Raw genomic sequence first — 262,772 nt, 5'->3', positions numbered from 1 at the left:
CACCTCCCCCTTTAGTAAAGATTTAAGTTACCATTGTATAATCATATATTGATTTGTTGTGCTTTCATTAATAAAATGTGTTTGATTAACTTCCATATTATTAGATGTAAAAACAAGGATGACAAGAATCATAAGCAGCGAAGGAAAAAAATTCATTGTATGAACTAACGTCTTTACGTCTAATGGAGCATGACAGATATACAGAAACAAGGATGATAACATCTTCAATAGCGAACTCTTGTATTGAGTGAACTTAACGTATGACGTGGATTTGTCAAAAAATGGGCGGCCAACCGCCAAAATTTTGTTTCACGTTTTCTTGCCAAATTAGACAATTCGTTTTTTTCACAGTAGCTTTTCTCCTATTTCCAGCCCCTGCGGGGGGCTCTAACCCTGCAAGATCAATTACCTAACCCTGTGGGGCAAACACCTAACCAAATATAACCTAACCTAACTAAAATAACCATTGTAAAAGCCATTTTAAAAATACGACGAATCGCCCCTTAAGGGGCGTTGCCACGAAAGGGACTATAACCAACATTTTTGAATCATTTGAGACAAACTTAAAACCACAAGAGTCTAGAGCAAATAAAAGGTCAACTTTATTAGAAAATAAATAGATATTTTGCAAAATTGCGTAAATCCTTATACTAAAGTAACAGTATGTCTGTGTGTTTGTTTGTCTGTGTGTTTGTTTGTCTGTGTGTTTGTGTGTTTGTACCGAAGGATCTCACTTACCGCTGAACCGATCGGGTTCTCTTTAATAGGGTAGCTTCTCATAAGTCCCGGGAAGGTTTATAACTATTTTGGGGGAGGGTACCACCACCCTATCAGGAGAAATCGCCCCTAGAAAAAAATTACCCCTCTCGAAAAAGAGACTCCAACGAAACATAAACCAATTATTTCTGTAATTAGATATTTCAAATAAAAAAAAACATTCAAAGTGCCACTAGAGGCCTCTAGGGGCGTAGCCGCTAGTCCTATTATATAGTAGTAAGGTTTTGTATTCTGTAGCAAGGCATCTCTCTAACCGCTGAACCGATTTTGTTTCCATTTACAATAAAGCTTCTGTATATCATGGCTAGGCTTACAACTATTTTGGAGGAGTGTACTACCACCCACCCAAGATAAATCGATTCCTAGAAAAAAATGACAACCTTTCAAAATTTTTTTTAACTTTCATGAAAATGAATGGAGGTTGTTGACTAATCCCAACCCAACTCAAAGACCTCAGAAGGCCTCTAGGGGCGTACAGGACATACTTTGACTTTAAGGATTTGATCAGAGATTCCTTGCTTATAATATTATACCTTGTTGTCTTAAAAATCATTATTAAAAAAATCAGATAAATATAATTATTGCATCAAAAAAAAAGTCAAAAAGCTGAAAAACATCATATTTTAAATGGACATATGGATTTTTTTTTGTAATGATTAAAAAGTTGCTACGCTTTCTAAATCATACCTAATTGTTCTAAGAATCATCATCTATATTTTTAAATCAATAGGACAATTCTGACATCTCCAAATCAATAAAATGAGCTAACCATTATGGACGAACGGATAGAACAGCCCTTATTATAGAAAAGCTTCGTTTAAAAAAACTGTATGAAGTAGCTGCACATGTCATAGGAATCTTCACTGAAAATTCAATAGCAGCCAAGAAAATCACATTTCCCCAATAGCATTACAGACTGACTTTTCTGACGAATTGAATAAATAATTCATAGAGTAGCTTTGCTACTACTAAAATCGAATACTAATATCTTACACATTCAGAAGGCTTTAAAAAGGTAAAACTTAATATAATAAAATTGGTGTTTTTTGGGTCTTCTGAAAAAGGTTACAAGAGTTGCTTAACTTTAAATAATATTTAAGAGGATCTTTTCGATAATTTAAGTCTCTTCACCCGTAATGGTTAGGTCCTTTTTTATGGTTTTATCATTTTAGAATTGTCCTATCGATTTCAAACTATAGATGATGATTTCTATTACAACAATTTTTTGTATGATATTATCATCTTAGTCTGATTTTTAGAACGATGTTTTTCAGATCAACAAGGTACAATGTTTTAAGCTAAGCATGACTATAAATAAGTTCATCAAACTAAATCCTATATTTAAGCAATTTAACAATAAGTTTATAGACAATTTTATATACTTTAATATTAATATTAACACTTGTTGAGTGTCAGAACTGAATAATTAGAATTTAAATGTATAAAATTCGTAACAAATAAAAATTGTAAGTAAATTTGTTTAAAAACCTACTGAAATACAGGATAATGGTTACGGAAATACTCACATTTTTAGGTTTTGATTACAGAGATGCTTTGCTTATAAGCTTGTACTTTGTTGGCCCAGGAATCAGTAGTACAAAAATCAGATTAATCTGATAATAAAATCAAAAAAAAATTTGTTGTTACAAAGTTAAAAATCAGTATTTCTAAAATGGGCGTACAAACATTCTGGTAATGATAGAGTTGCTAAATTAACGCAAGAAGCTGAACGTTCCACAACACTATTACGGACAGACAGACCGACCGACCCTAATTATAAGCATTGCTTTTAAAAATATGCTTACTAAGTTTTGACACTATTATTTGTAGATGTTCGTCAAAAAATAGATCACTTTTCTTTACTTGATCATAAGTACTTCAAAATAGAGAAAAAACAAAAAAAGCAAACATAATTAAGACAAATTGATATCTATAAATCAAAACAAAAGGGTTAATTCCACGAAAGTCATTTTAATGTGTATTATCTTTTAAAAATCCTTATCTTGTATTTACGAGAGGGATGTAATAATGTTAGACTTTTATCTAGTCCCTTAAATAAATGGATAATTTAAATCATAGAGTAGCTTTGCTGCAAAAATGTTATACATCGTATACAGTAAAAATCATAAAAACAAGTTATTCTATTAAAAATATTTTATATTTTAAATTCAACTAGAACAACACATAGAAAAAACATTTACATTTTTATTTTTGAACATTAAAAAAAAATAACATTACAGTTATTTCTCGTATCATATTATAAACAGCAGTTTTAATCTTATAATTGTACATTTTTTTTATTTGTAGAAAACTGGATATAATACGATTTTTTATTGATTTAATTTGTTATTTCTTGAGATTTCAACGTAAAGTAGGTGGGAAACTTCTCAAACCTGAAACAATAATAATAAAGAACATTTATATATATGTCTGTTTGAAAAGATCTTGCTAACCGATAAAATTGAAACTTATAAAAAGCCCGGATAAGTTCTTGAGCATTTTAATGAAATAAAAACCCAAACAAGCCACACATACAACAAACTACTATTCACAAACATAATTATACATTCAATAACTGCCTAGAATAGCATGAAATTATTTTATAAATCCAAACTCTATCCATTTATCTTAAATTTTGAAGATAAAAATCTTTAACTATTAACCTTCCAAGAGAAATTGTAAGTAATAATTTTATGTCATTTTACTTTTTCTTTTTAAAACTAAATTGAAAAGCTAAGAGGTTGAATTCCCCCACCTAGCTTAAATCCTCCTAGAGGCCTATAAGGTGGTAGCCGCCAGTTTTGATTTAATTTTAAATTTTTGTGGCAATATTTTGTAAGTATATTCTTATAAAAAGTAACAGAATGAATATCTGTCTGTGTGTAGTGAAGGATCTCACGAACCACTGAACCGATATGATTCTCCTAAAAAATGTAGCTTCTCATGGGTCAAGTTTTATAACTATTTTGTGGGGAGGGGGAGGTACCACCATCATACAAAGAGAAATCACCACTAGAAAAAAATTACCCTCCCCAAAAACTTTTTTAAAATTTTCTTTTAAAATCTAAAATTAGAACAACAATTGAAAAGGGGGGGGGGGTAATAGAATTATTACTTATAAACTAAAATTTGAAGAGAATGATATACCCTCTTTCCCATTGCATATATAGTTTGTTCTGTATTTTAAAACCATAAATTTTACCTGTTTTTATAATTTTAGAAATTTTAGGTCCTTGCTCTCTGTCAGGTGTGTCGGGGCAGAAATTTTTCTAACTAAAAAATAATCAAATAAAGTTTAGAATCATTTAAAATGAATTTCTCATTAATGATCTTTATTATTAGACATAAAAAGGTATAGGTAAAATGATTTATTTTGGAAAATAATGTAATTGTAGCATTAACCCTTAACAGTCGGGCCCATTGCCGCACCTTAATCGGTCGGGGGGGGGGGGCGTTGAACACCCCCCCCCCCCCTATTATCTCAGTTCCTATTAGAGCTAGAGGGCTAATTTTTTTGTGTGCAAGTCTCCTGTTTGATAATGAATTTCCGACCAAAAGTAAGTCAAAGTAAAGGGGTAGTTTCACGAAATGCATTTGAACTTAATTTAGTGAACCTCATATTTTTTCTTAGTTAATGGGGTAAACTACATTTAAATAGCATATATTTGAAATAAATTCAATTTTCTAACACGTAGTTTTTAAAATATCAAGACCTGAAAATTGTCTTTTTGTGATATATGCAATTTAAAAAGACGATTTTCAAGTCTTGATATTTGAAAAACTATGTGGTAGAAAATTGAAATTTTTTCAAATATATGCCATATAAATGTAGTTTAACCATTTAACCAGGATAAAATATGCGGTTCACTAAGTTAAGTTCAAATGCATTTCGTGAAACTACCCCTTTTTGTTTCCTTCACCCATATTACTTAACAACCTTTGTTTTTAGGTCCTTTTTTAGTTAAAATTTCAAACGGCTGTAATTTTCTAATTTTTGAAGCTAGAAAAATTTTAAAATAAAAATTTTAGCGGCCGCAGCTGTACTTGGCAGCTGCCAGCCGCCACAGTCGGCGGTCGGCCGGAAAACGGCGGCGGATCTTTGTGAAATTTTAATACGTTATGAAGACATGTAAGAAAAGATTAAGTCTAAAATTTGAAGTCTCTAAGTCAAAAAATGAGGCAACAGGAGTATTTCAAAGATTTCTGGAGACCTGGAGGATCAGGACCTGGAGGATCATACCTGGAACATGAAATTGACTTGAACACCTGTATTTAATATGAGGATGTACTACTAGAGGATATTTTAGTATTTTGGTAAGATGAAATGCTTTGTTTAAGTCAAAAAAATAGTATTGCTCTTTACCTGGATGACCCTGCCAAGTATGCATCCTTTGCCTGCCAGGATGGTTATATTCAAAATATTCCAACTCTCAGTTATGTGTCATACCCATACTTAAAAAGTCACGCAGTTTGGCCTCTTTTTCTTTCACACACAGAAAATGAGATAGAAAAAAACCGGAGGGGGGGCGTCCAATTTACTAACATTTTTGTTTGACTTTTTTTATTAAGCTTATTCAGTTATTAATGTTCGTTTGGCCACCAGTTTCAAAGCTTCGTTTTTTTGGATGTTGCCATCCTTGATTTCAACTCAAATTACCTGTAAGAAACGAATCATGCAAAATATAGAAGTAAAGGAACACCCACATCAAACAATTCATACCTAAACAAAAAAAAACATAATACATTTATAGATAGACATTTTGCGTGATCAGTGAGGAATTAGAATTTAAGTTTAAATTTTTTTTTGCAGAAATTATCATTGGGATTCTTTTATTAGTTGCAAGCGAAGATAGGCACAAGTTACTATTTTGGTAATTTCCTTCAACAAATTTGATGATTACCCCACCCTCCTCCCCTATATATTTTTACTCCTACGTTAATTTCTTCCTAGCCCCTGCAGAGCTAATCTATTCTTTACTTTACGAAATTTAATATACTTAATGCTATTTCACGTTTTTTAGTAGCGAAGCTACTCTATAATTCACTTTGTCCGTCCGTCAGTCCGTCCGTCAGTCCGTCAGTCCGTAACGCTATGGGGGAAATGGGATTTACTCAGCTCCTATAAAAGGTAGAATGCTGAAATTTTTTGACAACGTTCCCATTATTAAGGAGCACAATTAATTATAAAACATCGATGGCGATAGGACCGCTTTTTAACAGGTTTTAGGCTATTTTTGTATTTTTCACATTTTTCTCCATATCTTCAGTGTTTATGGTGCGATTTTCAAAATTTTTTCAGTTACAGATATCAAAATTAAATTTCCAGTTGTTTAAAGAAAACAACTATGAAGGTTAGACTGCCTTTAAGCAGGTTTTAGGCTATTTTTGTATTTTTTACATTTTTCTCCATATCTTTAGTGTTTATGGTCCGATTTCCAAATTTTTTTTAGTTATAGATATCAAAATTAAATTTCCTGTCCTTTAAAGAAAACAACTATGACAGCCAGACTGCCTTTCAGCAGGTTTTAGGCTATTTTTGTATTTTTTACATTTTTCTCGCGGGTAAATCATACAGTTGGTAAGTATTTTAAAAGTCGTAATCCTTGTTATTTACACAATTTTTTAAAATTATGTTTTAAACAGAAATTAGATAATATGATGTAGATTAATATTTTTGTTATTACGTAACTATGAAAGCTTTAATGAAAATAAAAGTACTCTAAACCAAAAAAATGAATTAAAATATTATTTTTCGAATTAGAAGTGAAGCTACATTATATAAAGGACCTGATTGTTATACGTCCGTTCCATGAAAATAAGTTAAGACTTTTAATTTTTGAATTAATTATTTCTGGTGCTGTCATTTATTTTAAAATAACTGCTTAAAAAATGGGGGGGATTTTTTTTGTTTTTGGGGGGGGGGTTGTGGATGTCCCATCCCCCAAGAAAATAACCTAAAACCACCACAGGACCAGTAGATATATTCCTTGAAGAGTAGAATCCAATCGGTTCCGTGATTACCGAGATATCAAGGGACGGACGGACGGACAGACATCATTCTGCTTTGTATTATAGATGGATATTTTTAGCTTGTTATTGCTGAGCTACTTATGGATATAATTGTCAATATTTTAATTGAAGAAAAAATACAATTTTTGCCATTTTTAAAAGTTATACTGACATTAAACCCTAGATCTTAAGGGATTAGGCAATGAACGACAAATTAATTTAGATTTTCACGATTGTAATAAACAAAATTACCCTTCTGGTTGATGAGAAAAGATTCAATCAAAATTAAATAAAAGGTACCCACAGGGCTCGGCTGATGAATGAGAAAGTATGTTTATAAAACTTTGGGTACCAGTATAATTTACAGACAGGTTTAAATATCAATTTGGTACTTTCCAAACAAAGACAATTATAAAACCGGTAGATTTTTTTTTGCATAATATCAAAAGTACGTTTATGAAAAAAGAATACTTTTAAAAGTTAAGTAATACTTATTAATCCTATGTCAATACAGACAGCTTTCCACAGATAGTAAAAAAAATAATAATAGCTTTAAAGGCCAAGACCAACAAACTTGCATTTATTTTATATTTCTATTTATCTTATTATTCGTGGAAAATTACCTAAAAACTCTTGAATTATATATTCACGGGCTAATTTTGAGCTTTGCTTTTATTGATGTTGTCATCCTTGTTTAAGTTCTAAATCATTATTGAATACCTATGATATTCATTTATCATTATCAGGTAAGAAGGGGATATTAGACTGCAAAGTAAATTATACTAGTAACAAGGATGACAACATCAATAAAAGCGAAGCCATGAAAAAGTAGGACAAACGGACAATAACACTTGTATAGTGTCTAAACTGAATAATCAGAATATAAAAGTATAAGAGTCGAAGCAAAATAGTAAGTAAATTTGTTAAAAAACTGCTTGATACAGGATAATGTTTATGGACAAACTTACATTTTTAGGACTTGATTATAGAGTTGCTTTGCTTTTAATATTGTTTTTTGTTGTCCCAGGAATCAATATACCAAAAATCAGATCAAACGGATAATTAAATCACATAAAAATGTGTTGTTAACAAGGATGACAACATCCATAAAAGCGAAGCACTGAAATGGTAGGACAAACGGACATTAACACTTGTATAGTATCTGAACTGAAAAATCGGAACATAAATGTATAAATGTCGAATCAAAATTGTAGGTAAATTTGTTGAAAAACTGCTTAAAAACAGGATAATGTTTATGGACATACTTACATTTTTGGACTTGATTATAGAGTTGCTTCGCTTATAATATTGTTCTTTGTTGTCCCAGGAATCAATATACCAAAAATCAGATCAAACGGATAATTAAAACACTTGAAAATTTGTTGTTAAAAAAGTAGAAAAATCAACATGTTTAAAATGGACGTACGGACATTCTGGTAATGATTATAGAGTTGCTACGCTTTCTAAACCGTACCCAACTACTACAGGAATCATCATGCAAAGTTTGAAATCGATAGGACAATTCTAACATGCCTAAATTAACGAATAAAAGCTATCTATCTCGGACGGACGTACGGACGTACGGACGGACGGACGGACGGACGGACGGACGGACGGACCGACCCTAATTATAGAAAAGCTTCGCTTTTAAAAAAGTAGAAAAATGAACATGTTTAAAATGGACATACGGACATTCTGGTAATGATTATAGAGTTGCTACGCTTTCTAAATTGTACCTAACTACTTCAGGAATCATCATGCAAAGTTTGAAATCGATAGGACAATTTTAACATGCCTAAATTAACGACTAAAAGCTATCTATCTCGGACGGACGTACGGACGGACGGACGGACGTACTGACCGACCCTAATTATAGAAAAGCTTCGCTTTTAAAAAGATTCCTATACTACAGATACTACAGATTATACGCAAGAAAAATTTTGGCAGAAATCTTTCAATTAGATTGATTTTGTTCAATAAAAAATACCTTTCATGGGTCGCTCTGCTGGTGGCGTGCCCTCGCTGCGGGGTTGTTTGATTGGTCATTTTTAAAGATAATCAAGATAAGAAGGCTTAAACTCTAAATCGTGTTAATCTGAAATGAATAATAATCATGAGAATTTTTCATAATAATGTATATAAAATTGAGAATATATTTGTAAAAAATTGGGCAAACATTAAAGTTCAAATGAATAGTCAACAAATAATAAGGTAACGAAATATATGGCTTACAAAAATAGTTTACAAATTCCTATTAGGAATTAGATCTCAAAACAACAGAAACAATTTAAATCAGTAGGTTTAATAAAACATAAAAAAATACGTCCCCAATGGACATAAAAATATATCAAAATATTCAGTCCTTAAATTAAATTAATTAAATTTTGAAATAATGTACCCAAAATCAACAAACCGAAAACGATCTTGTACCAAAGAAGGAAAGATCTTAATAAGTTTTTACTTAATATTTTATTTTTTACTTTGTATAACAGGATGGGATTGTTTTTTTAGAAAGCTAAAACTTAGTTATAGATAGATGGGCCGACCTTTCATGTATAAAAGCCTTGCTTTTAAGTAATAATAATAAGCACATAACTTGCATTTGCATTATAAAAAACATATAAATATTATTTCAACCAACTCCCAACAAACAGACGGGTTACACATTACAGCTGTAGCCTGTGTCACTGTGTTTGTTTTGTTTTGTCGCCCACTTTAATGCTTTCCTACCCCCTTTCTCATTCAAGAATGTTGCCGAGATTTCACTTTTTTAAGTGAGCTTTCAATATATTTTAAAATTGCCTATATTTATCTTTTTAGTTATATTACATTGTATCATATATATACAAAGCAAATAACTGATTTTTAATGATTTTTAACATCATATGTTTATAGATATTTAGATATTTAAATTGATTTTAAAATAAATGAAAAAATGAAATTCCAGGGTCCATAATCAGAAATGGTTTTTTCCTTATATGGATGTATTTTTTCGATCATCGGGAGAATTTTTAATCACTCCTAGAAAGCTATATACAACCTATTTTGGTTAGTTTAATATGTATGTATCAAAACCTTACATATTTTACTATGTATCCACAAGTAAACTTCAAGAAAAATAAGTGTTAATTGTAAATTTGATAGGTTTTAAGATATGTATAATAAAAAACACAAAAAACATAAATGTTTTAATGTGTGAAAATTAATTTTTTTAAAGTTTGATAAATTTTTAAATGCGAAGTATATAAGACTTAATTCTTTTAAAAATATTCTTAAAAAACATTAATCTGTAACATATATCAACTATTTTCCAGCTTCGTGATCACTTTAAGCCGAGAATGGTATGATATCTGCTAAGTTGAAAGTCTAGTCAAAAGCAGTGCGTCTAATTATGAATAAATTGAGAGACATGTATTCCTTTTGGAGACATGATAGAGAATGACTCATTCTTTCTATTAATCTCTTTCTCTCTCTCTTTCTCTCTCTCTGTCTATCTCTCTCTCTCCCTACATGAGCCTTCCACTTTTCTCTATGATTATAGCTTCCCACTGTGTTTGGAGCATTTAAGAGTTCGTATAAGAAATGTTTCGAGTCGCCGTCGAGATCTCAATTGACGCATTTTAATTTATGCTACTATTGTGCGACTTCGCCCCATACTCTGCCACGATATCGATGGCGAACTCGCATGCTACCTTTTGTTTGAAAGGACGATTTTCCAACGTTGTTCGCCAAAAAATTAGGTGTTAATTCATGGCGAATGGGATTCGAGGTAGCATAGGACTCGGTACATATATTGCACGAGCTCGTAGGCGACTCTATGGAGAAATGTCTCGCTGGGAAGGGGATGTATTAAGAGTTCATTTGCGTTATACCAGGCGGTCAGCTTTGGGACAGTTATCTTTGCGAATTCGATCAATTCCGCTAATGAATTCCTTTCCAGGAAGGTTAGGGCATCATCTGACCTACTATTGGTCAACTAAAATGTAAACTGGCTGCCATTTGTAATTTAGTCTGTGTATTAGCCTAATATGAACACAGTAATAGTGTCTGACTGATTATGACGTAACAAAAAAAAATAGCCAATGAGAGGCCACTATAAATTTTACCATTGGTCAATAACGGCCTCTCATTGGCTAATTTTTTTGTTACGTCATAATCAGTCAGACACTATTACTGTGTTCGCCTAATATTGGTCATTTATTAGTATGACGTAATTTTTGTATAGGCACTGTAAAGACCTTCATGTGCACGCCCCTATGGGAAAATGTGTTTGTGAAAATACTGCATTGCTGGTTTACATTACGCACCAACACATTTATATTCTTTCCATTTATGGAATTTTTTTATAGCCTTTGCATCTTATAGTTCTTGTATTACCTGTATTTACATATTGCCAAGGTCTCAGTACTGGGGCACTACATAACTTTTTGTCATAGGCTTCGTCAAAAACCTGAGGTGGCTTTGAACCAAGAGATAGCAAATAGCTTTTAACATATTCAAAGGGGGGGGGGGTGGCATATCTGTAGGGCGGTTACCGAGATCTTAAAAGAAAGACACGATTCGTTCTACAGTTTTATTTGTTGTTGATAACTTTAGACAATTAGCTTATTTCATTGTGGTTAATACAAAAACCTTTTCAAAAAAATTTGAATTTGAACTTTATTTAATACTAAAAGGGATTTTTCTCGTTAAAAAATTGAAGGAAAAAACTAAAAGTTTGATTAATTTCAATAAAACAGGACTACTCAATTAATGATTTACTTCTGAAAATTGTGAAGTTTGTTTGAAAAAAATTTCTTATAGAAAGCTTTGCTGAAAACAATTAAAAAGAACAAAAGTAAAAAATACAAAGATTGGGGGGAAGGAGGGGGAGGGGAAACAGCCATAAATTATCTCCGTCCATTACACACGTAATTTTCAATTTTATGGACCTGCAATACGAACTTACTAAATCATTTTTTACCTTTTAGTTGTTGCAATGGACTATTACTTGGATCTTTCACCATATTATCACATACTCTAATAAAGTAAATCCTAGCTGGCTGAAATTACGATCCCCTCCCTCCTCATCCATTGTTGTTGTTTTACACATCGTCATTTACAAAGTTATTGACCCTGCAATATAAAAATTGTTTTAGAACTACTTACATACGTACTTTAAATAGTTACGTAAGTTTTTAAAGTTGACTGTAACTTTGGTTAATTTTCCCCTGTTTTATTATATTAATATTAATTGTGTTATACCACATGCAGTTTGATCAAGTGTGAAATCCGCAGTATCTTGTTAAACAATAAATTCCATTTGAAATTCCCGAAAATTAAATATTTTGTAGGCGTATAGTTGGCGTAAACTTGTTTTTGATGTAGCTGAAGGAAAGTCGGCAAGAAGGGGAAGAAATAAGGGAAGGGGGTTGTGGGAAAATTTTCACTTAGAATTGTTTGTCTTATTCACATTCCTTACTCCCTGACTACTTAGAAACTACAACCCCAACACTTATTTTCAATTTATTTAAGAAATAAGGGGGTGCGGGGGGGGCAGTATGTGCTTAACCGGCTTGTACATCCTTGAGTGGGTGACCCGTGCTTTTTTTTAGTAGGTAGCATTATTATGTAGTAGGTTTCAATGGGAGAAATATTAGCTGTGCAGATAGTCATTTGGTTATTAGCTGCTTTTAGTTAAAAAGAAATATTGCGAGTTGGGATACAGCGGGCGTGATCCTTATGAAGTTGTTTATAATGTACTTTATTTATTCTCTTGAGCATAATAAATTACAATAGTTAATTCTTCTCTATGGAGCATTTTACTATATTTTTTTCATAAAAGAAAAAATAGATATTTATTACTTTATTATACCTCTGTAAATTTATGTTAGTAAACAAATCATCTAATTTTGTAACGTTTTTTAAATAGGTATCTTAGAGTTTTTTTTATCGTACAGTCTTACTTATATTATAGAGTAGCCACGCAATAACAAAGTGTTTCTTTTACACAAGTATAAATATACAATTAATTTTAAAGAAGTAAAATTATAACTTTTTTTACTTTATTCTCTACTTTAAATACAGTTAGACTAAAGTAAAGCATTTGATAACATTTTAAAAAAATGCTTATGCATTAATTGAAGGGATATCAACTTATAACTCGTTTAAAAAAAAATTCAATTTTGACTGGGATAGCAATATTGAACTTATCATATGCTGACTCAGAACTCAGAAATTATTCAATCTCTTCTTATACTTTGCTACTACATTTATTTCAACTGGAATTTAAAAAAAAATTAAGCAAGCCCAGACATAAGATTTTACAAAATACTAAAATAACGAAGTTTTAAAAAGGTAATGTTTACAAACTAGGGGTCAGAATTTTAAGAATCTGATTTTTTACATAAAAATTCCATCTGATGTATAAATTTAAAAATTGCACAGAACTTGTAAACATGAAATCCTCTATTTAGCGTCATAGTCAGCCTTTCGGATAAAGTGGGTCTATGTGGGTATATGTTTAATGGTCAGAGTAATCTCTACAAAAAGTTCTTATCGAATCCCATTTTAATCCATTACAATACATAATGTTTACACTTTTTATATGTTTTAAAAATCATTTGAGGCCTGTTACCCAATGTGTACACGATTTTAAAAGAGAAGCTTTTTTATAATGAGGGTCGGCCAGGCCGTCCGTCCGTCCTAAACGGTTAGCCATTTTAGTGTATCGTTTTCTTTTTTCCCCGTTATTTAGACATCTTAGAATTGTCCTATCGATTTCAAACTTTGCATGATGACTCCTATAAGAGTTAGGTACGGTTTAGATAGCGTAGCCACTCTATAATCTTTACCAGAGGGTCTGTACGTCCATTTAAAACATGTTTATTTTTTACCTTTTCAACCAAAAATTTTTTAAGTGTTATAATCATCCTAATCATCTGATTTTTGGAATTATTATTCCTATTACATCAATGTATAATGTAATAAGCAAGCATCTATATAATAAAGTCCTAAAAATGTAAAATGTAAATGTTCTTAAACAATATCCTTTATCTAAGTAGTTTTGCAAGAAAAATTCTTAAAATTTTGTTTAGACTCATATATAAAATTCTGCTTATTTAGTTCTGATACTCTTCAAGCGTAAATGCTCGTTTGTTCTACCATTCCAGAGCTTTGCTTTTACTGGATATTGACATTCTTGTTTTTATTATTCATATTACTGGTGTAACTGATGGTCAATGCAATATCATAAAAAAACTTCAAAAGAAGTGTGTTAGGATTATTACCAATAGCTCCAGCACTGCCAACAGTAGTCCTTTGTTCAAACAACTAAGAATTTTACCTTTTAAGGAGCTCAGGGATTTTCATATCATGCTTTTTATGCACAAATACTTACATGGTCAGCAACCTGACATTTTTGATGGAACATGGCAATATAGACATCAGTTGCACCAGTACAATACCCGTAATAGGGAGGATCTTAATGTGGATGTTACAACTAAAAATTATATCTTTAAATTACCCTTAATTCAATTTCCTTTAATTTTTAATTCCCTACCTGAGGAACTTAAATCAATTCAAGATTTTAAATTGTTTAAAAAAAGAACATTCAACTACTTGTTGAATAATATTGAGTAATTTTTGGTTGTGACATGCTAGCTCTGTTATACTATAATCTTAATATTTTTAACTTCTTAGTATTGACGCGTAGGGATCTGATTTGATTAGATTTGATTTCTAGACTTAATTCTGAGCTTATACTGTTGTGACTAGTCTTATACTAACTATGACTTCTTTATTAATCCTTTTTTTATTAATCTTTATTAATCTTTGTTTTTTACAGGATTTCGAGAATGATACTTAGTATGTTGAGGACGAAATGAGAAATGTTGGTATGTAGATTCTGTCCCGTTCTGCTCTATGTACAAATCCTCCCTGGAGGGATAGAGTGAGCTTGTGTTAATACACCAATCACACACTAAAATTCATCCTGAGAAGACAACCTATGTATGTCCTCCGTGGAAGGATAAAATTATTGTTTGTGTATTAATATTAGTCATACTTAAATTCATCCAGAGAAGACACCTTATTAAGGGCATGACGGGGCGGGGCTGCGGCCACGGCTACTCAATTCGTTGCCTTAATTGTCAAATTTTTTATTAAGTACCTAATTAACTTAACTTAACTTAACTTAATCAAGATAGCTTATGCATAGGTACTTAGCTAGATTAATTTTATTAGCCTCTTAGCAGGAACCATTTATTGACAATTAAGTATTTATTATTATTTTGATTGAGAAAATTTTAGAGTGAGTTTTTTAATCTTTCCTCGTAAAATTCTTCTTCCTCGAAAACTCCTTCTCCACGCAAACTTTATCCTCGGAAATCTTAAACTTAAACTAAAAATTATTTTCTCCTCGGGGAAATTAATCTCTGCTCTTCGAAGAAACTTATTCTTGTCGCAAACACTTTATACATTAAGTTTTAGTTTTGCTAACTTGTTTTAAGAAATTTAGACTGAGTTTTTTTTAATCCTTCCTCGCAAACATTATCCTCGAAAAAACTTAAACTCTTTCTCCTCGAAAAACTTAATCTCTGCTCCCCGAAGAAACTTATTCTCGTCGCAAACATTCCTTACATTAAGTTTTTAGTTTTGCTTGCTTGTTCTAAGATGTTTTACTTAAGTTGTTTTACTTAAGTTATTTTATTTTCTTAATTGTTGAGCTCCTCGGGTAAGCTCTTAATGGGTTTTTTAACGCTCCTAAACTTCATTAAGTTCTAATATGGTTCTCGGAATGAATGTCTTAGTGTAGAGAATTTTCTTAAGATATTTATTCTAGAACAATTTTCCGTAATGTATAATATCATAATAATGGGACTCATTCATCCAAGCGATCGTTCTTTCTTCTGATAACCTTTATTTATTGGTCCTAGGACCTTTAAATTGTATTAACCTGTTTTTAGTATGCATCTGATGACGTTCCATGGCGGTAGGGGGATACCCAATGACGGCGGTTGACCCGAGAAAGCTGGGGGTATAGGGATCACTCTTGAACACAATAGCGGATTTTTATTGATTTATTTATAACAGCGCACGATCAAATCAATTCAAAGTCGGGATAATCGGCCAGCGATAGCGCCCTAATTCCATCAAGGGCGTGCACCAGCCTCAGGGCTACGATTCTGCACCTGATTATTTCGACAGGGCAACATCCGCAAATTGATCATTTATATTTCATGTTATTTTAACCATTATTAAATATATGATGAATCGATGGGTAATAAATAATAAACCATCATGTTTTATTTAAATGTAATTGATATATGTACTATATATCTTGTATAATAATATATATTATTTATGCCCTGATGGCGGAGAATTGTCCAAGATCAGGGGTTTGTTGGATCTTATGGTAAATAAAATTGAATTGAATTGAATTGAAATATAAAATATTATATTGTATTATTATGAGAATGATATTATTAGGTATAAAGTTTTCATGATAGTTAATCATCTTCTCGAGATTGGCATTGGGAATCGTTTACAACCAACCAGAGGTCATGCAATCGGTGTCAACACAAAAAATAAAAATTTTTTGTTTACAAGGTAATAGCATTAATAAGAGAAGCTCTGAAACGTTAGAACAAACGAACATTATCACTTGTAGAGTGTCAGAACTGAATAAGCAGAATAAAAATGTTAAGTCTAAACAAAATAGTAAGTAATTTGTTGCATAACTGATACAGATTACTGTTTAAGGACATACTTACATTTTTAAGACTTGATTATAGAGAGGCTTTACTTATAACATTTTACCTTGTATTAATAGGAATTTTTTTTTAAAAATCAGATTAATTTGATGATGTTATCCTTTAAAAAAAAGTATCGAAGCAATAGCAAAATAACAATATTTTTAGCTTAGTACACACATTTTCTAACTTTATAACGGTTAAATAAATCATTTCTTTCATTTGTTTACTAAAATCGTTGGGATCTTTTAATTCAAGATTGTAAAAAAAACAGCAGTTTCTAAACTCTTTTATCAAATTTTGTCTATCATATTCTGGTGTCATCAATTTATCGTCGATTGTCTTATCCCCTAAGACCCCTGATAAGATTATAATATAAATAAATTTTTACTATTATATTTCCAAAAGGTAATTTTTTTGACGAGTTTGTTTTAGCACCATTGTATCAGATCCTTTAATATATGGAGATTTTAAATATCTCTTAATATTTACTAAACAATTGTAAGGTATCTAAATTATTAGTTATATTGGTAAATAGGAGTGGGGGGGGGGGGGGGTGAATTTTTACAAAGGAAAATTTCATGGAGGCAGTTTTTTCAAAGTGGCGATTTCTCTTCGGAGGTATCCATCCCCAGAAAAAAATATTTATTAACCTTTCCTGGGACTATACAAAAATGCGGCTGAAAGTGATGCTGCCAATCTCTGATATTTTTATAAAAAGATCTTCAGGGGTTGAATATAAAAAATAAATTATAAAAATAAGTGTTTTTTACAAAGTCCCACGTAACTTTTTTAGTAAAGAAAAATAATAGGTTTATGATTGAAAAAGGTAGCTGTCTATAGTGACCTAGCAAAATGGGGAAAGATGTCACTTCTTTTGGCCTATCTATTCTATCAGGGTTTCGGATTCGCATTGATTTTTTGCGGATCCGGATCCGGATCCTCCAAATTTGGTCAGTGCGGATCCGGATCCGGATCCTTGACAATAAAAATAAAATCACCAAATTTTTCAAAAATATTTATTCTTTAATTCGAAGTCAAAAATACTTTTAATTTTCAAGTCTGACCCTAAACCTTAAAGATTGGCTCTAATCAAGAGAATGTCTGAGAATTTATATAAATTTAGGTAGATTTTTCCATTTTTTCCGCATTTTTTTGAGTCCAAGAATCCGGATCCGCATTTTTTTGCGGATCCGGATCCTTGGACTAAAAAATATGCGGATCCTTGCGGATCCGGATCCGAAACCTTGTATTCTATTAACGTCAGGAAATACTCTATAACCCATACCTTTTCTAAGGGGCTTCTTTCCCCCTTCCCTTTCTCTTTCCCTCTACTATGGCATCAATAGAATAGGTAGGCCAAAAGCGGTGACATCTATCCCCCTTTTCCAAGGGGACTAAAAACAGCTACCTGGAAAAGACATTCCTTATACTGGTAGAAGGAAAATATAATAAAATGCGGCAGAAAAGTGAAAATTATTGTTTGCATGTGTGTCAGGTATCTAATGGATATGTCAGCTGAAGAGAAAAAAAACACATTTTATATTTTAAGATTTTGCCTTGAGAAAATTATGGGAATGTAATCTTTACTTTTTCTTCTATTTTAAAAATGGCACAATTTTGATAATCTTAGTAAGTAAAATATTTTATACTATACTGGGTAGGTTGTTTCATATGATAATCGAAATTGTCAAATAAACAAGTATAAAAGGTAAGCTTATTCTAGGCAGGTTTAAGGCTAATAGTTAAATATCTGAAATAAATAATTTAAAACTCCTGTCTCCATTACTCATATATTTGTTGAATTCATGTAGTATTTAATGTTATTACCAGATGATACCAAAGAATAATGGTTCAAATGTCCTCAGAATATCTAACCTCGTAAGCAGAACTCGGCAGCCGCGAAATTAGCCGATTATTAAACCCGTCAATGTGCTGTGGTAACAATAGAATTGTTATATTTATTGGGAACAGAGCTGGATCTTTAAATCATTTCAATAGTGCGCCAAATCGGGGTGAGCCAACTTTCCACCAATGAGAGCACAGCATCTTACGAAATGCCGCGCTGTGATTGGCTGAAATTCAGCGCACCCCGATTTGGCGCACCATTGAAATGATTTAAAGATCCAGCTCAGGTTAAGGCATTTTTGTGATATAGTTTATTTAAAACAATGATGACAATGATCCATAAGTAGCGAAGCACAAAAATTATGAATGTGCAAAAAAAGAGAATTATAATAAGTCCTTAATCAAGATTATTTTTCTATGAAAATAATCAGGAAACTTTTCACATTTATCTTAAAGATGCTCATTGGTATAGGGTATCTTCATCCAAACAATTTTAAAAAGTCCTCATGTTTAAAATTGACTGTCGAGCTCTGAAACTCAACGGCCCCTATCTTATTTTTCAAAATTAATAAAAAAAAAATAAGGTCGTGGGTATTTTTTCCCCTTTGTTTAGCCCCTGCGGGGTTCCAAACCCTCCGAGCGTATACATGCAATGCCCAAACCCAGCGGGGCTACCCAGTACCTAATATAACCTAACATGACCTGACAGAATTACCCCCCCCCCCCCTACTTATTTCATATGCTCAACAGGGAACTTTGAGGGAAAAGGTCAATTAATCATAGTCTATTTATTTTACAATCAAATTGTATTTTTGTTAATGTTACATTTATAAGGATATTATCTACTAATGTAACCTTTAATCTAAGTAAAAGTTTATCCAAAAATTCAGGGACAAAACATGGGTCATAAAATTGTTGTGTCACAGTTTCCTATTGTATTTTGTACTATACAACTCCAGGTTGAAAAGATACTGTATTAAATTCTGCAAGAATGACTCTAGAAACCATCTTAAATTGCATTTTTATCTTATCTAGCATCCAGGATAAATGTGAATAGTACAAAGTAGAAGCATTCATCTTATTTTATTACAAATAATAACTAGTGCATCTATTCCTAAGTGGGAGTTAATCTTTTTGATTAAAACAAAAACAAACGTATTTTAAAAGCTCATGGTTGCATCCCTAGCTTTTTGTTCCGTAAAGACTGAGATATAAGGCTGGCTTCTTTCACCCCAAAAAATAAAAATATAAAAATTCACAGAATAATTGCGGCGGAGAGGGGCTTAGGGCAGTTGCAGCCTAGGGTGGCTTAAGGTAGCTGTGGCTACTTGAGGATGTTGCTACGGCTTGGATAAGCTGAGGCTGAATATAGCTGAGTGTGACTGCGGTTTAGAGTTGCCTATTCTTGCTCTAAGCTGTGCTAGTTGCGACTTATTGGATGGCCTTTTTAAGCCATGCAGCTAACAGCAAGGCTTCTACAGGAAAATTCTTTAAATACCCCAATGGGGCCCATTTAGTATTTACAATATTTTTCAAAAAAGTACTTTTATCCTATTGTATTTTTTATCCATGTATAACCAATAGGATTAACATTTTTTTACGTAGCATGCCAAACATTGATTTCTTTTAATCCTTTTGGCAAAGCTTGTTAATTTAGATGGCTTAGACATACGTACTATGATACAAGCATAAAAATATACAAATAAAACTTAATAATATAGATTATTATTGAATTATCTAAAGCGAAAGTTTTCTACAATAAGGGTAACTAGAATAAATTAAAATAAATATAAAGTTTATAATCTAAAAGCATATCAATTCTATAATCATTATTAATCGGTATGCATGGTCTTAAAATTCTTATAAGAAATAGAATTTTACACATTAGGAACATTAAGGTAATAATTACAAGAATTAAGAAAAAAATCGTCGAACTTGGATACATAAAAAAATCCTCCAATGAAAACATACATAAAGTGTAATTGTTCATCATATTTAAAATACAAGTCCGTTTATTTGTTTTATTGAATGTTTATTAATGAATGATGACATCCATGTACAGTTAATCTTTTACAGTTAAAATTCCATAAAAGCGTATCATGTCGAGATTCAATATACTTTTAGAAGTACTGATATACATCCTCCATATAATGAAAAACTTTTTGTTTGTAAAAAGATGCAGTGAATACGCATCAGACATTTTATTGTTGCAGCAACTCTATAATTAACTTTTATTATTTGTTATAAACAATCAGCCTTTTTGTTTGTTTGTTTTAAAGCGTTATAAAAAAAATAATTAAGTGCCATTCATAAAGTAGTTTTTTTTTACTTCAACAATAATTGAATTAGCCCTCTTTTTACTCAACATTTTATGGTTAACCTAAACCAAGGCGAAGAAATGAGACGACTCAACATAACCTGATTCAATATGTTAGAGCAAAAATTTTAATCTATATGAGGAGTAATTTGGTTTATTATAATTCGGGGACATTGCAATTGTCCATTATCCCAATATAAGTGGATAATTATTGTATTTTAGACCTAAACAAAGAGTTTGACTTTTAACAAAATTCAGTTTAACTACATATTTTTATGGTATGTAAATTATTACACTTTTGATATTTATATTTTTTTCATTTTTAAAACTTGTTGCATATGAACACAATAAATGTTTTAAAACTTTGCAGGTCCGGTTTGTTTGTTATGGTTTAAGGTTATGTTGCGCTAAGCGTAGTAAGTCGAATTAGCCCATAAGGGGCTTGAATCCGACAAAACTCTTGGACAATATGATATGGTTGCAAGCTACATTCAACTTTTATATGTCTGTATAATATAAACCAAGTTCCAGGTTTGAAGAGAGTTCCTTCAAAACTTGTACTTCTATAAGCAAATCTATGTCAAAATTCAAGCTTCATGAATATTATCACAATATTCTGTTTTACTTATATTCCACTTTTTATTAAAAGCGAAGCTTTTCTATAATTAGGATCGGTCCGTCCGTCCGTCCGTCCGTCCGTAGCGGATACCTTTTTTTTTGTTAATTTAGGCATGTTAGAATTGTCCTATCGATTTCAAACTTTGCATGGTGATTCCTGTAGAAGTTAGATACGAGTTAGAAAGCGTAGCAACTCTATAATCATTACCAGAATGTCCGTACTTCCATTTTAAACATGTTGATTTTTTTACATTTTTAACAACAAATTTGTATATAATCCAATTATCCGATTGATCTAATTTTTGGTATACTGATTCCTGGGACAACAAAGCAACTCTATAATCAAGTCCTAAAAATGTAAGTATGTCCATAAACATTATCCTGTATCAAGCAGTTTTTCAACAAATTTATTTACAATTTTGCTTTAAATCTTATACATTTACATTCTGATTATTCAGTTCTGACATTATACAAGCGTTAATGTCCGCTTGTCCTACCATTTCAGAGCTTCACTTTTATGGATGTTGTCATCCTTGTTACCATTATACTTACATAGTAAAGGTTGCATCTGTTTAAGGGCACAAGTATTTCTCTTCCTCTAACTTTAGATGCCACAATAGATGCAATAATTGAAGTCTTTAGTATAGAAGATGATTAAAGTCACTCTACATATTATGACGTCATACGATAGAATAACCAATAAGAGAACAACATAAATATTACCATTGGTCAATTACAGTGTATACTGGCCTTTCATTTGGCTATTCTATCGTATGACGGCATAATTTGTGGAGAAACTTTTATCATCTTAGTATGAGGCGGTGTGGAACCAGACTTAACTTGCATGCATTATTAATTCTATCAAGGTTTGGAAATAAATGTTTCAGACCCATTGCAGATTTTGCTTTGTATCTCCCAAGAGAAAAAAGTTTTCCAAAATGTTGGTTTGAATCACTGCAAACACTATGCGGTACTTACACTCAAACTTAATATTGAACCACGGCCACCCCCCCCCCCCCCCCTCACGTCCTCTTTGATTTTAGAATATCAATATATTTTAAGGCCCTGCTGAGATTTATCACTACGGATTACTATCACTGCAAGGCTTTTAAAAACTATATTTGAACCTTAACTAAAATGGCAAAACAAATAAACTTTTTACTTTGCAAAAAGTTTCCCTGTGGTCCAAATGCGCTATGAGGGAAACTTACTTATATTTATAATGCATATCCTACACAAAAATTCCATTAAACATATTTAATACATAATTCTTGCAAAACCCAAAAATTTTGCGTAATATGCAACTGCTCTGACAAGCTCTTACTTAGACATTAATGTGTGATTTTAGCAGAAAAAGTTGAAGAATAAATAGTGCAATAAATAATCTATGATACAAAGTAGAACGATGTCTGTCTGTCTGTTTGTTTGTAACGAAGAATCTCGCTAACCTCTGAACCGATCTGGTTCTCCTTAACAGGGTAGCTTCTCATAGGTCCCTAGAAGGGTTATAACTATTTTAGGGGAGGGTACCACCACCCTACCAAGATAAATCGTCTCTAGAAAAAAATCCCCCCCCGCGAAAATTTTTTTTTTAACCAAAACTAAAAATCGGAGAAGAAGGGCACCCTCTCCCCCACCCAAAAAAATTTCCCCTCCAAAATTTTTTTTCTCACTTTTCTTTTAAAATTTAAAATAAGAAATTGGGTTGACAAGTTCGACTCCCCCCTCCTCAAGTGTCCCTTGAGGCCTCTAGGGGCGTAGCTGCAAGTATTACATATTTTAACTCTTATGTAATGGTCGTGTAATCAATCAATAAATGAAAATATTATTCTTTTAGAATGTATTGCTTACCTAAGCTGTTTTATATCAGATTTTGATGTGAAATAAGAATATTACTTAGCCAGTCATGGACAGTGTTGACCTTGTTGGCCTATTTTTCTTCAATATAAAATTCTCGAAGTAGATTATGTGAATTGTATTAAGATTTAAATTCAGTGTTGGGTAAATGTCCAATTTAATTTGAATAATACAACAAACTACTCACATAAATACACAGTACATACCACATGCACACAATTACACACATTTACCCAAATAAATAAATCTTATACTGAAAAAAAACAGGATGTCTGACTGTACTGAAGGATCTTGCAAACAACTGAACCGATATGGTTCTACTTTATAATGTAGCTTCTTATAGATCATGGGAAGGTTTATGATTATTTTGGAAGAGAGCACCACCACCCTCCCGAGAGAAAACTCCCTAGAAAAAATTACCCCACCCTAAATTTTTTACGTTTTTTTTATTAAAACTAAAACTGAAAGTGGAGAGGAGACCATTTGACCCCACCCTAACCTTCAAGTACCCCTAAAGGCTTCTAGGGGTTATTTTTAAGATATAAAAGAAAAGGTCTTATCTTTAAAAAATCGAATATTAAGTTTAGGTTATTTGAACAAGATGTCAGTCCCTGATGTCAGGTAAAAGCTGCTAGTCTAAAGAAGAAGACAAGAAAATCAAATTTATTACAAGATGAAAATAATGATTACAAATTGTTAGTTGAACATAATACATTCAGAAAAATTTAATTCCCACAAATGTAGCCATCTACCCCCTTACCCCTCCCCCCCCCCCCCCCATCAATTTAAAAACCCAATTAATAATATTTTTAAAAAAATTTAATCTATTTAAACGTCAATTTAATGAATAATATGTTGGGTTTTTATCAATATCGTAGTTGTTGTGAGAATTAAATTTTTCTAATTTGTTAAATATTCAAAATATAAATAATAAAATTTATAATAATAATTACAATAATATATTTATGCATTTTGAAAGATTTTTAGTATTGAACATGGCAATTTCATGTATTAATAACATTTTCATTATAATATTTAAAAAAAATACTTGTGAAAGCTCAACCCTAAAACTTCTCATTCGTCCAATTCATTATTGTATGCACTTGATTTTTATCTGCGTTGCGCCGAGCAACAAACAATTATTCATCGCATCGTATCATAGACAGATTTTCGCAGATAGTAAATTAAATATATTGAAATGAAAAACAGTTTTGTTAGACCCGTTTTATGAATTTAATATTCTTTGAATATAGTCTGTAACAGATGCTATACATGATTTTTCGGTATGGTTGAGAACCGGTTCTATTCCAGCGGATATTAATCGGTTGCGATTCCATACTGGAAATTATTTTACGACCTAACACCAAAAATTTGAAGGTTCTAAAATTATTTGTTGCTGAGTGTATAACACAGAAAAACAAAAATTGAGATGATTAAGTCTAAAACAAAGTGGTATAGCTCAGTTTACAGATATTTATAGGCAAAATATCATTGTTTAGGTCAATTCATGATATGCATAGATTTTAATTTCATAATTATTCAATTTATAGTTCAATATTACTTTTTTTTAAAGGGATTTTATTCTGTTTGGACAAAACAAAATCACTTGGTATATTATAGGGTAATATTTAAACAAATATTATATAAAAAAAAATAAGAAATGAATTTTATTCTAAAAAAAAACAATTAATAGAGCCTCCTTTTTTAATGACATACATTTCTGAGCAAAATGTCTAATACACATGACATGAAATATGTTTTTAATATTTATAGTTTATAACAAGAATGACACAAATCATGAAAAGCACAGAAAATAATGTCAAATCATAAATAAAATAAGTTTAAACTAATTTTTTATTTATTTATGACATTAAAAATATTTTGTCTGTGTTTATTTATACATTTGATTTAAATTATGATCATTTTGACTGGCGAAATAGTTCCTTAAATTGTTTTAATTATTTAATATCAATATTCTAATTTTAGGTACTGAAGTCACAAACAAAGATGACTTATAGAGCAACTTCACTCAAAAAAATTTAATTTGACTATAGTACCTACCTAACGAAGATGATCTTAATTCCTCCACAGATTATGACGGCATACGATAGAATAACCAATGAGAGGCTAGCCAAATTTTTACCATTAGTCAATTACAGTGTATACTGGCCTCTCATTGGCTATTTTATCGCATGACGTCATAATCTGTGAAGGGACTTTAATCATCTTCCTACTTAACCATTGAATGAATTGTCCTATGAGTGTGAAATGTAAAATGTAAAAACTTGTGTTTAGGTACTGAGTACAATATAATCAGATTAGTACATAATATTATGATAATAATAGCACACTTGTTAGTTTTTATACATATTTACTAGATTTATTCATACATTTAGCACTAGTAATAGCAAAAAGAATGATTGTTTTTTTATATATAGAAAATATAACAGTTTTGCTTAAATTTTGTGGCAGAAATAGAATTACTTTGGATAGAATACTAATCCTATATATGTACTATACATTGCACTTGTTTTGACATGTTTAACATTGATATATAATATCATTGCTATATGTAGATCCTTCATCACTCATTATAACTTCACCTTTTACAGCACCACCATTTATATTATTGACATTATTAGTATTGTTAACACCACCTGGCGGTGGCATGTTAAACTGTTTAGCAGGCGCGCTAGTTGCTGCTGGTGACGGCGTGCTGCACGGTTCACCGCCAACACCAGCGCCCATGTGACCGCTTGCAGAAGTGTTTAGAGGTTTGCACTCCTCTGCGCTTGCTGAGCTTCCCACGCTGCCCAGCTGGCTAGGAAGGCTGAACTGCTTAGTTGGTGTGCACTGATCTACCGAGCTTGGCGAAGCAGCCGCGAGAACAGCACCTGTCACCGAGGTGAGAACAGCTGTGGTCAGGCTGGAGGTGTAGTCGTTGTTGTTACTGCTAATAATACTCGCCTTTTTCTGAACTGCTGATGACGGCAGTTGTGGCATTGCCGACTGAGGTTGATTGCTGTGGCCATTCAACTGCTGTTGTGGAGCAGCAGAAGTGGGCTGATTGTTTGTTGCATCTTGGGCTGCATTTGGGCAGGCAGCTACAGCTGCCGTACTCATGGGTAAACCTTGACAAAAAAAAAATATTTTTTAATTTGTGTTTATATATGAATAGAGATGAAATTATTTGTAAAATTACAATAGAGGTTACCAAAAGAAAACTTAGTGTAAATTTAGAGAAAATAGAAATGGGTGTTGTCAAGGCGTAGTGATAGGTAAAGACTGTATATCCATTGCTCTTGGTAAATACATAATATGTTACCTGTATAGCCATAAGAGTTAGGACCAGCTACCATGCTGAATATTCTAGCTCCAGGTACATAATATGTTACCTGTACAGCCATAGGAGTTAGGACCAGCTACCATGCTGAATATTCTAGCTCTAGGTATATAATATGTTGCCTGTATAGCCATAGGAGTAAGGACCAGCTACCATGCTGAATATTCTAGCTCTAGGTACATTATATGTTACCTGTATAGCCATAAGAGTTAGGACCAGCTACCATGCTGATAATTCCAGCTCCAGGAACTCCAGGTAGGGGTGCCAGGGACGCAACCCCCAACCCAGCTGAAAAATATAAAATGTTAGCAAATATTCAAATATATTGAACTGTATTGAAAATCTTTACAGCATTCATTATTACCTATTAAATATTGTCACTTAAGTAAAGGGTCTATACATAGTAATTGTGATAAGATAAAAATGCCAAAGAGAGAAATGCATAAATGGCATAAAACTTGACCTAAACCCTAATTTTATACAGAGTTTTATTTCTAAATATCTTGTAAAATTTAGTGAATATTTTTTGTTCTATATTTCTATTATACTTTAACAAGGTAATAAATATATCAAAAATTTTCTACATTCTGGTGGAAAATATCTTTTATTTTATCTTATAACAATTACTTTTCATCTACAAACTATTAATAAAATCATTATACAAATTTTTCTATTAAAAAATAAGTCCATTACACAAATGTTATAAAACTATTGTTGCAACTACATGAAAATCTCTAAAACTATTTACATCTCTTATCCTAAATTGACACAATCGTTTGAAATCAAACTATCAGTTAATCAAATATATTATCCACATGTGTTGCTTTTCGACTTATAAAATTTTTTACAAGTTTATATTTTTATCAGTTTACAATCAAACTGTTGGATTCAGTATTTTGTAAGTGGAGTACCAAATCCTGCCACATAAACTTATTTTCACTTTAGATTTATCACCTAAAGAGAGCACCAATTCTTACTTACCTAACCTAACTTTTAAAAAGATAAATGGCATTGTCTTCCGTAAAATATTTTATGATTTGAGAGAAGAGTTATGGGTAGACCACTAACAGAATAATGATTTTTTCCCACCAAACCTTTTATTCAAGCATCTCACCAAATACAAATGTTTCTGAAAATCTGTAAAAATGTTTTTCTAAATATTTTTATATAAACGATAATTGAATTAATTAAAATTGAAAATTTGCTTCAATCTTGTAATACCTTTTCTATTTAAGTTTTTATAAATACCTAGGCATATGTTTCTTATATAAAAATATAATTTTGAACAAAGTAAAATACAAGATCCGAATATACTTTTGAAATATTTCATGTAAAAATAAAATTGAACAGAACCAATTGAATATAAATAGTTCACTTAAACTTTACTATCTAAAGTTCGTAATATTCTTGAAAAGGGTATAAGGTAAACGTAATTCTATTAAGTTGGAAAAGGATGGCAGGCAAATATTTTTTTAAAGAAACTTTTAACCTTCATTTTATATTAATGTATTTTTTGGCGCAATTTGTTTATTAAAATTTTAGAATTGGGTTCCCAGTAAAATGTAAATGACATTAGTGTGGTAGAACAATGAGAACTTGTATGCAAAACCTTCTCAGAATTCATACTAAACTCAAGTACTCTAGTATGCAGACAATTTATATAGAATACATGGATATATTGACAACAGAAAACTAATGACCAGTTTAGATTGCTAATATAGACTAAATTTATTGGTCTCTTCGTTCATCCAGTAAAGAGGAGGTATTGGGGTAAAGGGGGTCTATGAGGGGAATTGCTATTTTAGCCAGCTATTAGTATCACCTCATTAGAGTAGATGAAAATCTGGTTGGTGCAACATCCAAGTAATTATATATCGATTATGCAGTGGATATTTCATAGTATTGTACAATAGAGGTGAGGATTAAAATATAAGATAAATCGATTTTATTTACCTAAACATAATGAAGAACGATGTCTGTCCGTCTATCTGTGTGTCTGTCTGCCCGGTTGAAGCTTAAGATATCAATGGACAGATAATGCTAAGCTTTTTAGGGAATGTACCTTTGTTTTTATTACTTATTTATAGGCGACACTCTCCACCCATGAAAAAAATAATCTTTCTACCTCCAACATTTAAAAAAAAGAACTTTTGATAATATTATTTTATTATTTACAAGACGGGAGGGTGGGGGGACACACCCCTTTACCCTTGCACGTCCCTGGTTACAGGGATGGAATATTCTGTTACCTAGACTTTTAACCCTTACTAGGATCAACTTTTTAAATAATTCATGTCATCTAAATTTGATTTTAATTGAAAATATGATGCTTTAATTATTTTCAATTGCTTCAAAAAGAACATCAAACTCGAACAATATTTAGAGTATAACAAATAAATTTCAAATATCCCATTTATGATATTTCACTATTTGTAAATATGAATACTCTTATGCACTTTAAAGCTCTCAAGTGCATTGTACATGTTATACGATTAGATCTGTTAAATCTTCGTACTTACACCTAAAGCTTATGTGGACTGGACAAAATCGTCATTGTTTTATTTTTATCATTTTTAAAGTCACAATTTTAATAATATCATAATTAAAACTTTTTAAAATACCAAAACAGTTTGTATTGATTAATAAAAGTGTATTTTTTTTGGCCCATAACAGAAATAATGTAGAGGTTAGTATGAATTTTATAAATATAAATCATGTTTGCCAGAAATATTTAATTTTGGTTTACCACACGCGCTCAAAATACAAATTCTAATTTCAATTTCTTGTATAATAAATGATTTTAGTTATATTTTTCTTAAAATTAGAAAAAAATTAATTGTCCATCAATGCATTTTGTAAAAATAGCTTTTTTGTTACATGACTCTTTCATATTATAATTAAAATTACCACCTCGTTTGCTAAACGCATTTACTTAAAATCCAAAAAATAAAAAATGATTTTTTTCCATTTATAATTTTTCATTTTTAATGGCATCTAATTAATAATTAATAAATGTTGGGGAAAAGTGGAGGGAGATAAAAAAGATTTGTAAATTGATTTATTGCAATTGTCACCTCTTCCTGAATTTGTATGAAAATTCAAGAAAAATGTACACGTCAATGGCAAATTTTTTAATTTGAAAAAGGACTAAATTCTATCTTTAGAAGCTGAAAAAAATCTGGGTCATGTAATTTTTAACACCAACAAACTTGGCTTGTATTTTGTTTAGTATGTTACATTTTAAAGTATTAAAACTGAGAATAAAATAATTGAAATTAAAGCAATAAACAGAATATTAATTAATACTTTAATAATATCTTTTCGAAAGATATTTCATTTAGTAGGTATTCATAAAGCTTGAAGTCAAATTAAACTTATGAATATTACGCCTGTTTTTCTAAACTTTTGGGATACAGCCACAGGCCTAAGAAAATGACGCTTAACTTAATCTTTTTCCCCAATTTTTTTTCTATTTGTAAATTATTGACTTAGAAAACTTGTAAAAATGGGGTACGTATAGTTTTTAGATTAATTTAAGCGCCATTGTCTCATCCCTCCTGTAAAAATTATCATTCTAAATTAGAACTACGATAATTTAAATATTTGACTAATTGTTTTAATTTCACCAAACATTGATTTCTTTACAAAATAGAAACTATACATTTGTTATTGTGGTGGAGATTAAATGGATATTTTTTATTTTATTTTGTAAGGGATATACTATTCATTATGAAAAACTATTTCACCTATTTCATTTAACAATAAATATAATAAAGGGGTCACTTTTTTCGCGTATTTTCCGAAAAGTTACGTGATACTGTTTAGTCAAATCCTCTTATTAAGTCAAATTGTTCATAATTATATAACCAAATGTATATATATGAAATGGCCTCATTAAAAATAGTTTGACCTAATAAGCGCATTTAGCTTAACGCTAACACACAACTCTACGGAAAATACGCAAAAAATGACCCTCTTTCTATTAATGATATTGATTGTTTATTATAGGTAAAATTAATATTCTTCAATTGTTTTATATCCAAATACTCTCCATTTATTATGGTTGTTTAAGTGCTATATATATGATTTTACTGGTGCTATAAATATTTTTTCTATATTTTTGTTGATTCTATTGAACTATTATAGAAATTCTATTACTATTTTACATTAAATTATTATTAAAATTATTATCTTAAGCATCAAATCTGAATTCTTTTTTTTGAGATAAACTGAGAAGTAATTCTTTTTAAACTAATAAAACAAATTTTCTGATTTTCTTTCTAAACATCAGTTTCAAGTTTTAAAAAGAAAATTGATAAAACTTTATTTTCAAATTTGATGCTTCGCTTGATGCAAACAGTTCTAATGTGTAGTCTATGCAGAATATCTCCTCTATTTATATATTAAAAAATCATCGTTATTAGTTGGTGCTGAAAAATTGTGCGCTATAAAAAAAAGAAATCCACTAAAAACTTGTGCATTCTGTAAGGTATACGTGAGTGAGCGAGTGGGTTGTGTGTGTAATTAACAGAATATGAGAGGTCAGGGGCAGGGAAGTGGGAAGTTCATTAATACGCATCCAGCATTGCCGTCACCATCACCATCTTTACCTTCCAGCTGCCCGCTGGGGCCTGACTCAACCTTTTTTCCAGCAACGGCAACCGCGGACGACGGCTGCATGACTGCTGTTGGTTTGGGGCTAGACAGGGCGACAGGGGCCGCAGAGCGATTTCCGGATAGGCCGACAGCGGATGCGTGGTGGCGGGGTCCACTACGTGCACCCGCTGCCGCCGCTGGTAACAACGGAGCCGTCACTTCCACGGGCCGTTCAATATCTTGTTCTAAATACATTTAGCATCTACCAGATCATCCAAAATAAAAATGGCATTTCCACCACTAAAAGGGGGGAGAAATATTTTTATTTAAAATAAACAATATACATTAAAATGTTATCATCCTGTTGAGATTTTGAATATATTTGTGTTTGCGAGAAAAACAGTGACACATCTATGTTTCTTTTCCATTTAAATGTCAATATTCATAGAATTCCTTCAAGAAAAAGTAAATCAGTAGCTTTTTGTTTTTTTTTAAACATGCATATTGAAAGATGCCATTTTCAAAATCATAGCAGAAAATTAAGCTTTAAATTATGATAAAAATTACAGTAAATTTTAAGTTAGATAAAAAGCAACCATTCATTTATAAGCTGAAATGTTTTTTCGTTCTAAAATTTAATTAATATAAAAATAGTTTTAGACAAAGTAATTTAAAATATTTTTGTATAGCTCGGTATACTTAAAATTGTATAATAAATTAGGAATATTTAGAACTCTATAAGAGAAATATTGATATACCTACAATATTTATCCTGTATTGTTTTCTTAAATATAACATTTTGTAAAAAAAAGTTTACAAAACTTCATTAAATTTAAAAAATACGTATTTTATCATCCAAACACAATTTTTTAAGCAAAATAATTTTGCGATTCCCTCAACAATTTTACCAATTCTACAATTAAATTTTCAGGAATTGTATTTCAAGTATAGATGCAGTGGCATAGTTTAGTTTGCCAATATTGAACCCGCATACCTTCCTTCCAAGTTTCTTCAAATACAAATAAAATTCTTTTTAATTCTTTAACTTTGAAAAAAAGAAAATTCTTTGAAAGGCTTAAAAGTTAACAATAAGATAGATGTACAAAATTTTACATGGCATTTTTGCCCCAAGAGGTTTAATCAAACCAATTTTAAAATTTAAAAGAAAAAAAAATAACAATTTTTTTGGGAGGGGGCAATTTTTTTTTGGGGGGCGGGGGGTTGTAGTCGACCCCACTATTTTAATTTTAGTTTTAAAAAGAATTTTTTTTGGGGGGGGGGGATTTTTCATTTTTGGGGGGGTTACCAACCGTTGGGGGTGTCCAACCTGCCAAGAAAATAGCTTAAAACCATCACAGGACCAGTAGGTATAATCCCTGAAAAGTAGAGCCAATCGGTTCAGCGGTTACTGAAATCTTAAGCTTCAGACGGACAGACAGACATCGTTCTACTTTGTATTATAGATATCTGCTTAAAATAAATTAAAGATATTGATCTTTCGTTATTGCTGCGCTACTTTTATCCTAAAGTCCTTGATATCATTAAAAAAAAGACTGGTTCTAAACATAAGCTAAACCATATTTCTTTTTCTTTCATATTGTTTTTAGATTCTTTTTCTATTAGGTTTGCTTAAAAGCAGGGAAAATATTAGATCAAAGAGATTTAGAAACTAAATAATTTAGTTGGTTTTTGCCCCCTCTTGAAAAAAATACTCTACAAGTTTAAACCTACAATACAAATTCTGTAAACTTTTAAAATTTAATCTTTTCAAGTTAAGAATTTAAAACTAGTTAAATAAAACTTAAATTTTCAAACTTTGATTAATTGTTAAGCCTGTGTTGTATCAAAAAGCTAAATGTCCATGGCGGTTTTATTTTTTAACTGAGTATATACATTGATATGTATTTTGCTCTGTCTATTCTATATTATGTTTATGAGCAGCATATAAACTAATTGAAAAATATGTTCCAAAATTAATGAATACCTAAATATTGGAATTCTAAAAGAACTGTACTTGTAAATATTAATATCAATATTCTTAAGATTTGTTATGACTATAATTTGATTAGAAAAAAATTGTATTTTGATACTCAGTTTTTTGTTACACTTAAATCTTATAATCATTAACAAAAACAAAAAGAATAAAATTGATACTAATTTAGTAATTATATGTAAACTTTGAATGAAAGCAACTAATAATGTGAAGGACAAAAGCGCAACTTCTAAATTGCATAGCGAGTCTTGGCAATGCAAAAATTATTGAAACAGGAATTAGTTAGAAAAATATTGTGAATTTTTTTTTCATCATGGCTTTAGGTTGAATTATTTTTTAGGGGTAAAAAGAATTATACATTTGGATGTTTTAGTTGAATTCAAATTAAACTAATTTTTATGGTATATTTTAAAAAGTAAACTTAGAATGACGCAGTCCAAACTGTGATATGTAATTTATTTCATCGTTTCTTTGAAAAATTCTTTGTCTAAAAAAACATCAAATGTAATATTCTTTTTTATCCCTGTTCATATTAAGCCAATATTATTCCATAATTGGAAAATAATAAAGTAGAATGAAATCTGAACACACATAAAAGTCTAAATATAAAAGATGCGCGCACACAAAAATTCAAGAATAATAAGCAAAAGATAGAAAGAAATATTTTTAAAGAACAAATTGAAAAATGATCATAATTTTAAATGATTTTGAAAAATTTACAATTATTTTTTCAAATTCAAATCAAATTGACCATAAAGCTTAAAGCTAAGAGACTTATTTAAATATATATGTATATAATGATTAGATAAGCCTCTTATTATAAAGAAATAATGAAATTTTGAGAAAGAAACAAGAAATGAAGAAATATTATACATACCTATTCGATTTGAAAGTGCTGCGGATTTTATACCGTTACCCGGACCTCCACCTAAAATAAAAATAATCTTTAGCAACTAGTTTAAGCAAGGTATAGTCCTTTTTATTTTAATTACAATGAAAATTGTTTGAATATGGAATGTTGGGTAACAATTTTTTGATGGCTTTTTCTCGAGGGAGTTTGGTTGATTTACTTTCCCAAATCCTGAACAATAATGTAAAACTAGATGAGAACTTATACAAAGCTTTCCTAACAATTTTAACATTAAGATTTGAAATAGTGCCTGAAAAATATAGGGGCATGCATGCTTGTTAATTTGGAGGGGAGAAAAGACAAAGCCCCGCACAGGTATTTTTAAAACCCCCTTAATCAACATAAAATATAAAAAAAAATCTGCTAGAGGAGGATTTGGAACACATTCCCCTTCTCTTACAGAAACGTCTTTGTTTGAATATATACATCAGAGTTTTAAATATAGAATTCAATTTTACAAATTCAATTGAAACTCTCATAAGTCTGTGTTTGGAATTTTATTTTATTAAATTTGCATTGTGTGTATCAGTTGACAGGGAGGAGATGCCAGGGACAGGGATACATTAACAGCAAAAAAATTTAGGAATGTAAAATAATTTTTTGTGTGTATCAGTTGACATATAGAATTACCCACGGATAGGGATACAGAGATAAGATAAGATAAGATAAGATAAGATAAGATAAGATAAGATAAGATAAGATAAGATAAGATAAGATAAGATAAGATAAGATAAGATAAGATAAGATAAGATAAGATAAGATAAGATAAGATAAGATAAGATAAGATAAGATAAGATAAGATAAGATAAGATAAGATAAGATAAGATAAGATAAGATAAGATAAGATAAGATAAGATAAGATAAGATAAGATAAGATAAGATAAGATAAGATAAGATAAGATAAGATAAGATAAGATAAGATAAGATAAGATAAGATAAGATAAGATAAGATAAGATAAGATAAGATAAGATAAGAATATACCATTTACTTTTTGTAATCTTTCATAATTTTTAAAAAGCAATGCTGGCTTATTTGGAAATAAGTAATTAATATTCCATAAGTGTTCATTCATCTTTCGGTCACACTGATTTCAAGTTGAGCTATCACACCATTATTTATTTAATTTTAGTCTTGTGCAAGAAATATTGAAAATAAAATTGGTTTATTTCATTTCTCAATCAAAATCTTGTTATGATTTTTAGCTATTTTTCCAAACCCTCCCTCAATGTACGATTATAAGTATCCTTTGCAGATAGTAGGGGTGAAGCTGCTCATAAAATTATAATGTTAAGAGTATTTGTACTTTATGTACTCCATGAAGCTCGACATAATCCTTACATCGCATACATTTAAAATATTGGATATAGTGAGGAATTTAAGTAGACTACTCTCTTAATGTGCGGCTATTTAAAAATGTTCTTTTTACCCTCTTTCAAAATCAAATTTAATGAAAATTATCCGTTGTAGAAAGATTATCCTGGTGCTTTTCATCTAAGTGTCTATCGAGCACTGAAAACCCTCCCCACTTATTTAAATAATGAAAATTAAAAAGGGGGGGGGGTATCCCTCTCCAATTCCTGTGGAGCCTATTCTCCATACCTGCGGTATCCTAACTCCCGTACCAAATCTAACCTAACCTAACCTGACCGAGGGTAATAAACAAACAAACAAAAAACTTCCTCCCCCCCCCCACCCCTGTTATTTTCAATTTGTTTCAATAAGGGGGAATGGGTTTCATTGCTCGACAAGGCACTTTAAGGGAAAATGCCAACATACTTTATACAATAAACTACTCTAAAAGAGAAAACTTAAATATCCGAATAATAAATAAACTGGAGCCAATATAAATCCTAAAATGTAATAAGTTTATTATAAAATGAGATGTAAGATCTGTCTCTTCTCATTTTCATATTTTACTTTTAGTTTTATTTCATTATTCTCGATGTAACAAGATTCAATACTGAAAATCTTAAACAAGAATAGTTAAAGAAATATAAAGTGAGAGGTACATATTCTTGAAGATAAAAGATTGTTTAGTATTACACAAAAACTCTATAAATACTTGATCTGTTACAAACCCAGATTAAAAAGGTTAAAATAGTTTTTTAGGTATTACAGACAACTTTCAAATTGTGGGAAAAATATATTTGACTTACATATTCATGTATTATTTTATTATATATGTAGAAAGGTTTTTTTAGTTGTCCGTTTAGATCTCGATAATCATTGACCCTATTCATTTTAGGGAAGCTTCACATAGCTCCCTGGATGGTTTATTCTTCTCCATGTTTATTTTTAAATTGTTTTAGGCAATTTTTCTGAAACCTTCCTCCTATTCTGGAGAAAAGATCATCAGAAGCTAGGGGCGATTTCACTAGTTAAAAATAGTGTAGGTACAGGTAGGGCGAGGAAGGTAGGAAATAAAAGACAAATCTTGCCTCTTACCCAAATATTACAGGACTGACAATGGGTTGGGTTTCACACAAGGAAAAGAGACAAGGTTTCTGATGAACAATTCGAAGTAAAAATTTTCAAATAATCCATTTCCTTCTTACCCCTTCCCCGTTTTTATCCACTTCCCTTTAGTCACAGAATAAAAAAGTTTTACGCCAACCTTACGACACTAAAATATCCAACTTTTCAGCAAGGGGTAGTTTCACGAAATGCATTTGAACTTAATTTAGTGAACCGCATATTTTTTCCTGTTTAATTGGTTAAACTACATTTATATGGCATATATTTGAAAGAATTTCAATCACAAAAAGACGATTTTCAAGTCTTGATATTTTCAAAACTACGTGGTAGAAAATTGAAATTCTTTCATATATATGCCATATAAATATAGTTAAACCTATTAACTAGCAAAAAATATGCGGTTCATTAAATTAGGTTCAAATGCATTTCGTGAAACTACCCCTTTCAATTGGAATTAATTTGCTAAATCACGGCTCTGGTTTCACACCTTAGCATATTGTCTGAATTCTATAAAAATATGTTTTCTTTATTTCCTCCAACAGGTATATCTACATTGATAACTCTATTGTCTAAATTCTATTACCTTAATTTCTACCAACAGGTATATCTACATTGATAACTCTATTGTCTAAATTCTATTACCTTTATTTCTACCAACAGGTATATCTACATTGATAACTCTATTGTCTAAATTCTATTACCTTTATTTCTACCAACAGGTATATCTACATTGATAACTCTATTGTCTAAATTCTATTACCTTTATTTCTACCAACAGGTATATCTACATTGATAACTCTATTGTCTAAATTCTATTACCTTTATTTCTACCAACAGGTATTTCTACATTGATAACTCTATTGTCTAAATTCTATTACCTTTATTTCTACCAACAGGTATATCTACATTGATAACTCTATTGTCTAAATTCTATTACCTTTATTTCTACCAACAGGTATATCTACATTGATAACTCTATTGTCTAAATTCTATTACCTTTATTTCTACCAACAGGTATATCTACATTGATAACTCTATTGTCTAAATTCTATTACCTTTATTTCTACCAACAGGTATATCTACATTGATAACTCTATTGACTGAATTCTATTACCTTTATTTCTACCAACAGGTATATCTACATTGATAACTCTTCTTCTCTTCTTAGGTAGCTTTGCACGCGCCTAAATAAAAGCATTGCATTGTAAATATTTCTTTTTCATAACAATACTAAACCTCCCTCCCCTAAAAAATACTGCTAAAGCCAGGGATCGAAAAGGACCAGACTGTGGCCTATAAATTAATGTACATCCCCAATGACGATCACAAATTTGCCTGTTCTCAAGAATTCAATTAGTGGTCGAAACGTTTGGACATTTAACTTAATTCTTAATTGTTGAGCAAACGAATAAAAAACGATATTATCAAATTTTTGGGACTTGTGTAATAAACAACCTAATATCCCCTCCATCCCTGGCAAAGACATACTTAATCTTTTCCTTTTAATATTTGATAAGTTTGTAATGAAGAGATGGATAATCCCTCATTTTTATGACGTCACGTGCTGATTTTTGAGCGACTTTCTTCCTGTACTTAAATTCTATAATTGTTTTTTTTTATACCTGAGTGTGTGAATAATACATAGCAAAGTTTGAAACAATAACAGGGACGGGTAGGGCCACAACCAGCACACCTCCCATAGCACACAGAGCACCAACTATCATGCCCAGGTACGTCTTGGGTACCATGTCCCCGTATCCCACGGTGGTCATGGTCACCAGGGCCCACCACAGGCCCAGAGGAATTGAGCTGAAGTCGTTCCCTGGATTAGCCTGAAATAATTCATTTTATGAGACTTGTAAGATACTCTTCTTGATTTTTCCCCTTTCTTAAAATAAATTAAAACACTGAGTATAATATTTTATTCTGCATATAAATAATAATGCTCAGTTGTTTAAAAATTAAAATATGTAGATGTTACTGTAGTTCTCTTATGCACAAATACTTAATTTATCTTTTCACTTGTTAAAAACTAGATGCAAATTGCATTTTTCACACGCATAGAGTTTTCTACAAGTCTAATACCATGTACTGTGTACTTAGAACTAATTGATCATCACAATACTACTTTTAAAAATCCTCTTTAACCTTCTATACTATAGAATGTGAGTATGTATTCAGGTATAAGGTATAACCAACAAGTGAAATAAATCCTAAATAATATTTGGGGGGCAAATGGAGAGTTCGTCAATTTTGCTACAATTATGTTGCCCCCCCCCCCCCGACAGCTGTAAACCACGTATAGGTTTCGTTAATTCGAATTAATTCATTTATTGGTATAAGTTAGAATGCAATATATAAGCAACTATCGGCTACGTCCCTAGAAGCCTCTAGGGTGGTAAGGGGGGAAGGTGACTCCCCCAATTTTCAATTTAAGTTTAAAAAGAAAAAGTAAAATAAACCCTCCTCACAAAGAGCTATAAACCTCTTCTAGACCTATAATAAACTTCACTTTAGAGAAGAACCAGCGGTTAACGAGATCTTTCGCTACAGACAAAAAAGCTTTCTACTTTATTTAGGATATAAGAAAGATATATAAAAGAAAAAAATGGAATGTTTAAAATGATAAGGCTTTATAGAAAAGCCTCGCAATTTGTCTTCCTTGTTTTTGATTATTCATGAGAACAAGAATAACCAAATTACTGAAAACAGAGTTAATTTTTTAAATAAGAACCAATATGTCCAATAGAAGTGAAACTGTTTGAAATCATAAGCAATATATATATGTAGGTCAACTATTTAGACAGACAGATGTAGAGACATCATTTTACTTTGTATTATAGGTGATGGAATATTCTCTTGATTATATCAGTATGTCAACCATAGGCTACACTAAAATTGTTGAATATTAGTTGTTGTGTTCGCTCTGACAAAAGGAAATTGAATATTTCTGGTTTCTCAATATCCTGAGCCAAGCTAGACTTTCACATTATTACAGTTTTCATAATTCTCTAAGTAAAATATTGTTTTTTTTTTTTAAGTTTAGAAGAAATGCGCTTACTCTTTTACACATTAGTTGGCATTATTTAGATTTATTAACTAATTCTAATAAAACTAATTTTTATAAATTGTAGTGAAAATTGATAAAAAAATCTTTAAGCACTTAAAACACTTTTAAAAAATGTATTAGAAGTAGTTCAGTTTTTCAAGAGAAGAAAAATTCAAACCATTGGAAATAAATTCAGAACTATTATTTTTGTTGTTGGTCTGAACAAAAACCTATATTTATCTTTGTCTAACTGTGTGCCCTGCTAGGTTTATAATATCTCTCCAAAAAAGAATATTTTTGTGACATTTCCATACAGGCAAAATTTAAACAGGGTTACTTATATTGTCTTAAAAGGATCATAAAATTAATATCCTGAAAGGCGAGTAATATTAATATCATTAATAGTTAGATAAGGAGCAACCCCTTAGCAAGACCAACTTATTTCAATGCACAATAAGGACTTGCAGACAAAAGGTCTTACAATCAAAGTTTTGGTTATCTGTTAGATGTTATTACACTACCCGGGTGTTGACAGAATGAAAGCATTGCTCCCCATAGTTATCCTTGGTTGTTGGACCTGACGTTATGGTGTCATCATGAACATTAGGGTCAACGTATGAGATAATATATAAGATATCCTGAAGTAGTAAGTTTTTTTTGTCTGTAGCTTAAGATTTCTATAACTAATGAACCGATTGAGTTTTCCATTTTAGGTAAGCTTCACATAGGTCCTGGGATGGTTTAAGGCTAATTTGTATTTCAGATTTAAGTCTTGAATTGGTTTTAGGCTATTTTTCTACCCTTCCCTTCTATATGCTAGATGCGAAACCGCTATTGGCATATATAATAGTAATTCTAAAAATAATCATTCCAACGGTTTCTTTTTGCTTTAAAATGAACAGAATTTCAAGTAAATTGTAACATAGTTAGAATAATAAATATTTGTTTCTTACCTGAATACGTTCAGCATAGTAGACTAAACTGGCAAATATAACAATACCAAGAACAAGGAAGAATACGAGCAGCATCAACTCTTTAGCGGATGCTCTGAAATAAACAAAATTAAATCAAATCAAAAAGAACAAAATAATTGAAAAAAGGACTTTTCCTGCTAGTTTCTCAATTAAAATTAAGTTTAACTTTTCCTGCTAATTCCTCAATTAAAATTAAGTTAATCCCAAATTATTTTTAAAGTTATTAACTTAATATATTTTTCGGCGTTTAAAAATGAAAATCTCATTTTTAAAAAAAAATCTATGATTATATCTCCAATTATCTAATTCGTTTTTTAAAGATTGGCGTCTGTCCAGTGCTTTATTTATTTTTAATACGAAATTTATTATTTTTATTTAAACAATTGTACAATACAATTTAGAAGGTAAAGACTAAACTAAATCGCACCCCCACTCACGTACTCAAACACACACACACAAAGAAAACTACACAAATTAAAAATTATTTTAAACTTTGTCAAACTTTTTGAATTCCAAATATTAATTCTATTCAATAAAATAGATTGACTTTTGTTTATATAAAGTTTGGAGTAAAGGTTAAACATTTGTTTAATTTCAGATGCAATATTATGATTTTTCTAATCTTAAAATAGTATCAAGTGGAAAATTAGAAGAATATCTTTTTTTAAAAGCGAAGCTTTTCTATAATTAGGGTCGGTCCGTCCGTCCGTCCGTACGTCCGTAACGGATAGCTTTTTTCGTTAATTTAGACATGTTAGAATTGTCCTATCGATTTCAAATTTTGCATGGTGATTCTTTAAGTAGTTAGGTACTATTTAGAAAGCGTAGCAACTCTAATCATTACCAAAATGTCAGTACGTCCATTTTAAACATGTTGATTTTTAAAAACTTTTTTTAATAGCTTTTTTCGTTAATTTAGGCATGTTAGAATTGTCCTATCGATTTAAAATTTTGCATGGTGATTCCTGTAATAGTTAGGTACGATTTAGAAAGCGTAGCAACTCTATAATCATTACCAGAATATCCGTACGTCCATTTTAAACATGTTGATTTTTTTACATTTTTAACAACAAATTTGTATGTGACCTAATTATCCGAATGGTCTGATTTTTGGTATACTGATTCATAGGACAACAAAGTACACTATTATAAGCGAAGCAACTCTATAATCAAGTCCTAAAAATGTAAGTATGTCCATAATCATTATCCTGTATAAAGCAGTTTTTCAACAAATTTACTTACAATTTTGCTTTTTCTCTTATACTTTCGCATTCTGATTATTCAGTTCTGACATTATACAAGTGTTAATGTCCGTTTGTCCTTCCATTTCAGAGCTTCGCTTTTATGGATGTTGTCATCCTTGTTCCATAGCAGTGGCGTGCACAGTGATACCCCCAGGCAGTTGTGAAGTGGGAAGATAGTTTTCGGGGGGGGGGGGGGAGGAGATGACACCCCCTACACTCCCCTCCAGCACACCATAGATCCAAAGATAAATGGCCATAATGGTTATATCGTCTATTATATCGTATTATAGACACAAGACAAGTTTCCGCGGATATCAAAATGAAATGTTATAAGATTAAAACCAGTTTTGTTAACCCCGAGGGACCGAAGTCTTGGGCTAACAAAACTGGTATTTGAATTTACGTAGAAAATTGTCTGTAATATGATCCTATACATAATTTTTCAGAATGGCTGAGAACCAGTTCTAATACTGTGGATATTAATCGGTTCTCGAAGCGATACGGAAAATTCTATTCCAGTAGTTTTAATTGGACAGGACGACATGGGAAATTATAGTCATATTGGTATTGGTCTTATTTTTTTATTTCATAAGATACAAAACAGTAAGCAATGTATCTAATTACCCAACAAGGATATTTATGTCCCTAAATAGTGCAGCAATAACAAAATTAAAATAATTTTTGGAAACAGAAGAACATTTATTGTCTTTAAATTTTAAATATACCATTATCTAAACAATCATTTTAAAAAATTAATGCTGGAAAATAAAGTAAATTAATTAGTAACTTAGTGGGATAGACCGTAGTTTAATAGCAGCCGAGCTACTGAAAAGACAGAGCACTTAACTATAAACTAATTATCCTCTTAATTTATCTGTATATCTTTGTTTGTGTACACTCATATATTTTCCTTTCTCCTTTTCATTTCTAATTAAAAGCGAAGCTGCTTTAGAACATTGGGTTTTCCTACTAAATATCTAGTGTGTTGGATCAATAAAGAATTTACTCAAAGGAAAGATGATTTTGATTAAATTTATAACAAATTGATATTCGAAATATGCATTACAAAAAGATCAACCCAATAAAATCAGTCGGCTTGATATTGCAATCGATACTAATTTTTATTTTTGTAGTTGTGTATTTACAAGGGAGGGAGGGGACAGTTGGGCTGATTATTACACAAAGTCTCGAAAGTTTTATGATAACGTTTTATATTCGTTGGCTTAACAACTTTGGGCTTTTATTGAATTTTGATTGATTGGTTCATTTAGTTAAGTGTCTAAACTTTTCAACCACCAATTGTAATCTACAGAAGAGGTGAATTTGTGTATATTGATTAAGAATGTAAAAACATCAATTTATCTGCCATTGTCTTATCCCTTCAGATCCCCAGTAATTTACACTGTATGTGTGTGTGTGTGTGTGTGTATGTGTGTGGGTCGGTTGGTGTGTTTGCTGTTTTTGATAAGATAAAGCCTAATCCAAAATGCATACTTGGTCTATACCCCTCCCCCCTCCCTCACTCCCCCGTCCAACTCTAAACTACGTACATCGTACCTACTCTATAACTAAGAATTCGAATATCTCAAAAGCCTGCCTTTTATATTCTGTATTATCTTATTAATAATACTAAAATTTCCCATTCATTGTTTGTTTGTCAATTTTGTTCAGGTTAAAATATCAAAATTTTACTGCTGCCCCATTGTTCTTGATAAAGGTAAATAATATATCAATAAAAACAGATTTTCTATTTTCATTTTAGATAAACCATTTGTATGTTTCTGCATTTTATTACTTTTTTTTGTAAAAAAAGGTTTATTTCTTATAACCTACACCAATTTTGATGTTCTGTTTTTTTTTGCAAAAACACGTATCCTGCATTTAAAGCATTAGACATTGACCTAGTTTACAAAAGGTTTAGGAAAGTACTTTTGTCGTTGTACAAATTTAAAAAAAGTTTAAATACTTATTTCAAAGTTACAGGGAACCAGATTCTGACAAACAATGTTTTATTTTCTTTGTCTTCTCCCATTCATACCACTTCTCTTTCCCTTAACGCACTGCGAGTGCACGGCTAGAAAAAACGTGCATGAAACTTCGTTTTTTATTATGTTTTAGTGAGGTTTCAAAAGTTGTGCTATATAAAATCTTTATTTTTATTGGCCTTAATATGAATAAAATGGTATGGTTTATTAAAAATTACTTTTCTTGTGTGATGATTGGAAATAAGGATGACAAAACATTTAAAATTAGCGATAGACCGGACAAACGAAAAAGTGTGTTTTGGTGCAGGTGTTCAGTTATCATAAATCAATTTTTTAAAATCTCGAAACATCTTGATGTTTAATATATGTCTTCATATTTTTTTTGTAGCGTGTCTGATAAACTAACTGAACAAATAATTTATATGCTGGATGATCATTGTTATAGGGAATCTTCACTAAAAAAACCTCAGCTGTTTGTCTTGTTTTTGTCTGACGAACGGACATAAAACGTGAATTATAGAGTAGATTTGCAATAAACACCCTACAGAATAAGTTTAGAATTAATATTTACCTGAAAGTCTGAAGTAGAATTTTTAATCCGGAAGAATGTCTTGTGAGCTTGAACAGTCTTAATATCCTGATGATGCTAAAGAACTCGAACACGTCAGCGTTCTTGATGTGTGACAAGAGCCTCTGCAGCACCAGGTCTGTGTAGAAGCTGAGGGTGGCTACGTAGTCGATCACATTCACCGAGGACTTGAGAAACTCCCACTTGTTGGGACATGAAATAAACCTGAAAATTTATAAACATTATTTGAAGATTAAACATATTATCACAATTAAACACAAAGGGTTGAATAAAAAGGCTATAGTACATATATCAAACAACTCTCATCCTGTTAACCGTAAATGTAATACCCCTAGCAAATAAGCAATAGATATTTTTTATTATCGTCTTATAATAAGATGCAGTAAAAGTAATTTTTCTTTTCTTTATTATGAAGTGGGTTCAATATTTGTCTTTTTGAAAATTAAAAATATTAAGATAAAAAGAAATTGTACAACTTATCATTCTTTACAAATCTGCATTCTTGGTATGAATAAAATCAAATGCAAAACTTTTTTAACAGTGAAGCTTTTTTAAAATTAGGGTTATATCAGTCTGGCATTCTGAAACGGATGATTTCCTGTGCAAATTTTGTCATGTAAGAATCATTCTGTCAATTTTAAATTTTGTTTCCTTGAGCAAAGGCAATAATATAATTAACAAAAAAACACAAGAACTAGATTTTTAAGCTGTTTTGTCAACAAATTCTTATGTGACATTTTTGGTAAACTTTTAAAATGTTGATTCCTAGAACAATAAGGTTTGAAGAATCATTTCATTATTACATTTTATTTGTCTATTTTAAAAGCTCTGCAATTGTATTTTACTTAACAATCGTCCTCATATTTGTCCCTATTGTTCAGTTTCGTTCTTTTTGGATGTTGTCAGCCTTGTTTTTAATGTGTTTAACTTGCATAAAGCCATTGAAAATAAACAAAGGCTGCACTTATTCTCTACATTGTCCTTTTAAAAAGAGTGTTTGAGAATGTGTGTGTAAGAAATATTAGGATTAATAAGAAATACTGCGCAGCTATCCTTAACAAAATGTGTCCGTTTGTTTGTCCATCTGTATTTCCGACTCAGATCTCGGATTGATTGAAATGCAATTCCTGCTGAAATTGGCAAAGTAAAATATTGGGTATAGTCCCTTTCGTGGCAACAACGCCCCTTAAGGGGCGATTCGTCGTATTTTTAAAATGGCTTTTAATAGGTTAGGTAAGGTTAGTTTAACTTGAGTTAGGTGATTGCCCCGCAGGGTTAGAGCCCCCCACAGGGGCTAGAAATAGGAGAAAAGCTACTGTGAAAGTGCGAAGAATCGACCCTTAAGGAGCGTTGCTACGAAAGGGACTAAACCCAAAATATTAAATGTTATTCTTAAGTCAATTTGACTGTAATATAACATATCAGCTGAGACAATTTACACAAGCTACAGTCTGCTTTATTTTCATCACTTTTTGTAAGATAGACACATAGAATTCAAGCCTAAATGAAAAACAGGGATTTAAAGATGTTAAAAGGACTCTCCACAGAAAAATCAACTTTGGATTTTTGAAAATCTAACCTGAAACTATTATTCTCTGTTCAATTTTAGGCATTTTTTATTTTTGTGGCATCGCGATCGAAGCCCTTTGAAAATTTTGTCCGCCGCCTATTTGTACTGCCACTATAACAATATATACTACACTTTCCTCCACTCAATATATGTTTGCCGCTAAAGAACATTTGCTCCATTGCAACCGGCCGCTCTACGATTTATCCTCTTCCTTGACTGGACAATCCTGCCGCCTCCATTTTGTGTTCGCCTCCGCCAAATATAACCATCTTTTGCCGCAGTTGCCGCATTCATCGCCCTTCTCCGCCGCTACTCCGCTATACATTGCGTACGTCGCTATACACAACACCCCCAGCCTCCATTTAATTTCTGAACAAGGGAGAGGGGAGCATGTATTAAAAAGCGACGTACAGCAATGAATAGCGGAGTAGCGGCGGAGAAGGGCGATGAATGCGGCAACGGCGGCAAAAATAGAAGCTAAAAATCACTAAAGCAGCACAAATTAAATGACGGGAGGATTCACTTAAAGGAGGTAAAAAATTTCAAAGGGCTTCGATCGCGATGCCACAAAAACAAAAAATGCCTAAAATTGAACAGAGAATAATAATTTCAGGTTAGATTTTCAAAAATCCAAAGTTGATTTTTCTGTGGAGAGTCCTTTTAAGTTACAAAAAGTAAATATCTAGTATATATAATTTCCCCGTTACTCTAGGACTAATTTGAAAACGGTGTTTGTGTCCTGCCAGTTTCCCGCCGTTGGAAACTTTAAATCTGGTTAAACGCAACCTCCCTCCACCGGAAGAGGATTAAGTATTTAATTTTTATTGAAACTGCTTTGATCTGAAATAATAGAGAGAGAGAGAATAAGAAATTAAATTGACAGTATGGGATTTTTTAAATTAGGCTGTTGGGGCCTCTTTTTTAACCCATATCTAACTTTCCCTTTCTTATTTTTTTTTGCAAATTTAAGTTTTCTACCTAATATTTTTATCAATATATTTAGGCATTTGTTTTATTCCTCCCTATGTTCCTGCGTTTAGAAGTCTTGATGAACACAAAAACCGCCCAAACTCGTGAAATTAAGATAAATATACAGATTCGTCTTAATCTGTTTTCATAACCCTTTATTTATTTACACCTCAGAGAAAAAGTTTATTTTCCGCTGGTTAGTTTGTTTTAATTTGTAAAAGAAAAAGATTATTGATTCAATAGTTAATGATTGTAAATTAAAGATACTTAATGTTTTTAAAGATCATTTTTATAGATTGTATGTTTTAATTTTTATTTTTTTATCGCTCTAGAATCAAAGCCAACCGCAAACAAACTGCTTTACCAACTTCTTAATATGTATAAAATGGGGTAAAAACACAAAAAAGTATTAAAGTTAATAAAATTTCCAATATGGCTTAGAAACCGATCAATATCCGCTGGATTAGAACCGGTTCTAGGGCATAGTGAAAAATCACGAATCGTATCGTATTATATCCATTTTCCCACGAATGTAAAAATGTACAATCAAAAGAAGGAACCGGCTAACAAAACTGGTTTTAATCTTAAAATTGTACATTTTCATATAAGCGGAAAGCTGTTTATAATAGGATGTAATAAATAACCATTCTGAAACAAACAGTGAAGACATAGAGAAAATATATTAAGCTACTTACCTAACTATAATTTCTATGGTAAACCAGGCATTGCATATACACTCGATGTAGAAGAAAGCATCGTGCGCGTTCGTACTGTGCTTATCCAGGGTCCACGTGGTCACGTTCGCGCTCGTTCGCACCGTGATGTTCCTGATCATGGGGACCCGCATGTCTGGGTGCGTCTTCAGGCAGAAAGAGAGGATGGATATGCAGATGTAGAACACAGATATTACTCCTATAACCTAAAATATAATTATTCTTTAAAGCAATGTTTTAATGGCAGACAATTAATTCATTAAAAATCATTTAGACCCAAATTATGTTTTTTGAATCATGAAAAAAAATTAAGATGATTTGACAGATATGTATTCCTAAACTGGAGAAGACAAAGTAATATATTCTTTATTTATTAAACGAAACCTTTATATTCATTTACAAGAAATAAGGAGTTGGAGCTAAGAGTGCTCAACAAGTTACTCTCTGTGTTTTAGCACTGAATATTTCCTTCCTAATATGTTATTAATATCCTACCATTTTTATAATCAGTCTAAGCCGTACTTAAAAGTTGTGACTGGTCACATGCATAAAGAGATGAGACAATTATGTATATAAAATTATAGGAAAGCATTTTTTTATCGTTCTACAACCTAAGTAGTTCATTAAAATAAAACATTGATAATTATTATTATTTTAACTGACAATAAATAACAAAACATTTTCTATTTTGGAGCTAAATCTTTTTTTTCATCATTATCTATCCTCCCCTCCCTGAATTGATCTATATTATGAAACACATATGCTGTAATCTTCTTATTAAGTTTGTAAGCAATCAAGATTACAGAGACAGGACAACCCAAAGCAAGGGTAGCGTAGCATACTTGGGATTAGTGTAAAAGAAAGTAATAGACAGATAAGAACACATTGAGATGGTTATAAAGAATTAAAAAGTTTTTTTTTATAAATAACAAAGCTTTTTATCTATACCCTACAACATCGTTACGGCAATGTGAACGAATTTTCTGATGATTTTGAAGCTTTGCATATATGATATGCCTTAATTTTACATGATTTAGAAGAAAATGTATCTTTAAATGTAACCTAAATCTAAATTGAGCTATATAAAGCAACTATGTTACTTTTGAATTATCCTAATTTTCTTAACATCTAAATTCTAGTTTTTTTAATACTAAAATTGAGGAACTTGCTGCTTTTCTAAAGTTAATTTTTTGGTGAAGCAAATAGCAATTACAGACAAAGTAATTGATTGAGTGTCTGCCTAACTAATGATCTTATTCTAAGAATGATCAACCTATACAACTTTATTCTCTATTATATAACTGTGTATAAACAAAGGGTAAATTGATACATATTAGAAACAATTTAATATCCTAACAGCGGAATAACTTTATGTTTCTATATGTGCGTCCGTCAGAAACATGATTTCCATTTGCATGTATGCCTTTTTAGATAGATGTAAGATTTTTATAGTGATTAAAGCAATCTAATTGACTGCTTAATGGGATAGAGATGGAAAATACTTTTAAATATATCACATTAATGGAAAGCTATTTTTTTTCGATCCTTAACTAATGCTTTTGGGTAAATAAATTTTTTTCTAAAGCGAAGCTTTTCTATTATTAGGATCTGTCCGTCCGTCCGGAACGGGTGGATTTTTTCGTTAATTTAGGCATGTTGGAATTGTCCAATCAATTTCAAACTTTGCATGGTGATTCCTGTAGATGGTAGGTACGATTTAGAAAGCGTAGCAACTCTATAATCATCACCTGAATGTCCGTACGGTTATTTTAAACATGTTGTTTTTTTACTTTTTATGTGATTAATTATGCGATTGATCTGATTTTTGGTATACTGATTCATGGGACAAAAAATTACAATATTGTAAGCGAAGCAACTCTGCAATCAAGTCCTAAAAATGTAGGTGTGTCCATAACATTATCCTGTAAAAAGCAGTTTTTCAACAAATTTACCTACAATTTTGCTTAAACTCTTATACATTTATTCTGATTATTCAGTTCTGAGACTATACAAGTGTTAATGTCCGTTTGTCCTACCGTTTCAGCGCTTCGCTTTTATGGATGTTGTAATCCAAGTTCTTGAAAATTACTTGATATAATTAATTAAATTTGCATTAAACTGTTTTATAATTATATATTTTTTCATTAAACTAGTTAAAGTTATTTCCTTCAAAATTTAGAGGATACTTATCTCACCCTTAATCTCTGTAGTATGTATGGTATACCATACTTTCTGATTTCTAATCTATCTGCTGGCAAATTGATATATCTATCAAATTATGTTTATACATTTTAACCTAGAAAAGTATGGAATTTGTTAAACAAAAAAGGTCGTGAGATACAAAAATTAAATTATGCACATTATTAATAAACAAACTTTTTCAAATATTTTATAATAACTTCTTAATATTCGAAGTATTTTTGGACAGCTTAAAGGTTTTAAATTATTAGGTAGGTCTGATCAATAGCAAAGCCCTTTCTGGAATCTTTTACATGTGGAACATCTCCCTCTCAACATAACTAAAAATTTAAAATTTCGAAACCTCCATCTCCGCTCCAAATATTTCAAGGAGGGAGGGGACATTGGGCTGTTAATTACAATTGTCCACAAATTTTTATGATAACACTATCTTATTCGTTGACTTAAAGACTATGGGGACTTTTGTTGAATTTTGTTTGGTTGGTTCAATAAGTTGAGTGTGCAAACTAATTATAGTCTACAGAAGAGGTAATATTGTGTATCATCATTGGGTGTGTATATTAATTTATCGGCCATTGTCTTATCCCTTTAGATACCTAGAATATTTTTAATGGTAGAAGATATGCATGCAAATGGATTAAAGTTTGAAGAAATATAAAAAATGCTTCATCGTAGGAACGCTTCAACAACCCTATTATGTATGTTATAGAACAAATCAAAGATGATCTTATTCTACTTCTCATAATTTACCTCTGCATTATGTAAAACAATAATCATAATATCCATGATTGCGAACTTTACTACAAATGCTTAAATGACTTAACAGTCAGCTGTTGAAATTCGGGCTGTGAGATTGTAGATTTTTGATGTTATATTAAAAATTTTGTCAAATACAAAGCATTGATCGAGCATCTTCAGTTATGATGTGTCCTAGATAATTGGATTGCGATTTAATTGTTTTAAAAAAAATTTATTTTCTTCATTTGATTGCTGCCATTATTTGATAGCAATTAGCGAAGCGAAGAAAAACAAAACAAAATAAGAAAAATGGTGAAGCCAATAAATAGATACTTCCATTCCTGATCGAAGTCCCTATTGGCTAGGGGCAAATCGACTAGTATTCAAAAAAGGTTTAATATTGATTCATTCTTGGTAGACGTCATCATCTGTAATACTGTATGTATGTATATTGTATGTGTAGTTACTGTATATAGAATCTGCAGTAGAGATACAGTTGCTTGCTGCATTTTTAAACAAGTACAATAAGGAAAACAAAAGTTGTATGCTGATACAGTATGAAACAGATAAAAGTTTCTTGTATTTTTACAAATCATATCAAATAAAAAAAATCATTTAGAGTAATAATTTTTATAAAATCTTTTTATATAAAATTTCTGTTTTTAAAAGCGAAGCTTTTCTATAATTAGGGTCGGACCTTCCTTTAATTCCTTTAGTAATTAGGTACGATTTAGAAAGCGTAGCAACTCTATAATCATTACCAAAATGTCCGTACGTTCATTTTAAACATTTTATAATTTTACTTTTTTTAACAACAAATTTTTATGTGATCTAGTCATCCAATTGATCTGATTTTTGGTATATTGATTCCTGGGACAACAAAGTATAATGTTATTAGCGAAGCAACTCTATAATCAAGTCCTGAAAATGTAAGTATGTCCATAAACATAATCCTGTATAAAGCAGTTTTTCAACAAATTTACTAACAATTTTGCTTCGACTCTTATACATTTATATTCTGATTATCCAGTTCTGACAACAAGTATACAAAATACCAAAAATCCTTCGTAAAAATAAATGATTTAAAAAATCTACAAACTCTATAACAGATTTTTTATGGTCATACTGTATCTTTACTCATACATCAAAAATATAAAAATGTATCACATGAATAATGGTATCAAATATATAGAATGTTATATTCTGATTCTTTATGCTCTAATCTGTCTAAAGGATTTAAAAACGAATAAGATTTATCCATTTATACGAATATGTGTGTAGGGCTGTATGTGTATGTGTGTGTATGTGTGTGTGTGTGTGTGTGTGTGTGTGTGTGTGTGTGTGTGTGTAAATGTGACAAAGCTCAGACTGACAGAGCATCAAAGATAAAACTAAGGAAAATGCATTAACTGGTAGCTAGGATAATTCAAAACAATACAAAGAATAACATTTTATCTCAATATTTATTAAGACTTTTGTGGATTTTTAACTTTTTTTACAAATTTTTTTTTGTAAGATATAACTTTATATACTATTTTAAGAATAATAATTCCAAGGACAACAAGGTATAATATCATAAGCGAAGCATCTTTACAATGCTTTCATAATAATGCAATAATGTCCTTAAACCGTATCCCATATTTAAGCAATTTTACAACTTATAAATTAATACTCTGCTTATTAATATCTGACATAAAAGTATAAATGTTCTTTTGTCTTACCATATTATTTTATTCGCTTTTATGGATGTTGTCATCCTTGAACATTTTACTTTCGGTGGAAAAATGTCTATAATACGAAGCAATGATTTACTATATTGGGTAATTGAGAATCTTTCTCTCCATGGTGCTCCAGATGTTATATTCTAATTTATTCAACTTTTCAGTTTTTAGATAATAAGGAAAAGGAATAGATGATGAAAATTATTGGGTCAAACATTTATGTCTGTATTCCAACGAAGAAGATGGGGCAGGAAAATAGCCTAAAACCATCTTAAAAATGGAGAACTCAATAGGTTAAATAAATAGCAAGATCGTAATGGACAATAAAACATTTTATGTTTATGTTATAGAAAACCCAATAAATTATAGAATAATAAAAAAAAAAAAAAAAAAAAAATATCTAACATTATAGAATTACATAATTTAAATTAGATGCATATAGTGATAACTGTAAAAAAAATTTAGTCTATGATCTTGAAAATTTAAAACCTAATTGATTATTTAGTATTAATTCTAATAATGTAAGTTGGTTCGCTGTTATGTTGATGGTAGTTAATATTTTGTTTAAGAAAGGCTTCAATAATTACAAAAAAAAAGATTTACTTCTACCATAAAAACCATTTGGTAGTTAAGCTTTGAATGAAAGAAATACTGTTTAAACTGTATACAAATAACATAAATGATGAGAAATCTTTTTTCAAAAAAAAACTTTAATGTAATTTTTAAAAAATATCCCTAATCCTTGGTGGAAGATAGATTTCAATTTTGTTGGAACAAGAACTAGATAAGTTGAGAAACCTGCGCGGAATAACTTATCTCTTCTAATAAACAGACAAATTTAGGGAAAAAGTATTTGATAAATTACTCACAGAATAAGATAGAATAGAACACTAAATTTTTATCAATTTGAAAAGGGGTGTGACATTACATTAAACATACAATAAATGAAGTTTCAAAATCTGTAAAAAAAAATTACAAGTATAATACTCAAGAAAAACTAATAAAAGCGGAGTGTTTTATTTAAATTAGCATTTGTACGGTCCTAGTTGACTTTGTAATTCATTACTTTTGTACTACTATTTTTCTATTTTTATTGAATGTATTTAACCATGCTAAAGTTAAATAAATGTTATAAATGCTTTTTCAAAATATGCTAGTACAGTTGTTGTTACATAAAATAAAAATTATTCAGCCATCCATAGTAATTTGTTAAAAATTTTAGACATTTAGTATTTAGGAAGTCTGATAAATCATATAAGAAGGTCATTTATTATTTTCAGAAAATCTGAAAGTCATACAAGTATTTTCAACTGTATTCCAGGTACAGTATACATAAAGGTCGAATCTTCTACCTGGATTCTTTTCTATATTTTTTCTATCTTTGGAATTATCGTTCATCATGCCAAATCTATAGGCAAGACTGTTTTCTTTATTCAATTATTATTTTTTCTTGTGCATTTTCTATTTCAAAATTATAGAAGTAATTAGACTTGAAAAATAAAAAGAGTTATATACAATTACTATCAAGCATTTTTAAAAGAGACAACAAGAAAATCTAGTTCAAGGTCGTCAGACAAACTTGTTGTAGGATATCTTCCCTTCGAAAAAAAACACAAGAACAGTTATTTCTCGCATCGTATTATAATCAGCTTTCCGCGGATATAGAATGTACAATTATAAGATTAAAACCAGTTTTTTTAGCCCCGAGGTGCCGAAGGCACGGATTCAAAAAAATGGTTTTAATCTTATGATTGTAGATTTTTATATTCGTAGAAAGCTGGATATAATACGATGCTAACCATAGTTTTTTTTCGTATGGATGAGAACCGGTTCCTATTCACCGGATTTGAATGAATACGAGAAAGAAATTTCTTTTCTTTTTTAGGGAAAATAATTTTATTATATAGCGTAAATTAAAATTGTTTTAGAAAAATAGAATATATATATTATATATGTATATTACTGAAATAGATAATAAAACACACACAGATAGATTGGGGCTGGGATCTTAAGTCAGATAGAAATAGGGAAAGGTAATTGAGAAATGGATTGAGTAAAGAAATTACCAAGACAATTCAGGTTGTTGGTGGAACTGGAGTCTCTCCCTGGGGACATATTAGAATGAGATCTAGATTTTGCAACCCATTTACAACATACTTATACACATTCTATAAGTGGAAGTATAATTAGAATTAAGATTATTTTCTAAATTCAAATATAAATCTTAACCTATTGAAAAAGAAAATTTTTTTGTACGAATTTTTAAAGTTAGGCTTTTAAAAGATATGGTACATATGTTTTGATGATATTCATTTAATTATTCTATTCTTTTCTAAAGAAAAGGCCTAAACAGTAAAAATAAGCATTTGAAAATCATATTATGTAGAAACTTTTAAATTGTCTGGAAGTATAAATTTGTTCCTTCTCTCCTCAAATTATACTTCGGAGCCTGATAACTAGTGTAATGTACCTTAAAGTGAGAATGGATGAAATACAAATCAACCAAGAGGATCATAGGGATCATTTGCTAACAGGCATAATAGAAATTCAAGAAAGGATAAATCGCTCTAAGGTAGGCACTTAGGGGATAGCTGTACGTATTTAAACATAAAACAAAACTCTAACTATCCACAGCAGCAAGAAAGCCAACAAATGCCAGTACAAACAAACTTATTAGAGAAATGGAGGTACAGCCGCTAAAAATGGAAGCCGAGATGAAAAAAAAAATAGATTTATAAGCCGAATCTTATAAATATATAACAGAGACGCCTTTTAAATCATCTTATTTCGTTCGACACTTACGTTAATTGATGTAGATTTTAACAACTTAAAAAATTTTAAAATCCATTTTATATTTCATTTTTTTTATGAAATTTATTAGCTTATCTCTGATTTGCTACTTTTGGACATAGTTGTCCTTGGTGTATTTTGTGCAACATGATGAAAACACCGTGTCGTAAGGATTAATATTTAATTAGTTAAGTAGTTTTCCTTTTCACTATTAACATAGATTAGAAAGTATAGAATTAAAAATAGAATTTCATAGAATAGATAAGTATAGAAAAGATTTAATTTACTCATGGCTACTCTTTAAAAAAATGCCTAAAGAGTTTAGTTCCCTATGAATGAAACAACCGATTAATATAATACGTAAAACTAAAGGCAGAATTTAACACTCAATAATTGTAAAAATTTAAAATTATTGTTCTATGGCCAATCTCTGTGTTGATTCAAAGTAAAATAAAATACAATTTATAGATAAATGGAGGAATGGTACACAACTATTTTTTTTGTAAAATTGAAATAACATAATAAGTTGTCGCACTCCAAGAACTGAATGATATTCTACAGAAAATTATTCTCTGACTATTCCCTAGGTTTTATATTACTAATTACCTACATACTCTCAAAAGAAAGTGTGTGTCCTAATTTCTATAAAGCTTATGATTATTTTTAGCAAAAAGGATTATATTTTGCATATCTTTTTTTTTTTTTGGGGGGGGGGGGGAATGAAAAAATTTATATTAGTACTTTTTAGTATTTTTAGGTTAAAACCTAAAAGATATTCAACCATCAATACAAAATTTTCTATATCTTTAAAATGAGCCTACACTTTTTAACCTTTCTTAGTCAGGGATCTTAAGAGGACCTGGACAATGGACGATAAATTAATGTACATCCCTAATAATGATAAACAAGAACAACCCTTCTATAATTATTGGTTCAAAAGTTTTGAAACCGCCAGTTTGGAAACAACCAATCAAATTCCCACAGGTTTAGACCCAACAGAAAACGTGGATATAAAACTTTGGTTCTCAGTGTCATTTCCAGTCCAATGTCTGCTCCCTACCTGTATTTTGTGTATAGGTTTAATTTTAATTATATGATGAAAGTGACACATATGTAGCTCAGGTAAATATGGATACAGTGTGTGTATAAGTTTGGATACTTAGAGATGGAGATAGAAACTTGATATCTGTAAATAAAACAGAGTCCCTATTAAGATATATGAGTTTTCCGGAATTTTAAAGTTAGGGGGAGATTTGAAATCTGCATCAAATTTTGAAGATTTTTTTTATAAAATTCGTTTTTTCTATAATTCTTTATCTAAAAGCGGAAATGCAATTTAAGTTAATTAATTTTGGCATCTGTGATTGGTGGATTTAAAAAATCTGCGCTCTGATTGGATGGCGCATAGGCGTCCAAGAGGGGGGGGTAATGGGCCATTTGGCACCCCCAAACGATTTTGGGGGTGCCGTAGGCACCCCCAAAATTTTGTGAACAATACCCCCCCCAAAAAAAATAAATGTTCTTTAAAAAAAAATTTTTGGGGGGGTATTTAACCCCCCCAAATTGAATGTTCTTTAAAAAAAAATTTTACTGTCCAACCAGTTAAAACAGTTCTTAACCATGATAACAAAAAATTTAATAGTTTGATCATGTTTTTTTTTGCTTGGGCCTTTATAAGGGCTAAAACCATCCCGGGGATCTATGATGTAATTGTAAAGCACTGAAGATTCCATAAAATAGATACCTAACTAAATTAAATATTTCATTAAATAATAAAAAAGAATTTCTATAGGCGATTTCTTTTGGGAGGATGTCAGGGTGTCTCAAAACTAGTTATAAAACTTACCAGGACCTATAAGACGCTTCACTTTAAAGTAAAATCATATTGGTTCATTGGTTAGTGAGTTAATTATTGTATTTTTATGTTCTAAAGAATGAGATACTACTATATATTTGAATAGTAGTGGCGCCCTTAGCATCTAAGAACTCGTGTTTTCTAAAGGGTAAAAAGGGAGGAGAAAAATAGCCTAAAACCACTCAAAGGATTGACCTATAATAGTGTGGAACCATCATGGGATCTATGTGAAGCTTTCCTAAAAAGGAGAACTCAGTATTAAAAGTAATGAAATCTGAAGCTATAGTCAAATAAACCTTACTTACTACTTTATGTTATAAGATAGTACTTATTATTAACTTAATAGATTAGGTAGGTGCTTTTTTTACATAATTAAATTACCCCCCCCCAAAAATTTTACCCCCGGGGTAAATTAGTTTGGGGGGGGTAATTACCCCCCCCCCCAACAGATTTGGGGGGAGTATTTACCCCCCCCCCCAACAGACTTTAGGGGGGGTAATTACCCCCCCCAATCAAATTTTACCCCTGGGGTAAAAATTTTGGGGGGGGGGAAAAAAAATTTCGGAGCGCTTCGCGCGCCATTTTACCCCCCCCAAACACGAATTACCCCCCCCCTAAAATTTTTTACCCCCCCCAAAAAAAAAAGCTTGGACGCCCCTGGGATGGCGTACATCATTCAACCAATTAGAGCGCAGGTAGTTTAAAATCCACCTATCCTATTGGTCAAAATTAATTAACTTAAAATGCATTTCCGCTTTTAGATAAAGAATTATACAAAAAACGAATTTTATAAAAAATCCTTAAAAGTTGATGCAGATTTCAAATCTCCCCCTAACATTAAAATTCCGGAAAACTTATATATCTTAGTCCCTATACTATGTATCTAAATATTCCCACTCTCTCTCATATGTTCAGCAGCAAAGCTTATATAAAATATGTCTTTAGTTTTTATTCCAAAAACAAATTTAAAAATACCCTTTGATGGGCTTTAGGTTACTTCAAATCCAATAAGTTAAAAACCTAAAATCCACAAGAGAAAATTTATTGGTTTGTTAAACATCAAACCAAATAAAACATAAATATTTTATTTGTGTAGTTAGTTTATTATGTTAGTTTTTAATATTTTAATATATGTATAACTGCTAACCCCCAACCTACTAACATGTTTCTAATTTATCAATTTTTTAGTTCGTATTTTTCATATTATACTTTGTATGATTTCTTTCTGTAAAACGAATAAATCATTTAAACAACGAAGATAAATTGGCTTTACCAATTTCTATCTTTTACATCAGAATTTAATTTATTTTTGATTGTATGTTATCCAAATTAAAATATTGCTTTAAATTAAACTAGCGGCTACGACCCCTAGAAGCCTCTAGGGGCACTTAAGATAGGAAATTGAAAAGTTGATCTTATCCCATTTAAAACTTGAGTTTCAAAAGAGTAAAAAAATTATTTTTGGAGGAGGGGGTAAAGACACCCTCGCAAAAAAAAAGAGTTTAAATTCTTCCCAGGGCCTATAAGAAGCTTCACTGTAAAGGAGAACAATATCGGTTTAGCAGTTAGCGAGGTCCTTCAGGACAGAAAAAAAACGCTTACTACTTTATATAATAGGATAGAAAAATAGTTTGCTTATATATATTTCTTTTGTAATATACATAGAGTCCCTGTCTATGTATTTATTTCTCTTAATTTGCATCTCTGAATAGCATACAAAATTAGAATATGGTAATAGAAACACACAAATTACTTTATTACTCTCTCTCATTGTCATATTTGATCAGGGAGGGTGGGGGGTGACACTGGACTGGTAATTATTCTGGTATCCAAAGTATTTAAACCATGATGTCTTAATTGTTGGCTCAAAATCTTTGTGTGATTTTATTGACTTTTGATTGGGTGCTTTTAAACTTGCAGTGTCGAAACTTTTCAACCAATAATTTAAATCTAAATTAGTGGTAATTTTGTTAATTATCATTGGGGTTGGTTATCAATTTATGTACATAAACTAACACAAATTATTTATAAGCAGACGAGTAATTAATATTTCTACCACAGAAAAAAACATTATATCTTATGCAAGAATATTTTGACAAAATTCAATATCTAACCAAAAAAATGGTCCATAAATATTTGATATAAATTGCATCGGCAGGGATGACAGAGAATAATTATAGTTAAATTAATCTCTAACCCCTTTTTCCCTAAATATTTACCAGTACTTTGGGTACTGTTAATGAAGCTAGTAACTTTTTAGAGAGGAAGAGGGCACTGGGCTGTTTTTTAATCCCCAAAATTTTATGATAGTTTTTTCTTATTTATTGGCTTAACAACTTTGGGGACTTTTATTTGATTTGATTGGTTGGTTCATTAAGTTAAGCGTCCAAACATTTTAACTACTAATTTTAATCTATAGAAGGGGTAATTTTGTGTATCATCATTTTATTTATCGGCTATTTGATTATCCTAAGGGATCTCTGATACTGTTCAACCAATGATTTTATTTAGTGATTGGGTATTTTGTTGATCATCATTGGAGATGTATATAAATTTATTATCCATTGCTGTATCCCTTAAGATCCCGATTGGCATAGATTATGAATTAAATGCATTTTGCCCAAAATATAGATAATCTATTTAGTCACAATCAGGAGAGCAGAGATTTATATGGAAAAAATATAAAAATCCTTTTAATTTTTAAAATACTTTTTTCGTATGCTTAATGGATAGTAATAGAATAAGTCCTAAATTAAACAATTGAAAATAATTATTAATCGTTTCATAAACTCGAATTCAATAGTCCACATATTCTACATACTCACCTCTAACTATAAATCTGCTTCTAAATCTACCTTAGACCTAAGTGTAGCCCACAAGTCAAGGCTCGGCAGCCGCGCAAATGCCACTTTTATAAACAAAGGGCTGCTTATGCGTGGCATTCACACTGGTGCTGAGCACTAACACAACACATACAGGATAATATAAAAGGTTTGAAGTGACGCTATAATGTAGTGTGGCATATGACAATCAAACTCAGTGTATTTATATGACGAAGTTAAAGAAATTTTTTTATATAATCACAGAAATCAATCACTTGCTTTTGTTGGGATTTAAAAGGGAGATTATATCTTCTCTGCTGTATCATAATGACTTTCACAGACTCCACTGTAATACACTGAATGCATTATTTTCTCTACTGTATCATAATGACTCTCACAGATGCTACTGAATACAATATCCTCTCTACTGTATCATAATGACTCTCATAGACTCTACTGTAATATACTGGATACAATATCCTCTCTACTGTATCATAATGACTCTCATAGACTCTACTGTAATACACCGGATACAATATCCTCTCTACTGTATCATAATGACTCTCATAGACTCTACTGTAATACACTGGATACAATATCCTCTCTACTGTATCATAATGACTCTCACAGACTCTACTATAATACACTGAATACAATATCCTCTCTACTGTATCATAATGACTCTCACAGACTAAACTATAATACACTGAATACAATATCCTCTCTACTGTATCATAATGACTCTCACAGATGCTACTGAATACAATTTCCTCTCTACTGTATCATAATGACTCTCATAGACTCTACTGTAATACACTGGATACAATATTTTCTCTACTGTATCATAATGACTCTCATAGACTTTACTGTAATACACTGAATACAATATCCTCACTACTGTATCATAATGACTCTCACAGACACTACTATAATACACTGAATACAATATCCTCTCTACTGTATCATAATGACTTTCACAGACTCCACTGTAATACACTGAATACAATATCGCCTCTACTGTATCATAATGAATCTCACAGACTCTACTATAATACACTGAATACAATATCCTCTTTACTGTATCATAATGACTCTCACAGATTCTACTGAATAAAATATTCTCTCTACTTTATCATAATGACTCTCATAGACTCTACTGTAATACACTGGATACAATATCCTCTCTACTGTATCATAATGACTCTCACAGACTTTACTGAATACACTGAATATTATCAGGGAGTAAGGGAGGGGACAATGGGCAATTAATTCAATATAAGAGTTATCAAAGAAAGGGCATGAAATCCAGTTTAATCCAATAAATTTGTAGGAAATTATAAAGGGATTGTTAATTGAATAATAGATTTCCATAGCGTCATGTAAAGTGAAATCACAACTTGTTTTTGATGAAATATATTGAGGTTTTTTTGGTGTGATTTTTATATTAAAAGATTATTGGACCCGGCCAGCTGCTAGCAAGAATATGACTGCCCCTTTTTATTCTGTTTATTTCCCTTGCCCCCACCTCCCTTCTCCCTTCTCCCCGTCTGCTACATTCCAAACTAACACAACGAGTGTTTATTTCCCTTTCCCCCACTTCCCTTATCCCTTCTCCCCGTCTGCAATATTCAAAACATACATAACGAGTAGCGGCATTTCATGCGCAAGTCCCCAAACTCAGTCAGAAACTGCTAAATTCTTGCACATTCCCTTTAAGCCAGTACCCAAAGTCTGAGACTCCTAAAAATTGAATATTCGATCCATTGTCCCCTCTCTTACTCCCTGGAATATTATATCCTCTCTACTGTATCATAATGACTCTCATAGACTCTACTGTAATACGCTGAATACAATATCCTCTCTACTGTTTCATAATGACTCTCACAGACTCTGCTGAATACAATATCCTGCCTGCCTTAGAATATTAACTTTCAAACAATACAGAAAAGTGTAAACAAAGTTTTGTAAGTTATAAAAATTGTAAAGTTTATATTGAAGACAGAGGAGTGGTGAGAGATATTAGACAAATACAAAATATTGATCATGTGACACTGTGTAAATAGGAACGATTACATCCATAGATAATGTAAATTACACCATCACGGAAGTATACCCACCTTTTTTTGGGGATGGGGGGGATTAAAAGTTTTATTTCCTCCATCAAAGATATATCTTTGAATTACTTTCTGGGTTTATTAGGGGGGGGGTTAAAGTTTGCCTATGATCATGTTGTGATAAAATTTTTAAAAGTCTGTTATTAAGATTATTAGAAAAATATTAGAACAATTCTTGGTGTATTAAATACTAAACCTTTTAAAAAAAGATAAAAGTGTTATAAAACATCATCACTGGTAAGCTCTGATAGATCTCTAGTGGGAGTATCACAATGACAAATATTTCATTTTCTTGTCAATGTCTTATAAAAATCTGAGAAATATGTTGTGAAAACTATTGACGTTTTCTCTTCTGTGTTGTCTTCTATACAGCTATTCTATAAATTAGGATACAGTTACATTTCATTTTATAAAGTAACAGGATGTCTGTCTGCCTGTACTGAAGGATATCGCTATTTGCTGAAACTGATATGGTTCCCCTTTACAATGCAGCTTTTAATAGGTCCTGGAAAGGTTTATAACTATTTTCGGGGAGGGTACCACCAACCTCCTAAGAGAAATCATCTTTAGAAAAAATTACTTCTTAGACCCCACCCCCCACAAAAAAAAATGTTTTAATTTTCTTTTAAGAACTAAAATATACAGTTTTTTTTATGAGAACTTTTTTGAAAGCAATTTTACCCCACTTAAAGTCATCAGAATTTAATGATTAATGGCTTATTTTCTTCGTTTTTTAATGCAATTAATGAAACACCAAAAAAAAATTTCAGTTTTTATTTAAAAAGAACAGTAAAATCTAAAATTCAAAACTTATGTGTCAACATCTAAAAATGGTTTTAGCGCATTTTTCTTATGCTCAAATATTAAACTTTTTGCAAGAATGGCTGCTAAACACTTCAAAGTTGCGATATAGAGCCAAAAATGTATACAGATACTATTAGGGACACGTACTAGAACATATCAAAGTTTGAAGGTCATATCTCAACCAGGGAGGGAGTACTGGCCCCTAAAAGTCGACTACAGAAAATCCAATTTTTTTCTTGCAAAGAGTAGAAGATTTAGGCATAAGAAAAATGCGCTAAAATCATTTTTAGATGTTGACACCTAAGTTTTGAATTTTAAATTTTACTGTTCTTTTTAAATAAAAACTTAAATATTTTTTGGTGTTCCATTAATTGCATTAAAAAACGAAGAAAATAAGCCATTAATCATTAAATTCTGAGAACTATAACTAGGGTAAAATTGCTTTCAAAAAAGTTCTCATAAAAAAAACACACTGTATAATAATGGGGAGTCGAATTCCTCACCCCCTACCATCTTCAAGTGCCCTTAGAGGCCTCTAGTAACATATTTACACTAAGTAGGCAGTCTAGAATCTACAAAATCCTAGCAGTCTAAAGTACATACATAGCCTAAAAATAGAGTTTCTGCAAATTTTTCTAGATTTGATTTATATTTTCTTCTGTACTATAATTAAATGTCCCTTTTTTAATAAAATAATTGATAGCTTGTTGTCAATTCTAAACTAATGGATAGTTATGTCCCTGGTTTATTTAAAAAAAAATTGTAATATAAAAAAACTTTTTTAAAAGTTAACTAGTTAAAATTATCTGTAATATGACCACTAAAAAGTTTTAAATTTAGCTTAAAGTGTTTTTTCCAAATTTTGAGAATAATTTGAGTAATTAAATTTAAATCCCCAAAAAGATTCAACATTTATACAGAAATGGTTGTACAATATTAATACTGTTTTTATCATATTTCTCGACAACCAATATTTGGTCAGTATTACAATACAGAGAGAGAGGGGATAATGGTGGGCTGTTTATTACAATAGTCCCAAAAGTCTTTTAATAACGTTTTCTTATTCGCTGACTGAACAACTTTGGGGACTTTAGTGAATTTTGATTGGTTAGTTGATTGAGTTGAGTTTCAAACTGTTCAAGCACTAATCTTAATCAATAAAAGGGGTCATTTTGTGTTTCATCATTGGGGATGTACATCAATTTGTTGGTCATTGTCTTATCCCTTATTAGATTAGATTAGATTAGATTAGATTTATTATTCTTGGGTGTACATACATAGAAAAAAAAACAACAAAATAATAAATGAATTAAATGAATATTATATACATTTATATATACAGTCAAATTTTATTGATATGGTTAATTTATAAAAAAAATTTCTTCCCAAATGGCAGTTTCCTAAAAACTAGGAAGTATGCAGTAATGTGTATTCACACATTGTTTTCATACAGGCCATATAGATAAGACAAATAAATAGAAAAAAGATAATAAGCAATAAATAAAATCATATTGGAGAGGAAAGAATGATATTAGGAAGGATTGATTAGGGCATACAAGTCTCACACCATTATTGCAATAATAGAAATTTTAAAAAAACATTTCAACAAATAGATTTTGATTGATTTATCAGATTTCAAACAATATTGAAAAGAAATACAATTTTATCTACATTCTTGACATAATGGGTTGTTACACACTAAAGTTAAGCTTGATAACAAAGATTCTTTTAGATTTTTTATAAATTTTTTTCTTGATTGATTGTGGGTTAATAAATCATTATTACAATGGTTATTCCATAATTCTTGAAAATGATACTTAGGAAATCTTTCAATAGATTTAAACTTCGGTTTTTTAACATCAAACATATTAGAGTTTCTAAGATTTCTGGTATGTAATTGATTACGGCGAAGCCATGTACCTTGAAAGGAACTTGGTAGCTTACTGTTTATAAAATCATACATAAATAATAATTTCAAATAATTAGCTGATTCATGTAAAGGAAGGACATTCATTTTTTTAAATAAAGGCATTGTGTGTGAGATGTGTTTCTTACTAAAAACAATTCTTATTGCCTTTTTTTGCATTTTAATTAATGGTTCCATAGTAGATTTAAGACCACAACTCCAGGCAGGTAAACAGTAAAGTAAATGACTATTTATAAGTGAGTGAAAAAGCATTTTTTTGCTATCTAAATTCAGTATATGTTTAGCTCTATTTATAAGAAATAAGGAACTAGAAATCTTTTTACGTAAATGTTCTACATGATATTTAAAATTTAAAGAAGGATCTATAAATACACCTAGGAATTTAATTGCAGGAATATTGCTACTTGAATTGACATAATTTAAAATTTTTATTTTCTCAGGATCAAACTCATTTTCATTGTTAAAGTTTAGCTTAATATTAAGAGCATTCCAATCAATAGTATTTTCATTTTTATTAAATATCATGATTTTAGTTTTATCAGGATTTAAGCTCATTTGATTACTCCTAAACCAATCGGATATCTTTTTAAGTTCATTGTTTAATTTCAGTTTAATCTCTGTAAAGTTTTTACCAGAAATTAAAAAATTACTGTCATCAGCAAATAATAGGGTAAATAAATCAGTACAGTTTTTAAGATCATTTATGTAGATTAAAAATAGAATTGGTCCTAAAATAGAGCCCTGTGGGACACCTCTATCTATGTTCAGCTTTCTTGAGTCAGTATTGTTTACATGTACAAATTGCTGTCTATTACTTAAATAATTTTTAAACCATTCAAGTTCAACGCCATTAATGCCAATTTTTGACAACTTTTTAATTAAAATAGAGTGTGGAATTGTATCAAAACATTTTGCAAGATCACAGAAGACTCCAATTACAGTTTTATTATCGTTTTTTGCTTCAGCTATATAATTTAAGAGGTGTATCACAGGGTGTATTGTAGACTTTTTTGATTGAAATCCATACTGATGTTCAAAAATGATATTATTTCTAATCAAATAGCACGACAGTTGTTGATAAATGACTTTTTCTAAAACTTTTGAGAAAATAGCTAATAAACTTATTGGCCTATAATTTGATGGATCAGCTTTTTCATTAGAATTATTCCCTTTTAACTTAAAAATAGGTATAACTTTTGCAATTTTTAATTCAGAAGGTATTTTTCCAGTTAAAATAGTTTGGTTAATGACATGAGAGAGAGGAAGGGCAATGACAGAAATTATTTTCTTTAAAAAAGAATTTGACAGGCCAAAAATGTCCATGCTTTGTTTATTTCCCATTTTTTTAACAATATCTGTGACTATATTTGGGTTTATTGTATGCATTTTAAAACTGGAATTATAATTAGGTATATAGCTACACGGATCAATGTTAGAAGGATTTATTTTAGATGATATCTTGCTTGCTACAGAAGTGAAGTGTTCATTCAATTTCTCAGAAATTTCTGCATTATCTAAATATATAGCATCATTAAACTTCAGTTCATTGATACATGTTGCTTTATCTTTTGTTTTTCGGATTGCATCTCTAATAATATCCCAAGTTTTCCTCAAGTCAGATTTACATTTTTTTAGCTCATTACATTATTAGATCCCTAATTACTATATAATTTTACTTTGCCACTTATTGTAGGCTTCACAGATATCATAAACAATTACGGAGGTGGAGGGGAGATGAATTTTTTCTTTATTGTCGTATGCCTGAAACCCAAAAATTCTTGTATAAAATAAACTAAAAACATGCTGAAAAACAAGACAGAACAATTCCATTATTACAGGTTTTTAAATTTATATTTGCTGAAATATTAGAGTAAAACACTAGAGGGAGAAAGGGTTAAATAACTGTATCCCCCCATCGCAATCGTCTTGTGCAACCTTCCTATTGGGTCATTAAATATCAACCAATGGTATCGCTTATATTAACACAGCTAAGTAGCAGAAAATTATTTAGAAGCAGACGAAAGAGGTCTTTAAAAAATGAAGGGAGGTAGTTGTCTGTGTATACATCTATACTATAGATCTGTTGCTGAAATACCTAGATAAATCAATTAGGTTTTAGAGTATTGTGAACTAATTTTTCCATTGTCCTGTCCCTGATTCCCTGATATTTATGCATAAACAGGACCACAATTAAATTAAAATCAGAGTTGCATAATATTACGTGGAGTCCATTTTAGGTTTATTCTTAATATACAAACTTTTAATTTTTCCAAGCTTTTCATTTAAATCATTTAACAGTTTACAAGTAAAGATCTTTAAAAAACTTATAAACTCTATTTAAACAATTTTGCTTATCCAAATTTTGTTTAGACCTACAAATTAATATTTTGCTTATTATGTTTCTAACACTCTACAAGTGTTAATGTTCGTTTGTCCTACCATCTGATTACAGAGCTGCGTTTTTATTGATGCTGTCATCCTTATTGTGTATTATAACACGTTTTAATAAACTAATCTCAATTTTTAGCATATTAAAGTTAATAGCATTGCAAAACTTTGTAAAAATATTCTAAAATTGTGCAATTAATTGCAATCAATGTTAATGAGGCTTCAAACTAAGTTATTCATACTAAGATGTTTAAAGATTTTATCAAAACCATTTAAAGTAACATAAATTCAAGTTTTAGTGTAATATTGTGTGATTTTAACTAAACCAATATATTTATTGAGTTATTTTAAAATAGCAAGACTAAAATATAGATGCTGTTCAGATTATTTGCTGCTTTATATCAACACTGAAACAAAATCATTTGTTGCACTATTAAAAATTTCAGAATTTTGAAATAGTAGAAAGTTTTTTTTGAATTAGGGTACTTTTAAACCAGAACAAACCTGAGAAAGCTCAGAATACTCAAGGTTTTGTCAATACTTTTCAGATTTTCGGGGGACTAGGGATGGTTCTGTTCCATCGATTTGAAAAACTGCATGTCGCTTCAGGGGATAATACTTTCAAAGCAGCTGTATTATTTACATTATATAACAAACAAGGCATATAATATAAAAAAGAGTTTCTTTATATAACCTTGAAAAGTTTTAAGTTGCTTTCTAGAATGGTCATTGTGCGTAAAAAAAACCTGCGTAATGTGTATAATGAGATAAATAAATATGCTTAACCTTCTTATAGATTGTATATTATTAAATCAATTTACATTATGGACAGACAATATCATATTTGACCTGGCCCAAATCTAATTGTCAGTATTGCTTTTTTTCCTTGTTAGATAAATAATGGATCCATACTAGGAGTGTTTGGGCAATTATCTCCCCCATAGTTTTGGAGTCTATGCCTCTGGGTTGTTGACGTACCGCTTCGCCAAATAGCCATAAACCTGCACTTCACCAATACTAAGTTTACCTAAAATCTTTTACAAAATCGTAATAGACAAACATTCATACAATTAGACATCGTGTTAGCATATAGAATAGATTATTAGCATCTAAGACGAAGTGCCAAAACGAGGTAAGAAAATTTGCAATACCGTTCTTGGAAAATTGTTCATCCCTTGACTGAAACAAAATATATCTTACTTTTGCAGCATTAGATGAATACGGTTCGTCGAACATGGACCATATTCTTGGCTTGGTCTGTTGCCACCAGGTGAGCCTCCCCTCTGCATACTCGTCCTCGTACCCGAACCTCTTGGCTATCTCCTCCTCGCTGGGCTTCTCAGTGTCCAGGTCCAACCTGTCCAGCACCGCCAGCGTCTCTTGGGTGTCTCGATGCTGAAATACAATAAAGATTAAAATTTGTTGGACCTCATTGCAACAGACAAAAATCAAAACTCTAAATTTGAGCTTGATATACTACTAAAAGGTTAGTTCTCCAGTCTCCTATGAATATAAAAAAAGTTAGTATCATTAGATGAGGGTGAGGGGTTTTTGATGTACCCTTTTCCTTTCATTCTTATTTAATTTTAGTGTTAGTTGAAAATACAAGTATTAGATAAAGTAGTATTCAGAAAAGCTTTATCTATTTTTTGATTTTTTTTAAAGCAAAGCTTCAATCAATGTGAAAAATACAAAAAAAGAAAATAACACCACAAATAAATATGTGTCAAAAGTTAGTTTTTCTATTTGCATCATGTTGACAATATAATACATAAATACATAATAATAAAATACATATAAATATAAATACACCAGTCCTCAATCGGTTTAAGACATTTGTGTACAAGAACATCTTGGAACCAATATATATATATATATAGGTTGAACTAAATAATTCTAAAATACTTTAGTCGTAAGTCACATCTTTTTAATACTTCTAATTTTAAAAATTGGAACGAATTTAGCAACCCTATATGTATATTAAAAACGCATGTACTTCTGTAATTTAAAATAATCATCATCAGTTCTGAACTGCTCATGACTATCTTTCACATATTTGATGACAAATTACACCACATTTTTAAATCACATACCTTGAAATGCTTTGACTTGAAATGTTTAAAATTATTTCCTTTTTGAATGCCATGGTCCTGATTATACTTGTTCATATTCCTCTTGATCCAATTATGGACTTGTGTGCATATATTTACCTGTCCAATACATATCCGCAGGGAGAATACAGAATACAGACCATCTTATTACAATAATAATAATATAGTCACGGATTTTATATTTACCATCTCTCCCCGCATTTTTATATCATTCTTGCCAATAAAATGTCTCTATCTTTTTACCCTCTCTCTATTTCTCTCCTTTTCTTACTTCTTTAAACCACTCTGAGCTAAAGAAAACAGATTTAATAAAAAAATACAGCCATTATCATTTCTGGTTGATTTCAAAAGGGGAAAAGTTGGAACTTAAAGTATCATGAAATAAGAATAAAACCTACAATATTATTTTAACGGCTCTGTATGCTTTTAGTGGTTTTAACCAGTATATCATTAACATGAACATTTTCATTGCAATTTTTCATAATCTATTATACAAAGAATTAGGATAACTGTGTTTGAAGCTTAAGATATCGGTAACTGCTGAACCGACGAGGTTGTGCTTCTCAGGGAATAAACCTACTGGTTCTGTGGTGGTTTTAAGCTATTTTCATGTAGAGGAACCTCGTAAAAGTGTCGAACTATGACGTCAGAAAAAAATAACAATTAACCAATGAGAAGCCAGTATTCACTGTAATTGACCAATGGTAAAATATATAGCGGTCTCTCATTGGTTAATTGTTAATTTTTTCTGACGTCATAATCAGACACTTTTACTGGGTTCATGTAGAGGGGTTGGATACCCCCCCTTCCGAAAAAATATATTATTATATTATCATTATTTTTCTGGGAGCCTTAGCTACAGTGCAGTGTATGTATATTTGATAACAGAGTTAAGATTATTCTAATAAAAACAGAATATATATTACAGTATTATATTACCCACTTTCCATGCTTATAAATAATTAATATAGTAAGAGTAATAATCACAACACAATATTTAGTAGGGTTGGGCCGGATATCCGGTGTGGCCGGATATCCGGCCATTTTCAATATCCGGCCGGATACCGGATATTGAAACTATCCGGCCGGATATCCGGCTCTATAATTTTTTATACTTTACACCAAAAATCTCTGCTTTTTAAAATTTTAAATGGCTATAATTTTCTTATTATTGAAGCTAGAAGAACATTTTTCTGAATAAGTTTAACTTTATGTAAATTTATATAAGATTTCTGAAAAAAAAATTTTATGCTACCTTAGTATCTGGTAATTTGGCCGGATAACCGGATATTTACCGGATATCCGGCCGGTTACCGGATATCCGGCGTTTGAAATCAGCCGGATATCCGGTATCCGGTATCCGGCCAAAAAAGTATCCGGCTTAACCCTAATATTAAGTTTTATATAAACATTCACAAATATAAATAAATATGTTAACTGATTTTTAGATCTCATGCCAAATGGAATAAAAAATTGATTTGTTTTCTTGTCTTATTAAGAAAAGAGTCTGAAGCCAAATCAATTAGATAATTATTCGTAGAGTTATAATCTATTCTTGTTTCTTAGAATATAGTTAAGGAATTTCAGACAAACAGACAGACAAATTTCAAATTTTCATTGTTCAAGTTTATGTTCTACATATTTCTAAAAATGTATCTACACATAGACGTCCAAGAGGGGGGGGGGGGTAATGGGGCGATTACCCCCCCCCCCCCCCATTTAAAATTTCCCCTACCCTGGGGGTGCCGTAGGCACCCCCAACTATTTAGGAGGGGGTATTTCCCCCCCATAAACAATTTGGGGGGGGGGGGTAAATACCCCCCCAAAATAAATAATCTCTAACAAAAAAAAATTTTGCGAACTTCGCGCGCATTTTTAATACTATATATTTGATAAAATTTAAATTACCCCTCCCAAAAAAATACCAATATAATGAGGAGGGGTTATCCCCCAAAACCCAGTTGAAACGATGCTCCTAGAGGCTAGGAGCGCAATTACTAGACCTTTAAGTTCTGATTTTTGATAAGCATTGAACTCCCACAGGAATTGAACATCAGATAATTGATATACAGTTTTTATACGTGTCTTTCATGGCTTACATATATTAAATAGTTGCAATTCTTCAAAATTAAGCTTACAATTCCAAAATATTATTTTATGATTTTATAATTTATCTATCATTATACTACATATAACTACATATTCATGACTTTTATACTTTATTCAGTCTGACGTGAAAAAATAGAATGGTCTAGTTGAGGAAATGTTTGTGGAGATGATCCAATTACTGGAGAAATATCTCTCTATTCTATGCTCACTTACACATAACTATCTTACAATATCAAGTCTTTATAACAAATATTTATCTTTTATTTTTCTCAAAATTTTATCAAAATTATAAACATGAGAACATCTGAATATAATTTTTCAAACCTTATAGTTTTCAAAGTTCTATTGAATACAAATTAGTTTGATGTGTGACATATAACGGAATCATTCTTGAATTGATGTTTAGATTGGCTGCATATTAATGGTTAATTGTTATTTAATTACTCTTATAAGTGTAATTAAAATGTAAAAAACCTTAAATAAATATAAACATGATAAATATGTGGGTTTTTTTTAAATTAAACTATATCAAATTTTTTTTGTAATTATGTTTTGTATGTTTTTCAAAGATCATTGAAATAAAATATCAAACATTTATTCTTTCTGGGTCTAATTGAAATTTTAATTAGCTTCCTGTAAAAAAAAATGGGGTATAGTCCCTTTTATGGGGCGATTCTTTGTATTTTTCACAGTAGCTTTTCTCCTATTTCTAGCCCCTGCTGAGGGCTCTAACCCTGCGGGGCCAATTACCTAACCCTGTGGGGCAATCACCTAACCCAATATAACCTAACCTAACCTAAAATAACCTATAAAAAGCCATTTTAAAAATACGACGAATCGCCCCTCATGGGGCGATGTTACGGAAGGGACTATTTCCTTTTTTTTTAAATTAAACTATATTCAATTTTTTTTGTAATTGAGTTTTGTATGTTTTTCAAAGTTTATTGAAATAAAATATAAAACATTTTTTGTTTCTGGGTCTAATTGAAATTTTATTTAGCTTCCTGTAAAAAAATGGGGTATAGTCCCTTTCGTAACATCGCACGTTTTTAGGCGATTCCTCGTATTTTTCACAGTAGCTTTTCTTCTATTTCTAGCCCCTGCGGGGGGCTCTAACCCTGCGGGGCCAATTAACTAACCCTGTGGGACAATCACCTAACCCAATATAACCTAACCTAACCTAAAATAACCTATAAAAAGCCATTTTAAAAATACGACGAATCGCCCCTTATGGGGCGATGTTACAAAAGGGACTATTCCCAAAAACTGCCATTAATGACAAAACTAATTTATTTTGCTTCTAAATTCTGGCTCAGAGTATTACAAGTTTTTGATGTTGTAATTGACAATTAATATTCTGTCAAATTCAATATATCAACTTTTCAATGAATTTATATAGTAAATATTTAAATTTGAAATTTAAATAATTTTCCAATAAATTTGATATTACAACCAATAAACTCTTATAATATATCTTTTATAAATTTTCCACAGGTGAGAGGTTGATTTAAGAGTAAGGTAAATGTAACCTAATAACTAAACAAAACAAAATTCTGTAATATTTTGGAATAGTTTTTCAATTCTGGAATAATACACAGAAACGTTGTTGAAAAGAGACTATCCAAGGAAAAACACACAGCTCAATTTGTAGGAATATATTTCGATTAAATCACATCTAATCCTTGTCAACCTGCACAAAATTAACCATATTTCGTATATTTATAGTAAAATCAGATGCATATTTTTAAAAAAAATATAGGTTATTTTAAAGTATAGAAACCAAAAAATTAATTCTGTTTTGTTTATATGTTCAACTATTTTTGGATTGAAAACTAAATGTTGTGCACAAAATAGCAAATAGGATATATCCCTCTGTATGATAATCTCAAGAGGTCTGAGGAGGTGTAAAGGCGGTTTCCCTCACAGTGTCTATTCGATCTAAGAACCCCCCCCCCCCTCATCTTTATATTGGGTGCACGGTAGCACCCAACAGTGTAAGGGCATCGCAGGTATTATCCAGAAAGTTTGAAAAATACAGGAATAATCTACCTCACCTTCGGAAAAAAAACTAAAAATAAGATAAGGGTTGACCAGCTCACTAAGCATTTAAAGGTAAAGCACAGACCAGTGTTCTTGTTTTTTTTCAAATAAAATATTTTGTGTAAATTAGTAGAACATATTTTAATAACCCTGTTTTCTTTCTAATAATCGGTAAGTTGGTGACCACTTAATTTGAGTAACACATATCTGTTTTCAATAATCCATCTTCTCAATTGCACCTGCATGCAATCAAAAGAGATTAACTAGAGTGATATCGTGACAGCTCATTTGTATTTACCAGTTTTTTCTTCTTTTATTAAGAAATTATATATTGAATAATATAATACACATATTGGACTGGTATTAAAGGGGATCATTCTTGTCTGTTTCAGTGTAATATGCTAATTCCTATCAGTTTTTATCATGGATGAGATTGAAGTGTAATCATTTTAAGTACCTTAATAGATTAAAGATTACCTGTAAAATATAATGTATTCACAATGTCATTATTAGAATTGTGTTATTAGTGTGATATAGTCTGTTAACTTAAGTTGAATAATTAAAGTTGCATATACAGGACGTATCTGAATTATATTTTTTTTATATTAGATGTTATCTGAGTATAAAAAGAATTTCAATTTTTGTCTATTATCTCATTTATTTGTCTACTCCTTATTATGTCAGCTTCAAGATGGATAGTTAATGCTGTCTAAAATGGTGCAAAAAATGGGGACAAATTTCAAATTGTTTTGGCGTGTGACGTCATACCCCCATCTCTTTTCTAGGGGGTTTCTTTCCTCCTTCCCTTTTCTTTCCCCTCACTTGTGACGTAAATAAACAGCCCCGTCAAATCAATTTGAAATTTGTCCCCATTTTTTGCACCATTTTAGACAGCATCTGGATAGTTCTTTAAATCTACAAATTTAGATAACATGTCTGCTTGGATTGTAACACAATACTTTCTAAAGAATTGTAACAATAAATATATGATTTAAAAAAAAACTGTTATAGTTTAACAAAAATGTCATTGATTTGAGGAAAAAATATAAGAATAACATATTTTCAAAGCTAAAAAATACACGATATTTCCTTTAACACTGTATGGAAACATATATAAATATAAAAATCTAAATTTAAAAGGTTAACCAAATATGTCCATAATATTTACAAACATATTATATATCCACAATATATTTCAAATATGTTTACTTAAATCTAATTTTGCAGCACAAATATGTACAATAAATACACACAGGGGGACGTGCAATAAATTGTTGTGATGGGGTGTTGACATTCCTCTACATCGATGACAAACAGGTAGTAGATTCAACCCCCCCCCCCCTCCCCAATAGTTTTGCATTGGCAGGTCATTTTGACCAACCTAAATAAACCCAAATAAAAAAATATTCTTTTTGACTCAAGCTAAGAATATAAAATGGCTTGTCTAATCGGTTTGCTCTTTTTTATGGAAATTTCTTTGATTAATGTGGATGGTTTGTCCCCTACTCTTCTCCAAAAAGTTCCACAGACGTCAAGGACATAGGTACATGAATCACACAACAATATAATATAATATGAACCATCTGTATATGGTATGCATGCTGTGAATGTGTAACATCTAGTACAACTTTAACATTTGAAAATTCAATTTCCTAAGAAATTATCTGTAAAGTTCCGTAACACCATTTTAAAGGTAAAAGTTTGGGCATGAGAGATAAAGTTGGGATGGTTAGATGCACTAATTTCAAAAGGACACTCCAATCCTATTAAATCAAGTAAAATATTTCAGTTTGTTTGCATGTTCAGTTTTTAGCTTACCACTGAACCAATTGAGTTAATTTTTGGTACACTTGACATATGGGTCCCCGGATGGTTTTAGGCGTGTTTTTATTTTTTTTAGTCATAGGAAAAGTTTTGGCCTAAATTTTTTGGAAAAAATTGTAAATTGTAATATCAAGAAGTTAATGTGGTAAAAAGTTTTTTTTAAATGTTGGAATATCCCTTTAACCTGAATGCACATGTCAATTAAGTACCATCACAAGGTTCAACGCTTAACCTAAGTTACAATTATCTAACACTTAATTCTATATTTTTTTTTAAAATATGATAATTTTACTTAAAATGTTGTAGGAATAAAAGTGTGGCTTGAAAGATCTCTAAATTGTTTTGATCTGTAAAATTTTAAAAAGGAATATTTATGATAATTGTAAGCTTAGTTGTCTGAATGAAGTGATACTTTCCTTATACTTTTTAAAGCAGAAAGTGGCATTGGTTAAATTCACCCAAAACAAAAAGCTTCTCATATTTTTGTTCAAGATTAAAAATAGCACAGCAACTCAAGCTATCTTAGTTTTTTTTATCTTTACTTTTCTGAAGTAACAGACTAAATTACAAATGGCAGGCCAGTATACATTTCAATTCACCAATGGTAGGTCAATATGACGTCTTTTGTTATAGGCATTATAAAAAGATCCGAGCATTGACCTTTCATGTTTGAAAAAATAAGTATAAAAAACATCTCCAACATATGTTTATTTTTCCTCTGCAATGAAGTAATATGAATAAAATATCAAACTAAGATATTTTATTATTATTCACTCGTATTAAATTCATTGAATATATATGACTTAATATCATGCATGGGTCTACTACACTCTATCTACATATCTCATGAATTTTTATGGCCTATAATTTGATTCCAACATAGAGAAGAAAAAAAAAGAAAAGGGGGAGAAAAAAAACTAAAAGAATATATGTTATAATATACAGGGCCTGTTACATAAATTGTCCCATTTTTGAACAACGAAAATATTTGTCAGTCACAATGTTGTAGGGGCACCTAAAGAACACAGTAATAGTGTCTGACTGATTATGACGTAACAAAAAAAATTAGCCAATGAGAGGCCACTATAAATTTTACCATTGGTCAATAACGGCCTCTCATTGGCTAATTTTTTTTTGTTACGTCATAATCAGTCAGACACTATTACTGTGTTCTACCTAAAGCATGAATAAGTAATTTAATTTGAGTAAGAACTATAAGCAACCGGTAAAGTGATAAAACACATTATAAAAATCTTTACTCAAATGAAAATTGCTTATTTTAAGTCCAATTCTTCATCTGAGCACCCTCGCGCCCACCGACAAATACAACTTGTAATAATTGTAAAAGACTGATTTCCCTCCGGCCTAGCAATGTTTGACGCGCTGCTGACGATCCCTGCCTTTTATTTTATCATAAAGTTTATACTATGTGACAGTTTAGGTGCCGCACCCTGTATATAACTATATTATAATAAAGTTTATACTATGTGACAGTTTAGGTGACGCACCCTGTATATAACTATATTATATATATTCATAATTTACATAATTTCAATGTAGAATTAGATTCTAGAAGATTTTTAATATTTCTACCAAGTTAAACTTTCCAAGAATTATGCAATGAAAGAATTTTCAAACCTAATAATCTAAGAATGTCATTTAAATTTTTAGATAGACCATTTATTGGTTTGAGAGTTTTTTCTTATAGATTAGGGAGTAAGAGGAATAATTTCAAACCACCCCCCCCCCCCCCAGTATTTTATAGTTTCACTTATATCTAAATATTAAATCATATCATTGTTATAATTATGGAATAGATAATAATAAAAAAAAAGACAAAAAAGGTGTAAGCATATTTAGGAATCTGCTGATAAATTATTTCTTTCAATGGGTAAAAATATTTCTGTTAAAGAATCAACCAGTACTAATGTTAAATTACGATTTAACCTTCTTTGTCTCACTAAAGAAAACAGTAAAAAAAAAACTGGAACTTCATCCTTTATAAAATGGTATTTTCTGCAGTTTGATAAAAAAAACCTTTGAAAACCATAAAACCATTTGTATATGATACATTTATTTTGTATAACTTTAATTTAAACATTTAGAATTTATGTTTGTACATATCTGACTGTTGGAAGTGTAAAATGTTGAGGAATTAAATGTCTGTTCTGGTAAATCTCCTGGAAAAGAAACAAATTTTGTTTCCATTTTGGTCTGTTTTCAGAATTATAGAGTTAACATACACAAGACACATTAAACCAATCATATCTATCTTCTAATTTTTTTGGTGATTTCCTACAAAGAGCCTTGCAATCACATACCCTCTCTTCGTATCTCTTGAGTAAATTCGTTTTGCCTAACTCCTCGAGGAGGCCCTAATCCTGCAGGGCCTGTACATGCGTTGCCCTAACCTTTCGGAATAACCCATGTACCAAACAAATCGTAACCTAACCTACCTAAAGTAAAACATAATTACACATGAAAAAATAGGCATTTAAAAAACCTATAAGATGGTTTAAAATCGGTTGGGTTAGGTTAAGTGTCCACTCCGACGTTTGTCCGACGTTTTCTTTCGTTGAAAATCTAAATGATTATGTAAAAAATATTCCATAGTTTATAATTTCTCTGTTTTAGATCTATTGGTCTATATCTGTTTTGTCTTTAATAAGAATAATTGTAGATTTTTCTTGGAATATATCAAAACTAAACTCGGGCCAAATAACAAAAAAATAACTTTTTCATACGAAAAACATGAGCAATACGTTAACATTATTTTTTAGTAGCGAAGCTACTTTATAATGCTAAATGTTTATCCGTACTTTTGTCTTTCCGTCTTTTGTTCCATTAACTCACATGGTCTGTTGATCTGTCCGACCGTCTCTCCGTTCGCCAGTCCGTTCGCTGGTTGCCCCAGAGGAAATGAATTTTATAAAAGATAGACTGATATAATTTTGTGTAAAGATTCGACACAACCCAATCTTTCCCGATCTTGTATAATTTTTACGGAACACGATTCCAGTGACGTCATATTTTTCTTTCCCGAAAAAGGGAAGGGGGGAAGAAAAAAGAGATGAGAGAAAAGGGGGTTATTCCCATCTCTTTTGAAGAGATTTTCTTCCCCCTCTTCCCTTTTTCGGGAAAGAAAAATATGACGTCACTGGAATCGTGTTCCGTAAAAATTATACAAAATCGGGAAAGATTGGGTTGTGTCAAAGATTCATATGACCAATGAGAATCTATCTAACAACTCAATTTTTCCCTACATGGAGAATTTTTTTTTAAAGTGGCCATGGTTGACGTGCCAGAATATTTAGTTTGTCTGATATTAACTTCAGCACAGTAAAGCTTACTATATCTACCATATAAAAATAACATTATGACAAAAGCCTTCTGTTTGTAAAAAGCTAAATAAAGACTTTATACTATTATTAATTAATTCTGTATAATTAATCTTTAAACGTTGTATTGACAAATACTTTATTAATTGATGTTTGCAAATGAATTGCGCCGTGGAAAAAGTTTTATATTTCTTTTAGTTTTATTATTGTTTGATAAATTGTTTTATTCCATTGTTAATAATTACTGAAATAAAATGCAAAAATGTATAATTTGAGCTCTGGGGGGGTCATTAGTGATAGATATATTATTTTTGGCGGAGTAGCAATTCTATCACATTGGTAAGGCTGTTAAACAGACGGATAGTAGGTAGTTGTAATATATACAGGTATACGCGAGTACACATTACAAAATCAGAAGTCGTATAACTTATAAAAGTTTTCTTCTTTTATATGTAATTATATATTAGATAAGACAGAAGGTCTTCCGTCATATTTTATAAGTATATAATAATCAAAAAAAAATCTACAAAATCCTTAGGAAAAAAATCTTCCAAGATAAAAACTAAAGGTAAATCTTAAAGTTGCTTGTCCACCTTTTTTCCAACGACTAGAACGTACTGAACTTAAATGTGTTTGTATATGACGTCTAAAGTATTGAATTAATGTTGTGATACTAAATACTATTACAAGTGAAGAGTTACTGCGCTACTGTCTAAGAAGTATAAATGATAATGGTCTGAATGTAAAACCTTTTCTGAGTAATCCTCTCAAGTTCAGGTTGTGCATATTTATTACCCGAATATTTATGCCAAACTGAGACTTGAATTTTAATTGAAGTGTCATAGATCTAAGTATCAAAGAGGTAAATGTTGAACCAGTTGCGTACACAGACATTTGACAGGGGGATGTGAGCCACGAGGGAGTGATAAATGCGAATGGTATCCTTATCAATTTTGGATTTTCAGGTGGTGTTTACAGTCCCCTGCAACACGCTAATATACCATTGAACTAAATATATTGACAGAAAATTACTATTAAAGAATTGAATTGGTCTTTTGGAGATGAAAAAAATTTTTTAGACTGGTAACTGTTGTAACAAGTCAACCAGTGATTTTGAGGAGAGGATCATCTATAGAGCTATTACATGAATATTTATTCTTACCAATTAGTGGATTAGGTTTTTTAAACACACATTTGGTCAGTTCAAAATTCCGAGATATAGTACATCAAAGGGCTATAAAAAATCCTTGTGAAATATCTTTTAAAGACAAATTACATTTATGTGCATAAAATTAGTGCTTGTAAAACAATACCTGAGTGTAGGTCATCCCACAATACATATTATTAGTGCTTAGTATAAAAATACCTGAGTGTAGGTCATCTAACAATACATAATATTAGTGCTTAGTATAACAATACCTGAGTTTAGATCATCCAACAGTACAAAAATTAGTGCTTAAATAACAATACCTGAGTGTAGGTCATCCAACAATATATAATATTAGTGCTTAGTATAACAATACCTGAGTGTAGGTCATCTAACAATACATAATATTAGTGCTTAGTATAACTATACCTGAGTGTAGGTCATCCAACAATACATAATATTAGTGCTTAGTATAAAAATACCTGAGTGTAGGTCATCCAACAGTACAGAAATTAGTGCTTAAATAACAATACCTGAGTGTAGGTCATCCAACAACAAGGTTCAACCTACAATTACAAACATTGCTTTAAATATTTAGATTTTTAGGGACGAAACGATGGGTATAAAAAAGAATAGGCAATATTCAATCTTACCCCTAAAAGATTATTTGGCTTCTATGAAAGGATGGATATTATGACAGGAAAAAATTGTCGTCAATTAAGGTTGCTATTTCCTATGTCATTTGTTGTTTAGTTCATTCATACAGAAGAGAGAGGATGGGGGGATCTTTATTTTAGTTTTTTACTTTGTTATTGTATATGCTTATCTGGTGTAAGATTCAAGTAATAATAAATCCATTCTTCTGTGGCTGGTTGGTCAACTATTTAAAATTCTTGTAGTCAATTGTAATAAAACTAAGGACCTATCAAACGTTTTACTGAAGTTAAACTGTCACTAATTACTCAATATAATAGCTTTTTGAGAGAGGGGACATTTATTACAACAGTCCTAAAGTTTTGTAATTACGTTTTGTAATTCGTTGGCTTCACAAGGGAACTTTCATTGAATTTTAATTGGTTGGTTGGAAGATAAGTTTTGTGAATCATCATCAAGGATGTACATTAATATATCGGTCATTGTCTTTTCCCTTAAGACACCTGGTTTTTTAATGTTCTAGACTTTAGGTAAAAATGCAAACTTTGAGTATACATATTTTGTAAATTACACTACATTAGAGCATAATTAAGTACGAGAAAATTGTCACTTTTACTTTTTACATTATTATGCTTTCATAAAAAATATAAACCATTATATTAATAGTTAGTCAATTAGTGGCGCAGCTACTCTATAGTTAGGATATTTCTATTTTCTTGAGGGATTTAACAATTCTAACAACAATCGTTGCCAACTTTTTTCATTTGCAAGGGGCATTAAAAATAAATAACATTGAAGCAGTGGCGTACACTGTTATTCTCCATGGGGGCGTGAAACTATTAGGGGATGAAAAAAGGGGAAGATCCTACATCCCCCTAACGCACGCCACTGCTTAAAGGGATGGTAATAATATCTTTTGATTGATCGGTGGGGTGGATAGTCCCTACTCCCCCACCCTCCAGCACGCATAAATTTAAAAGCATATGTTTCCTGGTTGGTGTCAAGGCCCCAGTACTCCAACTCCTCCTCGAATAGAGGACCACAGACATCCGTAGGATAGTGAAGCTTTCCTGTACGGTAGTAGTTCAGGATCTGAGCAAATACGCCAGGGTGTCTAAACAAAATAATTAATTGTTTTTATTCGATCATATTATTTTATAGTTTTTTTTATCGCATCGTAATAAAATATTTAAAAATGTACAATTATAAGATTATCTGAAAACTAGTTCTAATCCACCAGATATTAATCGGTTTAGAGGCCATACTGGAAATATCTTTATCATTTTTACGTATTTACTTGATAAAATATTACCTATCTATATTTGTTTATTAATAAAAACATAAAGAGTTGATAGAAGTGATGATATACAATTAAAATCCCCCCCCCTCCCTTCTCTTCACCTCGTTAAAACCTTTTAAAAATTTCTGACATTTTATAAAAAAAAAACATAGATGCTTTTTATCTTTTATTCTGCAGGTCGAAATAATTCAAGACATTTAAGACGCATGGCTGCCGAGCCCTTATTTTATCTTTACATCTTACTTTTCCTTATCCGTTTACTTTACAACTAATTGTGCTATCTATTGGAAAACAATTAGTTCCACACCTCGCCAAAAATTAAATATTTTCTAATCCAATAATCAATTTTTCACATAAAACATGAAATATATATTAGACTTGAAAGAGAAAAAGAAAATTAATTTCATAAAAAGATTTTGAAATTTTTAAAACAAGATTTATATATTACATTCCAAAAGTACCAAGATCTTAAGCTTCAGACGAATAGAAACCAATTTGATCTGTTCTATATAGGCAACATTGTGGTCATATTATCCCTGCGTATCCGTGTGAAAATAAATTATTAATATTAATCTTACCTGTCAAAGAAATATTCATTAAGCAGTGGATCATAGTTGGCCAGAGCCTCTGTCAATCTTGAAAGTCGAGTTGCAGGAATTTTCTTTAATGTCGCCTAGCAAATTAAAATCAATAAATGAATGAAAAAAAAAAATAATTTTTAAAGGAAAATACAAAAAAGAACTTAATAGCTCCATTTTGCATCGCATTAGGTTTTTCTATTTCACTTTATTTACTACCTTTTTAGGTCCTAGAACAAACGCAGGAGTCCCAAACGTCGGAGTGGACAAACCAAGGAGTGGACACTTAGACCAACCTAACCTATTTTAAGCCATATTTTAGGTTTTTTAAATGCCTAACCCCTGCGGGGGGCTCATTCGTATATTAATATCATAACCTAACCTAACCTGTATAGGAATACTTACTTAAATTAATATTTTAACACTCCTGCGTTTGTCCACTCTTACGTTTGGGACTCCTTCGTTTAACATGGAACCCTTTTTTATTATAGGCGTGATGACTGCTTGCCCCCACACAGTTAAATTGTTTGTTTTTTCTAGTAATACTATTTACTACCAATATTAGAAGCAATATGCGTTATCTAAGAACATAATTATCCTTGTGTTTTCTTTATGACATGGGTTGAAGTGGGGATGTTGTTTTAATTAGGTTTACATCAACAATAAGGAAAGGTTGAGAAATATACTGTGCAAGAAGAAAGGTTTTAAAAATTAATCAAGATTAATTATTTAATCTTTAACTTTCTTTATATAATGTAATTAAACAAGGATGACAACATCCTTAAAAGCGAAGCTCTGAAACGGTTGGATTATTAACACTTGTCAGAACTGAATAATCCAAATATAAAAGTATAAAAATTCGTAACAAAATATTTGTTGAAAAACTGCTTACATGCAAGACAATGTTTAAAATAGACGTACTGGCATTCTGGTAACGATTATAGAGTTGCTACGCTTTCTAAATTGTACCTAACTACTACAGGAATCACCATGCAAAGTTTGAAATCCATAAGACATTTCTAACATGCCTAAATTACCGAAAAGAGCTAACCGTTACGGACGAAGGTACAGACGGACCGACCCTAATTATAGAAAAGCTTTGCTTTTAAAAATTACGTGTCATATGTTTACTGAAAATTTAATAATTCTTTTACAATAAAAAAATAAATGTAACTAGTGCTGAATTTTAAGTGAAAGAATAAAAAACCAATTTAATGAGCAGTTCATTATACTAAAATCTAAAAATACTCGACTCTTCATATTTTCACAGTAGATTTTTTCCTATTTTTAGCCCCAGTGGGGGGCTCAAACCTTGCGTTGCCGATTGCCTAACCCTGCGTTGCAATCACCTAACCTAACCTGTCTATGATGCGAAAGATAAATAACTATTATTTCTATTACTCTAAACATAGTCTTACCAACCCTAGCCATCTCTTAATGTCTAAAAAAATTGTTTAAAAATATATATCAAGACAAAGTATGAATCTTTCCGTCAAATTTTTATTGCATAAAAAATTCCTAAATCATAAAAAATATTGTTGTTAAAATAACCTATCTAAAGCCATTTTCAAAATACAACGAATCGCCACTTAAGGGGCGTTGCCACGAAAGGGACTGTTCCCAAATATTTTGTTATCTAGACAAAACTTTGGGGGCTTGGGATTTAATTTAATCCTCACCAAGTCAAAACAATGAGTTTGGAAATTTAAAATTTAAAGTGAGATAAAAATCTAATCTAAGCTGTGCACCTGAAAGTTTTGCTTTTAAAAGGGATAATTCTGTCACATTTTCTGTAAACATTTTTCTGGCGTTTTCTTTAATATACACATTTGTGGGGAAATCATTTTTTATGTGTTATGAAAAGCAAGTATAAATTTGTTCTTTTCAAGCATAACTAGATGATGTTTTTTTAAAGGGACTCCATTTCAAGAATTTTTGAAAATCATAAATTAAATTTAACATGAAACATTTGTTCTCTGTTTACTTTTGGGGGGAAAAAGTTTGGATAACCCTCTAGAGTTAAGAAGAAGTATTGCAAAAGGACTCCATATCAATAATTTTTAAAAATAATAAATCAATTTTAATCTTTATGTTTCTTTTTTGGAAAGAAAAAACTAACCCTCTATAATTAAGCTTTTTGCTTGTTGTATAGTACAACCCTTCTATTAGTATTACAATCCTTCCCCGTGAACCAACAATGTATCATCACCGCATAACAATAGTAAAAGCTCATATACTTCAACTATTTGTTCATTACTACGGGTCGATTCCAATTAAGTCCACTTTTTTTTCTTCTCTTTAAATTTACTTCTCCTAAAATTCATCTTTGTTTAACCGGATTTACCCGGACACAAAATAATCAAATTTTCAGCGAATTGCTGAAACGATATAATGCACACTTTTCCTCAACAGTTTAGCGGATTTAAGACCAACACGCAACAAGCGGTCAATGGATCCTATAAATAGACATATTTGCAAAATCAAAACTGGTTTTAGCTAAATTGTATCTGCTCCTTCTTCCGGATTATAGAATTTTTAAGAATTTGACTAAAAATGTGTGAAAATTTGACTTTAAAATAGCCTTTGATGTAAAATGTATATTACCTCTAACACATGAAAGCAGTAGTTGTTTTAAAAACTTTTTTTTGTAGATTTATTATAACTCATTAAATTGTCGACGGCGGTACCTTCTGGTTTTAATTAATGCTTTTTTTCTTCAAATTACCTTGAAATCTTAAACTTAGAAAGTAAAAACAGTAATGAAAAATCAACATATTATTTAACTAAACAATTATGACAACATCCATAAAAGCGAAGCACTGAAACGGTAGGACAAACGGACATTAACACTTATATAGTGTCAGAACTAAATAATCAGAATATAAATGTATAAGAGTCGAAGCAAAATTGCTTCGCTTATAACATTATACTTTGTTGTCCCAGGAATCAGCATACCAAAAATCAGATCAATCGGATGATAAGATTACATAAAAATTTGTTGTTAAAAAAGTAAAAAAAATCAATATGTTTAAAATTGATGTATGGACATTCTTGTAATGATTATAGAGTTGCTATGCTTTCTAAATCGTACCTAATTACTAAAGGAATCATCATGCAAAGTTTGAAATCGATATGACATCTCTAACACGCATAAATTAACGAAAAAAGCTATCCGTTTGTGAAGGACGTACGGACGGACCGACCCTAATTATAGAAAAGTTTCGCTTTTACAAATACTGACAGAATTGATTTACAACATATTTACTGTTATTAAAAGCGAAGCTTTTCTATAATTAGGGTCGGTCCGTCCGTACGTCCGTCTGTCCGTCAGTAAAAGTTAGATTTGAAGGTGGAAATGTTAGCTTTTTTAGTGGAATGGTTAGCTTTTCTGTTAATTTAGAATTTTCCTATCGATTTTAAACTTTGCAAGGTTATTCCTGTAAAAGTGTAGCTACTCTAAAATCGTTACCAGAATTTCCGAACACCCAATTTAAACTGTTGGTTTTTAAAAATTTTAAAACAACATATTTTTATGTGATAAAATTATCCGATTGAACTGAATTTTGGGATACTGATTCCTAGGACAACAAAGTACAATGTTATAAGCGATGCATCTCTTTATCAAGTCCTAAAAATGTAATTATGTCCTTAAACATTAACTTGTATTTAAACAGTTTTATATTCTGATTATTCAGTTCTGAAACTTTACAATTAATAATGTTCGTTTGTCCTACGGTTTCATAGCTTGGTTTTATGGATGTTTTCATCCTTGTTTATATAGAAACAATAAGCAATTTGACACTCGAATTTTGTATGAAAGACACAATAGTATAAGTTATCAAGCACATAAACAATAGATTGTTGAAGAAATTAGGCATTTAATTGATTATATCAAAGGAAAGTTATTAATAAGTATAGTCTAATTAGTTCATTATACATTAAATAGTTTTACTATTAAGTAAATTTGTTGCAAAATACAACATACTGTTTAAGGACATTCCTACATTTTTAGGACTTTATTATAGATGTGCCTCGTTTATAACGTTGTACCTTGTTGTAGTATCTATTACAAAAAGGTTTAAAAATTTTTGTAGAATTGCTATGCTTTCTAAATCGTACCTTACTACTAAAGGAATAACCATGCCAAGTATGAAATCAATAGGACAATTATAAAAGGCCTAAATTAATGATAAGAGCTATCCGTTATGGACAGACAGACCAACCCTTAATAAAGAAAAGCTTTACTATTAAAATCAAGCATCAGAAAAAGTCTTGTTTTTTAAATTATAATTATAAATCCACAACGACCAAAATCTTTGACCTATGTAGATTATGATCACATTTGAAAAAGGTTTTGCCATGTCTTAAATAAGATACAAAATTAAATAAAAATTGTTTTCAATTGCTAAATAATCTTTAATACACCAGACATTAATTTGATGTTAAATTAAAATATAGGTACTATATATATCTCTATATAAAAATAGCGATTGTGCCCCTAGCATCTAGTTGGTCTATTTTCTAAGGGGTAAGGCATAAAATCATCCAGAGACTTAAATCTAAAAATCAAATAGCCTGAACCCATCCTGGATCCTATGTACGTGAAGCTTTCCTAGAGTGTAGAACTAAATCAGCTATCGAAATCTTAAGCTAAAGATAAAATACATACTGTTTACATACAAAACATATCAGAGTATTCAAGTATATCTTTTAAAGTAATGCTTTTAAATGAAGTTTTCGTGTCATATATTAACCTACTTACTGTTTCATTATATCAAAATTTTATCCATATAAAATTTAAAATGGTTTAGAACAGAAAAGATAGACTTTTGTGTAATAAACGGCTAAGTATCTAATCAATTAGGATTAGTGCTTTTTATATGACTTTTTATATTACTAATAATGCATAAAATAACCACTGTTATACATCTTAAATATGCAGTGTTGAATTGTCTATAAAAATATTGTTTTAAAGCCTCAACAAATATGACAAAATTATATTTACAAGCTTTAAACTATAAGATGATTTTTGATTAAAGGTTATTTTAAAGTCAAATAATCATATATTTTTATTAAAAATCTTTGAAATACTATAGACACGAAGAAGGAGCAGATACAATTTAGGTAAAACCAGTTTTGATTCAGCAAATGTGTATATTTATAGGATCCATTGACCGCTTGATGCGTGTTGGTTTTAAATCCGCTAAACTGTTGAGGAAAAGCGTGAATGGCCGTAATAAATTGTGGAATGTTTACCTTATACACTTCATGTCTGATGCCTCCACAGTTGAGCACAACTCTGTTTTCGGCATCCATTATCTAGAAATAACATTAATAAACATTTTTTTCAAATACCAAATAATAGTCGGTTTCCCCTTACATCGCATATTGATCACAAATAAACTTTTGAAAAAAAGGTAATGGTATGCTGGTTTTAGATGTGTGATGGGGCCTATAAAAGCGGAGCTTTTCTATAAGGTAAAATGAAGATAAGCGAAGCATCTCTATAATCAAGACAAATATAATATGTCTTGAATCAGTATCCTATACTTACAATTTTGTTTAGACTTATACATTTATATAGAGAATTTAGTAATACAACATTAATTTGTCTGTCAGCAATGCAGTCTTTAGAAAAAGGTCGCTGAAAAGCATAAGATGAATCTTTCCAATCCAGAGGTGAATTCTTAAAAAACTTTTGCCCCACTAAAATCAGAGAGGCAAACTAAAAATTTAGAGGGGATAATTTTGCCTCAATAAAATTTTATTGGGGCAAACTGATTTTAGTAGGGGGAAATTTTTTTTAAGAATTCACCTCAGATCTTTGTAAATTTAAAATAATCAATTTTAATGATTGAATATACCACAACTACCAAGCCCCTAGAAACTATGGGTGAAGTTAAATACTTGACTATTGCATAAAGTTTGTTTAGTCTGCACTCTGGTTCTCTGTATTTACTACACGTGCCAAATATTCAAAAATTATGCTTATACAGGCTTCTTCATACCAAATTGTTATTATAGGAATGTCAACAATTATCATTATATACCTCTCTACAAGTTTATATGTTGAACATATAAAACTTAAATCTAAATCTATTTTTTTTAGTATTTTATTTACTCTAAACATAGTCTTACCAACCGTAGTCATATCTTAATGCTCCCTAAAAAAATTGGGGTATAGTCCCTTTTGTAACATCGCACCTTATGAGGCGATTCTACGTATTTTTCATCGTAGCTTTTCTCCTACTTCTAGCCCCTGAGGGGGGCTCTTACCCTGCGGGACCAATTACCTAACCCTGTGGGGCAATCACCTAACCCAATATAACCTAACCTAACCTAAAATAACCTATAAAAGCCATTTTAAAAATACGACGAATCGCCCCTTATGGAGCGATGTTACGTAAGGGACTATTCCCAAAAATTGTCTTAAAATATATTAAGACAAATTATGAAGCTTCCATCAAATTTTTATTGCATAATTCTTAAATCATAATGAATATTGTTGTTAAAATAACAGTCTAAACTTATGACTTGTACACTATGTAAACAGTATATTCCTACAATATTCTGTAAAAAAATAATACACATCTAAGAATGATTAACCTTCTAGACAATTAGATTGTAGAAAAAGATATTCTTTGCAGGGAAGGAATGGACAATAGACTGTAAATGATAGATTCCTCAAAATATGAAATCGTTCTGCAATCTGTTAGCTTTAAACTTTTGCGAGATATATTGAAACTTGATTAGGTTGCACAAAATTTATTGTGTCCAAACTTTATCACCAATAAATTATATCAAAATAAGGCGTAATTGTTATCATGATTGAGGGATGGGTACAATAAATTTAGTCTATTGAGACCCATCCCAAAAGATCTCTGGATTCTTATATTCATACAGAAAAAAATCCATCAAACTTGACATTAATTAGATTTGATTGTTTGTCCGGTGTTCAAAAATATTTTTGATATTCTTTAAATAAGATCTTCATTTTTAGTAGCGCTGATACTCTATAATTCAGATGTCGTGTCCGTACGCTTCTCATAAAAAGTATCTATTTGGTCTGCCGTATCTAACAAGCTTCTTTCATTCCCCTCAGTGATTGTACTTTACTTGACAGATTGTTGTTTATCTGTTTGTCTTTCCAGGAAGATATTGCTCAACGTTTGAACAATATGTTTTTACAGGGAAGCTTCTTAAAGTCAGGGCTCGGCTGAAGCGTGTCAATAGCCTGTAAGCCTTAGAAAAATAAACCTGGAAGCTGTAAGTCTTAAACTGACCCAAATTTGACAATCCCTTTTTACAACAAAAAGTTTTAAACCATCCAAACGTGTTAAGTCGCGGCTGTCGAGCCCTGGCTAAAAATTTCATTTGTATATTCAGCTGAAAAAAATCAATCTCTCTCCCTAAACAAATAACAATATTTATACTTTTTAAGCAAAGTGGGCAAACCACCTCTTTCCCTTTTTTGAAAGTGCTATTTGAGCCTTCTAGGGGTGTTGCCGATTAATTTATAATTTATGTTATTTAGAAGATATGTTTCTTGATCAAAATAGACTTTAATACTAATCAAGTTATAGTTTGAAGAATCATCTTATCTTTATTAAAATAATCTGACAATACATAAGCATTAGATACATTTAATTTCTATTGTTATGAGTCTGCAAAAATAAGATAGTGCGTATGTATTAAGGAATTTTATTAATAAGAAATAATTTGTGTGGATAATAAAAAACTGTGCGGGGATAATTAGCTAGACTACACAAGATTCTTTGTAGAAAATACATCTCGTAGGAACAAACCTTCTAAAGATCACTACTTTAAAATAATAACCATGATTATCAATTCTAATTCAAAAGCTGTAACTTAACTAAATTGATATTTTATAAAGATTAGACCAAGAATATGAACTATTGTATTTGGATTCTCAACTTTTGTGCTTTCATTTTCCAAATAAGAAGCTTTAGTTTTTAAAACTTTTTACATAACCTTTTTTGTAATATTTTATTTTACATCTTTAAAATCAAACAAGTTCTTAACCATAAAAATCATAATACCAAAGAATCAAAAGACATGATTAAACCCATAAAAATAAATTCTAGGAACAAATTAATAAAATAATCTTAAATGTTTTTTTTTATTCCCCTTTTATAAATGTTTGTAGCGAAGTTTCTTTTTAACTAGGGTTTGTATGTAAACTCATAAGAACTTAATATTATTTACATACAATTATTGACTGCAAATTACATTGAAATTTTTGACATTTGTATCTGACGTATTTTAATGGTTAGTGATTTACTTTACAATATTTTTCTATTTCTGTTGGTTTTTAAATATTTTTGTTCTTGCTTCACTTCTAATGGAAATCATTGTTCTCGTTTTTTTTTATAAATCCATCTTTATGCCTTTCTTTGTATTTTTTTTTTGTTAGCTGTCATATTTTGTTGTTTTCATATTTCTGTGTTGAAAATTGAGGTCAGTCATTGGGGTACTTTCACTTCTCCACATTGTTAAATTCCACAAAATGTTTTACTTTTTTAAAATAAGACATGAATTTTGATGGTATTTTATTGATTAACCTAAAGCAAATATCTAATTTTTATGCTAAAGAAATAACTTTCAGTTGTAATGATTATTTGATAATTACAATTTTGTGGAAGTGATGATATACACTAAAACATTCACTTCAAAGCAGAAATAATCTAGATATCCTAGACATTTATGTTTGACCTCCCTTTAAAGTCTCACCACCTTTGAATTACCAAAAGAGTAGCTGCTCTTAATAGAGTAAAATTAGTAAATCTTTCTTGTTTACATAGTACATTGCTCTATACAGTCCTCTTTAGATTGATAACTAACTTGAATTTTAATTATCTCTAGAATGAAACAGTGATTATAATGATCAAAACCTGAATTTTTAGTTAAAAATATACTTTTTATAAGTTAATGAGGAATTTCTTTTTAAGACAGACATTATCAGCATGAAATATTTATATTTATCTAACAACAGTTTTCTCTATTTTTTCATCAATATACTTTTACCCTACAACTGAAAAAATAATAAAAAAGGTTAAATAAATAATTTGACTCCAAACTTAGAAAATCATTTATCTTTCTCTCATTTCTTTCTGTAAAAAAGTTTTGCTCGATTTATCCTAAGAAAGAAAAAAAAGTTTTATTACTTGCTCTTTAGTTCTCAACAATAAGACAACAATAAAAATCTTGATTTATTTTTAAATCTTTTTTGACAGCATAACTTAATTGTAGAACAAAGTTTAGAGAAATCTGATACAATATCACGATAATCTAATATAAAAAGAATGGTTTATAAAAAATATTATTATTAATTTATAACCTAACAGAGGTTAAAAGCAAAAATAATTAATTTTAATTTGAAAAATGTTCTGCCCTTTCTTTTTTCCTTTATCTAAGCACAAGTACGATCGTGTTATAAGAAGCGATGAAAAACATAATTATATGAAACAAGATAATTCTCTCTTTAATTCGTTGGATGTAATGATTAATATGATAGTGTTGTATAGTTATATCAAAGGATAAGAATTTTTTTTTTATATGATTTTATTCCTTTTTCTAATTAATTTAGGTCCTCTAAATCATTAATGAACTATTGTAAGCTATGATACTGCAATAAAGAGTAGCTGCACTACTCACAAAGTTAATTATTATGAAGCTAAGCTGAGGCTTCTCAACTTTAGAATATTTTGCCCAGGGCCTCTGAATGCAAATAAAAACAAACAATATTTCACATTTTGAAGGCAACTGATGCGGTTTTTAAAAGCAAAGCTTTTCTATATTCAGAATGTGTTCGCCCGTGCGGCGTAACGGAAATTCATAAATGATAGAATCTTCCTGTCGATTTCAACTTTTTTTTTTTATAAAATTGCTATATATGACATGCCAATGTAAAATCCAAATAATCATACTAAAATCTTAAATCTATTAATTTCATGTATATTGTTATAAATGAAACATGTAAAATTGGTAATCTAATTGTATGATTATACACTATATCCTAAGCATGGCAACTCTGCCTATTTAAAACGGTAGTTTACCAGGGAGGGAGGGGACATTGAACTGTTTATTACACTCGTCCCCAAAGTTTTTATAATAACGTTTTCCTATTTGTTGGCCTAACAACTTTGGAGACTTTTTTGATAGATTGGTACAGTAAGTTGAGTGTCCAAATATTTTTACTCTTTAGATCCCTTGCTTTAAAACCTTCTCTGCCATATCAAGCCTTGCTGTTAGGGTTGTTGTTATTCTTGTTTATTTAGGCAAAATTTTCACAAAGTTATAAGATAGTAGCAATTTTTATACATAAAAACAAATAAATTTCTTTTCCATTCTATAATAAATTGTAGAACGAATCATCGCTATGCTTCTTATGGAAGCTTTGGCAGGCAAGATTCTTGAAAGGTTTTTGTTTGATTTTACATAGGTTAAGTTACCCCTTCTGGTAGACATTAAAAAATTTTGCGAGTTTTTTTGTCGTATTTCTGCTAAAGAATTTAATTAAAATTTCATATTATGCTATTTTTTTTGTAAATCCTTTAAATAAAATATTCCTAGAAAGGTAATGTTGCTTGTTTTTGCTGCACAACTCATGTGGACTTGTTTGTCCTTGTATTTTGATATTATTGATGATGAAAATAACTTAGATTTGATGTTACTTTATTGCTAATAAGAAAATTCCATGACTAATAAAGATTAATTATTATTAAGATAGGTCAAGAGATGTATTAATCCATCATCTTCATTCAGGCTATTTACTTATTAAATATTAGATATTACTATTCATATAAGACTTATGAGAGTGTATGTTTGTCTGTTGTATATGTTTGTGTATTTCCTTTACTGTTGTAATAGTTCTATCCATGTCAAACCTTATTTTAGAGAAAAAGCTGGGGGAGTTGGGAGGGGGATGGTTAGCCACGTCCAAGTAAGAGGGGGAGGGGGGTATTCCCAAAAATAATAGCTGTTGAGTATCAGACATCTTTATAAAAAAGAATATATTAACTGAACAGAAAAAAATTGTCAAAATTTTCAACAAATATATGTTAAAGTACATGAAAAATCTTGAAATTTAAGTATTCAACTCATATTCAGATTTTTAAATGAAATTAAAACTAATTTAATTCTATTATGTACAATATTTGACATTCTCTTTAAATTCTTTTAAAATTCTGTTCAGAGATTGTTTGTTAAAGTATTCCAAGTCCAAAAACTTAGTTTCATCACAGAAATGTTAAAATTTGATTAATTTGTTTTAACAAAACATTTTTAGGGTACTTCACTAAGAGTGCATTTTATTAAAAGTGAAGATTTTCTACGCGATAAATTGTTATGTAGAATTTTAATTTAATTCAAGCTAAGATTAGATTTGTTTTTAAATTCTAATGATCTCTGTCAAAAATTAAATTGTTATCGTGTTATTTTGTGCTAAACTAGCGGCTGCACTCCCAGCATCTAGGGGCTATGTATTTGACGGGTTCAGGAAGGGTGGAAAAATTGCCTAAAAATATCCTGAGACATAAATTAAACTAAAATAAATAAAATAGCCAAAAACCATGCCAGGACCTTTGTGAAGTTTCTATAAAATTGAGAACTCTCTATCTCTATTCACAATCAGCCATACCGTCGGTCAGTTCCTCCCCAAATCAGATCACTCAGTCATTTAATCCTCATTAGCGTCAACAATCTCTGGCAGGTAAGGTGACCGACGCCGCCCACTAAGAGTCTGAGCGCATCTTTCCGCGCACGCCATGAGCCGTTCCTCGATGATAGGAACGGCGGCTTGTGTGCGCCGCAAAGAGCGCAACCCGGACAGGCAGCCTGTCAAGCTACGGGGTTGTCTGACAAAGATAAATGAGCGCAGCTCATTTATCTCGTCATAAATCCCAATCATTTCGAGGTATACAGCGTCCTCAATTGAAACCTCCCAGAGGTAGAACTCTGCCAACAAGGAAGCGTTTGTTAAACGCTCAGATAAGTTATTCCAGGGACCGGCCGCCGCGGTCAGAACTCTGGTGCGCAGCCACTCGGACACCAAACCTGCCATCTCTTTCTTTAATTCTTCTTTATCTCTAGTCCAGTCCTTGTCGCCAAATCCTCACCTCAGTCAAAACTTTTCTCCTTAAGTCTTAACGTCTTAGCGTCTTAACGTCTTAACGTCTTATAAATCTTTACAAAAAGAACCTTCACTTGAAGAACAATGCTAGTAAACTGATGTGTTTCTAAAAATGATTTTTAGCCTTCTTAAATTGAATCCAGCAAAAACAATTTCTTAATATCAAACTTAACAAGATTTTAATTTCAAAGCTGCAAAGTCACTCTACAACTAGCTTAGCCGATATTGAATACACGATCAACTTAGGATACCTAAGTACATCGCCACCTGAAACGCCTGACAAAAATTCAAATAAAATCAGTTTTTCTCTAAAATACTCATAAAATCTTCAAATTTTTATATCTTGTTTAGTTTTATTTTGGTTTTTATTTAAGTTTTACTTAACGTACTAGGTACATATGCGCGCCTACCACGCATATGTATTCCTTGTTATTGCAATGTTCAATGTTAAATGTTTAAATGTGGCTAAAATCCATCAAGCCCTCTAGTTTTTTACTCAACAAAAACTCAAATATGTAAATTTATTCTTATTTAATAAACGCCATCAGGGATGTAGGAATATAGTGACGGGTTAGGAAATAAATTACAGGTATCAAAGAAGTGTGGGATTGAAATCCCACAGGATTTTAAATTACTCAGTTCTTATAATCTTTTAATCCGGGAACGTTAGGGCGGTGGGAGTCGCGGTTTATAACGGGAAAAAAAAACATGGCCAACTTCCATGGCACCGATAACATAATTGTATTGGTCTTATTTTTGGAAACCCCGTACGGATTCTAGTGGAACGATTGTCAGATGGTATATTCAGCATACCGTAGTATAGTAGTCTTATATATGTTTTATATATGTCAATATGTAACTAAAACAAATTGTTACAACTATTTTCTAAAAGCTATGAAACGATTTGGTAAGCGCCGCGAAGAACTGCGGTTCAACAACCCCGGCCGGGGTTAAGCCATCCACTCGCTTCACAGCTTGCTCAGTGTTCAGTTATATAATAATAATTGTATAGTAAAATGTAAAATGTAGGTGAACGGGGAAGGAGAAGTTCACTACAACCCTGAGCTAGGTACATAAATAGTAAATGTACTACAGGATCTTAAAATTGCTAATAAATTACAATTTAACTGATTATTTATTCACTGTACAATGTAATAATTTATTTATTATCTTACCTGCAATCTCTTTCAGGAAGACACCTAGTATCTTAATTAACATGCAATCTTTTTCAGGAAGAAACCTATAGTTAAAAATTGTAAACTTTTATTAGTAACTCGCCCTAATTATATGCACCTTAGAGGAAATAAATCTTATCTTATCTTATCTTAACTCAATCGGATAAGGTAGCTATCAAAATCATGAGCTACAGATTATAAAGTACTTTATACAATAGGACTTATAAACAGTCACATGAAAACATACATTCATGAACAGACATTCCCTCTCTCTTTCAAGTTTCACACACACATACAAGTTTTAAGGCCAAGATAATCCAACGACTGTAATTTGTTGGATGTAAACATTTCCCATTACAATATTGGAGTAATATCGATATTGGAATTTAGCTGCACCCCCAGCCCCCTTCCTTTTAAGTCTGTAGTCCCTCCATCCAGAAAACATTCCCCTCCACCTCTCTCCCCAACATTTTCCTGATCAAGTTTCAAGTTTTGAATTAAAGTTTGAATCCACTGATAGCGCACAGCTCTGCAGTTTTCTTATTAAATAAACTCTTTGTCAAATTTTTGCAATGCATTCATTAAATTTAAAATTTACTATGATTTTTAAAGCTATTATTGTAAAAAGATAAATGTTCTTTTTTTTGATAACTATAATTTAAATAACTTTAAAATTATCAATTAATACATTTATATCTGAGGTGAAGCATAATATTTTTTTGTAAAATCCAAAATTTTACTCTTTTATTGCATGTCTTACATTGGTATAGTCTACGGAGATGTAAGTTACATTTTCAATGTAATAAATATGTCCAAAACAACGGAATATAAATCGTAAATTAAATATATGTATTATGGTAGATATATTATGAATAATTTTGATCAGTTTGACCATAAAATAACATTTAATAAACCAATTTAATCAGTGCAGTGTATGCATCCTTTTTATGGCTCTTTTTTTAAAGAAACTATATTAAGCAAATATATTTTGTTAATTTTAACAGATTAAAATAAATAGTTAATAGGTAAGTTTTGACACCACTAGATTGAACAAACCAATCAGTTTATAATAAAAGTAGCCCATAGAGATTTAGTAATTTCCTCAAATTTTTAACATATAAGAGTTCGTTTTTATGCAACTTTTATCCCTATATATTAAAATTCGTTTTCTTAATCTCTTATCAAAGTTAAACCTTCTCAATTATTTCAAGTAATTATTTCCAAAACAAAGCTCACTTAGATTACATTTTATCTATTCTAAGTCGTTCTTGTTCAGATGCAATTTTTTTTCTCGAGAAATGGCCCACCTAACTTCTAAAAGATAGATTTTAATGAGCTTTGAGGTTTGTGTGTGTGTTGGGGTGGGGGGGTCTATTTTGATGCTCACTTTTAAAAAGAAGAATACTGCAACACAATATTTGCCGTAGGAATAAAAGATTACCTTGAAAGTAAATAAGGACACGTCAACTTCTATATTTGTTCATATCACATTCCTACAACAAAATATCATATGAAAAAGATAAGGATATCAGCTGATTTATAATTATCAATCAAATTATGGTTGATTTATTTTTTTATTGATGAGACATGTTTTACATGTCTAAATTTTATAAATTTTGTCAAAATAATTGTCCCAATTGGTTGTTATTTTCAAGGAAGCTTTATAAATGTCTTGAAGTAGTTTTAGGCTATTTTATTTTCCTATTCCGCCTTATCCTAGAGGCTTGGGGTGTAGCAACTAGTTGTTGATAAAATAACAACAAGGCATGCAAGTAAAGGAATAATATGAGTTGCCGTTAATTTTTAGTACACAGCTGCTAAGTTTCATAATTACAATTGCTGCTGGTTGTTTCGCAGCAGAGAAATAGGATTGTCCAAAATTTTGGTGGCAATTTGGCGACTTTCTATAAAATTAATGTTTTTAACGTCTTTGGCGGTCATAGACTACAAAATTATGACAATTGGAAATTGCCAGCTGTCAAACGAAATGTAATAGGTTTTATTTAAAATTAAGGCGGAATTTAACATAAAAAAAACAATATAAAATTTTACAAAACTCTCATTTAATTTTCTTTAACTTATCCTTTGTTCTATAAATACATGCTTAACATAACCTTACAATTCAAAACTTTCCTCTTAACAAAACTTGAAAAACCACAAGAAAAATAGATCTCTTTGGCTAAAGTTTTGGAATTTTTAACAAAAAAGAAAAGTAAAAAAGTTGAAAGTTGATACGTGTGCATCAAAAATGCAGCTGAACCAAATATTAGTTTAAAGCCATATCGATAACTTAAAACATATGGCCAACAGATAACAGATATTCTTGCCCCGGAATTCAAATAAATAAAAGGTTTTTTTGCTAGGAACTTAAAAAGCTTATCCAAAAAATTCTTAAAGATACAATAATTTCTTGCATATTTCGTTATGCAAGATTAAAAAGCTATCTGCTAAAATTTAGAAATTCATATGCATTGAAAAAGAACATTCAGATATTACTGTTCACATTACGAATAGTTTTACATTTAAAAAAAACAATTTAAGCTTTTTAATAAGCAAAATCCTTGAAACTTTTCTAAAAAGTTGGGAAAAGAAAGGTAAATTTTATAAAAGTTGCACAGGTGAATTTAAACTCTAGTTAAAATAAATACATGGGCAATAAATTTTGTTTCAATTCAATTCTCCGCGAGGGTAAGCACTTGGAAGAACGGAGGAAAGAGGAATTTAAACATAAGTATAGTTCAAAGAGGTATACAATTTTGTAAATATTTTATGGATTTATTTTCATATTTTGATTTATTGAACAAAATTGTTTCCATACATTTAAATGGTTGCATCTATATTGCATTATAGGATCTGTGTATTTTTACAATAAAAAGGATGTGCTCTATAAAAACTTTGGGATCCTTAATATTGTTTGAAATGATGTAAATTTTACTTTGAAATATTAAATATTTTTGCTGGATATGAAAAGTTTTGTATTACGATTTAGAAAGCATAGCGACTCTATAATCGTTACCAGAATGTCCGTACTTCTATTAAAACATGTTGATTTTTAACTTTTTTGACAATTCTTCGTGTAATTCATTTGATTTTTTAAATACTGATTCCTAGGATAATAAAGTACAAATTTATCTAGAATTTTATTTAGACTCATACATTTCTACTCTGCTTATACAGTTCTTACACTCTAAAAGTGTTAATGACCGTTTGTCCTATCTGGTCAGTGATTCGCTTTTAAGGATTTTATTTTTATCTATTAAAAAACAGGGCATAAAGATTGTATAACTTATATCTTAATAAACTGTACATTTCCACAACGATTTGATACAGAAACATCTAGACATGGAGTTTAATTTAATCTTTTGTCAAAGAATGATTGTCTTAACCTCTTTTCGAGGAAGCTTTGTGTTTATAAAGATCAAAATTAATTTCCTTATTCACAATTCCAATTCAGTGCAAATGTCGTCTTTGTTTGACTTTCCTTTCCAAAAGAGACGCGGCATGGAATGTTGTTTATGTTTTGATGTCTCCACGTTCTTTACTTTTGAATGATATGTGAGTGGATGAAGATTTCGGAGAATAAAGTCGGGCCTATCATTGGTCTCATAGTGCGTGAACAACCCTAGTATACCAGGTGCTTTAACCATAAGAACTTCAGGTAGAATTTCTTCGTTTTATTTAAATTGAATGGCGTATAGGACGGATTTATTAAGTTTAAAGGCTTTAGCCAGCTACACATGAAACTTTATTATGATTCAATTATTATGTTTTAGTAATTTTTATGTGCCTTTATTTTTGCATTTAACAATGATCTGTCAAACCAAATAATTTTCCTTTAAAGCCAAAGTACCCAAAGATTCTTAACCGTAGAAAAAAAAAAGATTTTTAAAAAGCAAATAATATTACGTGGTTATAAAAACTGGAATTTGTATTAATTGATTTTGTAATTTCAGGACTTTGAAATAGTTTGTGTCAATAAATCTATACTCAAACCTGCTGTTGAAACTTGATGGTTCCTGGTGTTGGGGGATTTGTCCGTAAGATTAAGATCTCTAGAACTTCCCGCAAATTCGGAAGTCACACTTAACCAAAGTGTCATGGTTAAGACAATTTCAAAGTATCTGAAGAATAGGCGTTAGCATTCTTCAAGAGATCAATAGCATCCAGTGATTATTGATGCAAAAAACTGTGACAATTTTTCTGTGAAATAAGTACCTAGTGAATCAATATGCCACTAACTAAAAAGCGAGCTATCGCTATTGGCAGTGAAAGGCTAGAAGTGTTTGATGAACAGTTAAAAGTGTTTTATGAAAATCTAAAAGCCTGCCAAAGTTTTAGTTCATGTGAAAATGTGAATTTAAATTCAATTCGTGACATTTTTATTGAGGTCAAGGACCAATCTGACCTAATAAAAAGTCTAAAATCTGCCGTGGAGACTAGTGAGATGCGCGAGTTTAAGCGTGATTTGGATGAAGCTAGTGAACAGAAAAATGTTGCAGATAAAGTTCATGCATCGTTGGAGCAGTGTACGAAAATTCTGCACTGGCTTGACAATGATTCAGACGACGCGAGATTGAGCACCGTTGCCAAGAACCTCGACGTCATTGAGAAAGTGAGGATGGACATGGGAGTGCTCAAGATTTCCATGGAGTTGGGCTAAGAAGTACGTGATATGTACCGAAGGCTTAGAGAGATGGAACGGTGTTCATCTAACTTGGATGAGAGTGGGACACCTGCCATACTCTCCAGGAGTATGTCCGCCGTGGATATTCGGAGTCCCAACCCGCAGTATGGGCGCTGGGACAACAGCCTGTTGCCGTCATTTGGTGGTACTGACATGGATTACTCCAACTTTAAACAGGTCTTTAAATATCTGTGCGCTGGTTACGGATTTACTGACCAGAGGCTAAGTCTGATGTTGTGTATGGAAAAGGTGATAACCAATCCGGAGCTGCGCAAGCAAGTGTCAGAGATTAGAGATCATAATGAACAATGGTTGTTTTTGGATCAGATGTTTTTGTCAAACACCCGCCGGTTTATGAAAATTTTGACTAAGTTGAACAAGATGAAACCTGTGGATAAACCTGAGGACGTAGTCAGTGCAATTGCTACCTTCAAGAGCACCATGCAGGAGGTAGAAGCCATCGTTGGTTCCGAAGCTAAGGATTACCACCACCTAACTCTGATTCATATTTTCAAAGACAAATGTCCAGATGCCCTGAGAGAGAAAATTATGATGGAGTTAGGCAGCATGAACCTACCAGACATCAAGAAGATTGTAGAACTTCTGGAGAGGACAAGGGGAGCAATGTTGGCTGGTGATATGTCCTATGACACTAGCGCCGGCAAGAGGAATCGTGATAGAGCTGCCGCCGCGCAAGTATCTGGCCGCAGTGACAATAAAAATGGACGGGCTGGAAAGGACAAAACTTCCAAGTGGAACAGTACATGTCCTGTTGAAAGCTGCAAGGAGAAACATCCGATTTTCCGTTGTCTCACGTTTAAGAAGATGGATGTTGTTGACCGTAAAAAAGTTGTCCAGCAGAAGAAGTTGTGTGAACTCTGTCTGTGTGATGGCCATGCTGCTGACAAGTGTACTAAATCGGATAAGCTTGGTGTCTGTGGCACCAATAATTGCGACAGATATCATAGCCGGTTGCTCCATGAGGCTAGTGCTGGTGTGAATACAGTCTACAAGTCAAGTTCTGCACCTAGCCCCTGTACCTTCTTGCTTCAGTTAGTTCCTGTTGTAGCACCTGGCGGCGGCGCCTGCCACGCCACCGTCATGTTTGACTCTGGTGCAAATCTACCACTTGTGTCTGAGAAGTTATCCAACAAGTTGAAGCTGAAATCTACCGGCAGATATACAACCATTTCTGTGGCTGATGGCAGTGAAACATCCTGCCGCAATGTTGTGTTTTATCTGAAGGACAGGGATGGTAATTTGAGGGAGTTTGAGGCAGCTGTTATGCCTACCCTCGGCGGGGCCAACAAGATGCGCTCGGTTCACCCTGAAACAGCCGCCGAAATCTTTAAGATGCCAACAGAAAGATTTACATATGTTAGTGGAGGCTTGGATATCATCATTGGAAATACACATCCTGACGTGTTTCCGTCAACCTACCAGAAAGTGGGCCAGTCTATGTTGTGGCGAACCATTTTTGGTAGTGGTTTTATCTGTACAAGTGCTGACGGTGGAGCTGGTGACCAAAAATCGTCATATAAAGCTGTCAGTGTTAGTGGAGGCACCTTGCCTGATTTTTTGACTTCAGAGTCATTTGGAGTACAGCCGCAGGCACTTTGTCCAGGATGTACTGCATGCCAAGAGTGCAAGGCTATGGCCGACGGCACTACCTGGGACCAGCGTGAGAGGCAGAGAATAATTGAGGCAGGTTTAACACTAGACTTGCAATCCAACAAGTGGACAGGTCAATATGCTTACATTGAAGATCCTCACACCTTGCCCTACAATGAGAGCTTGGCCCGTAAAATTGCTGAAAAGGATCGTGCCAGAATGGTCAAGGAAGGTACCTATGATATGTATGTGCAGGTATACAATGACACCATCACCAGAGGAGTTTTCCAAAAAGCAACACCTGAAGAATTGAAGTATGAAGGACCCAAGTCTTGTTCGTCAATAGTGGTTGCTTTCAAGGAGGATTCGAGTTCCACACCCATGAGATTATGTGCTAATAGTTCTCTGACGTTCAAGGGTACCAGTTTTAATCACATAATGCTGGGAGGTCCGCCGCCAATGCAGAAGATTTTTTATCATCTGTTGCTTTTCCGCGGTTATAAGGTTGGTTTAACCACGGACATTTCCAAGTTTTATAACTCCATCCTGGCCACAGAGTTCGACAGCCAGATGAAGAGAGTCCTATTTTCCCCGACACCAGACGGTCCACTTGAAATTTACCTGACTAAAGTGGTGAATTTTGGCGAACTGGCCGCCGGGAATCTGGCAGTTACAGCCCTGAAGTTGACGTCCCGCCTGTTCGGCGGAAAGAGTGAAGCAGAGATCAAGGAGATGTATGGAGAGGGACAGATTATTGGTAGTGATATAGTTGCGAAACCTGAATTATGGAAGGAGCCAGAAATACCTACCTACCCAGAGGAAAATTTCAAGTTACCTCAGATTCCAGTTGCAGTCAAGCTTGAGAAGCACAGCTTCATAGATGATGTTATTTCGGGGGCAGGTTCTGTGCCAGAAGCCAAGGAGATGATGAAAGAAGCCGACAGAATTATCAGCAAAGGTAGTTTTTCCTTCAAACAAGTCATTTATTCTGGTGACGAGTGCCAGCCAACCAAGGTTCTTGGGTTAATCTGGAGGCCAGCCACTGATGTTTTATCCATCGCCACGAGAGTTAATCAAGATGGTAAAGTCAAGGGTAAGAAGGTGAAAGAGGATGCTGATTTGTACAACCTCCAGGATGCCTTGGACGAAAATCTGACAAAGAAGATGGTCCACAGGTTCGCCGCCCAGACCTTTGACCGGTTAGGGTTTTGTAGCCCTATTCTGTTGAGAATTAAACTTGTCCTGCGGAAAACATGCTTGCTGAATTTGGGCTGGCAAGATTTCATTCCAAAAAGTCTACGGGATGAACTTGTAAAGTCGCTGGAGGACAGAGCTGAGGTCGCTAAATTGGAGTTTGACCGTTGTGTGATCCCGGAGGAACCAACTGGCCCCCCATCCTTGATGATGTTTTCGGATGGGTCAGAGGCCTATGCGTGTATGGCATACTTGAGGTGGCCTACTAGGCAAGGGTATGAAATGTTCCTGCTAGCCACAAAGTCAAGAGTTGCGCCGGTCAAGACTGAATCAATTCTTGCCTTGAGTTGATGGGTTGCCAGATGTCCACCAGGTTGTCAAAGTCCATCAGAGATGCCCTGCCCTTTGATGTTGTCAGAGTGATGTACTTTACAGATTCATCGTGCGTATTATCGCAAATTGTTTCCAACAGTGCCATGTTGAACACATTTAATTCTCATCGCATTGGTGAAATCCAATCTGCAACCAACAAGGATGACTGTAGGTGGGTTCCTGGGACTCACAATGTTGCAGATTTGGGCACCAGAAGCACCTGCAAGGTAACAGATTTGGGTCCAGGTTCCAGGTACAGATTGGGTCCAGAATGGTTGCGCCAGGACAAGAGTGCGTGGCCGGTGAAAACTGCCGAGCAAGTCAAGCAGGATTTACCACCGGAGGAGTTGAATACCAAGATGGTTAAGTTGTGTTCAATGAAAGTTACTGGAGAAGCCGCTGAAGATGTCTTTAGATTCAAGCACAGGAGATCATTCTGACAGGCCAAGTGTATTATGGCAGCTGTCCTGCAAGTGTCGAATGCCTGGCTGAAGAAGCTAAAGAGCAGACAAGAAGGCCAGACTACAGCAGCTGGTAGTCATGTAGCAGCCGCAGATTCTGTGTACAAGCCTTCATTGTACAATTTTATGGCGGCGGCGGAACTTTTCATTGTGTCATGTAGCCAACAGGAAGAGTGGATAAATGACGCTAAGGGCAATTACTCGTCATTAAATCCATTGGCGCATGAAGTATCTTTGACCTGGCCTGTCGTTGGTCCCGGAGGTAAATATGTGACCAGGGAAATGCATGTCCTTAAAATGGTTGGTCGTGGTGAGCCCGTCATTGACGCCATTACTGGTGGCCGTAAAATGCTATTTGAAGACAATCCAGGTTTGGTGATTCTGGAGCCTGGTAATTGGTTAGCTTCTGTCATTATGAGAGAGGCGCATGTTGAGCTTCATTCTGGTGTCCGTGGAACTATAGCTGAGAGCCGCCGATGGTGCTGGATTGTGAAGGCAAGGAGGTTGTCCATCATGGAGGTTAAGAAGTGTTGGCCCTGCAGTGTTGAGAGGGCCAAGGAATGTCGCACTACCATGAAGGATGTTTTACCTGACAAGTTGGTTCCGAGCAGGCCATTTGAAGCTGTGCAAGTTGACCTTATGGGTCCGCTGGTTACGAGAAGGCTACCGCCAAAACGAGGAGTCAGACAGCAACGAAGAAGGTGTGGGTGTTCGTGGTAGTCTGCAGGTTCTCGGGGGCGCTGTGGCTGGATGCCTTGGAGAAGTATGATACCAGCAGTATCCTGTTGTCCCTGCGCAAGTTGGAGGCTGTTCATTGTTTGCCGAAGGTTATAGTAAGCGACATGGGCACACAATTATCCGCTGCTTGCAAGGTTTTAGAGCAGAAGTTGGGCAGCCAGGTAGAGTTCTCGTGGTCCCAGATTCCAGCCCGTGCCCACCATTTTATTGGGCAAGCTGAGAAAATGGTGGGATTAACCAAGAGATTGCTGTCCAAGAAGTTGGTGAATAGTACTGTTAATTTTAATGAGCTCCTGGTGCTGTTGGCGGAGGTTAGCAAGTTAATAAATAGCAGGCCATTGACGATAGAAGCTGCGAATGACGCGGAAAATTGGCGGTTGATTACCCCTGGCCAGCTGCTGGGGAATGTAGACCGCCAGCCGTTGTGCAATGTGGCGATGAAACCAGAGGACCAAATTTCCTCCAGGTTGAAGTTGTTAGAAGATTTGTCTGCCCAGTTTTGGACCTCTTACCGCCAGGAGATTTTGCCGAAGTTATAGAGGTTGTCCAAGTGGAAAGATGAAATGGCGGAGCCGCTAGTTGACGGAGATGTAGTGCTGGTTACGAGTACAAATCCGCTGATGAGATGTCTGCGGATGGGCCGTGTGACAAGGATTGAAGATGGGAGAAAGACTGCAAGAGTCTTGTTCAGGCAGCCAGATAAATCTCCCCTGGAAGAACATGCTGTATCAGTCAGGCAGTTATTAAAAATTATGATTAACAATTGATTCTTATTTTATGAAAATTGAGAACATTTTTTTTAGTAAAAAGCCACATTTTCATATGCCTATTTTTATGCCTAAAATAAGAATCAAGCAAAATGCGATTAATTTTTATTCTATTTCATATGCTCAAATTTATTTTTATTGAGTCTAATTCTTTTCAAAAGTACAATTCATTATAAAACTTACCTGAAAAGTTTACCAAAAAGGAATAAATGTGTCGAGGTTGCGTGATTCGATATTTATTCTAAGAGAAAATCAAGTATTTTTTTAGCAGATTTTTTTTTAAAATTACATATGAATTTCAATCAAGTAAAACATTTTATTCACATCAAGGAAAGATTGAAAATTCATATTTAAATTCTCATTTTTTTTACAAAGAAAAAATTGGTATTTTTTTCATAATTTCGACGGAAATTCTAACAGAGATATTATTATTATTTTGCTATTATCTAAGTATTGAAAAGTTTTATTGTTGATTAAGATAATTACAGTTCTTATTCATTAAGTTTGAAAAACTTTCTGCCCGAGGATTTTGAATTTTTTTTCTAACTACTCTTTTTGATGCTTAACAAATTTAGTTTTAAGTACCTATAAATCTTAATTTTCTTGTCTAAGATTTATTTCGTTATTTGTTCTTACCATTATTTGTTTACATTTCAACCAGATTTCGTAGGTACTTATTGATTTATTAATAATGATTTATTACCTATTGATTATGAAATGATTATTAACCAGTATAAGTTGTTATATTTATAACATCATGATTAATAGGATTGTTCATTTTAGGATTTTGTGTATGTGATCTTGTGAGTGTCATGTGCCTGGAATATTGTATGGTACAAACCAATCCCCATCCTTCTATCCTAAAATGTGAGGTATTATGAGTCCTAGTGAGGAGTTTAATATGTGTATGCATTTCACGGGGTTTCATTTAGTTAGGAGCAAAAATTGTCATGTTTTTCGGGATGTGGCCATTCTCATGTGATTATGGTGAGTTGAGTTTAGTGAGAAATGTTGCTAGTGCTCAGCGCAAAAAATCTTGAATCTCGTTAAGGAAGTTAATTTGACTTTCAAACGGGGGGTGTGTCTTAACCTCTTTTTGAGGAAGCTTTGTGTTTATCAAGATCGAAATTAATTTCCTTATTCACAATTCCAATTCAGTGCAAATGTCGTCTTTGTTTGACTTTCCTTTCCAAAAGAGACGTGGCATGGAATGTTGTTTATGTTTTGATGTCTCCACGTTCTTTACTTTTGAATGATATGTGAGTGGATGAAGATTTCGGAGAATAAAGTCGGGCCTATCATTGGTCTCATAGTGCGTGAACAACCCTAGTATACCAGGTGCTTTAACCATAAGAACTACAGGTAGAATTTCTTGGTTTTATTTAAATTGAATGGCGTATAGGATGGATTTATTAAGTTTAAAGGCTTTAGCCAGCTACACATGAAACTTTATTATGATTCAATTATTATGTTTTAGTAATTTTTATGTGCCTTTATTTTTGCATTTAACAATGATCTGTCAAACCAAATAATTTTCCTTTAAAGCCAAAGTACCCAAAGATTCTTAACCGTAGAAAAAAAAAAGATTTTTAAAAAGCAAATAATATTACGTGGTTATAAAAACTGGAATTTGTATTAATTGATTTTGTAATTTCAGGACTTTGAAATAGTTTGTGTCAATAAATCTATACTCAAACCTGCTGTTGAAACTTGATGGTTCCTGGTGTTGGGGGATTTGTCCGTAAGATTAAGATCTCTAGAACTTCCCGCAAATTCGGAAGTCACACTTAACCAAAGTGTCATGGTTAAGACAATGATTATTTGCTTTAAAGTTTTAGAATTAGCTTATAGATAGATATAATAAAATAATTGTATTTGAGACAGGTTAATGTTTATTAGATTAACTTTCTTATACATAATTAACAACATTAATGGTTCGTGGTTCCTTACATTAAAAAAAATAAGGATTTTTTGCGCATCTACTAAATCACTTAGGTTCTCTATACGTCCATCCAACTGACTTTAATTAGAATGCCTGCAAAAGAACTGAATTAAAGTTAATCATTAACTTGTTTAGATGCCTTATTGTTCTACTAGCGGCTACGCCCCTAGAGGCCTCTAGGGCCACTTGAGGAGGGGGTAGTTGATTACCAAATAACATTTTTCATTTAAGATTTTTCTAAAAGCGAGATACTTCGGTACCGACAAACAAACAAACAAACATCCTGTTATTTTATTATAAGGATAAAAGTTCTTGATGCTGTTAGAAAATTTTTAAAAGAAAAATCATACTTTTTATCAAAATTTTAAAATCATGACAAGAAACTAACTTTTTTTCAACATTATGATTAACCTGTCAAAAACAATTTATTGTTTATGTTTTTTTTCTTCCTTTTCTGGTTTACATCACATTTTTAAATTAAAATCTCTGAGGTTAAACTACTGTTTTATAAAAGATCTTTTTTCTATTGATATTTTGTCTAAGCGAAACTTTTCTATAATTAGGATCAGTCGGTCTGTCCATCCGGGACAGTTAGATCTTATTTAAATATTATTTAGGACGCTCAGCAACTCTATAATCGTTAACAGAAAGTCCATACATATATTTAAAACGGTATCCTGCAATTTCAATTCAAATTCAATTACAATTTTGTTTAGACTTATGCTTGCTATTCTGCTTATTCAAGTTCGACCATCTGTAAGTGTTAATGTTCGTTTGTCCTGTCATTTCAGAGCTTCGCTATTATGGATCCTAGTTGTCAACTTTGTTTTGTAACAAATAAGATTTCAAAATACTCATTTTAGCTATTATTAATTTAAGTTCATAAAAAAAACTACTTAAGATATAGGAAAATAAAATAATTGGGCTTGAAACAAAGAAATCTATCTTGTGCACATGTCTAAGAAAGCTTAAAATCTTTGATATTAAGCAATTAGGCAATGTAAAAATAAATCCACTCTTAAAAATATTATTTTATTTCCATAACTTTTTTTTTCAGGGAGGGAGGGGATATTGATCTTTTTATTAAAATAGTCCCCAAAGTTTTATAATAATCTTTGCTTATTTGTTGTCATAACAACCTTACGGATTTTTAAAAAATTTAATTGGTTGGTGTCCAAACGTTTCAACCACTAATGTTCTGTGTATAATTTTGTGTAAAATCATTGGGGATGTACATCAGTTTATCGGCCACTGTCTTACTCCTTTAGATTCCTACTTTTTTACAAGGAGGAACAACCTACAAGAAATCTTAAAATAATTTATCTTTAATTCTTTGCTCTTTACATGTAAATTATTCCTATTCTGCATTCATAGATACACTTTCCACATATTTATATGATTACTCATACTCAGACTTTAAAAAATACAAATTGGGAAATATGGGTTTTCCTGCTTACCATCTAGAAAATCAATCTAAAAACCTTTTACAATTTCACCTCATATCTATAACACAACTGTCCGTTCGTCTGAAACTTAGGATCTCGGTAATCACTAAACCGATTGGGCTCTACTCTAGAGTGAATATAGCTACTGCGGTGGTTTTAAGCTATTTGTTTTTTAACAAAAAAATCACCTTACATGACCTCTTGGCGCAAAGCCACTAGCAAGTCAATATAGTATCAATTTTAAAAGCGGCTATTAGAAAATATTTTTAGCTGCCCAACCGATGAGGTTTAATTAAGGAAAACTAATGGGTTCAGGCAGCTTTTGTTAAAACTAGAAAAACAAGAAAATAAAATTTTATATATAAAATAAAGGAGTAAAAGTATTCGATCATCTTAAAATTTCTTTGTATAATCAACTTTTTGTCTTCTTTATTTATATGTTTTCAATCAACTTTAGAAGTCATATGCTGGATTCTAGTTTGGTTGGAAGATCAAATATTTATTTCCATTTACACAGTTTTAGTTGCTATATACATTACAGTTTATGTTTTTAAATATGTTTTTGTTTTTAAAGTAAGATAAATATTTCTAAACATTATATGGAACAGTCTAAAAACAGAACTACATAAAATTTTTTTTTGTAAGAGACAATAATAAACCATATACAAACAGAACGTTGGATGGACGAACCTTTTTTGGAGTAGCTACGCGCTAAACAATAATTAAAATACCCATTGTTGAGCTATTTCATTTTGTCACATCACATAAAAATTTCTTTTCAAATTTTGTTACATCAAAGGGTATGTATATTGTATATGTTTGAGCTCAGCTATTTCTCTATCTTTCATCCTTCCTTTACACACACTGTGGATTCAAATTTAAAAAATATGGACAAAAATAATTCATATCTAATAATTAACAAAGTATAATTACAATGACATTTGACTATGCTGGATATACAGTATGACCCTTGAAAAAGTATTTTTTAGCATCTGCAGCCCTCATTTCTCAATGAATTATTAAAAAATGTATATGTCCTTGTTCTCTATAGATTTCCACATAAGTAGATATAAAAATATTTTTTTTACCTCCATTAACACCGGAGATTTTTAGAGCTAAAGTTTTGAAAAAGTGACTGAGGAAAAAGTAACTTTTAACATGAAACGACCTTTTTTGCAAAATTAAGGTAGAAGTCCTTTTATTTTTGTTCCTAGCAGAAACTTTTTACAAAAATTAAATAAAAAATTTAGGCTTTGAGTAAAAAGCATTTTTTTACACATATTTTTTGAGTCTTTTTAGTTTAATGATATTTTTAAAAACTTACTTATTAGGCAAATTTGTTTTAGATTAAAAAACCAAATAAATCTTTATGAATATAGCAGGAAAATTGTTTTTGTTTCATAATCCTAATTTTAATAACAAAAAAGTTATATAGAAAATGAAATTAGAACATAATGATTTTTTAGTCTAAAAAACTTAATTAACCTAACCCCCTATTAAATGATTGAGATGTCAGAAAAGGGGGAGGAGCAACTGTCATAATTAATCCTTTTCATAAATAAGGGTAAATAAATAACCTAAAATTTGCAAATAATCAATTCATTCAGTAGTATTTTTTGCCATTAAAAATTGATATTTTTTAGTGGAATAAAAAAGAAATAATTAGTTAACTTGTTTTTCTTTGTGTATTATTATTCAGTTGCCAGAAAAACATAATATAACCATCCAAAAATTATGAGAAACAAAAAAAAATTCTTTTTCTCAGTCACTTTTTCAAAACTTTGGCTATAAAAATCTCCGGTGTTAATGGAGTAAAAAAAATGTTTTTATATCTACTTATGTGGAAATCTATAGAGAACAAGGACATATACATTTTTTAATAATTCATTGAGAAATAAGGGCTGCAGATGCTAAAAAATACTTTTTCGAGGGTCATACTGTACTATTATATAAAGAATTAAGTTTTTTCTTGTCTAAAGTTTATATTCAACTGATTGAGTTCTCCTTTTTTTGTGAAGCTTTATTTTACACAAGGCTTTAAAACTAAACTGGTAATTTAAACTTGATAAATTTGGCCAATTCTAGAACATTGACGGAAAATTGATATCTAATAATTTTGGAAGTTGTAGAGAAATAAGAATATTCTAAATTCAATGTACTCTGTTGTCAACAATAATATACTTAGGTATTTATTTTACTACATTTGCATTTAAGGTACAACATCAAAATACAAAATCCTTAGCTAAAAAGCTTAAACATTGGAGTAATCATAATCTAAAAATATATGTTGAATTAAAATGTCATTAAAATGACCATGATAAAGCATGCCATGTAGTTTTAAAAAAATAATAGTTATTTTTTTGCATGTCGATACTGTGTCAGTCATTACCACTTTAATTTAATGCCAAATAATCGATATTTGATAATTACTATATTCCTATATTCTGATTTGGTTTTACTTTACAGGGTTGCTTATTTCTTAATCTTGACCTTGGTGAGATTTAGGTTTTTGGCTCAAGTTTAATGGGGACAATGGGCTGTTTATTGCACTTGTCTCCAAAGTTTTATAATAACGTTTTCTTATTCGTTGGTTCAACAACTTTGTGGACTTTATGGATTTATTTGGTGTTTTTTTAAGTTGAGTGTCAAAACGTTTTAGCCACTAATTGTAATCTACAGAAGGGGTAATTTTCTGTATTAACATTAGTCATATACATCAATTTTTTGGCCATTGTCTTATACCTTTACATCAATGTCTTGCTATAGTTGTCACTTTCATAAAAAATAGGAAAACTAAGCATATACAGAAAATAGGAAAGTAAGAGTAGCTGTGCTCTCTCCTTAATAATAAATTAGTTTTCCTAAAAGTTTACCTTTCCTTCTATTATAAATTTTTTTTTTTTCCCTAACCAGTCAAATGTTCATTTTGAATTTTTTTTTTTCTCACCTAGGTTCTTGTTTATAACTATTAACTAATCATTTTTAACTTTATCAGCAACATTGTTATTCACTTTCTTGTTTGCATCATTGGTAACAGTTTTATCCTTGTCCTTGTCATCATGAATCTCTGTAACAGATATATTTCTATCAACAAATATTCAGAAATAAAAAAATTTCAAAACAAGCACATAACTTTTTTTACATTTGTCACGTAATTCAAATTAGCTATCAAATACAAAAAAAACAGTATTTAGAATGTATTATCCTATTATACAACTACTAAAAGGATTTAGTTCTCCCTTAATAGGGAAGCTACACATAGGTCATAGAATGTTTTTAGGCAATTTTGATTTTTTATTTAATCCCTGAGATGGTTTTAGACTATTTTTATGCCCCCTTTTTATGCTCCTAAACGCTAGGGTTGCACCTGCTGGTATATGAAATAGTAAATGGTAAGAAATTGTAATTCAAATTGTTTGTGTATGATAATTGATGAATTGAAGATTAATAAAACCAACCAAGAGTTGAAAGAGAGGACTGCCTTCTCCTTTTTTTCACCCCCTCAAGGCTAAAAATTCCTGTGAATGGCTCTATTCATAACAAACAAACAGACCCCAGTTGTAGAAAGAAATACTACACTGTCATAAAAGTAAAATGTAAAATTGGAGTAATAAAATAAGGATTACTCATTGAGGAAAAGTTTCAAACTTTATAATTAAATTGATGGTCTTTTAGATGAGAAAAAGAAATCTTTTATTCTAATATAAAATACATAAAATTTCTGTCTGTTCAGTTATATCATAATATCTCAGAAATGTTCAGATTTAAAGTCCTGTATTTAGAACTTAAAACAAATTTTAAAATGAAAGTTAAGTTCTAAAGACATAAAATTGAGGGGAAAAAACCGCTCCCAGTTATGATTAAGGACCAATTAAATAATAACTACGCAATAACAAACTAGGTGAAGAATTTTTGTTATGTGAAATATATGCAAGAAAAAAGCTCAATGATAGTTGATAAAATATAGGATATTTAGAAATAGGTTAGTGAATCAATATTTAATGATTGAGGAAGCCAAACTTTAGGCTAAACTTATCTGGAGACACTTCCCAAACTTAGTTGGACACATCAGTCTCTAAAACTAAGGCATGCACATAATTTTAAAGAAAATATTTTAAAATCTTTTTACTTACCTATAATCCCAAATACATTATCATCTTCATTCGAATTAACAGATTAGGTAAAGTTTTCTTTTCAAAAGCACATCATTTTAAAACCCTTTTATGCTATTGATTTATTTTTTGTACTCAATACATTGTTCTTAAAATAAAATGAATCATATTGAAGCTATGGTCTTATAATAGGTATATTTGTTTAAATATTTTTCATTAAGAATATAAATTTTAGGGAGCAGACTTTGAAAATACAATAAATTTCTTCTACAAAATGGATTGTACACGAGAATAGTTGTATTCCTTGGTCTTGTGTACCTTAATCATTGCAAATAAGGTGTTGCAATAATCTCACACAAAATAAAAACATTTTTTCAGCCAAATAAGCTTTGGTTATTGACATGTGGTAAATCAATAGTATTTTTGTTCTTAGAAAAGTCTTCTTTTTATAATAAATTATAAATCCTATTTAGATTTTTATGTTTTATTGTAAACGTTATTCCACTTTTTACCATAAAAGTTTAAATGTAAAAGCAAATTACGTGAAAATTTCTTTCGTTTAATATCAGGTTATTCAGATAAAATATTTCTTTGTGAGTATCTAACTTTAGATATGACTTAATCTTACACTTTTGTTTTGCTAATGAAGAAATTGATAATTTGCTGATATTGAACAAATATTAAAGTTTGGTAGAGGCATGTCATGTTCTGGCCTGTCTACCAACAAAATATAAATACAAAGTGTTTATACAAAACAACGAAATCATGTAGCAAAGAATAGTTATTTATCGCATCGTATTATAAACAGCTTTCCGCGGATATAAAAATGTACAATTATAAGATAAAACTAGTTTTGTTAGCCACAAGACGCTTAATGCACGGGCTAACAAAACTGTTTTTAATCTTATGATTGTAAATTTTTATTTTCGTAGAAAACTGGATATAATTCGATGCGATACAAAAATTTTCAGTAGTGCTGAGGACCAGTTTTTATCCACCGGATATTAATCGGTTTCGAAGCGATATTGGAAAAAGAATTCCATTATCATTATCAACCAATTAACCCTTAATTTTATGAGAATTGTCCCTTTTTCTTCGACAATCCCTTGTCAATTTAATGGGGTTGTAAATGAGAGTTTTTCGCGATTTTAAAGAGGTATAAGAAAGTTTACAATTAGGGAAATATTAGTTGTTATGTGAGACAACCCAAGATAGAAAACAAAAAGTTTGTATGAATTGAACAAAGGAATTCTTGAAATAAGGTTTGCTTCGTACTCATTCTGTATTTGGTCAACTTTTAATTTTCTTCTTAATAAAAAAAATATATAAATTTTCAATAATAAATGAATTTCTCGTATTCATTCGAATCCGGTGGATAGGAACCGGTTCTCATCCATACGAAAAAAACTATGTCTAGCATCGTATTATATCCAGATTTCTACGAATATTAAAATGTACAATCATAAGATTAAAACCAGTTTTTATAGCCCGTTCCTTCGGCATCTCGGGTCTAAAAAAACTGGTTTTTATCTTATAATTGTACATTTTATATCCGCGGAAAGCTGTTTATAATACGATGCGATAAATAACTATTAATGTACCAAAGTATCTTTTCTAGTAAAAATATAAAAAATCATAAATGTAGGCCAGCGAAAAGAATTGGTATAACTCTATACAAAAAATAACCATTATGCCCCACCCCCTTCCCCAGACACACTTTTATTATAGTGCTTTCAAAATATATTATTTGTATGTATATCAATACAATATACATACATGTACTATTTCTTTCAAAGCTAAATATAATATAACAAGAACAATGATGTTCAAGAATAACGCTGAAAAAAGTGCAGTAAGTTGTTAAACAGAAATAATAATGCCAATAACGAGAAAAATAAATTTAAAAAAAAGAAAAAATATAAAAACAAAAAAGAAATCAGATTTACAGATGATCTTTGGATATTTGGAAACAAATGAAATACTTTAATGGACAGACGTACGAATGTACCCATTTTCAAGAGTAGGTACTCTGTTAATAATATATGTAAAAGAAAGTTAATGATACTGGTCCCACTCCATATTTATTCTGAATAGTCGGGGTATCAATAACATATTTTCTCTTTACATGAATGCTAAGGATAACATATTATTCATTATTTCAGGTTTAAGGTATTATAAAGGTAAAATTGCAATTGTCTTTTGGTATCCTTGATAAAAAGAGGCAAAAGATATCAATCTATTTCTTTGCAGTGAAACTGTATAATCATAATCATATAGATAACCAAAAGGTTTATTATTATGCTACTAGGTTTGCCGTCAAGAATGTATAAGCTATATATGCTAAGAGTCAGTGACAAAAGCCAACTTAAAATAACAGGGTAGAAATTATGACTACTGGTCTACTAAAGATCAATATACTGAAATGTCAGTCTCATGACATTAAAAGTAAGTAAGAATAATGACTTTTCTGTATATTAGCACAACCAATTATCATGCACAGTTAGAACTACTTGAAATGATGATTTAAAATGGGGTGAGGTGTCTGTAGGGTTTTGGCCTATTAGTAATAAAAGTAGTAGGATGTCTCTGTCTGTTTGTCTGTAATGATTTTCTGATCACCAATACAGTAAGGATTTCCAAGATTTAAAATTTATAATGAAATATGTTTCAAAATATAAGTATCCAGAATAAAGATTTTTTTTGATTGAGAATACTTTATTCTTGAAGTAGTTTGAAAGGAAATGTAGCTGGAAATCTGCATACAATAGTATCACAGAGGAGGAAGTAAAAATAAACCTTCAAAAGAAAAAGTAAACTTTGCATCTTGTCAGGGTTAGCATATGACATTGGTAATCCAAAAAAAGATTTGGATCATGGAAAGAAAACAAAGTCATTCCTTAATTAGGACAGAAGTCACCTTCCTAGGAAGGACATAAGTAGCATCCCTTATGTGAGAATTTGTTAGATGAAGGGCATAACTTGTCTCCCTTAACAAAGATTTTGCAAGATGAAGGACATAAGTAGCCTCCCTTCACCACACAAAACCTAGCTTTTTGGTCCTTCACATAGCAAAATCTTGCATAAAATAGTTTATCTGTCCTTCACATAGCAAATTCTTGCAAAACATAGCATTTATGTCCTTCACATAGCAAATTCTTGCAAAACATAGCAAATTCTTGCAAATCATAGCAAATTCTTGCAAAACATAGCATTTATGTCCTTCACATAGCAAATTCTTGCAAAACATAGGTAATTCTTGCAAAACATAGCATTTATGTCCTTCACATAGCAAATTCTTGCAAAACATAGCAAATTCTTGCAAAACATAGCATTTATGTCCTTCACATAGCAAATTCTTGCAAAACATAGCAAATTCTTGCAAAACATAGCATTTATGTCCTTCACATAGCAAATTCTTGCAAAACATAGCAAATTCTTGCAAAACATGGCAAATTCTTGCAAAACATAGCATTTATGTCCTTCACATAGCAAATTCTTGCAAAACATAGCAAATTCTTGCAAAACATAGCATTTATGTCCTTCACATAGCAAATTCTTGCAAAACATAGCAAATTCTTGGAAAACTTAGCATTTATGTCCTTAACATAGCATTTTGGTCCTTCACATAGCAAAATCTCACAAAACATAGGTTTTTCTGACCTTTTTCTACCAGGAGATCAGAACTAAATCAGAACACACATAACAAGAGTTTTACATAATTTAACTCTGCATAAATTATGATAATTCATTATTATTACCCCTCCCCCCCCCCCTATTTAAAATTTACCCCTGCATAAATTATGATAATTCTTTATTATTACCCCTCCCCCCCCCCCTATTTAAAATTTACCCCTGCATAAATTATGATAATTTATGCTGAGTTAAATGTACTGTTTGAACTTCTATCTAACAGGATATGAGAACTGGGAGGTTGTGACACAAAAGAGGCCAGCTATGGTGCCATGTAGGAAAAGTGGCATTGCATTCTAGGGCCTAAAAGGCGTCATAGCTGGCCCCTTTTCAGTCCATCATATGACATGGGAAGGAGGTTGAGGAGCATTTTATGCAGTCTAAATTCCCAAGAATGCAATGCCACTTTTCCTACATGGCACCACCTCCCATGTCATATGATGGACACAAAAGAGCATAGTGGAATTTAGGCTGCATAAAATGCTCCTCAACTTCCTTCCCATGTCATATGATGGACTGGAAAGGGGCCAATTGAATAATTGTTAATCTGAATGTACTATGTAAACACTCTTGTTATGTGTGTTCTGATTAAGTTCTCATATCCTGTTAGATAGAAGTTCAAACAGTACATTTAACTCAGCATAAATTATCATAATTTATGCAGGGGTAAATTTTAAATAGGAGGGGGGGGGAGGGGTGATAATAATGAATTATCATAATTTATGCAGAGTTAAATTATGTAAAACTCTTGTTATGTGTGTTCTGATTTAGTTCTGATCTCCTGGTAGAAAAAGGTCAGAAAAACCTATGTTTTGTGAGATTTTGCTATGTGAAGGACCAAAATGCTATGTTAAGGACATAAATGCTAAGTTTTCCAAGAATTTGCTATGTTTTGCAAGAATTTGCTATGTGAAGGACATAAATGCTATGTTTTGCAAGAATTTGCTATGTTTTGCAAGAATTTGCTATGTTTTGCAAGAATTTGCTATGTTTTGCAAGAATTTGCTATGTTTTGCAAGAATTTGCTATGTTTTGCAAGAATTTGCTATGTGAAGGACATAAATGCTATGTTTTGCAAGAATTTGCTATGTTTTGCAAGAATTTGCTATGTTTTGCAAGAATTTGCTATGTGAAGGACATAAATGCTATGTTTTGCAAGAATTTGCTATGTTTTGCAAGAATTTGCTATGTGAAGGACATAAATGCTATGTTTTGCAAGAATTTGCTATGTGAAGGACATAAATGCTATGTTTTGCAAGAATTTGCTATGTTTTGCAAGAATTTGCTATGTGAAGGACATAAATGCTATGTTTTGCAAGAATTTGCTATGTGAATGACAGAAATGCTATGTTTTGTGAGGTTTTGCTATGTAAAGGACAGAAAAGCTAAGTTTTGCAACTTGAAGGACATAAGCAGCCTTCCTAATGTAAGAATTTGTCAGACAAAGGACATAAGTCACCTCCCTTAAGTTAGATTTTGTTAGATGAAGGACATAAGTAGCCTTCCTTAGACCAATTTTCAGTGACTTCTGTCCTAATTAGGAATGACTTTGTTTTCTTTCCATGATCCAAGATTTTTTTCGATAAAAAGTGTTTGGTGCTTAGATTTAATTTTATAATAGTATATCTGATTTTTCATAATGATTCATTATAAAACAGGTAGAATGGATTTTTTCCTCAGATCTCACATAGGGATGGATTAATACTTTTCAGGTAAGGTTTATATTGATAAGGCTGTTTTTATTGAAATTTGACTCTCTTTCTTTATGATTTTCTTAGATTTTATTAATTTACCTAATACTTTTGTTAGGCTTAGAAAGCAAAAACCTATAGGATATTTAGGATATTAAGCAAAGCATGCAATGAAAATAAGGGTCCTATGGCAAACGCAGGAGTCCCAAACGTCGGAGTGGACACTTAACCTAACCTAACCTATTTTAGACCATCTTATAGGTTTTTTAAATGCATAACCCCTGCGGGGGGCTTATTTGTTCATTCATATATTAACCTAACCTAATTTGCATAGAAATACTTATTAAAATTAATATTTTTACACTCCTGCGTTTGTCCAATCCGACGTTTGGGACTCCTGCGTTTGTCCTGGAACTAAAATAAGTGGAACGGATCAAGAAATTTGTACTTTGTATTCCTTTGTACCAGAAACTTTTATCTTCTTCTGTACATTCTAACTCCTGTTTTTCAACTTTGCACACCGTTCAAGTAAATAAATTACTAAACATATTAAAATGTAAAAAAAAATCTATTTTTAAGTATATTATAAGAGTCCCTGTTTATTTAATTTCAATAAGGTTACTAAGGGAGTTCTCTAAACCAGTAATATAGAGCATTTATTATTTCGTTCTTATAGGAATCTTCATCATCATAGACTTTTTTTGCAAATAGCCGAGGACTTTTTGCTAGCTCCCAAACATGCCAAGCCAACGCTATTTCTTACGATCAATCATAAATTCCCTTTTATGTGAGATCGATCATTGTGTATCTATTGTAATAAATCTATTGTAAAAATACATTATCTTCCTGACACACATAGCTCTGTTGTATCAAACTGTAATTAGTCATTGATCGAAACAGGAAAAAATTGTTTACTCAACAACACTTGTTCAAATAAATTTTTGATATAATTTGTTAATTCTTTTCTATAACACTGGCAGTTATATCCATAGGATTAGCAGGAAAAAATCTAGGGAAAAAATCAAGATAAAAAACGAACAGTAAAGTATTAGTTGAAGGAGGCGTTTGAAAGACTCTAGATTTTATCAATGATAGTAGTCATTGCTTACTGGCATTGCTAAATCTGTTAATAAACAAGAATAAATCATTTTCTTCCGCGGTTTTTTATTGACTCTTAGTCTTGAAGGAATACATATTTATAGAGTAGCTTCCCAACTTATAAATAAAATGTGAGATGCTGTGAGTATTGGTTTAAAAAATATGACGTAACGAAAAAAATTAGCCAATGAGAGGCCGTTATTGACCAATGGCGGCATGCGTAGTGGACTCTCATTGGCTATTTTTTTTGTTACGTCATATTTTTTAAACCAATACTCACAGCATCAAAATGTGATAGAATCATATAAAAATCAAACATTTTGTGTTAATGTGTGTTTGTACAGGTGTGCCTTCATTTCTGCACAAGTGTCACATTATTAAATAAACAAAAAACTTTGTTACAACAGCACAAACTGCTTCTTTCATTGCTTCAATCTTATCATACAATCTAGTGTATAACCCTCCCTCTCTCTAAAAAAACCATATAATTATATCTCAGGGGTTAAAGTTTTGAGAAGGGTGTGCCACCACCCTAAGTTTAATAACCTCTTTAATGAATTTTGTATCTCCGCCTCCAAAAAAAGTAAATATACATTGTACACCGTTATTACATGTTTTGCATACATAGATGCATAGAAAACTATATTTTTATTGCTCAATAAAAAATGTTAAAAATTTTGAAATTGATCTGTTAATATCCTTTATGGTTTGTAAATGTGAAGCAAAAAGAATATATTATAACAGAGCTTTACAGGATAAGGAATTTTAAGAAAAAAATCATTATAATTTACATGGATATATAAGTTATTATTTTTCCAAAACATGTATCAAACCTTTACAAGAAATATATAATACTAACTAGCGGCTTCGCCCCTAGCCTCTAGGGGCTTCGCCCTATATAGTTTTGGGAAGTCAACCCTCCTTAATAGAAAAATTCAAAAAATTATTCTTTGTTTAATTACTCTGTGGTAAAATTAAACCCAGGTTGTGCGCTTTATGCACAAAAATTTTAATTTGTACAAATTAAACCCAGGTTGTTTGCCGTATACACAAAAATTTCAATTCGTAAAAATTAGACCTAGGTTGTTCGCATACACAAAAATTAAAATAAAAAAAAAATATTTTGATTTTTTTTTTGGGGGGGGGATTCATTGGGGCTTCGCCCCATGTTGCAGTGGGGTTCCCCCACCCCAATTACTGGTTTTTGTATTAAAAAAATTTTAAAAAAACATTTGGAAGTGGGGATTTTTTTATTTTTGGGGGGGTTGGGGTGTCCCAACCCCCAAGAAAATAGCTTAAAACCACCAGAGGACCAGAAGGTATATTCCCAGAAGGGTAGAGCCCAATTTGATCAGCAGTTACTGAGATTTTACAAAAAATGTAAAAAAAAAATTTTGGGGGTTGGATTATTTTTATTTTTGGGGGGGTTTGGGGTGTCCCACCCCCCAAGAAAATAGCCTAAAACCACCACAGGACCAGTAGGTATATTCCCTGAAGAGTAGAATCCGATCGGTTCAGTGGTTACCGAGATCTTAAGGGACAGACAGACAGACGGACAGACAGACGGACAGACGGACAGACGGACAGACATCAAGCTACTTTGTATTATAGATTAATTAAGAAATGAACACACTACAGAGATGAAAATACTTTTTGAGTAATGCTTGTTCTTTTTGAAGTAACTATTGAGTTAATATGAACACTCAATACCTAGTTACTTCAAAAGGTAAAAAATATTTGTTCATGTTACAATTATTATTAGACAAAGATTCATTTTATCGGTAGTAAGAAACTGCCATTTCGATCTAATTATGTCATTGTGAAGAAATAAGCCTTGCACTCTCCATATAAAAGGGTGAGCATAGATCTGAGGTGGATCTTTTTAAAAAAACGGGCGCTACATCGCTGCCTCAACAAAATTGTTTTTTTTTTTGAAAAATCCTCCAAAACCACATAAAAATCTACAAAATAAAACGAAATCTTATGTTAAAAGCCCCTCTATAATTTTATTTAACTTTTGTAGATTTTTATGTGATTTTGGAGGATTCTTTTCTAAAAATAATTTTGGTGAGGCAGCGATGCAGCGACCCAATTTTTTAAAAAGAATCCACCTCTGCTATTTCACAAAATATTTAGGTTAGGTTAAGCTTCCCTGCAGTGGATAGGAAGGTTGTAAGGTTTAGTGCAACCCGTGTTGGTAGATTTCAAATACGACCTTTAAAAGTCAGGTGAAGTTGTCTAATCTCTCTTCTTTCCCCTTTCCATCAATTCGTTATTACTGCGCTACAATTTGATTGCCCTTTTCCTTTTAATTTATTTACTCAATTCTTTAAAAAATGTAAGAGTAATAACAAACTTTAAAATAGAATTTTTTTTTGTAAATTTGTAATCATAAAAATAATAAAAAATTTTGAGATGAACTATCTTCATACAGAATAAGTGTTTTTAATAAAACTTTGACCTCTTACAACTTAAAAAGAAGAAGAAAAAATAGTTTTCAATTTAAAATTCAAAACTTTTGTCAAAATTTTGAAAATATAAAGTGGGAAGAAATGAATTCTTAATAATATTTTGTTGATAAAAATACCTAGTTTATGACGAAAAAGCTGCAGTAACACCAAGATCTGAAAATAAAATAAAAAATTTATTAAGTTCAATTTGAAAATTCTAATGGATTTTTCTAAAAAACGTGAAATATTTACACATTCTAAACCAAGCCCATAAAAAATAAGTAATTATACCTCTCTCATATCACTAAGCAGTTTTTATAACATCAAACTACATATTTTTCTCTTTTTTTGTATTGTTTTATAAGGAAGCTTTATTGGAGTCAATGGTTCAAATGGCACAAAAGTTAAACAACTGAACTGGACAAGGACTTATATACATATTTGTATGGATGTTTATTATAATAAGATAATACGAGCAATACTATTACCATACAAATATGGTCAACTTATTTCATCAGATAATTCATACACATTTATATACGGGGACAAGGGACCAGGATTTCATCTTTTTTACCCAAATTCACGTTAGTTTTATCCCAAAACCAAATTTGACTAATCTTTACCCATACTAATTTTCTACAAAAAAAAATACATTAGTTAATGCCATCCATTTAAACCAGTTCAGAAAGTGATTGTCTGTTAGCTAAATGTGCGTAAAAAAACAGTTTCTTAAACTAGTAAGGCGACTGTACCTACCAAGGGTTAAGCTTATATTCCAAAAAAGCAAATCATAAAAGATATATTATATTTAGCTAAGAGTTTAATTGTTGATTTTAGAGGAGCTTGGTAAAGTAAGGCAGCTGAAAAAATCGTATTTAAAAAAATATAGCATCACTAAAATCTAATGTTGTCGTTATAATAGTTCTATTATAATTCTGTCATTTTTCGCATGTGTTGCATAAAAGCTCTTAGCCCCTTTATAATGGTGCCTAGTACATGCGCATGATGAATATAGCCTAACAACAGTTTCTTTTATCCAACTTCACTTGTAGTAAACTACACGACTACAAATTAGTGCATTTACTAATTGAAATCTCACGTGTAATCCCATGCAATGATTATAATTTGTAAAGTGGTTTATGAAAGCTACAAATAGAATAAAAATGTAAACATCTGCCCAACTCTAAAGATGTGGAGTAATATAATTTGTAAAGGTGGGATATGTAAGCTACAAATGACATTAAATCTACTCCATTTACATTTACTGTCAAGTTAAACCAGGATATATGTAAATCAGACAAAAATAAAGTAAAATACGAGTCTGTAGACTTTTAAAAATCATATAAAGATAAGTTAGTAAACACAGAAATTTAGCAAGGTATAGCTATGTGTCTGTCTGAATTAAAGGATTTTACTAACCGCTGGATCAATGTGGATTTCCTTCATTGTAAAGCATCTCATATTTATGTCCTGGGAAGGTTTGTAAAACATTTTTCAACTTTTCTTTTTAAAACTAAAATTAAAAGTAGGGGTTTCTACTCCCCCTCCTTGAGTTACCCCAGAGGCCTAAAGTAGAGAAGTCGCTAGTTCTAATATATTGTACTAAAAATAAACATTTTTAAAAGTGTTTGGCAGCAAATCTTTAAGATAAAACTAACTGTAAACTGTGTTTTAACTGTCTGTGTTAATGAGAAAAAATATTCTACAAATTTTAAAAATATAGTAGTGGCCACGCCCCAATGGGCTCCTATGGGGAGAGGGAAGTTTTTGTATCAAAATATATTCTAGTAGTTAGCGACATCTTTCGGTACAAACAAATTCACGGATTTTCTCACAATCTGCCATTTGTAAGTAACGAGTTTTTTTTATAAAAGGAGCATGTTTTTATCTAATATGTGTTAGTATTAAATGTAATAAAACGTCTGAGAATCGAGAGTAATGATAAAGCAAATTCTCTTTTTTATTATACCTTAAAATTTCTACATATACTGAGCTATAATGAGTTTCAAAATATTTTTTATATCAAGTAGTAAACATATAAATAACAAAGGACAAGTAAATCTAAAGAGAAAGGATGTCTCTCTGTCTGTTGGTCTTTAAGCAGGACCGACTAGATAGTAATTTTGAGGAAAAGTATTTTGTAATAATTTTAGAAAATGTTTACAAAATTATGGATATCTTGATCTTAATTCTACAACTATAACTGATTATGTATTTCTATTAGGATTGGCAATCCGGATCCGGAATCCGCCCAATTTTTGGCCAATTTTGGAATCCGGATCCGGAATCCGTTTTTTAATAGCGAATCCGTTTTTTAATAGCGGATTTTGAATTCTTATTTGGTAGGCTAAAATTAGCGTCTTGAGTTTTTTCTTTCAACTCCTCCTCTTTGAAGGCAAAGATTTTCATCATTATATATAATATCTTTTAAAATCTGGTTCGATTCTCGGAAGTGAATTATAGAGGACACCAAGAGCATTTTAAGACATATGTAGCACTTAATTTTTAAAAAAAAATTTAAAATCCTTTTAAAATATTGCTAGAATCCGGAATCCGAATCCGGAATCCGCAAGGAATCCGCCACTTTTTTTGACGGATTCTTTAAGAATCCGGAATCCGAATCCGGCCCAGAAATTCGACGGATTGCCATCACTAATTTCTATATATATATTAAGAGGAATATATGTGTATATTTTTATTTATTTTGATAAAAGAATTTCAGAGTGTAGAAAAATTTTCCCTTTTATTGAACAAAATTGAAGATAATGGCTGAAGGAAATTTCAGAATAGAAGGCAAAATAGATTGCCAAAGAATTTTCTTTTTTTCCTCCCTCTCTTTTAACCCCTTCTCTTTCCTGTTCTCTCTCTTTTTCTATCAGTTTTTGCTCTGAATAAGAAATATAAATTTTGTTCTATTCAGCTTTGAATTTGGCTTTCACTAGAATCACACATTAGATGGCCAAACAAAACAACAATATAAAAATGTTTAGAAATAGCAAACATGCAAACATGCAAACTTATCGTCTTTCGTCTACCTAAATGTACCTTTTATGACAAATAGCCTTTTGATGTATTTTAATATTTCATTAGTTATGTTATGACTAATCAATCAAAACAATTCTGATTTAGCATAGCAACCCCTTTAAAAAAAACACATGTTACTTGAATTTAGAACCAAGAATCCAGTCAAAACGACTATATGACTATAAACTAGTTTTAATTTTATAAGATGTCTAAAAATTGAAACTTATGATAAATAAAATCAATGTTGTAAAGAGAAAAGACTTGTAAATTTACCAGGCGTTTAACACCAGGGATGTAGGGAATTGTTTTCCTATATAATCTACTAGCGGCTACGCCCCTAGAGCTCTAGGGGCACTTAAGGAAGGAGGGGGAAAAGTGGACCTCATCCCATTTTAAATTTGAGTTTCAAAAGAGTAAAAATAAATTTTTTGGGGGGGGGAAGGGGGTGAAGACACCTTCCACAAAAATAGTTTAAACCCTTCCCAGGATCTATAAGAAGTTTCACTGTAAAGGAGAACAATATCGGTTCAGCGGTTAGCGAGATCCTTAGGGACAGACAAAAAGCGCTTACTACTTTATATAATAGGTTGATTGATATAATTACCATATCTATTTTTAGCAGGAATTGTCCATAAAACACTGAGAATAATATATTTAGTTACATAACCTTTTTGACTTTGGAAATTTATTGAAGCTCTTTATATTTCCCATAAAAAAAGACGCCATACAATACAACTGACTAATGATAGGTCATTACAAAGACTGAATTACCAATTGCAGGCCAGTATACATTTTAATTGACCAATGATAGGCCAGTATGACTTCATTTTTTATGGCACTATAAAAAGCTTAAATTTTTCTATGATTCATAAAAAAAATTAATATCTACACGTTCATTTAGTAATTAAATAACTTATTCTATTTTCGTGGTAAATATTGTCTAGTTCTTCAATCAATATAATTGAAATTTTATGAAAAATTAAAAACTAGAAAATAATGGAAAAAATAGGAAATTATTAGTTAAAAAAATATTTTGAATTGTTTTGTTTATTTGTGTGTGAAAGGATCAATTATCCATTTTCCATTACCAGCCCACACTCATACACACACCCACACACACACACACACTTCTACACACACACCTACACACGCACTCACGCTCAAAGATAAGAAAACAGTTCACAAGTAAACACATTATAGATTGTTTTTTTTTTATTTCTGGAGTCAGAAAAAACACAAGCTTTTAACATACTACCAAAACTTAACATTGGGCAAAATCAATCAAATTATTTTAGGTTGGGAGGTTGGAAACCCTAACACCTAGATTAGCCTAAGAAATATATAGGATTTGGTCCATTATTGGTACTTAAAAGTGACTAATCTTCTATAATACAAAGTAGAACGATGTCTGTCCGTCTGTCTGTCCGTCTGAAGCTTAAGATCTCAGTAACCACTGAACCGATTGGGCTCTACTCTTCAGGAAATATACCTACTGGTCCTATAATGGTTTTAAGCTATATTCTTGGGGGGTGGGACACCCCCCCCCCAAAAAAAAAAGCTAGAGGCTAGGGGCGAAGCCGCTAGTATCATATAAAGTAGTAAGGTTTTTAATGTCCATTGTTTTTTGTATTAAGTCATGGGATAGTTTCAGGCTATTTTTCAACCTTTCCCTAATCCAAATTCCCTAGATGCTAGTTTCATATAATTTAATTGTTGAAGTTTTCAAATTTTCATTAAAATTATATTGTCTTCAAAAGTTATTGTTATCAAACGTTTTAATAAAGTCAAACTTACACAAATCAACAACTAAGATTCTGTTTTTATGGCCTTAAAATAAATGTAGCTATCCACTTACATTAATTAGTTAAGTATAATTCATCTGAAATATTTTTAGATAAAACAATAATATGAAAATTTGAATGTAATATCAAACTAATGAAGTAGTTATATTTGAAATGTCCTATTATATATAAGTAGAAAATCTCGAAAAATATTGAGTCGAATTGGTTGTACTTTTCAAGAAAGCTTTATGAATTTCTTTGGGTGGTATTAGGCTATTTATCTGACCTACCCCGTCCTCCTGTAGATATTAGCGGCGCAGCCGCTAGTTTGTTATATATGATGAAAGACAAAATTCTGTAAACATGAAATATGAGATTGATATCTAATATTAAAAGTTATATAAATATATTTTCTTAGCTAAGCACAAACTGATGATTGGTATTCAGTAGGTGGAAACTAAATCCGAACCAGTCATAAATATATTTCCAAAGGTTCATTTCAACAAGATAAATTAAGATCTTATACAGTTTTATATACTAGAGGATGTGCTCTTAGCATCTATGGGCTCTATATATTTGAAGGGAAATAAATGAGCTGAAAAATAGCGTAAAACCATACCAAGATATATTTATAAATAGAAAATAGCATAAAACCATCTCAAGGCAAATAAGAAGCTTTACTGTAAAGGAGAGATTGGTTTAGCGGATAGTGAGATCTTTCGCTACATTTACTTATCACGTACTTCATGCCAGGGCCAATAAATAAAATCTCAATTTATAATTCAAAAGTTAAAATTTTGTGATTATTTTCAATCATCTACTTAAGTTTGAGGCAATGTTTATAGTTTTATACTTGATATTTACATTCGTATAATGTATGAGGGGGAGGGGGAGTTGTCATAAAAGAAAAGTATTTTTATTGTTATTGTAAAAGTGAATGTAAATATAGCTGTAATTACGTATACTTCTTTCCTGTTTGCTTCAATACAATGTATGCTGGAACATCATTTCCACATAAAAAAGAAGCAGCCCATCATGCCTAAAAAAAAAATGACTTCATACAATACAATTGACAAATGATAGGCCAGTATTCATTTTACCATTGGTCAATTAAAATGTGACATCATTTTTGTATAGGCATTATAAGCTGCTTAAAAGAAACTTATTTTGGATCCTGTATCATAACTGCTAAATTCGAAATTATATCATCCTAAAATTTTTAGTATGTTTAGCACCCCCCCTTCATCTCTATATTAAAACCTGCTCAGGGACTGTATAAGATCAGAGTTATGATTGGTTGGTATAATTAGACTCACATCCTATTTCTTTTAATATTAGGATTAATAAGTTATATTCAGTGTCAATTTTGTAATGTATTAAAAAATATGTATACAATTATACAAATTTATTGTTCTTTTTTAATCAAAATTCAATTCTGCAATTTTTAAAATATAAAAATGAATTTGTGCTATTTTGGAAATCAAATTATTAGATATTTTAACTTTTTGAGAATTACTAATTAGCTGGTGGTAATGAAAACATTGCGTGAGTGATGAGACACCTCAATGTATATTGTAGAGCGTATATAAAGATATCGGAAAACTTTTCTGTTAAGGGGAATTAATCATCAAAGGTAAATGGCAGGGATATAAGGGACATCAATATAGGCATTCAATTGTATTGTTAGGCACTAAAATAATTATAATAACATTTATTGTTAATTGTGGAAATATAGTCTGAAATTTTTCTGCCCATAGATTCACCTTATCTTTGTAACCTGTTTCAGACATTTTATAATAATAATATTATGAAATTATAAAATTTCAGTTCAAACTATTTCTCCCATATGGGCAGACCCTTATTCATTTTAACAAAGTGTAACTTTTCCCCATCTATAGTGTAAGATATTGTTAAAGTTAAATGTGTAAATAAATGTTAGGTTTGTGTGTGTGTATGTGTGTGTGTGTGTGTTTGTGTATGGTGTATATGTGTTATTCTTACACTTGAGCGTAAACTAAACTTGGTCTAATCTTTTCTTATACAAACAAGTTGAAATCTCATCATACTCCCCTCCTATACTTTTTCAATACTTTTTTAGGCATTGTCCCCCAAGTCGACAATAGAACAATTTTGACTCTCACTCCAACTGTCTCCTCCCTTATTTGTAAAATAATTTTTTTATGCAGTTGCTTGTAGAACAAAAAAAATAGGTTGGTAATTAATTGATTATAGATTGTTTTTTCTTTAAACTACGTTGACTTATCTTTTTTTAGAACAGCTGAATTTATTTTAAATGATCTCCATTTCCTTTCAATACCACGAATCTATATTTGTAAATAAGGCATGGTATGGGGGGGGGGGTTAAATGCACCCCTGACGATTAAAGGGAATGTACCATGTTTTCTCAGTATTATCTATTTTTATGTTAAGTTGGACCATATTATTTTTAACTCAAATTGATATTTAAATTAAACATAATATAGGATAATATTTTCTTAACTTACAGCCACGATGAACGATAAGATTTTATTATGAAATGTTTTTAATTCTTTGATTTGTTATTTTTTCATAAAAAAAAACTTCGCAATAAGAAAAAGTCTGTAAAAAACTAAGGTAGATTAGGGAATTGCAGCAAAATTATAGAAGGAAAGGTGGTTGAATTTACTGGTCAATTCTAAAGATTACAGAAATTCCATACCTTTTTTGTCTGTAAGACACAGAAAACAAACAAAATTGAAAAATATAGGTACATGAATGCCCCATAGATATTGACTTTTTAAAGTTAGAAATTTAAACCCCGTTAAAGATGAATCTCTCCTGGAGGGAGTAACTTTATACTTCATTTTTATAAGTTAAAAAAAAGTATCATTTTTATTTTAATTAATGTAAATGTTCCAAACAGCAATAGACAAATTAAATTATAAAATGGCCACTCTAAAAGTAAGCATAAAATAACAAGGATGACAACATCCATAAAAGCGAAGCACTGAAACGGTAGGACAAACGGACATCAACACTTATTTAGTGTCAGAACTAAATAATCAGAATATAAATGTATAAGAGTCGAAGCAAAATTGTAAGTAAATTTGTTGAAAAACTGCTTGATACAGGATAATATTTATGGACATACTTTCATTTTTATGACTTAATTATAAAGTTGCTTCGCTTATAACATTATACTTTGTCGTCCCAGGAATCAACATACCAAAAATCAGATCAATCGGATGATTAGATCACATAAAAATTTGTTTACTAACTACTAAAGGAATAACCATGCAGAGTTTGAAATCGATAGGACAATTCTAACATGCCTAAATTAACGAATAAAAGCTATCTATCTCGGACGGACGTACGGACGGACGGACGGACCGACCCTAATTTTAGAAAAGCTTCGCTTTTAAAAAGCAACTTGCATATATAATCATACACTCTTCTATAAAGCTTACATCATTTTGATATACATATATTACTAAAGGCGAGAGTTTTTATATATCCGTAACAGTTTGTTACAGCATATTTTTAAAAGTATGTTAGAATCATCCCATGGATTTCAAACTTAGCTTCTAGTTCTGAAAGTTTAACAATCGCACGTACATTTTAAATTTGACACTAAATTTTGTTTTTTGAAATGGCGATTTCCAACAAGATTGGACAGAACATTATAAATGAAGCATCTAAATGAGTATTCTAATTCTTTCTTAAAATGCAAGTCAAAATTAAGCAAGCTTTATTTTAGGCAATTCTTTTATATTTAGATAAGCATAAAAATTTTGTACTAACTTATTCTGTTTTCCTATCTTTGTTGCTCTTTATTTATTATTTTTTTGATTTTTTTTATGTTGCCATTCTTGTTGTTAGGTATAACTGGGTATAATCAATAATCAATACGTAGTTTCAATTATAGAATATCTAGTTATCACCTTCTATGGAACTCATAGTATTCTTTTTCTAAATATTATTAGTGATGCCTTAGTGCAATGTTTAAGTTCTTTACACTGATATTTGTCTATTTTCAATCAATCATTTTAAAAGCGAATCTTTATTGTAATAAGGATCGATTCTTACATTCTTGACGGATAGCTCTTATTTTTTGTATGTTACTTGTGTCCTATCTATTTCAAACTTAGCAAGATGATTCTTATATCAGTTAGTTAGGATTTAGAAAATAGTTTTATAATATAATATTCTATTCATCTGACTTTTGGAATAATGATTCATAGGACAACAAGTTACATTGTAATAGGCAAAGCATCTCTATAATAAAGTCCCAAAAATGTAAGCATATCTTTAAAGCTTAAACAGTATCATGCATTTAACAATTTTCATAAAAATTTGTTTAGACTTACAATATGATTTTAAAAACAAATATGAACACTTGTAGATTGTCAAAACTTAATTAGTAGAATATTAATTTAAAGGTATACATAAAATTGTATATACACTTGCTGCTATAATGACATAAAATGACATACTGTCGACAAAAAAAGATTTAAACTTTATTGTCGACATAGATATGATTAAAAATGTGTCTAACATTGCATCCGTACTAAACCTGAAGGGACGCTGCGCAAAGTTAGAAAGAAAGGGATTAATCTGCAATATATGTATTCCACAAAATCATTTAGTTTCTAGTGGAGTTTTAATGCAACCAACCCAAATTTAAAAGCTTTAATGATTTACTTTAGGTCAGATAGTTTATATATAATTCAAGGGCGTGAAGCAGTCCAAATTCCCCACCTACTTCAGAAAATTATTTAGGGGGGGGGGGAGGTACTACAAACTTAGGACACAGTGATCTTGAGAGGATTGATGGGGTCATAGAGACAAAACATATTTTACCACAATGCCAGGAAATTTAATCCCTTCGTCACGTCCCAAAGTATTTTTTTAGGGTAGGGGTCAACACTGTACATATGTCAACCTATCCTTGGAAGTGGTCAGGGGTGAGTATACCTCACCTACACAACCCAACCCATCCCCATACCAATAGACGTGCTTTTGGAAATAAATCATTTGGGGTTCCGTGGGGAGGGAGGGGGGACTGTTTATCCACTGACAAAATAAGAATTTGTGCAGTGTATTCTTGTATAAGTGTTCGTTACACAAATAAATCTCTTTTCGAATACTGCTTGTTTAATATGTATAAAACCTGCATTTAGACAAACAAGGAATTTTTAATGGGATTTCTAATTTACCGTTTAAATGTATACAAAATATATCCTTTCTTTATGAATGTAATTTTGTGAATATATAAAATAATTTTTGGTTTCTGTATTAAATATCACAATAGCATTAATTTGTACACATTAACGCTTGGGACATACCATCCTTCTTCTAGTACAGTACTAGTCAGAATTTTCCTCAAAGGTTTTTTTACTAAATTTCATAATCTATTTACAATATTGAAAAAATTGTATAATGGTACAGCCGAGAGAAAATATTTTCTCGTATTCATTTGAATCCGGTGGATAGGAACCGGTTCTCATGAATACGAAAAAACTATGTCTAGCATCGTATTATATCCAGTTTTCTACGAATATAGAAATGTACAATCATAAGATTAAAACTAGTACATTCTATATCCGCGGAAAGCCGTTTATAATACGATACGAGAAATAACTATTCTAATTGTTTGAAATATTGGTGAAAGATTTTGTGAAAATTGAAAGTAAACAATTGAATGATCTTCACTCATACGTAATATTTAATACATTTTAAAAATTCAAAAAAAAATATCTTTATCTTAAAAAATTTAGTTCATTCCGATAAATTGATGTATATTCCCAATGATGACACACAAAATTACCCCTTCTGTATATTACAATTAGTAGTTGAAACGTCTGGACACTCAACTTAATGAACAAACCAATCAAAATCCAATAAAAGTCCCAAAAGTTGTACAACTAAAGAATTAGTAAACGTTATTATAAAACTTAATGGACTAGTGCAAAAAACAGTCCAATGTCTTCTCCCTCCCTGCAAGTCTTTACTGTGATTAAGGTCATAATATTTACAAATATTTATGTCAAAGCACTTGGTTTTATGCTACTTTACAACTTTATCTCAAACCCGACTAAGAGAGGAGTAGGTTGCGCTAAAAATCCGTAAAGGTTGTGAGTTTTAAGTTTAAAACAGTAGTAGAACGTGCAAATTTATGTTAACTTTAAAAAAAGTTGTCATAGTTCTTTTCAATAAGAAATACACATATTTATTGAATATTATCGTTCTACTACTAAGGGTTCCAGGACAAACGCAGGAGTCCCAAACGTCGGAGCGGACAAACGCAGGAGTGTTAAAATATTAATTTGATAAAGTATTTCTTTACAGAGTAGGTAAGGTTAAGATATAAATGAACAAATAAGCCCCCCGCTGGGGTTAGGCATTTAAAAAACCTATAAGATGGACTAAAATAGGTTAGGTTAGGTGTCCACTCCGACTTTTGGGACTCCTGCGTTTGTCGTAGGACATTTTTAAGCCTTAAAACTCACACCTTTACGGATTTTTAGCCTAACCTACTCCTCCCTTTATCAATAATTACATATCAGTAAAACTCAAATTAATTAAAAATGATTTTTATTATTATGACGTTTTTTCTATCAATGTAATCCCTAGCCAGTAATTAAATCGTTCATTTGTTTCTACCTAATAAGCTTCGCATATAGGATCTTATCAACCCTGTTTTTATATGAAAATGTAAATATAACAAGATTATGTATGCTTAAAGAATATCTTTTCTATTTGTGTTAAGATCTCTCTATATGTGAATGTAGATAACAATCATATCTTATAGTCAAGCTTATGTAAATACATAAATGTTTTTCCTTTCTTTTTTCTATGAAAATAGCTATTATATACTTTAAACTATTTATTTATTTTTTGTAAATCTATTGTACTTTGATGTTTTCAAAGCAAAGAATATTGTGTATTATTAGCCCTAGATTAAACAAGGATGACAATATCTATAAAAACGAAGAACAGCTAATCAACAAAAAACATTTAAAGAGTCTTATTATTAAACAAACAAAATATTGATCAGAAATTTGATGGTAATCCACCATAAATTGAAAAATCTTAATTATGAATAGATATTATTCCAAAACGTCCTAAGAATCACCACTTTAAAAAGCAACTAAAGGGAGTCACCCGCATAGGCGTCCAAGGGGGGGGGGGTAATTGGGCGATTAGCCCCCCCCCCCCCCCCCAAACGAATTTTTTCATTTTACCCCCCTCCCCCCATTTTAAATTTACCCCTACCCTGGGGGTGCCGTAGGCACCCCTAACCATTTAGGAGGGGGTATTTACCCCCCCAAACAATTTTGGGGGAGTAAATACCCCCCCAAAATAGAAAATCTCTAACAAAAAAAAATTTTAATTTTTAATACTAAATTTTTGATAAAATTTAACTTACCCCCCCCAAAAATTTTACCCCGGGGGTAAATTTTGGGGGGGGTAAACAAATTTTACCCCTGCCAAAAGATTTCAGGGGGGGTAATTACCCCCCCAAGCAAATTTTACCCCCGGGGTAAAAATTTGGGGGGGGGGTAAAAAAAATATGCGGCGCGCTTCGCGCGCCATTTTACCCCCCACCCCAAAACCGAATTACCCCCCTTAAAAAAATTCTACCCCCCCCCCCCAAAATAAAAAGCTTGGACGCCCCTGGTCACCCGTAGGTCATTCTCTAACTTATTTCGAAGTAAATTGTAATTAATTTTGTGGAACATTAAGAAAAACTTGGGATATTTTTAACTCATTTCAAAAATTTTAATTCCGTCTTTTCTAAGCATAATATATTTGCAATGTTATTAAAATATTTATGCATGAACTACAACTAAAACTACCAGGCTTCAGATATTTGCAATTACTTTCACATTACTATTCCACTGGTGTATTGTATATTATGGAACCTATGGATTTAGATTTGCTACATTACAGACACTGGACCCTGTATATAATCCAGTTATAAACTAGGTATCTGTATAATTACATCTTGTTAATTGCAACCCCCTCCCCCCTTTAAAATGTAAAGCCTTTTCTAGATTAAGGGCAAATCTGCCAGTAAGATGAATAAGTAAGTTTTAAAAAAAAAAGATAGGGTAAATCACTCTTGAAACACCAAAATTTTTCATATCACGTGGTCTTGTGTCTGTGATTCAACATGGCCATATCCGTGGGTCCTATGGTTTGTTATATGTTTGTGGTAAGATAGAGTGGCTTTTACATTGGATACAAAAAGAAATTGCCATAATTCTTTGTTTGTTCTGGGTACCTCTCCTTAACTTCTAGGATTAAAGGATTTGTAAACAAAATAAATAGGAAGGAAAATATTTTTGTTAGTTCAAAAGAATTTCATGACTTGGTGTGTTTTTTTACTCGAAAATCTTTTTTTTACACTAAATTAAAAAACATAAAACCAACTCAGTTTTTGAATAAAATTATTCTCACTTATTTTTTAAGAATCTTTTATTGCAACAAACTCAAGATTCTTTTTTTAAATTTTGAACTATTTTTCCACAGATTTTGTAAACATAAAATAAAGGCAAGCTAACTTAACCTAAACAATTGAAGTCTATTTATTTGAATATTGCTTAATCACTTTAAGTAATTATTATATGTGACCTTGACCATAGAGTAATCGTTTTAAGAAAGCTCTGTTTTCTACTTAATTCAGTATTTTTTGTACATTTTTTCAAGTATTTTATCTACTCTTTTATGCTATTGTTTGCTTTTCGGGGATTATTCTAGAAAATGTTTTGGTATGGTTTAGTTAGAGAGTATACGCTATAATATGTTTATATCAGACCTATAATCCTAATCCTTACACCTTCCTTATGCTTAGGATATTAAAGATAATTACAATAGATTTTATTTTTTACTTACTTTTTTATACTTTCTAACAAGGAAGATGTCTTAAAATTTTTGAAGATCTTTAAAATAAATTTTTATAGATTTTTAAAATAAATTCTTGAAGATTTGTATGTTATATTAGCAGATTTTGTAAAACTTATTGGGGTGTGGCTACTCTATAGCCTAATCTATCCTTTCAGAAAGCCAGTTTATTTGTAATACATAATTAAATAATGATTACAAATGGATCAAGACAAATTTGCCTAAGACCAAATACTATAACTAATACAGTATGAATTTTTTAAAAAGGGCTTACACAATTTTTTTTAAATGATGCTTGTTTGAAATATTTTATTATTTCAAATTCTACTCTCACCATTTTTATCAACAGCAAACTTTTTATTATTGTAAAATAATAATTATTAGGTTTTTTTGCCCCGTTTATAGGTATTCAAATTAGCAGAAAACTCACACTACTTTTCTTGATTAAATTTAAGATAGGTGTGTGATTGTTCCAAAATATTCAAACCTTCATAAAAGATCAACTTTTCAAAGTTTTGTTCTGCAAAATCAACACAAAATTTTCATTATGTTTCCAAAGAATAAAGGAGAAAGATTGTTTTCTCTCTCTCTCCCTCTCTATTTATCTCTTTTTCTCTCTCTCTCACTCCCTTTCTCTCTCTCTCTCTCTCTCTCCGGCCCTGGCAAACAAATGTTCTTTTGATCAAAACTTTGTATGCACATTCGTGAAAATTCATTTCCTACCGATTTTCCCCCCAAACATTGCAAGATTCTATGTTTAGAATTTGCTTTTTTTGCAACTTAACAATTGGAATATTTATGCAATTATTTGATTTTTGCTAAAAAAAAATAACATTTATGCTATTTAAAAACAATTTCATAGTCGTGGGCAAATTATATCAGTATTATATACCTATATGATAGTTTAAAACAAAAGAAGATGATATTAAAATGCTTTAAAAGTAGTCTATTCCCATAACTTTTGTTTGTTTGTTCAGATTGGTGGAATATTACCACCTCCTGCCTAATTTCATATACGCGCATTATACATGCCCTGTTTGTTAAAAGCTTTCTTTAAGGTTGTCATTTTCAGCGTAAAAAAATTTGCCTGAAATCACATAAAAATATCTTCTAAAATATCTTTGGGTACTAGAGAGAAGGGAGTTAAAAAAAGAAGCAACAAATTTCTTTGTTGTGTGAGGAGGTTTTTTTTACTAGATGCGATTTCTTTATGGTTTGTTTACTGTTGAGGTATTCTCCCCTCAAATAGTTTTTTACGAAAATCTTCCCTGAACCTATAAAAAGCTTCAATATAAATCATGTCGGTTCAACGGTTAGCAAGATCTTTTTTTTCTGTGCTCTATATTGCTATATATCTTTGCCAAAACTGGAGTTTTTTCTTTAGGGCAATAAAGTATAAATATTAACTAATACTTACATATAACTGCAGCCTCAACTATATGATGCACTCAAGTTTGCCTCAAATCAAAGAGAGTGAAGCGGGGGCAGCAGCAGTCAAATTTTGTTTACATTTTTTTCTTTCTGAAAACTAAGTGCATAGGATTAAATAACATTCACTATTGAAATGGCCCAATTTTCTGGCAAAAGAAAATATACAGAAATATTTTTTGACCTTTAGCCTGAAATATTTTCAGTGCTTAGTTAGTTAGTGTAGTTATTTTTTTCATACTGAGGGTAATTGAATTGATAATACGATCAAAAAGTGTTTTTTACTGGTATTAATTTTATGCTTTTTATTTTATCATTTGTGGATAATTGTCTATAATATAGTACGATAGTATGGCTTAGAACCGGTTCTAATCCAGATTAATCTGCTTCGAAGGCGTACTGGAAAAGCTATTAATTGGTATACAGGTATTAGTGAATAATTCTAACGCAGTTTGACTTCTTACATAAAATGACTATCCATAAACGAGAGGTGAGGAGTTTTGATAATATAACTTAAAGTTAAGTTAAAGGATAACTATTGCATAAAACAAAGCTTAAAAGTAAAATTTTTCTTATAGAAAAAATTAAAGAGTTGTCTTTTTCTTACTACATGATTAATTCAAAGTTTGAAATCGACAGAATTATCGATGAGATCAATATGTATTTGATAGACTACGGACGATAGAACAGACGTACCAACAAGATATGTTAGAAACCTTTTTTTAAAACTGATCAAGGAAGCCTAAATCTTTGAATCTTTTTCGTGAATATTACCTTTTGCATAAATAATTGATACAGTTAAAATTATATGCATGTTCTATTAAAACAAAATAATTTCTTTTTTTCTATAGGAATTACAAAATATGAATTGCATTACAATCAAAATTTAAAAATTTTCCAATTTCATAGTAAAGTTTTAAGTTTTTTAAATAGTCTAAAAACTAGAAATTTGTCACTTTTTTTATATTTATATAAAAGTTTTGTCTGTCAACTTGACTTAATGAGGATTTGCTAGATCAAAACCTGTTATCAGCCATAATGAAAAATCATGTATAGCATCGTAGTACAGACAATTTCCCATGAAGATTAAAATAAGAATTATAAAATTAATAAAAGTTTGTTAACCCAATCCCGTTTCCTCTGTGCTAAAAAAACTGGATTTGAACTTAAAATTTTTCATTTTATACTGTCTATAATACGATACGGTGAATAACTATTATAATATTTAACTTCTACCTTTCCTAAATCATATAAAAAATATATTTACATTCTAAAATTTCTAGATTTTTACTTAAAAACAACTAAGAAAATTTTTCTTTTCTTACATTTTCCTTAGTCACTAGTTTGGATATATAAATATAAATTGAATACCAGGAATGCATATTGTTATTGTTTCTCTACATATTACCTAACTTTAACTATATATATACTATTAGGACCAGAGTGTTTCAAAAGTCATACATATTTTAATTGTGTTGTTTACTGTTTCTTATAGTGTTAAAAAATTTAATTACTTGAAGTTTTACCGATCTCCACTAAACTTTTTACTCAACTTTTTGTAGGGATAAAAAAGATTTTTGAAGATTTAATTTATTGAGGATTTTTTTTATGTTAACTTAAGATGGAAAAGTATCAAAAAGAAATATGTTTGAAAATTGTTTGAGAAAATGTAGTATCCTCTTATTATTGCCATATTTTTTTTTTTTTCAGTTACCTTATATCTTGCTATTTAAGAGAATTGTGAAATCCTCTAGAGTCTAGTTTGGAATGTTGGATGGATAGAAGGATTATGAAACAATACGCAAATACTCCAAGAATATTGGCCAACCAAATTATTCATAACTATTCAGTTTAATCATAATATTATTAAACTCTAAAGGATTGTCTTAGCATGACATAAAAAAAGTTTTTTATAAATCTAAATTAAAGGCTTTTATTCTAAGACACAGCTAAAATCTAATTATGGTGATCAACTTAAAAATATCATTATTTATTACTGATTTAAATCAATTAAAATCCTTTAACCATTATTTTCATAATATTTCACTTTATAGAGGAACTAAATAACCATTATTGTTATCTTTGAATCCCTCTCTAGAACATGAGAATAATTGTTATTTGGGGAGCAAGAACAAATAATTAATTGTGTATAAAGACACAGACGGATAAAACCTGATGGAATTTTGTAAGAACAAGAAAATGGGTTTCAAGAATTTGTTCCACTTGGTGTCAGAAGATTTATGTGTATTGGTTTCACAACATTTTCTTTTTAGTTGCACAGATACTCTGCATCTAAGGTTTGACCAACTGACTGTCTAAAAGTCATTAAAAATTCACTAGTCATTGGATAGTTTCTCTTATTTCACTGACAAAACTGACCAAACACACATAGCACAAGTTAGATCTAGACAAGCATGCTTGCAGCAGTGATACTAAGCAGTTTCCCTCTTATTGCATTCTATTTTTATAATAGGTTAGTTTAGGTTAAGTATGGGCAAAGTCTCCGAAGGAATATAGCCATAAAGAGGTAAAAAATATTTGGCTTGAAATTAAAAATAAAGGTAGGAAGGGGAGACCTTCAATATACAAATTATCGGTAGGAATAGATGAACCCAACTCTCAATAAGGTGCTAATGTGCTTATTTTACTAATTGAAATTATAGTTTACAGAATATTGATTTCATTACTTTATTTTATATTTTATAGTATCATTTGCTATCTGTAGAGTGTACCTGTCATGGACTATGCTTTTCTTGTTGAGTCTATGTTCTGCAACTTGATTGTTACAAATAGGAAAAGTTCCTTCTAAGCAGCAATATTTTATAAGCAAACACATTACAAAATATCTTTGGATCTCAAAACAAAAATACATCATAATTGACTTGTTTGTTATTTTTAAAGAGATTTAAATAAAACTAAAAACTTTTTGTAGGACCTTTTGTAGGAGCGTACCTTAAAGAATTTCACGGAAAAATGACACAAGAAAATATTCTGGTAAGATTTTAATATTTGTAAAATGTATATATTGAAGTCTTTTATAAAGAAAATTTTAACTTAAGTATAAATGTATTCATCATAATTAAAATAGGTTTGATAACTATGAAATATTTTTTTATAGTGTGATTTAATTCATTAGTTAATCAGTTTATCAGAAAGTACATTAAATATTATCTATTTTAAACTATTGACTTCATCCTTATCCCCAGGGCTCAGAGCTGGATCTTTAAATCATTTTAGTGATGAGCCAGATCGGGGTGAGCCGAATTTCAGCCAATCACAGCGCGGTATTTCAAAAAATGCTGTGCTCTCACTGGTGGAAAGTTGGCTCACCCCGATCTGACTCACCACTAAAATGATTTAAAGATCCAGCTCAGGTATCAAATTAGAAAGAAACAAATTTGCCATTTTCTAAAACTCAGGATTTATTTTACATTTTGAAGAGGGGAGGGCTAATATATCGAGGAAGAGGTGTCATATCCTGAAGATAAAGAGCTTAAACTTTAGGGATTATTAAATCCCTAAAAAGCACAATTGATCTTAGACATTTTGCTTATTTTGCTTGATATAGACAGACGAACAGACATTATTACTATATTGGTATATTATGCTTAAGTAACCAATATAAAAATATTTAACAAAACCATAGTAAAAATTACATAAGAAGTGAATGCAATTTTCGTGTTGACCAAAACATAATACTTCAGGGACAAATATAAACTAAATCATGCTTGGTACAGGGGTAATCAAAATGGTTCGCGGTTCTATATTGCAAAAAAACCTAATGTAATTTTTAAATCTAAATCAGTTTTATATGAAACCATTTTTTAAGTGCTTAATTCTATCCTATTATATAAAGTAATAAGCTTTTTTTTCTCTGTAACGAAGGATCTCACTAACCGCTGAACCGATTTAGTTCTCCTTTTTAAGGAATCTTCAAATATGTCCCAGGATGGTTTTACTTTTAGGCTATTTTATTTCCGGATTTATGTCTTGGGATGGTTTTAGACCATTTTTTGCCATTTCCTAGCTCTTGAAATACAGATCCCCTAGATGCTAGGTTCGTAGCCGCTAGTATGACAAAAAAAAACAAGTTGTCTGTATCTTAAGATTTCGGTTACTACTCAAACAATTGAGTTCTCTATATTTTAGGGAAGATTCACATAGGTCCCTGGATGTGTAATTGTTGGAAAGGTCTTTTTATTAGCTGTAACTTTTGTGGAAAGAATGGGTGTAAAATTAATTTAATCTCTAGAGTCCTCTCCCTCCCTGTTGTTCTCCTGAATAATATGGATCAACATTGGAAATTTGAATTGAAATCTGTTTGAAAATAGATTGAGTTGTCAGAGAAATGGATTGTGAACGTCACTAGTCTACTATACACTCCAGTCTATACAGACTATTTAAATTTTATACATATTTATAATCCTTTTAGAAAACAGAGGTAGGATGTTTGTCTGTCTGTTCAAAAATATTTAGTTCTAAAAATGTTGCAAAACCAGTCACTTAGGGGTAGAGGTGGTAAAAAATTGAAAAGTAAAATTTTAAGGGGGTGGTAATCTTTATATCGTAGAAAACATCCAAGCTTTTTCTATTTGGGGGGGGGGGGGTAATCACCCCTTTACCCTCCCCCCCCCCCCTTTGACGTCCCTAACTTCAGGTAATTTTTTCAGGCACCATTGTTCCCTAGACGATAAAAATGATAATTTTCTAACTGAACACAACCATAAACAAAGCATGTTCTAAACCTTACCTATATACATGTATTTATACCCATTAGAGGGTTCAATCATCAAAGATTTTTTTAAGAAAACTACAAATGACATTTACTACACACATGATGTCACCTGAAAGTACGAACTTTCTTAATATGAACATATACTTCCATGTAAAGTAATCTGTTCTGTATATGTATTTAAGATTTTTGTAGTGATTGATTAAGCAAGAATCTTAAAATAAAATTGACATTTGAAATTTAAATATTTTTATAACTTTAGGCATTGCAATACAAATTTTAGTTTAAGTGCCTAGTCAAGCACAGAACCCAACCCCCAAAAAGTGTTTTTTTTTAGTTTTACCTTAGGTTAGGTTATATTGGGGTATAGTATAGCCCCGCAGTTGTCAGACATAATGAAAAAAAATATTTCCTCCAAACTTATTTTCAATGTTATTCAAAAATAGGGAGGGGGGGTTCAGTGTTCAACCAGCCACTTATTGGAAAGCACCAAAACCCTCTATAGTTTTATTACATTACGAGTCTACACCCTCAGTGACTGTAAATGCTTAATTTAACGGTATTTGGCAACCTTCTAACATGTATAATTATATATCTTGTATACATATTCTTTTATTTTACCTCTCCGAGTCTTAATTAGATTTGTTTAGCCCAATCATTTATTTATTTTCTTGTCTCAGTATACACACACATATGTATTGTTGGGTAGCAGAGCAACTATACAACCATGGTGAGTTACTAATAGTTAGTATGTTCGTCCTACAGTAAATAAATTGTCTAAATTTTAATGAAACATCTTGCATAGCAATACTTATTCTTTAAATCAATGTACAATCATTTGCCCACTAAAATTTGCTTTTTCCTACTTATTATTTTTTATATCTATAATAAATAATACTCTTATCTACATTATTTTATAATGCTCCGCTCCTTTCTTATAAATTATCCTTGTTTGTTTGTATTTGTATACCAGTGGGATACTTATTTGACAATGGGTCCTAATCATATCTTAAATAAGGCATTGTTATTAATTTCTTCTCTTCTTCATAATGTAAATATTATATGCATACAAAAATTCAAATAAGAATGCAACCCTGCTCTATTAAGTCAACATAAGCATGTCGTCATAATGTTAATGAGAGAATTATATATGTATGTGGTAGATTGTAATTTACAATAGTGATACATAAATTTAGGGGTCATGACGACATATCTATTATGTCATTTCAATCTCTATAAATGTAATTAATATAATTCATGCTAGATACCTTATCCTGAGTCTATAGTTATTTCTCTTGGAAAAGTAGAAAGAGAGAAGAATCCGAGATTCCTTGAATTATTAAAGGCCTGCATTTTTGAGTGTGTGTGTGCGTGTGGGTGTGTGTCTTTGTGTGTGAGTGTGTGTGTGTTTTTTAACATTTATATTTTATATTAGGCACAACTAAAACAAAACAAAAACAGTATTAGTTCTTGCTGCGCTGTGTAAAAACTGTATCGTCCTTGTTTATATGTAAATAAACATTTATATTTATTTCACTATAATATATAGTTAATAATTATAGAAAACCTTTACGGAACCTTGAAGCTAAATAGTTTTCTTCATTGTTCAATTAATTTATATTTTCTTTTCAATTCGAATATTGAGGAAAGTAAAATAAACATATATTTGGATTCTACACTTTAAATTAAATTTATTCCCTAAATTAATACTTTTTATACATTTTTATCAAATTCACAAATGAGAATATAAAATGTACACAAATGATTTGATTTTCCTAATTTCATTGGTTTTATTTCATTATATTTGCTCTGATTGTTGAATACAAGTTTTGTTTAAAATTTACTTTCCAGCTAAATTGCACTATGTTGTTGATCATATTATTAAAAAATGTTTCATATTCAAACAGTGCAGTGGCGTGCACATTAAATTTGTAAACCTCCCTTAGCCCAAATCTAGGGGGTGTTATTTTATTGTCTAAGGGTGGATACTTCCACCCCCTACATAATCAACTTACTCAAATGTTACAGAAGTGTCTTTACCGCATATTTTTTTCACGTCCACCTCTAGTTTAAGGAGGTTGTGAATTTTTACCTTGACAGTATACACCTTTCTTATGAACGCCTCTGTATTTAAACACAAATATTATCCTTAAACCATTCTAACGGCCTATAACATTATTTTGTGGCAGAAAGATTTTTCTTTAAGTATAATAATTTTGATTTGTACCTTCTAAATTTTAATTAGTAATGTATTTATTTTTTTGTTTACTAAAAAAACAAAGTTTTAATATATATAACCGTATCTTAGAATTATATCAAGAATGAAGAAACCCAAATATGAAACATGGTTTTGCTTTTATGGTTTTCATTTCCAATAAGTATTGAAAATTATAGCATACTGTTTGATTGAGAATGATTATATTTAATTTTTATTAACTTTTGGATATTTTTTAAATCTGCTTTTAAAGATGAGCAATATGTCCATTTGTGGTAAAGCGACAAAAAGCATAAAATAACGAAAATGACATTGTAAACTAAATAGAATTTAAATTAGTAAACTTACAGTAAAGATTTATAAACAAACAATAGGACTTCGTCCAAGCTCATACCAATAACGAAATTAATTCGGAAGAAAATCACGAAACCTATACGTGTTTTTCAGCTGTCGTTGGGGGGCAACACATCGTAAAATTGAAGACCTCTCCATTTGCCCCCCAAATATTATTTTAGATTTATTTTGCTTGTTGGTTATACCTTATTCCTGACTTCGTCCTATTTTTACTCTTTTGTAATAAAACTAAAACAAGTTTATTTATTTAGTTCTTGCAAATATATTAAATATAAATTATAATTAAAAATAAACCAATCAAATCAATTAATGTAAAAGTTTCAAAGGCATTTATTATTCATTAATTTTTCATTTTTTTACTTTCACTTAAATAGTTTAAATCAATTTTTTACTTTTTTGTGGTTGGAGTAAACAATAGAATTTATAACGCAGAGGAAAGGTTATACAAAACAAGAATGACAACATTCATAAAAGCGAAGCTCTGAAATGGAAGGACAAACGACCATTAACACTTGTAGATTGTCAGAACTGAATTAGCAGAATATTAATGCATCAGTATAAACGATATTTTAAGAAAATTTGTTGCAAAACTGCATAAATAGATGATACTGTTTAAGGACATACTTACATTTTTGGGACTTTAAAGAGATGCTTCGCTTATAACGTTGTACCTTGTTGTAATTAGAATCATTTTTAAAAAAATCAGAAGAATCGGATAATTTTAATATACAAAAATTTGTTATCAAAAAAGTTAAAAATCGACATGTTTAAAATGGACGTACGGACATTCTGGTATTGTTTATAGAGTTGCTACGCTTCCTAAATTGTACCTAACTACTATAGGAATCATCATGCAAAGTTTGGAATCGATAGGACAATTCTAACCTGTTTAAATTAACGAAAAGAGCTAACTCTCTGTGACGGACGTACGGACGGACCGACCCTAATTATAGAAAAGCTTCGCTTTTAAAAACATATATTTCACTTCACAAATATTACAATTCTTTGAGCAAACACAAAAGTCCAAAGAAAAAAATTTAATTCTGCTTTGAATTATTCGTTGCTTTCACTCAAACATATTTCTTGATCACCGAACCCCTCACCCTTATTACTAACCCCCTTCTTGAAGTTATAACCCTTCAAAGGCCTTTTCTCACTGGGTACTTATCTAGTAATTTATTAACAAAAAGGCAAAATAAGTACAGTACAATGAAGACAAAAAATTAATAAAATAATGTTAACTAATTAATGTTCGGGAAATATTTTTACTTTTAATCCTTTTGACATCAAAAGGTTAAATATTAATACCATTACAACTAATTGAATGTGTTTCTTTTATGGCTCGGAGGCTGCGCCTGTTAATGCGCGGCTAGCAATGCTTAAATAAAAATAATAATATTCTGCATTTGTTGTGTCAATTAAGCTAATAACTTTGTCGTCAATATTCGTTTGCAGGTTTAATTTTACTACAAATAAAAAAGCTTAATACCGTTAATACCTAATTATAGTTTATACCTACATAGGGCTAGTTTAATCCTTGCAGGAGTATAACAAAACCATATCAAACAAAAGACCCAACATTGACCTAACCTTTATAAAAGGAATTTATAAATTTGAAAAAAATAAAATAAAATATAACATATTTATGCATAAAAAATGCAAAAATAATCTGGATTTATTTATGTTATGGAAATATGACCTAGCTACTCGGTAAATAAAAGAATGCTTTTGCCTCATGTTTATCAGAAACGCAATTAGGTTAACCTTATTTAAAAGTAACAAGATGTATGCCTGTCTGTAGCTTATGATATTTTAACCGCTGGACCGATATATTTCTCTATTCCAGTGAAGCTTTATATTATCATCGCCAATGGATCTTAGGTCATAAGACAATGGACGATAAATTCACATACATCTCAAATGATTACAAAATACCCAGGGAGTAAGGGAGGGGACAATGGGCAATAAATTCAATTTTAGAGTCCTAACTCAATATCTTCAAAACCCGATATATCTGGAAAATTTCAAAAATTTAGATATAGCAATCTTTATTAGATTTGTATAAAAAGAAATTATTAAACACTGAAAGAAAAGTATTTAACATTAGGTTATCCTGTCTTATTTTCCTGTGAATAGTCTGTAATTTAATATAAAAGGTATGACCTTAGTACTGGCAGTTTCTTACAAAATTAAACCATAATTAGGGTTTGTTTTCATATTTGACAAGGAGTTGATTAGAATGGATAGTTACAGAACTATCACAGTAGAATTTTTGGTTTATCCCGCCCATTCTTAGAAGAAAACTGTTTTGTTAAAAAACCAAAATAAACTTGTTTTGAATTTTTTTCAAATAGTCTTCTAGTATTTGTATTGGTTACTTCAGTAAGAGTCGTCTGCTTTGGGAATAATTGTTTTAGCGGCATTCTTTGCGCTAGTGCCCAAAGTCTTTGTAATTTGCCAAAATAATAAAAGTTGCATGTGTTCTGGTACCCAAAAGACTGTCAGAAATATGAATTTTAGATCCATTGTCCCCTCCCTTCCTCCCTGAAAATACCCCTTATGTAGATTACATTTTTGTTTTGGTCGCTATTAGGTTAAATTAACATATTAAAATTAAATCAACAAATCATATTTTTAAAGATTGGATAGACGGTTTGGAATCAACCATATGAAATTAAATAAAAGTACGCAAAGTTTTTGAGCCAATAAAAAAGATAGTTATAAAACTTTGGGTACTAGTGTAATTTACAGTCCAATGTACTTTGCTTCCCTGGTCATCGCTGCTGATACACGTTTATGATGCGACTCACGTGACGTTGGTGTAATGAACGAACAAGAATCTCATTTTAAAACCTTTCTCTTCTGGATCTTTGTTCTAGCTAAACTTTTCTAGTTCCGACACAAGGCAAACAAAACTTGGTATAATCCCTCAAACTCCCATAAGGATCCCACATAACCTTTATGTTTCTTTAACTTTTGTTTCATACACAAATCTCTAGCCCCTACGAAGAACTCAGAGAAAGAGGGAACAATGGGCTGTTATTACACTATTCCCCAAAGTTTTAGTAAAGATGCTGTCTAAAATGGTGCAAAAAATGGGGACAAATTTCAAATTGTTTTGGCGTGTGACGTCATACCCCCATCTCTTTTCTAGGGGGTTTCTTTCCTCCTTCCCTTTTCTTTCCCCTCACTTGTGACGTAAATAAACAGCCCCGTCAAATCAATTTGAAATTTGTCCCCATTTTTTGCACCATTTTAGACAGCATCCTATAGAAGGGGTAATTATGTTTATCATCATGGGGGATTTAAATCAATTTTTCGGCCATTGTCTTATCCCTTCTTATAACTGCGAATAACTACAGACGTGCAATTCCGTTTTGTGCTCTACTGAACCTAACCTAAACTAAAAGAATCAAGCCAGACATATTTTTTGAAATTAACTAAAAAAATGGAGATAGGGTAAGGTTGCTTTCAAGCGGATTAGAGATATTATCCAAAACCTAAAAAGGTTTATACCTAACAACAAATGTCTTTAGTATATTTAGTGAAAATTGATTAATGATGTTTTTCTACTAAAAGAGATTTAAACAAGGAACATACGATGCATAGAAAGGACGTCCAATGGGGGGGGGGGTGTAAAATAGTGATCACCCCCCCCCCCCCATTAAAAATGTGTATAACCCCTCCCCCAAATAAAAAAGCTTGGATGCCCTTGATGCCTAGTAGCCAAACACTCTCTAGGCATCGGGAATTTTTATTTTTATTAAAGGGCAAATTTGATATAAAAGCTCAGTCCTTTTAGGTTTTCACGTAGGTTCAGTATTTTTTCTTTTGTGAACGGACACCTTAATAGAGGCTAATTGTATAAATTTACGTATCTGTAGGCACACTGAACTTGAGTCCTTTTCTTACTACCATGCATACCATCATTTAGAGGTCTGCCCGAAACAGCAGAAAGTGTCATGTGTGACGTCATAAAAATACGTCTATTAACCACCTCTTTTTTTATGGGTTTCCTTTCCCACTTCTTCTGTAATCCTTCCTTTTTTGGTGTATTTGTATAACGTCTCACATGACACTTTCCGCTGTCCCTTCCTACCCTGTTCAACAATTTAATCAAAATTTTAGGTAGCTTTTCAATTAACTTAATACTTTAATTACATACTAAATTAAATAAATATTTATTTGTCGCATCGAATAGATAACTGTCCTAGTATAGGAAGTAAAAAAATCCTTTTTTCTGATACTTTTTCTTTTCAAGTATATTATCTTAATTTTGACCTATTTTAACCATTATTTGTGACCATAATGAGGCTAAATTCTATAAATAATTTAGTTTTTATAATATAAGATTATCCTTATTCATAGATTTAACATAATTGCATTTTATTTGATGCTGTGAGTATTGGTGCAAAAAATATGACGTAACAAAAAAAAATTAGCCAATGAGAGGCCGTTATTGACCAATGGTAAAATTTATAGTGGCCTCTCATTGGCTAATTTTTTTGTTACGTCATATTTTTTGCACCAATACTCACAGCATCTTTTATTTTTACTTGGCATGTTTTGACTTAATGACTCTTTATTTACATTTACACCTATTTCTTGTAATAAATAAAGTTAAATTTAATCTAAAATTTTTTAAACCAATAATTTTAGTAAAAAAAAGGTTTAATTTTGTTTTTTCGTAATTAAAGGTGTAAATCAATTTACAAACTTATTTTAAAAAGATGACAAAAGATTGCATTAGGCTAAGTTGGGTTAAAATGGGTTAACTAAGTTTTGATAAGTAGGTTGTGTTTCCACAATTGTAAACCCTGTAAATTGTTAACGGAATTCTAATTCATCTATACTTAATCCATTTCCAAAATAAAAATATTTCTGCATTTGACATTTCTATGGCAATTATTTAATTGCAGATAATATTCCCTCCAAAAACTAACGAAATACATAAAATATATTTTTAAGCATTCCTTTAAATATAATAAATGTAGCGAATAATTAGTAATAATAATAATTGAATAATTGATTTGTTTTGTGCATTTTTAATCATGAGAATTTTAAAGGTACAAAGTCACTTTTACTTAATAGTTTTTATAGGGATGTATCCTTATACTAAAGTAACAGGATGTCTGTGTGTCTGTGTGTCTGTCTGTGTGTACCGAAGGATCTCGCTAACCGCTGAACCGATCGGGTTCTCCTTAACAGGGTAGATTCTCATAGGTCCCAGGAAGGTTTTTAACTATTTTGGGGGAGGGTACCTCCACCCTCCCAAGAGAAATCACAAAAAAATGAAATATTCTCGCCGCGTAGCGCTTGGCGCTGCGTAGACACATGAATTTGAATTTAAACAGCTGATCAAACATAGACAAATTATTTCTCAGATCAGATATCTTAAATAAAAAAAAAAACATTTAATTGCCCCTAGAGGCCTCTAGGGGCGTAGCCGCTAGTTAAATATATATTGGAAAGTAAAAGTAATTGAAGACATAATCATTCGGTTCAAACTATATTTTTATTGTATGTTCGGAAATTTTTCCATTATTAAAAGTCAATATTATGGTCTAATGTATAAAAAAAAATTGTCTTTATTTCCCTCATTGGACAAAAAATTTAAATGTTGAATTTTAGTTTTTTTATCTTTAATATTGAATCGAATTTTAAATTGATGATAATTTTCCTTTTCTGAATAATTAACATAATTGCATTTTATTTGATGCTGTGAGTATTGGTGCAAAAAATATGACGTAACAAAAAAAAATTAGCCAATGAGAGGCCGTTATTGACCAATGGTAAAATTTATAGTGGCCTCTCATTGGCTAATTTTTTTGTTACGTCATATTTTTTGCACCAATACTCACAGCATCTTTTATTTTTACTTGGCATGTTTTGACTTAATGACTCTTTATTTACATTTACACCTATTTCTTGTAATAAATAAAGTTAAATTTAATCTAAAATTTTTTAAACCAATAATTTTAGTAAAAAAAAGGTTTAATTTTGTTTTTTCGTAATTAAAGGTGTAAATCAATTTACAAACTTATTTTAAAAAGATGACAAAAGATTGCATTAGGCTAAGTTGGGTTAAAATGGGTTAACTAAGTTTTGATAAGTAGGTTGTGTTTCCACAATTGTAAACCCTGTAAATTGTTAACGGAATTCTAATTCATCTATACTTAATCCATTTCCAAAATAAAAATATTTCTGCATTTGACATTTCTATGGCAATTATTTAATTGCAGATAATATTCCCTCCAAAAACTAACGAAATACATAAAATATATTTTTAAGCATTCCTTTAAATATAATAAATGTAGCGAATAATTAGTAATAATAATAATTGAATAATTGATTTGTTTTGTGCATTTTTAATCATGAGAATTTTAAAGGTACAAAGTCACTTTTACTTAATAGTTTTTATAGGGATGTATCCTTATACTAAAGTAACAGGATGTCTGTGTGTCTGTGTGTCTGTCTGTGTGTACCGAAGGATCTCGCTAACCGCTGAACCGATCGGGTTCTCCTTAACAGGGTAGATTCTCATAGGTCCCAGGAAGGTTTTTAACTATTTTGGGGGAGGGTACCTCCACCCTCCCAAGAGAAATCACAAAAAAATGAAATATTCTCGCCGCGTAGCGCTTGGCGCTGCGTAGACACATGAATTTGAATTTAAACAGCTGATCAAACATAGACAAATTATTTCTCAGATCAGATATCTTAAATAAAAAAAAAAACATTTAATTGCCCCTAGAGGCCTCTAGGGGCGTAGCCGCTAGTTAAATATATATTGGAAAGTAAAAGTAATTGAAGACATAATCATTCGGTTCAAACTATATTTTTATTGTATGTTCGGAAATTTTTCCATTATTAAAAGTCAATATTATGGTCTAATGTATAAAAAAAAATTGTCTTTATTTCCCTCATTGGACAAAAAATTTAAATGTTGAATTTTAGTTTTTTTATCTTTAATATTGAATCGAATTTTAAATTGATGATAATTTTCCTTTTCTGAATAATTAACCAATCATAAACCACAAAAAAATTAAGATCAGCTCATACTTTTACCATACGATAAAATTGACATTATCGATCTTCATATCAAAAAATTGTTTCCCTCACTTATGTTAAAATTATACCTTATAAACTTTATAATACCTAATGGAAAATATTTAGCTTATAACCTTGGTTCCTTACTAGCTGGAGGGGAACACGTATTAAATTACTTTTATGTTAAGAAAAATAATGGATTTATTATTACTTGGATCTGAAACCAGATTTTCATCTTCTCTAATAAAGTGAAACTTGTAGCTGGCTAAAATAACGATACCCACCCCCCTTTACACCGCCCCCTCCCTTCCTACTGGATGAAATGACTGACCAATAAAAGAATTAAATGTTAGCAACCTAAATTGGCGACAGTGATTAAGTGAATTTAAGTCACCTTGACTTCGAACTAGCATTTGATTACACTTTGTCGAAATGCTGTCTTCATTTGATGGTTGAAATCTTACGACAAGGCAATTCTTAATAAGATTCCATTAGTCTCAGAGCTTGGCCTTGGGCAACTTTGCTGTGTGTCCTAGGGATTTTATGCTCTAAAGTGTTTTAAGGAAAAAAAAAACTAATAACCTGATTTTACTTTTTTAAACTCAAGTAAAAAGTCTTTATCATTTTACATGTACTAGGTCGAAATTTTCAGAGATCATGTTGGCCCCACGTTTTTTGTTCTTTTAATGCTTTTTCATCTTTTTACAGCGCAACGTCCCCCTTCTTTATTATCAATCCTTTCAAAGATTGCACTGTTACTGCGTTTGTTTTTTGTGGATTTTTAGAAAAAAATAAAGGCTTCATATGTATTTTTTTCTACATTTGACCTACTTTAAAAGTGATTCTCAATCAAATACGTACTTTTAAACTTAATCCTTAAAAGTACCACATGAAACCATAAAAGACTATACAACTCAACAACAAAAAACAGAGCTAATAATTATTTAGAAATTTTTATAATATCTTATTTGAAATGTTAAATGATTTTAATAATTTTATGTTTAATTAGTAAATTTTGTCTTTAAATAATATTTTTTTTCTCTCAGAACTTCGAATATTTTCCATAACAAAACCTAAAGCAATTTAAAAAAAAACAATGTTAAAGTAGACAACTATTTAAAACAGAAATAAATTCTTTTAAAACAATGAGAACTGTTTGTGAGTTGTGTTGAGAGGGGGGGGGGGGTAGGAGACAACAAATATTAGTTTGGAAACTTAACAAATAAGTTTTTACATTTATCTTCGTTTTTTTTCTAGGATTTTTAATCTATATTTGCAATTGGTTACTTTTGATCGAAAACTGCAAGATTGCATTTTTTTATTAAATGTTTTGTACTTAAATAGATATCATTGGCGGTAGATAGATAATTATAACAATAATTAAATTTTTAATGATTAAAGTAATATAAATGAATATACAAGAAACAAAGATTTTCAAGAATTAAATCTTATTTTATCACAATAAAAATTTTTTTTTTTCATTATAACCAGATGTCTACTTTTGATAACGGTGATGTACACTATTCAACTGTTGCTGGATCTTGCTTCATTCTCTGCGGCGGAGCGGCGGTGCAGAGGTGCGGTGTTTCACGGAGAAACAACAACAACATCAACAACGGACACAAGCTCCCTTCGGAGAGAAAAGTAGAATAAGGTTGGAGGGGGGGGGGGGGGGGACAGACAGGGCCTGGAACGGAGGAAGGAAAGAGAAAGTGAGTACTTGAGGTTCTAGATTCATTTTAGAGTCCTTCCCTGTCTTTCACCCCACTCCCCCCCCCCCCCCCACCCTCCCTCCTGTAATAATATTTTCTTCCATTGCACTTTGTAATGCCCTCTCTGAGATGCCTGAGCCGAGTTGTAAACGGCTGTTACTGCAAAAGGACTCGGTATAATGCGTATAGATGACTGCGTCCAAAAAGACTCAATATCAAAGAATGAATTAATTTACACGAACATGATAATTTTTTTGGTACTTTAACAATAACATTTATATAATAATATACAAATAATGAAATAATTTAGTAAATAGTAAATTACAAAAATATTGATGACTCTTTTTTACAGGTTAAAACTAACTTTAACTATAATGATATTTTGTATATAAAAAACACGCAACTAGAACGATACCGTCCATTAAAGCATGGAATATCAGACTTCACTAAAAATACTCAACATTAAGTGTATTTTCATTTCATATTCTACAAGGTCAAAACTTTAAAGAAAATAACTAATTTAAATATAAAGAAACATAGATACACCAAAAAATAATAATATAAGAATACAGAAATGGTGTATATAAACACAAACAAGAAAGGGGGTAGTAGAGTTCAAGTCCCTGCCTTTTTATTTTTGAACAATAAATTTTAACAAGAGGAATGTAAGCAAACTTACAAATTTTATATGTTTTATCTTAAATTAAAAATATAGCAACAATAATTTGTTTTATTTCAAATTATAATCTATAATTTGAGGGACTAAATAATTTTCAATAATTAGTTGAATAACGCAGGAAAAGAAGGGGGGAATGGAATATAGTTGTAAAGAAAATATATTAAATACAGGTTAGTTAGAGTAACTAGGTTCATAATTACCTTTATAGTTCGGCCAATTAACAGAAAGTCTTTCAATAGTTTAGGCATAAAAACAGGGAATTTACTTTCAAAGAGTAGTATTTAAGAGTATCATTTTCTTTATTTTTGTGCATATTTGCTTTTCTATTATCAAGATTTTTTAGCATAAAAGTTTCTCTATCTTTATTTTGACTGTCCACCATCCGTAACGCAATTAGGGAAATGCAAGTTACTCAGCTGCAATTTAAGATAGACTGCTGCAGCATACAGTATAAAATTTAATTGGTCCGTCGGTATGTCGGTCATGCATCAAAAGACATTACATATGCTTTTTATTATTTTTCAGAAAGGTTTCGTGATGTTTATGATGTTTATCATTAGAGTGAAACACTAGAGGGAGAAAGGGTTAAATAACTGTAACTCCCCATCGCATCAACCTTGTGCAACCTTTCTGGATCATTGAAAATCTACCAATGGTGTCGCTTAACACATCCAAGTAACAGACAATAATTTAGAAGCAGACGAAAAAGGTCATTGAAAAAGAAATGGAGGTAGTTGTCTGTATATACATCTATCTGTTTATTTATCAACTGTACATCTTTATACGATTTACTTTGTCCGTTTGCCCTTCCATGACTTTTTTGTGTGCTTCTCTACTTATAGATATCTTAATCTTATTTTCATTCAAATATATACCGTAAAAGCCTATTTACCGTAAAAGCCGCTATCTTTATATTATTCTTTAACCTCTTTAGACCATCTTAATTAGGTATTCTTGACTTTTAATAATATTCTTATGTATATACACGGTGTTTCAGAAAAAACTGCGTTTTCCGTATTTCTGATACAACCAGAAGGAATACAGAAAAAACGATTATATGTCCTTATTCTCTGTAAAAAAGTACATCAAATTTATAACAGGTGTTTTTCATTATCTCTAAAAATACGGCCTCTATGATAGGTACATAGTTTCCAAAAATGCTTTATGTGAAAAATGTTGTGCAAGAAAAATTAAAATAACTCTTCTATTATGTATAGAAAAATCGTAGAATTTCAATATTAATTTAGAAAAATGTATAAGAAAAGTACCTTAATGAGTTTTAAAGGTGAAATGCTTTTTAGCTCCTCACAAAAGTATTTTTAAGAAACTGCAATTTGTCATTTTTTCACATTTCTTGATTGTGATGCATTTGCAGTAAAAGAATCTTCTTTAATAGCGTAGGTTATAGTAAAAAGAAAAAAAACTCCTTTTTATTTGACAAAAAAATCTCTAAAGACAAAAAAGTTATTGAAGTTTGAATTTTTTTATTAAAGCATTTAATTACAAATTATGGATAAATTATGAGTTTATATCTTAACCTGTCAATCAAATTAAAGGATTATAGGAATAAATGAGGGGTGAGGATTTACGAACATGAGCAATTTTTAAGGTCATGTTTCTTAAGTATACAAAAAGAAAAACTGAATATTTGTTTTCAGTGAGGGAATTTTAAATGAAATTTTAGTGTAATTGGTAGAAAATTGTATTGGCCGTATTAAGATGTTGTTTTCAAGTGAATAAATTTTTGAAAACCAACCTTAAGGCACAAAATTCTACCAGAAAAAAAGCATCATACGCATCTTTTGAAATGTTTATGCTTTAAAATGCGCCGTTATTTTCAGAGATATTAAAAAACACCTGTAACAATTTCGATGCATATTTTTATAGAGAATATTGACATATGATTATTTTTTTTGTACTCTTCATGGTTGTTTCACAAATTTGGAAAACGCAGTTTTTTTTTTGAAACGCCCTGTATGTACATATATTGTATATGTTTAAATCTAGTACATGCTTGCTTTTTCCAGTTATACCTGCTTTTAATTTGATATAATATGAATATTTATTTGTATTATATCATAAAACAACTCTTTGACCATTAATTATACATATATTTATATGTACATAATGTTACAAGCATGAAAACATAATAGAAGCGTTTTGTATAGTGGACTTGATTATAGAAATGATTTGCATATTATTTGATAAGGAAGTCTTCATCAATGTTTTTTAAAAGATAAAACTTTATGATTAAGAAGTTGCTACGCTATCTATTAAATCGTATCTAGCTATTACAGGAATCATCGTGCAATGGTTAAAAATGTTAGGATTATTTTTACATGCTTAAATTAAAACAGAGCTATTTGTTACGGATTGACGTTGCATTAACGTAGAAAAGCCTTACCAAAATATTTTCCCCATAATCAACAACGGCCTGTTTACCGATTGAATCATAATTTGACATCATACTGTAACGGACTCACGGACGGACACTTAAGGAAGTAACTGTTAGAGAAAATGTTTCAATCCGACCCAAAGTGAAATTATTTTCCAGGGTTTAATAGGTAATTATAACAGCAGGTGGATATCTAAGTATCTAAACTAGCAATAACACAAACAAGGATAAGTTTGTAGGGAGTTTCTTATTTTTTTTGCTTTTTTTATTGGCACACCCGTGTATCTCACTATGTGGCTCAACACGTAGCGCATCTGCTCGTCGTCGGGAAGGTGATAGGTTCGAATCTCGGGCCGACACCGCGTCATAACTAAAGACGTTAAAAATGGTTCCTACTGCTGCTATGTCAGATGCGCGACATAAATAGTTAAAGTAGGGAGAATGCCTTGGCCCAAAACAGACGCAAATCGTTACCATTCACAGTTCGGACTTTTCAGACAAAGGTCGTGCATCACAGAGAGTTGGTTGTCTGATGGATGTTACTTAATCTAATATCCTTGGGTGTTTGGACAGAGAAGGGTGCGTAACAGTTATCCTTAGTTCTCCTGGATTGCTGGACCAGGACCTGGACAGTACATCAGATCGATAAGGTCCAGGACTGCAATCCCGCTCGTACGAGGTAATTTACAAAGGTAATAAATGTAGATTCTTAATGATTAATTGACGCAGTCTGTGACTTGATGCTTTTGGGCTTTGCGTTTTAATTGGTGAACCGTATATATTGCTGTACAGAGCTTTGAACATTTAAATTGACACACCATTTTTCTGCTGCTTAGTGTTTTAGCATCCTGTAACTTGCTGCGTAGAGTATTAGAATGTTTATTGGCGCACCCTGTATCTTGCTTAATAGATCTTGCTTTTAATTGGAGCACCTTATACCTAGCTGCGTAAGATTATAATTGATGCGTAGTCTTATCTCGTACCTTTATGTATAAAATCATAATGTTTTAATTGGCGAACTCTTTTTATTGTTGCGTAGAGTCTTAGTCTATCCTTTATTTTGCTGCGTAGATATTAAGCGTATTAATTAGCGCATCCTGACTCTTAGCCAAACATATTCATATTTCCAAAAAAGTATATATTACACTCTATAAAAGGTTATGTTGGTTGGTCCGAAATACTGATTAGTTTGGCTTTACATTTATGGATGTTGTCATCCCTGTTTTTTATGTTATTAATTAATAGAAGAATCAAATAAGTAAATAAGATTCTAATTAACTATAGCATAACTATCAAGCCCTTTTTTGTGTCTTCACCTCTGGGGGCTTTTCCCCATGAGGTTTGATCAACCTAATTTTTCGCATTTTAGATTTAAAAGAAAAATTTTTTTAAAAAATTTATTTTGGCGGTTAGATTTTTTTGTGGGGGGGTGTTAGTCGACCCCACTATTATAATTTTAGTTTTTTAAAAACTTTTTTGTGGGGGGGGGGTATTTTTCATGTTGGGGGGGGGGGTGTTCCACTCCCCCCAAGAAAATAGTTATAAACCTTCCCGGGACCTGTGAGAAGGTACCCTGTAAATTAGAACACGATCGGTTTAGTGGTTAGCGAGATCCTTCGGTACAAACAAACAGACAGACAGACATCGTTCTACTTTGTATTATTTACTAGCGGCTACGCCCCTAGAAGCCTCTAGGGATACTTAATGTGAGAGGGGAAAATCGAACTTCCCCCCTTACAATTTAAATTTTAAAGAAATGAAGAAAAAAAATTTTTGATTGGGGGGGGGTGATAAATTTTTATTGGATTTGTGGAGATACTCTCCCCAAAAATATTTTAAAACCTTCCCTGGACCTATTTGAAGCTTCACTGTTAAGGAGAATCATATTGGTACTGCGGTTAGCGAGATCCTTCTCTACAGACAAAAAAATCTTACTACTTTATGTAATAGGATAGATTAATAAAAAGGTATATTAATTATATTTTATTTTCTTAACTTTTCCCTAGTTTAATTAATATAATATACATATACTACGATTAAATATCTGATCAAGAATGAAGGCATCCAACAACAAAAAAAAGTTTTAAAACAAATCTTAGATTAGAGTAAACCCAGTAAGTTTTATAAGCTGAGAGTGAATGTTGATTAAGTGTTCTTGGCTGTTTTTTATTTTGACACAATCAAAGATATTTCCGACAATATAATGAATACCATTTCAAAAATATATTTTCAAAATAACCATGTTCTAATAATGATAATCATGGCTAACTATTTTTTAGTAAATTTTGTAGAATTTCTCATTTAATTTTTTACCATATACTACAGAAGTTGCAATTTTTTACTATACAAATCTTTTATGTTTTTGAGATATATATCAGAGAAAAGAACCTTAGGATAAGCTTTGCTCAATCCATCCAGTAAAACTGTGTTAAAGACAAATTATCCAAATATTCTTACTGGGGCTTTCCTTCAAAGTGTATGTTAAGTACTGAACCCTCAGCCCACCCTACCTTATTTTTTGATAAATTGAAAAATGGGTAAAGGGGTAGTTTTTTCCCTATGATTTAACCCTGTGGGAGGGGGTTGGGGGGTAAACCATGCAGGGGTTTTACCTGCAGTGTCCCAACGCTGTAGAGTGGAGCTAACCTAATATAACTAACCTAACCTGACCTAAAGTAAGTTATAAACAAACAAGCGAAAAAATACCCCCCCCCCCACAATCATTTTAATATGGTTAAAAGTAAGATGGGTGGGTGTTTTCGGTGCTTAACAAGTCACTTTTTGGGAAAACGACTTCCTACTTTTTTCTTCATCTTTTAGCAACTGATCCTCCCACACAAAAAAAAATCCACCTCCCCCCTCCCCCTCCCTCTCCGCTCAACAACCTGGCCCCAATTAATTGTGAAGAACATTTGCTTTTGACACTTTTTACAACTGAGAAAAATTGAAATTTTACTGCGAGTCTTGAGATAGATATTATGTTCAAACTATTCGAAAAGGTTAAAAGTAACAAATTTTGTCGCATACTCATCTTTTGTAATTTAATGGTGATGTTAATTCTTTTAACGAGGCAATATTGTGATATAAGGACGTTTGATGTCTCAAGTTCTCTAGACCTTAAGATTTAAAAGTAAAATGTGTACTTAGTTATTTTTTACCCTTTAAGCTAAAGACTGTTCTAATAAACTTCAATCGCGTCGATATATAACGCGGAAAGAAAAAAAGTAATTCCTTTTTTGTTGGCTTCAATTTTGATCCAGTGAAAATAAATGGGCTTTGGAATAATATTGGAAAGTTCGCTTAAATTGTAGTTATGTTAAAAGGCAAAGAAATTCATTATTCTTATTGATTTGCTAATCTGTGAGCTTTGCTTTCATGGTCGGTGTCATCCTTGTTTTAAATTTTTAATTACATGCTTAGAAGACTCAAGGTTAAGATATTTATCAGGGATCTAAAGGGATAAAACAATAGCCGATAAATTGATTTACATCCCCAATGATGTTATACAAAATTACTCCTTCTGTAGAATAGTGGGTGAACGTTTGCAAAAATAACTTAATTGACCAACCAATCAAATTCAAGTCCCCAAAGTTGTTAAGCCAACGTCATTCTAAAACATTGGGGACTAGTGTAATAAACAACCCAATGTCTCGTCCCACCCTGTATATTTATGCTGCTAAATTTAGCATCAAGTTTACATGAAATCTTGCTTCCCTTTCATACAAACTTGTACAACTACGTACATATATCAACTTTTCTTATATCCTTGGACAAACATGTAAATGCAAGTAGGTTGAATGGGGGGTGTAAAGCCTCCCTACTTGGGGCAAATGGAAATTAAAGTATCATTATATAAAAGTAACAGGATCTTTGTATGTCTATCGGTCTGTTTGTATCAAAGGAAATCGCAAACAATATTTTCAAATTACCGCTAGGCGGCGCTATTGTATTTTTTTTAAAATACAGTTGAAAGTGGGGGAGAGTCGACTTCCCCCTCCCCACCACGAGCACCTCAAGGGCCAATTGAGGCCTCTAGGGGCGCATTCACTAGTCTTTAAAACACAAAGAATTATATTGTTAACAGATAGATACCTCCTTAGAGAATTTTGCCTTCTTTAGCTTAGAAATATACGTATGGATGTTTGGAATAAGTCTCAGTACAACCCCTGATGGTAACTTTCCAATCAAGCGTTATTTTTCTCAGTGCTGTAATAATTCTCCCTCACCCTCCAGAAATAGCATGCCCTTATTCTTCAATACCCATACACATAACTAAACACGCACAAAAACACACACACACACACACATTCTTCCATATACTTATAATATTGAACATTAATTAACTGCCTTTGTTGAAACTCTCACCTTCGGAAGAGGAAAAAAGAGGCAAGAATAAAAGTTCTTTGTACTGTACAAGCACAATTCTATCCATAATATATACAATATAATACTAAAACAAGTAAAAATAACACTGGATAGTTCGTGATAAAACAGAAATACTAAGAATATCAGGGATCTAAAGGGATAAGACAATGGCAGCTAAATTGGTGTATATCACTAATGATGATACATAAAATTACACCTTCTGTAGAATACATTAGCTGTCTGAAACGTTTGGACACCCAACCAATCTAATTTCAATTAAAGTCCCCAAAGATGTTGATCCAACGAATAAGAAAACTTTGAGGACTAGTGTAATAAACAGCCCATTGTCCCCTCCCTTCCTGAGTTATATGCATAATTTTTCAAGCTATTAAATCATATTTTGTACATTCTAAAAGGATTTTTCATTAATTACCTTTAAAAAATTACAGATTAACTTTCAACTAAATAAATCATGCTAATCAAAATCAGCATCCAGTTTGAGTACTTGAATATTAATATAAATTCCTGTATCCAGCTGACATTTGTTCAAAGTGAAAAAGATGGCTTTGCTACTAAGAAAAAGTGCAAACGTTTTATTTTGACAGTGTGACAAAAATATTTGTAATTTGGTAAACATTGTCTGATACTTGTTGTTGGCACTGCTAGAGAGTGTAACAAGCTAAGATTCACACATATCCAGGATACAATGATACTTGTTGTTGGCACTGCTGCTAGAGAGTGTAAAAATTAAGCTAAGATTCACACATATCAAGGATACAATGATACTTGTTGTTGGCACTGCTAGAGAGTGTAACAAGCTAAGATTCACACATATCCAGGGATACAATGATACTTGTTGTTGGCACTGCTAGAGAGTGTAACAATCTAAGAATCACACATATCCAGGATACAATGATACTTGTTGTTGGTACTGCTAGAGAGTGTAACAAGCTAAGAATCACACATATCCAGGGATACAATGATACTTGTTGTTTGCACTGCTAGAGAGTGTAACAAGCTAAGAATCACACATATCCAGGATACAATGATACTTGTTGTTGGCACTGCTGCTAGAGAGTTAACAAGCTAAGAATCACACATATCCAGGGATACAATGATACTTGTTGTTGGCACTGCTAGAGAGTGTAACAAGTTAAGATTCACACATATCCAGGGATACAATGATACTTGTTGTTGGCACTGCTAGTGAGTGTAACAAGCTAAGATTTTAAAGCAAGGCTCAACAGCCGTATTATGCCGCGCGACTTTCAGAAGACTTAAAGGAGGCAGCACTGCTTACAAAAAAAAAACAATACGCTACAGCTACCCTCGGTTGAAGACATTAAATTTTAATCAAGCTGCATCTGCCGAGCCCTGTTTATATCTTATTAATTTCAGAGAAAGATTAAATTTATCTTGTTTATACTTTTCCCTTCATCCTAGCTTAGCCAGGCAGATGAAAAATACTAAAAAAATAGGAAAAAAAATATTCTTACTTTTATTTAAGTTTTTAAAGGTTGCGCAAACTTTAAAATTTAAAGGAATTTTCAACATTAAAGCTCTATGTCGATTTTGGGGATCTTTTTATAAAATAAATATTAATATAAAGCCAGTTTTTCATAAGATACCACTGCAAGCGCAAACTGTCGGTTTACGCAAGTATGAATTTTTTAATTACCTGACTTTAAAAATATCGTACTTGTGAAACATAACAAGTGTTCTTCATTTGGAATTCATTCTGTGGTTTGGGTTTCCTTCCAATAATCAAAAACAATGAATTTTGGTATTTTTTGTATTTGACTACTAGCGGCTGTGCACCTATTATCTATGAGCTCTATTTGAAGGTATATGGAAAGCAGAAATCAGCATTAAAACATACCATCACTTAAATGATAAAAAAAACAAGGATGACAACATCCATAAAAGCGAAGCACTGAAACGGTAGGACAAACGGACATTAACACATGTATAGTGTCAGAACTAAATAATCATAATATAAATGTATAAGAGTCAAAGCAAAATTGTAAGTAAATTTGTTGAAAAACTGCTTGATTCGGGATAATGTTTATGGACATACTTACATTTTTGGAACTTGATTATAGAGTTGCTTCGTTTATTACATTATACTTTGTTGTCCCAGGAATCAATATACCAAAAATCAGATCAATCAGATGAATAGATCACATAAAAAAAGTAAAAAAAATCAACATGTTTAAAATGGACGTACGGACATTTTGGTGATGATTATAGAGTTGCTACGCTTTCTAAATCGTACCTAACTATTAAAGGAATCACCATGCAAAATTTGAAATCGATAGGACAATTCTAACATGCCTATATTAACGAAAAAAGCTATTCGTTACGGACGTACGGACGGACCGACCCTAATTATAGAAAAGCTTCGCTTTTAAAAATAGAATAATTCCCCGCGGGACCTTTATGGAGATTCCATAAAATGGAGATCTCGATACACTCATATAGAATATTTTTTGTCTGATGGATAATTCATTAAATACTTCATTTTTTCAAAAATTTAATTCTTCTCATAATTTGTATACCTTTGGGTAGAATGTAACTAATCTAAAAATCTTTTTAAAAAGTAACAGACCTTAATTTCATTTATTAAACCTTTTAAAATAATTTTAGTGGCTGATTCTATAAAGAAATATATCTTCTTTAACTGCTTTAAATTTAATGTGAGTTTAAGATATTACAGAAAGTTTAAATTTAAAATGATTTCTTTATGAAAAAGAAATAATCAGAATGTCACAAATCTGAAGAGAGTTATTTTTCTTTCTCCAGGTAAAAGTTTAAACTTGAAGGTTGATGGAAGTGAAATCAAGGTCAAAATATCAAACCTTAGGTTGTTAAAACTAAATGGTTTAGTATTTACTTATTAAAGCCAAACAGATGTGTATTATATATTCTTTAACATTAAAACATATAGTGATTTAAATGATTTGTTTAATTCTTTGTTGATTCAATTAAGGCAAATCTAAATTCCCCTAGAGCATGACAGATAGATAGACATAACAAAATATAGTTTTTATCATATATATATATATATATATTTATAACAGTAAGGGAGTTGAATCCATTTTTATAGAAGCAGAAATATAATCTATGATTATGGTTTGGACCCACTAAAACTGTAATCTACCTTTCCACTTTCCCCTCTCTTGGTGAAGATATCTTCAACACCGATACGATTTTTGAAATGTAAGATTCTACTTTCCCTTCTCTTGGTGAAGATATCTTCAACGCCGATACGATTTTTAAAATGTAAGATTCCACTTTCCCCTCTCTTGGTGAAGATATCTTCAACGCCGATACGATTTTTAAAATGTAAGATTCCACTTTCCCCTCTCTTGGTGAAGATATCTTCAACGCCGATACGATTTTTGAAATTTAAGATTCCACTTTTGCCTCTCTTGGTGAAGATCATAAAATTAAAACCAGTTTTTTTAGCCCGCGCCTTCGGCACCTCGGGGCTAAAAAAACTGGTTATAATCTTAATATCTTCAACAAGAGAGACAAAAGTGGAATCTTAAATTTCAAAAATCGTATCGGCGTTGAAGATATCTTCACCAAGAGAGGGGAAAGTGGAAGGGTAGATTACAGTTTTAGAGGGTCCAAACCATAATCATAGATTATATTTCTGCTTCTATAAAAATGGATTCAACTCCCTAACTGTATAAGGTTTTTAAATTTTGACTTGATCTGTAAGATGATGATGACTGCAGGTTTTCACTGGAAAATTGAATCTCTCAATTTTTTGCTTCCTACACCATTATCCATATATATTTATATGTATACTTAACTCAGCCAAAGAATAATTTACATAGAATATAAAAATGTCTCTATAATGACAGAATAAATGTCAATCAATCGAATCAATTGTTGAATCCAATTTCCAGTTTGCCTGTCAAAAACTGTATCGCTATTACATCAATATCAACATAAGCATTTGGTTTTGATATTATTATACTGTTGATAGTCGATATTATATTAGCCGTGACACATGAAGTCTCAGCTAAATGTCAGAGGACAGAGAGAGAATATATTGCACAACAAAGATAACAAAAAGAATCCTATGGAGAACTGGTACTGGATAGTTCATGAACAAACAAAATATCCTATCAAATTAGGATAGAATTTTAATTTTTTTTTGCTTCTTACACATTATATATATTCCAATGTCCATACTCCATCGATAATTTTGCAAAATATGAGGAAGAGTTAGATAGAAACTTTTATGTTTACTTTAATTTTCCTTCCAAAGATTTTTTTTAAAATTTCGTTCGACTCAAAAAAATCCAATTTAGTAAGTAAGCTAAAACATAGTATTGTTATCAGAAGTACAACCTTGATAATTATGAAAAATGATTTAAACAGGACAATTCAAACCCATTTAGGAGATTTAAAAATAAATGTGTTGATTGCAAAATTAGATACAGGCTTATAACTTCAGCTGATTTTTAATTCATTTAAAAGCCAGCTGTCCAGGATTTGGTTCCCTTACTCAAACTTAATTTTTTTAACTCAGGTTCTTTTAAGGAGTTTAAAATCTGGTTACAAGGAGGAGTGTATGCAATATGCCAATAGGAATTCTATCAGTATTTTTCTATGATCTCTTAAAAAAGACACTTATCTATATTGTGCCTCTTCACTCATGTTATTATACTAAATATTCATAAAAATATATAATGTATGTACATTCTATTTACATATTGTATCTTATGGGATATATATTTGACTTTTTGTATCAAAAATAAGGTAAATTAATATATTATCATTTTTCAGTGCTTTCAATTAAGTGCCTATCAATTTATGCCATTTCTGATATAGCGCTTGATGTCTGTCTGTCTGTCTGTCCGTCCGTCCGTCTGAAGCTTAAGATCTCGTTAACCACTGAACCGATCGGATTCTACTCTTCAGGGTATATACCTAATGGTCCTGCGGTGGTTTTAAGCTATTTTCTTTGGGGGTGGGACACCCCCAACCCCCCCAAAAACAAAAAAAATCCTCCCCCCCATTTTTTTTTACGAATTTTGCGAATTCGTTATTTAATCGAGAAAATATTTTTCTGCTGGGTAGGTGCGAAAATTTGCGATCCGTTCTGCTGGGTAAGTAATAGAAGTTGTAATACCTCTTGGGGCAAAGCCCCTAGAGGCTAGGGGCGAAGCCGCTAGTAGCTAATAAGGCGTTTGTTTATTTTCAAAAACTATTAAAAACCAAGCCAAAACTGCATCATAACTAGAGACATTGAAAAAGCACACATGGAGCGTACGCAAAATGTTTGACTAACAAAAAGATTTTGAGGGACAAGTCTTAATAAATTTTACCCGGTAAATATGTTGAGAATAAATAAGTTTAAAAATGATACATTTATCGTGGAAACTAAAGTAACAGTATGTCCATTTATCTGTCTCTCTGAATGTCAGTTAAGATCTCCGAAACGGTTGGATCGTTCGTTCTACAATTTAAGGGTCAAGGGAAGGTTCAAGGCTTTTAAAAAGAGATTACGACATCCCCATTTGAAGATATGGACCCAAGAAATTATAAGCCCCCAAAAATTTATAACAAAAAAATGTTACTCCTCCAAAAAATTAAAACGAAAATAAAATATTTTTAATAAACAATATTAAAATGTTCTACTATGGCTGTCAGATGTAAGTTTGGATCCTTGTTATCTAAGCAAGTTGCTGCTGGTGCGTACATTCTATATGCCTGTCATAAAACAAGGACGATTACAACATTTATACCAAAACTTTTTGAAAATAGGTCTACGTTTAAACAAAGGAAAACTTTGTGAGGTAAAAAATTCAAAACGTACAAAAAGGATAGAGAATTTGAGTATGTTTGCTGGCGAATTTTTTTTACCGATTAAAATATAAATAAAGAGGGGTTTTAAAAGTGAATAGTAAAAGGTTCAAAATGGATATGGACGTGTAACGTAATAGAAAGATCTACGGACACAGATGTCATGTAGAGCTGCTATTCTCTTGAAATTCATGTTTCCATAAAAGCTGCAATATGTTTGCTTATTTTCTAAATTTCTATGCTGTCACACAACTTACCAGAGGAGAGGCGTGCACATCATTCCAGCCCTGGGGGTAAAGGGAAGAAATATTTTGGGGGTTAAATTTGTGGAATTTGAATTTTTTTTGAGTGGTTCATACATGTTTTGGTTAAAAGCAGGAAAAGGGAATGTGAATCTGACAAAAAATTCTAAGTGAATAATGCCCCCACAACCCTCCCCCCCCCCCCACCTTCTTACCCACTTCCCTACAGATGCATTTAAATAAACAAGTTTTAAGCCTACTCTACACCATCAAAATATTTAATTTTCGGCAATTTCACATGGAATTAATTAACTGAATATCAGCCACTGCACTGGTTAATAGAATTGGTTTAGTCCAGATAAACATTGTACATTTCAACAAACAAACCTTGTAGGAAAAAGGGGGCGGTTGAGGCCACAATCTTGTGAACGCCTCTGCAACTTACCACCATAGTCTGCTAAATATGGAAATGGGAACATTACAGCAATTTCTCTGTGCTTTACTATCATAGAATAGTTAAGAGTAGAATATATTCTCTTTTTTCGGAGAGGCACACGAAAAACAAGAAACATCTTGTCCAAAGGTAAATTCAGCGCAGCAGTAATTAAGTGACAATGCCATATGTACAGGCGAACAGATTATTTGTAACCTTAGGAATAACTTTTTATCAAAAGTATTGTAGCCAATCTACTATGTATCAATTATTTGTTAATTTATTAAGTGGCATGTTGACCAATTAAGAACAGAAATTTAATTAACAATAAAGATTTTATTAGCAGGGATCGGAAGCCGCGCGTAAGCCGCGTGTAAGCCTCAGTGAAATCGTCATTTTATCAATAAAAAATTAAGCTAGATGTATAAAACTGTCTCTTTAGCTGACAATCCTTTTTTTCTGAAATTTCTTTTTCTGCTCACAGGCAGGTTTAAAACTGAGGCTTATGCGCGGCTGAGGCGCGGCTTCCGAACCCTGTTTATTAGTCTATGGTATAAAATCTATAAGAAGAAAACAGAAAAGTTAGAGAATATTTCAGACAATTTAAATCTTAATATTAAACAAACAAAAAATATTATTCACAAAATTGTGTTGAACTTTTCAAAATGGCTGAATAAATGACTTTACTTTTTACCACTTTCAAGTACATTAAGTAGAATATTTGAAAATTAAATGTAATTCTCGGTTTTCAGCCGCAAACCTGTTTCTAATTCTTTGTAGCTGCCATTTAATTTCTGCGGTGGAAGTCGCTCTTTAGCTTTAGAATATCATATAAAAAAGTTATAAATAGATAGAGGGAATACCTTGGCATGTACGTACAGCTAGTTGTATCCCATTACCATGCCCAGTTTGGATTTGTATAGTATGTAACAACTTAAATTTAGTGGCTGTGGAACCCTGGTACAACTCTAGCACTGACTTGCATCTATGAATAGTATGTAACAACTTAAATTTAGTGGCTGTGGAACCCTGGTACAACTCTAGCACTGACTTGAATCTATGAATAGTATGTAACAACTTAAATTTAGTGGCTGTAGAACCCTGCTACAACTCTATCACTGACTCGTAGCTATGAATAGTATGTGACAACTTAAATTTAGTGGCTGTAGAACCCTGCTACAACTCTATCACTGACTCGTAGCTATGAATAGTATGTAACAACTTAAATTTAGTGGCTGTGGAACCCTGCTACAACTCTATCACTGACTCGCAGCTATGAATAGTATGTAACAACTTAAATTTAGTGGCTGTGGAACCCTGCTACAGCTCTAGTACTGACTCACATCTATGAATAGTATGTGACAACTTAAAATTAGTGGCTGTGGAACCCTGCTACAACTCTAGTACTGACTCACATCTATGAATAGTATTTAACAACTTAAAATTAGTGGCTGTAGAACCCTGCTACAACACTAGCACAGACTCACAGCTATGTATAGTATGTAACAACTTAAATTTAGTGGCTGTGGAACCCTGCTACAACTCTAGCACTGACTCACAGCTATGTATAGTATGTAACAACTTAAATTTAGTGGCTGTGGAACCCTGCTACAACACTAGCACTGACTCACAGCTATGTATAGTATGTAACAACTTAAATTTAGTGGCTGTAGAACCCTGCTACAACTCTAGCACTGACTCACAGCTATGTATAGTATGTAACAACTTAAATTTAGTGGCTGTGGAACCCTGCTACAACACTAGCACTGACTCACAGCTATGTATAGTATGTAACAACTTAAATTTAGTGGCTGTAGAACCCTGCTACAACTCTAGCACTGACTCACAGCTATGTATAGTATGTAACAACTTAAATTTAGTGGCTGTGGAACCCTGCTACAACTCTAGCACTGACTCACAGCTATGTATAGTATGTAACAACTTAAATTTAGTGGCTGTGGAACCCTGCTACAACTCTAGCACTGACTCACAGCTATGTATAGTATGTAACAACTTAAATTTAGTGGCTGTGGAACCCTGCTACAACTCTAGCACTGACTCACAGCTATGTATAGTATGTAACAACTTAAATTTAGTGGCTGTGGAACCCTGCTACAACTCTAGCACTGACTCACAGCTATGTATAGTATGTAACAACTTAAATTTAGTGGCTGTAGAACCCTGCTACAACTCTAGCACTGACTCACAGCTATGTATAGTATGTAACAACTTAAATTTAGTGGCTGTAGAACCCTGCTACAACTCTAGCACTGACTCACAGCTATGTATAGTATGTAACAACTTAAATTTAGTGGCTGTGGAACCCTGCTACAACACTAGCACTGACTCACAGCTATGTATAGTATGTAACAACTTAAATTTAGTGGCTGTAGAACCCTGCTACAACTCTAGCACTGACTCACAGCTATGTATAGTATGTGACAACTTAAATTTAGTGGCTGTGGAACCCTGCTACAACACTAGCACTGACTCACAGCTATGTATAGTATGTAACAACTTAAATTTAGTGGCTGTAGAACCCTGCTACAACTCTAGCACTGACTCATAGCTATGTATAGTATGTAACAACTTGAAATTAGTGGCTGTGGAACCCTGCTACAACTCTAGCACTGACTCACATCTATGAATAGTATTTAACAACTTAAAATTAGTGGCTGTGGAACCCTGCTACAACTCTAGTACTGACTCACATCTATGAATAGTATGTGACAACTTAAAATTAGTGGCTGTGGAACCCTACTACAACTCTAGCACTGACTTGCAGCAATGAATAGTATGTGACAACTTAAATTTAGTGGCTGTGGAGCCCTGGTACAACTCTAGCACTGACTCACATCTATGTATAGTATGTAACAACTTAAATTTAGTGGCTGTGGAACCCTGCTACAACTCTAGCACTGACTCATAGCTATGTATAGTATGTAACAACTTGAAATTAGTGGCTGTGGAACCCTGCTACAACTCTAGCACTGACTCACATCTATGAATAGTATTTAACAACTTAAAATTAGTGGCTGTGGAACCCTGCTACAACTCTAGTACTGACTTGCAGCTATGAATAGTATGTGACAACTTAAATTTAGTGGCTGTGGAACCCTGCTACAACTCTAGCACTGACTCACAGCTATGTATGTAAAGAATGTGACAACTTTAAATGCATAAAAATATACTTTTTCATCTCTCTGTAAAACTAAAAGTACAGATCTACACAATTTTAGGAATAGGTACAACTAAGAGCCTCAATAATTAAAAATGGATATTTAGAGGTCAGATAAAAAGGTCGTCATTACCAACAAAATAAACAAAAGCTTTACAAAAATTTTATTAGTTCAAATGTTTTTTACATATGATACAACGGTATCCAACACATATCCCATATTTGATTCCCCCTGTTTAGATTCCAACAAACGGATTCCCAGAAATCAGATTCCCCTAATGTTAAATATCCTATGTTATTCTTTTCCCCATGACTCTTTGGCCTGATGCACTTAGCCTCAATGCCATAAATCCATGAGATCATATTGCCTTTCGACAATTAGCTCCTCATCAGACATACATAGAAACAAATATACGAATAGAGTTGCTTCGCTTATGATATTGTACTTTGTTGTCCCAAAAATCAATATACTAAAAATCAGATCAATCGGATAATTAAATCACATAAAAAATTGTTGTTAAAAAAGTAAAAAAAAATCAACAAGTTAAAAATGGACATACGGACATTCTGGTAATGATTGTAGAGTTGCTACGCTTTCTAAATCGTACCTAACTACTACAAAAATCACTATGCAAAGTTTGAAATTTATAGGACAATTCTAACATGCCTCAATAAGCGAAAAAAGCTATCCGTTCCGGACAGACCCAAACTATAGAAAAGCTTCGCTTTTAACAAACATTTAAAGTGCCACTAGAGGTCTCTAGTGCCCTAGTAGCTAGTAAAATACAATTAATAATTAGTATGGTACTTAAGAATGGAGATCAAGGGCACATGGTAATATGAACTGTAGGATATATGATCTCTTGGCAAAGTGCAATTAGGATGAGCGCATTATGGATATCATACTGCGGGGGTATTATTTTTAAAGGGAATCTAATTTAGGGGAATCCGTCACATAGGCAAAATGAAGTTTGGGAATGTAAAAGAGGGAATTCAATTATGAGGAATCGATTTGGGGAAAAGTATCTAGAACCATGATACAACTGCTTTTTGGATCTTACATATACTATAGATGACCTCAGGACTTGGTCATGTGGGAAATACAGAAACTTTAACATATATAAGTTCATTGAAAAATAATAACCCAAATCAAATTACGAAAGCACTTCTATTTGGAAAAATAGACAAAAGAAGCAAATGCTGGTCTAGAGCTGAAATAAAACCTTTTTCTTGCATTCATTCGAATCCGGTGAATAGGAACCGGTTCTCATCCATACGAAAAAACTATGTCTAGCATCGTATTATATTCAGCTTTCTACGAATATAAAAATGTACAATCATAAGATTAAAACCAGTTTTTAAGCCGGCGCCTTTGGCACCTCGGGGCTAAAAAAAACTGGTTTTAATCTTATAATTGTACATTCTATATCCGCAGAAAGCTGTTTATAATACGATGCGAGAAATAACTATTCTTGCATTGCTTAGTTTTAGAATTGCTGCGCTTCTGGTACTCTAAAGATAATCACTTTGTTAATATATAGACGACGTCTAATTATTTATGCTTATCAGGGAAGCCAATATTTACTAAAGACAGGCTTTGGGCTATTTTCAGAGTTGATGGATCAAGGGACAATCGAAGAAGCCCTCAACTATTTCTCTCCCAACAAAAACCTTTTTTATATTATGGTTGGTTTTCTATACCAAGGTTGTATCTGTGTGGTTATCCATACGCCTGAAAAGATATATTTGTAGAGCTTTGCTGTTATGGATGTTATTATTCTTGTTTTATTTAGTAATTATTTACATGTATAAAGAATTGTTTACAAAGATTATATGTATATAAATCTGAAAGTGTAACCTACACATATATTATTGTATGTATGTACATCCAATATGTTAGGTAAATTGATATTACTCAATCATATACACTCCTTTCCTTGGAATTCAGGTATTGCCAGCCGCAATGTAATACTCTCTATTAAAACAAGGATGACAACATCCATAAGTAACGAAGCTCAAAAATTATGGATGGATATCCGGAAAAAATGAACTTCATTGCATTTTCTTAAAAAAACACAAAGCTAAAATATCACGAACACTTGTAAGATTTATAACAGGAAAATCTAAGAATCGAGATAGCACCGCAGCAAATTAGCAAATCTTAATGAAACTTTGTGGGGATATTTAAATTGTGAACTTATTTAATCCCTAAAAATATCAGCTGTCTATCTCAAATAGGAGTAAAGAAAATCATGAAAACTTTAAAGGGATACCATATGAGTTATCCGATCCTATTAGAAAGTAGCTGTGTTTAGTGCCCTAGGAAAATGGGGATAGATGTCACCGCTTTTGGCCTACCTATTCTTTTAACGTCATAGCAGAGGGAAACAGAAAGGGTAACGAACCCCTCTAGAAAAGAGATGGGGTACAGTGTATTTCCTGACGTCAATAGAATAGGTGGGGGTAAAAGCAGTGACATCTATCCCCTTTTTGCTAGGGCACTAAACACAGCTATGTACTAAAGATTTATTTAAGGTTTAAATTTTTTAATTGCTACATGTTTTATTTTTTCATTTTTAAAAGTACATAACACATAATGTACAAATCTTGTAAATATTTTAATTGTGGCATGATTGTGCAATATTGATATTATGCATAATTTATGTAAATATATATGTAGTTTTATCTAATATTTATGGGGGAGGATGCCATTCTTACCACTCAACTTTATATAAGTACAACATTTTTATAGCAGCATGATTCTTACATTAAAGCAAATGAACGATAATTTGATGAACACCTCAATTACTATAAAGATAGTTACCCTCTTTGTAGATGAAAATTATTGGTTAAGGTTTGTACCACCCAATAAATACTTAATAAAAGTTCTCAAAATTTTTAGGCCAAAAAGCGATATTATGTTTTTAAAGAACCTAGTGATAGTGTCTAACTTTTTTATCTTTGTGACGTAACAAAAATCCATCTCTTTTTTAGGGGTTTCCTTTCCCACCTCCACTCTCATTCCTCGAATTTTGTTACGTCACAAAGATAAAAAGTTAGACACTATTACTAGGTTCTTTTTAAAACTTTAGGTCCTGTATAATGTACAGGCCAATGCCCCCCTCCCGTACTTAAGGGATGTTCAATTTAGATATATACTATAAGAACAACTTGTATGCAGCTATGCTACTTTACATGTTAAACGTAAGGACAGACAGACGACGAAGATGATTATGACGTCATAAAATAACCAATGAGAGGCCAGCATTAAAATTACCATTGTTCAATTACAGTGTATACTGGCCTCTCATTGGCTATTCTATCGTATGACGTCATAATCTGTTTAGGGACTTTAATCATGTTCCAGACGACCGGACAAAGTATCGAGTACTCTGATTGCAATAATAAAAGATTTTAACTAGAGTTACAGAGGATATGACAATGAAAGATACAAAAATCTTCCCATAGCTGATATTCTCCTTTTGTTACTTGTAGGTCAAAATAATTCTATTTTAAATGGACAAAATTATTTATCTTATTGACCAATTCTCTACTTTTCCCTCAACATATTTAAGCTAAATAGGTGTAAAGTGGTTTACTATTTTTTTTTATAAAATAGTATGTATCTGTTTTAAAATGTTTTTTTCTTCTTCGAGTATTTTTAATCTCAAAATATTAATAGATGTTTGTTGCAAATATTATATTAATATTGTTTTATTGTCATATTTTTTTCGGGTTAACCTTTAATTTCCTTTAGTTTATCTACAAAATAAGCAAAATTGTTTAACTCCCAATATTAAAATCCCTGCACACAACGTATCTAAAGACACAGGGCCGAATCATTGATTAAATATCTCCATTACAATCAACTATAATGGTGTGCCATTGTTTTCCAAGCTGTTTATAGTGCCTATAAAAATAGAACGTCATACAATACAAAAGACCGATATACAGACTAAATTACCAATGACAGGACAGTATATGTTTTGATTGAACAATGACGTCATATTACTTAGGCCCTATAAAAAGCTTCATTGTTTTCGACAAAATAGATTTATTGTGAATTATTATATCAAATTATCATAATATACCCATTAATAAAATGTAAATATTAGATCATCCAAGTACTTAAGACGCAATCATATAAAAAATGAGCTAAATTTTCCTTGTTTTTTTTATGGCCTGTATGTATCAATATCTTGTGAATATCATGCTATTATGATGGGATGAGTAAAAAAACATAACATTTATCATTTGTTAAAAACAAATATCAGGGCATTGTTTCCAAGGGGGTTTCGTATCAGCCCCCGACCCCCCAGAATTCAGTCGTTTAAGAGATCTAAGTGGATGAACAGACAGATAAAAATTCATCCTTTTACTTTAGTTTGTTTTTGACAATGGAGTGTTTCGTATTTGATTTTATGTGATTATTTGCAATTATCATAAATGTTTACATTATGAAGCATTTATTGTTATGCAGAAGTGATTTTTCACCGATAGTAACAACAATGTATATTGTTTGGGATCAAAATAGTATTTCACACAGCTTTTGAAGCAGGGAGGGAGAAATCATTGGACTGTTTTCACTGGTATCCAAAAGTTTGTAACTTATTTATTGTTTTTTTTAATTAGATATTTTTTTTTTTTTATCAGTCACGGATAAATTTTAATTCTTTTAAGGTGTTAGAGGTTTATATTTTATTTCTTCTCAATATAATTTAATCAAAGCTACCTAATCATGATATAAGCAAAATAGTTGGCCATTCGGTATATTATAAAATCTTTTATTGGAAAAATCAAAAAATAGAAAAAAAAACTTTTTCAAAATAGACTGAATTATGATTAAATCCGCATAAAATGACATAAATGTGATCTAATTCAAGCTATCTTACTAAAATTACCCTTGATCCAATTCATGAATGGTGTGATCTAGAACAACTATATAGAAACAAACGTATATGTTATAAGAAGAAGACAAGCTTTATATTTGACAACCAATAAATAATACAATAATATACGTACTTATAACACAGGCAGGAAGGGGATAATGGACTGTTAAAGATATTTCTCTCCAAAGAATATAAATTCTTCCTGCCATTAGTAAGCTAAAATAGAATCCTGATTGAGTTATGCAAATATACATGAAAAGTAATTTAATTTAGTCTATTTTCCAAATTATACTCTTGTTAGGATCCTTTTTATATCAGGACAGCTATTCTGAATAATTTATTCAATAAAGCAAGAATAATAGTTAACATACATATAAAACAATAATGATTCACTCGCAAGTTAAGTTTTAAGTCAGTTGAGACATTTTAACACATAGCTCCTAAAGAAAGGATGGGGGGTGAAGGTTGTATTTTATTTTAAATTTTATTTCTTTTGTTATTGGTTTAATATTTATATACAAAATTGTCCTTGTTTTTTTTTTGCATCAAACTGATTGAATATATGTAAGTAAAGTGCCTTAACGCTCCGTCAACCAAGCAATACTTCAGTAGGGAATTTTATACCTACATCATTTATTTAAAATACATATAAATATCTACATTATAATGATTAAAAATTGTTTGTATACCTGTAAATCTGTATACCTATAGTTGTTCAAAAATTTTATATTAGATATTCTAAACACTTTTGAAAAATATAAAATTCTAATTCAATATTTAAATGAAATAACCTTTACAGAAAGGAATACATAAGGAAAGTTGTCTGTCCGTCTCAAACATTTCGGAAGAGACGTTAATTTCCTGGCTTCTATTGGAGATAGGTGACAATTTTTATAGTAAATATTTAATGTGCATCTAGTTCATTTATCGCCCCATTTTTTTTATCTCTTTTTGAATTGTCACTTAACATATATGCTCTAGAACTAACTTGTCCGTTTGTTCAACCTTGATTTATTTATATTTTGCTACTTCTGGATCTTATGGATGTTGTTACCCTTGTTTCTGGTTAAAAAGTTCCAAAAGTAGAGGGACAAAGTGACTCAAAAATCAGCCATCAGTGATTATCCATCTCTTTTTTGGGGTTTTCTTTCCCACTTCTCCTTTCATCTCCCTCATTTTTATAACGTCACATGGCTGATTTTTGAGTCACTTTGTCCCTCTACTTCCAAAATATAAAAAAGAAATCTTTGTATAATTTCTGTTTAATTAGTGAGGCCAGAATATTATAATCCTGTAAGAGAGGCCACTTACAACATAAAGTAGGATTAACAAGTGTTGGAAGAATAGGTTCTACAATATTCATTTCAATACACTGCTATTAAAATAAATTAATCTATAATACAAAGTAAAACGATGTCTGTCTGTTTGTTTGTGGCGAAGGACCTCGCTAACTGCTGAACCGATCGGGTTCTCCTTTACAGGTTAGCTTCTCATAGGTCCCGGGAAGGTTTATAACTATTTTCTTGGGGGGTTGGACACCCCCAACAAAACGAAAAATACCCCCCCCCCAAAAAAAAAAAAAAAGTTTTCTTTTTCTTTTTAAAACTAAAATCAAAAAAGTGGGATAGACTACCCCCCTCTCCCAAAAAAAAAAATCAGTAGAATATATTTTTCTGGGTCTTTTTTGTTAGAGGGGGGGAGGGGTAAAAACACCCCTCCCAAAAAAAATACATTTAGAAACTAGCATGGGATTTATCGGAAGTTTTCCTAAAAATTCTGAAAAGACATTTATATATAATTTAATCCAGCTCTCTTAATTTAATCTACCCTTAAATCTCATAAATATCTTTTAAATTCATACCATCTAATATATTATTTTCCATAGATAGATAGGCTTGCATAAGGATTAGCAAACTCATACAGACTATTACACAAACATACACATGCGCATAGGCTTGCATATAAAGAAAGAAGGGTAGGTTGTGCTAAAATTCCGTAAGGGTGTGAGTTTTAAGGCTTAAAAACAGTAGTAGAACGATAAAATTTATGTTAACTTTTAAAAAAAATTTGTCTTTAGTTTTTTTCAATAGGGAAATACACATATTTAGTGAACATTATCGTTCTACTACTGTATTTAAGCCTGAAAACTCACTCCATTAACCCTTACAGCTCGGGCCCCAATTCCCACCTTAATAGATCGGGGGGGGGGCTCCAAGAGCCCCCCCCTCTATCTCGGCTCCTGTTACAGATAAAGACGTAAAATTTTTTTCTGGTGGTTCATGTGTATTTTTAGAGAAAATTACTTTTTCTAGTCATAAAAGCCAGGCCGCTCCTCAGCCGCTTTTTAGCGGCCAGCCGCTAAATTTTAAAACAGCTGTAGAGCGGCCAATTTTGCAGCTAGGATGACCAAATTTTAGGACGAACTTTTATTTTTCATAACAAAAAAATTACTTTTTCTGATCATCGCCAAAAAACGTAAAATAACGGAAACCGCCATTTTCGGCGGTTACGGCGGTAAAACGGCGGTTGGCGGCGCCGATTAATATTTTTATCTGTTTGATGTTGCTCAAGGATTTACCAAAAAAATGTATAGGACTCTAGCTGTAATAGAAGCCACGATATTCATGATATAAAAGCCGGACAAAAATCGGTCATAAAGTCGGTCAGGGAGCGGTCAAACGGTCATAACACATTTTTTCTCAAAAGGTCATTGATATCTAAGTATTCACCAAAAAAATTTTAGGTTTCTCCTTATACACAAAAGTCATAATGTAGAAATTAAGATTATTTTAGAATTTTTTTCTAATTTTGGTGCTACCCAACCGACTTTGACCGGACACCACGACCGACACAGACCAGATATCCTAATAAAATCAACTCTTGCCGACGTATAATTACTAAACTTAAAAAGTCATGAAGTCACAGCACTCCATTTTACCTACAAAAAAAATGAGATTGAAAAAACTAGAGGGGGGGGCTCTTGGAGCCCTCCCCCCGATCTGTAAGGGTTAAGGATTTTTAGCACAACCTACCTCCCCCTTTCTTATTCTAAAATGTAGAATACTTAATCCATAAAAGCATAGTAAAGGCAAGCTAACGATAAAATATTACCAAGGATGACAGTATGCATTGCGATAAGCTCAACAAAACAATCAGTAGGACAAACACATTAACATTTGCTGAAACTAACGGTCTGAAATTAATTGATGCGCTACTAATTATCTAAATATCTCCAGTGTCATAATCAACAAAGTTTAATTTCAGATTTGCATTATTATGTCGTTCCAAAGTACTTAGACCAGAGATAATTACAAATAGATTAACAATCAGGTACTTTGTTTTGCTTTGACAATTAAACAATTATCCTGAAATTTTCAAAATATTTCAAACGAGGTTATTTTTGAGAAAATTAGATTTGAAAATTTCAAGTTCAATTTTCATCCCCTAGGAGTTACAGCATAATCATGACAAGAAAAGCAAAGATTATTTATTAAAAATTTTGAACAACTTTGCTTTTATAAAGTCTTTCATAAAACCTCTCTATATATGATATATTTAAGGCTGAATTTCCGTGACCTTAACAAAGCAACTGATAAAAATGGCCATTAATTAACTCAATTCAGGAGTGGTTTTATGAAGAACTTTATAAAAGCAAACTTGTTCAAATTTTAAATAAATAATCTTTGCTTTTCTTGTCATGATTTTGCGGTAACTCCTAGGGGATGAAAATTGAACTTGAAATTTTCAAATCTAATTTTCTCAAAAAACCCTCGTTGATATAAATGTCTAAAACTTTTTTTCTTCTTCTTATAGGGCAGACATTTTTTGTTTTCCATTTACACTTCAAAACAAATGTGTCAGAGAGAAAGGCGACAATGGGCTGTTTATTACACTAGTACCCAAAGTTTTAAAATAACGTTATCGTATTCGTTGTTTTAACAACTTTGGGGACTTTAGTGAATTTTGATTGGTTGATTTATTGAGTTAAGTGAAACCACCAATTTTAACTACACAAGGGGTAATTTTGTGTTTAATTATTGGGGATGTAAATCATTTATCGGCCAGTGTCTTATCCCTTAGATCCCTGAGATGATGTATCATAATTAAGCATTTGGTATTTGAAGATAATTAAAGTCCCTCCACAGATTATGACGTCATACGATAGAATAGCCAAATAGAATAGCCAAATAGGGGCCAGTATACACTGTAATTGACCAATGGTAAAATTTATGCTGGCCTCTCATTGGTTGTTTTAACGTATAACGTCATAATCTTTTCAATCAATTAACAAAATAAAACTTGCTTCAATTAATTTGAACCATTAAAATTACATTGATCATCTAAATTGAATTCTATTGTGAGTTGAATAAAATTTTTACAAAAATAAAATTTTAATAACATGAAAGGATAATTTGAAATTAATCTTTTAGTGTATATAAAAGTTTGTTATGAATAGTGTATAGTTGGCCCAGAGGGTTCATTAATCAAAACTGTGGTAAATTAGTAAACATGAGCATAGAAAACTATTCAAAACTTTTATTCATTCATCATAATCTGAAAGAAGGAAAGTTGGGATTAGCAGAATTTTAAGGGCTAATAAGAACATCTTTTAAAGGGGGGGGGGGGGGATAAATACAAAATTATATAAGAGTAGCACAATAGGTAATTATTTTAGTTCTTTCTTATCCTTATATAAAAGTAACAGAATCTCTGTCTGTCTGTACCGAAGGATCTCGCTAAACGCTGAAGGTTCTCCTTTACAATGTAGATTCTTTTATAGGGGGCATAGATACAAAATTTTATATAAAAGCGGCACAATAAAAAAAATATTTTATTTCTTATCTGTAAAATAAAGTAGAAGCTTTATACGAGTCTAAGTTTAGACTATGTTTGGATTATCTCTCAAGCAATTTACCTCTTAGATCCCCCCCACCCCAAAAATTATTCTTATAAAGAAAGCAAATTTTAATAACTTATTGCTTAAATTGTTAAAAGATTATACTGCAATTTGATGGTTTTAAGTAAATCTTTAAGAGACTTTTTAATAAAATTGACACTACATGTTCAGTTAGGCTGGTAAAATATCTCAATCACTAAAACACCTTTTTTTATAGATTTGTCTTAATGCAGCTTATACCAATAACGAAATTATTTCGAAAAAAATCACGAAACCTATACGTGTTTTCAGCTGTCGTTGGGGGTCAACACATATTAGAATTGACGACCTTAACATCTGCCCCCAAATATTATTTAAGATTTATTTCGCTTGTTGGTTATACCTTATTCCTGGTCTTAATGTGACGTGTCTCTTTTCACTCTTGGACATAATCGACCTTGTTATGTTTTTATTCCTTTTTTTCCTTAGCTTTTTCTCTAGAGGTTTATAAATTTGAGGTGACGTATCTGGTTTAATTTCCTGTTCAGTTATTTACTTGGGAGTAAAACATTTTTTTATACAATCCTCAATTTTGTATATCATAAAACATTTACAGTAGCGTAGCTACTTTTTACTATTGTATTTGTCTAAGTCGTCTCATCATATGACCACCCCACAAAGATTTTTATGAAGCAGGAAAACAGAACATAATGGCGGCTGAAAGCAGAAAATTGGACCTAAATGATTTTTTTACTTGTTCTTATTACCAAATAATCTCAGTCCAATTAAAAATGGCATAATATCTAACGAATGTCAACTTATACAAGCCTTCCCCTTGTAAACCACCCCTAAACCAGTGAATCCTCGTTGTAAAGAACTAAATCGGTCTCGCGGTTAGCGAAGTCTCAAGTTACAGACAGTCACAAAGACAGAAGAAGACTCTGTTACTTTTATATAAGGATATGAAACGGATGTCTTTGGATTATGACGGGTAAAATAGTTCGGTTACTATGTTAATTGATTTAAAAATTCGACGTTGTTATAGTCCAAAAATCAACATTTGCAAAAATGCATTTTTTACTATAAAAGCAAAGAAGCATTTTAATGAATGAAACTGTTCTAGAGGTTTTAATTGACACATGTAAATATAACAGGCTAGGAAATACTATCAATCATTATAAATATTTTTGCGTATATTTTCATCTCCTAAAGATGCTTTGCACAATTGAATTAAAACAATTGCACTCATTTTTATTGCATCCTGTTGCAAAATTGTTAGTGCATGACATTAAGAAGCTCACTCACTTTCCTTCTTACACACACAAAAACGTACACACTATACACACACACGCACACCATACATGCAACACACACATACACCCTTATCCTTCAAGTATTGTAAAAGTTTGGGCATTACATTACTGTTGTGTGCAGTGCAAAGGAACCATTATAATCACAATATACACAAAAGTTTACTTTTTAAGTGCCAGCATTAGCTTCTTTATAGCTGCGAGTTGGTTATAAATTATTCTATCATCCTGCGGATTTTTTTAAATGCTAAGTAGTTAGTAGGGACAATAATCTTAAAAAATCTTATGTTCATAAGCTGTGCCTTCCTTGTGATCTTACTAAGTAGTAAATGTTCTCTACATTTGTTTGTGTCTGTCTATAAGTAATGCCTGGGTTGGACGATATCTATTACTAGCCTGAACTTATAAAAAGTGTTAAAAATAGAGCTCTGTCTCGTGAATGAATAATAATATCTTAGTTGGGATATGGCGAGCCAAATACCACAAATTTCATCTATCTTTTTTGTGCATTAATATAATAATAGAAATTTAGAGTAAACATCGTTTTTTAAATTCATCTTCAACTTAAAGTTTCGTGCTTTTTGTATGTTTACGTTAAAAATTAGACTAAAATATTAATTTCATTTTTCTCACATTTTTCTAAGTCTTTGTTTCCTGTTATTTTAATTAAAATTTCAAACGTAGTCGTCCAAATTTTTATTAACTAAGTATAAAAATAACTTTAGATTTTAGTTAGTTTTTATTTCAAAAATAAAATAAATATTTACACAATATATATACAAAGAACAATAAAAAATAACATTCACCTCTATTAATAATTTTACTTATTTGTCCTTGTTATCTATTAAAGTATTTATATTCAAACTAATTATTTGTACAATTTATTTTTTGTAACAAACACATTTTACAAATTAAACAAACAGAAATTATAACAATATATCTTCTAATTTCAATTAGAAATAATTAAGGCAAGCTATTATTTAATTAATGTTACAATTACAGCTATAATTTACAACAATTTTGCAATAAAATAAACCATATTTGTAAGATTCTCAAAGACAATTATGATAATTGAAGTTTTTTAGGGCATATATTCAATATCTAATTTTTATACTGATTTTTTAACCCACCAAAACTTGATACATAATAATCTCTGATGAAAGAATATATTTCTATTTTAAGTTTGATTTAATGTATCACTTTCTGAAGAGATTTTTTTCTAAATACTAATATTACATAAATTCTGCAATTATATGATTTGTAAGTTGATAAGTTTATGTTTGATTATGTTTGTGAGAGTAAAACCTGTGACCTCTGCAGCTTGCTCTATCTCTACCTAGAAAAGATTCATTTTTAAGCAAATCTACTCCTAAAATTACTTTGTCTGTCCGTCCACCAGTCATTCAGTCCGTAACGCTATGGGGGAAATGTGACTTTCTCGGGTGCTATTGAAGATTGACAGCTGAATTTTAGGTGAAAATTCCTATAACATATGCATATCTAATCTATGCATTGTTTTGACCGTCTGCACACCCCTTATCTAAAAGTCGTTTTAAGCCGTCGTTGTTGATCCTCATGAGCAAAGTTAGGGCCTTCTTCCGACTTAAAAAATAATTCTAAAAGTCAGTAGGTGCGCTTTATAGTCCAATTCTTCAGCACAGGGTGAATGAATGGAGTCGGTGTCAACCCCCACTCCCAAACTTTTTTACTTAAAATAAATCAGTCCAAAAAATTTTCGGTACATAAAAAAAGACAGACACAAAATACTAATGGATAACCACCCTGCTCCTTTTAAGTATTATAATATTTGTTTATTAGTAAGTTTGTATTTCTTAACACAGAAGAGAGGATAAAAATAAAATCTTTTTGATTGATATTATTGTATTTAAGCAGAGGAGTAGAGCATGAAATATTCGATATTTACCCTTCCTGAATCCATTTAGAATATTAGATTCCACAGCGGATAACTTATTTTGCAACTAATAATTTTTTTAGCCAATATCAATAATTACAAATACAAAAAAAATAACCTAATATATCAACTTGTGTTATTATTACTAAATGAAATTATCTAAAATATAATATCTAAAAACAAATATATCTAGTTTAACCTATAAATGTGCTAAAAAAAAATTTAGTAGAATTTATTATTGGTGTGATGCAAAAGCCAAAATTTCTGTTAAAAATAGGAAATAATGTTTATGTTGTCAAACGCTACTCTTAGGTCAAACTGACGTTAATTATAAATATATAGGTGTAAAATGATTTCTCGTATTCATTCGAATCCGGTGGATAAGAACCTGTTCTCATCCATACGAAAAAACTATGTCTAGCATCGTATTATAATTGTACATTCTATATCCGCGGAAAGCCGTTTATAATACGATGCGAGAAATAACTATTTTTTGTTAGGCATGCATTTTATCTTTATATCATACTTTTTCTATTTTTCACTTAGGTTTTGGTATGGATTATAGGGCATTTGTTATTTTAGAATCCTGTTCAGCTTATTTGTTTAAACAGCTTCGCTGTAACTGATTTTTTTGCTTTGTACTTAAAATACGTTTATTTTGTTAAGCTAATCAAGACTTGTTTTTGCTCCTTAATTATATAATTGTCCTTGTTAAAAATTAATAACATAAATACCTACTACTTACCATTACACTTATTAATTCATTAGATATATGAATAATAAAAATATAAGTCAATAAACTCATGGAATCTAAAAACACATCCCTAACACACAAAAATACAAACATACGCACACTCACACACACATACTTTTACCATTACACATATATAATCAACACAGATAGAGACAGGCAGAAAAATCACACACACACACAATCACACATACTAGCAAAAATACATTACAGGGTATAAAAGCATAGGTGACACCATAGTAAGTCTGTTGGATTTTAGCATTATATTTTGGGGGAAAGGTAAATTTTTTTTTAGAGTGTCCTACCCCTCAGGAAAACAGCTAAAATTCTCCACAGAACCATTAGATATATTCCCTGAAAAGCACAATGAGCGAGATATGAAGTGTCGAACAATCGTACAAGACAGTCATCGTTCTACTGTAATACAGATTGCTCTATTGGAAGCAAAAATTTGCACCTGTACAATTACTTCAAATGTAAATAATTTTCAAAAAAAAATTCAATTTGTCACCAGCACCCTGTACATAACATATTTAATCCACACTGTTTATTCAGATAAGTGAGTGTAGAAAGAAAATATGTGTATAATGGAAACATAAACCCTAGATATACTGGCAAATATTCTTTTTTTTATGTTACTTAGTGTTAAGCACATCAGCTAGGGAAGAAAAATTCGTATATATGTGTGGGTGTGTTTCTTTGAGTGTGAGCGTATAGGTAGCGTAGCGGCGCGAGTCCTGCGGAAACGTAGGGCCAAATGAGTGCGAATAGTAGAAAAGCTTCACTCTTACTTATAAACGATAGCAGCTCATAAAGCTGCTCCACTCCTTAAATATAAACAACCGTGGTTTCAAGTATTTACAAGTTTACTTAACAAAAGTCAACAAAATAATGAGCATTATTATGATGCTGTGAGTATTGGTGCAAAAAATATGACGTAACAAAAAAAATTATCCAATGAGAGGCCACTATAAATTTTACCATTGGTCAATAACGGCCTCTCATTGGCTAATTTTTTTTGTTACGTCATATTTTTTGCACCAATACTCACAGCATCATTATTATCATTGTACATATTTTAGGATAGGTTAAGCCCGATATAGGATTAATCACCTCCCACATTAAATGTATTTTGGGGTGAGGCTAAATTTCATGTGTTCACAGGTAAACAAAGAATATTATTAGAATAATTGGATTATCTACAAGTGATATACTCTTGCCAAGAAGCGCAGCCACTCGGTTTTAGGCCTTCACTTCACTTGCATGTATATGTGTTTTTATGATTTATGTGGGCCAGTTTATGAATTCATGTATTGTGTAAGTCAGTGATTTAATTTCCTCACGTGTTTCGGCTACTTTACTATGCCTTTGTTTGATATATCTTGATGTGAATTATTTACTAAGTATATTTGCGATAACTTTTATTTAATGAAATCTTCCAATTTTTAACATGTACAAAACGGCCTGCTTAATTGCTTCAAGATCCATGTCAGATCTATATAGGAAATAAATGTCTATAAACGAGCTCAAGTTTTCCAAGGAATATTCGTTGAAAACTCATAGTGCTCCAATAATCCATAATAAACTCTCATTGCTCAGAACGATAAGACCCATTATTTTACTTTATTAAAAATAAATTCATTTTTTTCATTTCATGTTGCTATTTACATTATAATGAAGTATTTAATTTCTAATCATAAAAAAGAAAATTTAAATTTATAATATAATAAATTAAAGAAAACTCCGTTTTAAAAGAATTCGATTGTGGCGACACTTTGTGTGTTCAAATATTGAACTAAAATTGTAATCATATAATAAACCCTTTGGTATGGTAATGTAAAGAAAAAAATATAATTTAAAAAATCATTTTAGGATCATTTAAATTATTAAATATTTACTTCCATTTAAATAGTAATGCCGGGTGAGTAAAATAGATTTATTGAGAAATATATATGCATATAGAAAACTAGCCAATAGGGAGATAGTTATATCGAGCCAACTCTAGTGAATTATATATTTCTGTGCTTTACTAATTGGTCTGTTATTCTCCCTACCCCCCGAACAAAAAATACACATCAAACTTCCTCCCTCGTATATTTTTCCCTCTATGTTATAATAAATCTGATGTTGGATTGCCTTGAAATGTTTATTACAGTGTAAAGAGTGTTTTTATGTATTTTTTCTGGATTATGGGAAACATTTGTGTCTTGCATGGTTTTATGCTAACATGTATATTAGCATTATAAATTACTAGCGTCTTCGCCCCTTGGTTTGATAGGTTCTTTTGTTCACAAAAAGTATGACAGAAAAAATAGCTTAAACCCAACTAAAGTTCCCGTGAAAGAAAAATTACAAGCGCCTTCGCCCCTTGTTTCTACTTGGTCTTTCCATAAAAGTCCAACTAATTCAAATATTATTGGTATAAACTAAATTTTATTTTGATAAGTTACCTTTTTGCCGCCCTGATAGATGGTTTCCAATTGTTCTAAAAATCCAGGAATAGATCTAAAAAATCATTAAAAGTATTGATATCAAGCTTAAAAGTACTTAAACTATACTTAAAAAAGAAAGGATCTTATGATTCTAAAAAATAATGGATTAAAAATATGAGTTTACAAAAAAAACAGATTACTATCCTTTTGTCAACAAAAAAAATCTGTTAAAAAATGGCAGATATGCAAAATTTTACATGCCATACGTCCTACTATTTGCAGATAGACCTCTAAATACTTCATCGGACGGTTTAAAATCATCTATAATGCCTTTGGCCGAGAAAAAAATAAAAATCAGACGAAGATTTACTAAACTTATAAAAGTAGCTATGGAGTATACATACAAACTTCTGGAGACCTTTGTTTTGTTAGTCCTTATAGTATCAAAATTAACGAAAAAGTAATTAAAACTTAATTGTTGGAAAATGTAAAAACTATATGCCATTTTTTGTCGTAAAAAATATAAAATTCAAACCTGATGTAAGGTCGTTTAAAGATATCTTTTATTTTCTTTACATCTACTGCACTCAGTTTTATCTGGAGGCTTGCAGGAATCTGATAAATATTAAAACTGTATTGTAGGGTTGGGCCGGATACTTTTTTGGCCTGATACCGGATATCCGGCTGATTTCAAATGCCGGATATCCGGTAATCGGCCGGATTGTGTGTGCGAATGGGGCGTTTGTCCATATTTAGGTATGGAGACCGCTCTTCTATGAGTACTACTAAAACCTAATTTTAATGCAATACACATAGACATTCTCATCGTCGGTTCGCTTATTTAGAATGCTTAACCCTCTATTCCCACAAGTATAATACGAATTTGGTTGAGCTGGTGGAAGCTCAACAAAAGACCCACGCGAAGTATTATGTTGCTTTAACCTAAGAATAAATGGTTGGTTTTGATATTCGATCGGAATCATATAAGTATATTGAGTATTAAGGAAGGAAAATGTTTTTATAAAGTGTATTTATATCACAAGTGCATAAGTTAAGTATGGAAATATTTACAGGATAAGTGTTAAAATTATAAGTAGAGTAGGACAGAAATGTGCCCTAAGTCCCAAGCAGTGAATTGTGCTAAGTGTTAGAGTTCTAACATAAGGCCTGAGCTCAATTCATGCTAAGTACTAAGGAGCCTAAATTTAAACTACAATGCATGCCAAACAACTAAGTCATTACCTTTTTAAAGCCAGAAAGAGAAGTTGATGGTAGGAGAGTTAGTAAATAACTGAATAAATTCAAGAGGTACATGCTATAACATTAGCTCTGGACCAGGATTTTAGTGTTTGTCTGTGCAATTAAATATCTGTGTGTTAATATGTGACGTAAATCAGGCATAGTTGTAGGCATACATATATGTACTGGTTGTTTATATGATTACATTAACTATAAACATAATATCTTTAATAAACATATACTATTAGCAAATCACATACAGATTACCATGAATAGGCTTTCGTTACCCATATATGGTGTCATATAGGTAGAAACAGGCCTATGAATGCATAAATTGATACAAATAATGCCTTGGGCCTAGCTAAAGTAATTGTGTCTTGCCCCTGAGTGCTACTAGTTAATTGCAGGGCGCGTGTCAATCAAAGGTTCATAATATGATCTATATAGTGTTGATTTTATATCAAGCATAGATAGATAGTTGTGGATGCGAAGCATTTCTGTAAAAGTCTCATATGTACGTTCAAAGAATTTGAAAATTGAGGATCGCATCTCCAATGGGGGTAAGTTGTTAAAAAAGAAAAAAGAGAAAAAGAAAAAGTTTAGTAGTCCCAGTATATAGGCATATATAATAAACTATAAATGTATTCCAAGCTAAGTTAAATACGCTTTCCATTAAGAAAGTATGATTTGCGTATCTTCATAGCTGGGTATACAAGATGATAAACCTCCCAAATAGAATACATTCTTTTCTTGAGGGGTTTAGTTTTATCTAACTTTGTCACATCAATAAATGTTTTTGCTTTGGTTGTTCTGGATAGTTCAGCTTCTTCTGATGATGAACTAGGTGGTGAAGTGCTCTCGTTCGAAGTGTAGGTTGAGGTTGGGGGTGAGGTAGATATGTAGCCAAGGGCGTCCACTTGTGCTACCTCGTTTCCATTCTCGTCCAAGGTGATTGAGTGATTTTCCAGGTCATAGTAGAGTTGGTTGAGGTCATCGGTAGAGAGGGATAGTGTGCTGCTGGAGCTGGTGTCACTATCGGTCTCCACTCTACTATCTTCTCTGGTATTCAGGGCTGAATTTAACAAGAAATTCCTGATGGTGATGGACAGGTTCTCTGAGAATCCATCGTACTCAGGTGTGGTGATGATGTTGTTGTTCTCGTCTATTGTGTCAAGGTGTTGACAGGAACACAACCGCAATCCGTCCAAGGTAGGGTGGTGGTAGGGCTCCAATACTCCATGATCATCTAGGTTATCTCCAGGCTGGTCCATGGTAGATCCTAAAAAGAGTTAGTGCGCGTGCTCCAACCGGTTCCTTGGGGTATCCTGGCTATGGTAATCTAAACAAAAGAAGTTTTAATAATCTTTTATTAATCCTTTTATCCCTGGGATATTCTAGAAATTCTTTCGTTACAGATAGACCTATAATGGATTGGTTAGTTATCTCTATTTCTGTTAAATATAACTGTTTCCTGAATATAAACAATATTTTATATAAAAATGTATAAGTACAATTAGTATTTACATATCGTATTATTTTCTTTGGTTACATTACTCGTATATATGTAAAAATATAAGATTTTACTAACAAAAGTTGGTAACCCTTTGTTTGTATATTTTGTATATGTACATATGGTTTATACCATTGTTGGTATTAGCTGTATTTATGTTATTTCTAACATGAATAAATTTTAATCATTTTAAAGACTAATATCTTACATTACGTCGCTATTAAGTGTACCTTTTAAACTTAATATCTATAAAATATATCGTTCGACGTCCGTAATTAAATTTTACGTAACAATAAGTTGTCAACCCTTTGTTTATGTTTGGGCGGTCAAAAGTGATAGGGGTTGGATTTGAGCGAGGTTATAAAAAGCTGGCGGCCCAGTAATTATGCTCATTTATATAATAATTGTCTTTGCGAGCGGAGCTTGCGTTCGAGTGTTTAATTTTACCGCTAAATTCCAAGAGAATTTATATAAAAGTGATAAAATATAGTAACCCGTTTGTTTTATATGAATGTTTTTATGTTATAGATTGTTGATGTGCTCATTATTGCATTCGTTAGCCATTATTTAAGACCCAAGAATCTTATTTTTCTTCGTCGATAAGACCTTTATCACTGTATTTTTAAACGAAAGTGGGTTTGAAGCAATATGGGTACATCTTCAATATATGACAATTTTGTTCTATATAATATTTGTAGTTTTGATAGGACATATCTGAGTCAGCAAGTAAATTGACGTACCTTGTTTTGTTTACGTTTTCCGTCTGCAAAAGTTAAATTCGTTCATCGTAAACAAAACTTATAATGACACAGATATATTCCATCATTCTACTCATTTTAACTTTTGATTACAGCGTTCCCTTTGTATAATCAAAACTTATTTGAGTCCTGATTCAAATCTTCTAAAACAATGTTACTATAGGTTTTAAAATAAGATTTTCTTTTTACTTAATTCAATTATAATGACGTTAATTGATAGATTATTTACGTTACGAGTAACTCAACCATATTATATAAAAAAAATGGTCGCTTACAAAAATTATATTTAGCTAGCTTTATCTAAAGTGTTTTTAAAACATCATTGAAGATATTCAGATTTAGCTAGTACATAAGTTTTTAATTGCTTGATACATCATAATGAGTATGTTTTTGATAGCTCAGCGATAGCTATTTTTAAGCGTTGAATCATGTAAAATTAATTACATATTCTTTAACTTAATTGAATCTAATAAAACAAAGTTTTAATGTTTAAATAGCTTAACGATAGCTATTTTCAAGCGTTGAATCATGTAAAATTAATTACATATTCTTTAACTTAAGGAATTTTACTTTTAGATGATAAATCAAAGTTTAATGGTTAGGAGGTTCAACCATAGTTGCTTGAAATACAAAAGAGTTCGTGTGTACAGTCTTTTTCATAAAACTAACTTTACTATATTGCCTTTCAGAATCACTAGTCCTCTATTTTAAATTTACATTCGCTCATAATGTATGTGCCTGACAGCCTGGACGCGCATCAGAATATTAAGGAAAGATTCGAGGAATCAATGAGGGCGGCTGCGGCCACTCTTGCCAATTCCTCGTTTCTTGAAAACTCCTTAGACGACTCGAGTTCAGTGTACAGCGACCAGTCTGGGATGCCAAGCCTTGCTGATGTCGATGACTATGGGGGCACAAGTACTGTAGAGTCCGAAAGGGATCAAGGGGAGATGTTCGGCAACGAGCATCTCTCACTGATGCTTAGTAGAACGATACAAATCATCTGGTCTCTCCTCAATTCGGTGATGCAGAACTCCTGCGGTGACATTGGTGACGATGTTGCCGGAGGTGATTCTGGGTCTGCCGAGTTGGGGAGAGACCAGAAGACGAGTCTGGACACCTTCAACATGGATGGCTTAATTAACATGTTGTTGGGTTTTGGCTTGTTTTCATGTGCTCTTATAGTGGTCTTCTTCGGCGCTGTAGGGCTTGAGACTCTTACACGTATTGACAACACCTCAGACAGGTCGCTGGCTCGCTGGATAAGAGATGTATGTACGCGCCTCCGAAACATAGGCGTCAGGACCATTGAGCTTCTCCACTGCAGTAACAGGACCAACAGGACTAGAGCTGGGGTTATGTCGCCAACTGCGGAGCCGTCGGACACCATGTATGAAGCCGCGTCCTCTGAGATTGATGATATTCTGTCGGATACACAGGTGAGTTTTCTTCTGTTGTATATTTCTTTTTTTTTGTTTTGTATAATTTTTTTTCTAGCCACCCGATTTGTATAATAAAGCATCATGTTGGTGTATGGTTGTTCTGTCCTATTCTCACTTCCTCAACGTTGACTTTCGGCTCTTCCATATATATCGCTCACCGTTTGTCATCGTTTTATGTCGCCAGAGAAATCCGCTCGGTTACCGCAATTAAGTTGAGATACCAGTTAACATTTACTAAAATCTTAAGTAGCAACCTAATATTATTTCCCTCTGGGAAAGTTAAGAGTTTGCTCGTGCCGTACGTTTCTCCTTGGGGTTTAAATGTTAGATCAAGACTTTAATGTTTTCCTTTTGTTTTAGGCTCCCTCTGCTAGTCCATCGACTCCAGCAGAAGTGAGGTCCAGAATTGGCCTGTTTGCCGTACACTGTTTGTCTGCCACTGAGGATCGGATTACTGGAAGAAGTGTGCCTGTGGGCTTGGAAACCTCGACGGGAAGTCCTGGCTTCCGTCCGTTGATTGTTGATCAAACAGAGCGTTTACATGTAAGTATCCATGCTTTAGTTTTCTATTAATTTTCAGAAAGAGGCTGCATATTTGTACACGTATCCAGAGGTATTTGCAACTAAAATTCTTTTATTGGTAGAATATTAATCTTAAAATGTATGGTTGCATAAGCATTTTTGAACCGATCTAAGATTTTAATTCTAGTATAAAGTGGGTTGAATTGCTACCTAATCATATAGCTTTACAGGATTTTAGGCATTCTCATTTCCTGATTTTCCTAGACTCATTGTTGGTGTTGCGATTAAACTAATAAGATCTATTATATTTTAGGCGACCAACTCCATCCCCCTGGCACAGTTTTACACCAATATGGGGAGGTGTAATCGAGTCAGCTCTGAGAGGACAGCTGAGGTATCCAGCGACAGCTCTTCCTTGAGCTCTATTATGTGCTTAAGTCGCATTGAATCTCCTTCTGCAGCTGATTTGTCTGTGGTAAGTTTGATAAGCTCTTATAATATTTCTTCGTTGCAAAAATTACGTAACTTAGACTAGGCTATTTAGCTCAGCTAGCTATGCTTTTAGACAATAACTTTACTTTAACTATGGTGTAATTTCTTCCTAATAGTTAATAGCAAGATTCTAGATAAAGTATTAGTAAAATTGACTCATAAACATATATGGATTAACGTTGATAAATTTTCTTGTGAACATTTATTAACATGGTTGTCTAATAATGTCCCTTTTCTTAATTTTAGGATGCGGCCAGTTTAGTCCCACTGGTTGACGATATCGAGGACCCCGATCTTCCGCCGATTAGATTTAATGCGGTGACTGATGAGATCGAGTACCCCACTCCACTGCGGGTCCTCAGTTTAGAACGTTTGCGCCGCTCCATGCATACTCCAACGCCTGCTATCTTGGAAGAGATAACATCAGCGGAGAGTAGCTTCAACTCAGCTACGCATTCCTCAGATAACAACAGGACAGAGGATTCCGGCGTCGAGGGAGTCCCTCGACGTCGGGGTCCCATGTTCCCTAAACGCACGCCGTGAAGTGGCGCTGTTAGCTTGGTTGAAACTATGACATACAAATTTTAAGACAATGACCAGTTTTAGACAACATGTGACTAAATTTACAGATTTTCTATTCTTATGTAACTAGTCAAAATAGTAATCACTATGAAGTAAAGACTTTTGTTATTAGACATTATGACTTTTTTATTACTGTACAAAACCAAACATTAATTTACACTTCTGCCATTATATTATGTACATATATGTTTAGTCTGTAAGGATATTTAGTATGTAAGGAAATGATTATAAGGTTGTATTTTCTTTATGCTCATAATTTAAAACTTCATTCAATTCTTAATTACTTTCTTCGTAAGCGAACTAATCCTTTTTTCTTTCTCAATAGTATTTTAACAACTGTAATTACAGCCTTATGTCACAGTTTATTCATTCTTGTTAGCTTATAAGGGTCATGTATATATAGATATTTAATCGAACTCGCAACTCAGTACCTTTTCTCTAAATTTCATTTATATCCATCCCTGTGCATTAATCGTGAATTTTAATTGTGCTGTGATATAGAGAGGACTTGTAAATAGCATATATATTTTTTTTGTAACTAATATCTAAGTAGACTGAAAGACTGACGTTAGACAAAATTATTTACATACGCTTATTCAAGTATTTTTTTTTTTTTATAAGAAAACTCATGTAAAGACTGTTTGTAACTCAAGTAATTAAAGTAATATCATTGGTTGGATGATCTCATTAAGGAAGTTTTATTTAATTAGTAGGGCTTAGAATAAATAGCGTTTCCCTTTTAAATTTCAATACAATAGTCACAAAATTTAAAGTCTCAAGGTAAAATGTTCTTATGTCCCTTTAGATCTAAAACTAAGTCTTATTTCCAACAAGTAGAGTTAAGTGTTAGGCTTCCGTTAGCTTGTTATTAGGCTATGTGCTTTTTATATGTATAAATTCAACATTTATGTATAAACTCAACGTTTAGCAATCTCGAAGTTTTATTATGTGCCATTATACAGCTTATGTCCAAATTATATTAACTAAGATGTTAAATTGTCAGAAAACTTCTTACTATCATAATGTTTTTCAACTACTGTAAAAATAAAAGTTTATGTTCTGTTTTCAAAATTGATTTAATTTTAAGTTTTCACCAAAGAAAAATATTTGTCAAAGTTTTTATACCTTTCTAAAGATTATTTACTTTTTGTTTAAATAAATATAGCAATTTTAAGTAGCGTATACACTGTTATTTACTGATTTAGTATTTGTTGTGTATAACTCCCGTTTACGTAGCTACTCTATAAGTATTACTGTCTGTTCCTTAATTTAGTTAGATACATAATTAAAGTTTATTTTTGCAAGGTGCTTAGTTTAGCTTACATTCACTTGGTTTATGATAACTTGTATAAATGACAAAATTTCTTGTTATGTTCTTTTTGATGTCTCTACTATGATTTATGCGATTAATTTTCTATCGTTTTCAATAATTACATAGAGATATATGAGAATATAAGTATTTTACATCAATACACATATGTACAAGAGGTTTTATCGTATGCGAAAACTTTTATATCGTTAGGATACGTCCGTACGTCATTGTTAGAAACTCAGATTATAAGAATCAATTGTAATCTAGTTTACTCTTCGTGGATAGTGGGGAGAGTACAATGTCCAGAGATAAGAAGGACTGTGTCTCTCAAATTCTCTATTTGGCGTGCTACTGCCCGTAATTCGTCTGTTATAGTCTGTCGGTTTCTATACTCTTGCTGTCTATACCGTATAACCAAACGGTTGTATGCGTCTCTATAAGTGTTTCTAAGTATACGACAGTGCAAGTATCGTACAATACGACTAGGTTGGCTGATTCCACAACTAATTTTAAACGCTAACATTTCTTTAATCATCGTAAGCAAGTTATAACAATATTCTACTAGGTTTGCGAAGGTCTCATGTAGAACCCGTTGTGATCTAGGCATAGGCTTTCGGAATCTAGTTTGCATTTTATAACTTTTGTAAAATATTCTGTTAAGACTTACGTGTTATGTGATAACTGTAGTACTTCACAAGGTTGGTGATTTCCTCACTTGTGGATATGTTATAGTAAACTGACTCAATTTCAGGGTAAAATTTAAGTTATCGTTATTGTTTACTACTACTAAAATTCTGAGTGGGCGTTTCCTGTCCGAAGTTATAATTAAAGTTTTTGACATATTTTTTTTGTATGTAGAGTGGTTATAGTTTCTAATAACTAATCAACTCATCATAATTCAAGGCGTATATATATAGGTTGCCTATTAGTACTGCTATGTTTGTACACTTTGTACAATTTGTATTAAATGTTTTAAATAGTTTTTGTGTATATTTTAGGGTGCGTATTTAACATTTGTAACATTCGTATTTTTGTACAATCTGTATCAATCGTTTGACTCTGTTTGCCTATACAGATTCAAAACTCTCTATATGCAAAAATTTTGTTTCTATGTAAGTGTTTTTTGAGGGGATCGACTCTTTAGTCGACGTATATTGCATATAGTTGGTCTCCCCGTTGAAGAGAAAAAATGTATATTATACCACTGAATATATAACTTTGAGTGGGAACATTTACATGAATATGATAACTTAGTTATCAGATTAGAATAACATATTATCATATTGTTCACAAGTTTACAGGGTAAATGGAAATGTAAATTACGGTTGTGAACTTGTGCCATTCCGAAATCTGACATGTCTATCATTTATTTTCCTAAGTCGTCGACCTCCGGTAATAAATACGGAATCGAGTGTCATGTCCTCGTCGTCACTTGAGTCCTCTATGTCCGAATCAGAATCTAATGGTTTCTTATTTTGTGACGCTTCTTTTCGTGTTTCTAAGGGTGAGTGTGCGCGTATTCCTGGTTGTGGATCTTTTGAATTAACCGGAAATATAAGCGGAAGTGTGTCATTTTTAACTAATGTGGCTATCTCTTGATTTGTGAGTTTATTATAAGGCTTTGTGATAATATCCCTTATTTCCTCTGGGAGGGTGTCAAAATGTTCGTCAATTGGCTTGAACTTTTTGATTTCGTTGAAAGAGTATTTAAATATTTCAGTCTTCTTGTCAGAAATTCTTTCAAGCGTGCAACTGTTAGGGCTTACATCTAAAACTCTATAGGGTGAAATATGATAGATAGGTCTAAGATTGGGGTTAACACCAGGTGTAATAGTGTTATTTCTAACCAAGACAAGATCTCCTATATCAAATTGTTTGTGTATGCGGGTTTTGTTAATATACTTTAGTCTTGCCTCCCTTCCCTTTTCAATAGCTTTTGCTGAAATGTCCAAGTTTTCTTGTATACCGTCTGAGAGGTCTTGCACATAAGCTTCTGTGCGTGCTATTTCAGGGTGATATTCATCCGGTTTTATTGCTCCAAAGAACAATTTAGACAGGGAGCTACGTGTCCCGAATAATAATTCCATGGGTGAAAATCCAGTTTTTGGTATTTTAGTGCAATTATATTGTCGGACTATTAACGGTAGTAGATATACCCATGAGGTTTTTGAGTCTTGCGCCAAAATTTTAATGATTGGCCATTTTATTACTTTGTTGCTAGCTTCTACCAATCCTTTAGAGGGTGAAAAGTACGCAGTAGAATACAAAACTCGGATGCCAATAGAAGCAAAGAATATTAAATTTTGCTTATCTAAAAATGATTTTGCATTGTCGCACAATATTTGTCTGGGGGAGAAATTAGGATAGAAATAAAACATGAATTTGTTTATAAATTCACGGGATGTGAGTGATTTCATGGGATATGCAAGAATCATTCCTGTTAGTTGGCAGACTATAGTGAGGATATGATTATAACTACGATATGGGGGCAAGGATTGTATATAGTCAATACTTACACATTCAAAAGGTCTTGAAATTGTACTATAAGTTCCTACTTGTTCTAGTTTTGTAGATGAATTTTGAAGTTGACAATTTAAACAAGATCTAGTGTAATTTCTAACATATTTCTTAAGGTTAGGGTGGAAGAAATTTTGCATATTCAAAAGCATTTTAATTTCTCCACTATGTACTAACAAAAGATGAGTATAGCATACTAATACTGGTAATAGTTTGGTTGGGAGATAAACCTTTAAATCTCCTTTTATTTTTGTAAACAGAATCGTGTCCTTAAGTTCGTAGTTCTGTCTTTTATAAGTGTAGGTGTTTGATTTAGAGGTTAGACAACGTGTGTAAATATCAGAGTATTCCTCTTTTTGGTTTGCAATTATATTTTCTATGCTAATCCTTTCTTTTAGGATTTCCAAAGGTCTTAGTACTTTGCCTATAACTCTATGTTCTGCGGCAAGTGAATTTATGGTGATTTTGGGTTTTTGTTGCTTTGGCTGTGGGGGTTGTTCATCATAACCCAAATAGTCGGGGTTATCCATAATGAACTGTGTCCATTCCTCAATAGTCCAAACTTTATATTGTGGTAAGTTATCTTCAAACCCAGATTTAACAAATTTAGGTAGGGCTACCTTTTTAATGCTTGGTAAAGTAGCCTTATATGCCCTTGTTAAGAAATCTGCCAAATTGTCTTCTCCTCTTAAGAAAGACATTGTTAGCTTCGGTATTAGAGTTAACAGAGTGGTATTCCACCTCTTCAATTTATTAACGGCTGTTAATGCTTTAGGATTAAAGAGATAATAAGCACACTTTGCGTCTGTTAACAAAGTACATTCACAGCTTGGACCTATTAGAGTTCTAAACGAATTTGCTGCATAAATAATTCCTAGGATTTCAATGTCTATGATATGTAATCTTGACTCAGCAATGGTAATTTTCTTTGAGGTGTATGCGATAATTTCAAACATAGACGCTAAAGATTTTAAATTAAAGCTATTGGTTGATGAAACCATTGCGGGTCTTACTATGTGTTGCTCTTTGTGTCCATATAGTAAAAATACAAAAGGGGGTTTTGTTTTGTCTGAACAGTGTTGAGTGACAGGTTTGACACCCTCTATATTTGTGATAACTATCACAGGACGGTACATAGCTACACTAAGAGCTTCAAATATGAGTTGTTGCGGATCTAGATATACATATCCATGCTCTAGTTTGCGAATAAATTCTAAGAATTTATCCCTATCATTATTAAATACAAATTGAGTATACTTTTGTCTCAACATCGTAGAACGTATAATTTTTGATGCTCTTTGCAGGATAGTGGTCAGAGGTGTTTGAACTTTATTTAGTTCTAGAAGCAATTGTAAAGATATCCCGAGACTATTGTGTACAGTGTCTTCAGGATAGCCCAAAGTTTTACTAGCCAAATATTCAAATTCAGGTGGTCCATCTTCAGACATACGCTTCGCATAATCCTTAATGTTTTCACCTTCATTCTGCAAAGGTAGGGGTAAAATTGGTAACCTATTATCATAAATAACATGGTGTACAGGGTCATCGAAGTTTAGCCCAGGGGGTAGGGTTTTAGCCTGTAATTCTGGTGTCACTATTTGCGCTAAGACTGCCGAATATGAGCCAGTTGAGGTGCCGGCTGCGTCTGACAAGATAATCTTAGGTGTGGATAAGTTAACTAATTTGCTAAAAATTGGTCCTGAAGCTAAAGCTTTCTTAATGTCTTCGAATGCTTGTCTTTGTTCTGGAGTTGGGACAAAAGTTTTACCTATTCTAGTAGAAGTAAGTGAAGTTAGAATATGTGTAGGAGCCATAATATCAAATCTTAAATGTTTATGCATACTTTGTAGTACTCCCATAAAAGATCTCATTATAGTAATATCAGTAGGCATGGGAATATTTAGAAGTTTTTGTACTCGCCTTTGATCTACACAGCAATAATTATGTGAAATGAAGAACCCAAAGAAATTTACCCTACTTTTAAAAAGTTGTGATTTCTTTAAACTAATCTTTCCTTTATGCGTGTGTATTCTCCCCATAACTTTCTTCAAAATCTTAAAATGTATATTCAATGATTCTGATCTAGTTTTAGCTAGTTCAGTTGAGACAATGAAATCATCGTAAATGTGTTGGACTTCTGGGATAGGTGAGTATACCATCTTGGCTAAATCACCATCCATTACAACATTACCATTATCATCATAAACCAATTCCCAGTGTAATATCTTTTCCATAAAGCGTGATAGACTTTCAGGTGAAGTCTTAATGCCGGTTGGTAAGGATGCATGTCTAAAAGCTCCTAAGGGGGTTGCAAACAATGTTAGGTCTCTGCAAGAAGGTTCTAGCGTTATACTATGAAAGGCGTTAGCCATATCACTACTACTATGCACAAATTTGTCCCTTAGAGACTGAATCAAATTTTCTGCTGTGGGTAGCAGTGCAGGTTCAGATTGCAGACAAGGATTCAATTGTTGAAAATTTACAATTAAACGAGGACAGCTCCCCTGATCCGACTTTGGAATCAGATAAGCTGGGCTTGCATAGTTGTTATAGGAATCCCCATCCAAATTAGCTCTTTCAATGGTGCCGTTCTTTAACAAAAACTCTAAGATAGATTGCATTTGCATTTTCTCTACGGGTGATAAATAATATAATTTCTTATGCTGGGGTAAAGTTTGACCAGGTTTTAGTCTAATTGTATAATTGCCTAGATATTTACTCATGTTACCTCTATCGGTAGAATGTGTAGATATGATATCGGGGTAAGATTTTAGGAATATGTCTTCTATATAATGTCTTACCTCTGGTGGATAGTCTGACAGCACCACAAGATCCTCTGGTTTAACAAACTGGTCCTTAGGCACACTGTAGCCAGTAGGTTCTGTTACATAGTCCATGAGGTTATCGGATTCAGCTATATGTTTTAAGCCAAGTTCAATAACGTCATCACTATTTTCAAAAAGCTTATTCTTTTCAGGATCTGGTGTAGTTAGAATTTCATCAATATTAGATCGGTAATCAGATAAGGCTACTCCTGGTATTGGAGTGTCATTGTTTATAGCTGTAGGATTCGGTATATATCCATCAGCTAAAGGGAAAGATCGTTCTACCAGATTGATGGCGCTGTATTTTGGTAGCTATAAGAGTTGAACTGAGTGGTTTCTGGTGTCTAGTGAAATCTGATTGATGGCTGGAGCCGTATCCTTTTCTGCGTGTCGCTCCAGGGCTTGTACAATCTCATCTAGCTCAGTTGTCACAGATACATTGTGTAGGAATGATTGCGTAAAATCAAAGTCTGTGGTGATCTCCTTGACTACAAATTGGTTGCTTGGTTCCAAATATCCGGTGATAACAGTGTTAGTGATTGCATGTTCAGTGACATTTGTTATCATTGCTCTTCCACTAAGTTGTCCTCGGTTGTTGACAGTCAGTTGCGTTTGTCCAGGTTGAATTTTAATTCCTCCATTTCTATCATTGGCAATGTGGTCATCGCTGAGAATGACTTTTGTTCCAGGAGCTAAGTTGAAGAAATGGTTGATGTTCATTTCTATAGTCTGAGTTTCATTAGGGTCAATTTTGTCTATTGTCCCTGTGCAGAGTTGTAACTCATAATCAGAACAGAACAGGCTATCTAGTACTCTCCCAGGATGGAACATAGAGTATAGATATGGTGCTGGCGGGTGGTTATCCGCAACGAAAGTCAACCCTAATTGGAGATCTCTAATGCCGTTCATTCCAATGATCATAGGTGTGACATTCTTGTGTTCCTCAGGTACAATCATAAATGGTACTGGTCTATAGATGCCTGAGAATTGTGTGAGACGAATCATGAGAGTTATCTCTCCAGCTACTGGGATTTTGTGTCCAGAATAGCTGACAAGAACCATGTCACTCTTTTCCAGATGGTTCTTAACCTCATTTTGTTGTACTCCAAATAACATACCAAAATAGCTGGTTGACATGATATTTCTGTCTGCTGCTGAGTCAAACAAAGCTGTCATGTATACATCGTAGTTTCCATTTGACATACAGCCAGAACAGTTCAAGTACATTTTCCTATTTTCATCCATGATAGCTGCAGAACTATCGACCGCTAAAATCTTGGGGTCATTTGGATCCATTCGAACGGTGATAGCGTTAACTCTACCTGTTCTGCCACGCTCCTTGGATTGTCCATTGGCTTTGGCCTCAACCCATTCTTCATATGCCTGTCTAAACACACCACCAGGTCTTACTTTACCACTATGGTACAGTTCCATCATTGCTGGTCGTCCAGGGCATAGGTGTTGCGCGTGGTATAGGTCTTTGCCATACTTCTTGTGACAGCTTGGGCAGTATCCGGATGTTAGTGCTGTTTGATATTGTCGTCCTTGGTCATCGCACAGTAGTCTGCATCCATCGGATATTTTGTGGGAGTTTTGACCACATGCACCGCAGTAGCGCTTATTGGATGTACCATAGGAGATATGATAATCTTGTTTGGTGTTCTTTTGTGGTTGCCTATCTCTATTATCCCTGTTTTCTCTGTTGTAGGTTTTAGGATAGGCTGGTTTAGCAGTAACTTCTCTAACTGTTGGCCTTTTATAATAGCTTGACGTAGCGGCAACTTTAGCAGGTTGTTTGTCTCTGTTCATTCTTGTATCCCTGTCATGTGAGTAGTTGGTGTTGTTCGTCTTTTTATGAAGCGATAAGTCTCCATTGTAACTGGCTGATACACCATTCTGCTGTAGGTCCAGATCTAGGTCTTCAGTTCTAGGATACATGGAAGCGGTCAACTCATGATATGTAGGGGATCTTCCAAGATCATGTGTGAGATTGTGATGGTTTTCAGATGCTATATTGCGGCTATTTGTTGGTAAGCTACGTTTGAGTGCCTCCACTGCAGTTATGTTGAATACATTCTGTCTTTCCTTCTTGTCTGTATAATGAACAGCGGCTCTGCTGGCAAGATTCTGAATTGTACTGACAAGCTTAGGGAATGACATGGCTTTTGTTCCCTTAAAGGCTATCAGCTTAGCTTGAGCTTCCTGTGGGCTGATGAGTATATCATACTGTAGCAGTAAGCTATTGTAGACACTTTCAATAGATAGTCCAAGATTGAAACTCTGCTGGATAGTAGTATATGCTTCGCCAGTTGTGGTTCTAAGCATAAAGGTTTCAAATTCTGATCTTGAGAGGTTACATAACTCCTGAGCAGTGTTCATCTCTGATAGGTAATCAGTAATGTAGGGTGGTTTACCATCTCCTTTGAAGCAATGCTTGAGAGGGAAGGTTCCATTGGCTAACTTAAGCTTTTGATCGTTGCTTAGGGTGCTCTTACTTGCATAGCTGCTTGGTGGTTTAATTCCAGTTTGGTTGGTGAAGTTACTGAAGTGTCGTTGAGTGCGTTTGTCATTCTCCACTTGTACAATACGCTGGGCTTCTAACTCAACTTCACGTCTTTGTTCCTCTTTGTATTCCCTCATACTCTGTGTGTAGTTGGTACAGAAGTTCCTCATCATTTCTGAGTCCACACGTAGGTTGGGGTTACAAAGTCTTATTGTATCCAGGAATTGTGGGAACAGGAAATTTCCCAGAGGATCTGCTAGTGTTGCTCTAACATATCGATCTCTGATCAGTGCGTCTGGTGAGTCCTCTCGCATGGGTATGGATCTTACAGATTCCCTGTCTGGTTCTGGCGTCTTGGTTCTCTCACCATTCTGTTCTGGTTCCTCCTGGTTGGGCATTGGTTCCTCTCTTCGTGTATCATCTCCTGCAGAAGCTGCATCAGCTGACGGAGTTCTTCTTCCAGGCGTCGTCGAGCGTCCTCGACGTGGTGTGTTCGCCTTTTCAGCGTTGTCATCTTTCTTACTTTTATTAAATAATGGCATTACAGCTAGCTTAAAGCTTTTAAACTTTCTATGAGTTCTTTAAAGAAGCTTATGAGATGTTGTACTATTTTAGGATTTAAATAGCAGAGGTACAAGAAGAAACCGACTAATGCGCTTAACGTTAAAACAATCAGGAATTGTTTACAATAACAAATTTTTCTTTTAAAATTGTTAAATATAGATGAGTATGTATTGTCTACTTCACCTACAGTTGTTTCTACGTCGTGAATGCTTGCGTGTGAGCTTGGAATCTTATTCTGGAGTGTGCGCTAATGCACTCTTAACCTTAATTAAGCTCAACTGTAGAAACACTTTTACTTAGATTTATTCTGTATTTGCTTACAAAGCTAATGTGGGTTAGTTAGCTATACAAATTAGCTATAAGGTTAGATAGAATGTTAAAGTTTGCAGCGAAGTTAATTTGGGTATGCTAATATACTATCACAAATTAACTGTTATTTGCTTAGGCGTCGACTTTTCCTAGCAAATGTTATTGTTGAGAAAAAAAAACAGCAATTTATAATCCTTGTTGAATTCTTACTTCACTCTAAGGATATGTAGCTTACAATCTGCTTATTCCTGTAAGGCTTTATGAATATAACTTACTAAGGTTCACTCCCAAAGGATCGTCTATATTCTAATAGTATTGCAACTGTTTTGCCTGAATATCAAAGATCTCGCACCCAATACTTATAGTTGTATTAGGGTATGCCTACCAATCCTACTAAGTATTATTCGCGAATTATTACGGGGCTTCACTTGTGATTTCAATCCTTATAACTATATTATTGAGACTCGATTTAGATTATCCTATATATATGAATATAATCAGTCTGTTTTCAAGGTTATTATAGACCGGATGTGCTCTACTTAATTAGTGAGAACACAATATTCTATGTGTCTTACTGAAGTGTGATATCCTACGCAAGGTGATCAATCTATACGCTGGAAGTTGTCAATCAAACTCTTTAAAGTAGACTACAAGGTTGGTGTTATTGCTTGGTCAAATATTATTGAAAATCAAATTAGCTGAATTAGTGCACTTTTTTTTCTAAAAAGGTAACAATTTTAGATTATAAAGACTATGAACTATATGTACACACTTTATTTTACTTGGTTATAGATTTTATACTAATAATCCTAAGTAAAATTAAATTTTCTCAATGGTATAAAAGAAAATATTCTTTCTTTGTTTTAATCCGGATGTTTTATAAAGACAGTAGAGTACTTCCAATATTACTTGCTACTTCTTTTAGAGACGTCCCAAGACTCCCAAGATAGGCTGCTGCAACCTTTTGCTGCGTTTGGTTACTAGAACTTTGTCTCTTATAAGTGTGCTTTTAAATTACATATAGGGCTTAGGTTGTTGACTATACTTTTAAATCACTAATATTCACTATCACTAATGATTGATGGTTTATAACTCTTCTCAAGTTGTCTGTTGAATTCTGGCGGCACATGAAATAGAAATTTTAGCATTAGCAAAGCAAGTAAAAATTTAGTTTTCATGTCCTACTTATTGTTGAGTGAACTGTTTATTGTATCTATGTATGTGTTTATAAGGAACATACAAACAAAAGATTTTCTAAGTTAAGATTGAATTAAAAACTTTCTAAGTCAAAATAAAATAGAATCACTCTAAGTCCAAAGTTGGAAAATTTTGACTAAGTCCAAAAAGTTTCTAATGAAATTATTCTAAGTACAAAATCAATAAATTTTTGCTTAGGAAAAAAAATCAAAAATTATCTTAAGTGCAAAAAGTTAGCAAATTTTAACTAAGAAAAAAAAATTTTTTTTTTTTTTTTTTTTTGAAATTATACCAAGTACAAAATTAGTGAATTTTGACTAAGTCCAAAAATCTTTCAATGAAATCATGCTAAGTACTAAAATAGTGGAATTTTCTTGAGACAAAAGAAATAGAATTACTCTAAGTCCAGACGTGGAATATTTTGTCCGAGATGAAATTTCCTAACAGTTCATTCACAAAGCTACTTTAGAGATTGCCTATAAGTCAAAAGAAGTAGAATCACTCTAAGTCCACTATTGGAATATTTTGACTAAATGCAAATCTCGCTAAGTTAAGGATTTTAAAATTATAAAGTATTAGAGTGTTAGAATTATCCTTCACCAAAAGAAGTAGAATCTCTCTAAGTCCATAATTGGAATATTTTGGCTAAGACAAAAATACTCTAAGACAAAATTTTCTTTTAAGTGTGGAAAATGAAATTTGTTAATCTAGTTGGAAAAATCGTAATTATTACAAGTCCGAAATTTTGGTAAATTTCCAACCAAGTTCACAATTTCATAAAAATTACTATAAGTCCAGAAATTCGAGATTCTCTCTGTAACAAAAGAAATAGAAACGGTGCTAAGTCCAAAAGTGGAATATTTTGCTCAGAGTCTCAGGAATTATTTCTCTGATTGCATACAGCAATTTGTCTACACTTATATCATTCCAACCGATCGATGTTGAGAATATCTTTGAGACTTTGAAATATTTTGTTTAACTCAAAAATTTTTTTTTTGAGGCTATGGTTATTTTGATACATCCGCGTATAAATCAGAATTGCATTAAGAATATAAGTCCTAGGCATGTATAAGTAAGTGCAAATCTCAGAAAATCGGTTCTAACGGCACCAAAGTATTAGTACAGTTTAACTTGAGTATAAATGCTACAAGTTTGTAATAATCTTTTGGCCCTTTACTACGACTCAAGAGTACTAACTGCTTTCGGCATATTGTTTCAGAAACATGGCTCCAAAGACAATATGTATCCCAACTAACAGCGTTTCCCGTGTTCTATAGGATTTGCTCCTAAGTTTTCATTTAATAAGGCAGTTCAAAATGGTCCTTTACAAATAGTATTTTGATAGCTTATAAATGAAAAGTTACTCCATGCTTGATTCTTAATAAGTTCTGGTTTAAGTATCAAAGATTCAAGTATTTCAACACTTAGAGAACTTTCGAATAAGTAAAAATCATACTAAGTCCGAAGATTTATATATATACTCCGCCACCTAGCACAACTCCTAAATTTCAAAATTCTGACTAAGTCCAGAAATCAAAATTTTGCACATAGCTCAATCATAGATTATTCCAACCCAAGTGTTTTACTAAAGAGAGGCGGACATGGAGGTGCCGGTGTGCTGGTATTCTCTAGGGCCTCTAGAGTGTCAACCAGTGCGAGTGTCCTTATAGGGCGGCGACCAATGGCCACAAATATGCTAGCATTCTCTAGGGCCTCTAGAGTGTCAGCTAGTGCAACTGCTCGTACACGAGGCTCTCAATTGCATTTGTGTCGTGCCTTTCAGTCCCTATCTCTTCAAACGCCTCATAGTCCTAACCTTGCTCTCAAATAGTATCACAGGTTTTGGTAAATCCGATTTTGCCATAGCTACAATTATTCGATTTTGGTAAAAATACCTGCCTTAGGCGGTTCGGGTACGGTAAGGAAAAAGAAGAAAAAAAAATTTATGAAGTAAAATTTTTTCTAAGATACAACCGGTAAGTTGCACCATTGTGTGTGCGAATGGGGCGTTTGTCCATATTTAGGTATGGAGACCGCTCTTCTATGAGTACTACTAAAACCTAATTTTAATGCAATACACATAGACATTCTCATCGTCGGTTCGCTTATTTAGAATGCTTAACCCTCTATTCCCACAAGTATAATACGAATTTGGTTGAGCTGGTGGAAGCTCAACAAAAGACCCACGCGAAGTATTATGTTGCTTTAACCTAAGAATAAATGGTTGGTTTTGATATTCGATCGGAATCATATAAGTATATTGAGTATTAAGGAAGGAAAATGTTTTTATAAAGTGTATTTATATCACAAGTGCATAAGTTAAGTATGGAAATATTTACAGGATAAGTGTTAAAATTATAAGTAGAGTAGGACAGAAATGTGCCCTAAGTCCCAAGCAGTGAATTGTGCTAAGTGTTAGAGTTCTAACATAAGGCCTGAGCTCAATTCATGCTAAGTACTAAGGAGCCTAAATTTAAACTACAATGCATGCCAAACAACTAAGTCATTACCTTTTTAAAGCCAGAAAGAGAAGTTGATGGTAGGAGAGTTAGTAAATAACTGAATAAATTCAAGAGGTACATGCTATAACATTAGCTCTGGACCAGGATTTTAGTGTTTGTCTGTGCAATTAAATATCTGTGTGTTAATATGTGACGTAAATCAGGCATAGTTGTAGGCATACATATATGTACTGGTTGTTTATATGATTACATTAACTATAAACATAATATCTTTAATAAACATATACTATTAGCAAATCACATACAGATTACCATGAATAGGCTTTCGTTACCCATATATGGTGTCATATAGGTAGAAACAGGCCTATGAATGCATAAATTGATACAAATAATGCCTTGGGCCTAGCTAAAGTAATTGTGTCTTGCCCCTGAGTGCTACTAGTTAATTGCAGGGCGCGTGTCAATCAAAGGTTCATAATATGATCTATATAGTGTTGATTTTATATCAAGCATAGATAGATAGTTGTGGATGCGAAGCATTTCTGTAAAAGTCTCATATGTACGTTCAAAGAATTTGAAAATTGAGGATCGCATCTCCAGGATATCCGGCCAACGCCGGATATCCGGCAAATATCCGGTTATCCGGCCAAATTACCGGATATCCGGCCGGATAACCGGCCAAATTACCAGATATTAAAGTAGTAAAAAAAAATTTCTTCAGAAGTTAAAAAGTTAAACTTATTCAGAAAAAATGTTCTTCTAGCTTCAATAATAAGAAAATTATAGCCATTTAAGATTTTAAAAAGCAGAGATTTTTGGTGTAAAGTATAAAAAATTATAGAGCCGGATATCCGGCCGGATAGTTTCAATATCCGGTATTCGGCCGGATATTGAAAATGGCCGGATATCCGGCCCAACCCTACTGTATTGATTAATACATTATTAAACTAATCTGATATCGAATGTGATATGCGAATGATTGATAAAGTAATGTACATCTTTACCTCTAATGTAGATTATTTTTTGATGGAAAAGTTTGTACACTGTCGGTACTAACTAATCATAATATTAAATTTCAAAAGTTTATAAAACAATTTTATTCTATAATTTAATATCTCCTCCCTTCCCACAACAAATTCATCATCAGACCCGTTTCAGCGCTGTCATAGTAAAGACCTTCATCCTTTATCTCCACAAATCAAGGAAAAGTTTTATATGAGAAATAAAATATAGTATTAATTAGTGGTTTCGTCACTACCTTATGGGTGTTCTTTATTCATAGGGGGGAGGAAGGGGACAGAAATGCTTTTAAACCATTCCAAGAATTCTGGGGCCTTTCGTGAAAAGCTTCAGTGGTGAGTGAGATCTGACCAGACAAACAAAAAAAAAACAGTATTACTTTAATTTATAAGTAAATGAAAGTAAATATGATATGATATGATACTGACCTTAAAAGTCTGAATATCCTGTGGATGTATACCCAGCCAGAACAGGTTGGCAAGTGCCAGGGTCTCTGCACATACTGCGGTCATCTGGGATCCAAATCTACCATAAATACAAAATGGATTTTTTTAGACAAATAAAATTAAAGTTTATCAATATATTTTAAATCCTGAAATAGTAGGTAACAATTTCATATATTACATCAAAATAATAAATTTTTTTTACTTTTTAAAGGACCTAACAAGAAAATATGTTTTTTAATAAGTTCAAATGATGCTGTAAGTATTGGTGCAAAAAATGGGGACGACTTTCAAATTGATTTGACGGGGCTGGTTTTCTTACGTCACAAGTGAAGGGAAATCCCATCTCTTATCTAGGGGTTTCTTTCCCCCTTTCCTTTTCTTTCCCTTCACTTGTGACGTAAAAAATCAGCCCCGTCAAATCAATTTGAAAGTCGTCCCAATTTTTTGCACCAATACTTACAGCATCAGTTCAAATTATTATATCGATAAAACGAAATAGAACGATGTTTTTCCGTTCGTTTGTATTGATGATCCTGGCCTTGAGATCATTATCATCACTAAACCGAAAGGGCCCGTTCTATAAAGAAATTACTTTTGGTTAAGGTTTCAGGCTATTTTTCAATAGAGGAAAAACAGAATTTGAGACACACTGGGCATGATTGAAAAATTATTTAAGAAAATCCTTATTTGAATCATTTCGGACGTATGGTGAATAATAAAATACATATAAAATCTTCACCTGTAAGTGAGCATAATTTCTATTCCAAATGGATCACAGTCTGTAAGAAGTAGGACAGGTATCTTCAGTGTATCACAAACAAAACAAAGAAAAGCTCTAAGATAGTAAATAATATATTTGTATTTCTTAACTTTACTTTGACTTTACTTACTACTAATAAAATGTATGTATATTGTATAGTTGCTTGATTATATATTTTATACGTACGTCGTACATTTCATAGATTTTTGGAAAACTTTAGATCGATTGGTATTTACATTTTCAGTGAATCTTTGTATTGGTCCTAGTCATTTAATAGGTAGTTATTGTTGTGGGGGACAGAGGTAGGAGAAAACACCCGAATTATCCAAAAAAAAAGAAGCTATTTTTCTTTTAAACATATAACTATTAATTAAAGGCTGGGCATAGTTCACAAATTGAACAAATTAACTAGTAAGTTTGTCTACACTTTAAGCGTTACATTTAAAATAAAGGGAAAGGTAGGTTGCGGGTAAAATCCATAAAAGTGTGTGTTTTAAGGCTTAAAAATAGTAGTAGAACGATAATATTACTTAAATACCTATGTGTATTTCTTATTGAAAAGAACAATAGACAACAATTTTTTTAAAAAGTTAACATAAACTTTATTGTTCTACAAATGTTTTTAACTTAAAACACACAACCTTAACGGATTTTACCCGCAACCTACTTTTCCCTTTGTTGAAATAAGCGTTTAACCTTGTAGAAAAATCAGGGTTTCCCTTTCCAGTGACAAGAAGTATGTCTTGAAGAGGATTGAATCCCTGACTGTCGCCATACTCTCCCAGTTCCTCCACATAAGATTGAAATTCTTGCTGCAGTCGTTGGAAAGCAGTGTCCTTCTCGACAACCAAAATAATCTTCGCGCCCATTTCTAATCTATAACAAAATAGATTATTTCAAATACTTGAAGCTTCTTCTCTGTTGGATTTAGAAAAGAAATTGAGGTCACTTATAACTCCTTAATTTTAAGTTTTAGAAATCAAATTTTTTTAGGGTTAAGGAGGTGGAATACGATTTATCTATGGTGTAGACAGGGGTGAATATTTTCCAGTTTGATTATTATTAACTTCCACAAAAAGTTAAAAATTTAAATATTTTGAAAATACACACCTATTTAATAACTTTTTTTTCTAAAAAAGGAACAAAAAACAATTACCCTTTAAGGAGAGCAGGATCTTGTGGAATTGGTATACCAGCCTGTAAAAAGTAAATAAAAAACGGTGTTTTATCAAAACTAATTAATAAGAGGGGGGGGGGGGAAACAGTGAGTATAGGCTTTATCTTTGGACTAAGAGGATAGGTTATTAGGGATAAAATCAATCTTATATGATAAATTTTCCAAAGTTTTAAGATTTTTTGGATAGGCCTCCAGGTTCAGGAGCTGCAGGCCTCCAGGTTCAATTTTTATTTTTACCTGTCCAGAGACTACCTGGAGGCCTGCAGCTTCCAAACCAGGAGGCCTATCCAAAAAATCTTCAAACTTGGGAAAATTCATCATAGAGGATTGATTTTTATCTTTAATAACTTATCCTCTCAGTCCAAAGATAAAGCTTATACTTACTGTTTCCGCAAATGTATCAAAACTTCCCCCCCCCCTCTTGTTACTTTATTTTGAACTCAGGAACAGAGAGATCTTCGTTAATTACAATTACAGCATATATTATTAAAAATTCAAAGCAGATAAATATATTGTGTATTTAAGATTATTTGTAGGCCTTCTTTTGTCAATTATAACGATTTGCTAACATAATATAACATTCAGTCGATTTGCCATGAACCCTATTATTCTTTCTTGAAGTAATCGATTCCGGCAACATTTTACCATGAAATTGAGAATAGTTTTCATGTCATCGTCTTTAATAGATATACTTTTGAAACTGGTAAAATAGAGAACACTTTGCACAAAAAGCAATTATTGTAATTGATATCTTTCTGATGAATGCTCTATTTATTTAGTTTCATAAATATTTCATTAATTTTATATGCTTTTATTTTAGACTAGGTATTTATATCATGAATATTTTAAAAAGTAATATATACAATATACATTATACAGAATTATTTAGCTGTACCAAAAATAACAACAACAACAAAAACATTGCATAATTCTTTTAAGGGAAGCTTTTCCATAATTAGGGTCTGTCCGTCCATACGTTACAGAAGCAATCGTTACTAGAAAGTCCGTATGTAGATTTAAAACAGTTTCAGGATATTGCCATCCTTGTTTTATAAAAAAAAATTCATAAAAGATTACATGAAAGTTCTACATGTCTTAATAAAAGGTCAATGATAAGGGTAACCTAATTTAAGGATTATACTAGGCCACAAAACGATACTTTTTCAGTGGGAGTTAGGATTGATATTTCTTTTCGATATAATTGTAATGTTAGGATTGGCCGTTTTTTTTTTATTACTAATGTGGTATCCGCCGAGGATAAATGGCAGACACCAGAGTTCAATTAGACTACGGCAGTGTGAACAGACGTGGACACCTTACTATAGAGAAGCCTGCGAATACAAGCCCCCTGAACTAAAGTCATCCAAGGGTTCTGTCAGCAGCTGCTTGGGCGTATCCAGCGGGGGTGGCCTCTTCTTAGGTGCGGGGGTTAACTCTATCCAGCCTTCCTCCGCGTGCACAGTCAGGGGGTAGGTGGAGGAGCAGGGAATCTTGGTGGCGTGGCCGCTATACACCCGTGTCACGGCGTCTACAAATCCTGTGGGTTCCACTGGTACCTTGTCCCAACATTCCTTGCTTTCACGGACAACGTATTTGTTGCGTTGGCAGGTAAGCTGGAGCAGGACATCTCCCCTCAGTACAGAGAACGTGCTCCCCTGGACACGCACCGGGTGGGCCGGGTCTAGTTGCTGGAGCTTCCAGCAGTTGGCCGCTACTTCTTCTGCCGCTGTGCTTTTCATGCGTGTCTCCAGGGTGAATCCAATGTAACCTGCATGTATCTGGGCCTGCAGGGGGACATCCAGATCCCTGGCCGATACTCTGGGCAACGCTGCCGCGGCCGGGTCAGCTGCCACGAACAATGCTGGGTGGTTGGTGGCATGGGCCTCAAAGTCGCAGTTCACTATTGAGGTGGGGTTGGTCATGTTGATGAAAAACTGGGCTTGATGGTCAACCAGGAATGCATCCATCACTAGGCTAGGCTGGAGGCTGCGGATCAGCCTCAAGGGGCAATCTCTCCCCAGGTGGTCCCACACGTAGGTTGCTTCCCCAGTGATGCAAGACAGCTCAGAATGGGGACATTCTAAGGCCAGGTGGTCAGATTGGGACTCCACCCGTCCATCCTCTACTACGTAGGTCTCTTCCTTGACCAGCAGCCGTCGTTCCTGGAGCACTAATTCATTGCGGTACAGCTGGCCCTCGAAGTGGACGTCCTCCCCTTCACAACCCACCCCCTCGGGGCTGTTGACCAGGGCGCCCACCATATCGAGGGTGAAGAACAGGGGATGGTTCAGCTGGAACGTCAGTGGCTGGGTCTTGCCTGGCAGCGTGTAGACTTGGTTCCTGGCCAGGTCTCGGCACGTTTCTGGATCGATCTTGGTTGGCCTCATGAGGGTGGGGACCGAGGTCACCTTGAGGTGACCCCATACCCCACACCTGAATGTCCACTGGGACACAGTGAGCTGACAACTGTATCCTGTTGTTTCCCTAATCTTGACTTGCTGCAGGACATGTACTTCATGGCCCAGGGGCACCTCCTGGTGTAGCGGCTCCGTGCTACACATCTTTTCCTTATTGTAGGCTGTGACGTGGGTGGGGTTGGCGCAGTCCCACCCTACCAGGACGTAGCTAGTTGTGGGCCACACGGCTGCCAGCAGTAGTCCCCACAGGACCATCCACCAGTGTGAGAAGCTACCAGACAGCCATCTACCTCGCGCACGCGGCTGGGGATCTTCGGCTCGGGTCACGGCTGCTTCTTGGGGCTGGACACGGCTGGGCTGCTCCTGGCTAGATACAAATTTCCATTGAGCGTTATCCTTGTGTGTTCGGGGCACCCCGATACCCTCCCCAATGACAGACTGGCAGGCGACTGGCGCTTGCCTGGGTGTCGGCTCCCCTAGCCCCAAGGGGTCCCTTCCCTTGTCCATGGCATGCCCAGTGGCATGGGGCTGAAGTGCGGGTGGCACAGGCTCGCCCTGTCTCACATCCCTCCCCTGCCCTAGGAACTCAGGTGCATGTGGCACAGGCAAGTCCTTATATCCCCAAATTTCAATCTCCCCAGCCTCTGGTGCATGAGGCACAGGCAAGGTTGGGGTTTTACAATAGTTTGGATACAATACATTTGTTAAATTTAACTTATCCTGGCTTGACTGGAGGTGCTGGGCATCTGGGTTCCCTCGGCTGGCAGGGGGCGCTGGATGGTGTATAGCTGGGCTCTCCCTACAGGCTGGTGGCGCTGGCTGGCTGGGGGTGACGGATGTCACCCCTTCCTCTGGGACTGCTGGCTCGTTCCAGGATCCAGGTATCTCGGTGGCGGCGACGGTTGTCGCCCCAGGCACCAGGTTGGAGGCCTCTGGGACTGCTGGCTCGTTCCAGGATCCAGGTATCTCGGTGGCGGCGACGGTTGTCGCCCCAGGCACCAGGTTGGAGGCGCTGGATAGCACCCCCCAGTCATCACAGGTGGCGGCGCCGGGTGGCGCCCCATACATCGACTCTGATGCGCTGGCTAGCACCTCCTGCCTCTCTCGTTCAACGGCCGCCAGGGCCTCCCCGTACACCGTCTCAGTGACGCTGGGTAGCGCCCCTCCACTCTTGCTGGGTACCCTCGGTCGGGCAGGCCCCATCATGTTTAAGCTAAAGGGGTGGGGCCTCAGAACTTCTGGCTCGGCAATGTTGTTGGGCTGCACAAACTCCGGCCCCAGGTGGTTGAGACTGAAACCCAGGCCAACCCAGTTGGGTTCAGCCGCGCCTCCCAGTACGTTGATCCTAGCTGGGACGGTTCCAAACTGCGGCATTCCATCGGCTCGGCCCGCTGCGTTGGGGGCGGCTGCTTGCTGCGGTGGTGCTGGGGGCGCGCTCCCTTCCATGTTGGCTACTCTGCTGGGCTTTCCTGGGGGAGCGCCCTTGTCTGCGGTGCGCCTACGGCCGGCTACCTGGTCCCAGTCGGCTCTGCACTCGGCCGCCGTATGGCCAGCATAGTGGCAACGCTCACACTTGGCAGGACGGTCACGACGTGGCTGGGTGCGTCTCTCCTCCTGGCTGACTTCCATAGGCGTCGGGCAGTCTCGAGCTCGGTGGCCTTTCCCTTGGCAGCGGAAACAGCGGCCTGGAATCTTGTCATCTGGAGCGACCTTCCCCATCTGGTGGAGACCCGGAGCCAAGGCGCCAATCTCCATTGGCTCCGACTCGTCGTAATTGGGCAACTGGACGCTGGCTGATCCTGTGAGCCCGTCGGTGGCGTCCACTAGGCACACACCCTCCTTCAGCTGCTTGGTAATCATTGTGACGGTGAACATGGCTCGCCTCGTGTACTCAGGTACAGAGGCGATCTCATGACTCATCATCTCACGTTTCACATTAGCGTTACGAATGCCACGATTTAATTCATCGATTAATAACTCGAGATCCTCATGGCTGTAGGCCTCCCTATACAAGGCACACTTTGTGGATATGTATGCTTGTATAGGTTCTGTCGAGTGTTGCCTGTAATCCCTGAAGGCTTGCTTCAAAGTCTGGGATTCAAAGGCTGGACGAAATAACATTTCACACTCGGCCTTGACTTGTTCGTAAGTCAAGGCTTGGCCTGCCTCGCCAAACAGATGAGACGCCATTTCCGCCGCTTGCCCTACTAGTGACAGTAGAAGGGCGTTGCGGCGGTTGAGGGTGTCATGGGGCGGCACGCGGTAAGCCGCCCATGACATCTTGAGTCTGCGGATGTGGGAGCTCCAAGATTGCTTGGGCGGCCCCCTATACTCCGGCAGGTTACTCAGCATCAGCTTGCGGTACTCGGCTGGAGCCGGCTGGGGGTCATCCTGGAGCCATCCTTGGGCTTGGTCGCCGCCTGGCGCTTGCGGCTGCTCCATCGGGTCAACGGTTCAACGGCGGGACACAAAGTTATAAGGCAATATTAGAAATGGTTTATCACTTGAGGCTTTCTAGCCTAGCAGCCAACACTGTTTTATCACTAGGTTGGTAGTTTAGTTACAAAGATATAACTTAGCTGTACTTATCACTAGTTTTATTCTGAGGTTGTAGAGTAGGCTGGTAGGGGTAGATAGCTGTTGAGGGTCTGAACTGCTGTCAGGAACTGATTGGTTTTCCTTTATCACACTATAGATAGGAGGGAGAAGCTTGTAATTCTTTTATTTTTCTAAAAATACCTCTGTTAGATGCTATGGAGTAGCTCCGCTCCTGTGTGTGTGTGTGTGCGTGAAATCTCCTTTCCTTGCAGCGCGCTTACGCACCGTCAAATCCGCGCACACAGGTAAAACGCGCACTTATCCCTCAACTCGCTCTCTCATTGGTCCGCTTTGTCCGTTGAATTTTATGATATTTCCCGAACTCTGTTGCGCGACCCGTAAATGGCGCTCTGTGTTCCCGGTTGCTAGCTCCACACCGTGGGCGGACTTAGTCAAGTGTGGGTAGGAGGGGTGAAGCGCGTGAGGGGACGGGGTAAATCGGTCCGTTCCCCCTGTGAGGAAGGGGGAGTGCTGTGGGTTTGAGGTAACTGTGTGATGAGGTAATGGTGCCCTTTCTCCTTAATCCTAGGCTTATTTGTTATGTCACCTTGATTGTATTTTCTTCAATGAAGAGTGGGCCCCTCCCTTTCCTCTGGAATAAGGGGTGTATTTTTGTTGTGCTGGAGGCTTGGGTGGTTAGATTGTTTATCAAGGCATTGTTATATTACATCTAGATTCTATTTTTGGCCTTATCACAATACATAACAGATTTGCTTACCAAGCCTGTTCTATTTTTAGTTTTATCACAATACACAACAAATTGTTTGCCAATCCTTGCTCATAAATCTATTGTTTAGCCATCACACTAGGGTGGTAATCCCTACAATGTGATATAATATCTGCTTTTCTAGATGGGTGGCTGCGCTGTAGCCTCTCAGGATACTTGGAGTTGACGTAGTTTTCTCTGCTTTGGTACACTACACTCGTATGTTGGCTCGCAGCTCGCAGCTATTTGGCGTGTTTCAGCCTATCGGCGGCAGGGAATGTCCCGTCCTACAGCGCTGTATATCCAAATCCGACTGTTGGCGGCAGGGAATGTCCCGTCCTGCGGCGCCACTGGTTCGAATCCTTGGCTTGTTTCAGTCTATCGGCGGCAGGGAATGTCCCGTCCTGCAGCGCCGTGTATCCGAATCCGGCTGATGGCGGCAGGGAATGTCCCGTCCTGCTAGCGCCGCTGGTTCGGATCCTGCTATCTCTTGCAGTAAATGTTGGCCTATTTTCAGCCGTTTGCACTTATTTGGCCTGTTTCAGCCAGTCCGCAGGCCTGTTTCAGCCCTTTGAGCGCTCAATCCTCCGTTAGATGTCGGCGCTTCTCGCGGTTCTCCGTCAAGTTTCGCTGTTTCACTTCCACAACTGCCGGATGCCGAGTTAGACCTTGCTATCCAGGGTGGGTAATTCAGGTTGCTTGTGTCAGTTTTGCCAGTTTCACTGCTGGGAGTACCTTAGCCTCAGCTGCGCGTCTGCTCTACACTTGTGGTTTGCCGTAATCTCACACAGCTGTCACCAAAAGTTGTGGTATCCGCCGAGGATAAATGGCAGACACCAGAGTTCAATTAGACTACGGCAGTGTGAACAGACGTGGACACCTTACTATAGAGAAGCTACGCTTCTCTAACAATCACTAAATAACAAACAGCATCTATTTCAGTTGTCCCTTTATTGAAGGTCTAAGGATTACTAAAGCTATATACAACAAACAATAGTTACACAGATAGGAATAAATAATCATAAATAAAAGCAATATAATACATATACAATAGTCAGTTTGGGCAATAATGATCCCCCATCCCTGGGAAGGGTGGGGGGAATTAACAATGCAGCTTAACCATAATAAGGCTGTCAGATTCAATCATTAATTTTAGGCATAGGGAGGGGGTCGGCAGACCCCTTCCCCAGGACTCGGGGGAGGGCCGTTGGCCCTTTCCCGAACCCCGGTCAGGGGTGCCATAGGCATGGCTCACGGTTGCCGAATACCACACTAACACTAAATATATAAATATGTAGAAATAGACCATAAGTAGGACGCGTTTAAACACCAGCAAAGACTCCCTGCCAGCAAAGACAAAAACAAACAGTTATTGTTTACCTCAGATAGTCGACAATCCACAAGTACATCGTCTTCGTCGATGAATTTCAGGTTTCCAGCTATCAATCCTGTTCAGCAGTTTAACATTTTATCAATAGTATCTGTCTATTAAATCTTAAAAGTTTAGGAAGCAGCTTCATTATTGTTTTGTTACATAATAATGACCTTGCTCCTAACCTCAAGGGGCTTCAACACAATAGATATGGTGAAAAGGAAAGGGTACTGTCCCCCCACATTTATCTTTTTATTTGAGGGAGAAATTTTTCTCAGGGTTATATCTCTAGACAGGGTCAGTTGTTCTCTTCTATAAATTGCCTAAAACTACCTTGAACATTAAGTTTAGCCGTCTATGATATCTTAGCAGACATATACACATCCTGTTACTTTGGTATATTGAAAACCATTTTTTTCAATAATATTAACAATGAAAAATGATTACAGTAAAAATATCTAACCTTTGCTAGTTGATGAAATACCGAGCATCACACGAGGAATCCCAAATATGCTGAAATAAAAAAAACAATGCCCGGGTTCTAGAATAATTCTGTGACAATATCAAGTTGTATTTTGTTCAGACTAATTTGTGCAAATTAATTAAAGTCAAACAGCAAAAAAAACGTTTTAGAACTCAACCGACATTATTTTATTAATAAAAATAAAGAAACAAAAATAAATCATTCGTTTTAAAATTAAATAAAATTGGTAAGGTCTGAAAAATCAATAAAATCAGAAGTAAAAAGACTGTTTCACGTTTTACGTTGATAACCCCCTCTCCCCCCTTCATAATGACCAAACATAAACTTAAAGAAAATAGTTAAAAATCCATGAATGACACTTAAGTACTAGGCTCAAAATGTTACAGAAACAAATAATCAACTAATATTTACTTCATACAGGATAAAATTTCAAAATAAACTATATCTTAAAATTGAAGATAATACTTTATTTAGTTGCTTACCTGGCGGCCTGACAGACTATCTCATCCAGGTCCATTTGCAGGTTGAAGTTTGTCACATTCTGATAATACAAATCTCTTTTGTTTAATCTCTTCCCAGTTAGCAGGCATTCTTTCATAGTTCGCAGCACAAATATAAATTTCTCAAACCGAGGCTAAAAACAAAACAACAATATCTTTTAAACTGAAGAAAAACTTTAAACAATAAACATAGTATACAAAAGATAGGTAATAGTTATTTCTCGCATCGTATTATAAACGGCTTTCCGCGGATTTAGAATGTACAATTATAAGATTAAAACCAGTTTTTTTAGCCACGAGGTGCCGAAGGCACCGGCTAAAAAAACTGGTTTTAATCTTATGATTGTACATTTTTATATTCGTAGAAAGCTGGATATAATTCGGTGCTAGACATAGTTTTTTCGTATGGATGAGAACCGGTTCCTATCCACCGGATTCGAAAGAATACGAGAAATTAAATGCAAGCTTTCTTACTTTTTGTCCTGTAACAATTAAGTAAAGTCTTAGAATCGTAACAACTCTATAATCATAACTAGAATGTCCGTTTGTCTGTTTAAGAATGTTCATTTTGAAGCTGGTTTTATTATATGATAAAATTATCCAATTTTATAAGCGTAAAATTCCCAAAGATATATGTATTTTTTTGTGTTTCAAGGTTGTGTGTTATTATTTTACATGTCATCCGCGACAAAGGGGGACGTAACTGAAGCTCCGGGGCTACAAAAAACCCTAAAAAAGAACCTAACCTTAATTTTCTCAGAAACCATTTGACCAATAGAGATGATTTCTTTAACTTAAGCTTTTATGGTTATAAACTAGCTTTTGGTCTAGAAGTCACCCCCCTGCCGCCAACCCCTAGCCCTCCAGGGCTCCAAAAAACCCTAAAAATGAACCTAACCTAAATTTTCTCAGAAACCATTCGACCAATAGAGATGATTTCTTAAACTTAAGCTTTTATGGTTATAAACTAAATTTTGGTTTAGAAGTCACCCCCCTGCCGCCAACCCCTAGCCCTCCGGGGATCAAAAAACCATAAAATGAACCTAACCTTTATTTTTTTAGAAACTATTTGATCAATAGAGATGATTTCTTAAACTTAAGCTTTTATGCTTATAGACTAACTTTAAGTATAGAAGTCACTCCCCTGCCTCCAACCCCTAGCCCTCCGGGGCTCCAAAAAACCCTAAAATGAACCTAACCTTAATTTTCTCAGAAACTATTTGATCAATAGAGATAATTGCTTAACTAACTTCTAGTTTCGGGTCACCCTGGAGGGCTAGGGTTTTGCGGCAGGGGAGTGACTTCTAAACTATAAGTTAGTTTATAAGCATAAAAGCTTAAGTTTAAGAAATCATCTCCCTTGATTAAATAGTTTCTGAAAAAAAAGGTTAGGTCAATTTTTAGGGTTTTTTGAGCCCCGGAGGGCTAGGGGTTGGCGCAGGGGGGGGTGACTTCTATACTAAAAGTTAGTTTATAACCATAAAAGCTTAAGTTTAAGAAATCATCTCTCTTATTTAAATAGTTTCTGAAAAAAAAGGTTAGGTCAATTTTTAGAGTTTTTTGGAGCCCCGGAGGGCTAGGGGTTGGCGGCAGGGGAGTAACTTCTAAACTAGAAGTTAGTTTATAACCATAAAAGCTTAAGTTTAAGAAATCATCTCTATTGGTCAAATGGTTTCAGAGAAAATAAAGGTTAGGTTCATTTTTAGATTTTTTTGGAGCCCCAGAGGGCTAGGGGTTGGCGGCATGGGAGTAACTTTTAAACTAGAAGTTAGTTTATAACCTTAAAAGCTTAAGTTTAAGAAATCATCCCTATTGGTCAAATGGTTTCTGAGAAAATTAAGGTTAGGTTCATTTTTAGGGGGTTTTTGGGCTAGGGGGTGTGGGGTGTAGGTGGTTGACTTTGAAACCAGAAGATGTTCATACCCATAAAAGCTTAAGTCCAAAAAATTTACACGGTTCATCAAGTGGTTCCTGAGAAACCCCCCCCCCCCCCCCTGCATCAAAAAAGCTTCAGTTACGTCCCCCTTTAAACCCGTTTGGATGATTTGAATTAGATCAGGTCTAAACTTACAGCTGATTTTTGAAATTGTAAAACGTTGATTTCCCTGAGGCTTTCAGCAGGCTGCCAAGCCCTGATAATAATTCATAACACGTTAATGAATGGTATGTCGATATGGTTCAATAGATATTTCAGGTCACTGAATAATTTATCTACCTATTTAGTCTAGGCTCAAATGTCTCTTCTAATTTTAAATGTATATGTGTTGTTATATTACAATTTAATGTTCTATCTTGTCTGAAATATAATATTGTTTTTTAAGTTCTCCACATTTTATTTGAAGGGTCAATTTAAGTATTACAAGGATCTGTAGTTTATGTCTCCTTAATGACATTCAAAAATCGGGAATAGTCCCTTTCGTAACATCGCCCCATAAGGGGCGATTCGTCGTATTTTTAAAATGGCTTTTTATAGGTTATTTTAGGTTATATTGGGTTAGGTGATTTCCCACAGAGTTAGGTAATTGGCCCCGCAGGGGCTATAAATAGGAGAAGAGCTACTGTGAAAAATACGAAGAATCGCCAAATAAGGTGCGATGTTACGAAAGGGACTATACCCCAAAAATCTTCTTTATATAGAAGTAGAAGAAGGCATAGGCGCCTGTCTTATTAATATATTTATCCTTTTGATATTAATATAATTATTATTTTTGTTCTTCCTGATTGTTGGTTTGTCTGAGTTCTGTATAGAATGGTTCACTGATCAATCTGGACAAATTTAATTATCAAAATTGTGCACATTTCCTTCTTGGTTTATTCAGTTCTAAATGCTTCCGAAAACATTAAGTTTCCTAATTATACATGTGCATTTTTTTACATAATGTGTTATGTGTGTTTTTTATTTACAAAAGAGCTATTATGAATATTATTTTGATTATCGCAATGTTGAAAATATCAAAGATAACATTAGTTTTATTAAATCCTTATTGTTGTATCTTTGACTAAAGTAAAGCGTTTGACATGCTTATCGTGTATCGCGTCTATATTTGTTCATTTCATTTTTTTTAGTAGCGAAGCTACTCTATAATTCGAAATGTCCGTCCGTCTGTCCGTCTGAGACAAAGTGGGGGAAACGTGATTTTCTCGGCTCCTATAAAAGATAGACAGCTGAAATTTTTAGTGAAGATTCGTATAACATTGTTTTGTCCAACCGTCTGTCATTTGGGGTGCTAGATCGATTCCTACATTTTCATGTTTTTCTGATTTTCTCAACTCCTTTTTAAGACAATGGGCTGAAATTTTTAGGGATTGCTTAAATTTGCATTTTACATATTTTCTTTAAGTTTTATTACGATTTTTTTATTAATAGGGGTGCTAGATCGATTCCTAGATTTTTAGGTTTTCTATTGTTTTCTCAATTCCTATTCAAAATTTACGGCTGAAATTATCAGGGATTGAATATGCTAATAATCTACATATTTCCATCAAGTTTCATTAAGATTTGTTTATATATTGTGGTGCTAAATCGATTCCTAGATTTTTAATTTTTCGTGATTTAAAGGTTGCGTGATTTTAAAGTTTTCGTCATTTCCCTATTTCATCAAATATATAGGATGACACTGGTCTATGGTAAATATGTTCATAATATACATTCATAATTTCTGAGCTTCGCTACTTATGGATGCTGTCATCCTTGTTTTTACTGCAATTTGCTTCGCCACCATCCTCATTAAGTTCTTACGCTCTCTGTAAAGCTTATACTAACGTTAAAATAACGTAACACGTTTTAAGAAGTATGAGGGATCTTAAGTAACACTGTCATCCTAATTTTATTGCAACATGAATAGGTATTGCAATTTTTTTCAAATGCCATAAAAATCTGTCCTACAACAAAATTCTAAAATATGTCACAATATATTTAAAACATTACACATCCTCAAAATGTTCAAGTTTTAAATACATTACACACATCTCAAAACTAAATTGAAAATGACAAGAATTTGAATTGCAAAGACGAAGCCTTTCTTCCTTTTTCTCTCTCTTTCTCTATTAGAATTTGCATTTTGAAGGTTTGTCGATGAAGTTTTCCTCTTTCATATATCATGTATTATCAGATTAAAAGTTGGGAGAAGATCGACCAAAAGAGGAATGTCATTAACCCCAAATATTTAGTTCTTTTACTTTCTCATTTAGCTTGCTATATTTTCAAAGTTTACTTATGAAAATATTTTTTTTCAAGAGAAGAACGAAAAAACAAATGATCGGAAGAGAGCTGAAAAATTACCTAAAAATTGTTCTTAAAAAGAAAGTATTATTTTACAGTCTACATCTAATATACAATACATAATATTTGATCCACATTTTTGGGATATTAAATAAACTTTCTGATTGGCGAAAGTCGGTGGCAATATGGAACCTTTTTTCGTATGCCTTCTAAAATTATTTAATAACAACACTATCACAGGTCTCCTTAACAAAACCTTAGATTAAAAAAAATCTCCAAAGAAACGGACAACGGGGCCTTCAAATAGGGCACAGTGGTGGTCAGAATCCGTTGGAGATTAAATCTTAGCTGCTCCTTCTTGCCAGATATTGCAATTTGAAGTTTTGTGGTAAAAATGCCTAAAATTACAAGAATTCCAAGGATATATGCATACATTTTTCATCAAATAAAAAGGTGAGTTTAAAATTTGAGGAGTTTAGATGTCTCTGTATATGTAAACTACACAGTTCCTCCCCATTTAGAAAATTTTAAAACTTTTAAGAAATTATTTTAACAAGAGTAATGAAAAAGGTACAATGTCCTGTCCAGTTTATAACTTTAAGCTAGAGGCTGTTACCCTGGTACAGTAGGAAAATTCCTCAGTTCAAGTTTACATATAGCTAAAGTTAATTCTTAAAATACTCACAACCTCCCCCCCCCCCCCTACAACCCCACCACTTACAGCCCATAAATTTAAGGAGGAAGGGGGCGGGGGGGGGGAGGGCAAAGTAATAGTATTATGTTTTACTCAAAACTACTTGAAGTATTGTGAGAAAAATTTATTTATATGTAAGATTCTTAGGCCCAAAGTTTCTGGAAATATTGTTGACTACCCCCCATCTCCCCCCCCCCCTAAGAAATCTAATAGGAAGGGGGTGAAGGGGCAGAGTTCTTTTGATATCACTAAAGAAATATATAAGCTTTAGTACTTAAACTTTAGTAGGCATCAAAATCTCTTGAAAATGTTACTTTTACAAACATTACTGAATCCCCCCCCCCATCTGTTGGAAATAGTGACTAGTGGCATAGGTAAATAATATTGTGTATCATTTAGAAATCTTTAGAGATATTTCAACTTATATAGGCCAATATTTACTTTTATAAATATCTATTCCAACTACAACCCTCCCAATTTAGTACAATTATTTTAATGCATAATGTTCTCCAACCTATTGGACTTATAAAAGAAATATTGTCAACTCATTGCTCCTTCCCCAAACATTGAATAAGTAATACATATAAATCAATTTGGAAATCTAAAAGCTTTATTCCAAAGTTTGCTCCTTATTAATTTAGTGGTTCCTGAGTATAACACAGGTGGTGAGATTGTATGGAAGGTAGCTGTAGAGGGAGGGGAGGGCAAGCAATAATTTAATATTTTTTTATGAGGGTGGAGTATGCAGCAACATAATTTTTCTGGTTGGGGTTGGTTGAAGTTGGGGAAGGCCAGCAATATTTGTTCAAGTATGAAGTAATTATGGACTTACTAAAGTTTAAATCCAAAAGCACACTATATCATGAGTAATCTCCAAGTAAATCACAAGGGTATTGCTATACTCGCTTCTATTACTTAATTGGAGGGGGGGGGGGAATGAGATTGTAAAGCAATATGGAGGGAAAGGGGGCTTGGAGGGGGGGTTTCAGCAAAATTTGAAAAGTTACTTTTGGCCAACCAAAGCATATCTCAAAGGTTTGCTTTGTTGCTATAATTCTAGCGGTCTCTTAGTAACACAACAGAGTAGTACCCTATCAACTGCAACCCTCCCCCCTTTCTCTCTTTACAAAATGTTATGTTTTTGATTTATGGGAGGAGGGGAAGAGGTCAGCAATATATGAAAAAGTGCTTTGGGTCCTACAACAATACAAATCCAAAAGCTTATATATATATCTAATAGTCTTTTAAAACACATTGGAATGATCTTTTGCCACCCCCCTTCCCCTCTCAATTAGGTTAGGAAGAAGGGGAGGAGGGGGGGGGGGGGAGAAGGTGGTCAACATAATTTGTACAAACTTTTGGACTAAAAACCTTACATAAAAATTTTTCTCACTATACTTCAATTAGTTTTTGAGAAACACATAATAGTATCATTATGCTTCCCCCCCCTCTCCACCCTAAAGTTTGTAGGTTGTGAGAGTTTGGGGGGGGGGGAGGGAGCAGAATTACTAAAAGTAACTTGGTCCATATGTAAACTTAAGGGTAATAGCCTTTAGGATAAAGTTGTAAATTGGACAAACCTCCTTAAGCTTATAGTACCTTATTTATTACTCTTATTTAAGTTAAAAATATCATTTACAGTAGTAAAAATTGTTTTGAATGGGGATGTAGTGTGTAGTTTACATTTGAAGAGATATCTAAACTCCTCAAATGTTAAACTCACCCTTTTTATTTGATGAATTAAAGTGTTCACTTATGCATATATCCTTGGAATCCATGTAATTTTAGGCATTTTTACCACAAAACTTCAAATTGCAATATCTGGCAAGAAGGAGCAGCTAAGATTTAATCTCCAACGGATTCTGACCACCACTGTACCCTATTTGAAGGCACCATTGTCCGTTTCTTTGGAGATTTTTTTTAATCTAAGGTTTTGTTAAGGAGACCTGTGCTATGTTATCAGCCTATTGCTGTATAGAAGAACCGAATCTTGTTTCGGGGAAAATCTGTGTAAAATTAGATGAATTAGCCTTTGAACTTTGAATATAAGGACTTTACAAGTAGATTTAGGGTTTGGAATGTACGCACAAATTAAATACTTTAGATCAATTACAACACACGAACTCTCATTGATCTAGTACTTGATTCATTTCATTAAATTTTGTAAAAAAAAAATCTCTTACTATTCTAGAATTAAGTTGTGTGTGACCCCTAAGATTAGTCCTTTTATTAGGTAACCATGTGTGTATGTTTGTGGGAGAGTACCAGCATGCCACAAACCTAAGACAATTCACAACTAGAAAAAATTAAGTCAAAAATTTTTATTGAAATTAACTTTTTGATTTTAACCTCAAACAGGAAGGTTGACTTAATCCCCAATCAAGTGTTCCAAGAGACTTCAGGGGGGCATAGCCGATGGTTAAAGTAAAGGCAATTACACAAATAAAGAAAATATCCTTGCATTGCAAGGGCCACACTTAGTCTGCTAATCTTCCAACAAATTCCTGAGTTTTAATTCTTTTTTTTTCTGAAGAACTCCGTAATCTTCTTACAGACCTGTCTCCCCCAGATCTTAGCTCAGTTTAGTGTAGGTGTAGGTGTGTGTGTGTGTACACTTATGTTTGTAAATATTTATATAGGAGTCATAATCTGTCTGTTTGTTCAAATAAGGATTTTTATCTTCAAATTTCAATTCTAGAATTAAAATGTTGAGATAAGAAAACTAAAAAAGAAACTATTTCGCCTCGAAATTCACAACCAGTCAAAATTAGCATTGGTCATTTCCAAGGAAATAACATTTGTATGCGTGCAATTTATCTAGATTCATAATAATTTTTTTGCTTTAAAAAAAATACAAATAATCTAAATAAAACAAATGGTTCTGGGTTTTATAACAATACTTAAATGAGAACATAAAATTGCATAAACCATGCTATGAACTAAATGACGCTTCCTCTAAATGGGTAACACAATCGGTCTAGTTTTTTAAGAGATCTTAATGTGCAAACAAAAAGAACTTATCTACTTTAGCTTTGATCCAAGAAAAACGTGCACAATTTACTTTCCTAAGTCCATAACCAGGTAAAAATTCAACATTATCCTTGGCACTCTTGGAGGGATAGAAAATACTTCCAGATTCGAGGATTTCTTCCAGAATGGCTGACACTATCTCAAACACTTGACTTCTGGTTTCCTTATAATAAAAATCACTAGGTATTATAGACATAACTAGTGAGCGGTGCTTAAAATCACTTGCTCTCGTTTGTGCATAGTTCCCTTTAGAAATAAATTGTATAGCCAAAAATCATCTCGGGAAGCGTCCCTAAAATAAAAACTCAATCGGGTCAATGGCTAGCGAGATCTTACCGGCCAGACAAATAAAAATCCTGCTACTTTATAAAATAGAATAAATAAATCTGGGAGTAAATAATTATTTTCTTGGAATAGACTGGAGGAATATTTGATTACCTGACAATTCCAGGATTTTACATACCAAGGATTCCTCACACAGGGATATACTGAATAATGTTTGTCTGTTCGATCCTCTAGTTCCTTATATGCAATATCCATTTTATCTGCTAATTTTTTTAAAAGAAAATCTTAATATTTCCAGTATGGCTTCCAAATCGATGGATATCAGCTTCGGCCCCTATCTATAAAACAATGCGATAACTAACTATTCTTCACCATAATTATTTTAAGCAGTTTCCTCTCTTACATTTAGTTACCGGAAAAAAATAACCTTTGGTATACATTTTAAAAAAGTAAAAAAAAACAATTTTTTAAAGAGAAAACCAAATATTTTTTTTAAAAATGATTAGGCAAGCAGTAAACTATGAGGGAAAATATACTTAGACCTAGTACATACTGTATTTTTAACACGTACGGAGGAGAGATTAGACTTTCAATTATAAAGTAGTCCCCAAAGTTTTATAAACACGCCCTCTCCTTCATATTTGTGGGCTTACATCAATTAATCGTCTATTGTCTTATCTATTTAACGATTATAGTGACGAACGATCGTTTGGTCATACTGTCATACCCGGTATCTTGCAGTTGAATATATATAAAATGACCGTTCGAATGTCTCTATCTTTAAAAAGAAAACTGTGATATCTTAATCATCATTGCTTTAGGTTTTCAGTGATGAAAGTATAGAACGAGTTTTAAAAATTGGATTGCCTAAAATACACACAAAATAATATCGTTGAAACTTTAACAAGGAATACAACATCCATTAATAGCTAAGCCCTAAAGATATTATTAGGACAAATAGATAAAATGAGTTTTAGAGCACCTGTTTAAACTACAGCGACCATAAAAAAGAATAAGAGAGAATATGCAATTATGAAATAATAGATAGTTACGAAAACTTTCAAACATTCATTTATTTAGGCTGTCATGAACGTCAGACTAACAGACCAAGTAAGTTGCATGCTGGATGCTTTGTTACGGAATATATTATGAAAAAACATGTAATCTATCTTAAATACCAGCTGAGAAAATCACATTTCCCAAATAACGTTGCAGAAAGGCTGACCAACGGGTAGACAGACAAAGTGAGTTATAAAGTAGCTTCGCTACTATCAATGTTAGAAAAACTATTATGTTGACTTTCTTTGACCTATCTCTGTGTCCATGAGGTTTATAGGAGGATTCAATGCTGAAGAAAATATGAATTTTGAAGAAGAATGTAAAAATTTTACAACAATTTCATGAAAAATATATCCAAGCAATCTTTGCTGCTTGCCACACAAACTTAAAAATATAAAATTACAACATCATTAAGTAAAAGACAAAAGCAAATATAAATACATATTAAAATGTTTATTTCCAAACCCATGACTATACAACAATATGACATACAACACAGTAAAACAAAAGAAAATAATATCAATTGAAATAAAGCTCACAAATATAATTTAAAAAAAATTGATTAATATTATGAATTTCAGAGCTTTTAGTCGTTTTTTTTTGTCTCTTCCAACACAAATTATTTATTTTATTTTTATTCTAAAAGAAAATTAACTGTTTTTGTTTTTATGTGTAAGCACGTTGAAGATACGTTAAAAATATGTAGAATTACTTAGATACTACGAATATTAAAACATACAAATTGTATTTAAAGATATGGCAAAAAAAACAAATATTTGGAGAAAAATATTAAAAAATTTAAAAACAAAAAGGGCGTCTATCAATTATAAGGTTTTCTCGTATTCATTCGAATCCGGTGGATAGGAACCGGTTCTCATCCATACTACAAAAATATGTCTAGCACCGAAATATATCCAGCTTTCTACGAATATTAAAATGTACAATTATAAGATTAAAACTAGTTTTTTTAGCCCCGAGGTTCCGAAGTTTTTATCTTATAATTGTACATTCTATATCCGCGGAAAGCCGTTTATAATACGATGCGAGAAATAACTATTATTTCGCCAGTCTATACTTTTAACTGTTAATGATACCTATCAAATTATACTTTGGTAAAAAACTTTGTGATCAATCATTTAATTATGAGATCTATCTAGTTATAGAATTGCAACATTTTAAATTAAATATGTATCACATGTTCTTGTTTTAAAAGCTTTAGCCTTGCATAATATAATGTTTAATCTTTTTTCTTCAATTTCTTCTTTCTTTTCTGTTCCTTTTTCTCAATATCTTTGCATAGTTTCCATGATAGGATTGCACTGATCAGAAACAATGGAGACAGTCCTAGCAGAACATAATACAAAAAGGATAAAGGTTCTCTGGCGGCCCAGATCAGGATGGAGTCCAGCCAGCCAGGCAGAGCATCCCTGGAGGATCCAGGTAGTGGTGGAGGTATATCTTCAGTCTCTGTGGGGTCAGAGGTGCTTGTGAGATCTTCTACAATACTTTCTGTGGCAACTTCTTCACAAGAGACTAAACAAGAAAATTATTTATATCTGGTCAAATTAAAGATATTTTACAATAAATGCATATGAATGCTAAAAATAAAAATTACTACGATGGGTTTATTATTACTATAATTATAATCATTATAAATCTCGAAATTAGTACTTTTGTTGTAGAATATGCTTTTCTGCTAAATACATAACACCACTTCTAACTCTCAAGTATAAAAAAGATACAAATCTCCAAACTTCGAACCATTCTTATTTATCATTTAATAATTGCTTTGCTCTCGATTCCTATTTCTAAAAAGTAATCTATTTATTTTGAGCTACTTATTTCAAAACCCTCTATGATTTTTACAAGTCACATTGTAATTATTGTAGTATCACGTAATGAAGGTATACAATTAAAATTCTTAAATGACACTTTTTCAGATAATAAAATAATTTCAACGTAATCACTGAATCTCGACAGTAAACTAATGATTTAGCTTTCAATTACTAATCTAGGTGTTTTTTATACCTTGACATACGTGATATTTACTATGAAAATTCCCTCCCTTCCCCCATACAGCCCCAAGTATACCTTCAAAACTTACCATAATGAATAATATTTGCTATAGTAGCATACGGTAATATCAAATTAGATGACAACCTATCCATTTTATTCTAATCTGCAAGTACAAATATAGGTAGTTAAATTTATATTATTCTAGTTGTGTCATTTTATTTATAAACAGTCCATATAGCATGTTTTTAAAATCATAACATATAGTACAAAAATATCTATTTCCATTTTACTAAATTTACCACATCAATTTAAATGCCAGTGACCCACTCTTATCCTAGCCCCCATGCCCAAAATTTAATTTTGAAGACATCATATTGATAATGATTTGATTTTATTTAATTAAGGGTAATGTTAGGTCCAACACCCACAGGTTTGCTAAAAGCAAATCCTATTGTATAAAGTAGTAAAGCTTTTTTTGTTTGTAGCTTAAGATTTTGACAACTGCTCAACCGATTATGTTCTCTATTTTTGGGAAAGTTCTAATAGGTTCTGGAATGGTTTTAGGCTATTTTAGTAATGGGTTGGTTTAAGGTTATTTTTTTCTTTTATCATCCCCTTAGATGACAGCGCCCCTTGATCCTTATGGCGTATCCGCTAGTTTACAATAAAGAAATGAGAGGGGGACAGAGTGGTCAACTTGCCATATTGATACTATCACTAGACATCAGTAAATATACATAATTTGTTATTAAATATTCATACATAAAAATCATAAATGCCCAAGAAAATTAAATAATTGGAAATCACATCAAGAAGATATCAATAATTTGCTAATTTATCGCAATCAATAAATATATAAAAATATTTTGTTTACAGTTGGAAAGCCTTTTATAATAAGCTAAAGCTATAACTCAGGGTACAAAAATATTAAGGAATATATATTATATAATGACCGCAGCATAATACAGATATTTGTTCAAGGATAAGAAAATAAAAATTATAGGATTAACCTTTCGTGGACAATTGTCTATAATACGATGCGTTAAATGTTTTTCTTTTTTTCAGTAAACTAGCAAAAACTGTTTTAACTCATTGGAAGTTAATATATTCAATGCAGAGACGTTCTGGAAAATTTTAAATTCCTAATGCTTGATTATGTTTTTTATGAATTATATTTCAGTACCTAACTATAACCTAGTGATTGTTTTTTAATTAAATTAATGAAAAAATCTTACCACCCAACTAAAAAAAATTACAAAATCTGTGGGGGGGTTTTCTCCTGCAAGGTTTACAACCTACTAACTAAACAATGTTACATTATTGATATAATCATTTTTTACTCTCTATACTTAATCCCTTATTACAAAGTGCAAAGGATGGGCCTTCTAACACTTACTTTAATCAAGTTAATTAATTTACAAACTAATCAAACAAGTGTTCAAACTTTTAAGCAAGCAATGAAGCCAAGGATGATAGTATTTTTTAAATCATATATTGTTTGTAATAAATCATTGGACTTTTCCCCTAAAAAATCGGATTGAAAACAGAATACGCAAAATTCAAACATATTAAACTTAATTGAGCTCTAATATTATCATAATTACCTAGGCAATGATAGTTCTAAGATCTTAAAAAAAACCATCACACAATTAACAACAATTTAGTCAAAAACTTTTTCACAATGTAAAAACACTTCTCTCTAAATCAGTTCTCTCCAAAACAAGCTATTAGCAATGACAAGAATATACTTTTAAGAACAAATTGGCTACACTAGAAACAAATATAAATAATGTATCTTCATCATTTTTATCTTTAACAAAATAACAAGTTACCTACTATTTTAATTGCATAAAAAACTAGCAATTGAATCAATTTTAATTTTGTGCCAGGTCTTGTTTTTGAAAGTTTCCTTATACAGTATTCCAAATTATTCATATAGGCTTATCAATCAATCAATTTATTTAAATTCGAAGCAAGAAAGCATTTTAACTTGTAATTATCGATTATTTACTCTTTTCTTATCAAAAATTGAATTATATTTACACAAGCCTTTAAAGTGTCTCATTTGTAACTTGTTATTTTGTTAAGTACAATAAGTAGTTTACCCTTGTGAAGTGGTCAAAATAATCATTGAATTATACATGTAAATTATAATAAATGAGATAATTACTTGTTTTATAATAAGTATCACAGATAGAAGAAATTATTGTCAAATCTATTGAACAAAAATATTCCAAATCAGAACGTGGCATTTTTTTAAAAATCTTAAATAATATTAAAAAAACACAATTTTGTGTAATTTTGATACGATTTTAGAAGCAATTAATAAACAAAAGTTTGGAAAAATATCACGCATTTTTATTGATTTGTATTTTCCATTAAATTTTTTCTTAAATAGATTTTCTCATTAAATCAAAATGAATCTAGTCTAACTATAGTATACATGATTATGTTCCATTGTACAGTTATACTAATAACACACCTAAATTAAATAGATCTAATCTTATTCTACATGGATTCTGCTGCTATTTTTGTCAGTTCTGGAAATGGTTCCAGGTGACAAAGATGACGCAGGTGGCCGCCCAGACCAGGACAAACAGGACCCAGAGCACAGAGCTGAAGGGAGACTTGTGGTGGTTCTTTACTCCAACTCCCAGTGCCTCTTTTGCTTCCTATTCAAATTAAAGAAAATTAAATGTAGTACCTAGTTATTATCGTACAAATAAATAATTTGTACGTTAGTTTTTTGGCTACCATAATAGAAGGACACTTGCTATACTTCATATATCGAATGATTTTCTTATGAATTCAACTTGTTATATTATCTGAGGTGGATTCTTAAAAAACTTTTGCCCCACTAAAATCAGTGGTTGAAACTAAAATTTTAGAGGGGATAATTTTGCCTCACTAAAATTTTAGTGGGTTAAAAGTTTTTTTTTAAGAATTCATCTCTGATTTATTATCGTACGCCAAATATCATAATGCCTTTATAATTAAAGATTAATTTGTAATATCTAACCCTGTATCAAAATAGCAGGTGTCCATCTTTTATTTACATAAAACAATCTAAATGTTATTTACCTGTCTAGCATAGTAAACTAGAGCAGCAGGTACGACATACTGAATACCAGCCCCGGCATAGCTGCCAGTGATACCCACCAGAAACTCCAGGGAGTTGGTCACCATGGCCACAGCTGTCGGGGGTATCAAAGCCAATAGGGGAAACAAGACTGTGCGGGTCCAGTATGAGTATATACGTCCCTCAGTTAAAAACAAAGATCTGAAGAAAAAAAATTACATCAGAGGTGGATTCTTTAATAAAATTTGGGTCGCTGCATCGCTGGTGAGGCAAAATTGATTTTATGAAAAATCCTCCAAAATCACAAAAAATCTACAAAAATTAACTTAAGTCATAGAAGGGTTATTAACATAAGATATTTTTGATTTTTGTAGATTTATTACCTATGTAATTTTGGAGGATTTTTCCCAAAAGCAATTTTGACTCACCAGCGAGGCAGCGACCCTAATTTTTCCTTAAGAATCCACCTCAGTTTACGATTCGTTCAAAAGTCCTAAAATTTTGATTTAGAAATACTAACAATAATAATACAAAAGTTACCTTAAATTATTTGAGAGAGTAATTGCGATGATGGGAAAATTTGTTGATAAGGTGAAGACAGGAAACAGGGATAAGAAGTAATGGATGATGGACTCAAACCAGTTGTCACTCTTCGAAGGCTGAAAATAATAAATAATAAAATAAATTCAAACATGGATTCAAACAAATCATTAGTAGGTAGGTATTACTTAACAAAACAAAATTAGTGTGATTTTATCAAAATTAGTCGTAATTACACCCAGTAACTGGACCAAACTCTGTTAAGAACACAGGACCCTGGCCCCAATGTTTGGTTGACTTGCATAATACATACCAAACGTATCCTAACCTTCTTTGTTCACAGATTTTAGGGAGGGAAGCAGAAGCAGACTGAAAATCATATTGGGTCCCAATGTTTTAGAAACACGAATTCATATTTAACGACTTGAAAAAGTTGAGATCTTTTATTAAATCTTAATTGGATTGTACTAACCATGTTCAAACTTTTCTACAAATAATTTCAATCTATAGAAGAATTCGGTATTTTTTATTTTAAAAATTGGAATGTGTCCCCTTCTCTAAAACCGTTTTAGACATACGATAGTTTATAATTATTAATTATTTATGCCAGTGATGCGGAGCCGCCTCTAAAAATAACGACTCCGGATCTGGCTCCGGCTCCTACGTAAAATCATGAAAACCCCCCAATCTTTTTTTTACAAATCTATTTTTTACTTTAAAAGGTTTTAAAGTTAAATTTTTAGGAAAAATAGACTTGAAACACTTCTAATAAGGCGGTATAAATATTAAGTTTATTCAAGGAATATAAAATCTATAAAGCCGCTCTGAAAATAACGACGACAGCAAAATATGGCGGCTCCGCAACGCTGATTTATGCAACAAAAAATGAAGGCAAAAAATATATATTATTCATTTGAATGAAACTAAATGGACTGACTCTCTGAGCTGAGAAAAATATGATATTTTGTCATTAATAATTCAACACTTGAGCACTTATATAACCCATTGCAATAGGTATAAAAAATTAAATTATTACTCAAAATGATGACGTTGGCGTCGGTTTTTACATCTAAAAACTTTTAATTCATAGAAATTGAATTCTCGCAAGTAGATTAGACTTTTATTAATGAGAAATAAAACTTACAAAAAAGACAGACAGAATAAAAGGATACTCAAGGTACATTGAGAAATATATTATTAGGACATGTAAGTAGATAGTACATTTCTACCTTATCTTTAAAGAAAAACTATTTCCATATTATTTATTCAAATGTTATAATTATAATTTTCTATTTTTAAGAACAATAATATCTTTAATGAGTTCAATCAATTCTGTTTTTGAAAACACAAAATCAAAATATGTCATGATGAAAACAATGGATAAATACAAAATATTATGTCTTTTATAAGAATATTACCTGAAAATTTAAAGTGTACAAATCATTGAGCTCCCTGAATGCGAATATTCCTGTGAAAGCCAGCAAGAAGTAGAAGGACATGATGATGACATAATCTCCCAGGATCAGCGGGTACAGCCGTTTCTTCTGGCTGATGGGGGTGATGAGGGAGGGCAGGCTGTGGTGACACATGAAACTGTAGACACACACTCCAAACAGGTTAGGCAGACCATCTATGTTGGCCGTGGGTGGAGTGGGAAGATCGGTTTTATTTTTGATTATATTGTTGCAAGCTAACACTACCATAATAATAAATGCCAGCCATCTAAAATGATAAAAAAATAATACGATTTCTTTCCAACCATCATAGCTATTTACTTATTTGGGGGGTTAGTTCGTATTTTGAAATAATAGACATGTAAGTAAATCTAATTAACTTTTCTTTCATCGAAACGTCAAAAGTTTCTAAAAAATTCAGATAAAACAAGTTAGGTAGGTACCTACTTAAATCCAATAATGCAAATCTTAAATATTAGTATTTTCTTATGTATGGAAATATGCATATAAATAATAAAATTATAGTATAAGAAAATATATACAACGAAGGGGTAAGACGAATCAAAAAGTCAATTTTAAACCAATCTAAAACTCACAAAAATTCAACAATAAAAGAGTTTTGAAGCTGGAATTTTGCATTGCAGACGCTTTATTGAAGTACAATGTGGAACGGTTAAGAAACGGTCTTTTAGAAACAACTTTAGTTTTCAAATAAATTCTTTTGTAACTGAACTTCCATAAATGCCCTTATTCTACAAAAATGGACATATAAAAGGATTTTAAGGCTGATTTTCATTGTGTTTCAGATAGGTCGTTTTGATGGTATAAAATTCCGCCTTTACCTCATGATTGTAGTAATAATCTGGAGGTATTTAGTTTTTGTGACATTGCAGAAAACAAACTGTCCGATGGTGCAGACAAATATTGCCAACACAATCCTGTACACGTCCATTCTGCTCTGGCTGGCCCAGTCCCAACACTTCTCAGTCTCTGATATGTTAGAAGCTGTTGTGCTCGAGTTAGACGGAGGTCTGTAGGTGCACGCCACGTCCCGTACAGATTTTGACACGGCAGCACCGTAGATAGCCAGATCACCATACAAATAAATGGCTATGCAGATATAGAACAAATTCTTTCCGATTTTGTTGAAGAAGAGTGTGGCCATGCGACCCATTTCTGTGACATCAGTAATTTCATAATATGATACAGGATTCAGGGGAATTCGTTCTGAGGATTCCTCTGTGTCGCTGTATCCAGATGATGAAGTTCTCACCTGGACAAGATGCTTATTTATTTACTTAATTCATTGAAATGTAGTTATGGGTATTTTTAAAACAGTAGCAAGAACAGCTGGATCTAAAAAAGCTGTGGTTTCAAATCATTAACTATTTTTATCATTCTTATGTCTTAAAGGAATGTATCAACAAGCATTATATACAATCATCTTTACCTAGCTACCTGGTCTATTTGTATCATATGACCAAGAACGGATTAAAAAAAATTTTTACGAAAACGTTGCCTTTTGTTCATAAAAAGACCTTTTGGATTTTGTTAACGATATGCCATTTAACTGGGAATTTTGGAGATTTAAAATACGTGTCTAGAATGTACTTTAAAAAGTCTTCTTTTCTAAATAATATCTAAGCATCCATCCCGGTATCAAAGGTTGTTCTAGTTCATCTTCATCTCCATCAATATTGTTGACAGGATCAGCTGTTGTTGTATTTACATCTTCCTCTGACTTATTTGCTCCCCTGTGCATGGGAGAACTTATGTCACGGGAAGCTGCTGTTAATATCTGCACCTGAATAATACAGTCTACATCAAAAAAATAAGTTATCTATGTTGCTTTTTTGATGTTTTGTCATCAATAGGGTAGTGCGGGGTAATTCCGGTCAATTTTTTGCTTCAACTTTAAAAAAAACATACTTCCCAAAAACTTTTTCCGGTTTTTAAGAGTGCAAATGAACGATATGGCAATAACGAAGAAGCCTGTCTTGGTCCCATTAAGATCTCGCAACTAGAAGTCGGTCAAAAATCGGTTTAAAGGGCGGCGGTTGGCCTATACCGGAATAACCCCACCGGTGGGGCTATTTCGGTCAGTTGACTTTGGGGGGGTGGAACACCCCCTTAAAATATTTTTTTTTAACTTTTTAAACTATGAGTAGAAAGCTGAGGTCATTAGCTTTCTAAAAGTACTAGTCGCATGCAGATCAGACAATTTTTTGACCACATTTTCCCCATTATAAAATAGTCGGTAAAATCGCAAAAAAAAACATAAATTTTTTTCATGCAAACTTTAAAAAAAAAATCCTACTTTTTATTATATGATTAGGTTTTTTAAGCTTTATACATAAATTAGAGGCAATTTCTGATTCGCAGGTCTTGGAATTTCTTGAAAAAAGTGATTTTTTCCTAAAAAAATTTTAATTTTAAAAATCCTGCCAGTTTTGACATCAGTTTTTGATACATTTTTTCTTGTCTCAAATTGGCTAGGATTGACCTACAAGGGTGGTTAAGGTGTCTAAAGATGCAAAATTACATGCCTGACAATTAACTCGAAATGATATGGGGTCTAACTCTAATATTTCAACAAATTTTATGCAACAGGAATTTTGAAAATGCAAAATCTTGAATATGTACTCTAAATCTTGGAGATAGAACCCATATCCTGGGGAGTTTTTATTAGGACATGCAAAGAGCTTTCTATAGACACCTTAAACACCTTTCTAGCTTAATCCTAGCCGATTCGACATAAAAAATCCAAACCGCGCAAAAATCTCGAACACCCTCTTATACGAAAAAGATGCAAGGGTTTCATATGGAATTTTAAATCTTCTAGCAGTCTTTCTAATAGACATACCCCTTCTTACATGAGCCAATGCAGCTGATACATCTTCAGGAAAATATTTAAGGCGTTCCTTTGGGTGATATACTCTTCCCATTACTATAAAAATGTGTCTAAAAATTTTTTAATGTCTTTACAAATTGAAAAGCTTAGGCAACAAAACATGACATAATACAAGCAGTAAAATGACTAGTAATGTACATCACACAACAGGCAAGGCAATGATTAAAGCTTAGGTCATGCATTTAGGTTGTTTATGCTTCCAGATCACCTAAATAAAACATTAGGGTATTATACAGTTATAAATACAGTAATAAAAAAAAGTAAAAAAAGTGACCGGAATAGACCATTTTTTTTAGACGAAAAAAAAATTATGAAAAAATCAAGTTAGAACAACGCAAACGATAAATGAATGCCATATCTTTCATTTTACAAAAACCCGGGGCTCGATAGGACTTACCATTTTTTCACAATTTTAGATTGAACATGGCCTATTTTGAAATTTTTTTTTGCAAATTTTTTGCAACTTTTTGAGGGCAAAAAAATCATAGAAGGAGTGATCTGACAAAAATTTGCTGTTGTGAGAAATGAAAGTATAGGCAATAAACTACAACTTTGCTTTTCTGAAGATCTCTCGCATACGTTTAGAACACCGTTAAAAAACGGTTTTAAAAAAGTTGGTCGTTTGACCGGAATTGACCCGATGACCGCATTAACCCCGCACTACCCTATTAAAAGAAAGTTTTTAAAGGTGTCTTTAAAGAGCTAAGATCAATTAACAAAACTCTTTGGATTATCGAGAAATAGATCAACGTAAAATTCACAAATATTATCCACAATCAATTTTGTCCGTTCTGACTTTGATGAAATGTAAATGTAACTGCCTAATCTTTCTGACAAAATATAATTGCAAAAGTAAGATATATTTTACCTCCCGACTTGCAGTAGAAGGTCTTCGATCAGTTCGCTTCAACGTTTTCGACCGTTTCCAATGCAGCAGCGCATTGGCCGCAGCCATAGACTCAATCACAAAGGTAGCTGTTAGGAAAGACATGAATGCCAAGAGGATAATTATAACCGTGGATAGCAACCAGCCGGCATCATGAAAGGCTGCAGGCAGGGTGAGTGCTCCTGTTCCGACAATCAGGTTAAATATGTAGATAAGGCCCGTCAGTGGTGAGTATTGGAAGCCCTGCTCCTGAAAATAATAGATGAATCAAAATTCATTTATTAATCATATGAAATATTACAAAGGATGGTCTTAAATCTAAGAATGAATTCATTCAAGGAAAAAACTTCTAGTAGTCGAATATAAAAAAAAAACTATTCAAGCGCAACTCAGTGTAGTTTAGTAGATAAAAGGTCAGATGTTAAATCATCCAATGCTTAAAACATTTCTACACATCCAACAGACAGTTGTATCTCATCCCCATACAAGCGAACGCAACAGTCAACTCATTAGAGATAACAACTAACAACATGAAACTATTCTTTATTAAATTCCATTTATAATGAGATGTAACTACCTGAAGCTGACCACCCGCCATTTTGTGCTTTTGATTGGTAACTTTTGTGGAAGAGCAGGTAAATTGGGGGTTTTAAAAATCGGTCTTTAAGTCAGCATTTTAATCTGAAAAATATACCTAGAGTTAACTAGCATATCCCTTGGCGAATTAAGAAATTTGGCTAATTTCAAGTACAGAGAGGCTTTTCTTATTTCCTTCATATTTTTATAAAATAAAAATGTCTGACTTTTGGAAGCTAGCCGATACTAAATATACTTAATAACTTCTGAACTAGTTGAGTTTTCTTTTAAGGTAAGATTCACATATGTCTCAGGATGATTTTATGCTATTTAATTTTTCTGCCCTACCCAGTAAAATGTTGGTCACATGTCACAATAATTGTGACAATATTATTTGTGACATGTCACTAGTTTTTACAATTTTAAGATTTTTTGTGACATTTCACAAAGAAATGAATCCCTCCAAAAATATTATTTGTGACATGTCACTAGTTTTTACAGTTTTAGAATTTTTTTGTGACATTTCACAAAAAAATAATTCACTCCAAAAATATTTTTTGTGACATGTCACTAGTTTTTACAATTTAAGAATTTTTTGGGACATTTCACAACAAAATGATTCACTCCAAAAAAAAATGTTTTGTGACATGTCACTAGTTTTATAATTTTATAATTTTTGTGACATTTCACAAAAAATTATCCATACCAATTTACAAAGAAATGATTCCCTCCAAAAATATTATTTGTGACATGTCACTAGTTTTTACAAATTTAAAATTTATTTGTGACATGTCACTAGTTTTTATAATTTTAGAATTTTTGTGACATTTCACAAAAATTTATCCATACCAATTCACAAAGAAATGATGCCCTCCAAAAATATTATTTGTGACATGTCACTAGTTTTTACAATTTAAAAATTTATTTGTGACATGTCACTAGTTTTTACAATTTTAGAATTTTTGTGACACTTCACAAAAAAATATTTGTGACATGTCACTAGTTTTTAAAAAAATACCTAAGGGAATTGTGACAGGTCACCAAAAAAATTAACCCATTATATATAAAAATCCCAAATAAATATATTTTTTGCAATTTATATTATATATACTCCTCTAACACCATGAAGGACTATATTCGATTGTAAAGAGAGCAAAAAAAATGCCCAAAAAATCTTAAAATTTGAAAAAATTTTATTTTCTGGCGCATGCGCCTGGTAGTGTTGTCAAATATTTTTTAATGGGGCCATAATATAAGAATAAAGATTGAATAAAAATAAGATTCTAGGGTTTCTAGCTTATATTAAAAAATATTAATTACAAAATTTTAAATTACAATTTAGTTAAGAAAATTACAAAAATAAGTAAATTTGAACCTATTGGCGCTCAGTCACAACAAAAGATGGCAACCTTAAAAAATTTAAAAATTACACACAACTGTTACAAACAACACTGGTGAGTGTGACTGAAATTGCAAAATTAAATTGTGTAAAATTACGTTATTCTAAAAACATAAGTTATAAGTTTATGGTAATTTTTAGTTTATTTACGTTTTTACATAATTAATTTTTATAATATATTTATTTTTCAATAAAGTAAAGCAAAACTCGCTGCTTTTCTTTTAAAGTTTAATAGTTATTTCTCGTATCGTATTATAAACGGCTTTCCGCGGATATAGAATGTACAATTATAAGATTAAAACTATTTTTTTTTAGCCCCGAGGTGCCGGAGGCACTGGCTAAAAAAACTGGTTTTAGTCTTATGATTGTACATTTCTATATTCGTAGAAAACTGGATATAATACGATGCATGCTAGACATAGTTTTTTCGTATGGATGAGAACCGGTTCCTATCCACCGGATTCGAATGAATACGAGAAATATTTTTCTAAATTTCAGAATCAAGAATGCAGGGAGTTATATCAGAGTTTGAAGCTAATATTTAAATCTGGCTTGTACGCCAGTTTTACTAAAGCGTTTCAGTTTGTTGACAGCATTGACCTCTGTAGAATTGAAGCTTTGAATTTAAATATTTATGAAGGTAAAAAAAACGCGTATTACCAAAAATTTGTATATTATGGCATGTTATTTTTTTTTTAATTTTGTCAATAAATCGCTTATCATGACACTTTGAATTAAAAAGATTAAAGTAACATTGTTCTATCATATGTATTCTTTAATCAAATACCTCACAGAGGAGAGGGATACATACTATTTGTACCCAAAGTTTTATAATCATGTTCGTTGGATCAAATACTTTGGGTTAGTACTAATATTGAATTTTATTGGTTGGTTTAAAACTAGAAGGGAGTATTTTGAAGTTTTTAACAAATAATTATATTTTGTTCATGATTATAGGGGATGTATAACAATTTATCTCCATTGTCTTATCCCTGTTAATAGTAGACAGTTCACCCACTAACAAATGTCGTAAATTATTTTTTTTTCAAAGTCTTATCCCCTAAAATCCCTGAAAATTATTTGCTATTGAACTAACAGTTGTTTTATTCGCAGTACGATAGAGTAACTTAAAACCTAAAGATACGCACATACCAAAGTCAAATTCTTGTTTTATGTTAAGGTGGGCAACGAAAGCAAAAGTGAAATCGAAATTAACTGCTGTGGACTTTAGTGCTAGCTCAAGGAATAAGGTTTATGCTTAATTGATTTGACAACCTATTTAAAACCTAAATTATACATGTATTAAATGTATCTCTAATATTTAATAGGTAGACGTTCCTATACAAATAATTTAGAAAAACATCCTAGAAACTTTAAAAAGCATGTTTTGCCTAGTCTCCTGAAAATAGTGAAATCATGGAGAGAGGGGACATTTGACTGTACATTGCACTAACTACCAAAATTTTACGAACGCTTATTAGTTTCTGATATTCGTTGGCTATAAAATGTAGATACACTAATAGTGTCGAAATGTTCTTTAATTTTATTTATCAGGAGATGTATACCTATACATTTATCGTTTTTGTTGATTTGTAACTTAAGATGCCAGATATTATGTAAACCTTATTTCTCTGTAGATTTTAGTTAAACGGATTGGTGCTTAGTTTCACCATTGTCTTGCCTGTCCATTCGCTCCTTAAGGTAAGATTCACATTCCCACATGAACAATCATTACACCTGTTACATCCTCAAAACATCTACCATATTATGCTATTGTAACAACATAAAACCATACTTTAAACATTTAGAATTACTGTACTCTACTATACTGTAGTTTTGTGGAAAATCTATGCTAGTTTTTGTAATAATCTATGCCCCCCCCCCCTCTCTTATATACACTGTGCAGAGTGTCTACCTCAACACCAACCTTTACCACTCCTACACACATAGGGCAGGGGTGCCCCTCAACACAATCACCGTTTGGAAGAAGTAGCAGTTCTTTGCGAGCTCCGGTGCTAGCACATCCAATTATATTTTCAATAGTTTTTCAAATAAATTTGCATCCACGGTCCTCGAAAGAGGGCTTTGGGAATAAGTATTGCTCACAAAAAAATAAATAAATGAATTTTCTTTTAAGTAGCATTTGATGTTTTTATATCTATTATTTCTGACACCCAGAGGGTTGGCTCAGTCGTAAAAAATAAAGTCCAAATAGTAGTATGAAATTATGTTAAAGTGTTGTTTAAAAGTTAATAAAAGTTTACCCTTTCACGTGACATATTCTTAAATTTTAAGAGATTAAAGATGCATTATACATTTTTGGGTACATTTTGGGTTCTACCATTATTCTATTATTCCCCTCTTTTTTTCTCTTAAGATAACAAATTTTTTATTAATACTGCATATACTTGTGGTGCCCAAAGACGGGTTATCTGTAAAGGTATTAAAATGGTATGCCACAAAGTTATATGTAAATGTTTATTTTAAATCTGTTATCTTAACAGTGGCTCCCCTCCCCGTTGGAATCTCATTAACTTTTTATCATTTGTTTATCTCATAGAGTCTCTTTTACCAAATGGCTATTTTTTTGGTTTCAAATTTTTTTAATTTGATGTGCTGGTAACCGTAATTTTATTGGTTTATATTTGTTTGCCTTTTTATTCTCCAATGATATAATGTATAGGCTTGAAAAGAACGTTTTTTTTCGTGGGGTGGTACATAATGGTGATTTTTAGAATTTATTTTTAAAGTGAACAGTTAGTTTTTTTTTCTCAACCTATTTTTAAAAATTGCACTACTCTAAGATATATTTCGATTTTAGCAATCATTTTCAATTCATTTTGCCTAAAAAATATTGGTATGATACATAAGATAACAGCAATAAAATCAAAAATATGAAACATAAATTTATATAAAAAAATTATTTTGATCAAATTTTCATAGAACTTTTCCATTTTAAATAAACCAAACTTATAGTTAAAAATATTGAGTTTCTTTTCTTTAATTATATCCTTTTAATTAATGATATAGAAACCAGTCATTTTATAATGTGACTTCCCTTTTCACAAAAAATTCTTTTTTTTATATTTTTTATTATTTTGAAACCCAAATTTTAAGCATCAAATGTTTTTATAGAATATAAGAATATCTATCTAGTAAATATAATATAAACTTCGAGCAAAACCACATAAGTTATATTTTTCTCTTGTCCGTCGGTGAGTATTAAAACATGGAGCAAAGCTTCCAATAACTAGCTACTGACGTGCGCTCTTTGAAAAATTGCTGCTCTATAACTGTTATGTCAAAGTTTGAAAGATGAAACACTTTTATTTGCCATTACCTTCAACCTGTAATATACACAATTAACTGTATTTTTTAAAATGTATTTTAAATGTTAATACAGCTTTGATTTGGTTCTGATGACATTATAAATATTATTTTGTATATTGTTTTTGTCGAGCTTTGTTCAATTACTATTTGTTGTTTTACATTTAATCTTAAATATAAAAGCATTTTATTTTATTAATCAAATTTATAAACACCATTTGATATTTTATTTTCATCAAATTTCGTAGCCCTGCATGTTTTTATTTTGATGTTCTACAATCAATAGTTTTTATATATCTTTTGCAATTAGGATCAACTTTTTTGAAATTAACACTTTCTAATTAAAAGAAAACCAAAAAAAAATCAAGAATAAATAAAACTACACAAACAAATTTATAAATTTTTTCAAGAACTTTGGACTTGTTTGTTCTTGTCTGTTTCGCATTATACAACATTTAAAAACATAGTTCTTAATCAAAAATAACGTATTAGCTTACCTTCCCCATTCGAGTTTAATTCCATTACTTAATCTTTTAATTGTAATCAGGTTTAATGTCTTTTAAAATAATCCTTATTATCCATGATTCTAACAACTAATCTATTTCACTCGTAGTAATTCAAAAGCATTAATAAGTAAAAGATTTTTGTTGGTTAAAGCAAAAGTTTTCTTTTTAACAAATGTCTAGTCACACATCACATTACTTATATTTTTATATTCGTTTTTTATGTCATTTTTGGTATTGACATTTAATAACCCCTCCCCTTAAGGTGAATATTTTAATTTCAATTTACAGAGGGAGTCCATATTCAAATTAAAATTTCTTGTTTTGCATACGCGTAGCTATTATATTTTTTGGTCTGTCAGTCCTTCCTTATACCTTTACACATGCACAAACCATTAATTTACTTACGAGGTTGATACCTCCCCCGTCCATCTTGATGGTTAACAACGAAAATGTTTAATTTACTAAGCACGTCTGTCTTAACTTTTGACCCATAGGAAAAATCAATACAGGTAAACATTAATACAGGTAAACTTTTCTTTTTCAAAACTAATAAACTTTTATTTTAGTGTACACATAAATGTATTATACAGTATACACTATATATTTAACACAAAAAGTACCTTAACAGGCGCTTTTAAATAAATCATTTTCATAACTAACATGTACTGTATCTATGTACGAAATTGTTCTTGTTTCTTTTGTACTTATAAATCCAAACTAGTTTTGGCATTAACAAAAGTTATATACACAATATTCCTACAACGTTTATTTTACAACAAGCGAATCTTTTGTATGCATAAGATCGGTCTGTCCGAACGTCCATTGGATGTATGTTGAACTTTTCAATGTAATAATTGTCCCATTCATCTGTTTTCATCATAATGATTCTTGGGACAAATATAATAAAATATTATAATGGGAACAAAATTAAATCTTCAGCTTATTTATAGTTCTTCTGGTGTAAACTATCTCTACACAACTGTAAGGCAAATTTATACACAATTTACTTTAAACTTATAAAAGAAAAAAATTTGGTTTTGGTCTCCAGCTCCATACAAAAGCTATTAATGGTTTATTATTTTTAAATATTTTTTTAACTCTACAATTTCGCTTTAATCGATGTTGACAAAATTCCAATAATTTTTGAAGACATATTTTCATCACTTAATATAAAAATTGAGTTATAGCCATAAATATTTACATAGCTCGAACCCCTTTTCATGTTTTACCCCCAACATAAATAATAAACCTCACCATAATTACTTAATTATCCCAACCATAGTTTTATGACTAATGCTCAAAACAAATTTGCTTTCAGAATACCTTTTCCCTATGACGCAGCCTCTAGGTGCGTCATAAACGAACCACTTCTTTAATAAAAAAAATCTACGCACAAATCTAAATCGCTTTGGCAACAAAAGAATCAAAAATTATCTTTTTTTTTCTTTCTTCAAAACATTCCAAAAATAATCTTTAAGATCTTTTGCGTTGTAATAGATGGAAATGCCAAAATTAGACGTATTTTCAGATCCCTAACAGGGATTTGAAGGGATGATGTCCAATATTTTATTTTCTAGTTTTTTACTTTTATCACAAAACTATTTTTGCCTCACATATTTTTTTTTATTCTCAATATAGCGATATTTTTTTTAATGAGGTTTACTATCCCTATTCATCCCTGTTAATGATATTTGAGGCCTTGCTGTGTAGTTAATCGTTTTGAGTTCTCAAAAATTCCAGGCCCATTTTTGATAATAGCTGCCTGGCTGTCATTTAAAACAGCAAAGATACTATGCAACTTTTCAAATTAATTTCTTAACCAATGACGCTCACAATAATTCTGGGTTTTGATTTGTTAATTTACAGTGTCATTATGCGTTTAATTTTTATATTTTCATTTTTCCTTTTCATTACAAAACTCATACTCCTAAATTACATATGAATTTTTGTTGCTACTTTACCTTACCACCGTTTTCAAATCCCTCCATATCCAATACACACACATTGTTAATAGTTCGACGTAATTGTAGCAAAACTACTCTATAACCACTTATAATTTGACAACTAACCCTGCAATGTATCTATCTTAATTTTCGACCTACAAGAATGCATTTAAAGTAACAACAAAGAAACTCTTTTAGTCCACATCTTGTCTTGCACATTTTTTTTATTTTGGTTTTGGCCTTCTACTCATAAATGATGTCACCCTTGTTTTGGTTCAATAATTTTTTTGTGGAAAAATATATTCTATTCAAACTCATACAATTAATTTTTTTTCTCTTCAATTTTTAAGGGGGTGGCTCTACCTTATTCTATAAAACAATATGCTTTACTTTACTATCCTTCAATTCCTGTTTAACATAATAGTTGAATTTTTAATCTGGGCTCCGAACCAAACTTCAATAGAGCTAATTTATTTCAAAGCAATGATTTATACAATTCATATTCGCCTGTCATACCTTATATCTTGTCATACTGACATGATAAGAAACAAGATAAATTTTCTTTCTTCATTCTAAAACATTTTTAAAATTACTGTTTTTGTTTTAAAAAATATCAAAAATGTTATTTCTTATTAATTTGTTTCTAACTTTAAAATACATAAGTTTATCACAAAAAAAAAGCCTAATAATAGTACTACTTAAAACTGTCTTACTCAAAAATTACCCACAAAACAAAACTGTATTGTATCCCTTAAAATCCCTGGTAAATAACGATGGAAAATTTTAGGTGGACCATAGATCAAAAATTGACAAGGCCCATTGTAAGATTTAGTCCCTTCCACTTTTAAGCATAGCTTCTCAATCCATTTCAAATTTTAAATGTTATTTATAAACCTCTCTCTATTTGAGAAGTACCCAAACCCACAACCCCAATACACATTTATAACATTTTTATAGTAACAAAGCTACTCTATAATACCAAATATCCCTCCGTTTTTATGCCTGCACAAAAATGTTTTTGGAAAACCATTACCCTTTTAACTATTGTGTACGATATATAACTTAAGTCCCTACTCCATAAATCATAATGACCGTTTGTTCATTTACATTCTAGTAAGCTTTTGTTGGAAATTTATTTAATCATACACCTAAAGAATTTAAATTCACAAAATCGTTTTTAAAATTACTATTAAATTCCTATATATACATATTTAAAACCCAAAATATGTAAAAATATGACTTGAAATGTAAACTTTGGATAAATTTGTTCTCTTTACATTAAGTATGTTTGTCTGTTTTTGTATGTTGTTTGCGTCTGTGTGTGCGAGTGCCCTCAGATTATACAAACTGAAATGCCAAATAAGGATTTTTTGTTAAAATGAGTATATAAATTTTTTTTATTTTAAAAGTATAATCAAAGTTTACAAAATGTACATTTTTATTTCATTCAATATATAAAGTAATATTATTAAATTTACTTATCGAAAAATCATCTTTACATTTTTACAGTCTATAAACAGAAAAATATTTTCCATTCTTTTTGTTTCTATTGAGATAAAATAATTAAATTCACCAAAGCACTACAAATTTAAAGAGTCAATATTTTGACACCTTTTTATTAAATAATAGACAAAAAATAAACAATCAGAACTTTTAAAAAATCCTTAATTCCGCGCTTTATATGTCAATTTTGGGTATTTTTTGCTTTTCTAAAATTAAGGTTTGTCTGTACGTCTGTTCGTAAGTAACAGATAGTTTTTTAAAATAAATTGAAACGTCTTAGAATCGTCCTCTTAATAGCGTAGCAACACTATAAATGTTACCATAATAAATTTGTATTCCCATTCAAACACGCGGATTTTAATTTTCCTTGTCTATGCTAAAATATAATCCTTTCACACAATTTTTGGATCACTGATTTGCAGAACAACAAAGCACAACGTTATTAGCAAAGCATCTCTATAATCAAGTCGTAAAAATGAAAGTATGCCCTTAAACATTATTCTGTTTTAAGCAAATTTTCAACAACTTTACTTACAACTTGGTTTCGGCTTTTATACATTTATTTTAGATTTTTCAGTTCGGACTTCCTACAAGTGTTAATCTTTGTTTGTTTTTTCTACTGTTTCCGAGCTTCGATTTTATGGATGATGTCATCCTTGTATGTGTGTATGTATGAATTTGAATGTATTATTCACGATTATCTGATTTTTCATTTTTTTTTTATGAAAAAAAAACATTATTGATGAAAATTGAATATATATACAACCCTTGTAAACCATTAATTTAATTCTTAATTATACCCCCCCCCCCCCCCAAGCATAAACATTTGTTTTTTTAGGGGGAGGGAACGGCTTACTCTTTTACATAATAAAACCAGGAGAAGGTAAAAATACTATAAGTAAAGTCACTGAGATTTTACTTTTTTGGATTTTTTTTGTAACTAACGAAGTTACTAAAAGTATTTTTACACCTTCACCTTACTGAAAGGTGTTGGAAAGTATGCCATAATGAATGGTATATGACCTCCTTTTTTAAAAAAGATTTGATAATTATCAACAGAAAAAAAAACATCCTATTACTTGATTAATTTTATCTAATACAGTTTGCAGAATGTCTTTGTTTTTATCTATAAAGATTTTCATTATTTAAACACACTTTGTAAATAGATATATTGAGTCGTTCGTTTGCTAAAACTTTCATATTTTATTTCATAAGTGAATAGTTCATTTTTAGATGTAAAACATGTTCTATAAAATGTAATTTAGTTTGTCAAAATGACATTACCTTTTAAAAACATAAAAAGATTGCTTTTAAGCAGAATATTTACTATTAAAGTTAAAATTAGTTGACTGTATCAATGCAAATGATTTGTTTCCATTTGTTAAAATCCACACCACACATGGATAAATATACCCTTGTCATGCATGTTAATAGATTTATTATTATTTGGATCTCACACCAGATTTTCACATATGATAAAGTTAAACCTTTAGCAGGCTAAGCGTCCCCCTTCTTTTACCCCATTCTCCCCTTCTACTGGACAAACGGCCTGACCAATAAATGCAAAGGGGTATTACAATCTAATTTGACGACAATTTCAATCTTGTCATAATATTCACGTATATTTTACATCCATTTGTATATTACTTTTGATGTAAGAAACTCCATTTCCTGTAACCTTCATTCAAAATAATCCATTATCGCACATTTAGCTCATTACTTAACTGTCTTAAAAAAGGCTTTCTTTTATGTAAATTTCTCAGTTTGACAGAAATCATTTTTAAATCAAATTATATTGTTGCACTTATAAGTTTAAATGTCATATTTTTATATTGAATTAGAAATTAAGTTTTTTCAAAACATATTACAGTATGCCAATTTGAAATATTTTAATTTTTACATTTTCAACTTTCTCTTTGAAACATGCGCTTTCTCTGATTAAGATTCAACCATTTACTTGTCTATTTTATTTTTATTCTTGACCACCATGGTTCTTCAATTGCCATATAACTGCTTTCACAAATATTTCCAAAAAGACATTTATATAAGTTTGCTTTCTTTATTTATTAGGATTTAATTTGATTGCTGCGCTACTTGTAGACATTATTGCCCTTGTTAGTCTTACAGAAAGAAATTATATAAAATAATGTTTAATATCTTTCAACTTGACAAATATCCTTTCTGATATACATTTCGACAATTAAAATTAATAAAACCTATTATGTAAAAATTTCTCTTAATTCTCTTTTTAAAAAAACTCTTCTTACCCCAAGAAAACCTAAGAAAGATCTAAACTTTTTGAGGGGGGAGAGACGCGCCTAAATTGGTTTTCATTATACGCATATAAAGATTGATTAAAAATTTTGAAATATTTCTATTAAAATAAAGCAAGCATTGCAAGCATCATGCTTAACAAGATCAATGATAAAGCTTGTAACAAGAATATAAAACATTTTCACTTGCCCTCCCCTTGAGAATACTGACGAAGCATCTAGTATTTTACAAAAACCATTTTCATGAAAATTTAAAGATATTTAGCATTTATAAACTTTTACAAATTAATCTTTTTGGTTAACTCATTTAAATACCTTAAATTTTAACATTAAAAATTCGAAATCATCCAATTTTATGATTTTTTATCTTATTACAACTTTGTAACTTAAATGGATTCTAACTACTATAAGCAACTAGCGGCTACGGCCCTAGCATTTTGAGACCATGTATCTGAATATAAAAGAATACCTAAACAAAGCAGTCTAAAACCATCACATGACCTATGTAAGTTTCTCTTGCAATAGAGAACCGAATCAGTTTAGTATTTATTGAGATCTTAAGCTTCAAAACAAAAGCAAAAGACCTTGATACTTTATAACATAGATATTTTTCACGTAGTTAAGGTTGCGTGATTTTATTTAAAATAATTTTAGTTTACTTTTTTATCAAACTTCCATTTCATTTTTAGATTTAAAGAAACATATCTATTCATTTCATACAATATGAGTTTTGAATACGACAAAAGTTTAATTAACCTTATATTTTATCTTTACTTTTCTGATAAAATCTAGTAAAAAAGTCTAGAACACAAATAGTTTTTAAAAATGAAAGATACGTTTTATATAGCTTAGATTCCCTTGACATGCCAGTATAAAATACAAAACTTAAAAAAAAACAGTCTGCTTTCTAGATTGAATGATTCTTAAAGCTTACTTTAATACATTATCTGACAATCCATTTCCTTGAACTTAATTGTTTGAAAATAAGTAAAGAATTTATTCAAAAAAAAACTTGCTCAAAATGTAAAAACTTTTATCATATGTTTTAGTTGCTGTACAAACATTTATTTAAGAAGTCACCATAACCAATTATTTCATCTTATCTCATGGATTTAACGGAAGAAAATTTCCATAAACCCTTTCCCCTTTTTGAACATTATTTCTTACATAAAATAGTTTTGTAGTTGATATGAAAACAACGCCACAATTCAATATTTCCTTCTGTGCTTCTGTGTAAATATATTTAATCGTTATTGAATTTTATGTAAATATTTCTATTGAAAATATGTATCTAATCGTTAAGTAACTTTTTCTCTCACTCAATTAACTGTTCTTATACATAACACATGAGTGAGGTTGGGGCCTGCAAGCGGCTCTCCTGCACAGTGTATCAAGGACCTAGATGGCCACCAGAATGGTTCAACCGAGTTGGATGGGCGGACAGCGAGATGCCAGACTGACACCAACCCTGGCCCTCCAGGTTGGGGGTTATGCACTAGGTTCACAACCTGGTCATATAAAAACAACATCTTGTGATAGTAACTGAAGCAGAGAACATAAACGAATCCTTGGATGATGATACTGGTGATCCTTTGGATCATATGACTGGTGTTGGTGAAAGCCCACGGGAAGCCAACAACATGATGAAAGGTTATCTAAATCCTAAAGAAAATTTTAAGATAGGGACGTGGAATGTACGCACATTAAATCAAATATCAAGATTGGCACAAGCTCTCAAAGTAATGAAGAATTACAAAGTTGGAATCCTCGGCATATCTGAATGCAGATGGATAGGTACTGGTAAAACAATAAATCAAGGTTACACTATTCTATATTCTGGACATGAAACTCGCCATACAGGAGGAGTTGGTATGATACTTGACAAAACTGCCTCCAAAGCACTAATTGAATGGTATCCAGTAAGTGACAGAATATTAGTTGTGAGACTAAATGCAAAATATACCAAAGTAACCTTAATACAAGTATATGCTCCTACCAACCAAGCAAGTGATGAAAATAAGAATAGGTTTTATGACCAGCTTCAAAGAACCTATGAAAAATCTCATCCACATGACCTGACAGTTGTTATGGGCGATCTCAATGCCAAAGTTGGCCAGGATAACCTTGGCTCTGAACGCTGTATGGGAAAGCATGGAGTAGGAGAAAGAAATGAAAATGGTGAAATGTTTCTGGATTTCTGTATGAGAAATAATCTGACAATTGGTGGAACTATTTTTCAACATCCAAATGTACATAAATGTACATGGGTCTCCCCAGACAAGTCATATACAAATCAAATTGATCATATGGCTATAAACAGTAAGTGGAGAAGCTCGCTGCTTGATGTAAGAGTAAGGAGAGGGGCAGATATTAATAGTGATCACTTTTTAGTCTTAGGCAAATTTCGTTTAAAACTAAAGAAGTCTACAGCAGAAGATAAAAGAAACAAAGTATTTGATGTCACCAAATTAAAAGATCCACTTGTTAAACAAGAATTTAAATTAAACCTCCAAAACAGATTCCAAAACCTACAGGTACTAGATGAAACAGAAACTGTTGAATCATGTTGGAATAACATAAAAGAATGTTATCAGAAAAGTGCTGAAGAAGTTATTGGATTCAAAAAGAAAGAGAGGAAAGAGTGGATCTCTGATGATACTTGGAATCTTATAGAAGAAAGAAAAACTATGAGAGAAAAGGTATTAAATGAAGAAAATTTGTTGAGAAAGAGAGAACTAGAAACAGAATACCAAAGACAAGACAAAGCTGTTAAGAGAAACGCTAGAAGAGATAAAAGAAAGTTTGCTGCAGACTTAGCTGATGAAGCAGAGGAAGCAGCTAGAGTTGGTAACACTGCTAAACTCTACAAAATCACCAAGAAACTTTCAGGCAAATCTCAAAGTAAGTCCAATCCTATTAAAGACAGACATGGAAATAAAATCACAAATGATAAAGAGGTAGCAGAACGTTGGAAAGAACACTTTCAACAAGTCTTGAACCAAAATCTCCTGTACTAATATAGATATTTTAATTTTAAATTTGTTATCTTTATAGTTTTTTTAAAAAGAATCTAAAGCTTTCTAAACCTATTCGTTTCCAAGAACTGTTTTTCTTAACAATTAATTTAACTATATTTTAAGTTTAGAAGCTGTGCCATATTTAAAAAAAAAACATATTTAATCCACCTGTCAGTCCATCCATATGTCCGTTAGTCAACCTGTTAGTCCTTCTGTTAGTCCGTATGTCCGTCCATCAGTCTGCTTGTCTGTTTTGCCAACTAGTTTTTCAATTGCTTTGATGTTTTTATTAAATTTTTTACATTCAAGAGCTCTGCTACCCATGGACGTTGTTATCCTAGTTCAATAACAATTTAATTTACTAATAATCATTTTTTACCCGTCTTCTCCTTGTACAATATAAAATCAAAGTAAATATTACAAAAGAAATAGTTCAATGCAGATTTTTTTCCCTTCCAATTTTAGTTACTTTTTTGTCATGATTTTGAAATTTTTTCACATCCATGAACAATTGTTTTTTTTAAAAAGGTGGGTGGTTGATACAGGTTTTAATAAATTTTGGTTGAACATTTCTAAACATAAGAGTTGTTGTGCAATGTACGTGATTGTCGTAGTGACCCTTATTTGTGTTCTTGTCCTGGACTGGAGTACCAGTTATCAGTGGCGCAGGTTAGGCGAAACCCCACGGGGCCACGCGTCAATCTAAATAGCCTGCATTGTAGAACAACCATGTTCAAAGAAGTGTTAAAATAGAGTTATTAAAGTCCTTTAGGTTATAAACTCCAAAAAATGTATTTAAAAATGTATCAACCAAAAAGTAAACCTTAATTTAAAAATTTTTCACATCATTACTTTTGAGTCAAATATTTCTTTCAAGTAGTTCAAGAAATTTAAACACAACATCTTTAAGGCCTTAATATAAAGAGAAAGTTCTGTTTGAACTTCTTAGAAAAAAACTTTTAGCTGTTGATTTTTCCAATAAAATAAGTTTATCCTTGTCTTAAACTTTTCTGCATATAATTGTATGTTAAATCACAACATTTAAAGCGTGTTCTACAAAATTGCATTACTGTAACCTTATCAACTAATGGATAAAAATGTTATTTGATGAATATTAGATTATCAAAATATCGTTTCACCAAATACCTTAATGATTTACTTGTGAAACTTCCAAATGCCTATGAATATTTGTTCTTTAATTTTTATCAAATTGACTCTACATCACATCTTAGAGTTATGACCGTTCAGAGTCTTGTTTTCTTTAGTATTCTCTTATGACTATTGCATTAATAGATATAATTGAGAACAAAGTTATATTGTAACTTAAAAGAAATATTTAATTTAAAGTGTTCCTGAATTATCTTTTGATTTTAAAACATTTTTAAGATTTTATTTGCACGAAAATCACCACTGGGTACCATCTAACCATTTAGTTTGGGGTGAGATATCAAAATTTAGGGTCTTTTTGATTTCTCAACTCATTCTGATAAGAAAAAAAAAGTTTTCTTTTCATCCAGCTCATTGTGTCCCCTAAATATAAAGGTTTGACCAACCTTTCCCTTTTATCCTCCACAACTTTCCCTTAATCCCCATAGAATTTTCTAGAGAAACTTTTTAAAACAGTTTTTTATGTTAATGCTTAGCATAAAAAGTTACATGTTTTGATCTCTAGGGTCCTCCCCCAAATGTTTTTATTTGTACTGTAAAGTAAAACATTATTGACCTATGTTTACTTACATAACACATTTAAACAAAATCCCTAAAAATGTTCCCAAATTTTACAGGACTTTTTGATATTACCTTAGTCTCGTCCATAAAGTATTCCCCCCCCCATGTTGATTTTTCTCAAGTCCCCTAGAGTATAATAAACAATTGACACCTATTTGGCCTTAACAGGGATAGAGTAAAAAATTGTTACTACTCTTTGAATGAGTTGAACGATAGGACAGTTCCTCACATCCCCCGCCCCCTGAAGTATTCCCTTGTGTCAAACTACTTGGCCTTATTGGGGTAGGATGACCCATGGGGCTACTTTTTGATTCAAAATTTTTAAATCACATTTTGTGGATGCTAACAAGACAATTAGGGCTTTGTGCTTGTGACAGCAAATTGTGATTCCGCGAAATAAATTCCCTAGCGGTGTACTTGGAATTTATTTTTGCTAAATTTTCATTAAGTATTGTAAGAGGTCGAGGTGGCCCAAATACAAATGAAAGTATGGTCTGTACATGACAGGAAAATACACAGTCTGCGACCGCCGAAAAGGTTAACCGCCGAGGTTAAACGACTTTTCTGTACATGTAAAACAACATTATTCATTAATTCATTGATTATTAAGAGAATGATGTCTAAATTTGACCCAAATTAATCAATAGAGCTCAAAGCTCATGTCTGCTCATGTAATTATTTATTTCAACTTTAATTCTGGTTGTCTTTTGGTAATTTTTATTGTAAAAAATAGGAAACACTTTTTTTTTAGAATGTTAACAAAAAGATTTTTTTTATTTTAGAGGGGTGGATAGTGTGCCTATTTTATCTTGACTTGGAGCCAGCTTCTGACCTGAAGCTGACTCTGGTTTGATTTTATTTTACTATTCAATCTTGACTTGGAGTCGGTTCCCTGATCAGAACTGATTCTAAGTTGACTTTGTTACTATTAAAACTTGACTTGAAATCAGTTCCTTGATCAGAACTGATTCTAAGTTGATTTTGTCAGATATTGACCTGGAGCCAGCTCATTGATCAGAGCTGCCTCCGAGTTGATAATTTTACATTGTAGCCTTGACCCACAGCCAGCTTCCTGATCAGAGCTGACTCTGTGTTGATGTTAACCTACATCCAGACTTGACCTGAAGTCAGCTGACTCTAGTTAACTTCACATTGTTATTTACTTCATTTTACTTCAATTGACTCTAAAAAATGTTGTTGATGTAAAAAAACTTAGTTTACTGCCAGTTTCCTCTTTGGAACCTGACATTAAATTGACTTTTGGTCTAAAAGATTAGTATCAGACAACCCTTAATATTTGATGTTTAAGTCAACCAAATGACCTTAAGTTGACTAATATTCTGTTTTCAGAATACTGCATTATTTTATTTAGATTTCAGCCAGTCTAAGCTTGAACTGACTGAGATTTGAAATGACTAACACGATTACATTAAGCTTAATTGTATCAAACTGCACTTAAAAGATTCTTGGTTTATAAATTTCAGTTACATTTATTGAGCTCACATGACTGTAAGTAAAGGTATAACTTTGCATTCCTTACAGTAAAGAAAAGTTCCTGTTCTGGTATTTAATTTTGTACAGAAAAATTTATCAAAGAACATTAAATCACTTCTCCCAAATGATTATGAGTATCTCATTTCCAGAAAAGTTGAATTTAAATACTCTCTTACCCTATCCTTATCAACATTGATATATATAATGTTACTCTGTTCTATTTTGTTTTGAAAAAAGAAAAAATTCAGATCCCAAATATTAGTTCAAAGTAAAACATTGGTAACTTAAGCATAGTACCTGCCTGTGCATAATCACTTATTTTAAAATCTACTGAATTACAGTTGAGGTTGGTTAACTAACTTTCTTTTCTATTGTCCTTTATGCCATGGTTGACAGTAGAATAGATATGATGAAAAACTTAACCTTAATTATTATTTGCATATTGCATGATTATTAAAAAGTTTGTAGAAATACTTGATTCTACATAACAATTTGTCAAATTATTATTTAAAAGTTTTTTCAAAGCTCATTTCACTGAAGTTGCAAACAAATCTTTTATGTAATCTTGTGTTATAATAGATGTCACTAAGTAATTATGAATTATCCATACAAGGTTTATAATTGATATTCTACACTTCTTCTTTGATTAGAATTTGCATGAACTTAGAATGTAGTTTAACAACCGCCCTTAAATAGTTTGGACTTTGTAGTATAGAATGTAGTTAAAACTAACATCTTAGGGTGGTCTAACGATTGCCCTAAAATATATAAACTTAGTAATTACACTAACACTTTAGGGAGGCCTAACGATTACCCTAAATTATTTATCTGTTTCACAGTTTAGTCCTTAGATATGTTAAGTATCTAAATTTTGGTTTTGATCTTAATTACATTAACACTTTAGGTTGGTTGAAAGACTGCCCTACATTAAATATTTAATTTTTTTGTTTATGTCTTAATAATATTAACACTTTAGGTTGATCTAACAATTATCCTACACATAAAAACATTTAACTGTTACATTATCTTAACACATAAAGGAAAAAAAGAGTTGCCCCTTTACAGTACTCAGTAACCCTAATTAAACAGGCAACCAAATAGTTTTGTTTGGTTAACATCTTACCTCAGATCACTACAACTTATTGCATATTCAAATTTTTTATTTTTATTTTATTTTTATTTTTCTTTTTTTTTTAATTTTCTTTTTTTTCCAAATTATCATTCTTTTTAGTTTAAAGATAATTATCTAATAATGTGTAAGAAACACTGTAAAAATTAATTCCTGCAGAAATTGCAGAGCTCCTCTGCAATTCTGGTAGATTACTTAACTAACCTTCAAAAGTGGTGCTTTCCTACATTAAGAATAGATATGTCTCAGGATTAATAGGATTGTTCCAATTTTTTATGTTGTATTTCTTTTACCTCCCAGTCCAAGTTTTATTTCATTATTCATTTAAAGAATAGTTCTTTTTTTCATACAAAAATATACTTGAAATGTGTATTCTTTGCTGTGCTATCTATGGATGATATTGTCCATGATAATTTGTAAATTTTGCTCACAGCAAACCTACTCTATAATTTAAAGATAAATACGTTTTTATGAAAAAAATAACCCAAGGATTTTTAGAGACAAAATTGTCCGTCTAATTACCCACCCTTGTCTTAATTTTTCCCCTTTGAAATGGATGATTTAATTCAAATCGTACTATAATATATATAGTTCCCCACAGCAAACCTACTCTACAATTTACTTAGTCTTGTGTTAAAAGACTGAAATAATTACAATATTAATTTTTTTTTAATGTTTTAATTGTTTTTATTTTCTAATAATTAATGATAATTAAGAATAAGCAATAATGCGCGTGCCGCGGCTAGGTACGTAGGAAAATAGAACAATAAAGACAAATACAGGAATTAGAAAGCTTACCTGTATTACCAAGTTACCTTAAACATTATCAGATTGTTGTAATAGATTTTAGCAATAGCTCATAATTGTAATATCGAGATAAATATTTGTAATTTTATGTAAATATAGATTGTGATTGTTATTGATTTTTGTATATGTTGTTTATCATATCTTGTAAAGGTTATGACAGGAGCCCAATGAAAAACTTTTTAAAATCCGGGTGACTGTTACATCCTCAAAACATCTACCATATTATGCTATTGTAACAACATAAAACCATACTTTAAACATTTAGAATTACTGTACTCTACTATACTGTAGTTTTGTGGAAAATCTATGCTAGTTTTTGTAATAATCTATGCCCCCCCCCCCCCTCTCTTATATACACTGTGCAGAGTGTCTACCTCAACACCAACCTTTACCACTCCTACACACATAGGGCAGGGGTGCCCCTCAACACAATCACCGTTTGGAAGAAGTAGCAGTTCTTTGCGAGCTCCGGTGCTAGCACATCCAATTATATTTTCAATAGTTTTTCAAATAAATTTGCATCCACGGTCCTCGAAAGAGGGCTTTGGGAATAAGTATTGCTCACAAAAAAATAAATAAATGAATTTTCTTTTAAGTAGCATTTGATGTTTTTATATCTATTATTTCTGACACCCAGAGGGTTGGCTCAGTCGTAAAAAATAAAGTCCAAATAGTAGTATGAAATTATGTTAAAGTGTTGTTTAAAAGTTAATAAAAGTTTACCCTTTCACGTGACATATTCTTAAATTTTAAGAGATTAAAGATGCATTATACATTTTTGGGTACATTTTGGGTTCTACCATTATTCTATTATTCCCCTCTTTTTTCTCTTAAGATAACAAATTTTTTATTAATACTGCATGTACTTGTGGTGCCCAAAGAAGGGTTATCTTTAAAGGTATTAAAATGGTATGCCACAAAACTATATGTAAAATTTTATTTTAAATCTGTTATCTTAACACACCCCAGAAAAAAGTCCTTGTGTAAAAGTTCCAGGATGTCTGTCTGTGTGTCACACAATTGAGAATGAAGTATAGCCTATATAGATCTAATTTAGGATCCTTGATAATCAATAATTTTAAAAAAACAAAGCTTTTCTAGTATTAGGGCAGGTCCGTCCGTACTTCCATCCTTCTGAAACTGTTTGCTTGATAATTTAGATAATCTACAAGTGGATTTCTTCTTCATAATACTTCTACGAGACGAACAGACAGATCCTTTTTATACAGTAGTTTCGTTTTAATAGTAAAGTTAATAATATATTTTAATTAAGGATGTTGTAACTGCTGGGGGCAAACTTCCAGCATCTGAAGCTGGATGGTAACAGTCATTTATCAGCGCACAGGCTGCTTTGTATGCTAAGGAAAGAATTCATATCAAATTATTGTTTTTTAAGTCTCAAAAGCAATTAAAATATAGAAAGGCAAATATAAAAAAAAAAATATGATAGAAGACACATCCTATTGAAGTCTTCACCCCCCCCCCCCTTGTTTGAGTCTTGACTTATTCTAACTTAACTAAAAAAAGTTTCCTATGTTTGCTATGTTAGATACATGACAATATGTAATGTTGAATTAATACCTAGCATGTCGAACAAAGGAAATAACCTGAGAATGTTTATTTTATGAATTCATAAAAAAATAATAGGGATTTGAAACCTGTATAAAAGAATAAGATCCGATATTACACATAATTTCAAAGAAAACTGAATCACCAAGGACTTTTTTCAATGCAAAAGAACAGGTAATTCTATATCTGTATCTTTAATAGCAGCTAAGATGTTTTAAAACAAGGATGACAACATCCATAAAAGCGAAGCACTGAAACGGTAGGACAAACGGACATGAACATTTATATAGTGTCAGAACTGAATAATCAGAATATATAAGTATAAGAGTCGAAGCAAAATTGTAAGTGAATTTGTTGAAAAACTGCTTTATACAGGATAATGTTTATGGACATACTTACATATTTAGGACTTGATTATAGAGTTGCTTCGCTTATAACATTATACTTTGTTGTTCCAGGAATCAGTATACCAAAAATCAGATCAATCGGATTATTAGATCACATAAAAATTTGTTGTTAAAAAAGTAAAAAAAACAACATGTTTAAATTGGACGTACGGACATTTTGGTAATAATTATAGAGTTGCTACGCTTTCTAAATCGTTCCTAACTACTAAAGGAATCACCATGCAAATTTTGAAATCGATAGGACAATTCTAACATGCCTAAATTAACGAAAAGAGCTATCCGTTACGGACGGACGTACGGATGGACAGACGGACGTACGGACGGACCGACCGACCCTATTTATAGAAAAGCTTCGCTTTTAAAAATATGTACAAGGTTTACGACATACTGGCATTCAAATTATAGAGTAATTTTGCTTTAAAATTGACTAATATCATGTTTAATAATCATAAGAATAAACATAAATTCGTGTATTATGGTCATAATAATACTTGAATGTTAAGAGTAATCTTAATAATAAAGTTTTCTTTTTCAGGGATACTGTAGAAGAAAGTATGCCGTTGATTTCAAAGCCTTATTGTAACTTACCTCCATCGTTAATTAACATATATCCTGCATTCCTTTTTTTGGGAGAGTAATTTTTAGCATTAGAACTTTTTGTTTTGCAAGAGTTGAACTTATTAACATAAATAAATTGCAGTGTTTTTCACTATAATGCTTGGCGACAAACCAACCACAAATTAAAACAACAAAAGTATTGAGGGGGGGGGGAGTCTTTAATTAATCCTTAATTAACTTAAGATAAATTCACTTAAAATAAGTATCAAAATAGTTTGTTTGGTCGGCAAGCATTAGACGGGAAAACTTCTTTCTATAGTATCAAACTTTAAATATGTTTTCTCGTATTTATTCGAATCCGGTGGATAGGAACCGGTTCTCATCCATACCAAAAAACTATGTCTAGCATCGAATTATATCCAGCTTTCTACGAATATAAAAATGTACAATAATGAGATTAAAACAGTTTTTTTAGCCTGTGCCTTCGGTACCTCGGGGCTAAAAAAACTGGTTTTAATCTTATAATTGTATATTCTATATGCGCGGAAAGCTGTTTATAATATGATGCCAGAAATAACTATTATCAAATGCTGTGATTATTAAGTTTTGTCAAATGGTGTGATTATTAAGAAGTTAATATTTATAAATAAATCTATTTTTTTATTACCTTTTTATTTCTGTAGTACCATTGTGACATGTCACTTGTGACGTGTCACTTATAATTCATGTTAATAAAAAATTGTGACAAGTCACACACATACTTGGTGACAAGTCACACAATACTTTATGACAAGTCACATATTCGGAGACATTCATACATTCAATGTGACAAGTCACAAACATTCTTTGTGACAAGTCACACAATACTTTGTGACAAGTCACATATTCGGAGACATTCATACATTCAATGTGACAAGTCACAAACATTCTTTGTGACAAGTCACATATTCTGAGACATTCATACATTCTATGTGACAAGTCACACACATTCTTTGTGACAAGTCACACAATACTTTGTGACAAGTCACACAAAAATCTTGTGACATGTCACATTTTTGATGACAAACTCACTATATAAAGTGTGTGACCGGTCACAAGTTTAGGCGTGTGACATTGTGACATGTCACAAACGTCAACATCGGAAAAAGTTGTGACATTTTTCAAAAACATGTTACTGGGTAGATGCTAGACGCGCAACTCTAGTAGATTAATATTGATTATTAAGAGCTTCTTCTATTTATTTCACCTTTAGTTTTGTTTTAAAAACCTAAATCACAATGACTAAAAGTTTAAGTATTCAATTATTCCTTTCTTATTAAAGGTAAAAAGTACTATAAACTTAAAAATAATAACATCATGGATGTAAAAAATTACAGAAAATCACATGAGAATATGTTAATTCTTGACAACAAATTTCGTTGAGTGTGTGTGTGTGTGTGAGTTGAGAATTAAGAGTGTCAAAACATATGTGTCACTGGATATAAGGAGAAATAACAGGATTTTTTTCGTTTATTTTTGGTAGCGAAGCTACTTTTTGCTGAAAGGGTCTGCCCGATCCTCCTTCATGCACGCACACCCCCCCCCCCCCCTCTAACTTAATTGAAAGGGTTTACTCAAACAGTTTTTTTTCTTTTGGTTGCCTCGCTGCTTAATATTGACAAAAATGTGCTTGTTTAAGAGATACAATTACACCTTTGTCTATATCAATGCTTAACATTTATACTGCATAGTACAAAATCAAATAATAATCAATGATATTCATATATATATACTTAAATAAATTACATTACATTTAAAATTGATAAGGAAAAAAAACTTCGCAGAAAGTACAATTTTGCAATATTTCTATATTTCAATGGAATTTAATTTCAATTTGCGTAGTTTTATCAAAATTATGCGTCATTTTGATCATGCAATAAAAAACCATACGGCACATTACACAATTTAATTACTTTATCTATATACCTAGTCATTAAATTTTTTTTAATAAAGTTATTAGGAAAACTGTTTCACTATCATCAAACTATAGAATTAAAAGTGTGGACTAAAGAATTAATTAAAAACCACAAAACAATGAAATTATTCCTTTATTGTTTAACTATTTGTATGAAGATCAGCTGATTTTTGTTTGGTTGGACCTTTCCTAACCTACTCATTGTAGCAGACAATTTTTTGTGTAAGACGACATTCTAAAAATATTATATTTTTAATAATTAAGAGTGACAAACTATAAAATGTAAAATATTAGAAAATAAAAATTAATAAAGAACAAATAAATTGGCTAACATATCTACTATTGTGACATAAATGGTTAGCTTTAATTTTATGTCACAGATATGTTGATTACCACAACTAGAATCGAATAATGTGCCAGATAAATTTTTATTTGTTTACCTTTTAGTAAGTCATGTATAAATAATCGGCCCAAAGCAGCAATTTTTAGGGCGATTCTTTATAAAAAGCGTTGCAAAACTGCATATTGTTTGCGGCTCAGATTTATTTCTTATTTTGGCGACAAAAAAGTACTAATTTTTTTTAAAGTGACTACATACTTTCAAAGTAAAGAAATAGATG

General features: G+C 32.0%; 5 protein-coding genes and 2 long non-coding RNA genes across 14 annotated transcripts; 2 read left to right on the top strand and 5 right to left on the bottom strand.

Moving 5' to 3' along the window:
• Positions 1–2,913: 2,913 nt before the first annotated feature.
• LOC145316029 (uncharacterized) lies at positions 2,914–8,883 on the bottom strand. The gene is made up of 4 exons (XR_013878272.1): positions 8,774–8,883; positions 5,435–5,497; positions 3,980–4,050; positions 2,914–3,170 (listed from the first exon to the last, which is right to left on the bottom strand). It is a non-coding gene; the product is annotated as an uncharacterized LOC145316029 (long non-coding RNA).
• A 15,954-nt stretch (positions 8,884–24,837) lies between these two features.
• Shaw (potassium voltage-gated channel shaker cognate w) lies at positions 24,838–136,889 on the bottom strand. 3 transcript variants are annotated; one of them, XM_080156298.1, is made up of 18 exons: positions 136,717–136,889; positions 121,746–121,782; positions 111,515–111,634; positions 96,795–96,846; positions 87,284–87,346; positions 82,028–82,122; positions 81,142–81,263; positions 80,029–80,063; positions 68,127–68,321; positions 47,551–47,774; positions 44,299–44,520; positions 40,478–40,571; positions 38,098–38,307; positions 37,590–37,659; positions 33,967–34,017; positions 31,111–31,341; positions 26,693–26,788; positions 24,838–26,288 (listed from the first exon to the last, which is right to left on the bottom strand). In XM_080156298.1, the coding sequence occupies exons 5-18, from the start codon at positions 87,341–87,343 to the stop codon at positions 25,699–25,701; spliced, it is 2,295 nt and encodes a 764-aa protein (XP_080012424.1). In that variant the 5' UTR covers positions 87,344–87,346; positions 96,795–96,846; positions 111,515–111,634; positions 121,746–121,782; positions 136,717–136,889; the 3' UTR covers positions 24,838–25,698. The 3 variants fall into 3 exon arrangements, with proteins under 3 accessions (XP_080012424.1, XP_080012422.1, XP_080012425.1); XM_080156296.1 differs by having other exon boundaries at positions 111,441–111,634; positions 136,717–136,888; XM_080156299.1 differs by lacking the exon at positions 31,111–31,341 and having other exon boundaries at positions 111,441–111,634; positions 136,717–136,848.
• Positions 136,890–181,703: 44,814 nt separating this feature from the next.
• On the bottom strand, positions 181,704–217,947 carry mei-W68 (meiotic W68). The gene is made up of 10 exons (XM_080156295.1): positions 217,769–217,947; positions 217,266–217,315; positions 216,811–216,878; positions 209,689–209,729; positions 209,229–209,408; positions 208,512–208,607; positions 207,755–207,851; positions 186,608–186,687; positions 186,091–186,145; positions 181,704–182,313 (listed from the first exon to the last, which is right to left on the bottom strand). Exons 1-10 carry the CDS (start codon positions 217,882–217,884, stop codon positions 182,227–182,229), a joined length of 870 nt encoding a protein of 289 aa, XP_080012421.1. The 5' UTR covers positions 217,885–217,947; the 3' UTR covers positions 181,704–182,226.
• LOC145317953 (uncharacterized) lies at positions 191,854–192,578 on the top strand. Its single transcript, XM_080159241.1, has 2 exons — positions 191,854–192,018; positions 192,282–192,578. Exons 1-2 carry the CDS (start codon positions 191,896–191,898, stop codon positions 192,576–192,578), a joined length of 420 nt encoding a protein of 139 aa, XP_080015367.1. The 5' UTR covers positions 191,854–191,895.
• A 9,567-nt stretch (positions 217,948–227,514) lies between the features above and the next one.
• Positions 227,515–229,308, bottom strand: LOC145316026 (uncharacterized). Of its 3 annotated transcripts, none has more exons than XR_013878270.1 (3): positions 229,181–229,308; positions 228,152–228,609; positions 227,515–227,973 (listed from the first exon to the last, which is right to left on the bottom strand). XR_013878270.1 is itself a non-coding variant. In XM_080156294.1 (2 exons), exons 1-2 carry the CDS (start codon positions 229,242–229,244, stop codon positions 228,314–228,316), a joined length of 360 nt encoding a protein of 119 aa, XP_080012420.1. In that variant the 5' UTR covers positions 229,245–229,308; the 3' UTR covers positions 227,515–228,313. The 3 variants fall into 3 exon arrangements, 1 of the variants encoding a protein (XP_080012420.1); XR_013878271.1 differs by having other exon boundaries at positions 227,515–227,959; XM_080156294.1 differs by having other exon boundaries at positions 227,515–228,609.
• LOC145316024 (putative sodium-coupled neutral amino acid transporter 12) lies at positions 229,255–238,677 on the bottom strand. 4 transcript variants are annotated; one of them, XR_013878267.1, is made up of 9 exons: positions 238,540–238,677; positions 237,945–238,211; positions 235,821–235,969; positions 235,008–235,439; positions 234,130–234,433; positions 232,712–232,830; positions 232,174–232,372; positions 231,198–231,764; positions 229,255–230,902 (listed from the first exon to the last, which is right to left on the bottom strand). XR_013878267.1 is itself a non-coding variant. In XM_080156293.1 (8 exons), exons 1-8 carry the CDS (start codon positions 238,558–238,560, stop codon positions 231,627–231,629), a joined length of 1,629 nt encoding a protein of 542 aa, XP_080012419.1. In that variant the 5' UTR covers positions 238,561–238,677; the 3' UTR covers positions 229,255–231,626. The 4 variants fall into 4 exon arrangements, 1 of the variants encoding a protein (XP_080012419.1); XR_013878268.1 differs by having other exon boundaries at positions 229,255–230,887; XR_013878269.1 differs by having other exon boundaries at positions 229,255–230,862.
• Positions 238,678–241,575: 2,898 nt separating this feature from the next.
• On the top strand, positions 241,576–260,861 carry LOC145316023 (uncharacterized). Its single transcript, XR_013878266.1, has 3 exons — positions 241,576–241,638; positions 258,938–259,407; positions 260,176–260,861. It is a non-coding gene; the product is annotated as an uncharacterized LOC145316023 (long non-coding RNA).
• The last annotated feature ends 1,911 nt before the right edge of the window (positions 260,862–262,772 follow it).

The sequence above is a fragment of the Acartia tonsa genome, chromosome 4, assembly GCF_053477335.1.
Source record: "Acartia tonsa isolate MP-2025a chromosome 4, ASM5347733v1, whole genome shotgun sequence".
In the NCBI taxonomy this organism is placed as follows: domain Eukaryota; kingdom Metazoa; phylum Arthropoda; class Copepoda; order Calanoida; family Acartiidae; genus Acartia; species Acartia tonsa.
Note: the sequence above shows the minus strand (reverse complement) of the source record. Positions and strands in the feature narration are given on the sequence as shown.

Bases quoted from the DNA above. Each gene is read 5' to 3' on its own strand.
- Shaw (XM_080156298.1), bottom strand. From the start codon at position 87,343: ATGGATGCCGAAAACAGAGTTGTGCTCAACTGTGGAGGCATCAGACAT. The intron at 44,521-47,550 runs GTAAGTAGCTTA...ATAAATTTTCAG, and splicing joins ACCATAGAAATTATAGTTAG to GTTTATTTCATGTCCCAACA. The intron at 26,789-31,110 runs GTAAAGATGGTG...TATATTTTTCAG, and splicing joins CCCCAGCGGGCAGCTGGAAG to CTGGGTTGGGGGTTGCGTCC.
- LOC145317953 (XM_080159241.1), top strand. From the start codon at position 191,896: ATGGGGAGGTGTAATCGAGTCAGCTCTGAGAGGACAGCTGAGGTATCC. The intron at 192,019-192,281 runs GTAAGTTTGATA...TCTTAATTTTAG, and splicing joins CTGCAGCTGATTTGTCTGTG to GATGCGGCCAGTTTAGTCCC.
- mei-W68 (XM_080156295.1), bottom strand. From the start codon at position 217,884: ATGAAAGAATGCCTGCTAACTGGGAAGAGATTAAACAAAAGAGATTTG. The intron at 217,316-217,768 runs GTAAGCAACTAA...TTTTTATTTCAG, and splicing joins ATAGTCTGTCAGGCCGCCAG to CATATTTGGGATTCCTCGTG. The intron at 216,879-217,265 runs GTTAGATATTTT...ACTGCTGAACAG, and splicing joins TATTTCATCAACTAGCAAAG to GATTGATAGCTGGAAACCTG.
- LOC145316026 (XM_080156294.1), bottom strand. From the start codon at position 229,244: ATGGATAGGTTGTCATCTAATTTGATATTACCGTATGCTACTATAGCA. The intron at 228,610-229,180 runs GTAAGTTTTGAA...TTTCTTGTTTAG, and splicing joins AGCAAATATTATTCATTATG to TCTCTTGTGAAGAAGTTGCC.
- LOC145316024 (XM_080156293.1), bottom strand. From the start codon at position 238,560: ATGGCGGGTGGTCAGCTTCAG. The intron at 234,434-235,007 runs GTAAAGGCGGAA...TTATCATTTTAG, and splicing joins ATTATTACTACAATCATGAG to ATGGCTGGCATTTATTATTA. The intron at 231,765-232,173 runs GTAAATAACATT...TAATTTGAATAG, and splicing joins TAGTTTACTATGCTAGACAG to GAAGCAAAAGAGGCACTGGG.